Source organism: Rhamphochromis sp. 'chilingali', assembly GCF_963969265.1.
Source record: "Rhamphochromis sp. 'chilingali' genome assembly, chromosome: 18".
Taxonomy (NCBI): Eukaryota; Metazoa; Chordata; class Actinopteri; order Cichliformes; family Cichlidae; genus Rhamphochromis; species Rhamphochromis sp. 'chilingali'.
In genome coordinates, this window is record NC_137945.1 from 3901270 (window position 1) to 4189627 (window position 288358).

The 288358-nt window shown below is 42.0% G+C and overlaps 6 protein-coding genes and 5 long non-coding RNA genes across 29 annotated transcripts; 6 read left to right on the forward strand and 5 right to left on the reverse strand.

Moving 5' to 3' along the window:
• Nucleotides 1-43943: 43943 nt before the first annotated feature.
• LOC308386270 (uncharacterized protein) lies at nucleotides 43944-128411 on the forward strand. Of its 7 annotated transcripts, XM_080865687.1 has the most exons (77): nucleotides 43944-44648; nucleotides 55892-56172; nucleotides 58676-58747; nucleotides 62295-62396; nucleotides 62575-62685; nucleotides 62856-62966; nucleotides 63086-63196; nucleotides 63409-63519; nucleotides 64440-64553; nucleotides 64851-64961; nucleotides 66339-66449; nucleotides 66643-66753; nucleotides 66927-67037; nucleotides 68555-68665; nucleotides 68760-68870; nucleotides 70606-70716; nucleotides 71402-71509; nucleotides 71863-71973; nucleotides 72050-72160; nucleotides 72547-72657; nucleotides 73166-73276; nucleotides 73524-73634; nucleotides 75287-75397; nucleotides 75697-75807; nucleotides 76035-76142; nucleotides 76422-76529; nucleotides 77406-77516; nucleotides 77715-77825; nucleotides 78695-78802; nucleotides 79055-79165; nucleotides 80559-80669; nucleotides 81350-81460; nucleotides 81567-81674; nucleotides 82562-82672; nucleotides 85231-85341; nucleotides 86118-86228; nucleotides 86333-86443; nucleotides 86529-86639; nucleotides 86727-86837; nucleotides 87013-87120; nucleotides 88352-88462; nucleotides 89189-89299; nucleotides 89973-90083; nucleotides 90188-90298; nucleotides 90384-90494; nucleotides 90582-90692; nucleotides 90869-90976; nucleotides 91618-91728; nucleotides 104708-104818; nucleotides 104936-105046; nucleotides 105393-105503; nucleotides 107509-107616; nucleotides 107817-107927; nucleotides 108146-108253; nucleotides 108685-108795; nucleotides 109690-109800; nucleotides 112569-112679; nucleotides 114168-114269; nucleotides 115255-115359; nucleotides 115491-115604; nucleotides 119109-119213; nucleotides 119593-119697; nucleotides 119860-119967; nucleotides 120788-120898; nucleotides 121385-121501; nucleotides 121580-121690; nucleotides 121801-121905; nucleotides 121999-122103; nucleotides 122712-122816; nucleotides 123023-123115; nucleotides 123457-123549; nucleotides 124336-124440; nucleotides 124886-125063; nucleotides 125665-125757; nucleotides 127048-127167; nucleotides 127437-127567; nucleotides 127675-128411. In XM_080865687.1, exons 4-77 carry the CDS (start codon nucleotides 62322-62324, stop codon nucleotides 127849-127851), a joined length of 8217 nt encoding a protein of 2738 aa, XP_080721813.1. In that variant the 5' UTR covers nucleotides 43944-44648; nucleotides 55892-56172; nucleotides 58676-58747; nucleotides 62295-62321; the 3' UTR covers nucleotides 127852-128411. The 7 variants fall into 7 exon arrangements, with proteins under 7 accessions (XP_080721813.1, XP_080721815.1, XP_080721814.1 ...); XM_080865689.1 differs by lacking the exon at nucleotides 127048-127167; XM_080865688.1 differs by lacking the exon at nucleotides 79055-79165.
• Nucleotides 128412-134913: 6502 nt separating this feature from the next.
• ssr1 (signal sequence receptor, alpha) lies at nucleotides 134914-143765 on the forward strand. Of its 2 annotated transcripts, XM_080865927.1 has the most exons (10): nucleotides 134914-135072; nucleotides 137516-137643; nucleotides 137767-137863; nucleotides 137963-138066; nucleotides 138145-138303; nucleotides 138472-138548; nucleotides 138650-138728; nucleotides 138955-139048; nucleotides 139883-139897; nucleotides 140920-143765. In XM_080865927.1, the coding sequence occupies exons 1-10, from the start codon at nucleotides 135003-135005 to the stop codon at nucleotides 140985-140987; spliced, it is 891 nt and encodes a 296-aa protein (XP_080722053.1). In that variant the 5' UTR covers nucleotides 134914-135002; the 3' UTR covers nucleotides 140988-143765. The 2 variants fall into 2 exon arrangements, with proteins under 2 accessions (XP_080722053.1, XP_080722054.1); XM_080865928.1 differs by lacking the exon at nucleotides 139883-139897.
• Nucleotides 143766-145967: 2202 nt separating this feature from the next.
• LOC308385300 (uncharacterized protein) lies at nucleotides 145968-162701 on the forward strand. Of its 4 annotated transcripts, none has more exons than XM_080864141.1 (3): nucleotides 145986-146104; nucleotides 154228-154485; nucleotides 159520-162701. In XM_080864141.1, the coding sequence occupies exon 3, from the start codon at nucleotides 159525-159527 to the stop codon at nucleotides 161196-161198; it is 1674 nt and encodes a 557-aa protein (XP_080720267.1). In that variant the 5' UTR covers nucleotides 145986-146104; nucleotides 154228-154485; nucleotides 159520-159524; the 3' UTR covers nucleotides 161199-162701. The 4 variants fall into 4 exon arrangements, with proteins under 4 accessions (XP_080720266.1, XP_080720267.1, XP_080720269.1 ...); XM_080864143.1 differs by lacking the exon at nucleotides 154228-154485 and adding an exon at nucleotides 146389-146480 and having other exon boundaries at nucleotides 146010-146104; XM_080864140.1 differs by lacking the exon at nucleotides 154228-154485 and having other exon boundaries at nucleotides 145968-146104.
• An 8190-nt stretch (nucleotides 162702-170891) lies between these two features.
• LOC308385301 lies at nucleotides 170892-175813 on the reverse strand. The gene is made up of 3 exons (XR_013969481.1): nucleotides 175679-175813; nucleotides 175280-175465; nucleotides 170892-173685 (listed from the first exon to the last, which is right to left on the reverse strand). It is a non-coding gene; the product is annotated as an uncharacterized lncRNA (long non-coding RNA).
• A 16510-nt stretch (nucleotides 175814-192323) lies between these two features.
• LOC308385791 lies at nucleotides 192324-194992 on the reverse strand. 2 transcript variants are annotated; one of them, XR_013969644.1, is made up of 3 exons: nucleotides 194840-194992; nucleotides 194360-194545; nucleotides 192324-193213 (listed from the first exon to the last, which is right to left on the reverse strand). It is a non-coding gene; the product is annotated as an uncharacterized lncRNA (long non-coding RNA). The 2 variants fall into 2 exon arrangements; XR_013969645.1 differs by lacking the exon at nucleotides 194840-194992 and adding an exon at nucleotides 194778-194837.
• An 8097-nt stretch (nucleotides 194993-203089) lies between these two features.
• On the reverse strand, nucleotides 203090-211038 carry LOC308386320 (uncharacterized protein). Of its 2 annotated transcripts, none has more exons than XM_080865775.1 (3): nucleotides 210889-211038; nucleotides 210413-210598; nucleotides 203090-205456 (listed from the first exon to the last, which is right to left on the reverse strand). In XM_080865775.1, exon 3 carries the CDS (start codon nucleotides 205419-205421, stop codon nucleotides 203931-203933), a length of 1491 nt encoding a protein of 496 aa, XP_080721901.1. In that variant the 5' UTR covers nucleotides 205422-205456; nucleotides 210413-210598; nucleotides 210889-211038; the 3' UTR covers nucleotides 203090-203930. The 2 variants fall into 2 exon arrangements, with proteins under 2 accessions (XP_080721901.1, XP_080721902.1); XM_080865776.1 differs by having other exon boundaries at nucleotides 210827-211038.
• Nucleotides 211039-214239: 3201 nt separating this feature from the next.
• LOC308385494 (uncharacterized protein) lies at nucleotides 214240-224820 on the forward strand. Of its 5 annotated transcripts, none has more exons than XM_080864445.1 (4): nucleotides 214240-214359; nucleotides 216506-216611; nucleotides 219695-220459; nucleotides 221229-224808. In XM_080864445.1, exons 2-4 carry the CDS (start codon nucleotides 216594-216596, stop codon nucleotides 221922-221924), a joined length of 1479 nt encoding a protein of 492 aa, XP_080720571.1. In that variant the 5' UTR covers nucleotides 214240-214359; nucleotides 216506-216593; the 3' UTR covers nucleotides 221925-224808. The 5 variants fall into 5 exon arrangements, with proteins under 5 accessions (XP_080720571.1, XP_080720572.1, XP_080720570.1 ...); XM_080864446.1 differs by lacking the exon at nucleotides 214240-214359 and adding an exon at nucleotides 214388-215609 and having other exon boundaries at nucleotides 221232-224820; XM_080864444.1 differs by lacking the exon at nucleotides 214240-214359 and adding an exon at nucleotides 214389-215567.
• A 6752-nt stretch (nucleotides 224821-231572) lies between these two features.
• LOC308386378 lies at nucleotides 231573-232613 on the reverse strand. The gene is made up of 3 exons (XR_013969788.1): nucleotides 232477-232613; nucleotides 232273-232390; nucleotides 231573-232141 (listed from the first exon to the last, which is right to left on the reverse strand). It is a non-coding gene; the product is annotated as an uncharacterized lncRNA (long non-coding RNA).
• Nucleotides 232506-245875, forward strand: LOC308386371 (uncharacterized protein). 2 transcript variants are annotated; one of them, XM_080865857.1, is made up of 4 exons: nucleotides 232506-233128; nucleotides 238738-238843; nucleotides 240139-241155; nucleotides 244670-245875. In XM_080865857.1, exons 2-4 carry the CDS (start codon nucleotides 238826-238828, stop codon nucleotides 245243-245245), a joined length of 1611 nt encoding a protein of 536 aa, XP_080721983.1. In that variant the 5' UTR covers nucleotides 232506-233128; nucleotides 238738-238825; the 3' UTR covers nucleotides 245246-245875. The 2 variants fall into 2 exon arrangements, with proteins under 2 accessions (XP_080721983.1, XP_080721982.1); XM_080865856.1 differs by having other exon boundaries at nucleotides 244667-245874.
• Nucleotides 245876-254017: 8142 nt separating this feature from the next.
• LOC308386109 lies at nucleotides 254018-261259 on the forward strand. The gene is made up of 3 exons (XR_013969719.1): nucleotides 254018-254225; nucleotides 257784-258882; nucleotides 260299-261259. It is a non-coding gene; the product is annotated as an uncharacterized lncRNA (long non-coding RNA).
• Nucleotides 261260-275738: 14479 nt separating this feature from the next.
• On the reverse strand, nucleotides 275739-280002 carry LOC308386376. 2 transcript variants are annotated; one of them, XR_013969785.1, is made up of 3 exons: nucleotides 279894-280002; nucleotides 277276-277381; nucleotides 275739-275939 (listed from the first exon to the last, which is right to left on the reverse strand). It is a non-coding gene; the product is annotated as an uncharacterized lncRNA (long non-coding RNA). The 2 variants fall into 2 exon arrangements; XR_013969786.1 differs by having other exon boundaries at nucleotides 277276-277451; nucleotides 279894-279974.
• Nucleotides 280003-288358: the final 8356 nt, after the last annotated feature.

Consider the following 288358-nt stretch of genomic DNA (forward strand, 5'->3'; position numbering starts at 1 on the left):
TGCAACATAAAGGCAGAAAACCTTAAAGCCTCTTGAAAATGGCTCCAGCTGTTGTTTAGCCAATCTTCTTGAAGTACAAAAATTGTAGTAAAGATAACATATCGTTAGCTTCATAGCATAAGTGCCTAAGTCATTTTTTGGTCAAATTGAGATTTTTGCCTAACTTTACTCCCCTACCACTGCTGCATCATCCTGTCCGTCTGCCTATGTCATTGGCCAAAAATGACTTAGGCAATTATGCTATCAAGCTAACGATATACAATATTTGATTGCTTGACACAGAGTCAAATATCAGCCTAACTGTGTATTAGTCCATTTCTAGTTCTTCCTTTACTGAAACTGAGTGTGTGCTCTGTGCAGTGGGAAATAAGTTTGACTTGTTACAGGTTCACAGAGGATTTGCATTTCAACACATCCTGCTCTTTGACTGCACTTAAGTAGAGGATTAATATGGAAGTCATATGACCATGTTGACATCTCGAACACAAAATGCAGTCGCTTTCTAACTAATTTGACTTTGACTTTGACTAATCCCAGAGCGGGACAGATGGAGGACGATCTGTGCTGGATATTAAAACGAGTAAAACAGAATCATATCTGTCACGGATATTTTTCTTCTGAACAAATATCAGTTTGCTTTCTGCTTCATACGTCATGTAGAAAAGTTTCTGCTTTTTGTAGCAACATAAGGTGGAGCTGCTCAATCAGAGTGTTTGTAGTCTGGTGGTTGTTATCATGTGATCAATCATTGATAGTGTTGTGATAACAGGTGGCATAAGAAGCAGGAGCTTCCCACTGGGACTCTCAGATTTTGGCACATGCAAAAGGACTCTGTGCAGACGAGGTGTGAGATCTTAGATGTGACTTGTAGTGTGGGGAGACCTTCACAGCTGAAACAAAGGCAAAATTAGCTGAATGCAAACATCAAACTAAAACCAGCGACCTTTCAGGGGTCAAGAGTCAGTGACCTGGAGTCACTCACATACCCGAGGCATTTCTCGCCTGAGTGCCTGAGAACGGGGCCGCACCGAATACCATTTGAAGGCTCCGGTTCTTCATCAGTAATTAAACAGCCAAAAGTGAGAGACCGAGCAGGTTGGAGGTGCTTGATTTTTTTCAAAACTTGACAAAATGACCATATAGGAAATAAAAACAAATACCTGTTCTGAGCAGCATGGGGTCAGTACTGTGGCTGCAACAAGGAAGTGTGGCTATAGAAGTCTATGATAAAGACCAGCGTGACCACAGTAAACACTTCCCAGAGGACTCAGTTTTCAGTGTTATTTAATACATTATGATGCTTAGTTTGTTTATTAAACTTCATCAGAATCCAAAAGCAGAAGAAAGAAGGGTGGAGAGCTTTAGGGTGGATCTGTCCTGTCACTGACTGGTTTCAAAAAGCTAAGCTGATGATGACCAAAATGCTCAACTTAAGACTTTAAAAACTGGACACTGCAAACGTTTGGGTGACATTATCATAGCTGCATGTGTCTTTTATATATAGCTGTGGTCACTAGCTGCTCTCTCACTGTGTGATAAAACAGAGCAGTGCTAGCAGCCGAGATCAAGCCTGTTGATTAGCAACTTTTTTTAAAGAAATTTGGTAAAGAGCTACAAAAACAGACTGAATCTAGAAACAAAGTGACTCAAGTGTGATGCTCACCTGTGAGCGAGAAGGACTTCAGGCACTCAAGCTGAGCTGATATGCATTTCCACATTTAAATAAGCAAATAAATAGGCAAATGCATCCCTACCCATGCCTAACATCTGCCTTTAACCACGTCTTATTACATGAGCAGAACTTCCTACAAGCAACTAACCACAGATATTAGTAGAGCCTGAGCGATATACTGGTGGGGCCGATGTTAGCTATCTGACGATTATATTGGTATCTACATTTATAATACGTCATACATTAAAATTGAAAAGTAAGCAAGAGATGGGAGAACCAGAAGTTGTCTGCATATGCTTGTGCAACATCCCAGCTGGAAACATGCATGAGTGGGCTGCTACCAACACAACAGCCAGCTGATCCTTACAGAGTTGGGCAGGAAAGTAGCGTCCATGACTTGCTGTGACAGAAAGACTCATAAATAACCTCACATAACAAATATTATGTAAATCTCTTTATGTTTGGTGTGTCTGAAAGACGTAGATAGATCTTATTTTTAAATGCCCAAATATCTGCACTGGTCCTATAAATTCAACATCAGTCGTGCTCTAATTTAAGGATTTAACACAAAGGGAAGGCAATGTGGAAGTGCCTTAGACCTGCACTCTTAATGCCCACAGGGAGGGTGAAAACTGTGGTTCTGAAATCAATGCCCTGACCTCTGTAACAACTTTACAGGTGAGTTTACAGGTTCGGTGGTTCGTGTCATGTCACAGTGAATGAAAAATGTAGTTGATTTAGTCATTTTCAAGTTTCAGACAGAAACATGATCCACAACTGCGTCTTCACGTCCAGTTTCAAAATACCAAGACAGGCAAAATGTGGTGTTTGAGGTTTCATGTGACTTCATAAAACAATGGGTGATGGCTGTAGCCATCGTTTGTACCATTAATGCATCATAGCCATTACTGTACTAACCAGGAAGTTCAATGAGGAAAACCACAGAATGAAGCTTGAAAAAGTCTCCATGAAAAGGACGCAGAGATTTCAGACACAAACTCCAAACTAATTCTGCACAAACACAGATCAGTTCAAACCTCAGTTTTTCTTCTGAGGGGATGAAAACACACTAAATGACAAACAGACCACATCATCATAAAGTAATTATTCTGATATACTTCGGTGATCGTGGCTCAAGAGTTGGGAGTTCGCCTTGTAATCGGAAGGTTGCTGGTTCGAGCCCCGGCTTGGACAGTCTCGGTCGTTGTGTCCTTGGGCGAGACACTTCACCCGTTGCCTACTGGTGGTGGTCAGAGGCGCCAGTGTCCGGCAGCCTCGCCTCTGTCAATGTGCCCCAGGGTGGCTGTGGCTACAATGTAGCTTACCATCACCAGTGTGTGAATGGGTGGATGACTGGTTGTGTAAAGCGCTTTGGGGTCTTTAGGGACTAGTAAAGCGCTATATAAATACAGGCCATTTACCATTTATATACTTCCAGTTCACCAATTTCCTGTACATCTCTGTAGATGACATCTTAGCATGCTTACTGGGCTTTAATGGTTCCACGAGGGTATCACTGAACTATGGAAGCATTTGAATCTATTGATTCGAGTGTGAATCTGTGTGTTTTCAGAACTGGCACAAAGGATGTTTCCACTGCGAAGTTTGCAAGATGACGCTGAACATGAAGAACTACAAAGGCTATGATAAGAAACCCTACTGCAACGCGTGAGTCCCGAGTCTCTCTCTCTCTGTACATTATAAATAACTTCAAATACTCTCCAACGTTTTGCATGTTGTACTGCATAATGACAGGTTTGCAGAGTGCTTATCTAACCTTGCCTTGACTCAAGTGTGACGATTATACGTCCACGAACGTTGTGCGAGTATAAACAGCATCGCCTGGCTGTAGCTGCTGTGTTATTATCTGCAGGCGGCTCATATCTGTGTGGTGATGCTTCCAGGTTTTTATAGCAGCGGTGGTTTCAGTTTTTGGTTGGTTTCAGTGGTTTTGGTTGCGAGCCCAGCCCAACTTCACTCCATCACTATTGCTTCTCCCACAGAGCATTTCACTTTTCTGTTAGCATGTTCTGCTTGTTATGATCTGTGCAGATTGAGACACAACACTGCTGTTTGTTGCCAGTAGAGGATACTTACTGTGCGCTGCCAGACCTTCACAGACGAGATTACAAACTCTCCAAGGATTCAAGACTTGGATCTGCATTTGATGGATGATGGGAGTAAATTACAGCTTGTGCTGCAGACCTTGTTGTAGTATCTTATTGGGAGGTTGTGCCTTTGACCTTTGACCCTGTTACTGTTAGTTGTTCAATGATCTGAGTGTCTGTCCTTGTTGCAGATTGCTCTAACAAACAGCATCGACCAGTAAAATAAGAATGCAACACTCCATTTATTCACTCAGCTGTTGTCTACTGCTTCCTGCTAAATGTGCAGCTGTTTGGTGTTTTTTGTTTAAACTGTTGACAGTTAAACAGATTCCAAAGTAGATTAAGGAGACGAGACTTTCCTCAATCAGGACGGACTAATGCTTGAAGCTCTGAGGTCAACTTTTCAGTGAAAATGCTGAGGATGTCACATTTCTGAATTAAAGAGTAGTAGTGGACTATTACTGGTTACATACCGAGGGTTCAGAGACGTTGTGCGGCTTCTTATATGTTGCCAGCAGAAATGCTGAAGTTAGCTGCAGGTTTTTTTGAATTCGACTTCCAGGCTGTTAAACTCAACACACTCATCAGCTGTTATAAGTGTTTTATGTTTGTTGTTGCAGAGAGCATTGTTTACGGTGTAATCACGCCTGAGACTACACCGTAGACCTTTGATGCATTTGAACAGGTCATGGTGGTGACCTGATGACACGGCGTCTCTCTTTCTTCCAATAAGCCAGATGTGCGCTGGTACCACTGCTGTTGGCATACAGTCTTTTTAACTACACATTGCAACAATTAACATCTATTAAAGCAGAAAACTAGAAAACTCTCCACAGGTTTGTCAATTTTAATACGTTCTGTAATCGTGATAATTTAATAACAGTCAAGTTAAAAGTTTCCAAGTAGGAGAATAAACAAGAAAACCCCTCAGATGTATTAATGTACAAGAGCAGGTAAATATTTGGACGATGTCCAGAAGATTTTGAGTGATGTTGCCAACTCATTCATTTGTTGTATTACAGTGTAACCATTAGTTACTGTCCTTGCAGACTTTACTAAACTAGTAAGAAAAGCTTTTAGCAGAAAACAACAAGAACCTGGTTGATGCATTTATATAGTGGAAGCAGGTATCAGTGTGTTTGTAGCAAAGTCTCTGAAATGAGCTGAATATTTGTAGGAGCTTTATCAGAAAGTTATCTTTTGAATGGCAGCCAGCTGTGAAGAGAACAAGTACACTTTGTCCACCGCATCGACTTACTGGCCTCACACACAAACACACAACAGGGCTTAAAGTCAGAGGCATTAAATCGACCTTTGACTGTGGTTAAAAATATGTTTCCTGGTGTTGACCTGGTCAGTGTTTCCTCCTGTAAACAAACAGCACTTTAAGCTTAAAAGGGACTCAGAGCGATAACACTGGTGGCTTTTTCACTCAGACGTCTTACTCTATGAAAGTGTTTCATCTTTGGGGTGGGTGGTATCCTTCTGTTTTTCATGGCCTCATCCCTTCCTGACACTCTGTGGTACAATTCTGTCACAGCATTTGTGTTAAAAATACGTTAAAGCTTAGATACTCGTGACTTAAGTCGTTGTAGTGCAATCAGATAACCACATAAACAGAAATATCAGGTGGCTGATCCAATTATTGTTGTATGAGTAATGTACAACACTGAGTAACAGCATGGTTAAGGAGCTCCAGGCTCTGTCCATGCTAACGTCTCCATGTTGTAAACGAGTGTGACAGACAACATCTGGTAAAACCAGCATGGTTTGGCAGTATTTTCTTCCATGAAAAGTCATTTGTGTGCAAGCTGTGCATGCAAATATCTTCTAAACACTTCATGAGTACAGAGAAACACCCAGAGCTAAAAATTCAAGTGTCAAAAACTGCAGTTCCTGCAGGCACCACTTGAGGTGCACTCTTAAAACGAATCAGTTCCTGTAGACTCACATGTTACAATGTCAAAGAGACACTCTGGTTTTGCCCTCTGTGGGTTGTTTCCCCTCAAAACCACTGTGTCAGGTGGATGTTTTACAGCTGGGCCCCTGGATAACTGGATTAGGGACACGGCTGCATTGATTAACAGGCGTCCCTGCCCAGGCAGCTTCTGGTCTTTAAACAGGGCCTTCTCAGTTATGTGTGGGTGTGCTGCTGGTGTCTTTTGGAGAATTTTAATGGACTCACTAACAACATGACTTGCTGTGACGTCGGGCTAGCAATTTTGCGAGCCCTGCACCTGAATCAAATGTTTAGTTCATTACCAGGTCTCTGGAGAACCTCAAGACATGTTGAGGAGGTCATTTAGCCATTTAAATCAGCTGTGTTGGATGAAGCACACATCTAAAACCTGCAGGACACCGGCCCTCGAGGCCTGGAGTTTGATGCCTTTGGGCTCGGGGATCAAGGACGTAGCAATAGTGTCCCATAGTGGGGCACTAAATCTGCCAATCAAAAGAAAAATGTTCGCTGGTTCACCTTTTGTTTTTTATCTTGTTAGTTAAGTGGTTGTTGCTTTCACAGCTGAGGCTGCTCTGTAGTCAAATGCAGTAAATAATGTCAGTTCAGGGTCCTTGTCTTTATTTTATTACAGTACTGAAAATGATGGCCTTGGGATTTCTAAATACCCTGGTATACCATTATCTCATGATAGCCCCCATGTCTACTCACCATCAACTGAAATGAGATTTACAAATGCTGTGTCACTTGCTAAATGAGAATGACTCACACTTGTTTTCTACAAGCACCTTTAAGCTGTTTTTGCCTCTTAAGTTTCTGCTGCACAAAAAGCCAAGTCTATGTTTTGTGTCATATAACTTGTATGCATAGAGTTTAACCACTGCCTGTAACATTGTGTGTTAATTTAGGTCAGCCCTCACACCACTTTCACACACTCTAATGGCTTTAGTGTGTGTTTTTCCCATAAAACACAGAGTGTGTTTGCTCTCTGCTGAAGAAAGTCACAGCAGGTCAGTCATTAAATTGGTCCACTTACCACGGCAGCTTTAAAGTCGTACATATATCTGAGGTTTCATGTTATCGTTCCACATTCGGTGCTTTTGGTATTTTAATTAGAAAGAACTTAACTCACAATCATACATTTCACCTCTCCTGGCCTGGGAGGACCTTTCAGACTATGGGAACAAACACATGAGAATGATTTCTGGCCTAAGTGGAAAGAAAAGTTGATTTTTTTTTTTAGTAATTTTACCAAGTCTATGACATAGAAACCCAGACCATAATACCTGTAAACTGTTTACCTTTAGATCTACCATATATGTACAGTTAGTAATAGAAACTTTAGACTACAAGCAACATGCAACCATACATCAAACTCTATCGGCTTTATCTACCTCACATCCATGATGGCGTAGCCCAAGTCCAAGTCTGATTATTGAGCAAATACATCTCTCTTAATCTTTATAACTGTTCATTCTTGTGCTTAGTGATATTTGATGGTAGAATCTAAGCTTCTACTTGGATAATGGTTTCAGCCTGCAGACTGATTACCTGACAAGTGTTGGATCTGTCTGTATACATTCTGTTTTTCCCTTATTTGTACTTGAAGGTCCAAAGGACAGGATGTAAATCATTGCTGTGGCATAGTTATCTCCATCCATCAGGGTGGGACAGTCAGGACACGCTGCCAGTCCATCACACGGCTGTTATTTCATAAACGATTAATGACTAGAAGAGTTTGAAAATGATGCCCACAGCACTCCAAGCAACGGTCCAATAAAAGTCCTCCCTCTTGCAGCGGCAGGAACATTTTGTTTTCATTTAACACCATGAACAGTATTTTCTTTTTGGAGATGATTTGCATTTTTTGTTTTCCAAAGCAAAGCAATTTATGATTTTTTTTTATAGGATATATTCAATTAAGTTTATTTTTTGCAAAATGTCTTACTCTGTTGATGTCATATGTAATGATGTACATCATTTGTTTCCAAGGGTTTAATGAAAATGCATAAAAATTAACAATGTTGGATACCGACAGATAGTTCCACTAAAGAAGCTGCTTTAAATGCATTAAATCATTGCTCATTTTGAGGCATATGGTACGATTGTTGTTAATGTTTCATTTAATGTGATCAGATCTAATAAACGTATTATCAACTGTCTCCTGATGGGAGGGGAAAAAGCAAAAAGTCAAAGAGAACTTACAAGAAAAAGCCAGGCGTCTGTTTGTGTAAAGGTTTAAGTATTAACAGGTCATGTGACAGAGACTCGTGTAGTGATCAATGAGTCCCAGTCAGCATGTAATGTCCAGGGTTGTTGTTACAAGGTAAATAAAACCATTGCTTCTGTAACCGTGCGGTGTATGGGGCACAAAAAACAAGCTCCGTCTCTCAGCACAAAGTCTCAAAACATGGTAACTTCAACTTTTGTATTAATTTTGTCTTTAACTGCAGGAAAAATCAAACATTTATAACTGCAGCCTAAAAATATACATAGTTCCTGCAAACGTCTTAACCTCCTAAGACCTGAACTCTTCCACTGCATGCATCTTTCATTTCTCTTTGATATTTGGGCTGATTGGGGCCTGATGACTGTAAAAACAAAGAATTTTTACCTTATTTTTGTTTTTAAGAACAATAAGAGCCACATATGAGGACATTCGTTTAAAATTTTGATAGAACAGTAGCAGGATAATGTCCTCGTAAGTGGATATCAGGCCCTTGTAGAGCAAAATTTAGTATTTTGGTCTAAATAAGCCAAAATGTGATGTCCACATATGTGGGCGCAGGTCCTAGGAGGTTAATGGTGGAAAAAGATGAAGGAGCCATATTTCCCTTTCTTGCCAGTTTTTTGAGTCGCTGTGTGTGATTAGTTCCTTCCACTGCTGCCTGGCCGGCTGTCTCTGTCTGTTTGTTACTCTGTCAGGTTTGTTTACTGTGCAGAAAGTGGCTGCAGACTTCCTGCAGGGAGTTCTTACTCATCAGTGAGAGTTTTGCTTTTGTACCTCACTGTTACATGTAGCGCTCAGTGTACAAACCAGCATCCTGTAATTACAGCGTCTCTGTGAGGCTGCGACTCTGACGCGCCTTGTTTTTAGTGCTGCTGTATATAACTGCTGTCTATTGTGCAAAAGCCCGGCAGCCATGTTTTTCTTGGCTGCTTGTGTCATCCCTCACCATTGTTGAGCTGTGGCTGAAGTCAACACTATAGTGACAACAATAACATCTGAATTGATGGCCTCATTTCTTATTTTTAGCTTTTTTCTATCACTCATTTTATTCTTGATGTTCTTTGTAAAATAGCAGGTTTGATCATTAAAATGAGTTAAATCTAGACTTCCTTATCGAAGTATTTAAATGGAGGAAATGCTAGTTTTTAACTTTAGACTTTAAAGTGGGTACAGAGAGTATTTATCGTCAGTGGCAATGCGGAGTCCTGACAGTTTCTTTTAAGCACCCGTCTGCTCTTTGAGTTTGCACTTATTTTACAGTTTCTTCCATTAAATATCAGCTTCATTGCTATAAAACACTGCAATAGTTCCATAGCCTTAAAGGTTAAAGAAGTATTTTCTTCCCACCCTCACTGAAGCTTCCATCCACATGCAGTTTTGCAGCTTTTTTGCAAGACTAACCCAATCCCAGATAGGCTGTTAACTTGAAATGTGTGTCAGCAGTGCTATGGTCACTCTTCAGTGAGCTAATAAGGCTTTAATGCCAAGGATCCTGAGATTTTAATCACTGTATTGATACCAATTTTGGTCACCACCTCCTCAGAATCGTCACTGCTGCAATCCACAACAGTTGTGGCCGAAGGTTTTGGCAGTGGCACCAACACAAGCAAAAACTCACCAGTTCGTGGGTGAACTGAGTTAACTTTAATGTCATGATGCTTGGTGTAAAGGTTTAATAGGTTTCTTACATTAGATGTACATCTAGTGGAATTCTGTTGAAGCGTTTTATGAGTTGAATATTTTGCATGATTTCCAAATCTACAGATATTCAAATATGATGATACACATGACAAACATGAAAAACGCACATCATACATTGAATTGACAGTTTGGCTAATGTGAAAATATTTGTAGAAAAATGGATAATAATGTGAATGTGTGTGCTGCTGATGTGAGACAGTATGCACATTTAATCTGTATTACACAGGGATAAAGAGGCCACCGCTGAAAATTCTTTAACCTTCAACCTTGAATTGATGCACTATTGAAAAGAGTCCTTTTATGTGCTTTATTGACATCCTTGCTTCACCTGTCTAATTCAGACACATGGGATACTGTCAGGTGTGGATTGTTTGGCATTGATTGTTCACTTATCTGGGAGCCAAAGTGCAGGACACAACATTCAATAATAAGTCAGCCTTTTTTTTGCATCTGATGATAAAATAAATAAAGTTCAAATCTAAAGAATGTCTACAAAGACAAAAATATAAATGCAGAATCCAAAAACTCAAATATATTAATTAAGAATACCAAATTTCAACAAAAATCTCGGGACCATGACATATGTCCTTTTTAACATGGACAACGTTTATATTTAATTATTATTGGAGTATAAATAAAGATTCTTTATGTTAGACGTGAGGACAGACGCAACTGACCTCTTTTTCACTTCAGAGGGAAACTAAAGGTCTGCAGATCTAACGACCATAGTCCCGTGCTTTCCAAAATCCTATCTACACTTCAAAAGGCGAGGGGGGCAACAAAAAAAAGAACAGGGGGGCAAGTAGGGACAAGGATTACAGAGGCACATGAGAGCCAAAACTCTAACAGGCAATGCCTACTGACGTCACTAATGGACTAATGCAACCAGAAACTAGCTTTCACAAGCAGTAATGCTGCAGAGAAACCTCAAGCTGTCGCCTCTCACACACAGGGCTCAGTGTTTTCTTCAGGCAAAGGCACACACGCATGGATTCCTGTGGCAGGTCATGGGTTGAGTTTTAATCTGTTGTGTCTGAACCAGGACAGCGTACGACCTCTGAGCTGTTTCATTAACGAGGCTCTGACACGCCGAACTTTGACCACTGTCTGCAGGGCCTGAGAGTCATCGTTTGTCAGCGTTGTCAGATTAAATTGTCTCTTTAATTCTCACATGCGCTACATGACAGATCATTAGCTTTATATGCAAGGTAATTAAATTTGCATGACTGCTGCTCTGGCTCAAATAGCCGTCTTTGCTTTAGATATTTAAAAAAAACATCAGCAAGCAATTACACAAGAGGAAAGTTTGGTTTTTGCACAATTAAAACACAACACATTCTCTTATTTCTGTTCAAATGTGGAGATTTTTTGCTCTTTTTTGTTTATTAGTATCGGCAATAACCTTCAGGAAAAATACTGCAGTTCCTCTAATGGCCACTAGAGGCAGACTGCAAGAGTGAGTCAGTCAGTGAGACTGTACCCACGTAGCCACCATGAACCAGACCTGGGATCATGTTAAATGAGACAATGTAAACATGGAGAACATGGAGTGTCGAGTTATAGGCTGATGCTCACTGTAACAAGTTGCATTCATAAATTGTAGCAGCATAACGCACAAATTCAGGTACCTGCTAATTAGCACTACACAACACTTTCTTTCTTCTTTTTTTTTAACAAATTCAACACAAAGTAATTTGTTATGTTTAAGTAAAAGTCTGTTATGAGACCTGATTGCTTTTACAGTCTTATTTTCAGACTCAGTATTGACCGTCTCGCCTCTTAGGACATTTTATTTCTGACCATAAATGTATTCTTTTAATGAATCTTCTGATTTGAATCGTCTTACTGGACATCGTGTAATTACCACTTGCATTTTTTATAAAGCCTCTCTGCTATTTTTAATCTCAATGAATCTTATTTTTCTGAATAGAGGTGTAAGTTTCACGGTGCATCTTTCTAATCATCACTGTTTTAATCACATAATTTCATTTCATTAATATGGTATAGCATTTTGCATGTTTTGTTCTTGAAAAGTGCCACATACATGTACTACTTACTATGTAAAATATCAGAATTTCTTTTTACTAAAATTGGAGCACAAACTTTTTGGAAGGTTTATTTGTGTTATTTGTCCAAATATTCCTTTTAAGATGTAGCGGTCGAGTTCAGGGAAGTTATAAGGTCTCAGCTTGATTGGCTGTAGCTTCCTGTGTTGGTGTCCAGCTGTCAGTATAAATGGCTGTAGTTCAGAACTATTGTTGTGAAGGGGAAACTTTCCACAGAGACCAAAACCATTTCTGTAGCAGCCATAAACATGAACATTTTAAAAATAGGGCTTGAACAAAACTGCAGACTCTATGTTAAACTGTTGAATTTTACTTTGCCTCAAATATTCATTTCTGGCTCAGAAAAAAATGAACTTAGAACAACCAGCAGGCTCTCACCTGTTTGCTGAGTTATATTCAGTATTTACCTTTCTGGTCGGGCAGTGTGTGTGTTGTCTCAGGTGAAGATATATTTTACACCCTCAATGTTTTGAGTCAATCTCAGATTATATCGCAGTTGATTAAAGACCAAATTAGTGACGCGCTTCCAGGATTTCCTGCACATCGCAGCAGAAACAGTCCGCTGACTGTGTTTGTGGGAGGAATCTTCCTGCATGAGATATTTCTGTTTAATTAAATGATCCTTTATGCAAATTAGTATTAATCAAAGCTGGTTATGTAACACTGCACACCAGCTGCTCCTTTGAACAAGAAGACACATGGAACAGATCACACTGAAGTCCCAACGACTCTCATCCACTCTCGTCCTCTCATCAGTGTTTCTGATCTGTGCATGTATTTAATGTAAACATTAGTCAAATTATTCTCCGTGTGTGCATCTTAACAGTCTTTTATCAACTCAGATAATTGTGGTTAAGACTGTGTGGTTATGTAATGCAACTGCCCACATAACCCACATACTCCAGTCTTATTGTGCTCCTCACAGCGCAGAGAGAAAACACTGTTCGTTTCTGTCTCTGCTTCACCGAGGCGATGGAAATGAAAGTAAAACGGAGACAACTTCTGTTTAATTCATGCATCTTATTCAGCACAGCCGAGTTTACAGAGTAAGCAGGTAGATGATGAGCATCTCCTCCAGGTGTTTGTGCAGAAATCAGTCACAGAAGGAAATGCTTCCTTTAAGATCTATTAAAAGCTTCACTGCTCTGTTTTTAGATGTTTGTGCATTATTAATTTTGAATTTGAGTGCAGGAGCAGAGACGTGCACCACAGATTACAAGAGTTAAATAACTGTTGGAAGTGGGGAGTTTTCAAAAGAGTGAACGGCGTAAACACATGAATGGGGCAAATAACGACTGACATCTAATAATGTTATTTGTGCAAAAGCTTCGCACTGACTCACTGAACACAGGCTGAAGATTATATGTTTTTTAATCATATATTTAAGATTTTTAACTGACTGCCTGAACAGATTGTTGTGAACAAGCAAGCTGATTTTACTCATAATAATACTGCTACTAATAAAAATAATGATAATACATGGGCGCCTTTAAAACCCTCAAGGTCACCTTACAATAGTACAATAACAGTAGCAATATAATAAAACAAAGCAAAATAAAATTATACATAAGGTTAAAAAAGCTGTAGCAGTTTAGTTGAGTATCGAGTAATTTGTCTGCATCAGTACGTGAAAACAAATCAGCAGGACATTCATCTCATGGAGGCATCGTGTCATTTTTTGGAACATAATGAAAAGTTGGCTATTGTCTGGTTAATTCCTTCTAATGTGGACAAACTGCAAGCTGTGTCATGCAGTAAACTGTACTCAGTGGATAAAGTTAAGCACAGTTACTTTAGCAGCTCACTGTATGAACAAATCATTTTCCGATTCATGCAGTGTAGTCAACTTACTACGGAGCCCCGCAGGGGACATGGGAGAAAAAAAAATTAAGGCGGACTTTTGCGAGATCTCGCAAAACTAACTCGGGATCTTGCAAAACTTTTGCGAGATCTCGCAAAACTAACTCGGGATCTCGCAAAACTTTTGCGAGATCTCGCAAAAGTTTTAGCCGCATTCTTCGGCCTTCGACCTCCGTTAACGGGAGGTCGAGACCTACTACAGCCGGGAGGAACACCGCTTTCCCGGCACATCGTGCCTCGACCTCCCGGTCGGCTTCGAGCTGGCGTCCGAAGAATGCTGCTAAAACTTTTGCGAGATCCGAGTTTGTTTTGCGAGATCTGGCAAAAGTCCGTCTTAATTTTTTTTTTCTCTCATGTCCCCTGCGGGGCTCCGTAACTTACACCTGGCTGGTTACATTTTCATACAAATTGCTTTACGAGCTAATGTCATCCACGATACGACATGTGCAGTCTGGTCCTTTGGTATTTGGACAATGACAGTTGTTTGTAGTTTTGTAGATCTCTAGACGACCACGGATTTGAGATCAAACAGTGAAGATGCATGCCTCACTCTCTGGATGACACATGGTTTGCAGTCACAAACGTGAGCAGGTGGTAGGCGCTTTTTAAAATGATCCATGTAGGTGTTCCTGAAGTGCTTCCAGCTCCCACAGTGATGAGGCCCACTTTACAATCCAGGTGGAGGTGGTGAGGTCATGAAAGCATGTGGCTTCAAACCTACTGAACCACTTTATAAGTTTCTTTCTCACTTGGTATTTGGTTATGTTAACATATTAAAGTCCTTTAATGGGGTTTTAATGGAACTATATTCACAATAAAAGCTTGGACAAAGAACCTTTGGAGTCACTGATGTTGGAAGAAAGTTCATCTGTTTCCTGTTTGCTCCATCATTACACAAACTTTCCAGCCTAACGAAACACAGGATGGACATACTTTTTTTCTTTTTACAGTATTTTTAGAATATTTTTCTCAATTTCTGTGCTTCTCTTGGGGTTTCTGCACAAATTCACAATACACATGAAAACAGGGCAGAGAGCTCAGTGTTGTGACACAAACTAACGAGTCTGTCGCTCGGAGAGAGAAGCAGAAGAGAGTGGGGAGAATAAATCCGACTGTGAGAAACAGAGACGTCAGTGCAGTTCATTGAGAGACGAAGCTGTTGAAAAGATATAACAAAACTTATGTAACCCTCCGTCTGATCTTTCGTGGTTCGACCCGAGAGTCTGCCGAGACGGGACGAGGAGGGGAACGGCAGAGGAGAAGAGAGGCAGATACCGAGACAAAGACCGAGTTAGAGACAGTTTTAAGAAAATAAATCAATAGAAATGTGAAGGATTACTGGGGGCGACTGGGAGGCTCAGTGATCGCCATGAAATAAAATCAGAGGAAGAGAAAACAGAGGGATGAGCAACGGCTCTATTGAAGGCTGGCTGAGAACGTCACGCATGAACGAGTGAACAGAAAGACGAGGGACAGTGAAGAGAGATGAGTAGAGACAGTGTCCGGGTGCTAGAAGTGTTCCGGCTCTATAAACAGCCTTGTGATGAGATGGAGCTCTGAATGCATTGCAGTTTATGTTGTTGTTGTGCTTTCATCAGAAGCTGTGTCACGATACAAAGAGAGTAAAAAGCTCTCAGGAGGCTGAGTTAGACTCGCTGTACGTTCTTTTTCTGCTCTTTTAAAATCGTAAATATCTTCCCTCTTATTTTTTTACATTTTTATTATATTATGTTTGTTTTCCTCGATCGTGGCTCAAGAGTTGGGAGTTCGCCTTGTAATCGGAAGGTTGTCGGTTCGAGCCCCGGCTTGGACAGTCTCAGTCGTTGTGTCCTTGGGCAAGACACTTCACCCGTTGCCTACTGGTGGTGGTCAGAGGGCCCGGTGGCGCCAGTGTCCGGCAGCCTGTCTGTCAGTGCGCCCCAGGGTGGCTGTGGCTACAATGTAGCTTACCATCAACAGTGTGTGAATGTGTGGATGTGTAAAGCACTTTGGGGTCCTTAGGGACTAGAAAAGCGCTATATAAATACAGGCCATTTACCATTTCCTCTTCCTTTTATCCCATCTCCTTTTGATTTATCTTCATCTTCCCAGATTTGTTCTTTTGTTTTTCATTTGCTGTCCAGCTTCTTTACATTTCATTCTTTTTACTCTTCCTGTTTCTTTTATTCCCTCGCTCCTCTCCTCTTTTCCTTCAGCATAATAAAGATGTAGTGTTAAAGCCACTGAGGACAGCGTGGTCTTTTGTCAGCTTCTTAATAAAGATATAAAACACCACCATTTGCTGACTGAGACTCATCTCCATGAACCAGAGACAAAGGTCCTGTCTACACAGCAGTATCACTTAATGACAGCGACGGGTTTTTTAAGTTTCTGCCATCGTCTGCAACTCTTAAACCAAAATTTGTGGCACAGATCGCTCCTCTGTGGGTGAAGGCAGAAGCAGGAGTTATGTTCCTGGAGACTAGAGTGGGTACTTTAATCTGGAAGATTATGATATTTATTGGTGGAGGGATGAACGATGGAAGCTGGTACAGGTTCTCACCAATGCATTTATTCTTAATCCTTGTTGTACCCGAGTCAGACAGAGTTTTGTTGTGAATTAAAAAAAGATTTTCCAAGGTGTCATTAGGTCGACCATAAAGAAAGTTGAGACTTCTTTTAGTTGCAAAAAGGCTTCAACTTGTTTTTAGTGAACTACAACAACCAGAGGGATGCACTACAAAGAACGTTCAACACAGCAAGACTTCTTTGTGTTAGCTGGAGACAGCAGGTAACACAACAGGCTGAACGTTCATGCACATAAAAACGGATGTTTCACACATGGCAGGACACCTGGTGACTGCAACCTTTTCCAATCAGAGACTCTATTAAATGCTGATGATAAAAAAAAAAATTTTTAACTTACAGAATAATAATGGATTAGATTTATATAGCACTTTACAATGCTACTATTCATTCACTCTCGCGTTCACACACTGGTGGAGGCAAGCTACGGTTGTAGCCACAGCTGCCCTGGGGCAGACTGACAGAAGCAAGGCTGCCGTATCGCGCCATCGGCCCCTCTGGCCAACACCAGTAGGCGGTAGGGTAAAGTGTCTTGCCCAAGGACACAACGACCAGGACAGAGAGCCCGGGGATCAAACCAGCAACCTTCCGGTTACAGATGCTCTTCCCAACCCCCTGAGCCACGGTCGCCCAAAAACGTAACACTGCATATAAAACAGTAAAATAAAGTTATTTCTGTCATGAACTCTGAAACTTTGAACTGGAAGGATTTAACTCTTTTCCCCTTTAATGGCGAGTTTTGGTATTTCAGTATGCATCAATAGAGACGTGGTGTGAAGACCATTCAGATAGTTTCCAGGTTTTTCCAAGGGTAGCTGCATACAGTCAAAAGAGATCACCCTCACTGACTTCTGTTGCAAACCCAGTCATTTTGTTCTGAAATGTGACAGAAACCACTCGTTTTAGAAGAGAGCTCACAAGTTATTCCTCATCAGCTTTCAAAAGGGTAAAACGTTAAACATTAAAGGTTACTGTCACACAATAAAGGAGACATTTAGAGTGTTGTGGAGCGCAGTGGTTCCTGATCTTGGTGTTGATGCTGCTGGTGTTTGTGTTGGTGATGATATTATTATTGATAGTGCTAGTATGATGATGTTGCTGGTGATGTTAGTGGTGGAGGTAGTGTATGTGGTGTTGCTGTTGCTTCTAATGGCGGTAGTATTGATGTGATGGTAGTGGTGCTGTTAGTATTGATGATGTTGGTAATAATGCTATTAGTGGTGGCAGTGTGTGTCTTGTTGATGGTGGTAGCATTGATGTTATTGGTGATGAGAGTGTATGTGATGATGTTGTTGGGGATTTTGTTGGTGGTGGGAGTGTGTGTGGTGTTGGTGGTGGGAGTGTGTGTGGTGTTGGTGGTGGGAGTGTGTGTGATGTTGGTGGTGGTGATTTTGTTGGTGGTGGGAGTGTGTGTGGTGTTGGTGGTGGGAGTGTGTGTGGTGTTGGTGGTGGGAGTGTGTGTGGTGTTGGTGGTGGTGATTTTGTTGGTGGTGGGAGTGTGTGTGGTGTTGGTGGTGGGAGTGTGTGTGGTGTTGGTGGTGGGAGTGTGTGTGGTGTTGGTGGTGGTGATTTTGTTGGTGGTGGGAGTGTGTGTGGTGTTGGTGGTGGGAGTGTGTGTGATGTTGGTGGTGGGAGTGTGTGTGGTGTTGGTGGTGGGAGTGTGTGTGGTGTTGGTGGTGGTGATTTTGTTGGTGGTGGGAGTGTGTGTGGTGTTGGTGGTGGGAGTGTGTGTGGTGTTGGTGGTGGTGATTTTGTTGGTGGTGGGAGTGTGTGTGATGTTGGTGGTGGGAGTGTGTGTGGTGTTGGTGGTGGGAGTGTGTGTGATGTTGGTGGTGGGAGTGTGTGTGGTGTTGGTGGTGGGAGTGTGTGTGGTGTTGGTGGTGGTGATTTTGTTGGTGGTGGGAGTGTGTGTGGTGTTGGTGGTGGGAGTGTGTGTGGTGTTGGTGGTGGTGATTTTGTTGGTGGTGGGAGTGTGTGTGGTGTTGGTGGTGGGAGTGTGTGTGATGTTGGTGGTGGGAGTGTGTGTGGTGTTGGTGGTGGGAGTGTGTGTGATGTTGTTGGTGGTGATTTTGTTGGTGGTGGGAGTGTGTGTGATGTTGTTGGTGGTGATTTTGTTGGTGGTGGGAGTGTGTGTGGTGTTGGTGGTGGGAGTGTGTGTGATGTTGTTGGTGGTGATTTTGTTGGTGGTGGGAGTGTGTGTGGTGTTGGTGTGTGTTGATATGTGATTTCTCCTAGAAAGAAAAGGCTAAAATCATCCATCATTAGTTCTTTTTTACATCTTCCTCTGTAGCCCTCAGTGTTAAACTCAGACTTCTGCTCATCTCAGCTGTGGATCTTCCCGGCAGGCTGCTATTAAATCTTCTGACTGATAGTATCTCTTACTTAAATAAGCGCAGCCTGAATAAATTCCCCTCATTTCTCATGGCCTTTTATCTGGGCCTGCCACCAACACAAAGCCATGAGGGGTGGTTAAATGGTGGCAATGAAGGTGAACTAATTAAACTGAAGTCGGCAGAAGCTACGGTTCAGCAGCTTTATCACTCCGCTGTAGGAGAGGATTCAGGTTAACTCTACTTAAATAGTGACACAATGGGGGAACTTTATGAAGCCAGCCTGTTGAAGTAATGGTAGTTTGTCAAAGCTGCTGGCCCATCACCTTTCCACATGATGTGTCCATCGGGTCGTGGCAGTTTTTTGAGTGACAACATTATCTGTTTCTGGGTCCTAATGCTCCTTTGGTTCCCAAAAGCCAACCAACATCGCTGACATTTAAACATCCTCCAAATATTCTTGAAGTTGAATTTCATATTTATGCAATTTATTATCTTATTTATGCAGATTTTTACTGAATAAAAGAATTGTGGAACCTTCCAAAGTGATTTTATTCAGAGCCAAAGACATTTCTGCCCAGGATGCCAAAAAAAGCCATTTAAAGATTTTTACTTTGTGGTTCATTTACACAACCATAAAGGATATTTTTATTATTCTAGTGATCATACATAACACCCCAAAAGTCCAACTCAGAGCCAAAAACGGCTGTTATATCGGCTGTTTAGTCTCCATACTTAACTAAATGAATATTGTCTCATTTAATCAACACTCAACACAGAACAAAAGTCTTAAATTGCATGTTGTGATCTTATTTCATCCAGGCATCAGTTTCAGCCTATACTCCTCAAATGTCTGAAGTAGGTGATACATCTTGTTGTGACACACGATCATAATCTGACATTCAGTTCGGTGCTCAGTTTAACTGTTAGATCTACAAAGATATAAACGATTGTGGGATCCACACAGAAAGACCCCGGCCTGTTGGTGGGGTTGCCTCACAGCAAGAAGGTCCTGAGTTCCTTCTTGCTGTGAGGCAACAGTGCTAACTGCTGTACCCCCATGCTCCTATGAATTTTATTTTGTTCATGCATCCTGATATTGACACTTTTGAGTTTCACAATTTTGAGGCCAAAAAAAAACAGATAAATAAAAACAGCCTCGTCTCATGGGAGATGTTTGAAATACAGCAACTCTCCATGCCCGTCTTTATTCTTACTTCCACTTTCTACATTAGCGGTGAATTACTGCCTTACAGCAGTGAGTCAGTGACACTGATGCTTTCAAACATGCTCTAACAGCAGAACAATGTTGCATCGTTTTTCATCACTTTAGTAAAAAGCATGTCTGTTTCAGCCTGAAACTGGGAAGCTTTGGAAAACTGCCTTTTGCTTGTGATCATTTAATAGTTCAAGTTGATTTTAGCCCACTTTCTCATGTACTTGACCCCAGAGACCACCAGAGACCGCCATTACTGGTTGGTGGCATCATATATGTACAAAGCACATAATGTGCCAGAAACATGTCTGATGGATATTTCCAAGTTTATTCAGAGGTTTTAATTGAAAAGGGTGAAATTTTATAAAAACGTTCATGTTGAAGTGATAAGATGTCCTAGTGCCTCACTGCAGGTTTGTAGTGCAGGGTGTCTTTTAAAAGTCTAATACCAACTTAACATTGATTAAAGTTAAACATTGATTAATTTATATTCAGTATTCATTTAAATATCAGTCAGGTGAAGCTCCCCCATAGCTTCATGGATGTGGATATCTGAGTTTGAAATCGGTGGACTAGTCCTTCAGTAGATCTGTTGCTGGTTTTCCCAACATGAGACGAGCTGTGGCGTTCAGACCTGAGCCGAGCCGAGCCGAGCCAGCTCAGAGAGGAGCTGTTTATGGAGGATGACACTGCAGCACCTCAGACTGTGACCTGTCTGTGACCTGGATGTAATGAAGAGGAGCGTGTGTGTGTGTGTGTGTGTGTGTGTGTGTGTGTGTGTGTGTGTGTGTGTGTGTGTGTGAGTGAGAGAGAGAGAGAGCTTCCTCCTCTCCAAGTTTTGCATTTTTCAGAGTATTTTCATTAATTTAGTTTGATGTTGACTTAAGATTTTCCAGGAATCTACAAGAAAGACAGTAAGATATACCGTGTGTTCATATTGATGGGTTTTGTTTTACTGATTTAATGTTTTTTTTTTTTTTTTGTTTGTTTTTTTTTTGTTTTTTTGGCCTGTCCCGTTTGGCTCTTTTGCCATCAGAATTGTTGTCTAAAGGCAAAGAAAGATGCCCAACGGATTTACTTTACCAAACTGACCATCCCAGCCTTGCCGTAATGGTCCATTTGATTCACCTTTTATTGTTTATTTTATTTTCACTTACTGAATACGGGACAGACTTGACTGGGGGAAAGAAGGGGAGAAAGAAAGAGGGAAAGAGAAACAGCTGAGAAGAGGGACGGGGGAAAAGGGCAAAAGACAAAAACCAACAGAACGGGCAGAGAAAAAAAATGCATATATCAATCACCTGGATCACCTGCTGAGAAAGAAAAAAGAAAGCAAGCAGAAGAGAACAAGAGTAATAGAATAAACAACATCACAATGATATATGGGAATATGACAGCAAATACTAAATGTTAAACATTATTGTGCAGCACATAAGATCAACAGAACACAGTGTGCTTTGAGGTAGGAGCCAAAAAGGGTGTAGTTTGTGGGTGTGATCACCCGTGTGTACACCTGTGAGCATGGACGCGCTTGTTTTTTGTTTTTTTAAAAGGTTCCTTCATGTAATAATCTGCTAGAGGGTGTGGGGGGGCCACAGCCCCGTCCTCCAGGGCGTGAAGCAGGTGTGGAGGAGATCAAAACTCCAGACATCCAGAGGCCCCCAGAACACAAGAGACCAAGGAAGACCAACAGAGGGGCAGCTGCGCCACTGTCCCGGAAAGAGCTGAGGAGAGTCCCAGATGAGGGCTCACTCAGCAGCCGCGGAGCAGAAGCCAGGGGGAGTTGCAGTGACGCGCCCGTGAGCTCCGCCGGCAGCCAGCTGCGCCTGAGTGACCGAGCCCCAGGCCGAGAGGCCGGGGGCACCCCACCTCCGAAGTGGCCCGAGCGAGCCCCAGGCTCCAGGCCCCGATAAGCGGCCGCCAAGGAGTGAGCCGGAGTGTACCTGGACGCCCATCCCCGGACACAAAGAACCACCAACGCACCGACACCTGAGGGAGTCCGCCACCAGCAGGGGAAGTGGTGGTGGGTGGAGATAGGCCTCCAAACCTTGGAGGGCCTGAGGTGTCCCCAGAGAGGTGGCGCCTGACACCCAACCTGACATATAGACACAGACATACAGGCACACACAGATACAAACATCCATTCCCACCCTCATGCTCTCATATGCACTTACTCCACACTCAACCAACGTGGAGACAGACATAAAGAGACGCTGTACACACGATCACACTCCCCAAGCGTACTCTACAAACCGGGTCTAGGTGCCCTCGCCCCTGGAGGGGGGAACTGCACCCAGACCCAGGTGGTGTTTCCCTTTTCCCTGCGGTGGGGGGAGGCAGACCGCCCCGACTCCGCAGCAGCAGGAAGGCTCCACACTCCAGACCGCAGTCGGACGGCCAACTCCTCCTCCTAGCCCCCCTGCTCCAGCAGGTCGCAGAGAACGGGGGTGAGAGAAGACTCCAAACCTCCCTCCACCCACTCATTGTAATGTTGATGCATGTGTGTTCTAAGGTGCATTTAAAACCCAGGAGGGCATGGAGCTACCTGCCAGAGAGCAGCAGGTAAGCGCATGGTCCCTCCTGCTAGCCCTCAATGTCTACGTGTATTTAAAATTGAGAGGTGGGCAACGATGCCAGGGGTGGGGTGTACACCCTGATGGTACTTTGGACTCCGTGTATCATGCCCACCCCCAAGATCCTATATGTATGTGTAATGAGAGTGTGAGTAATGTGAATGTCTAAGTTGTGGGATAAAATTGAGGCAGAGGCAGCCAGAAGGGGACAGAGGGGGGGGGGGGGGGGGGGTAGCCTCCTCTGCACCCTGGTGACATACCCCTACTCCAAGGCCCTGCATGTGTGGGTGGTTGTGGTGGAGCGGGAAGAGGGAGGCAGCTGGAGATGGGGAGGGAAGGAAGGGAGGGGCAAGTGACCCCTCCCTGGGGCCAGCTCCCCCGCTGACCCCAGTAGGCACCCCCATACTCCGCGACCCGCCAGGGAAAGGGGGCCCAGGCCCATCCAGACCGGGCCCAGTGCAGCAGCGCCGCCCGGCCCCACAGAGCCCGGGACAGTCCACCCAACCCCACCACAGAGAAAACTGCACCCACCCCACCATCCACTCATCTTCCAGACTACATAAGACAATAAACACCCAGGCTGAGATCTTCCTCCACCTCTCCTGTATCTCCCCCTCCTGCAGAGGGAGCTCCTGAGGAGAGGAAAGCTCCTGCAAGATGTGACAATCTCCCCCACCAGTTGAAGAGCCCCCCAGGTGGCTCGACGCACCGGCGGCACCCTGCTCCAGGGCTGGGCCCCCATGCACCCACCCGCCCACAACCCCGGCAACACACCAACCAGGACCCAAGCCCCCGAGGCCCAGTCCGGGTCCCAGCCCAGAGACGGAGCGCCCCCAGAACCTCACGCCCATCCCGGACCCACCCAGGGCCAGCCAGGCTACCAGGTCAGTAACCCACGTCCGTCAGCACAGACCCTCCCCTAGCCCCGCTGCACGCAGCCGCGAGGAAACAGTCACCGGAGAGCCAACAGAGCCCCTAACCGGACATGACCGCTACCCCGGGTTGAGCCCCCCAAGGAAGATGCCTCCGGGGAACCCCCCGACGCCCTAAGCCTGTCCCTACCCCCACACCAATCACAACAGTGAAGGCGGGACCAAACTATGACCCCCCACCCCCACTAGGTGATGGAGCTGATCAAAGGAGCCCAGAGCAATTGATCTGATGTGGTGGCAGAGGCTGTATCAAGACTAATGTAATCTAATAGATAATTTCTATATTGGTTAGAATTAAGATTATTTTTATTTTTCCAGTTCATGAGGACTGTTTTCTTGGCTATGCATAGGGCAGTGAAAACCATATGGGCGATATTCTTTTCTGAAGTGACATTATCTAAGCTGCCCAACAAACACACTAAGGGGGAAGTTGGAATGTTACATTTCAGACACTTCGATAAGTCTTCACATATCTCGCGCCAAAACTTCTGAACTGGTGGACAGAACCAAAGAGCGTGGATATAATTGTCCGGTGAATTGGTTTGGCAGTGTGAGCAGTTGTTGGTAGACGTAAAGCCCATCTTGAACATCCGATGACCTGTATAGTGTACTCTATGTAATATTTTGTATTGAATTAATTGAAGACTGGGATTTCTAATTAGATGAAAGGTTTTTAAGCAAATCTGAGACCAGAAGTTTAGGTCTAAGTTAACTGATAAATCCGCTTCCCATTTTGCAATAGGAAGTGATATTGATTCATCTGTTTTAGAAAGCATTCTGTATATTTTGGATAGTAATTTGGGGGGTTTAAGAGTAAGAAATTGAACCACACTTGGTGGTGTTTGTAGTTCAACTTGACCCGGTTTAAATTTCTTTTTTACTATGGATTTAATTTGTTGATATTCTAAAAATCTTTTCTTGTTGATCCCATATTGTGTAACTAGTCCGTCAAATGAAATAAATTCTGTTCCTTCTAGTATATGTTCTAAATATTTGATTCCTTTATCACTCCAATCTGAAAAGTTTATCATATTATTGTTTTGTAATATGTCAGGGTTGTTCCAGATAGGTGTACGTTTGCATGGGATTAATGAAGACGCCGTCAATTTTAGAAACTCCCACCATGCTGTCAGAGAAGAGCTGATGTTGATGCTTTTAAAGCATTCATGTCGTTGGATGTTTGAGCTGATAAATGGTAGGTCTGAGATCTCTAGATTATTGCAGAGTGCTTGTTCTACATCTAGCCAAGGTTCATCTAAGAGGGTGTGTTTTAGCCATCCTGAGATAAACTGAAGCCTGTTGGCTAAGAAGTAGTGCTGAAAGTTAGGCAGTTCTAGTCCTCCTTTATCCTTGGTCTTTTGTAGTGTTTTTAAGCTTATACGTGGGGGTTTATTTTTCCAAAGGAATTTGGACATACATGAATCTAGAGATCTGAACCAATCTTGTGGCGGTTTAGTTGGGATCATTGAGAATAAATAATTTATTTTTGGTAAGACCATCATTTTTATAGCGGCAGCCCTTCCCATGAGTGATATGGGTAGACATTTCCATCTAGCCAGATCATCTTCTACCTTCTTTAAAAGTGGGATATGGTTTAATTTAGTTAGATCTGCAAGCTTGGGAGAAACATTAATACCTAAATATTTTATATTTCCCGATTGCAGTGGTGTAGAAGAGGAATTATGGAAGGAGCAATTAATCGGTAGGACTGTAGATTTTGACCAGTTAATTCAGTAATCTGATATTCTTGCAAAAGAGTTTATCAATTCAATCACCCCAGAGATATTGGTTTGTGAGTTTTGGAGAAAGAGTAACACATCACCCGCATAAAGGCTGATTTTATGTTCCACGTTCTTGCATTTTATGCCCTTAATTACTGAATTCTGTCTAATTGCTGCTGCTAGTGGTTCAATAAAAATTGCAAATAGTGAAGGGGAGAGTGGGCATCCCTGCCTGGTGCCCCTCAAGAGACAGAAGCTGGAGGATGTCTGGTCATTTGTTCTAACACAAGCTGTTGGGGAATTATATAATATTTTTAACCAGTTTATGAAAGAGGATCCAAAACCAAATTTGTGTAAAGTTGCAAATAGAAATTTCCAGTTAACTCTGTCAAATGCTTTTTCTGCGTCTAAAGAGAATATTGTAGTTTCTAGGTTTTTACTGTATGAGTAGTCTATCAAATTAAGTAATCTACGTGTATTTGTTGATGAGTGCCTACCTTTTATGAAACCAGTTTGGTCAGGATGAATTAAGAGGGGGGTTATTTTCTCCAGTCTCTTTGAGAGAGCTTTGCAGATTATTTTAAGGTCTACATTTATAAGGGATATTGGACGATAGCTTGAGGGATATACAGGGTCTTTGCCTGGTTTTAGCAGGAGATTAATGTTTGCAGAATTCATATTTGATGGAAGTCTGCCCTTTTCTTTAATTTCCAACAACGTTCTGTAGAAAACTGGTGCTAGAATCGACCAGAATTCTTTGTAGAATTCTGCAGGAAAGCCATCTGGACCTGGAGCCTTATTATTTGTGCATACTTATCAGGGCTTCCTGGAGATTTAATGTTTTTAATTATTGAAAATACATTTATAACATCTTTATCTTGCTTTAATGTTTGTCAAGCTGAAGCGTTTGAAGCTCTGTACTCTGGCCATCATATTTTGTGTCTTGAGGTTTCTCATGTGACATCATACGCACATTACTCAGAGTTGTCCACGGTGTTGGATGTGATACAACTGCTGGTTGCTAGGGAAACGTGAGTAGTCACCTACTGGTTGGCAGTGGTTTGTGGAGGTTGGTGGCTCTCGCTGGGTTAAGTCGTTTGCAAAGAAGGAGCTGATCACTTGTAAACCTTGAGTGTGGCACAAACTGGAAAGGGAGGCAGTTTGCCTTCAAAGTAAACGTTGCATCCTTGGAAACGAGTTGGCTGCAACGTTGACTTTGAACCCAAACTTTCTCCATTTCCCGTCTGTGCCACTTTGTGCAGTCAGTAACTCACCGTACAGCAGGCACAGTATTTTCCCTGCAGTGCATATTTTATGCTGCTGGACACTGAGCGAGGTTTGCAGCAGCCAAGTCTGTCCTGAGCCCACACTGAGAGTTTCATCAACACCTAAGCAGGAAGGTGGACCGAGGCCAGGCTGAGCGGCGAGCGTGCACACATATTCAGCCGTCGACCCTGCCCCGTCTTCTTCCTCTTCATCTGTCTCGCTTCCACTGAAAAAAGAGTGTTCTGACAGAAACTTCAGTTTCTCTTTTCTAACCTGTCAGTATGTGATCACGTGGCTCCGCCCACCTGTCCATTTGTTGTTTGTGTTGTTGATGTTGATGGGGGCAGCTGAGGACTGTGGAGCCCTGGCTCACCCTCATCACGCAGAAAGCCTGGATGAGCTACAGTGACAGCAGGCTTGATAACAGCTATGTCCTCTGCTCTCTTTTCACTGTTTGTAAAGACCCGACAATATTAGAGAGAAAACTTCAATAATTAGATGATAAACTGTAAGCAGGCACTTGGTGACGGTAGGGAGGCAGAACGCTCTTTCAACAGGAAGAGATCTCCTGCAGAACCAGGTTCATGGAGAGGCAGCCATCTGCTGCAACCATTTGGATGGTGGAGGGGATTAGGAGAAGAGAAACAGGACAAAAACACAAACTACAGGAGACGGACGGCGAAACGTAATCGTGTAATAAAATAAAATATCAGGACTGAAAAAGATGAGAGGAGCAGAAGTGCTCAGTGCATCCTGAGATCCCTAATCTCAGAGGTCGAGGCGTCAACTAAGCCTGCAGTTCTGTTCTGTTGGGATAAGATGATGCTATGAAGTCTTTAAGATATTATTTAAGAATAATTCCTGATTATTCAGGACTTTGCATGTGAAGAGAAGGATTTTAAATTCTGGATTAAACAGAGAACCAGACGAGAGTAGCTACGGGGAGCAGTTTTGTCCAGAGAGAGAACGTTGCTGTGTTACTCGTGTCCTGGGTGTGGTACCACTCAACCACCTGATTTAAAAGAATTACAGCAGACTCACTCTTTCACAGGATGTTCCTCATTTTAGCAATGTTGCACAGATGAAAGTCCAAGGAAAGAATAGTAGATATCATATTTCAAGAGTAATCACACTTATCAAGAGTATGTTAAAAAAGAAATCAACCTAATCTTTGATAACGATCGCTGACACTTCAGCTCAGTCTTTAGATTATTCATGGAAAAGTGGGGCATCATTCTGAGAGCACAGACTGTACTCATTTAGTTTTATGTAATGGTGCAAGGACCGAGATTTATATGTAAATGAAGATAAACCTTTTTGTGTTGATGTCGGTGTGATGACGTCAAATAACGATTCTTGTGAAACTATCACACTTCAAAAAAAGGTGTGTGCAATAAATAAACCCCCAGTCCTTGTGTTTAAATGTGAGAACATGATGTAGTGTTTCTTTCTGGGGCTCAAACACACGCAGACGCACACAAACACACTGTGTCTGAATGCTGAGTTAGAGTCGTGTGCGTCACTGCTGCTGGGAGAGTGAGGAGACTGTCGTTTGGCAAATGCCACTGCAACATCATAGACAATGGTAAATCTAAATCTGTATCCACAACACACCCACTGCATCTCTCACACACACACACACACACACACACACACACACACACACACACACACACACACACACACACACACACACACACTCCGGTGTACTGTAAATGTGGTATCTTAACAGAGCAGTAACAGAAAGGCAGGATGTGTCTGAGGGTATTATTGGAAACAGTTTAAAGGACACTGTGTGTGTGTGTGTGTGTGTGTGTGTGTGTGTGTGTGTGTGTGTGTGTGTGTGTGTGTGTGTGTGTGTGTGTGTGTGTGTGTGTGTTTCCTTATGTGGCAGAGATTATTTTTAGTCCTCACGTAGACGAGAGCGGCACAAACACCTCACTGTTTGTTTAGCACTGCGTGTAGTTTGTTGTTATCCTGAAAATTGTGTATCTGTGAATAAGAGAGAAACACATCCACTCATTCAGCATTTCCACCTTTGTCTCATGGCCGTTCTTGCCAAACTTCACTAAATCACTGCCACTGAGTTCTGCAGAGAAAAACAGGGGATATCCCTGATACAGCCTCAGAAGCTCCACCCACCTGCTTGCTAATAAATGCAGTTTATGAGGAACAGCCAATCAGGAAGTTAGTTTAAAGGGGCGGAGTTAGATGGAAGATGAGCTGAGGGGCTGCATCATGCCCCAGTATCAGATAAAGAAGGATTTTAAACAGTGAGTAGTGCAATCAAATAAAAATCTGGAGTTTTGCATCCACATTTATTTATCTTCTAATTCTCTTATCTGGACTTCGTATATATCGCAAATCATCTGCAGCTGATGTAGGTCCCAAAATCTAACAGGTGTTCTTGAAGCTGTGCAGTGAGGGATGATTAAAGCAGTAATGTCAAAGTCATTTCAGATAGTGGGTCATACATAGTTATGTTGTGTATGAACGGTCTTTAAGAGTAGGAGAAGCTGTAAAACATTTAAATATATAATTAAAGGTCCAGTTGGCAGGATAGGACTCTTTGTCAGGCTGAATCTGGCCCCCGGGCCTTATGTTTGACACCCCTGGTGTAGAGTGTCGTAACTGGTTAGTATTCTAAACATTTACACTGAATTGGAAGTTTATTTATTAGTATCTTTAGTTGTTTTGTTTTTTTACTTTTTACTAAAAAGCAGAGCTTATGTGTAGAACAGAGCAGACTGCTTGTCTGCTGCAGGCGTCTGGATGTCCGCTGGCTGTTAATGACTTCACACAAACAGAGTTTTTGTCCTGAGCTGCTTGTCCAGCCAGAAGCTGTGTGTGTGTGTGTGTGTGTGTGTGTGTGTGTGTGTGTGTGTGTGTGTGTGTGTGTGTGTGTGTGTGTGTGTAAGATATCCCACAGAGCCAGTCTTTGTCTCAAAGGATTGGGTTGCGCCAAATGAACAAAGCATTCATGGTTGCCAGTAGATACGGGAGCAGGTGAAGTGAAACTTAATGCCGAAATGTGTGTGTGTGTGTGTGTTATTAATAAAGAAGCAGAAGTGAAACACACAACCATGTTCAGGCATCATTCGTTTGCCTTACAGTGATGTCCTGGAGCCTTACCAGACATCTTTACAGCTACTTTTCCAATCCTGTTCTTGACCTTCACACAGAGCTTAATCCTAAAACCAAAGTTTTTATTGTATATTTCGCAAACTAAGCCCTAAAAAAAGCATTTTTCTCTCTATATAAGAAATATATCCATCCAAATAGATCTATATAAGAAAAACATGCACTGACCTGAAAAAATACTTTGATACTTTTTTTTAACTGCCCTTCTTTAAGCTAGGACATCTCAATATTCCTCAAAAAGAAAAGAAAAGGTCAAAACTCTGTTGAGCCAAGTATTCATTTAATCTTAAATAACAATGACTTTATGAATTTCTGAAGTCATTAGAGAAAAAAATCAAGCAGTTCTGTAGATATATCATTAAGTACATTAACTTTATTAACTCTTTTCTCTCTTATACATCTTTCTGAGCTCAATTTAACTTCAATAATGTCTTCTTCTAAACCATCAACATACCTTTTAGACCCCATTCCTACAAAACCACTCAAAGACACCTCACAGTTAAGTAATTCTTCAGTTTTAATTTTGGGTTGTATACCACAGGCTTTTAACGTGGAGGTAATTAAGCCATTACTTAAAACCTCTTACTTCCTGTCTAGTGAACAGAAACCATAGAAGCCGTACGGTCAAATGTAGTTAGCCTCTTTGTAACACGGAGTGGGCGGTTCCCAAACTAAATTTTGTAACTGCCAGTTACAATGAAGAATACCACTGATTCATTTGTGAGGCGGTGGTAAATAAATTATAGAGTTACCTAGGCAACCAGAACCTGGAATGTCTACTAGCGACGGACTGTAAGCAACAAAGTGATGCATAACGAGTAAATTGCTTCCTGTGTGGCCCCCCCATAAGTCAGCAGAGTAGCCAATAGCTTCAGAGACTGGGACTTTTTAAACAAATTGGGAGAAAATGTTTAAAAAGAAACAATCACCAGTCCAAGGATCTGGGAGATCAATGTGAGGACCAATGTGAGGACTAAATGCATTCTTGAAACAGTTGAGGTGTTGCTCTGAAGCACACACACAATCGAACAAAAAGAAAATGAACAACAATCCTGTGCAGTACCGTCATGGAGCCAAAGACTTCAAATGTCACAGAAGTTTAAGAGGAAAGAGACAAAACAGAAAGTAAGACAAAGAAAATGAAATGACAGGAAAGAATCAGAAGCAGTGACAGGTTCGAAATAATGCTTTTAGATTCATAGAGGTGCTACACTTCTGAGTGTGAAGAAAACACAGTGAGAAAGCCCTCTAAGTAAAGAAGATGATGACTGTTTATGTCCCTGTTCAGACCACAGCACAGTTATGCTGTAATTACAAGGTTAAACTGAGACACAGAAACAGAGTGATGCTGTTCAGTACTCAACAACATGCTTCTCATGTTGTTCAACTACAGCGCAGAAACACAGAGGGGGAAATAAGCGTATCATGTGTATATCACTGAACAGTTTAGTATAACTACTAAATTTATATCAAACAAACAGCAAACATGCATTAAAGGATTCACAAGACTTTATCTGTGCTTCAATTACTGATGGACTCATTAAAAATGACATTTGTTATAACTGTGAGGAGTGTAAAACACGAGCAGGCTCGCTCTATCTGGATATGAGAGAGAGTGCGTGGGAGAGGAGTGAGAAAATGAGAGTGGGAGGAAGAAAGAGGTGAAGTAGGAGGAAGAGAGGAGTGAAGGACAGTTCGCTGAAGTGGTCAAACTCTGCTGCTGAATACGCTGGTGGCAACGATGATTCACTCACGCTCAAAGAGAGTTACGAGGCTTCTCTCTGAATCAGCAGATCGACTGGTCGCTGGGCTCCTCCGGGGTTTCCAGCCTGCTCGCAGGGTGCTGTAGTCAACGGCAGATACATTACCTGAACCTGGACTGAACGTAGAGACAACCGTTATGTTGTTATTGCTCTACCACAGACTGCATATAAAGCATGGACACCAGTTGTATATGGTCTGACTGAGAAAACTGGTCACTGAGGAGCAGCCACACCTTAAAGCACCCACTCAACTGTTCCACTTGATTTCTCTACAGTCTGACTTCGATTGAGGAGTCGCCCTCTGTTGACTGATATAAAGAATGCAGGCCGTGGCACTTCACCCGGAAATATGTTCATTTTTTGTATACACTTTAAAAACATAGTCAGTGTATATAATGTCTGTATAACCATAAACTGTTAACAAAACCCCACCACTCTAATAGAAATATTGTTTCTTCCTGGAACCAGCAGGTTTAACATGTTAGCATGTCACATGTAGGCCTCTATGTTCCACACTTTAATCTGATTCATCTTGGCTGAAGTTGATCTCGTAGTAGCTATGATCTAAATTGGATTTCATAGATTAGACTCATCTTTGCACTTACAGATTGTTTAATTTGATTTCTCATTTTTATAATAATATACAATCATAATAAAATGATGTTCCCTTCATAGAGTATTTTAATAACTTTAAGGATACATAATAATAAATGTAAATGGCCTGTACTAGTCCCTAAGGACCCCAAAGCACTTTACACATCCAGTCATCCACACATTCGTGATGGCAGCTACATTGTAGCCACAGCCACCCTGGGGTGGCTGTGGCTACAATGACAGAGGTGAGGCTGCCGGACACTGGCGCCACCGGGCTTTCTGACCACCACCGGTAGGCAACGGGTGAAGTGTCTTGCCCAAGGACGCAACGACCAAGACTGTCCAAGCTAGGGCTCAAACCGGCAACCTTCCGATTACAAGGCGAACTCCCAACTCTTGAGCCACGATCGCCCCAACTAATAATAATAATAATAACAGAATGATGAAATATCAAGTAAAGCTACAAGAGTTTGTCAGCACCACCACTGTCAGCGGAGGATTGCTATTACCATGAGCAGCGGTTAACATCTGTTTGGTGGCTGATTGTGAGATCAAGACATCGATGACCACAAATATGAGTTTAAGTTAGACACAAAATGAAAATGATGAGGTGGTGAAGGTGGGTTGCAAAGTGGTTTGTATAGTCAGGTTAAAGCAGTTTAAATGGCTAACCCATTTTTTTCAAGTTGGATTTGTAGAAACCTGATGTGAGCTGGCACTGACCACATTTATTTAATCTTTTTATTGTATTTTAATTTGGATCATTGGTCAGACAAAACAAAATATTCAATAGATGCCAGGATTCAACTGGTGTTTTAAAAGTTAGCTTGAATGATTTATTCAACCAACAATTACAAAGTTATCTATGAAGGACTAATTGTTACGTAGTTTGTTTATTCAGTGTTCAGTCTGTGATTCTTACAGCGGGTCGAGTGTGTGATCAGGTTCAGGACACTCAGGCTTTGTATCAAACGCTCAGTTTAACAGTTTAATATATTTTGTAAAACTGTCAGAGGTGTTGATTAAGTTGGAGTTTGTGTTATTGTTTAGTTTGTGTTGGCGTGTTGTTCCTCCGCAGTGTTTAGTCTAAAAAATGTTGTTAAAGCTATCATGTTTGCCTAGTGGCCTTCGTGTCCGTGATTCAGTTCTCTGTGTGCTGAGTGTCGTTTTTCATGCCGTGTTTTGGTTTCTTCCACCCACTGCGCCTCAGCGTTACAAAAGCAGCTCCACCACTGAGCCTTCGAGCTGAGCAGCAGCTATCAGCACGAGACAGCTGTGACAGTTTGCTGACAGTCAACAGTTTTGATGGAGTTTCTTTTAGGTGGCACGAGGTCACTCAGTGAAGTTCAAACAAGCCACAAACTTGATCCATTTTTCTGGAAACAGTACCGTAGTAATCAAACAAAACTTGAACTGGAAAATGGTTGATATATTTGATAATTAGTTGCCCAAAAGTTATCTTCCTTTTAATATCAGAGCATTTCCTCTCAGTTTCATCAGTGATCCAAAACATGGAGGGGAAGGGGCATATTTTAACTGAAACCATGATAGGACAAAGCCACAAACACAAACAACAACAAAAACCTTACATATGATGGAAGCTGTAGGGGAAAAACTATCAGACCAGGTTATTTATACACATAGGTACACGCGGATTGAAAAATGAGTCACAGGTTTTAGCAGTCAAAGTGGAGCTGATAATGTGGAAAGGAAGCAAAGGCAGGAAGTACAAATACAATGAGGCATAGAGAGATGAGAACTAGAAATACAAATGAGAACAAAAAACTAACATTTCAAGGTCCATGACAAAATCGAGCAGATTTTAGTGCCTACACCAGCAAACTAAGCAAATCAGCAAGAACTTAAAGGACGAAACAGGACATGAACCAGGACATTGTAAAGATTCTGACACCATCTCCCCTCCAGCCTCTTAAATTGAACTGTACATGTCACCAAAAGTAGAACAACACAGACACCAAAGAGCACCAATGTTATAGAAGTGAGGGCAACAACTTGTCCAACTAGGTTTTGGGGACCCAGAGCCTATCCCAGCTGGCTCTGGGCACCAGTCTCTCCCATTTTGTTGCTTTTGGATTTGTTAGTTTTCCTTCTCAGACTGTTATACCAGTGTTTGTGACTTTAGCATCTACCGTTTTTCTTCCCGGGACATTGGATCACACTTTGAATCCAGAAGCAACAAACATTCAGTGTTTCATAGAAAAATAACATCCTGTTTTTAGAAGTGCATTCATCATGAAAGATGCAAAATGAGGAAACAGTAGCAAAGAAAATGTTAAAAATCAATTCAAGCCAAAGCATGAATTGCTTCAAATAAGAGGAACGAGGTCGATGATCGATGACCTTTACAGAGAAACTTGCTGGTTGAAAATGTCCAAGGATTTGTTTGAGGAAAAAGCTGTTACACGAAACTTTTGATATCAAGTGTAGGAGGGTGAAATCTCTGTTTTGTGGGGGGATTTGGTGAGTTTTTCCAATAAAAATTACATATTCCGTCCATAGATGAGAGAAGGCTCAAGGTTTTGAGGGCGATTTGAGATTTTAAAGCACTACATTTATGCTCACTGGTCCTTCCTTTGCAAAACTATCCTTAAAAGCTCACAGAGGGTTTCTCTTTGTGGGCTAAACGCCAGTTATACTAAAAATATATCCTCAAAGGTTGTTGGAGGTGGTGTGTGGGAGTGTTTTCCACCTCCGTCTCCCATCCACTCTCCTCATACGGTAGTTACTGAAATCCATTGTCCTACACACCGTGGGTTCCTGCAGACAAAAGCTAAAATTCAAACTCTGTTCTTAGATGCGGAGAAATGAATGCACCAAAGGCTATTAGTAAGAGATGGAAAGGTCAAGTGAGATAACTAGAGTAATAGCACAGTGCTGCTTTTTAATTTTACGTCCTCTTAATGGGTCATTGTTTCTGCTAATGTCACCGTCCTGGTGGGTCATTAACTCATTGAGGTGACTCACAGGACACAAAGGGCTCTGACATTTTTCAGCCCATTGCCTTTATTATTAAAGTGGGCTCAACATTTGTATTAAAATGTTCTTCGCAGTGAGAGAAACAAAGATGTGAGTGGTTACAGCTACAGGTGATAAACAAACAGCTTCGAGCACATTCAGTAGAAATGTATCATTAACAGGTGCAAATGTGTCAGTGGGGAGTTTACAGCATTTCTGCTGCTTCTAAGCACTCAAATATTTATTATTGTGAATTTTCTGTATTAGCATCATGGCTGTTTGTTGAGGCAACAACCTTTAACAAGACCTTTAAATGCCATGTAGTTCTGGCTTTTGTCAGAGTACTTCAGATATTATAGTCAATCTCAAAACTTTTTAAGGATTTCTAAAACGTGCATGCGTCACTTATCCGATTCTTTCCTTTTTCAGACATTCTGTTGTAGATTTCCTTCTGTGCTTAGGATCATTGTCCTGTTGCATGACTCAGTTTCAGCTTTATCTGTCAGACAGACAGCCTCACACTAGACTCTAGAAAACTTTGTTATACAGAGGAGTTCTCGGTCAACCCAGTGACTGCAAGGTGCTCAAATCCTCACCCCACCATCACCTCACAGACAGCTGGTGTTTGCTGATATTGTGTGTTTGGTCTCTTTTGTCCAAATGATACAGTTCCAGAAGTGTTCTGTTTTGTTCACATGCAACTTTGCAAACCTACGATGTGCTTCAGTATCCTTTTTAGAGAGAAGAGGCTTTCTCCTGGGAACCATTTCAAACAAACCATAGTTGTACTGTCATGAACTTTCACCTTTCATGCATGACCACGCTCTCTGTCTCATTTCAGACATTACCCCAAGACGTCATTCACCATCGTGGCCGACACTCCAGAGAACCTGAGACTGAGACAGCAGAGCGAGCTGCAAAGCCAGGTAAACACACACACACACACACACACACACCAGGCCTCAGATGTGTGTACGATGCAGGAGCGCTGCCATCATCTCTGACCTGCTTTGATGATGATGATGCCATGTAGTGTTCGTCTGGTTGGTTTTTCCTTTTGAATGATGCCAGGCAGCCTCCTTGTTTTCCCCACAGCTCTGATTCGCACTGGTGTACTTTGACTGCGATAAAAAAAAATGTATGTAAAAGCCAGATGCAGTGTATAAATAGACAAACTTCCATCACATTCTCCTCATTTCGCCTCCAGGAAGCAGAGCTGTGCACCTGAGCGTTTTCATCTCTGTGCCGTGCCAAAGGGGAGGAGACATGAAGCTAAGAAGGTTTCACCAACATCAGGGCTTCATACTGTGACCTTTCAGTCAGTTTAGGTTTTCACTGGAGCTTTTTCCCCTTTAACTTCTTCAGTTTTTCTTTTCTCAGTGTGCCAAACCCTATGGTCCACATTTTCTTTACCTATTTTCTGGAAATGGGTTAAAATTTATGCTACATTTGGATGGAAACTTGGCAGCTGAAACCCCGCAAAAAATCTGCCTGCTTGCCCAGATCCACTTCAGTCATCAAGTCAAGAAACATAGTTATTCTTTCAGCAGAGGCCGGGACAGCTTGTACTCTACAAATGGCTGCTGTGTAGCTTGGTCTTGAATAAAAGTACTTCTTTTGTTTTTAAAATGACAGATCCTCGTAGATTAGGTCACACTGTTTGATGCCCTGATGTATTTGAAACCTTCTTAGCTTCATGTCTCCTCCCCTGTGGCATGGCACAGAGATGAAAACCAACGCTCAGGTGAGCCGGTAGAAGCTGTGCTGGCAGCTCTGCTTCCCGAAGGCGAGATGAGTCACTGTGCCGATTTACTGACACTAACTGATGCAATGGACATGTGAGAGAATCAGCCAGCTATCTGTGCCATATGTCCTCATCCAGTGTGTGTGTGTGTGTGTGTGTGTGTGTGTGTGTGTGTGTGTGTGTGTGTGTGTGTGTGTGTGTGTGTGTGTGTGTGTGTGTGTGTGTGTGTGTTTCAGCCCAGCAGACTGCAGTACAAAAGGACAGATGTCCACTCAGCAGTCTGCTGGAGGGGGCATGCTGTTTGGCATGCTTATGTGTGTCTGTGTCCCGCTCTGTGCCAGTAACGACCCCTCCATCAAATATTTGTCATTTACAGACCAGTTTCACACATTCGTGTATTCTGTCCCGTCTCCGTTTCTTCTTTTCACTCATTTTCCTCTGCTGTGATTTCAGGAAACTGTAAAAACCAAATATTTTACATCGGTGATCTTTTGGATTTTAATGCCCTGTTAGTGCAGACTACTGACATCATCACTGTTGCAATGTTGTTTTGATGAGGAGATCCAAACTCTCCTACACATGTGAGAAAGGCTTCTTCCTACTCTGCCTTTCACAATAAGAGTCTTTGAAGTATACACTGGTGTCGTCAGAGCTGAATGCAGGACTCAGCAGGCTGACATCCAGTCAAAGATGAATGTTTATTTAGGCAGTAAGCAAAGTGGAAAATGTTAAGCTAATCCAGAAACACAGGTGAACACACAGGGTAGCACAGGGAGAAGCATAATGGAAACTGACAAAAGACACTTTATTAGGAATACCTGCTCAATTGTTCACCCAAATATCTAATCAGCCAATCACATGGCAGCATCTCGGCGTGTTGAGGCATGTAGACATGATCTGGGCAAAAATGGCTTGTTGATGGCAGAGGTGAGAGGAGAGACCAGGCAGCTACTCAAATGATCACTCGTTACAAGCGTGGTATGCAACAGAGCATCTCTGAACACACAACACAAAGAACGTTTGTTTAATCTGTGCCAGTTAAAGAAGTTCTGAAAGCAGAAGAGTGTCCAAGCCAGTATCAGCACGGTCTACCTAATACAGTGGCTGCTGGATGTGAGGGTGAATGTGAGGGTGAGGAAGGAGGTACAGCTGAGTGTAACTGACACAGGTAGAAACAGTTAGGGGTGGGCTGACAGACATGTAGAGGGAAGAAGACAGAAAGTAAACCAAGAACCTAGAAATAAAAAACATGACGCTAAACTTCAAAGTAAAACAGAAACAAGACTCACAGACACGACAGCAGAGACAAGCTCAGAGATGAGGCAGAGGGAGGAACAACAGGGAAGCACGGAGGGAAGTAAGACCACTACAAACAGAACAAGGACATGAAACCAAACACAGGACGGAAAAAATCAAATTCAGCACTTAAAAAAAACATAAATAAAAACAAAACGCTCAGTAATACCACAGGATTAGGAAACTATGATTCAAATAAAAAAATGTCTTTGTTTCCTAAAGTTATGAAAATGAAAGATTAATTTATTTCTTCCGATTTTAATAATAATAACAACATTTTTAAAAAGTAATTATTATGTCAAAATTATAATAGATGCTGTTTGGGTTCAGTCCAGAGCATGAAGCTGCTGCACAGGAAGTATAGCTGTTCATCCAGGATAACACCACACAGCTGCATGCAGCAGGCATCACTAAAGCTAGAGACAGAGTAGGGCACTTCCTTCTATTTCAAAATAAAGCACATCCTGTGAGCACTTTCCATAAGAATACTAAATTATTATTATTATTTATCATTATTATTATTTAGGTCTAAACACTTTCACATGAACAGCATGCTGCAGAATATGTGAAACCAAACCATCCAAACCAAAATCAACACTTTTCCATCTCTTGGCACTGGTTGGCCTTTTACATACAAAAACATTGTCAATATCATAAAACCACAACAGACCAAAGACATAGATCCACATCGACTGAGGGGAAAATAAATGTTTTATTTTGTACAGCTTTACAGACCCCGCAGGTCTGTGTAGCTGTGCTATAGTCTTCATGGTTTGTACACTGGATTCATATCAGCAGAAATGGGTTAAAGATCCACTAACATATCATACATCTACACGGCAGGCAGATGTGGAGTGGGAACCACTCAAATAAAGAAGGTGCATCCCTGAAATTTCAACAGTGGTGCGTTTGCATCTTCTCCTCTTTGGGTGTGGAGGTTAGCTGAAATAGAACTGGAATAAACTTAAATCAGCATCAATAAAGATGTAAAATGACTAATGTGTCATTTTTAGCATTGTCTTTGTAAAAGAGGCTTTCTTCCCTTGTGCCGTGTAGAAGGTGGAAACAAACCCTCTTCTTCCTCTTCTTTAGTTACTTCCTGCCCACTCGCCTGCTCTCTCTGTAGGTCATGTATAAGTCTGTTTATATTTGCTCTGAAACTCACAGGTTCTCCTTCAGGAAGCTGATTGTAACAGACAGTGACACTGTGTAGCATTAGTGTGCTTACATTACACACACTGGGAAACCCCGCATATGTTCAGCACTGACCTCGTTGTGTAAGGCACAGAGGAAAGGATGAGACATGATCGTGTGACCTGGTTATGGTTGGCGCTGTCTGTCTCAAGCATGTGAATTACATATAGAGAAGTCACAAAATAAAAAACAACGATTTTTCATTGCAAACTAAAATCATTCGGTTTTATTTAAAAGTCATTGTGAGATCAAATAAACAGCTCTTATTTTATTTGCTCTGAAACTGCAGTTTTTCATCCTTCAGACCAGCTGATCGTTCATCAAAACCTAAACAGCCTCACAGACCATCTCACACAGTCCTGAATGATCAGCACATTTTAAACACCTCATAGTTTCTTTTCAACCTAATAGAGCACTTTGCTCTCAGACGGGCTGACTTGTAAATGGTTCTTATATAGCATTTTTCTACTCGACCACTCAAAGTGCTTTGTACAACATGCCTCATTCACCCATTGACACAAGCACTTTTGTCTACGTTTTTTCTGTGTAAGTGCTTCCTATCATGAGCTGTTCTGCTTCCAGAGCTGCAGCCACCTCCATGTGGTTCTTAGACTTTCTAAAAGTAGACTGGGATGAGTGGAACCAGCTCCCAGTTTGTGTAGCCTGTGTACTTCAAGGATTAGCCTTAAAACATCCAATATTGATTAAAGCTTATTTTGAGGGCTGGATCATCCTTTAGTTATGCTGCTTTGGTTCAGGCTGCTATGGGACAAACCCTGATGCATCTTCACTCCCTGTTTTCAGCTTTTGTCTTCTCTCTGTTGGAGTTTGTTTTGTCCAGTTTGTTGTTCGTGGTCTCTCCATGCTCCATTTCTCTCTTGTCTTTCTTTCATCGCCCTGAAAGCTGAAGCAGATGACTGCCCCTCCCTGAGCCTGGACTTCTCTTCCTGTTAAAAAAAGTTTTTTTCCTTCATTTCACTGCCAAGTAGAGGATTGTTAAGTAATAGTTGAAACCCTGTCCCCTCAAACCGGACTCATACAGGACGCAGAGATCTGTGTTCAACCACGCAACTTCCTGAAACCAGTGAAGCAGATGAAGCAACCACGACCATATAAAACTATAAAACTGTTCCACTCCAGTCTAGGGGGAGGAGGTAATGTTGAAGACTACAAAAAAAGAGTCTCCACATACAGCAAAGGACAATCAACAGTGCATGAAGCTGTGCTGCTGTCAGTTGTGATTTAGTGCTTTGCAGATGAGATCACTGAGTCGTATCCACAAACTCTGTAAAAGATTGATGCTTTTCCGCCGTCTCAGTGTTTTCACGTCAGACGTCAGAGCGCAGGTGAGAGACTCACAGAGACTTTTTTATCCAAAGTGAAACCAGCGATCGAGACTGTAAACTCATCAGGAAAGTATTCCGAGTCCACAGATTGATGATGACAACTGATGGTTGTTCTTAGATTTCTATTCAGTCACACTTTGCTTTGAAACCAAACGAATCGTCCTTTGTTCATCGTTAGTTTCACGGTGACTTCAGTGTAGAAGCCACATTAGTTTTATTATATACAGTCTACAGTCATAACTGTGGAGAAGACGTAGGCAGTCTTACCAAATTCATCAACAAATAATTTAAATTAATTGAATGTAAAAAGAAAATGAGCCAATGCACTCAACCAATCAGAAATGGTCAGCCATGCAAGCCCCACCCCACGGTCCACTTTTGTCCAGTTTCTCGAGTGTGTGTGAGAGAGAGGGTGTGTGTAGTTTAGCTCATTAGCTTGTCATATTAGCTCTGCAGGGAGCCTCGGACTGATGAATGGGGATTTAATCTGCTTTGTAATGAGAATGGGGGCAATCACTGTGAGAGCAGAATAACAGAACACACAACGCTATGAGTCATACTCCTGCGTTTTATAGCCTTATGCAACGCTGTTCTGAGGGCTAATGGACTGTTACTGATGACTGATAGGCACCAGCAGGATGACATTAGGTCCAAACGAGCTGCAGAGTGTTTCCTCTGAAGGTCGAGCTGAAGTGCGGGCGGGACCGGAGTAAAAATGACCGCATGCTTGTTATCGTTGTTGTCTGTGGGCTCTAAATCATCCACTCGGCCTGCTGCTTGGCAGGGACACAGTACTGGTTTGGCTGACCCTGACTCATTTACAGATCTGTGATCAGTCTGCCCTCATAGAGAAATAGTGTCCTGCAAAGTGAATGTGTTAAACATGTGGAGAATCCTGAACATGCCCACGACATGATTCAAAACTAAAATGTAAAAGAGCCGTTTAGAGTCTGTATCTAAGGATAAAACAGAAACACCACAAGAAATCGTTCTTTTGAAACATGTCCGCTCATTGAAATGACAGCAGCGCACTTCAAAAACGCTGAGTTAAGAGCATGTTTACCGCTGAGTTGCATCACCTCTTCTTTTAACAAGACCCTGCAAGTGTTTGCCTTTTAAAACTACAGCATTGGTCTCCCGAGTTCCCAGATTTTTTATTCCTGTTGCTCGATTTCAGCTGCTGGGTGACAGGTCCGGACGACAGGCGGACCGGTTTAACAGCTGTGCTGTTGGAAAACGTGGAAAAAGTGTCAGTGTGGAATAAGCAAGTCCTTTCCTGAAAAAGATGTTGTCTGGATGGCAGCACATGTTTCTCCAAACGCTCAGCATTAATGAGGCCTCCACAGATGCACAAGCTACCCCTGTGCATGTGTGCCGACGCCCCCTCATTCTGTCATACAGGCTCTGTCCCACCTCTCTTTATTCCACGGCTTGTTGTGATTGGTCAGACTGGAGTCAAAAGGCAACAGTGTTGCTGGATTTGGATCTTTGCACAGTCGAGTTCAAACTTTGTGTAGATGCAGCGATGAGTTCACTGACAGTGGTTTTTAGGAGTGTTTCTGAGCCCATGCAGTGATTTCCAGCACAGAGTCAGGTGTGTTTGAGTTCTGCCTGAGGGCCTGAACATCACTTCTCTGGATCTTTGATGATAACAGATGATGAAATCTTACATCAGAAGCTTGATTGTTAAATCGCTGAACGATTTGAACATGCCGTCTGTCACAGAGAGGTGAACTCCTCCCCATCGTCCCTTCTGATAGTCTCAGTCTCTTTTTTGTCATTTTACTAATCAACACCATCAGTGTCGGCACGATTTTTTATTTTTTAGCTCTGCACAACTTTTCCAGTCTCGTGTTGCCTCTTCCCAAAAATCATTGCATTCTGTTTTTATTTACAGCTCTCACAGCGTCTCGCTCTCACTTTGCAGACTGGGCTCTGTTAGTCTGACTTTCATTCATGAGTTGTTTATCAACCTCTCAGTGGAAGCTGTGGCTTTAGAAGAGATCCATGAAGTGACGAAGTCACTCTGGATAATAATCTTGTCATCTCCACTTGTTTGGAGCCATAATGTCCTAATCTTCACTATTGTGTCATCCGCAGCTTTGTCTCAGCACAAGGCAATTTTAAAAGAAGTTTACTAAGTAGCAGCTCCGCTTTCAGTCAATAAATAACCATCAGTCAGTCACATAAACATTATTATAGGTGTGGGCCTGAAATAACTTTTCCAGATCATTAACCAAACTGCCTCTGTTGGACTCTGTGAGGAGCGAGAACAGTCGAGCAGTGAAAATCAGCTTCTAAAGCCAGAAATAAAAACTTCTTTACTTTTCATATCCTGCAGATCGAGTTCCAAACGTACGCGGGGCAATTACAGCATATTTAAAGTCCTTTTCACACCGTGTGAGGTTGATTGTTGCTGCGGCGTATCTGAGCACTGAGTGGTGTAATTATTTCTTGCTGCTGTGTGGGCTCACTTAAAGGTGAAACCCACCTTCAGATATTATTACACGTCATCACGGTTTTGTTGCTTTCATGAGACCGTAGCTGAATTATGTCGTTAATTAGTTCCTGAACCACATCGTGATCGCAGCTGTCTGCGGATCCTCATCCGTCTTTTCACCCAGAGGAAACCGAACCACTGCTCTTCTCAAAGCCTTACTGCATAATGTTATACACTGTCTCTGAGTTTGGATACTTCTGTTAGTGCACTTCCACGCAGTGTGCAGGTATTGGAAAGGACTGTTGGAATACGTTCTGAGTTGTGACTCCCTTGTGTCAGTTTTCTGAATAGACTTTTGCTTGGATGCGTAAAATAAGGTCTGTTGTTGAAACTTTCTTTCAGGGTGCTGGTAAAGCTCATGAGGCTCAGCAGGTGAGTCTCACGCTGTACGGCTGCAGAGGCCTGAGCTTGAATCTGCCCCGAGGCGCTTTACTGCCAGTCTTTCTCCCACCTCTCCTGTCTTGTCTAACTAAATAAAGCCTTAAAGCACAAACTTAAGATATTTTTCATGTTTTGTTCTTTGCAATGTGAAACACAGAAGTTACATTTTAAAGCTAAGTGGGGATAACTTGTCCCACAGAATAAAATAAGTTAAAAACAGAGTGTTGCACCTTTTAACTGTTTAATTGTTGAGTCAGCTGCTGGTTTTTGCAGACATTTGCTTCCTGTCGGGTGTCTGACCACATAAAACTGAAGTCGAAACTAATGTAATCCTCCTGCTGGCTGAAAATAGTTGAGTGGTTTCCACGATTCTTCAGTGTGTCAGCGATTGAGGCTGAGAAGTGTAGCTCCAGCGTTTCATGTTCATCCTTGCTGTGCTCGTCATGTAGCCGCACTTGTCAGTGTGAACACGCTTGTGCACTGAAAATAGCGAGTGTAAGCGTGGAAGTACTCGACTGGAGACGCCGAGCTGGTGTTTGTCTTTGTGCAACAGTGTGACAGACGTGGACGAGCTAAATATTGCAGCACATCAAATATAGATCGAGTTGTGTCCCTCACACTGCCACAGAGACGCTTTCATAGTGTGACTGTCCCTTTGACATGAAGTGTTTCGTTCCCTCTGCTTCTCCTGCAGGTGAAGTATAAGAAGGACTTTGAGGAGAGCAAAGGTCGAGGGTTCAGCATCGTGTCCGACACTCCGGAGATGCAAAGACTCAGAAGGACTCAGGAGCAGATCAGCAACGTATGAACACACACACGATACACACCAAGCTACTGTTTGTCGCTCTGTATATGAGAGTGTGTGTGTGTATGTGTGAGGATGCACTCTGGTCGGTGAGCACAGTCTCTTACACGCACACACACAAACACAAAATGTCTACATCATCAAGTCCTGCAGCGTTTTGACGTCAGCTGTTTGAAGAGGAGCATCTTCTACAACCATTAGTGTAAGTGATCACGACTTCTATTTACTGAATGTAGGCAAAGTAGGTTACATTATGAATGTTTCTGAAAGGCAACAGAAGAAGAAGAAGAAAGGTTTCTGGGAGAGAACAGACGCAAAGGGGAGCGTGAAGGGCCAGAGGAGGAGAACGATAATACACGAGTAACAAGACAAGCTAGTAAACAGGGAGGACAGAGTTACTGCTAGAAGTTTGTGGATGTTTGAATGTTGTAGAATCAATTGAATGAAGTTTGAATTTATTACCAGTAAAGATTAAAAACTATTGAGTGTTTTTACACTAAACGAATGATTTCAGTCCAGAAAGTAGTTTGTCAGAAATGCAGAAGTTACAACTGTTGTGATGTTGAATCATTTAAAATCAACATTTAATGAACTTTATTTTTTGTGATTGTTTTCTTTTTGTGGTGTGTGAGAGAGAGTGTGTGTTTGTGCGCACAGATGTTCTACAGATGTGTCCTGATGACCAGACGACGCTCAGTGGATGATGCTGAGGTCTGTTTGTTTCCTTCCTGTAGTCGTTTTCTGTCTCTTTTTTTACGTCAGTCTGATTGTTTTACGTTTGTATTCCTGCTTTTATAAAACATGTAAAACCAGCAGTCTTGGAGAAATTTTAGAAATTGGTCATGAAGTTAGGATCATGCACTTCTGCCCCTAAAAAGCAAAGATCATCGTGCACTGCTGCATCTACAGTTTATCACGCTGCATCTCCTCCACCGATTCAAAATATTCAAAACCATTCAAACCATTCAAATATGAGCTTAAACAGTACATGTGTTTATACTTAATAAAGTATAAAACATGTACTCTGACTTGACATCTCTCTTTATCTCAAATATATGTTAGCATATAAATTATATATAGTCTTTGAAGACTGGTGGACTCTTTGCCTTTGTGTTGTTCTAGACATTTTCTTGAGTTTTGTCGTTAGTGGGGTAGTGAAGTGAACTTTTTGTGCTTTTGTGGATCACTGGGAAAAGTCAGTGTGGAGTTTGTTTGGTTTCATGTAAGTGGAGCAAACTAGGAATTGGGAAAATGTGGAAAAGGGATTCCTCTCTACTTTCTATTTGCAGAGCTGACCTTTGTGATTTTGGTTTGTATATTATTAGATCTTGGATGGTTTGTATGGTCGATTTATTGGAACTCCATTGTATTTATTCCATGTTTTATCCTGGAAATCGGGGGTTGTGGGATTACCGAATTACTGAATCTGTGGAGTCTGAGTCTTTTGGGTCCATCGTTTTGTGCAGATTTGCTCAGTTTGAAACACGTGAATGCAAAAACTCTCACTAAAAACCCAAAACAATCATTTGAAATGTAACATATAGAAACATTTGCATGTAACAAAACCCAACTTTACTCTTTGCAGGCTGCCAGTGAGCTGCTAGGTGTTGAGAGGTTAAACAGCATTCAGTAAAAACTGACATGTGTGCAAAAACTTATCAGATTGATTTATATTCAGTGTCATTTTCTGACCTGTTTCCAACTGTCTGACTGACAGTAGATGGTTGAGACGTGTCGTCTGTTGGGAAACCTGCTCACTGTGCAGAGGAAAACCCCGCAGATTCCCTGATGTAGAATCTGCCCGGGCTCAGGCCAGTTTAACCATGTATGAATCCTGGCATGTAGTTTAGGTCCAACACTGGTTATAAACAATTTGACTTTATTAGAAAAGAAAAACACAATTAATTTGTTTGTGTGTTGGAAGTGTAAAGGTGAGGTATGCCCGCCCTCGGCCCATCACAGGACTAACACACGTGTGAGCAGCGTGACCCTCACATTATCCAGCACACGTGAGAAACTTGGGAAACAGTTCAGTCGTATAAAAATGAGATTGAACAATGTTGGACTGAGTTAATCGTACGCTGACATATTTAGCCATTTCTTTTCCCTCGTCTCTTCTGGGTTCTTCATTTCCAGCCTGTCGATCTTGGGCTCCGCCTCTGTTTACCTGACCGAGTGATCGCGTTATTCCGCTCCGTTAGCACAAACTCTCCCTCCTCTCTCGCTCTGCTTTAATTAGGACGCACACATTGGCTCTCTCGCTCAATTGCTGTGACCTTTAACAGCAGACCTTTTATTACTCAGCTCTTTTCGAGGTTGACTTGGCGAAAGAAAGATGAGGGGGATAAGTGTGAGGAAGAGGAGGTGGACGAAGACGGAGAGAAGCAGTTTGAGTTGAATATGATCAGCAGCTCGTGTTTTATTAGGAAAAATGTTTCATGCTAACCGCTCGGACACGCTGACGGGTGTCGTAGTTCGTCGTCTGTCCTTGAGTCTCATTGCTATGCTGTGGGAATCCAGATGATGTTAACGATGTAGCTGCGGTGATCAAAATGAGAACTTTTTATGTTCCTCACGTCAGGCTTCAATCTGCTCTTAGAAGTGTGTCTGTCGTATGGCTGAGGTTTGAAATTCTTCCTCAGCTTCCCTCGGTTTTTATTACCCGCTCTGATGCTGCTGTCACCTAACGAAGAGTAATTGTCATCGAAGGCGGCGCGAGCGTCTGTTTTGGAATTCATTCATTCCCTGATGGAGATCCTGTCACTCCTGGAGTTCTGACGAGCTGAAACTTTATGACCCTGCCTTTGGTCCACCCTGTAGCTTAAATACAGCTCCCCCCTGTGGGATCGGGCACCAGCGCGTTAGCAGGAAATCATCACATCTAAAAGTGGTGAGTTGGACCTGCTGCATATCACCTGCTTCATCACACCCCTCCAGCACCCTGCCACCAGCTGACAGCCTCTAATCACCACCTGGCCATTTTTAGAGAAGCTCCATAAGTTTGTCACACAGGTCGTCACACCTCCCACATCCAGCATGTTCCACTCAGGGTTCACGTCTCAGCCCCGACTGCCACCCCTCGGCTTCAGGTTTCACCTCATATTCAGTCTGAGACCTGTGTTAAATTAATAAGTGACTTTTACATGTAAGAAACCATCAGCTTTGACTTGATGACTTGCTTTCCTAACCCTTTCCCTAAAGATGGAGGCTTGGATGGAGCGCTGAGAGAGGCGGAGACGGGGAGGAGGGGGGGGTCGCATTTCATTTGAAATGAAGGAAGTGAGATTTAGTGCAGAGTGGAGGCTGACTGGGTAAAAGAAGATGATTAGACTAAAGTAGTGAGACAGCACTGACATACGTGGGAGAGTGGAAGTGATGTAACGAACAGAGATTAACCTCGACCCTGCTGTCCTCCGTGCCGTTATTATGTTCAACATAACAGGTGATATTAATAATCTGCAGCTATTTATACAGAAGGATAGAAAAAGCCTGATTATTGCTCAGTTTAATCTTCAACATCGTGCTGTAAAGCAAGTCCAGTGGTGTTAAGATGAGTCCGTTTATTTTACAAGTGTGTTAAAAACTCTAAATGTCAAAATCAGAACTCAGTTTGGTTTAAAAGCCAAAGAATGAAAATATTTTTTAAAGGATTTAAAAATGTTCATAAAGGGGACGTCCATCCCAACATTTAGGAGAAACTGCTGTTCAGTTTCACCTCTGTGGTGCATCAGCTCAGCTCTGTAGTGTAGAGGGAACAAAAGAAACATCTATAAAGTCTGAAATCATTGGAAACTGTCAGACGCCACCAGGGTGACATCTGGCCTTGCTTGTGTGTCCCAGCAGAGTTCGGTGCAGCTTCAAAAAAACTGAGCGACAGCAGACTGGCACCTGGATGAAGACCATTACAATAGTACTGGGAGAGCTGGGATGAATTCAAGGCATGCTGAATGAGAGCTTCCCCTCCATCAGTGCTTTAACGTCCACGAAAGTCATTTTTTAAACACTGTGTTGTCAGCGATCACTCGCAGGTTCTTTGCAAGCAACAGATCCTTAAAGAGTCAACAACAACAACAATCTTTATTTATAGAGCACATTTAAAAGCCTTGGGCATACCAAAGTGCTTTACATAAAACAATAAAAGGTTCAAACATTGATAACGGATAAATAAAAATAACGAGTTATGTTCATAGATAAAAGCTACCAATAAGAATGACTACAGCACATGGGTAATAGCAAGATAAAAGCTGTACCACCATAATAAAAACACCAATAGAAAGATAGGAGGGAATTAATACAAGAGGTCAATAGGTCACAGCAACCAAACAAACAAACAAACAAACCAGCAATTAAAAGGTGGAGAAGGCAAGTTTAAAGAGATATGTTTTAAGCTGTGATTTAAAAGAATGAATAGAATCAGATGCCCGGATGCCAATCGGGAGATTGTTCCACAGCACAGGTGCGACAAGAGCAAACGATCGATCACCTCTAGTCTTAAGTCGAGATCTGGGCTGAGCCAGCAGTAACTGTGACGATGACCTTAAAGCCCTAGCAGGAGCATAAGGGTTTAAAAGGTCCTTAAGGTAGCTGGGTGCAGTGTTGTTAGTAATTTTAAAAGTAAACAACAAAATTTTAAATTGAATACGATATTTGACAGGCAACCAGTGCAGATCGGCAAGGACAGGAGTAATGTGGGCAAACTTGCTGGTTTTAGTTAGAATGCGAGCTGCAGCATTCTGAACTGTCTGTAATCCCTGTAAAAGGGAAGAGTGGAGACCACAATAAAGTGAATTACAATAGTCTAGCCTCGACGTTACAAAGGCGTGGATGAGCTTTTCGAGATCTTTATGCGGGATATAGCGCCTAGCCTTAGAGATAAGACGAAGCTGGTAAAAACTAGATCTGACAACAGCAGACACTTGTTTGTCAAGTGAAAAGGAGCTGTCAAATAAGACACCCAGATTCCTGACAGTATCAGAGAGAGAACAACTAAGAAAACCAAAGGCATCCCGGAGTTTGGCACGAAGGGCATTACTACCAAAAATCATAATCTCGGTTTTCTTCTCATTAAGGATAAGAGAATTTGACAACAACCACTTCTTGGCAGTCGAGTCGAGGTCAGAGCATCCGGAAATAACACAGCTGGTTTTCTGTTTGCTTAATTGAGAAAGAGCGATGTCATCCACACATCACAGTGCAGGCTCATTAGAAGGAAAAACATCATCTGCAAAAAGCTGCAGATGAGACGCGCTTCAGCTTCAAAGCGCTGGTATGGCATAGTTTCCACTGTCAGTAACAGCAGCAGGATCTGAGTTTATCTGTAGTGCAGTACAGTATTCCATTAAAAAATAAACTGTTGAAAACCTGAAGAGAAATGTGTTGTTTCTGCTGAGCTGTGGCTGGCAGCAGCACTGGTTCACATCAGGACGAGATCACAGGGCCTCTCCCAGGAAAAGCTTTGTGTTTCAGAATTCATTAACAAGATCTGAGGAAAGACACAAAGAGAGAGAGAGAGCTGGTCAGTGAGGAGGCTTTCTTTTCTTTCTTTTACCACCTATAAAAACTCCAAATTCAGCTTCAAGAAGAGACCAAAGCAGCTCGTTCCCAGAGAGTCGTGTTTGCTGTGATTCTGGGTGAGGCTGTGATGGCTGCAGGCCCAAAGTCAGCCAGGACTCAGCTGTTTCTCAGGCCACTGAACCACTGATTTACTGTTTGACCCCTGATGGGTTTGGATCTCTGTGAGTGCTGGTGAGCACAGAAATATCAAGTAGAAGGATAAATATTATGAGTATTAATGAGAAAGTGCCCCAAGACGATGGTATCACCAGTTATGAAAGCATGCTGGTCTGTAACAGAAGTCAGCAGTGCATTTTCTTGCCAACATTATTCAGTTGTCATGGTAACTGATGTATTTATATATATTTCTCTTTTTTTTTTACATTTACAATTAACTGTGGGAGGAAAATGCTGTTCTTGGAACAAATCCGTCCGTGGAACTGATCCTGATTTCTAACGAAATCCGATAGTAAAGTCTTGCAGTTGTATTTTCTTCACAGTGATCACAATAAAAACTTAAAATCTAAGTTTTTTAATGTGATTGGTCAAAATAAATAAATGGACACCTCCAAAGCTGAAAAAGAAGCTGAAGTACCAAAGGCTGCAGTTCCTCTAGTGGCCACAAGAGGCTGGCTCCATCAGCGAGTCCTCATAGACATTTAATGTTAAAATCTTTGCAGCAGAAATAAACTTGTTTGCCTGCTTCAAAAAAGATTTTGGTTTCTATTGATGCTTTCCAACATCATAACTACAGTAAGCTGCGTGAATTCTGTTACAGCTCAATGATTTGGAGACTGTTATGAGTTTAAAATTAGGGATGTGACTGCACTGCAGTGTGTTTTCACCCTCACCTCACCTTCTCAGCTGTCTTTGTCTTACTGTTTTAATGCATTTATACATGGAAATCAATTGTATGACTTAGAGCAAATCTCTTAATAAGTGGAAGATAATCAATGGTGGCATCAATTAGCAGATATGTGTGTCTTTGGCTTCCTAACCATGTCAGGCGCAGTGGCCCGTGGACATGGGATGGACTCAAGTGCAGATTCAAAACCGGAGGCCAGGGGTGAGGTGTAACGAAAAGAGATTTTATTTTACAATGCTCAGAGGCTAACAGAAAGTGCAGACTAGAATCAATGAACATAAACTAGATGTCTGAGGCGAGAGAAAAATACTGTGATGATAACTAGATGGCAGGGATAACTGGGTGCAGGTACTGGGCAGGGGAAACTGTGGCGGGCCAGGGCACTGAAACAGAGGACAGAGCAGTCAGGGGAATCCCACAGAGGGTTGTGAGTGAATCTAAGGATAGTACACTGAGCTGTCTTACAAGCTTGCAGGTGGGGGTTGCGTGGAGGGGGGAGGCAGGAGAGGTCCAGGTGGGTGCTGCATGCAATGCAGGGAGGCAGGCAGGAGAGAATGGCAGCTCCAAAATGGAGAGGGATTACCGGCGGCAGCAAACTGGTATCCAGGAGAGCTTGGTAGGTGGGTTTCAGAGGCTGACGAGAAAAACAGATACGGTTAATACACACGATTAGTCACCAAGGAACGGACGTGAGGCCGAGAACTGACTAAAGTTGGCAGATAATCTGGCGAAGACCAGTTGAGTGCGCCGGTCATAAATACTGCTGGTACGATTGCCATCAGGTGAGGAACAACAAAGACTCCACCCACTGGGGAGGAGCTGATGCTGTGGAAAACCACCCAGACCACGACAAACCAGGCTTGCTCATGTTAGCAGAAAGCTTATTTCCTCACCTTCTCGTGTAAATTTGGTCACTTTTGTCTTTAAAATCGTGGTGGAGGTGTGGCACAGCTGCAGGGGAGGGGTGGTGCGGTGAGCTCAAGGGCCAGCGCCAGCGAGGTTAGAGGGACAGGTGGACATGATCTAAGTAATGAGGGTTCCCCCTGTTTATAGTGAGGTCAGAGACCAGAGGCAGCTGGAAAGCTGGTGCCGAACCTGGGAAACAGTGTTTATGTGCAAAGTCATTAAAACAATAAAGCACAATGGGAAGTGTGTTGAGTCACGGTCCTTAAATCCTAACATGCAGCAGCCAGTTTACGCTCACCGCTGTAAAAGCCTCAGAAAGCAGAGCACAAGCCGTGGGTGGTGTGTGTGGTTACAGTCGCCTGTCATATAGTTTACAGGCTGAGCTGGGTTTTGCTGGTTGTGGAGCCTTCCAGGTTTGAGCCGTGCACATTCCAGTCCACAGATGTTTTTGCTAGTTTGGGATGTAACAGGTACTGGAAAAATCTTTTTAATTAATTAACTTTTTTTAATATGTCACAGTTTGTAAGATTTGTTGTGTAACCAGGACAATGTGCATTTCCAAAGTGCCCAAACCGAGAAAAATGAGCTTTCAGTTGATTATTGAAGCTTATTTTTTCATATAATCAACAACAACAGCATTATCCACGATCAGAATCATTTATCCACATTTTATTATTTTTTGCTTGATATGCGTATTTTCTTAATTCAGAGTCAGTTTGCTGTTATATGTGGATGATTCGGTGTCAATGGTGATAAATGAACCCTTTGCTGTTGTGTTGAGCTGTGATTAGTCTTTGTGCAGTCTGGGAGCAGATGGTCACGCGGCGCCTACGCGGTCGGTCTTTATAAGGTCGACGTCCTGTTTACATGGACAGCCATCTGACACATCCCAGAGCCAGATCACCTGCAGTCTCTGGCTTCATATCGGAAAATCATTCATACCAAACGATGCTGGAATATTTAAAGGAAATGGGTGTTTTAATTCTGCACCTGTGTACACTGTGAGTACAAAAGAAAACAGATAAAGTATTTAAATTCATCAGTGCATAATATCAGATGATAGTTCAGTAATACGTTTTAGGGAGTAAGTGATTGTTTTATTTTGAAAATAGTTCCAGCATTAAAACTTCAAATGTAAATATAATATATAACAGTCAACACCAAACTTAATCCTGTGACCTTCAGATCCCATTCCCAACTCTGAACATCACCTAAACACCACAAATAAACTATTTGTTTATGTTTTCACTGATTCATTCTGAACAGCTGCTTGATGGAGTTGATCAAAAATAGAGCAGAAAATTAAGAATAATATGCTTTTTTTTTTAAATTTCATACCTTTAATTAATTTTCTTTGTTTCCAGATATATTAATCTATGAGCTTAATTTCTTAATTACTTTCCAGTTTAGCATTGCAGTGAGCCAAAGCCTGTTTAACAGGTGTAGACGGATACACCCTGACAGGTCAAAGGTCTATTGAAGCACCAGATCTGAATATTTAAAGACATTAAGTTGTTTGACATTAAACACCAGGTGAGGCAGGAACACGTGGGCTCTCACTTCTGGTGTTGATTTATCAGAAATGACTTCTTGTTGTCCAGCTGTTCACTTCTGCAGCCACGCGGGCCTTATTTAAATGTTCCAGCAGAGTTTGGTGTTAGCCGCAGTCCACGCTTTGGGAATCAGTGATATATAACATTATTATATTTCCAATTCAACCATATGTTCAATTCCACCATCAGGCCGGGGTCTTTGCATGTTCTCCCCGTGTTTGCGTGGGTTCCCTCCGGGTACTCCGGCTTCCCTCCGGGTACTCCGGCTTCCTCCCACCGTCCAAAGACATGCAGCTTGTGGGGATAGGTTAATTGGATAATCCAAATTGCCACTAGGTGTGAATGGTTGTCTGTCCCTGTGTGTTGGCCCTGCGACAGCCTGGCGACCTGTCCAGGGTGTACCCCGCCTCTCGCCCTATGACAGCTGGGATAGGCTCCAGCACCCCTGAAAAGGATAAGCGGAAGCGAATGGATGGATGGATATTTTTGCTATCGTGGATTTATATTGATTTTTTTCATGTATGACTTGAATGTCATAATTAATCAAGCGATTTACAAACTGGTGGTGTAGCTACTCTCAGATCTTTTGGTCTTTCCTGACCCTGCGTGGGTTTACTTTTGGTTTGCAGACAGAAAGCTGCACATCTGCTCAGCAGAAAAATAAAAAACTCAGCTGGAGATGAGATGTTGAGGTTGTTTGATCTTTTCAGCAGCAACACTGTTGGATCTTTATCTCAGGGCACCAAAGGCAAAGCTAAATGAAGCAATGAACTTGGACTTACACTCTTCAAAAAACATTAAACATAAACGGTAATAATAATAATAACTTTAACATATATAGAAATTTTAAAATGAATATGTCAACGCTGTGCTTGTAGTTTATCAGTTACTGCAGGGACCAAGGCACCTGATTAATATTTGTCTGTTTGTAAGTGGTGAATGCCTTCCAGCATACGACACCTTCATCCCTGAACACACACACACCACAGTCACACAGTCACACAGTCACACAGCCTCTGTCTTTGTTTCTGGGCTGCACACACTGTACCAGAGCTGGCACCGTGGCTGGGATGAGGGGCATGGCGGTGATAAGATTCTGAGTAGCGGGCTAAATGTAGAAGCTAAAAATGATAAGAGGCACTCGATCAACATGAGTCAGAGAAGACATTCAGCCATCGCAGGAGGCTAGACGAGGCAGTGCAGACGCTCACAGGTTTTACTGAATATATAGAGAAACGAGAGGCGAACACGACATTACAGAAACTGAGTGTCGAAGAAGCTCAAAGTTTGACAGCAAAGAAGGTTTAAAGGACCTGGAGTGGAGGAGTGAAGTGCTGGAACAAAGTGACAAAACTGAGTGATCACTACATCGGAGAAGGTTAATAAGAGGCAGTGAGTAAAACCTGAAAGACCGACATACGCAGAGGAAGCCAAGAGCACAGAATGGAAAATCAGCCACAGGTTGAAGGTGAGAGAAAAACGAGCGAGTGAGGTGAAGGTCTGAGGACGTAAAGTTGGAGATCTTTGGTGTCAAAATGAAAGTAACAGCACACAGTAACCTGCAGAATTAGGAGATGACTTATAATGTAATGTGACTGTAATCTTATTCTGAAAAGCCAAAGTTCAACCTGTTGTCCAGTGAGCACAAAAGACGACCTTGATCACAGGGTGAGGATGACTTTGAGGAAGCTGTTAGCACCAGATCAAGGGCGACTGTAACATGGAGGACTGTGACAGGAGGCTCGTCTTTGCTGGCCGCCTGTTATCAGCTGACATGGGAAGACTGACCCAACGCAGCTCGGATGTGTCTTCCTGGCTATAAAAGCAAACCCAGATCAGCTGCTCGTGTTTTTCTTCCACTCCACCTGGAATCAGACCAGTTGTGATGGTTGTATTTTGGCTAGTTTGTGTTTATTAAATTATCTTTTATTTAAATGAACATCTTGTGTGAACTCTCTGCCTGTCATCTACTTTGAGCCAGTTCATGATGAATAAAGTCCAATCAAATACTTTTGCTTTACTTACTTTCTAATCGTGGGGTACAGGCTACATTGACTGCTGAGTTATATCTAGTGTTATTATTTATTTCTGTCCCAGTGGTAACTATTACTGTTATTACAGTTTTATGTTACACAGAAGTTGTCGTGGTTTCAGGCTTTTCTGTTGTGTTTGAGTTTGGTTGTGATCGTCGTCGCAGTGCTTGAAGTTTTTGGATTATTATTAGTTTTGGATTCCTTTTGTTTTGAGGGTGATTTTAGTGATGTCAAGGTTTATTTTTGGACTTATTATTTAAGTCTTGGTTCCTCAGGGAGCAGGTGGATGAGAGAGAAGTGGAGGTATACACTGGAAATAAGGGGAATGAAAGTCAGTAGAAGCAAGACAGAATATGTGTGTGAATGAAAGGGAGGCTGGAGCTGAGGTATTGAAGAACAGAGTGCAGGCAGGGCTGAGTGGGTGGAGATGAGTAAAAGGGAAGGTTTACAAGGTGATGTGTGGTTTGGAGACAGTAGCATTGATAAACAGGCAGGAGGCTGAGCTGAAGATGTTAAGTGACCAGAATGGAAAAGATCAGAGACGAGTAGAAATGTCAGACGGACATCTCGGGTCGAACGGTTTGGAGACAACGTCCAAGGACAAAGCTGAGCTGTTTGGACATGTGTAGAGGAAGGATGTTTGGATGGAGCTTCCAGGCAGGAGTGAAAGAGGAGGAGCTCAGACGGAGGAGACTGATGGATGTACTGTTGGAAGGCGTGCAGGGTGGTGGACAGATCACTGTGGTGGCTCCTAAAGGGAGCAGCCAAAAGAAGAAGACGATGGAGTTGTTGAGATGTTTGACTTACTCTGATGTTTTACACTTTCACTTTCTGAATACTTGGTTTTTATTCAGTGTGAGTTACAAATTGAGTTTATTATTTCTGTCTGCCTTGTGTGTCACTTAGTGTCGTTCCCCACCTTTGGTATCATGTTTGTGTTTCTTTTGTCATTTTTTACCTTTTGTCCCTGTTGTGTGTTTACAAATAAATATAATTTCAAGTTTATTTCTTCTGGAGTTCAACATGAACTCTTTTTTCCCTCAGAGCTGGCCGAGGTGGAGAATGAGGAGGCTTCAGCTGCAGAGACAAAAAAGGTGGTGACAGTGGAGAAAAATGAAGAGGAGTCCACGGTAACATCAGCGACCACTGTGGGCACGGTTGCTTATACAACTGCTGAAGGTCTGCATGAAGAGGCTGAAAGTCATAATACAGCAGAGGAAGTGGAGGAGGAAGATGATGATGCAAAGGTGGAGGCAGGTGGAAAGGAAAAGGATGAAGATGAGGATACAAAAGCAAAGAGGTTGCTGGTGTCGTGGGAGTCAGAGGTGAGAACCTCGAAATTTGACTGATTTATAAACTCTATCAGAAACAACAAACTCATCAAACACAAAATGAGGAGATGAAACTTTTACAAACCTGGATTTGTGCTTTAATTATACTCAAAACAGAAGGAAATTCATCACAGCACAGAAACGTTTGGGAGAACACGAAGCCTGCTGCTCACACCAAAGAGGATCTTAAAATAGTTTCAAGGCTTTTCAGGAAAAAGGGCTAAATTCTGCTTCCCTGAGTTACATTTGTGCAGCTCTCATCTCATCAAACATAAAAGAGAGAAAATAAATAAAGTTTCCCACCATTTTCTATTGTTAGAAAGCCTCCATGATAAATCTGATCTCTTTACAAATCTTAATGGTCTTAACATCAGTCTAATTAGAACAAACATAATTGTTCTGCAGAGAGAAACAGCTTCTGGAGGCAGCAGGAGATCTCCATAAAAGTTGTGCTTATTTGGTTATTCTTTGACTGATTTCCCTGTTAACTACAGCAGCATGTTCCCAAACTACCAAACACTTTGAGAATCTTCCCGTTCTTTGATGAAGTCTGTAGAGCAGCAAATTTTGTTAAGAGGAGTCACACCCCCACACCTCTAAGCTCTGAGTGGGAGTCTTTCAGTTGACCTTGGCGCGGGCCTTTGTCTGGCACTGCAGGTTTTTATAAAGGCTTAGAGAGGATTAGTGAAACTACAAATGAAAATGTGCCATTATTAGCCTTGGATAGTGGGATTTTGGGGGGCTGAATACAGCCTGTTAAGAAAGTCAAAGGATTAACAGTGCATGAATTAGGGAAGTTTCCACTGGTTGACTCAAAGCTTTCTGTTGCTCTGGATCGTTAGTGAAGTCAGTCCATCAGTTTCTACTTCAGCCAGGAAGACTTTATTGCTCTTTTCATTGGACTTCCATTGCTGTTTTATACCCATTGAGTGGATGGTGGGGTTGCAAAGAGGCTTGCAGCAAAACATTAGCAATTAGAATTGTAGAGATCAGCTAATTTGGCATGATTGTGGCTGATCTTGACTCTTTGACCTGCATGAATAAACTCTATGCTCAACATGTTGTCTGCAGCCTGGTAACATGCAGAGGTGTCATGAAGGACACTAGACTTCTACCTAATGTTGCTCTCATTTGTGCTGTGAGGTTGCATGAGGACAGCTGACCCGTGTGTCTGACTCTGACCATTTTCCGTGCCATGTGACATCATAAAGTCACATCTGAAAAAGTGAAATAAAGCAAAGGCATGACAGCCGAATGTCCTGAAACCACATGTTGTTTATAAGCGTTTCCATGTTATCATGTAGGTGTGTGAGAAGCAAATGAAATGTTGGATACTGTGTTTAATGGTCTTCACTCAGGCTTGTCTGCTTTTAAAATCTTTCCCAAACAATGGATGCAAAACTGATTTCATCTAAAAATAAAATCATCAAACCTGCATTTTTCCTGTTAGTTTTAGCATTAACCCTTTAAAGCCGGGCGGGCACGCTCCGACTATTTTTGAAACCCCTGTAGAACCAGAACCACGTAAACTAGCGCAATAATGTTTTTTTGCATATGAAACCAGAGGAGTTGTACTTACATCTTATGCCTCCAGCTTGTCCTCAGTCACGGTTTCCTTCCACATATAGCTTTGCAAACATTGCATAAAAAGCACTTGCAGGAACAAAAACATAATATTCCAGAAACACGCTTTGCCGATCCGATCAGCTGTTTGTAACACTTCCTACATTGAAATAGACGTCAGTGCGAACTACCGCATGTCCGCCATTACCTGTCCGAAACCGGAAGTGACATCATTTTCGCGGAAAATGACGTTTTTTTTACTTATAGGCCTTAAAAGCCTATACTGGTGTTTTTATAAGTCATGTTTGACTTCATGCTTTTCTGAATAGTTTCTGGGATGCTTAGAACTCAGATTGCACTGCTTTAAATAGTTTATTTTGATGCACCTGCTGGTTTCTTTGCAAATTTGCATTATAGGATTTATTTTCATTTATTCTGCAGTATATAAAAATTGGTGTATGTCAAAAATAAAACTATGAAGACACTCAAAATAAATTTCCTGTTGTTGGAAACTATTTTTTGCAACTTTTTTTGTATTTAAGGTTTTGAGGGATAAGCCTCTTAAATTTCTCTAAGTAGAAATGTATGTAAAAAAAAACCCACAAAAACGATTTCCAATTTTTTTTTGTAGTTTGTTGCACTTTTTTGCATTTATGTAGATACTATGGACTTAATGCAGACATATTATTAAAATATGGGCTATAACAGTTGTATTGATGTATAGCAACTTGAAATGCTCCCAAAAATGGCACTACAGCATGTAAAAATATAAAGTAAGCTCTGGCGGACTTCTTTCTATGGTAGGTCTTAAAGGCTTAATGGCCACTCATGTAAATGCTGGAATTTTCCTACATCCAAGGATAATAATGTTTTTTCCTGGTTTCTGTCTATATAATGTCAGAATTATTCTTATATATCGTCTCGTGTTTTTCAGGCCTCGTCTGACGGGAAGCCTCCGCTGCCAGACCCGGCGTTTAACAGGAGGTGCAGCCTGCTCGCCAGTGACGTGAGTTCATTCAGTGTCACCTCATTATTTTAATGTCACCGTTCATGCTTATTGTCTACAGTTGTGTCTACAGCTCTGTGATGCTGCACTTAGTGTAAGCACTGTAAGTTAGTTTGAGCAGCATGCACAAACACACGTGTGCGCTAACACGCTAACGGCGTGCAGCAGCTATAATGTTGTCATTTTCTCCTTCTTAGGCAGCTGGAGAGGATTTTATGAACTTATAAACTGCCTGGTGGTTTGATCTGTAATTCATAATTACAATAGTAGATCTATATTTTGAAATGTACAAATCAGAAGTAAGTAAACCTTTCAAACTAATGTTTTGGAATAGAAAGCACAATGTTTGCATTAAAATATAGTTCAAGGGTCAGGGTTTTTTTTCAAGTTTCAAATACTTGCTTTAGAAATAAAATCAGCAGAACATAAAGATGCTCAAATACATTACACGAACAATAAAACTGTACTTGAGTAAATGTACCAGGTGACGTTCCACCGTTGATCCGATCGATGCTCCTGTCCAGTGACATTGAGAAGTGTACGAATCAACAGGATCTTTCCTTGAAATACTTTGTTGCCCACATGAACTCTTTGTATTACCAACAGCACAACTGAGCCTCATCTTTAAAAAAGAAAAACCCTGTTTATTCGTTTTTTTTAAATATCTTTGGGGGAAATGGAGGCCATTGCTATTGCTCTGTTTTTGCTTTTTGCAGAAAGAATCATGCACTAGTTGCCAAAATATTCAAATCTAATTCAACATCATTCTGCTAATTTCAACAGAACTAATGAGGTTCACTGCAGTGAGGGAGCTCCTGAATGTTCCAGTTTTCAGCCCTCTGAAATCATTGATTCAGTTCTGAGAGAGGATCATGTGAATATCTGTGAAATGTTTCATGGCTGTCAATGTGACAGTTGGGAACATAATGACACAAAGTGTTGTCATCATGTTCCCATCTCTCTAAGCAGACTGCTTAGAAATGCAGACAATGATTATCATGTGATTTAAGATTAAATGCCTCTGCAATTGTAAATGTTCCCGTCACAGAAAAGCAAAAGTGGAAACTTCGGCTCGTATATGCACCACCCACAGCAGAGGCCTGACAGGCTACACCAGCAGAATAGCCGTTGGGGTCCCAGTTGGCTCTGCTGATGTCATGCTGCTAGCTCGGCTAAATTCTCGGGCTGAAATGTCATCACGGTGAAGTCCGACGTGGTGCGTAACACCTGCTGCTGTTTGCGTCGCCTGATTTGTAACTCATGAATAAAATGTGAACTTCTCGAGGCGTAAGACAGAAATGTGTCATCCTCTCTTCCAGCACGAAGAGCGTTGCCATTGGTAACCAAAGTGCAGCGCTGCCCTTTATTCAACACGCAGAGAAAATATACTCAAAGGAGAAAAAATGCTTTCTGACTTCTAAAACAGCCTTTTGGAGTAAAACGCTGAATGAGGCTGAATGTTGCTGTTGGATGTGGGAGGGCGAGATATTGATTCCCTGGTGTGAGACAAACTTGGCAGCTTGGCTGTTAGCAACAGCAGAATGAGTCATCAGCTACAGTGGAAGCAACTCAACCCACCTGATGAAATCATTTTCACTTTTATTCCTCCAGCCGCTCTCTACATGGGAGAAAACCTGCCCTCAAACATCCTTTTAAGAGGTGTAACACACACTAATGACTTTGCCATCCTTCGGCAGAATCTTAATGAATTTGCACAACAGATGGTGGAAAAAATCAGATTTTTTTTCTTTGGTTGATTCTATAACTTGAAGGAAGACAGCTACATTTATCAGACCATATCTAAAATATAGATGTAGCTACCGCTGCTAGGTCCAACCACTCGCACTGAGCCCTAAGAATAGAAGAAGTTTCTCTGCAGATGTTATGAAAGGTTAAATGTGCCCAAGAAAGCACAAAATGTTCTGCTTTACAGTTTAATACTGACGTTTATGGCTAATGGACTAGAACTAATAATGCTTTTCTACTCTTCAACTTCTACATCTAAACACTTTTAAACTAACAATCACACTTTTGTACTTCAGTGAACACATCAGGGGCAAAACTAGAGGAGGCGGGGCTCAAACCATTAACCTTCCAGTTGGTAGATAGCCTGCTGTACCCCCTGAGCCACAGCCATCCCATATGGAGACTGGCTCACTTTTATAGCAAGCCTCAGGTAGCCAATGGGGCTTTGGTTAACCTCGGTAACCAAGGACGTGTCTGAGAAGCTTAACATGGTGTAGGAGTGTATTGTAACCCCAACTCTAACTAAGTAATGGCTAAACCTGATCGAACAACAGCAAAAGGACGAGTTTTAAAAACCATAAAATGAGGTGTAAATAAACTGAAACAGGATTAATGGTCCCCCCCTTCCCTCGGGACAGTGGCTGTGGAAGTTTTGTAAGAACAGTGTACAAACAGGAGTCTGCTGACTGCACTGTGCTCACCTTTATTTCCTTTAAACTCAACTTTCATCCTTTTCTATTTTTAATAATAAATAATGAAGAAAATTGTTGGAGGCTGAACTATGTTTGTCTTGTTTGAGAGCCGCTTTATTAAAAATATGGTGAGAATAGGTGTCTGACCAAGCGTTGGTTTGTGTCGAGGTGTTGAGAACGTGTTGTTCTGCTTATTTGTGTTGAGTCTGAAGTTGGCCTCGCGTGTTCCTGGTTAGAAGCCATCGAAGCTGTATTTAGTACTTTAAGCACCTGTCGCTTTTTGCCCACACTGACTTCCTGTCACAGATTGGCTGTGACAGATTGTCGTCTGTGGATTAATTCCATTTTTCTCCAGAGTCTCTACAGAAAATCTGCCAGGCTGTTATTGGACCGAACATCCAATCAGATTCAGACAAACACCAAACTGCACATTGTGAAAATATATGGTGAACTATTTGCAGGTCACTTCATTAGCAAAGCACCAGAATACAGAGAGTTTGCATAGTTTTAATCAGTCTGGGATCATGAAGTTAATAAAAGCAGCTTGTTTTGTTGAACAGAGAATAAAACTGAGAATAATCCAGAAATTAAGAGACATCCAGAGTAACTGTAGATATAAGTTTCATTGTTTAACCATTAAATAATGAAACTTATACGTATATGTATACAACAATGGTGAAAGCCCACAAAATTCCCCAAACGTACAACCAATTAATCAGCTTTCTGGAGAGCCCACGCAGCTCTGGAGACACACAAGCCCCGCCCACCCGATAAAACCTAATACCAAACAGAAGAGAGGAGAGCTCAGTCAGGCAGGAGCCAATCAGGAGAAGGTGTAGCAGTGATACTTCACCTGGAGTTCATGTAACGGGGTCGGCTTGTGCTGTCAGTGATCCCCAGTGTAAGTTACATAATGCAGTTAATGTATTTCAATCCTCTGATGCTAATTAAAAGGTAGGCAGCAGAGAGAGATTCTGAAACTCACAACCTGAAGGGATGAAACGTCTGCACGGCTGAAAAACACATCACACGGTCCTCGTGGGGACGCAGCTCAAGTTCACGAGAAGTTCGGCTCAGAAACACGTTAACACTCGTGTCTCATCCTCCAGGTCAGATATAAAGAAGACTTCGAGAAGATGAAGGGACAGAGTCTGTTTGTTCCCGGAGCCGAACTCATCCACGCCAAGAACATCAGCGCTGTGATCTCTGAGGTCTGACACACATCGTACTTGTGCTTCAATGTTAAGTGAGGACCAGGCCAGATCTGCTGTCTTTGTCTAACATTTCCTCATCTTTACGGTCTAAAATTGGCCCTACGATGACTCGTTCTCTCTCTTTTAAACATTGATCGAGTTGTCTGCTCATTGTGCTGAAATGTGACTGTTTCAGTCTAAGTATAAGGAGGAGGGGAAGAAGGAGGCGGCTGTTTCGCTGTACTCCATCCTGCCGGAGACTCCCGAGACGCAACACGCCAGAGAGGCTTCAGAGCTGCAGAGCGAGGTAGTTCAACTTCAGCACAGCCAGATTTTAGTCAGTTTCTCCACACGAGCCACGTTTACAGCGTTCTCATAGAAAGTATGACTGAAACTCTGAACACAAGACCGTTAAATTTCCCATTAAAAATGTTTCATTGGCTTTAGCACTGACAGTCGCGTGTGTTTGTTTTTCAGATTAAATACAAAGGAAACGTGAAGACAAAGATTTCCTCGTCCCTTTATTCTCTGCTGCCAGAAACCACAGAGACCCAGTTTGTCAAAGAGCTGTCTGAGATACTGAGCGAGGTCAGACCCGACGGATGGATTGTTGAGACTAAATGTTAAAATGGAAAATAAATGAAGATGAGTGAATGAAGTGTTATGTCAGCACCACTCGTCCCTCTGAAACTCTCTCTGCTCCTCAGAACAAGTACAAGGAGGAGGGAAAGAAGGAGATGAGCAGCAGTTTGTACTCTCAGCTTCCCGAAACCACCGAGATGCAGCTCGCCAAGACCGTCCACGAGTTCCAGAGCGAGGTACTCGGCTGTTGTACAGCAGCTCTGTGTCAACATGTTTCAGCTGAGCCCGTATCACAGCTGCTCACGCTGACTGTGGCAGATTCATGCAGCTGTAGAGCTCGGAAGACGTCCGCCACACTGACTTTAAAGTTAATCTGTAAAGAGCTACTAGTTTGTGTCTTGTTACTTCCTGGTCTATTCTGATTGGTTCTGATGTCGTTCTGTTTCAGAAAAAGTACAAAGAAGACGGGAAGAGGAAGGCCTCCATCTCCATCTACTCCCAGCTCGCTGATACTCCAGAAATACAGCACGCTCTGGAGGTGTCACAGCTGCAGAGTGAGGTACACACACACACACACACACACACACACACACACACACACACACACACACACACACACACACACACACACACACACACAAACTGTATCCATGATCCTCTTTTGCAAATATCTGTCAGTGCAAGATTAAATGCGCCTGCTCGAGACTCATTTCTACCTTCGGTCTTTCAGATTTGAGTGAATGCAAATGTAACAAAATATGTAACATACATTTTTAGAAACAGCAAAGAAAAAGCAAAATTACACCAAAGTTGACAGTGAGACATGAAGGAAAGATAGAGGGAAGGAAAGAAGGAAGAATGGAAAGGACAAGAGAGAGAAAAAAAGAGAAAGGTGAGAGAAGAAGAAAGGAAGTGGAAGAAAATAATAAAGACAGGACTGAAACTAAAGAGGAAGAAAGAGATAGAAGGAAGGAAGGATGAAAGAGGAAGGGTGAGATGAAGAAAGGAAAAAAGAGAGAGAAAAGGAAAAGAAATAAAGACAGGAAGGAAACAGGTGAGAGGAAAGAAGAAAGAAAGGAAGAGAAGAAGAAAGAAAGTGAGAAAGTAAAATAAAGAGAACTAAATTAAGAGAGGAAGAAAAAGATAGATGAGGAAGGAAGGATGAACGAGAAAGAAAGAAGGAAGGAAGGGCATAAGAAAGGAAACGGCGAGGAGAAGATGGAAAGGAAAGGAGAATGGGAAAGACGAGGAAAGAAAGCAGAGCAACAAAAGAAGGAACAGTAAGGAAAGGAGAGAGGAAGGAAGGAAGGATGGAAAGAAGGAAGGCCTCGCAGCCATCCCGGGCGTTACTGAACGAGCATCAGAGGCTCAGAGTTTGAACCGATGGCTCTTTTTCTGAAATCGTTCTGTTTTTTGCTGTTGTCGTCTTCTCTGTTTTATCCCTGAGCTCAGCCTCTCATCACTCGCTCTCTGTCCCAGGTGAATTATCGCCCTAAGACGATGGTTAGAGGAGCTCCCGCCTCTCTCTACTCGCAGCTGCCCGACACCACAGAGATCCAGTTTGCCAGAGAGATGACTGAGATGCACAGCGAGGTACGACACAGGCGCACCTTTACAACATACTGTGTGCAAACAGGCTGAAACTCTCCACAAGCTCTCGTGCTGTCGGACTCGGCAGCAAAATGTCAGAAATATTCTCGAGACCTGAAAGTTCCCATTTGTTTTCACAGCGTTGAATGAGGAGCAGAAGAAGAAGTTTCCTTTGATAGATTCATATAAGACATTAAAAACAACAAGACTCTGTTCTGTGTTTTTACATTAGTGACTCACAGGATCCCCACAGGTCCACCATGAACATCTGATGCATTATTTTGTGTTGTCTCCCCTCAGAGTAAGTACAAAGAGGGCGGCAGGAGGAGCCTCTCCCAGAGTTTCTACTCTCAGCTCCCAGAAACCGCCGAGACCCAGTTTGCTAAAACAGTTGCTGAGCTGCAGAGCGAGGTGAGCCAGCCTCACAGCTACGTGTGCAGATATAATCACAACTCGTGCGTGATTAGTTATAAAAAGGGAAAATTAGTTGTTTCACGTGCACACTGTGGGAAAATAAAGTGCCTCATTGTATGTTTATGAGTGCAGTTTGTCCCCTGAGGTGGTGCTGCTGTGGTTTTACAGAAACCAGCATTAAAGCTGTGGGCAAAGTTTTATTCCTGTAACGCTGCTCAATGCACCCTTTAAATTAAGCAGAAGGCATTTACTGAAATATGAAAAGTCTCATTCTGTGTCTATATGGGTGGAATAAACACCAGTGGGAAGGTCCACACTGTCGCACACTTTCCTCTTTCAGTTTTCCTGTTTTTTCTTGGTGCAGATTATTTGAACATTTCACATAAATCAGTTGGTGCAGAGATAACAATTTATTAGCCCACCTGTCATTAAAATGAGGAAACACAAATATTTTAGGAATCAGTCACAAAGTTGTTTAAAACTGAAAATGATATTGTTATTTATGAGACATGTAATAAACTGAATTCTCAATTTTGGACCCAGATCTGAGTCTTCACACTGGACCTCTGTGTGTCAGACACATGAATCAAGCATAACAATCAACCACTGAAACAAACTGTTCAGTAAATACAGAGTTACTGTCACTTCATCTTAAGACCTGAACTCTTCCACGGCAGCATTTTTAATTTCTCTTTGATATTTGGGCTGATTGGGGCCCGATGAATGTAAAAACAAAGAATTTACCTTATTTTTGTTTTTATGAAAATCAGAGCCACATATGATGATATTCGTTTAAAACTTTGATAGAACAGTAGCAGTATAATGTTCTCGTAAGTGGATATCAGGCCCTTGTAGAGCAAAATTGAGTATTTTGGTCTAAATAACCCAAAATGTGATGTGGACGCCAGGTCCTAGGAGGTTAAACTAACTTGCTTTACTTCCTGGATAACAACAATAATTCTATTTTGACATAAAAAATATGATTTTAATTAAATTGTTTGTGAATGCTGATGGATTAACAATTACAGAAACATTAAAAATTACCAACAGTGTTAATTCAGGTCAGCTGTGAGGAGGGGGGATCATTTATTTGTTAAGCGCTGGACCTCTGCACCTGATTTTGCACCTTTCTAAAAAATAAACAGTCCTGTGTTGCTCTTGGATTTCTCTTTTTAATTACTCAGAAACACGTATTTGTCTTTTTTGACCTCTGAAAGTTGCACATAGATACCTGGAGTTAGCTTCCCGACAGTTTTGTAGGTTGTACCTGTGAGCACAGACGTGGACTTTTACTGCACATTTATATTTCATGTTTGTTCGTGTTTGAAGGCTTTTATGAGCTGACGCTGGATTAACATTTGTCTTTGTTTTCAGAGGCGCTACAAGGAGTCGGGGAAGAAGGGCGTGAACTCGTCTCTGTACGCTCTGCTCCCGGAAACGCTGGAGACGGCTCGCGCCAGGGAGGTGTCGGAGCTGTGCAGTGAGGTACAGGAACTGTACAAAGCCAGAGAAATGTTGGAATAAATTACATCTGTAGGTGGAGATTTTTTGGACTTATTTAATTAAATGATATTTTGTAGTTCGAGTTATTTCAGTAACATTTGGGATCATTTCAGGAGAAACGTGCAGATTTTTGTAGAAGTATTTTCTGTGTGGATGAACTTTGCTGTGATCACAGGTGAAGTATAAAGAAGACGGTAAGAAGGAGATGAACATCAGCCTGTACTCTCTGCTGCCCGAGACCATCGACACCCAGCACGCCAAGCAGGTGTCAGACCTGCAGAGTGAGGTACACAACAACCAGGTTTTTTAAAAAAAACTTTAAACCTGAGTAAGACTATTAGTAAAAAAGACATTTATATGATCATCATACGATTTTCAAGGATCATTGTGTTGTTCTTCAGCCATCTTTAAACTGTGTTAGCTTTAATGTTGAACTCAGCCTCGTCTTGTCTCCTGCAGGTGAAATATAAAGAAGGTCTGAAGCAGAAGATTCAGAGCAGTTTGTACCATCGGCTCCCAGAGACCACAGAGACACAGCTGGCCAAACAGCTGTCTGAGCTGCAGAGTGAGGTACACGGCACACGATGACATGTTTACTGTTGTTAAAGTATGACTAAGAAAGATGTTTGAGGTAAGAAAGAAGATTTGAAGCAAAAATAAGGGCGAGGAGTGTTTCAAAGTGAAAGAAAAATAATAAAAACGGAGCCTTTAATCAGTGAGGCTGTCAGCTATTTGAGCTTGACTTCCAAATGAGCGTCCACGTCCACCAGAACATGACACGGCTGCTGCACTTTCGGTGACACGCTCCTCTGTGTTCGGTTCTGGCTCCTTACATTCGGACGACTCTGGTTTTCCTGCTACTTCAGTGCAGCACTTCCTGTTTTCTTGATATGAAAACCATCCTTTCATCTTGTGCTCTCAGTCTTTGGGTCTTTCCTTGAACTGTGGCAGGAAAAAACCTTTTCACATCCCTGACAGACTGAATAAATCATTTCAAATCTCATTTCTCAGTTAAATCAATATTTACTCAGTGACAGAGAATCAAAGCTGAAAAATGGAAAAGCAACTTAGACGTGATACTGCTGTGTAAAAATGTGAATTAGAGCTGAAAAGAATCTGTTTTCCACTCGTTTTTTAGATGTCGCAGTAACAGCGAGTGAGCATCAGCCGCGCAGCAGCGTGAAGTCGAATTTTCATTAAAAAATGAAGAGGCTTGTGCTAAATATACCGCTGCATTGTGAGAGTGAGCTGCTTCACTCCTCAATCGTTTGAAGCTTGCGCTCCAACAGCAGAGTGCGAACTGTAGTTTCTATTAACATGATCACTGACGGCCTGATGATTCAAGTCATAGTTCATGTCATCTCTTGTTTGTTGAAGTCATTCAGAGGACTCTCACTAACAGCTCCTGTCCCAGACTGAGGACACGTCTGGGTTTAGTCTGAGTGACGTGTCGGCTCAAAGTCTCCGACTTGGCTGGACTTTGTGGGCCACGTGTGAGGCAGATGCTGGATCAAATGTGTTGGTCAAAGCCCAAAGGAGACTGTAAATACGGGACATCTGGACCAGACAGTTATTGCTTTCTGTGTTTAGTGCTGCTCAAGCAGCTCTGACCCACCGGAGCGTGATGACGGGATCTCTGGGGTGTCGTGTGGTGTCTGGCACAGGACACTGGCACTGGATCCTTTGGGTCCCGTGCTTTCTGATGCATCCAGCAGAGGCACCAGAGGCGAGGCCAGCGCCGTGGACTCGTTTATATCTTTGGAGCTTTTCCCGCAAGTTTTGTGGTACGGCAGGACGCACGGTGCTGACGGGATCAGCTGCAGTTATCCATCAGTGCTGTCGGAGGTGCGAAGAAGAAAGGCATTGTCTAATAATATGATGCATATGGGTTTGGTTATGTGACTATGTGACTGTCTCATTCTCGTTTCATTAAAAAAAGCTACATCTAATTTGATCCCACTTTTTCTTCTCCGTCGCCTTTTTCACAGAGACACTTTGATTGATTCGCATCGATCCTGAGGAGTGTCACAGTGATGGCCGTCGTTTACTGAGAAGTGATATTTGTTCGTTTTTGTTGACGTCTGCAGGTGAAATATAAAGAAGATGGAAGGAAGAAGGCGAGCGAATGCCTGTATTCTCTGCTGCCTGAAACTCTGGAGACACAACACGCTAAAGAGGCCGCAGAGCTGCTCAGTGAGGTGAGAGCAGCCTTTCAGTTTGTGTTGCTCTGACATGAGAAAATAGATCCAACGAGTGAAGATTATTCGTGTTTCCTGTTGTGGATTTAACCAGATTAAATATAAGGAGGGTGGGAAGAAGGAGATGTCCAGCTCGCTGTACTCCACTCTGCCCGCCACTTCAGAAACCAGCTTCGCCAGAGAGATGAGCGACATGCTGAGCGAGGTAAATGTGATGTCATGACCTCTGCTCCAGTCTCCCATCAGTTATGATAAAGCATGTCGTTTTTGGGAGGTTGAGCTTTTCTTCTTCTTCTTTTCTTTTTTAACAAACTCTGATTATGAACCTGAGTCTCATCACACTGAAAAATAACCTAAAAACAAAAACAGTGATGTGACAGTTCTTCTCTCTGAATAAAAACCTCAGTGTGAATGTGCCACACGGACAAATGGAGGCTGTCTGCACATCTCTGCTCTGTGGCAAAACAAACAGTTTGTCTGCAGAATCTCAGAAACTGCTTGATTTGTTCACGTGGACTTTTCATGCTTTCATGTGAATTTCTGTCACATGCACAGTGGTGGATGTTCATGCTTAGCCTGCTCACAGGTTCAAGTTAGGTGAGAGAGGTCAGTGTGTCAAAGGTCAACGTTCAGAAAGCTCTAAACACCCAGTTTCAGGCTGTTTTTTTCTTTTTTTAATCTTTTGGCCCATGTGTCGTCAGCTGTGAGCACAGAAGCCCCACCCACCTGCTGTGCAAACCCTCTGTTTACAAAGGGCAGCCAATCAGAGGGAGGTTTGCTCCGGAGGGCCTCCCACAAAAAGCCCAGTATCAGAGAAAAAAGTATTATTTTGAACTGTGAATCATAGAAATATGAAGCATTCAGTTAATTGCAGTTCAATACAGATTTATTTATAAAAGTGCACATGTCAGCATAATTTAAATAATAAGGCCACACCTTTAAAGCATTTAGTGTAGACGCCCATCACTCTATGCACTAGAGTGAGAGTGATGGAGGGAAAACTCTGCAGCTGAGGCTGCTGAGAAAACAGCAGAGAGAGGAAAGCCGATCGTTTAGAAACACAGAAAATGAAGACGTCACAGGAAGCTCGCCAGAGGTTCCTGCAGAAAACACCCGACAATGAGAGCAAAAGTGAAGAACACAACGAGATTTCACAGAAATAAAACTGAAGGAAATAAAGTCTGAGTAATAATTAAGAAGCTAAAACTCGTGTTTTTACCAAATCAGGGGCTCAGACTAGAAGTTTAATTGGTTTTTAATCAAACATGGTGTGTTTTTAACTTCAGTAATCACAGCTATTATCATCTGTAATTAATGACAATGAGCCTGACTGGGCAGGAAATTAAAGCAAATCTTATAAAAACCATCAGGTTGAAAAACGACTGAGAAAAACTGACTTATAGGATTTAATGCAGGAAAAGTTAAAGAAGCATCTAAAAAGGCATACTCACAGTAACATCAGCTCTGATCAAAGCACAGGGGCCGACGTAGCTGATCACGTTACGGCGGGCACAGGTCAAAGGTTTATCAAAGACTTATCTCAGCAGCAGTCAGTGAATCGTAAAATAAACAGGACGGCATGTAAAGAGGCTGAAACAGGAGCAGCATCAGGTCTCCAGTTCCTGCACAGAAACTCGTGTCAGCTCATCGTTAGTTGGTTTATCTGCACTGCTGCATTTAATTAGCATTACAGATACAGTCTGCACTGCCGAGGCTCGGCTCGCTGTCACTATTGATCTGTGAAAGCACAAATATGCGTTTATTTAACACAAGTGATGAAAAAGCAAACGACAACAAAGAGAAATAAATACAGAGAGAAGTGTGGCTAATCCGTATGCCTTACAGATGCTCGAGTCCTTTATATCTAATAGATCTGAAGAGTTCATCACTGAATAGAAGGAAGTAACTCTTCCTGTTTTTGATGTGCTGTCTTTTAACAGATTAAATACAAAGAGAGCGGGATGAAGAGCCTGTCTAAGAGTGCCTACAGTCAGCTACCAGAGACCGCCGAGATGCAGTTTGCCAAAAATGTTGCTGCGCTGCAGAGCGAGGTGAGGAACGGGTGTCTTTATGGGAAATGTTTTCAGCTGATTCACGGCAGAAAACAACTTCTTCCTCTTGAAGTAGCAGAAATGAAACATTTACGACAGATTCTAAAGCAGCAAAATGAACATTTTTAACATTTCAGTTTTGTCACAGTTAAAAATACAATTATTCTTCCTCCCAAAGCAGCGTCACAAACACAGAAGAAGAGAAAACAATGTTTGTGTTTATAGTAATTCCTCATCAGTCTGTGTTAATCACACTAACAGACAACACAGTAAAGAAAAGTTCAACTCTCAATATCAATATTATTTTTGTCTGTCCACCTCATGAATCTTTCAAAATAAAAGCCATCTTATATTTTTCCATTTGAAGTCTTTTAATGTGAAACAACAGCAGGAAGAACTGTTGCATTAGAAGTGACTTTAAACAGCATGAGCCTAGAAACCACTATAGGAAATATACAGAGTGTTTATTTGATATTGTGGATGTTGAAATTTTAATATTTTTGTGAATTTAACATTAAACTGAACTTAACCCACTGATGCAGATCACAGAGATTCAAAAAGTCAGTTTAACTATAGAAGATGCAAACTGAAAGGCCACTGAGGTCGTGTTTAATGAATTACTGTCAAAGTCTGTTCCTTGAACTGTTAGAAAATCAAAAGTGTAATTTCGTCAAATTATTTTCAGATGAAGTACAAAAAGGGGAAGAAAGACGTGTCGAGCTCTCTGTACTCCACCCTGCCGCAGACTCTGGAGACGCTGCACGCCAAAGAAGCCTCTGAAGTGCGGAGCGAGGTAAAACCCTTCACTGCTGTGATTGTAGACTAAACATACACATCTATCAGTACATACAGATATTTGGATTTACTGTAAATAGCACTGAGGCAGAGCAGGCGTACACAATACATAAAACAGCTGATTAATTCAAATACAGTTATGAGTTCAAATGAAATAAAAATGAATAAAATAGTCGTTCAATTTTGTGTTTGTTGGATCCTAAAGGTTGCAGGAGTTCAGTTAGCTGGTTTGAATAGTTCACATCATTGGGCAGACAGATGTGGAACCCTGAGGAACAATGTTCAATGTTAGAAGTTTGCTCACCATCACTGACAGTTTGATACTCTGCATGTGATCCTGTTTGTGCTCAGCTGAACTACAAGGCCGACCAGAAGAAAACTCTTTCCTGCAGCCTCTTCCACCTCCTGCCAGAGACGTTAGAGACGGCTCACGCTAAAGAAGTCTCCGAGCTGCTCAGTGAGGTAAATAGAAGAGAAAAAAAACCAAGAATTACTTTAAAGGGCAGAAGCTGCCGATTAAATCAAATGTTTTTTCTAGGTGAAATATAAAGAAGACGGTAAGAAGGAGATGAACATCAACCTGTACTCTCTGCTGCCCGAGACCATCGACACACAGCACGCCAAAGAGGTGTCGAACCTGCAGAGTGAGGTACTTTAATCCCATTTTAATGGCTTTTTCTTTCCATCGTCAGTCAAGATAAACAACCTGTGTATGCAGTACTCCGAATTAAAAAAAGAGTACACATAATAATTTATGAGAAAGAGAAAAGTAGGAATAAGAAAGTAAAGGTGCGATTTTATTTATCAGGATAAATATTACAAAGTGTTTCACACCAAATAAAAAAATGAGGGAAATGAATGTTTGAACATAGAAGACTGCAGATCTTTGTGTGATCTGAAGTCCAGTGAGTTGAAGTGTGGAGTAAACCACGAAACAGACGTCTGGCCTCAGTTTGTTAAATAATACAAAAAAATCTAATCCATTGAAATCTGGACAAAAAATGAAAACATGTGTTTCTTCTTCATCTCCTGCAGGTGAAATATAAAGAAGGTCTGAAGCAGAAGATTCAGAGCAGTTTGTACCATCGGCTCCCAGAGACCACAGAGACACAGCTGGCCAAACAGCTGTCTGAGCTGCAGAGTGAGGTCGGCACTCAAACAGGAAAGGCTTGAAATTTGTGCCTGCTTGTTATCAAGAATAAGTTGTTATTTTATTATTCAGTGTAGCTTTAAACCCCCCTCCCTCAGGCCAGTGTTGACTCTTTTGCAACCTGCAGTCAGCTGAGACAGAAGAAGTCACTTAGATGAGTGAAACGTTTCTCCCACTGAAAACGTCCAGATGAACAGAATCAAACTTTGGGGAAACCCAACAAAATCCATAAATAACAATCTGTTCAGAATCTACTCCTAATGTGCAAATGTCTTAAAACACCGGTAAACAGCAGGCAGCATTAAAACTAATTCTGTTGTTTCCATGTTCAACTGTTGTGCTTTGTGTGTGACGTGCACCAAGATAACTACTCAACCTGTCCGGGCAGCAGCGTAGCATATGCATGGCAAAGATTAGCTCCATGTGGGGTAAAGCAGTAACTACAGGCTGCAGAGAGTGATGCACAAGCCACCACTGATGCTAACGGTTCATTTGAAATTGCAGACCAAGTACAAGGAGGCTGGTAAAAAGGAGGCGAACGCCTGCCTGTACTCCCTCCTGCCTCACACCATGGACACGCAGCACGCGAAAGAAGCTGCAGAGCTGCTGAGTGAGGTAATGTGTTGTTTTCTTGTAGTATTACCTGACGACTAGTCATCCACAGAGGGATGATTAGGAGCAAATAAAAGATTCATATGTGACAATGAGCAAACATGAAGACAGGGAAGAGAACAGTTGGCAGGAAGGAATGAGCGTGACAGAAACAAAGAAGTACAAAGAAGTGCGACCAGCACACGGCAATTCAAGCTAAACTGTCAGAGAGTAAAAGTATGTAGCATGATAAACATTTTTGGCTCCACAGGTAAAATACAAAGAGAGCGGGAAGAAGGAGATGTCCAGCTCGCTGTACGCCACTCTACCCGACACTTCAGAAACCAGCTTTGCCAGAGAGATGAGCGACGTGCTGAGCGAGGTAAATAAACCATCAAAGTATCCCACAGTCACCTGTTGATGACCAGAGCAGAATCTAAAACCACTTCAGAAGAGAAATATGACGGAAAGTCATCAAAACAGGAAACAAGATAAAAACGTTTGTGTTGCAGCAATAGAGCAAACATTTTACTGCCCAGAGCTGACGACAACAGAGTTCGGCTGCACATTTTGGCTAAAAAGAAGCTGTGAGACTTCAAAACTGCTCAGTTAGTTTGTATAAAAAGGATTTCTCTGTTTTCCTGAAAATAAGAGAACAAACTAAATTAGAGTAGAAGATGTTCTTTGTGCTTCCCCACCAAACGCTTTTAAAAACATGAGAGTGACGCGTGCTGCTGCACAGGCTGACGTGTTTCCTGTTACATGTCAAACGTTTAGTGTGACTCAGTCCAACATGCCACAAATACTCACTGTAGAGCACAAGATGTTGATTTCTCCACACTTGAAAATGCACTTTTTACTAAAAAATCAATGATGGGTTTGGATAATGGATGGAAACGTGACACATCAGTACTGTTGCTATAGTTACCTGGTTTTAATATACTTGATGCGCAGATTTAAACGTCATGGTTAGCCCGTTCGCTGGTTTCCAGGTTATCATTACATGAAAGTCATCGTCCGAAACAACGTCCCGATCTTAAAGTCTTGTGTGAGATTAGGTCAAATATGCTGTCTCGTCATTTGTTTGCCTGACATTTTGGAGAGAGATCGAATAAACAGCAGCGCTTCGACATGCAGGAGGGATCCAGGCTGTGCTTCAACTGAGAACTGAGAGCAAAAATAGGGAAATGCAGAGAGAGCTGCAGTAAGAATGCCCTTTGATTAGTTATAAATAATCACTACCCAGATTATTCACCGCTCTCTGATGCTTCTACCTTAGACGCTCATCAGAGGGCAGATTAGCATCAGAAACAGGATCAAAGCATCGCAGGCTGTTCGCAGCACGTACTGGAGAGGAGTTAATAACAATATCTGATCTGTAAGCAATGGAAGATGGGAAACATTTGTTTTTAAGGATTCAGATAAAAGTGACATTTTTGCCTCTCACTTATTACAGTTTCAAAAAAGTCAATATTTCCACTAAGTTAGTTACACAGCTAATAAAACTGAGTTTTTCACCATTAACGATCCTCTAACATGTACATGATCGCATTTAAATGTGAAAAAGTGTTGGTGTTGGGGCCATTTTCTCTGCTTTTTACTGTTGGCAGACTTGTTCGACTGTGCAAAAACAGCCTGTTTATTATTCCTTCAACCACCTTCTGAAAAATCTTGACCGTATATGTGGGTGTCAAAGGACTGTGGGACGTGTTTTTAATACCTTTTCTTGCAAACAACAGACTGGTTGGTTTGTGAGCAGCTGTAGGCTGTATACAGTATGTGGATTTTCACGTATGTGTTGCAAATCCATGTAAAACACATATTCTAAATGTGCTGCATACGTGCTCACAAAACTTTATCAGTGTCAGAATATTCTACATGTCTTAGATTTATGACAGAATATCACAGTAGTGTTTACATGACTATGACCTGGAAGCGGAATATTTCTCCAACATAGCTCAAGGCTGGTTGTGCAGCATTCAGTCCTTTTAAAACCCTTCAGGATATTTTACATTACTTGTCCATCTTTTCCAGAACAAGTACAAGGAGGCTATGAAGAGAAACCTCTCTCAAAGTTTTTACTCACAGCTCCCAGAAACCATTGAGACTCAGTTTGCAAAAACAGTTTCTGGGCTGCAGAGCGAGGTAAATGTCTCTACAAACGTTATCTGCATTATCTTCCCAGGGGTCCTTGCAAATTATGTCCAAATGTTTAAATGTGTGGTTTACAAGATAATAACGTATTACATCTATGCAGATGGAACAAAACTCTATGTTTCACTCACTCTTTTATTTGATTCACATTTGGTTCAGTGGTTAAAATGACAAAATAAATGTAGTTGCACAGGACAGAGATGGAGACGGAGCTTTTTTGGAAATTGAGATATGTCTATTTGGAGAAATCTGCCCTATATTTTGTTTATTCATTCTTCTTTTTTGTTAAGATGAAGTACAAAGAAGCAGGAAAGAAGGGCGTGTCAAGCGCCCTCTATTCAACTCTACCTGAGACTCTGGAGACGCAGCACGCTAAAGAGGCTTCTGAGCTGCAGAGTCAGGTACCTCAATTCACTCATCAGCCAAATGTCTCAGAGGTATCAATACATTTAGTCATAGGGTCCAAACCAGTATATATAAACAGAGGAATTGCTTTTCCCACATGGTGCAAACTTTGAGGACTTTTACTATTAAGTAGTAACTGGATTCCTGTGCAGAAAAGGATATGGATGTTCTTATTAAAGCGATTAAAGACATCGTAAATAATGTTCTTCTACATCTGTTCTAGCTGAAGTACAAGCAGCCTTTAAAGAAAGATGGGCCCAGCCTTTACCACCTGATGCCAGAAACCAACGACACACAGTTTGTTCGTCAGCAGACAGAGATGCTGAGTGAGGTACGATTTCTACCTGCTCTTAGGTAGAAATGTTTTTCATCATCAATGAACAAAGTACCTCGATCAGCTCTGGTATGCGAGTCCGTTTGTCTCCCCTTCAACAGAGAATTCAGTCTCCAGATTTATTATGTGATCAGTTCAGTAAGCTTTCAAATAAAACGTGACCTGTATAGACAAGAAGTCTGTATGATGTGATCCTGCTGTAATAATAAAAAATATCTGTGTGAATGAAGAACTCTTTGTTCTCATCCTGCTGGCTCTGCTTTGCTTCATTACAAGGTCAAGTACAAAGAAGATATGAAAGAGATGAGTTTCAACTTGTACTCTCTGCTCCCCGACACCCTCGACACCCAGCATGCTAAAGAGCTGACGGAGATGCAGAGCGAGGTGAGTGCTCTGAATATTCAAACTGCAGTCAGGTCTCATAGAATAACCCAGAGATGATGCTGATTTTATGCAAATATGATTAAATGTAAGATTGTGGTGATATTTACAATTTCTTTTATATTTGCAATTTCTAGCTGAATTAAATACTGAGTTCAGTCAAGATGCATGAGCTCTCATGACGTCTGGCTCCTATAAAATAGGCCAAATAAGCCATAGATCAACTTTAAGGTAAATGCACGTCAGACCACGAGTGTCTGGTTTTATATACTACAATTCAAAATGTTAGGGACCTATTTCAGCATTTCTTACATTTATAGATAATAATATAGGAAGGAACCAGAATTGTATGTATTTCATTAAGGCACTGAGGAGGTATTTATGACCGTCATCTGGAGAATTAAAATAGTCAGTGTAATTTACAGGAATTTATTATAATCAGTCTAAAACTGGCAACCATCTCAGCCTGTATCCAAATAAAAGCCATATTTGTAGCTTTAAGCAAATGCTAAGCAAATAATAAATATAGATATTTAGCTCTATTTATTATTTGCTTAACAAACCAGGTTAACAAACCAGGTTGGTTATTAACAGTGACGCAACTAATTCTACAAACATATCCCGGATAAGCCCCCAACTGTCACAAGATTTTTTAGGTTCAAACGCCCACATGAATTCTCCCCATATCAGCCAGTTGCCCTCTAATTTAGGCTAACACTACCTTCAAGAAAGTGGAAGAGAAAAACATAATTTGTATACATTTTCATAGTCTTTATGTTTCTGTGGTAGGTAGGAACCTCGGTGTAGAGTTAACTGCACATGACTGATTTTTTTAGTGCTAACTGCACTTAAATCTCCAGTGCAAATTGTGTCTTTCAGGCAAAATACAAAAAGGCCAGTAAGAAGGACACATCGACATCTCTGTACCACCGACTACCTGAAACTCTGGAGACACAGCACGCTAAAGAGGCTTCCCAGCTACAGAGTCAGGTATGCAGGAATATGACTAAAAACTGTTAACAAAAGTCTAAAAACTTTTGTTAACATGAACTTTCAACCGTGAAGCTAGATCCAAACTAGCAAACTGAGAAGAAGCATGTGGTGGTAAAGCTTACTTTAAAAATGGTACACAAAAAAATCACGAAAGTTTATTTGTGAATGTCTATATTTTGTCTCTGTGTCATGTAGGTCTCATATAAAGACGCTGTGAAGAAGTACTTGTCATGTCCAGTTTACCACCTGCTCCCTGATACTCTGGAGACCCAGTTTGCCCGAGAGGTCACCGACCTGCAAAGCCAAGTAGGTGCAGAGAGACACGGCTGCTTTAGACCAACCTGCAGATTCAATTCTTAAAGCTGTCATAATACATAAAATTATGCCTTACACATGCAGGTCTGGTGCATCTCTTGTTAACTAACCACAATAGTACTCTAATAACGACTGAAAGAAGCATTAATTCAAAACATGATCAGACATCATGTCATGAAGTATCAATAACCTGCATGTATTAAACATGAGGTACAAACCCTGTGACTGCTGTCCCCGCTGTGTGTGATCATGATGAAACTATTACTTAAGTGAAGACATATGCAGACAAATCCAGCTTAGCACTGCTGATGTGATGAGCTCAGGTAAAATAAGTCATTAGTTAGTTTAGTTAACTATTTAATAAACAATAAACTCCCCCATCCACACTTCAGTTGGTAGCTTTGCAGGATGAAATGACTAACAGTTATTCAGTGACGTTCACACTGTGATTTGAGTGGAGTGATGATTGGCTTCCCCAGCATAACTCTGACTAATCCCAGTGTGGTACTGGTATGACTTCAACCTTACTTTATTTCTTTTAATCAAGGAAAGCCAACTCGGCCCACTGCAGACCTGTGGGAGTATTGGACTCACTGTGTGGCATTTAGAGGGGTGCTGTTTCACTCATCGTACTTTACAGCCAAGTCCTCAGGGTGTAATCAGGAGGACAGAACGGAAGCAGCACAGTTAAATACTGACAGTGTTAAGCAAATTATTTTGAATAAAATGGCAATGAAGTCTGAAAGAAGGCTCTGATTGGTCAGAAGTTGATGTGTCTTCTAATAATTTCTTTAGATACATTTCTAAAGCAATTTTTCTTAATCCCATGTTACAGATCCTGTTTTCTGTTTTGATTGTAGAAAAAGTACAAGGAGGGGATGAAGAGCATGTCTCAGAGTTTCTACTCTCAGCTGCCTGAAACCGCTGAGACAAAGTTTGCTAAAACGGTGTCTGAGCTGCAGAGCGAGGTGAGATGAAGGAAACTTGAGAGGATGATCAAAAACACTTAAATGTGTTGATGAAAGATAGAAAGAAGCTGTAAGTGTTACATAAAGCTGCTCTTCAGTGAAAACCTAAATTAATTTGGACAAACATGATGAAGCTAATTTAGTAACGTTGGGACTGAGAATGTGAACGTTTATGCTGCAGATTTAGATGTTTGACAGCTCAAACCAATAAAGCAGTAAAGAAACTGATCTTATTCTTTATGTGATCTTCAGACAAAGTATAAGAAGTCAGGGAGGCAGGAGACCGGCAGCAGTTTGTACTCTGTGATGCCTGAAACTCTGCAAACTCAACACGCCAAGCAGGCCTCACAGATACAGAGCCAGGTACTGTTTGCTGTTTTTATGAGATAAGAAACATATTGTCAGGAGGTAAGACACACCAGAGATTCCTTCAGTTTATTAAAGTCCAGCGGCTTGCCAAGCCTAACGGAGGACCGTCAAGTTTTTAATCAACACACTTTAAGTTAACTGTTGTATCATAAAAGCCTGGTGTTCATGTTTTCACATGTATTTGCATAAAAAGGCTTAAACTGTAAACATTTTGAATTTATATCAACATAGTGATGGCTGAAAATAGTTCAAAAATGAAAGCTGTGCTGATGTTGGAGACCATTTGCAGAATAGCAGCTGGGAATCCTTCTGCTCTTTCTTCAATGAAATGTGTAAAACAAGCAAAATGTGACCCACGGTGACTCAAACTCTGGACCTTTTGCTCTCCTTGTCCATTTTATATCCCACTAATCTAACCAATCAACTTTGAGAAATCCACAAAACAGGTTTATAATCCTACAAGACTCTTTGCAATTTTAAACCCTTAAAATAGCTTTAAAAAATAATAAAAAAGAGAAAAGGGACAGAAGAATGAGGGACATCTGTGTCTTATATGTTATGCTTGTGGTAGTTGTGTCCATGTACAATAAAAGTTCACTCAGAACGTGTCTTACAAAGTGAGAATTATTGAATGCAATTAAGAAATCAAACGTCTTTCATTTTTTGAAGTACCAAACATTTGACTGACAGTTTATTTGGTTTCTAAGTGGTTTTGAGCTGCCACACGTCTTCTTTCCGTGCAGACTAGTTACTGGCAAGTTGTTCTTTTAAATACAAAAAAAATCTTTGTGTAATTTACTCGTATCTGCATACAAACTGTCATTGTCTCGCTGTGTGCTGCATTGTGAACTTTATTTTCTAAACTGTCACATCCATCGCCTCCTGCTATCATTACCATTATACCCTGCTACGCAGTCAGTGTTTGGATCTGTTAGCTTAGTGGGATTTTAAATATGGGAGGTTTCAGGAGTTAAAGGTCACCAGTTTTAGTCTCCCTCTCCTTCCATGAGTTGTCAAACCTCATGGAAAGAGAGGCAAAGCTGGCAGATGGTGCAGTGAAGTCTCCAACTTTGGCATCGCTTTCATTTTGAAACAATTTTTCAGCTAAAACTAGAACAAAACAGTCAGGCCACAGTTATTCAGTGTAAAGAAATACTTTAATAGTTTAATGCAAACCACATCATTCATCTCTGGATGTGAATGGTGGCAGCTCGGTGCTCTCCTGCTGCCAGATCCAGTCCTTTCTCCTCATAAACATGCTCTCTTCTGTGTGTCTAACAACTCTCCTGACTCAAACCCTGAATGCCTTTTCACTACTCAGTTTACGTTTTCAATAAAAGTAAAAAGAAAATAAAAGAACATAAAAACAGTTCTGTTGACCCTGCAGGTGAAGTACAAAGAGGACGGGCAGAAGGAGCTGTCGTCCACTTTGTTCTCCAGCCTTCCTCAAACCCTGCAGACTGAGCTGGCCAAAGACGTGACGGAGCTGCAGAGTCAGGTGACAAACACTCATCCAGCCACTGCTGTGCCTCAACACAGAGGCTTTTATTCAGCAGGAAACTTTTCAAGTCCGAGTCTGAAACTTTCCCAATCGGCCTTTTCTTCAATCTGATCTGTGTGAACACTCATTCTGAAGTTCCTCTGAATCAAACACTGTGGTGTTTGAAGCTGCTGCAAAAGCACAAAAAGTTTGGGAAACTATTTCAATGATATTTTACTTAACATGAAATCTTTCTCACTGGATAACAGATGAGTTCAAAGTCTAAGTGAACGTTAAGATGATACAGTCCATATTTTCCTGCAGTGCTTGTTGATGATGTGACTGAATAGAAGTGCACGTCCAGTTGTTCCTGGTGACCTTTAAGGTTTCCTCCTGTGCACGAGTTCATGCTGTGCCTGTCGAGCTGTCACAAAGTGTTTCTGCTGCAGCTTCTATTATCTGAGGAGGAGGAAGGTTTTCCAAAAATATGACATTAGTCAGGCTGACTCAGCTAGACTTCTTCTAATCACTGCTCGAAGTTAAGAAAACTTTCGCTGTGCTGAAAATAAGTGAAGACAGAAATGTCTGAACTTAAAGTGGAGTTATGAAATTGAGGATGGGGGCAACGCTGAGCCTCGAGAAAGCAAAGTGTTTTATTGCACATTAACAGAGATGTGTTTGTTTGGTTTGTGGTGCAGGTGAAATACAAGGAGGGCTGTAAGAAGGAAATGTCCTCCTCACTCTTCCACCTCATGCCTGAAACACCAGAGATGCAGTTTGCCAAACAGATGTCGGAGATCCAGAGCGTGGTGCGGCTCTGTTCTCTCTCATCACACACTGATATCTTCCATTCTCCTGTGCATTTCAATGTTCTCTTATTTCTGTTCATTGATTTGTGTTTATTCCTCTTTGAAGGCAAAGTACAAACAGGACAAAGAGGATCTGCCCAACACTTTGTACTCACTGCTGCCCGAAACTCTGGAGACTCAGTTTGTTAAAGAGATGGCTGAGACGCACAGCGAGGTGGGAGCTCCGAGCTTACTGACCTGCAGCACTCATCATGACTTTAAAGATTTTTCTCCTTGGAGTGAATCCTCTTGAATGTCTGAAATATCAGGGTGAGATAAGGATGAGATTTGCACACCTTGCTGAGACTGACTGAAGTCTAAAAGCAGGAGACCAAAGCTGACGAGTTGAACTAAATCTTTATTTGGGCTCAAGCCATCAAACTGCAGGAGTACAAAGAGACAAAGACCGAAGAGAAGACAGGACTATTTATACACAAAGAGTAATCAGGGAAGTTAAAAAATGAGACAAGTGAGACACAGATGGTTACAATCAGACTAAAAAAGGAAATACCAACAGCAGATCTTTTTCTAATGGCTGTATTTATTAAGTCATTGTAGAAATTTATGGCACAACGGATTGAAAATAGGGCAAAAAAAGTTTTTTAAGCATGTACGAAAAACATATCAAAGACTAGTATAGTATGTGTGCAATCAGAGTCCGAGCTGAGGCAGGCCTGCAGCGTGTTGGACAGCTCAGCCATAAGTCTCAGTTTAAACCCATTAAACTTTTGTATTTATCAGGTAATAACGATCATCAGCATCCAGTAGAAGTAAACTAGAAAACAGTAAATGAAGTCCAACAGAATTCAATCACCTCTTTCCGTTTTCCCACATTCATGTCATGTCTTAGCTACACAAGGTCAAACAGTTCATCCTATTGGATGCAGCTGGTGATGTCACAGTAGTTGCTACGTCACCTCCCAGTCGCCTGCAGAGCTGATAACGCTGCTCAGTGAAGGATGAGATATTTCCAGTCATGAGTAGCTGGGAAACAGTTTGAGGCAGGATGAAGTTGTGAGAGTGTGATTCTGTGGGGATTTAAAGTGTGTGTTTGTTTGACAGGTGAAGTACAAGCAGGCAGGTAAGCAGCACGCGGCGTCGTCTCTTTACTCCAAACTGCCCGAAACTCTGGAGACCAAACGCATCAAAGAAGTGACTGAACTGCAGAGTGAAGTGAGTGAATCCTGCTGTGTGTGGTACCATCGCTCTACCTCAGTCTGCTTTTCCATTATTTCACACTTTTCAAGTTTAGGTTGGAGAAAGCGTTACTTCTAAGTGTTGCAGAGGTAGTTTGGGTGAAAAACACTTATTCGTTTTATTGCACTGTAAGATTACATCAAGTGCAGTTCCATATATAGCACAAAACAACAGGCAGCAACCCAAAGTGTGTTCCAGTTAGGGGAGAATATATCACCAGTCCAAGTATAGGAAATTATAAGCACAAAATAAAAAAGCCACATACACATGATTCATGTCCACAGACCAACTGAGGCCTTTACATGCTCTTGCTGTAGCTGCGTGCGATCTCATCAGGTACTCCAGGTTCCTCACATAGACAAAGACGTGTCGAGGTTAGTTGGTGATTCTGTCTCTCTGTGTATCCCATCCTGTGACACCTGGGATACTCCAGGATAGATGGGTGGAAGTGAAGCTAAGGAAAAAACACTGAATAAATATGGTTGGAATATCGTAAATAAGAAAATTATTACGTTAAACAAATCTACAAGTAAAAAACATACACTTGATACAAACCGTGAGGCACCTCAGGCTTGACTGGAAGCAGGAACTGATTTAAAGTTGTCAGCTGTTTGACTTTATGTGGGATGACAGATTAATCCAGAGCCAGGAGGCAAGAACAGAGGAGACCTGTCACCCTCAGTTTTTAGGTTAGAGGGGGGGCACTGAGGGAAACTGCTGAGGATGACTCCAGTGAACTGGCAGCAAAATGTGGAGTTACTCGATCTGCAACATACAGCTGAGCTGATCCAAAAAATAAAATGTAAATAAATCCTGATTCCACAGCTAACCAGTGCAGCTGAGCTAAAACTGAAGTGATGTGTCGTCTTTTCTCTGGACCGATTAAAAGCCAAGTAGCTGCCTTTTGAACCAAAGAGTCGGACAAACCAAATGTACTCCAGGCTGGAAGTCACAGCAGCATCAACTACAGTTTGCTTAAGATATAAAAGCTGTTTTAATTTATCAGTCTGGTAAAAGCTGCCCTCCGTACGCAAGAACTGTAAGGTTTTCATTTATCGTTCAAACTGGATATCTGTTGTACAGTGTCCTTGGGTGCTTTGAAAGGCGCTATTTAAATAAAATGTATTATTATTATTATTATTATTATTATTCACACTTAGCAGAGCTAATGTTGTTTGAGCTCAGGCTCCAAAACTGCCATTTCCACTATAATTTAATACAAATACGTTGGGTTTTCACCCAAATGTAGAAGGTCACATGTGACAAGTAGATAAAACTGAGTGTCGTCAGCATAATGGTGAACATGGTGTTTTTGGTTGATGTGTATAGAAGAAAGAACCTAAAACATTTATAATAGTCTCTGAGAGATGAACTGAAACTGAAAACCAGCTTTGTGAAAGAAATCATGGATCGAGATGTATCTCTTATGTCATCTCTGTTATTATCTGTTTCCAGTAAGCAGCAGAGTAAAATGCAGCTGAACTGATGCTTAAAGACTTTTCAGAGGAATTTTAAAAGCAGCACAGAAACAGCTGTGAAGTGATCTGTTTGTGCCAGTTGTAAAACAGGAAAGTTGGCAGGTAACCCAGCGAGCCCCTTTTTAAATGCAAATCAAGATGATGCTTTTTCTTTCCAATCATTTCTGGCACAGCTGTAAACAGCTGTTATCTGCTGGGAGCCAGTGAGGAGTTCAGCTGTTGCCTGAGATGAAGATTTCTTGCAGTGTTTTGTTGTTTGTTTATATTACATCTGCTGAGGATGTCGTTCTGTCTGTGAACACGAAACCTTCTGAACTCCTGGAAACTTTGTCTGGGTCATGTTAACAATCCATTAACATTTGCCTTAAATCCACCAACGTCTTCAAGGTCAGCTGAAGGATTTATTGGTAGAAAACTGAGGAGCAAAAGGCTGTGCTGTATGTGCCAACATACAGAAAGCACTGTTTTAAAATATCATGTCACATTTGACCTCTGACCTCTCCCTCAAGCTCGATAGATTTATCTGAAGGTCAAATTGATATTAATGCTATTTTAAACTATATTTCTTGCTGCCTTTGCTTTGGCTGAAGCTCAGCAGGTAGAGCACGTGGTCTACTGATAGGAAGGTCGGTGAGTCGATCCTTGACTGCATCCTTGGGCAAGATATTAACCCCAAGTTGCTCCGATGCATCCATCCGATTATGAATGTGTGTGAATGTTTGATAGAAAGCAGTTAAGCAAAGGAAACAAAGTGTTTATATGAATGAGGCATGTTGTATAAAGTGCTCTGGGTTCTCCATACTTGTTATCAATATTAGCCATCACTCACACCTACATAATGTTTGTGTAATCAAAGTAAACTTTTGTTTTGTTGCCCTAATCTTATTTTTACTGCTTTACAAGTTACATTTAAAGAGAATAAAGAAAATATATTTGTATGAATATATAAAAAGTACAAAACTCCTCCCTTAAAAGTAAATCCTGCGCAGACTGAGCTGCCTGCGATTGCTCACCTCAGCGTGTCTCTTGTTTACTTGAATTCTTTGTCTCCAACAGAAAAAGTACAAAGATGAAGGGAGGAAGGAGATGATGTCGCCTCTGTACGCTCAGCTGCCTGAAACCACAGAGACCCACTTTGCCCAGGAGATGAGTGAAATACTGAGCGAGGTACAGTTCTGCTGCTATGATGCATTAAGGATTACAAAGAACAGAAAGTGTAGTAAGTAAGGCCACAGCATTAAAAGCAGCTGCCTGATCTTGCCCCACAAAAGCTTTCACTGTTCAGGGCTTGGATGTGGGACCTCCAGTGTTTTGACTTCACCTGTTCTTAAGGTGCTTGGAGGAAAACACGGGAAGGTGGCATTACATTTTCCCGTTACTGTTCCCGCCGATGTTGGATTGGATTTGTATCTGCAGGATTTAGAGGCCAGGTTTACACTTTGCGCTTGTCACATTCACGTCAAAGTAACATCTGCATGAATGCCAGGGAGTCCTGCTTTTTAAGACCAGGAAAGTCACACTGATACCAGCTGTTTGCTGTGATTTCTGTTTGCAATAACGCAACTGCTGGTTGAGCAACTCCGACATTTCAAGGCTGAAGAGCCGTAAGATCTCTGAGACTGTCTGTATGCAACATGTCATATACAGAATATGTAATAAAGGACTGAAGGATTGTGTCTGAGTCCAGCTGTGAGCGTTAGCTGGAAGTGAAGAGAAGAAAAAGTGATCCTTATATCATTTCCATCTCTGTGAAACTGCTGCCTCCAATTACTGAGCTCATCTCACAGAAGGATGAAAACAGTTCAGATAAGTTTTGTAGTGGATCCTGTAGGAAATCCCTCTGATTCCGCTCATCTGCACGTTTGCTTTGTCTTGGTTGGTGTAATATCTGCTGAGAGACAGGAGACCAGCGTCTGATGCCACGTCTTTGTCTTCATTTCTAGAACAAATATAAGGAAAGTGGGAAGAAGAGCCAGAGTGTCAGTGTGTATTCACAGCTGCCACAGACCAACGAAATGCAGTTTGCCAAAGCTGTATCTGAAATACAGAGTGAGGTACGGGAACATCGTGTGTTTAAGATCTGTTTAAAGGTCAAACCTCAGTCACAGCGTTTACATTCGATGCCTTTATTTATTATTTTCCTCTCTTTGTTTTGCAGAGCAAATATAAAGAAGCAGGGAAGAAGGAAGCGTCCAGCTCTCTGTACTCGAAGCTGCCCGAGACTCTGGAGACTCAGCACGCCAAAGAGGTGGCACAGCTGCAGAGTCAGGTACTCACATCACAGACAAGAGAGAAAACACAAGCAAATGTTCCTCTGCAGTTTGAATTCTGCCTGTTGTTTGGTGTCTTTGTAGGTGAAGTATAAACAGGACGGTAAGAAGGAGGTGAGCAGCTCTCTGTATCATCAGCTACCTGCAACCACAGAGACACAGCTGGCCAAAGAGCTGAGAGACATCTGCAGTGAGGTGAGAGACACAGAGACACAGTCTGAATGTGAAAGTGTCCCTGCTGTGTGTCAGCTGTTTAAAGTCAGTGTGTGTGTGTGTGTGCAGGTGAAGTACAAAGAGGAGGGTAAGAAGGAGATCAGTAAGAACTTGTACTCGCTGCTCCCAGAGACGGCAGAGACACAGTTCGCCAAACAGATGTCAGAAATACAGAGTGAGGTGAGGACCCTGAACGCACCACAGGTGTATAGTTTCATCAGATCTCAGAGGATCTGTGTCTGTAAGAAATCTACAGTTTGCAGCACTAATTCTATTATTGGTATTATAGTAAAAAAAAACTGTTTTTAAGTTTTTCGTGTAGGATTAAAAACATTTTTCATTCTTTTGTTTGAAGGCAAACTACAAGAAGGACAAAGAGGATCTGCCCAACACTTTGTACTCGCTGCTGCCTGAAACTCTGCAGACTCAGTTTGTTAAAGAGATGGCTGAGACGCACAGCGAGGTGGGAACTGTTTTAGTGATCATCACTGTCCTGCCATTTTTGGACAAAGCGTTGTTACAGACAATATTTGGGTTTGAAGCCTGCAGGGTGTGTCCGACTATCAAGTACTGAAGTAGCACTGCATTGTGCAGAGACCTTATAAAGCAGGGAGACAACACTCGAAGATCCCAGAATAAACAGCCTTGAGAGAATTCTGAAACTTCAAACACTTGGAGTAAGAATAAAGTCCAAATTCAGATATTCTCAAATAATTCAAAATTCCCAAAACAATGAAAATTCCCAAACGCATAAATACTGAATGGACTGCGTTTATTGTTTTCTACGTGAAGCTGGTCTTTTCTCTATTTTAGGCCATCTAAGCATTGATGAAATGAGGCTGCTTTTGTCAGCTCTATAACACGGAGCTCCTGTTTTTCCAGCTCTGTCATCCGTGCATCCTGGCACTTTGGATCAGTTCTGCATTTCCAGTCTGTCACAGCTCACATGTCACTCAACACATAATAACCTGACAGTTAATTCAGTTGTTGTCAGTGAACTTCTATATACAGGTGTTATCCAAAAAGTAGCTCATAAGTCTTGATAAATATGTCCGTGTCCGAGAGTTTGGAGTGATGTCACATCTACGTTTAGATGCTTCCAGCACTCTGCTGTGTTTCTAAGGTCATATCAACACGTCCTGTTCTGGATTTATTAAGTCAAACTGGAAATTTAGGACACGAAACATTAACAACAGAAGACCAATAAACATTTTTAGCGTGTTGGAAAACACATCAGAGACTGATACGGTCCTTCAATGGCAGCAGTGAGAGTGGGCGCTGCTGTGGACGCAGTCCTGCAGCGTGTTGGACGGCTCAGATACTCTGACCTTAAACCTGTTAAACAGCTTTACATTAATAAGCTCCAGCCGCAGCACACGGGTGTAAATAAACTTACAACAGTAAATAAACTCCAACAGAATTCAATCAGCTCTGTCCGATTCCCCACATTCATGTCATGTCTTAGCTACACAGGGTCAAACAGGACACGAAGCTGAAATCCTATTGGATAGATGCAGCTGGTGATGTCACAGAGTGGTTACTAAATTAACTACCAGTCGCCTGCAGAGCTGATAACACTGCTCAGTGAAGGATGAGATATTTCCAGTCATGAGTTGCTGGGAAACAGTTTGAGGCAGGATGAAGTTGTGAGAGTGTGATTCTGTGGGGATTTAAAGTGTGTGTTTGTTTGACAGGTGAAGTACAAGCAGGCAGGTAAGCAGCACGCAGCGTCGTCTCTTTACTCGAAACTGCCCGAAACTCTGGAGACCAAACGCGTCAAAGAAGTGACTGAACTGCAGAGTGAAGTGAGTGAATCCTGTTGTGTGTTTCCTGCTCCTCACGCTTCATTTGGCTTTTATTTATTCAGGGTTGGAGATGTGAGACTGTGTGATTACACACAGAACAGTGCATGTACAGTGTTTAACACTAAGCAGCAGGAGCTGACCTACAGCGCCTCCAGTTGATTAGATACCATCAAGTACAGGAAATCTAAACACAACGGACCAGAGTCACGTAAACACACAGCAGGTAGAACAGTTACACAGATGTTAAAAACAGAATTAAAATGAAAACTGCGAATGAAGAAGAGAACAATTAGCTGCACAGTGGTGCAACGCCTCTGCACAAAGTATCTGTGGTTTAAATCCACCAGGCGTCTGGACCTGTCTGTGTGGCTTCTCTCCACACAGGCGACACCTCATCCAACACTTCTTTCACACAAAGCTGGTTGCAGTTTCAGTTTAGTGAATCAAGTCCCACATGGAGGCGAATCACCACTGTCCAAAGTGTTTCTGTTATTACTGTGAAGTGTTGGCTTTATGTTAGTACAGCGAGCTAAAGAAGCTCAGCAGGTGAGCCGACGAGCTTCTTTTAAATGCAGGTCAAGATAGTGTTTTTTTTTTCTTTCCAATCATTTCTGGAACAGCTGTAAACAGCTGTTATCTGCTGGGACTCAGTGGAGTTTATTCTTGTTCGCAGAGATGAAAAGTTTTTGTTTCTTTTTCTTTACTTGAATTCTTTGTTTCCAACAGAAAAAGTACAAAGATGAAGGGAGGAAGGAGATGATGTCGCCTCTGTACGCTCAGCTGCCTGAAACCACAGAGACCCACTTTGCCCGGGAGATGAGTGAAATACTGAGCGAGGTACAGTTCTGCTGCAGATCTTTCATCTTCTATACAAGACTTCTTAATGTGATGTTTAGACTTTTTTGTTTCTACAAAATCCATTAACCATTAGAAAGAATAGAGAGCATGTACCAGTGAGCAACAGCATTAAACCACCTGCCTGATATTGTGTAGATCCCCAGATAGGTGTTCAGGACTCCGAGGACCTCTGGGGGTGTCCTGTGGGGGTGTCCTGTGGGGGCTTGATGTTTTGAGTAGAGGTCTCTGGCATAACTGCACCTACTTCCAAGGTGCTTGGAGAAAATTACAGGGGCGTTGGCAGTTTGGGTTCTTGCGGGGCCTGTGAGCAACTCCAAACATTTCAAAGCTGAAGAGCCGTAAGATCTCTGAGACTGTCTGTATGCAACATGTCATATACAGAATATGTAATAAAGGACTGAAGGATTGTGTCTGAGTCCAGCTGTGAGCGTTAGCTGGAAGTGAAGAGAAGAGAAGGAAAAGTGATCCTTATATCATGTTTTCATCCATCTCACAGAAGGATGAAAACAGTTCAGATAAGTTTTGTAGTGGATCCTGTAGGAAATCCCTCTGATTCCGCTCATCTGCACGTTTGCTTTGTCTTGGTTGGTGTAATATCTGCTGAGAGACAGGAGACCAGCGTCTGATGCCACGTCTTTGTCTTCATTTCTAGAACAAATATAAGGAAAGTGGGAAGAAGAGCCAGAGTGTCAGTGTGTATTCACAGCTGCCACAGACCAACGAAATGCAGTTTGCCAAAGCTGTATCTGAAATACAGAGTGAGGTACGGGAACATCGTGTGTTTAAGATCTGTTTAAAGGTCAAACCTCAGTCACAGCGTTTACATTCGATGCCTTTATTTATTATTTTCCTCTCTTTGTTTTGCAGAGCAAATATAAAGAAGCAGGGAAGAAGGAAGCGTCCAGCTCTCTGTACTCGAAGCTGCCCGAGACTCTGGAGACTCAGCACGCCAAAGAGGTGGCACAGCTGCAGAGTCAGGTACTCACATCACAGACAAGAGAGAAAACACAAGCAAATGTTCCTCTGCAGTTTGAATTCTGCCTGTTGTTTGGTGTCTTTGTAGGTGAAGTATAAACAGGACGGTAAGAAGGAGGTGAGCAGCTCTCTGTATCATCAGCTACCTGCAACCACAGAGACACAGCTGGCCAAAGAGCTGAGAGACATCTGCAGTGAGGTGAGAGACACAGAGACACAGTCTGAATGTGAAAGTGTCCCTGCTGTGTGTCAGCTGTTTAAAGTCAGTGTGTGTGTGTGTGTGCAGGTGAAGTACAAAGAGGAGGGTAAGAAGGAGATCAGTAAGAACTTGTACTCGCTGCTCCCAGAGACGGCAGAGACACAGTTCGCCAAACAGATGTCAGAAATACAGAGTGAGGTGAGGACCCTGAACGCACCACACAGGTGTATAGTTTCATCAGATCTCAGAGGATCTGTGTCTGTAAGAAATCTACAGTTTGCAGCACTAATTCTATTATTGGTATTATAGTAAAAAATAAGTGTTTTTAAGTTTTTCGTGTAGGATTAAAGCATTTTTCATTCTTTTGTTTGAAGGCAAACTACAAGAAGGACAAAGAGGATCTGCCCAACACTTTGTACTCACTGCTGCCTGAAACTCTGCAGACTCAGTTTGTTAAAGAGATGGCTGAGACGCACAGCGAGGTGGGAACTGTTTTAGTGTTGTTCCAGGCAATATTTGGGTTTTAAACAAACAGTCAAAGTAACATTAGGTCAAGAAAATTGTGGTACAGGTATAAATTCCAGGTTAAAAATTCCTGCGGTGCAGCATGGTGGTGGAGTGGTTAGCACCACCCAGAGAGTTCCTGCAGAGTTTGAATATTCTCCCACAGAAGGATAAAGAGGCGTGGCCGTATCTGAGACATTATCAGCCTGCAGGGAGCGTACGAATGTCAATGCAAAGTCCTTAGAGTCTAAAATATGTGTGTGCCTGTCTCAGACACTCCATCAGGCTAACACAGGGCAGATAAACTGGCTGCTGTTGTCTATTCTGGTCTTGTTATCAGTGTTATCACATTCAGAGCTCCTGGGTGCCTTTCTGCCCTCCTCCTTCTTTGCTGCAACATATTCAGACTGATTTTATTCTCTTTGAAGAACACAAGAAACATCCAGTTCTTCCTGTTTACCTGGTGTTAGTCCAGATCCAGTGCATACAGACAAAATAAGCACAATATTAGTCTGAAAAGGTGATACTAAAAGCTTTTTGCAACAGCACATCTTCTCCCATAATGCTGTCCGAGACAGAATGTAAAAACTGTGATAATGAACGTAACATTTTCCTGCAGGTTAAATACAAAGAAGCAGGGAAGAAAGAGGCCAGCAGCTCTCTGTATCACCAGCTCCCTGAGACTCTGGAGACGCAGCACGTTAAAGAGGTTACTGAGCTGCAGAGCGAGGTACACACATCCATTATTCACATTCACTTATCCACTTTTCATGAAGTGGAATATTAGAGCACCAAAACATTAGAGAGCTATTCCCTTCTTTCCATGTAAAATCTAATATTTAGTTTGAGTTTGTCAGAGCTGGCCGGTGTGACCATCGTCTCTGTTTGCTGGCAGCTGTAAAGATGTGTTTAAGGACGACTGCGTGAACGTTTTTTCCTGTAAAGTCAGGTCTATGAGAACGTTGTGTCTTCGCTGCTGTCTTGCATTTTTTAAGCCGAGACACTGAGTGCAGCGTTACTCCTCAAATATTTAATAAATGAGTCATATTTTGCACTTTGAAGACGCTCAGCTGAATGTCTGGGATATTTCCAATGCTGTTTGTAACAGTGAGACCTTGTCTGCATGATGTCACTGAGGAACAGAAGTCTTTGTAAAGAAACTCAGATATTCAGCAGAAAAACAACAAGTTAGAACTGAGAGTCTGTAAACAGCAGAGTTTATGATTAATTCTCTGGTTTGGAGGTTAGATCTCTGTAATCACTGCTGAATTTGTTTTCATTTCATAGTATAGCAAGTAAGTTCAGTCAGACGCTCAGCCAAAGCCCATCTTCAAACTTTTAGAGTGAATCTTTGAACTGCTGTGGTGCAGGTGTGGTGCAGTCCTGCAGGACAGTGACTGATGAAGGGGAATAAGAGGAAGGTGTCATTGCAGCCAGAGCAGAGTTTGTACTCAGGAAGTCAAACAGAGGGAGGAGATTCTTCCAGAAGATATTCCCCTTTTCCGGGGTTGTTAAGATAGAAGTGGAGAACATACTGGGATGAGATCATGGACTGTATATAAAAGATGGACATACAGTGGGGCAAAAAAGTATTTAGTCAGCCACCGATTGTGCAAGTTCCCCCACTTAAAATGATGACAGAGGTCAGTAATTTGCACCAGAGGTACACTTCAACTGTGAGAGACAGAATGTGAAAAATAAATCCATGAATCCACATGGTAGGATTTGTAAAGAATTTATTCGTAAATCAGGGTGGAAAATAAGTATTTGGTCAATAACAAAAATACAACTCAATACTTTGTTATTGCCAACAAAGGTTATGTTACAGAGGTCAAACGTTTACTATAGGTCTTTACCAGGTTTGCACACACAGTAGCTGGTATTTTGGCCCATTCCTCCATGCAGATCTTCTCGAGAGCAGTGATGTTTTGGGGCTGTCGCCGGACTTTCAACTCCCGCCACAGATTTTCTATGGGGTTGAGGTCTGGAGACTGGCTAGGCCACTCCAGGACTTTCAAATGCTTCTTACGGAGCCACTCCTTTGTTGCCCGGGCGGTGTGTTTTGGATCATTGTCATGTTGGAAGACCCAGCCTCGTTTCATCTTCAAAGTTCTCACTGATGGAAGGAGGTTTTGGCTCAAAATCTCACGATACATGGCCCCATTCATTCTGTCCTTAACACGGATCAGTCGTCCTGTCCCCTTGGCAGAAAAACAGCCCCATAGCATGATGTTTCCACCCCCATGCTTCACAGTAGGTATGGTGTTCTTGGGATGTAACTCAGTATTCTTCGTCCTCCAAACACGACGAGCCACTATGATGTCACCCAGTGACTGAAGCCTCAGCATTAGTGTTTTGGCTCCCACAGTGTTATTTTTTGGTTAACAAAAGTGCTTATATCTAAATAGCAGGATGGGCTGCTAAGTAATTAACTGACACTACAAAGTTAGCAAGCTAGCCGTACAGGTGCATTGCACAGATAGAGATACCTGCTAGTTACTGCTAACATCCAAATAAACTGAACCACATCCATATTATTTATCAGATAATTGCATGAAAAAGCCCCAAAAGGCTCCAGTTCAGTGATTCCACACAGCCGAGGTGAGGGCTCATAGACAGCTTGCAGCTACGCATCTGTCAGCCAGAGCATCCTGTAACACGACATAACTTTCAGTACTCATAAAGTTTAAACAAGTGAGTTAAAAACCCTCAACAGCTGCGTCTGTTTCTGCTGTAAAATGAACATTTCTTATGACTGACTCGTTTATAGAGCCAGCTTCAATTAATAATAATAATAATAATAATAATAATAGATTGCATTTATTTAGCGCTTTTCGAGACCCTCAAAGCACTTTACAATTCCACTGTTCATTCACTCTCACATTCACACACTGGTGGAGGCAGCTACAGTCGTAGCCACAGCTGCTCTGGGGCAGACTGACAGAAGCGAGGCTGCCATACCGCGCCATCACCAGTAGGTCGTAGGTGAAGTGTCTTGCCCAAGGACACAACGAACAAGATAGACAGAGCTGAGGATCAAACCGGCAACCTTCCGGTTACAAGATGAGCTGGTCACTAGAGGAACTGCAGGTTTTTGGCAAAGGTGACTTCATGTTATGTTGTTGTCTTTCTGTTATTGGAGTTTTCTGTCTATTTGTCACTAGTTTGAAACGTTCTTTATAGTAGTTTCTATAATTTAATTGAAGTTTTTTTAATCAGCAACAAGTCACAACAACGTTGGCCTCGGGGCACTTTATTCTGAAAGGTAAAGATCCGACAGTATTGTGGAGAGAACCCCAGCAATCAAGTGACCCCTTGTGAGCAGGCACATTGTGATTGTGGGAGAGAAAAAGTCCCTTTGAAGGGAAAGATCCTGTGAGTGACGAGAAAGAGAAAAGAAGAGCAACAGGTGGATACTTACCTACATGTACTTTCTGCAGTGAATAGAGCTGCATGGGCATAACCAATAAAGGACTTTAATCTTTATCTTATTGCACACATTGTAATATTATCATTATGAATCACTCAGTATGCCCCCCTCTGGTGCTGCACTTTATTTGTTTTATTTAGATTCTGAATAATGCACAGCTGCTTCTTTTGTTTCCAACAAATGAACAGGTTGCATTTTATTTTAGTCGAGTTCAGTTTCCTGAGTCACGCTGTAACGTTTAGAGCTGTGCAGCAATAAAGCTGTCATCCTTAAATTAAAGGGCCTTTGTTTTATTATCTCTGGATCATAAAGCTGTGTTTGTGATGCAGGCAGGATCCAACATCAGCAGCTCTGTAGGACCTGACGTGAAACAGTTTTTACAAACAGCGCAGAGGTCAGTTCTGTGTAAATGAAGCATTTCCATAAAACTGAGACACCAGCTGCTGCTGCTGTTACTCATCTGTTCAATCTGAGACCAGCGAGCATGTCACAGAAAACTGACATTGAACAATAAAAAGAAACTAGAAAGCGAAAATTTCAGAACAAATTTTAAGTGTGCCTATGCCGCTGCCAATGAGTGTAGTTTGCCTTTAATGTGGTGCAATTAGTGCAGGTTGCCATTTATAACACTAGGGGGAGGGAAATTGAATACAGCTGATTTTCAAGTTAAGGAAAAGTAAGCTGTATTGTGATCTCTGCTATATGCAGTGCAGCATACAGAGATGAGAGAAAGATGCTCCAGTTGCACCATTACAAAAGAAGTTAATAGATATAAAAGAAATAAAAGAAATTATGTTTAAGTCTGAGGTGTTCAAGAGAAGTTACAATTTAGATTTTACAGTTTTGAGTCGTTTAAAGTGAACAGTTTAACAGATTGTAAGCCAAAGTAAGTTTTCTTGGTAGAAAAAAAAAAAAGTCCATTAAGCGGTATTCAATTTGTATTTCAAAGGTATTTTAATGTGAAAAGGGAAAATACCACATGCAAATTTTGAAATTTTCCCTTGTGGGACTAATAAAGGTATCTTATCTCATTCAAATTATATTTTGTACAAATACCATTTACAATAATGTATTCCATTTAAACATGATATTTAGATTGTGGTAAACAGCAAAGCAACATAAAATAAGGAAAAAGGAAACCATTCAAGTAACTTTATATTATGAACCGAAGAGTAAGGCAAAAGAATAAATGAAAAGCATACAAGCATTAATGTATATAGATAAACCCAACAATCATGACCCCCTATGAGCAAGCACTTTGGCGACAGTGGGAAGGAAAAACTTTTGACAGAAAGAAACTTCCGGCAGAACCAGGCTCAGGGAGGGGCAGCCATCTGCCGCGACCGGTTGGGGTGAGATGTAAACAAATCAAAAACCGTCCACAGAGCTACAGGGGGCACACTGGGATCGCAACAGCAGCCATAGAGGCTTCTTTATTCTCTGTGCACACAACTTTTTATAAATGGTGAAAGATGCAGTGGTAGCCATTTTGTGTCTCTGGTACTGGGTACAGCGCTGTATATGGTGCAGTCTGAATTGTGAGTCATTGTGATACCTGGCATGAATTGATTTTTTTTGTTTGTGCCTGTAGTTTGGATCAGATGCATATTTTGTTCTTATGTATGCCCTCTTCCTTTCTCTGACATGATCCTCTCTGTATTTCTGGCCCATGTATTTTTTCTGTCTGCTTTGAAAGTCAGCATCCGTGTTGTACCTTTGGACCAGATATTGCTTCTGTCTGATTTTAAAGTTGGGATCCGTAGAATATCTTCTGATAATGTAGTCCCTCTTCTTTTGTTGAAAATGAGGATCACTTTGGTACTTCTTCACCTTGTGGGCTTTTATTACTCCTTGAATTTGAGGATTTGCATAATAATTTCAGTTTCATAACAGTTTTTGTTTGTGGTAATGACAGTTTACAGCATATTGAGTTTTCAAAGTCTGTAATTTTTTCATTCGAAATTTGTGACAAGTTGCATATCGTTCCCTTTCGTGCCTTTTTTTTGTGCGTCTTCTTTGCCACTTGATCAGATGAAGATTTATCTTTAGGTTCTACATTCTGCCTCTGATTTTTTTTGAGCGACGAATAGCTTTCCGACGTCGTTGTTTATTTAATTTGCACACATTCCTTGTTGTTTCTCTTTTATTATTAAGTTCAAAATTCTCTTCTTGTTCTTTCCTGATGTTGCTTGTTGGATCGACAGATGTTTCAAGCTGATATTCACATGAAGCCATTTTGTCTTGTGATGAGTTTGAAGTATTTTCTAACATTGTCATATAGGTTTGGGCTGATTCTGGTTGAGGCACTTGCACAGTGGGATTTGTGGTTCATCATTTTGTGGTGATGATGTAGCTGTTGCTCCTGTTGACTGTGCAGGCTGTTCGTTGTGAGTGCTGACTCTTTTGAGAGAAACAGGCACAAACTCATATTTTGCATACTTGCCTTGATTTTGAAAAAGATTATGCAAGTGGGTGATCAGGTCATCCACATGAGTGAAAGTGAGCATGACTGCTGTTCCATTTGGCTCAGATAAACCTGCTGCACTTCTTGAATGTGAATCAAATAATCCATACCTCCCAGATTTGTCACGGAAAACTGCAATGCACTGAGGTGAGACCATGAGCAAAGCATAGTTCACATCTGTTGACAGACATACAAGGCGACTAGCAAGAGGCAACCACCACTCTTTTCTTTGATAAGTTTTGTCTGGTGTTTTCAGGTATCCATACCTTATGTTGTCCATTTTCACACTGTAGACATTTATGTCGGTATGAACTTCTTTGGGCAGGTCTTCCATGGTCAGATGATCTTGTGTATAACACCTCTCCTGCTGAAGATTTGTTTTAATCCAACAGTAGAGTGCATCTCCCTGTTCAAGCACCTTATCAAGTCGGGCTGTGTTGAACTGGTGTTCCTCATTAAGGTAGGCCAGGAATGTGAGGGCATTACATGTGCACTGATGATTTCGAGAGAATTCTGTGTACCTTTCATCACTTTGACAATGAGTTGCACTGACACACCAGAAGTGCTGAACTGCGTTGCTCTGTAGCTCCTCTGTCAGTAGTTCTTCATTGATGTTGTGGAAAGGCTGATCAAGGAATGGTAAAGGTGACATGTTATTGTTTAGTATTTAATGATATGCATTTCAAGGTTGAGCAAAAACATATGCAACTCTTGGTACAATGATGTAAGACATTTTTAAGTTGCAAGGGTTGTATAAATTTCGATTTTCTTGTAAAGTAACAACATTTTTAACTATGGTAAAACAATTCATAGTCGTGTTACGTTTTGTAAAGAAATGACACAAAATTCAGTTACAGGTTAAATGTGATTCAAACAGAATACACTGACATCCATCTTGATAAAAGATGTCACAAAGCCATGTTTGTATTTATTTGCACTGCTTTTCACTGTGGATGTCAATTTATCTGAAGCTTTAAGTATAAAATGGTATAAAAGTTTTTTCTGAACAATATATATAGAAATAGCTAAACAGACAGAAATAGCTGTTGAGATGTATATTTAGTAAGAGTTAGCAAGCATACGTAAGGTGAAAGACTAAATATCAACCCTGGTGATTATACAGCAAAGATCACATGCATACCAATTGGTTATAGACATTTGTGGGCATACCTTTTTAGGTGGAGAATTTGATGCTGTGTGGAAATCATCAGTTGCCCAGACTCGTTTTGCTGGTGGACGAGTGTCTGAAATCTGATAATGGGTTACATACAGTTAATCAAAATTATAAAACCTACTAACAGAGTTGAAACAGAGTGTAACACTGGATACTTTAAAGAAAACATGAAACAGTAGTGGTTACTAAACTTACAAAGCAATAAAAAAAAAAATCCCTGCTGTTTGCATAATGGTGAGATGTAACCATTAATATGTCTATAACATGTAATTGTCTGTTGTAAATTCTTAATAAGAGGAATATTTTTTGATATTTACCTTGATACCTGGGGAACATAAGGAGGTGGGTCTATCCTGTGTTTCCAAGGATAACCTGGCTGGTGCCATCTAAACCAGGAAAAAGGGTATAGAAGACATTAAGTGACCTGACACATTCATTTCATTTAAATGCTCTGCATACCATGCACTATTATGCCAGTTGTGTGATATTGTAACAAAAAATCCTAAACTGTATGGGTAGGCGTTCTTAACTGTCTCAAACGTGTTTCGAAAACTGTTCAACTGTTTGTGATCACTACCATATCTTCATTACCTGGTCAGATGGAAAACTACTGACTGCCTCATCTTGGTTGTGGCCAGTGAGCATTGGGACAGCAGGATCGACCAGGTCAAGTTGTTTCCAGCGCTTCTTTTGTGCCTGGGATCTTTTATTTTTTCTCAGCATCTGGTAGAATGTCAGCATAAAAACAGAATATCAATTGTTGGCATTTAAAGCATGTGAACAGACCGAGCTTTCATTATAAGTCAAGCAAAATAACCAGGTAGCTGCATTGGTAGCCAAAAGATTTTACACTGACGTAAATGGACAAACAGTAAACAAATCAATAATTCTGATGTTTACCAGCAATTTGTTATTTTAACCCTCTGATACATTGATAGACAAGATGACTACAAGAACAAAAAAAAAAACAAAAAAACTCTCTTTTCTTTAAATAGACATATTGATAGTGTCACTACCCGGTCTTAAGACTTTGTTAAGTAAAGTTCCATAACAGTTTGTATTAGAGATGGCACGATACCACTTTTTTATGTCCGATACCGATATCATAAATTTGGATATCTGCTGATACCGATATGAATCCGATACAGTGTTTTTTAATCAACAAAACTGTTTTTTTTTAAATATCTTGCTGCATTTTGTAGAAGTTCATACTCAAGTTTAAAACAACAACTACACTAAAGCTATTCTGTTATACCTGTATGCAAAAAAATATTTCATAGTTCAGCAATACTGATCAATCTAATAAACTTAAACCTACACCATCCTCCCTATTCTGGTATTTTAAAGAGTACTTAGCAGAAATATTAAGCAACCTAACTAATAGAGTTCCAACTCCCAGCAACAACAAAAATTAAAAAATAGGGAACCACCCCTCACGCGCTACCTCATGATGCTTAATCGATGTAATCAACCTTAATTTGATGCAGTGTGAAAAAAAATGCACAGAAATCAATAATTTTTCAAGAAATATTAAATAGATTCAGCATCTTTCTTCAACAAAATTGCAGACTGCACAGATGGTACCTTCCCAAAGGAAAAAGGACTATAGCTTACTAGGGTATATATATTAGACTTAATAGTCACTATATACAGTAATGGACTTCTATTCCTTTTACATCAAATTAAAACTTTGGGTGTCAGATAATTATTTATTAAAAGCTTGACATTTTAAATGAGAATAAGAAAGAAAAGTATGTCTTTGTGCCCCCTTTTCCCTGTTAATGCCCTATCGGCCCCCCTGGCTAAACTTTGCTAGATCTGCCCCTGCACAGTTACCAGCGTCAGCTATGTAGAAAAAGATCCTGGTGTAGAAAGTAATATTAAATAAATTCTAACAACAGCTTATCAAGCTTAAACGTGCTGCTGTTGTTCAGCCGCTGGTTTCCTCTTTCTGGTGCAAAGTGGGCCAAAAACAAACAAGAGAGACGGAGTCGCGACAGAAAAGCCGATCAGCTGATCGTTAAGCAGTTTCATGATTGAAGTAGCAGCAAGAAGAGGCAGTCGCTTGTTAAGCTTAACGCAGGAATGCTTTACAAACATTCAGAGATGGACTTACACACTTGCTGTACTTCTCTCGGGGATAACTTTGTCGGAGATGAAATGCCGGGTTGCTAGCGAAGCTCCACATGCTATCCAGACCACCGACAGGTCCCGCATGCCACAGCCGCTCTATCACGTGATGCCTACTGCTCCGACGTGCTAACGTTCTGAGGTGAGTTACGGCGTGTTGCAAGTTTTGTGAGGTGCTTTCATGATATTCAATGGATCGGATTACATTTTTTATTTTTCTCCGATATCCGATCCAGTAATTTAGATCAGTATCAGACCGATACCGATACGTAATATCGGATCGGTCCATCTCTAGTTTGTATATTGTAATTGGGAAAGTGATTACCCGGGTATTTTTGAAAACGCAGATTTTTCTATGCGTTTGCACCTTTCGTCCACACATAAATGGCGTTTTTGGTCACTGAAAACGGAGATTTTTAAAAACTCCGGGCAGGGTGGATATTTTCTAAAACTCCGTTTTTGCATTTACGTGTGGACGAGAAAAACGGAGAAAACGCAGCGTCAAAGATGTGCGCCTTTTTTGACGTCACAGTGTGCGCCACGTTATTGTTTCGGTGAAATGAATTTCTACAATACTGTTACTGTTAATTCTACTCTCTGCAGTGTTTAAATGCTTACATATACACACAGTTACTGTCCCTCCACACATACGACTTGGTTCTGCTTCTATGCCCCAGCTTTGTTTACTTTTTCCCGCCGAGGCTTCTAGACTTCTGATTGGCCAACATTTCTACACGGTTAGGAGTATGGTGTCACCTGCTGCTTTGGCATGTTCATAGCAGCGTTTTCCTTCATTTCTGCCTTCACGTGTGGACGGGATTATTTTTTAAAACGAAAACGGAAAATATCAGTTTTCAAAAATACCCGTGTACGTGTGGACGTAGCCCAAGAGGGATTTCAGTACACAGCAGGATATTCACATTTGTAACCAGATATTTACATACACTTTAGGGAGAAAACATAAAACATTTTTACTGTACAACATCAATTTAGAGTAAACTTTTGTTTTAGATAAATATTTAAATATATTTTGAATTAGTTAAATGTCAGAATAAAGAGAGACAGAGCTGTCTATTTTTTATCACTTTGATCAAATTTAGGAGCACATATACACTAAGTTTATTGTTAATTAATAAGAAACTCCAGACGATTCCATTCTGAGCTGAAGAAGCTTCTGATAGGTTCGTAGAGTCCATGTGAGTAAATTGGTGGCACAGCTGTGGATGCATATAAGGCAAAACACAGAGCCTGTTTCTGTGACATGGGAAAATCAAGAGATGTCAACAAAACACCAGAAAAAGAATTGTGGAGCTCCATAAGTGTGGCTTAATTTTGAATGCAATTTGGTGCCATTTACAATTAAGAAATACAGATATTTGTTAACTTTAAGAGTAAAGAGAGAAACTATGTTTTTTATATTTATCAATCTAAAAAAAATAAACATTTAGTCTGATTTGATGTTACAATTAAAAAAGTGTTTTGATCTGAAGAGTTTGTAAATATCTGTATATTTGATGATTGTCAGCACAAAGAGCGAGAGAGGTAGAGAGAGGAGAATGAGGACAGAACAGAGACAGAACAAGAGCAGGTGAGACACACATGTTAGTCAAATGGTTGTTTACCAAAAGTATCACCGTATCATAGGTCCTCATGTATCTCGTACCTAGTGTTTCTTTTTAGGTTTGTTATTTTTCAAATTCTATATTTATTAAGTTATGCAGCTTGTTTGCACAACAAGGCTAAATAATTATATGAACTTTTCTCAATCTAAATAGTGGACTTTGGTAGAATTAAAAAAAATAAGTGTAGTGCAGGTCTATGATGATTTTTAGTGCTACTATCATCTAGTTCTGATTCTGGTTCTGTTTTGGTCAAGTCCCAAATAGTCCTGATTTTGAACTGTTGTAGTCCTGTTTTAATTCTGGATCAGTTCTGGGTCTGGTTGAATTGGGGTTTAGTCCTCGTGTCTTGATGCAGCCCTGACTTTTTTCTGCCTTGCTGCTTAATTAAAAAACTAGTTTAAGGTGTCCTGCACATGTGATATATATTTTTCCCTATATGAAGTCATTCCTTTTTGAACAAAACTCAAAACAGAGCCAATTAATCTTTCAGTCATTTCTAAACCCCCCCCCCCCAAAAAAAAAAAAAAAAAAAAAATCCCACATGCATACTACCCTTTTGGGCTAAGCCCCGGGTGTTTCAAATGTCTGGCTCCGCCTCTGCTAGACACATTAAAAAAAAAAAATCACTTTCGAAGCTAAATTTCAAACCAGAGAGAGAGAGAGATACGCTAACCTTGTCAAAGTAAATCACTTTCAAAGTCAATTTCAAACCGGAGGAGGGGCGGGACGCGGCGACAGTCGCCTCTTAAAAGTTTTAATTACAAATGATACCGCTGGAATAAAGTGACGTCCAAGTGCTAACCACAATCGTTTTGTAGATATCAGCGTCAAGACACAGAAAATCACTTTCAACGGTCAATTTCAAACCGGAGGAGGGACGGAGACTCTTACCTTCGCTGAATTGCCGCTAACTAGCTTTAGCATCATGATCAACCCACTAGGCAGACAAAAAGCGGCGTGAAACGCGATCGATTAAAAAAAACCCCATCACTTTCAAAGCTAAATTTCAAAGCAGAGAGAGAGAGATATATACACTTGCCTTGTCAAAGCTTACGCTGTCTTACCGAACAATTCAGAAAATCACGTTCAAAAGTCAATTTCAAACCGGAGGAGGGGCGGAGGGGCTTACCTATTCTCAATAGCTTTAGCATCGTGCCAAGCTACACCACGAGACAAAGAAATCACCTAGACACTAAAAAAAAAAAAAAAAAATCACTTTCGAAGCTAAATTTCAAACCAGAGAGAGAGAGAGAGAGAGAGAGATACGCTAACCTTGTCAAAGTAAATCACTTTCAAAGTCAATTTCAAACCGGGAGACGCTTAATATCCGCTAACTAGCTTTAGCATCATGCCGAGCTTCACCATAAGACAAAGAAATCACCCAGACACACATAAAAAAAAATCACTTTCGAAGCTAAATTTCAAACCACAGAGAGAGAGAGAGAGAGAGAGAGAGAGAGAGAGAGAGATACGCTAACCTTGTCAAAGTAAATCACTTTCAAAGTCAATTTCAAACCGGGAGACGCTTAATATCCGCTAACTAGCTTTAGCATCATGCCGAGCTTCACCATAAGACAAAGAAATCACCCAGACACATAAAAAAAAAATCACTTTCGAAGCTAAATTTCAAACCAGAGAGAGAGAGAGAGAGAGAGATACGCTAACCTTGTCAAAGTAAATCACTTTCAAAGTCAATTTCAAACCGGGAGACGCTTAATATCCGCTAACTAGCTTTAGCATCATGCCGAGCTTCACCCTAAGACAAAGAAATCACCCAGACACACATAAAAAAAAATCACTTTCAAAGCTAAATTGCAAACCAGAGAGAGATACACTTACCTTGTCAAAGCTTACGCTGTCTTACCAAACAATTCAGAAAATCACGTTCAAAGGTCAATTTCAAACCGGGGGAGGGGCGGAGAGACGCGTGCCGGTCAAAGAATACGGTACGCTGTCTTAGAAAATCACTTCTAAGGTCAATTTCAAACCGGAGGAGGGGCGGAGACACGCGCGCCGTTGATAGTGTCGTCATTGCGTTAATCCAAATAAGGGTAGACAGGCCGTACTACTCCCGGTTTACCACTAGAGAGAGCCAACACACCACAAAAGAAGTCTGTTTCTATGGGGCCAAAAGATGAATCTTTCTCATGGGCCTTGAAAAGGGCCAAGATTTGCACTAAAATCTAAATATTTAAAAAACTATAAAAGTCATAAACACCAAAAGTCATAGCATACTAGTCCAGACCCAGCCGCACAAAATGATATAACATATGCAACCCTTGTCTCAAAACTATGCGGCACATAAGCGCGGGAAAATTTTCACTAAAATATTAATATTTGAAAAACTATAAAAGTTATAAACACCAAAAGTCATAGCACACCATTCCAGATCCAGCCGCACAAAATGCGGTAACATATATGAAGCTTGTCTCAAAACTGCGGGGTGAGTTACCACATCATTCCAGATCCAGCCGCACAAAATGCGGTAACATATATGAAGCTTGTCTCAAAACTGCAGGGTGAGTTACGTGGCCAAATTTTAGGCGGAAGATTGAGAATAATAAGAATAATAAATCTGACGAATAGTAATAAGTGTGCCTTTTGGCATAGGCACACTTAATGAAGTCCATCAGTGGTTTGGACTCGTTACAAACGGCTTCATGGACATCGGTCCATTCATTCACTCACTTTCAGCTCGTTCAGAGTTTCCAGTTTCACAATAAAAGATAAAACAACAATAACCACCAAACTGGGCTGAGACGGAAATATTTCTTTATTACGATTTTTTTTATGTAAACTTTATTTCTTCAGAGTTCTTGTTCTGTTTGAGTAAAAGTCACGATCTCAAATATTTACTTGATATTTAGTTTTGCTCTCCTTGCTTTCTAGAACAAGTACAAGCAGAGCGGGAAGAAGGCGATGTCGTCCAGTTTGTACTCTCAGCTGCCGCAGACGGCCGAAACGCAGCTCGCCGCCAAGATGTCCGACATGCAGAGTGAAGTAAGATTTCAGCTGCTGTTCCCTCGGTTTCTTCTTCGCTCCTGGTTCCTCCTCGTGTCTGAATTAGTTCAGGATTGGGGGTCACTGGGCCTTAGGTCTTTCTTTTTCCCTCTGCAGTGTAAATACAAGGAGAACGGCATCAAGAGCCTCTCTCAGAGTCTCTACTCGCATCTACCAGAAACAGCCGAGACTCAGTTAGCACGAACTGTGTCTGAGCTGCAGAGTGAGGTGAGGAAAACGAGAGCATTTCATTTTTAGTTAACAGGATCATAGAGTTGTTGTGTCTGTTCTTGACTGTTAAACTAAAAGTGATTTAGTCATAAATCCATCCAAGTGTTTTATTATTACCTGCACAATAAACACAGAGGATGTAACTTTCTAAGAATCAGTGACTCAGTAGTTATTATCTTTACACCTGCAGACGCTGGTTCAAAAGTAAATCACAGTCCAAAAAGTGTCCATGTTTACGGTCTGTGAGCCGCCAATGAGACTGATGGCAACAATGTGGCTTTTTAATGTTCGGTTATGTTGTTTTGAACCTGCAAGCAAATATTCTGGCTGATGTTTTCTTTAGGCCAAGTACAAGGAGGCGAGCAAAAAGGAGGCGACCAGCTGTCTGTACCATCAGCTGCCTGAAACACTGGAGACTCAGCATGCTAAAGAGGCTACTGAGCTACAAAGTCAGGTACGAGACGTGACTGTCAGAAAACTATTCAAGAGATTTACGACTCTTTATTGACTTTGTGCAAGCATCATTAAATCATAGCAATCTCCCTCACATGGCACATGATAAATACCTGACATACATAAGAATACAACAGGCTGACACGTATTATAAAGTACATATTTTCCATACCAATATCAGTGCTGTTATTCTCATTTATCTGTGAATTTTATCCACCTTTCCAGGCACCCAGGGCTTGATGTTTTTATATGTTTAAAAACTGCAGTTTCTGCCAAATAATAATCCATCTGTTTTGAGAGGACTGGAGTGAGGAGCCAAATACAGACACCAAAGCAGATGGAAGTAACAGAAGTCAAGCTTTTATTTCAGTTTATAGAAAAAAGTTCCAAAATTATCAAAGTCCAGAAGGTGAAGTAACACAGATATCCAAGAAGTAAACACGAAGAAACATGGAGCGAATAACAGCAACAAACAGGGCTGCACATAAAGACGCCTCAACAAGAATATTGATAGTCTGGTACACGGCTGCCGACACGCTTCTTTGAGGGGTGGCTGTAGCTCAGGAGGTAGACGAGGTCATCTACTGATCAGAAGGTCGGTCGTTTGATCCTTGGCTCCCTGTAGTCTGCATGTCAAATATCCTCGGGCAACATATTAGCCCCAAGTTGCTCTCGATGCATCCATCGGAGTGTGAATGTGTGTGAATGTAGTTAGTAAGCACTGAAAAGCAAAGAAGAAAGTGCTTGTGTGATTGGATGAATGTGCACTTTGAGTACTCGGGAGTGTAGAAAAGCACTATATAAGAATCGGAGCGTTTACTGCTTACACAAAGAGACGCAGGAAGAACGCAGGTTAAAACAATCAATGACACGTGAGGAAAGTTCGTTACAACAGCAGGAAAACAGAGTTATTAAAGAAAGAAAACAACAGAAAACTTGGTTTGAAAAACAAAAAGACTGGAATAAAATCCACAGGAGGCAACAAACATTTCCACAGAAAAAAGGAGGAAAAGACTGAAGTAAGAAAGTCAATACGTACATTTTTCTACATGTTCATGTACAAGCACAAATTTGGCATCACTGTACACCTAAAATATTAATGCAGTCAGATCAGTTTTGTTCCCGTCACCATTCTGTTTCTTATATGAAAATAATTATTGTGTTTTTTTTGCAGTAGTTCAGACGTTTAAACTGACATTTAAAGGATAAAGTCCTGAAAATGATTTCATGTTTAAACGTTTTGAAAAGGCCTCAAGTTGGAGAAATGATTTCTGAAAAAAAGAAATAAAATTAAAAAATAATGTTGTTGTGTCAGGATTTTATGGCAGATTTTGTTTGTGTACTTTTTTGTACACGAGGGTGTCAAAAGGGTGCAAAATTTCAGGAGGGCACAAGGGTTGAACCCCCTCCACACACACACACACGGACACACACACACACACACACACACACAAAAACCAGGTACTAAAATAAAACCTCAAAACTCCACGAGTGCAATTAAATAAACACATCAATGCAAATAAATGTGTCAATTTTTATTTCAAATCAGAATTAATTAATTAAATATTAAATAATGACTTAAATGTAGAATAATGTTGTTTAAAACATTTAATACAGTATTTATCTGTTTACAATTGTATTTAATTAATTTCACTTTTAATTGATGATTTAGTGTTTGAAGTTTTGGTATCGGGTTTAAATTGTCAGGTGTTTGTTTGTGTGTTTGTTTGTTTGTTTGTTTGTTTGTTTGTTTGTTTGTTTGTTTGTTTGTTTTTCAGCAAGTTCGGGGTCCATTTTTGATTTCGTTTTTGTTCGGCTGAGTTTGAGTAGTTTCTGTCTGTGTCTACCATTTTTTCTGCATCGATTTTTTTTTTTTAAATTGAGCTTGACTTTGATCGTTCTCCCGCTCATATAAAACGTCTGTAGATAGAACAAATTCTGACTTTTTTATGTAGATTTTTTTCTGTTACGGTGTATGATTAACCGAGTATGTCTCTGCTCTCCAGGTGAAATACAGGGAAGGTAAGAAGGAGCTGAGCACCAACCTGTACTCACTGCTGCCTGAGACAGAGGAGATCAAGTTTGCTAAAGCAGTGACGGAGCTTCAGAGTGAGGTGGGCGGACGTCCGCAACGTGTAACAACATGTTGGTCCAATAGTTTCACTGCAGCTTGTTCTGTGTCATAAAATTGCTTAAAAAAAAAAAAATCCCAATGATTCATCGTGTTGATGTTGTTACAACATCCTAATTTACTGTTCTCATTTTTTTCTGGACTCTTTTTCATCATCTGACTCTGCATGTTTGTGCGCTGCAGAATAAATACAAGCAGAAAGGCAGACAGGACATCGGCAGCAGTGTTTTCCATCAGATGCCGGAGACCAAAGAGATGGAGTTTGTTAAGCACATCTCAGAACTTCAGAGTGAGGTGAGCTGCAGCATGCACCAGATTTACTCATTTACACCTATTTAGGTCAAATTTGACAAAATATGCTTCAAAATTGTGGAGTATTTAGAAACTAACAGCCCTGTATGTTTATGTCAAGTACTGTTCTGTTCATGGTATGTAAATTTACTGCTTCTCTCAGAAATATAGCAAATATATCTCTCAATGTGTTTTTTCCTCTGTGCGTCTGGCTCTTCTAGTCAAAATACAAGAAGGACAAAGAGGATCTGCCCAACACTTTGTACTCGCTGCTGCCTGAAACTCTGGAGACTCAGTTTGTTAAAGAGATGGCTGAGACACACAGCGAGGTGGGAGCTGTGTGTGTTCACAGTTTGATTGCACATTGAAAATTAAGCATGTATAAAAATAAATCAAATACAACTCTGTGAATGTGGGGAATAAAAAAGCTTTCTGTGTTTGCTGTTTTTGCTGGTAACATTTTACTAACGTCTGGCTTCATGAACTTACTGTAAAAAAATCATAAATATGGAGGTCTTTAATTTGGATTTTCTTTCTGTCAGCTTTTTCAGTTTTAGAATTGAGTGTCATCTGCAAACAGCTGTATATTCTGTGCTCCCCGTGCTCCAGGCCTGCATGCTGCATACTTCTGTTATAAAGCTGTCAGTGCAAGCTCCAAATCTATTCAAACACAGACAGAATCAGATGAAGTGTGAGGTGCAGGCGTGTGCTCAGTGTCACTGAGCAGTTATTAATCTCCTGTCTTGTTTTCATCACCCAGAATAAATACAAAGAGGCGGGTAAGAAGGAGATGGTGAAGTGTCTGTACTCTCTGCTGCCCGAGACCAAAGAAACTCAGCATGCCAAGGAGCAGAGCCAGCTGCACAGCGAGGTACATTTAAACATGCAGCCACTGCTCTCTGAACCTTCATGAGCATGTTGTGAGTCAGCAGCAGGTTCGCTTTACAGGCGGGATTGTTCCCGTTTGCTGTTTTTGAACAAGGCAGGGCCAAATATCACGACGTACTTCCTTTGAAGTACCGGTGTCTTGATACAGAAGTGCTGATGTTGTATTTATAACACACATTTAATCGTTTTGTGAATGTTTGTGCAGCTCTGGTTGGAGACTGTCTCTACCTTTCAGATTCTTATTACAAATGCAGAACAAGTTAACAGTGAGATTTACCTGCTTTTCAGATTTTCTGTGCATTACAGTATCATTGGCATGAAGGTTTTTTGCTATGATAACAGTGTTGTTTCTTATAAAAAGGATGTTTGTGTAGTAACAGAAAAAATCTATTTAAAGTTTTATGGTTGAACATTGAGTTTTCAGGCAGGATTTGCTTTATTTTTGCCTGATGGGATCACGAGGGAGCAGCACATGGGAACAACTGCTGTTCAGCAAACCAACAGGGCATTTCCATTTGTTTACCTGTACACATGTGCTGCTGCACTTTCTGATGTTTTTTAATCAGTCTGTAGCTCGGTGCAGTGTTTCCAGTTTAGAGATGAAAATCATTAAAATCAGCTTAACTGTGTAAGTCAGGCAGGCGTCATTACATTCTGTTAGACCTCAGCACGCACAACTGTTGTGATCATATTTTTTGAGCAGATTTATAATGCATCAGCCTCATAATAATAAATATTTCATTATGAAATCTCTAATTATGCAGAACTTTAAAATAAATGCTGGTGAGACAGCAAAGCAAAATGCTGCACTGCTTTTTTAAAAGACGTCCTGATGTGGTCGGCGTCTGTTGATGTGGTTCACGTGTTTGTGTCGCAGAAAGCTTACAGGGAGGAGAGCAAGAAAGAAGCCGGCTGTAGTCTCTATGCCCAGATGCCCCAAACCATCGAGACCGTGTTTGCCAAAGAGCTGAGCAAGACACAGAGCGATGTGAGTGTGACGCCGCCTTCACAGCATCAAGTCAGAGACACCAAATCGTTATTCGCGCTCAGTTTAACGAGCAAACGGAGCAAATTTGAGATATAAAAGCTGAGCTTTTGAAAGAGCAACAACAGAAAAATATTGAACTTCTCTGCATGTTTTTAAGCAGCAAAGCGATGAAACGTGAACATGGTTAGACAGATGTCACACCTCTGGAATTATAATTCACTCGGAGTTCACATTTCTAACTAAAGAGCAGATGGGAGGCATTTAAACAGCAACATCCCGCGGTCCTGTGTTACACACACACACAAATACACACACAGACACACACACAGACACACACACAGACACGCTCATGGGAAGTGTTTTGTGAGTTGGTATCATTTTGTCTGTAGAAGCGTGAAAACAGGGAGCAGCTGTGTGGTGCTCCAGAGCCTGAGGACACAGACACTGACCTACTGTCCACCACACACACACACACACACACACACACACACACACACACACACACACACACACACACACACACACACACACACACACACAGTAGTGGCAGATTGAAGCTGATAAACTGGGACAGGCACACACTTCTCACAGACTCACTGCTGGAAACTGACACCTGTGACAAGATGGATAAGATGCTCGAGGAAGTATAAAAAGATAGTCAGGATTAAAAACAGAAGGAGGCAGCTGAGTGGTTAAAGGCCTGTCCATGTCCCAGCTGAGGTGTGTCAGGCTTGTCCTGGTGGGTGGAGGCCTCAGGGCAGATTTCCGGACACTGGAAAAGTTGTGTCTCTGTAAGCTTGGGAACACCTCCCAGGACAACAGGGCATCTGTGCTTAGACTCCTGCCCCGTCACCAGTGTAGGTGGAGTTAAAGACTCAAAGAGCATCAACAGTTAAAAAGTAGGTTTTATTTCAGATATGAACAAACTGCAGCAGAGAAAGGTCTTCAGCAATCACTGAAAGCTGTGCAAAACTCAAATTCTCTTCAGGATGTGACTGATGTGATGCACAATCATGGTCTTAGTGAGAGCTCTGATGTAGCTGTCTAAAGACATTTGGCACAAAATGCATGACGCAGCCTGCTCTCCTGTCTTTGTCCCGGCTGTGTTTACAGCCTGTCTGCTCCAACTGATTTGCACATGCTCACAGACAGCTCCACCAGCAGGGTAGCAGGAAACTTGTAATTGCTCATGATTGTACAGAGACCTGCTTTTGCTATTTTCTACATTAAGCTGAGCAAAGACTTTAAATTGTTATGCAAACTGTTGCTGCATCTTGCACTTGAAATAGCTGTATGGAAATAGTCAGGGGAGGAAAATATGTTCACTTTAGCTCAAAAGTGAAATTTTGATTGTCTAGAAGAGTTAAATCCACTCTGTGGTGTTTTTCATTTCTGGTAACCATGAGTGATGTTTTTTACAGGCGTGACACATCGTTGGCGTGGTGTCAGTGTGAGTGGAGCAGGTGACGGTCCGGTGCATTTACTACTACAGAGTGGGCGTCATGTGTTCCACCTCCTGGATGCTCTGCCCTGTCTGTTTGTTTTGTTTGTCTTTTCCCAGCATGTCAGCGTGTGTGAAGTGGACAGTTTTCAGCTATGTGCTACATGTGACCTGATTCTGCTCAAACTGTCTGAAGTGCTGGTGCAGAACACGAAATTCTCTGTTTATTGTACGGATGTTACACATGAGGGGAATTGTTTGGTGTCAATCAGCCCCGAGGGCAGAAAATCAAAGCTTTGGGTAATCTGGGACGCGGGCCTGATCCTCCTCTGGTTTCATGTCTGCTGACCGAGCAATGCGACGCTAACTGGAGCGCGAAACGTAGACCGCCTTTACATCAGCAGCCCAGACAATCCCAGTGTCTGTAAAACCCTGAAGGAACAAACCAGGACAATACCGTCCAGTATGCTGGTTCCAGTATCAGCTCTTTCCTATAAAACCAGTTTATTAACCTTCCTACTCAAAGGGTCCAGTTTGCGGCCAATAACAGAGCCAGATCAGTTTCTTCAGTCTGTCTGTTCTTCACGCTGCGCCACATGTGCCGCAATAAAAATAAAATGAAAAGGAGAAGCTAAAAAAATTCACCTCATTTAACAACAACAACAACATTTTATTTTCAGGCACCAGTAAAGACACTCAAGGAGACCTTACAAGCAATTAAATAACAGTTTTATCCAAACTAGTTAAAACTCATACATCACTCATTAGTTTGTCCTTGTACTCCTGATATTATAGTACAAGTTTACAGATATGCAGCTGTTTTATGTTTATATGCAATATATCTAATGTTTGACTGTCTGCAGTAATTATTATTATTACAGTAATTATTATTTTCTTCACAGATTCATAGACCTTAAGCATTTTTTTAAATGTAGGACTCTTATTTCTTTATAAAGAAATGACACATTAGCAATCAGTTGGTTTTTGAAACACGATTAAAGCAAAATCCAAACAGAAGGCGGCCGGTTTATTCTGCAGGCCTTTTAACTTCACTCAGTTTTTGTATTCATTTGTGCATCACGCTGTGAATTCCTCATTTTCACAGTTGGAAGTCAGCTCGTCTTATTTTTAGACAAATGAACGAGTGCGCTTTCAGACGCAATCCAGCACCAGGATGAATTAGTCATCTGATGTTTTCCTCCCTAAATTTATCAGGCTTCTGTTTCTCTGCGTCTCTCTTTTCAAATCCTCCACATCTCCTTTTCTTCACTTATTTAATCATTTTTTCTTCCTCAGTCCTTTTTGACTCTCTTCTGTCTCTCTGTAGAAGCTCTACAAGGAGAAATATAATCGGGAGAAGGGGAAGTCCAGCTACACCAACATGAAGACGCTTCCTGAGGTGGAGCACGCCATGGAGGTCAACAAGAAGCAGAGTGAAGTAAATATTTACCTGTCCGTCTGAATCAGTGATACAACAGCTGTTATGTAACGTTTGTTCGTATAACTGTGCCGACAGCAGCTCATCAGCAGAACTTAACAGTTTCTCTATTAAATTACAGTAAAACACAACAAGTAACAGTTATTTTGCAGTGCATCTGCCAAACCACTGTTCACATGTTTTACTATACTCTGCTGCATAACATTGCGCTGTCTGTGATTGGTTAGGCAAGTCTGATACTGAAGCTCTGAGCCGACTGATTTTACTCGTGGCTTCACCATCACCATATTTGTGTGTTGAAACTGGATCTGACGACTGAGAGCACAACGTTTGATTAATGAGTTGTTAACCAGTGAATGTGTAACCTGGTCCATCCTTCTATCAACTCCGAGGAGAACTGTAATTAAAAATGGACATTGTGTTTTATTGAGCAATGGTGCAGCATCATTACATACAAATACAACAAGACAAACTCACAGCAGGTGATGGGAAAAGAGGCGAGTCAGCGTTTGCACAAGTCGATCAAAAATTTACTCGACTTCACGCTGCATCGCAAAAAACCTCAGCTGAGATTCTCCAAACACCACCGACAATCAGCTTATTAAAGCAAGGAAGGACAACGCTTGGAGAAAACGAATGAAATCTTTTTATTCTGAATTCTAAAACGATGCTGCCGTCAGTTTTAGAGGCGAATATTTGTGCTTTTCCAGAGCAAGTGTATGAAATCCCAAGAAGTCATCAGGAAAACGTTCTGTAAGGTACATCAAGGAAACAACAAACCTCTAACAAACTTCTAGATACTGGAAGTATCTTTGCAACCAGAGGAGGCGCCACCTGCTGGCCATTAGAAAGAATGCAGTCTATGCACAGTCTATGATATTAGACCATTAGCTGTTATTTCAGTCTTTCTACAACAGTGTCCTTTAACGGTTAATACTGTAAAATATTATTATATTCACCTGTTGAATGTGTAAAATAGATTGCATGAATAAATATGTTGGCAAGAGACATGATTTGTGGTACCAGAAGCTTTCTGTTTCCATTTATAGTCCACGATTATGTCAGAGCTAATAATAAACTGGAATAAAAGGTGGAGGAAAAAGAGTCAAAGCTACCAGAGACAAACAAAGATAGTTGTCATCAGAGTGCAAGTGGAAAAAGCCCCACTGAGATCTGAGACACACAAGGGAACACAGGAGCGACTGGGAAAGGACTTAATTATATGATTTTTGTGCTAAAAGTGAACACCGTGGAGCTGTGCATGTGATCATCATGCTAGCTAAGTGGCTTTACTCATAGTGTAGACCTTCTGTTTCCCGACAGCAGCTTTCAGTGAATTCAGCTGTTTTTTTCTGTTTTTATGACCAGTGTGTTTAACACCTGCGTTTTATTTATGTTTTTAATTTTGAACTTCACTGCACTTTTGTTTATGTTGGTTTTATTAGAGTAACTCCTCCTTTTCTCCTTAACCTCCTCTGCTGGTCTCAGGTCAGCTACAGGAAAGGTAAAGAGGAGCTTCATCACTACAACACCATCCCAGACAGACCTGACATCGTGAACGCCACCAACGCAGCTAAACTGGCCAGCGATGTAAGCGTGTGTGTGTGTGTGTGTGTGTGTGTGTGTGTGTGTGTGTGTGTGTGTGAACATGTAACCACGTTCCATCCAACACTCATTTCCATGACAACGTTCCTGTTCAGCTGCTTCTCTCTGAGTGGAAATGCTGATTAATTATAGAAAATGTTCTGCGCTTAACACTGAACTGTCATTATGTGCGAGTGTTTTGTAGCTTTATGGGAAAGTGTGACGTGTGTGTGTTTGTATTTCTGTCTTTGTGAGGACTTGTTTTGGAAAGTGGGGACATTTTGACCCGGTCCTCTCTTTGGGACAGACCTTCAGGGGTCTCTTTGAGGGTTTGGACTTAGAAGTAGAAAGTGTGTGTTCGGCTGTAATAACATCCACTTAGCGTTCTTTGTACTTTACAAACAGGAACTAGTAACAGCTAATTCAGTGCTAACAAATGTACACAGACAACGATGCACCAGGTTCACTAACAAGAGGGTTTGTGGAGAATACAGCAGACGTTGTACGATAATGTCAACATTTAAATAGAATTTTGACTTTATTCTCAAATTATCAATAATATATTATTTATATATTTATTTATTCATTAATTTATTCATTGTGTGGCCCTAATACACTGCAGCAGTTTTTAGTTTGTATTGAGGGGCTTTGTCTCTGATTGTTTTCAGTTGGGTTTACTTATTTTTTACCTGGTTTTGTTAGTATTAGATGCTGTTAATATATATTATGTGGATGATGCTGCCAAGGGCAAAATGTAAGGATTTTGGAACAGATATTACAGTTAAATCTCCTTACTCCCACTCAGACGTCTCAGTCTCAATAAATATCTGCTCCGGCGCCTCCTGATGCTTGTAAAGTTCACAGATTTATCAAATTACCTAAAAACTGAAAGTAAAATAACTACGTTTAACTAAAATGTCTTTTCACAGCTGTTTTAATCTTTTTGTATTTGTTTTATTTAGTCTTTCTTGTGTGTTTGTGACATCTACAGGTGACCTATAAGAGTAATACTAAGCAGCCCGTCTACAGTGACGAGTCTCTTCTGGCCAGAACCGACATCCAGCACGCCAAAGAGGTCTCAAAACTGGCCAGCCAGGTAACACATAGCCTTCCCAGCATGCACTAGTAGCCGCTTTGCAAGTGAGCACTATAATGTGTGGTTAAAAGACTTGGAAAAGATACACTTGCATTTAACAGCTGATGTCTCTGTTTATCGCTCTCCTGCAGGTGAAGTATAAGGAGAGCTTTGACAGACAGTTAAAGGGGCAGAAACCTCAATACAACCCGCTGGACTGTGTTTCCTTCAAACAAACGCAGGCTGCTGCTGCTCTGGCCAGTCAGGTGAGTGAACCGTGGTCACATGATCAGTCACACACAGGTTGAAGTTCAAATAAAGCATGTGATGATCGTTCATCAGGTTTTTTTCTGAATGTAGGTCAGCATAGTCTAACTGGGTGAGTATGAAAGTGCACCACAAAGGAAAGCTGTTAAAATGCCTGCATGTGTGTGCTGTGTAGTTTAGTGTGTCCATAGTTTTCTATAAAATTCTTTGTTTTTATTTTATGCCTAATGGGAAAGCAGTGCAGAGTGGGAACAATATTTTACTCTTTGACTTCTGTGGGCTTCATTATATTAAAGTTGGGTGTTGTTCAAGCATTATGCTTTAATGTAATCATTTTAGTTACTTTTTTAGTTACTGAGTATTTGAGTTTTTGTGAGTCTCATCTCTGATTTTTGCGGATGATGTGGTTCTGTTGGCTTCATCGGGTGAGGGCCTCCAGCTCGCACTGGAACGGTTCGCAGCCGAGTGTGAAGCAGCGGGAATGAGGATCAACACCTCCAAATCTGAGGCCGTGGTTCTCAGCCGGAGAAGGGTGGAGTGCCCACTCCGGGTCGGGGACGAGTTTCTGCCCCAAGTGGAGGAGTTCAAGTATCTCGGGGTCTTGTTCGCGAGTTATAGGAGAAGGGAGCCGGAGATCGACAGACGGATTGGGGCTGCAGTAATGCAGACGCTGCACTGGTCCGTCGTGGTGAAGAGGGAGCTGAGTGTAAAAGCGAAGCTCTCAATTTACCGGTCGATCTACGTCCCTACCCTCACCTATGGCCACGAGCTGTGGGTAGTGACCGAAAGAACGAGATCGCGGATACAAGCGGCAGAAATGAGCTTCCTCCGAAGGGTGGCTGGCCTCTCCCTTAGAGATAGGGTGAGAGGTTCGGCCATCCGGGAGGGGCTCAGAGTAGAGCAGCTGCTGCTCCACATCGAAAGGAGCCAGCTGAGGTGGTTCGGGCATCTGACAAGGATGCCCCCTGGGCGCCTCCTGGGTGAGGTGTTCCAGGCATGTCCCACCGGGAGGAGGCCCCGGGGCAGACCCAGGACACGCTGGAGAGATTATATCTCCCGGCTGGCCTGGGAACGCCTTGGTGTTCCCCCGGATAACCTGGAGGAGGTGGCTGGGGAGAGGGAGGTCTGGGCCTCTTTGCTTAGGCTGCTGCCCCCGCGACCCGGCCCCGGATAAAGCGGATGAAGATGGATGGATGACTCATTCTTTTTTTATATTTTACAGAATAATCTGATTTTTTCCCGTAGATCACCTGGAGACATTTTTTTTCTTTTAGTCACTGAGATAATCAAGTCGAAGAGGGAAAAAGCTGTGTGTGTGTCGTTCTCTTTCACACACACACTCACGAAAAATTCAGTCTGTTGTGTGGGCGTAACCATGGCAACCTTTCTAAGGCAAATGGAGAGGGATTGTGGGATGAAAGCTGGAGAAGTTGAAGAGGTTACACACACACATGCTGGTCTATCTGCAGTTGTGAGGACATTTATTGATATAAGCATTCCTCTTTCTCTCGCTCTGAACACCATCATCACTATTAAATATTAAACAAATCTAAGCCAAATATGAGCCCAGCTCTAACATGAAACCTAAAACTACATCTGAACCTCGGGCAGCCCCCTGGAGTTCAGATGTCTTTACAAAGTCACCATAAATTTCACTCCAAACAAACAAAAAGAGAAAATAAGAGCTGAACAGTGAAAAGAAGCACCATACAAGCACAAATAGACACACACACAGAGGCAGCCGTTTTCGTCCACTCACTGCCCACACAGCTGCAGGAAAGAGCCTCCCCACTTCACCGCATTACATAACAGCTTGTTGTGTTGAACGCTGCCCGGCGTTCAGGAGTGCTGCACGTTCACACAGTGCTGCATTTTTAGAAAAGCCTCTCTTTGAGACTCAGCATCATGATACATAGGCGGATCTCTGAATGCAGGTTTTTAGTAGAAGAGCTTGTTGAAAAGGGGGCTGAAACTGGAACCGATTTTGGCAACACAACTGAAGAAAACATCAAAGTAAGGTGTTATATGTGGAACTCAAAGGGAAATTTCTGTTTTTTTAATACTTCTCACACTTTGCTGTTTCTGCAGACGGTAGAAAATGTGGCTCGTGTGATGTTCTGACCCTGAGATTGGGTTTGCTGTTTGAACAGCATGATGATGAACTGAAGCCAGAACATCTTTACTTGGCAGAGAAAGAAGAGAGCTTTACAATGACTGACCCTGATGGACATTAATGTCTGTAAAATGTCTGCTCATCTTTAACCTTTAACCAGGAAACATAATCACCACACGTCACTCTGAATCACTGTGATGCTGGATCCGTTTTGGATACCAAAGGCCCCAGTAGTTCTCGAGCACAATGGCACAGTGATTTTTTTTAACCCTCTCAGGCTCAAATGAAACTTTTTGTTGCTAATGCACAACCAAGTCCTGCAGTGGTGCTTCTGAGAAAAAAAACTCAGAAAATATGTATGTGGGGTAATCAGGTTGTTAGTTTTTAACTGCTGCAAATCGGCAACGCCTGCCTTGAGAGGGTTAAACATATGCAAACATGGAAACATGGTATATAAGGTGGAACCAGAGTTTGTACTCACCTAACAAACCACCTCGGCCACCTTGTTCAGCACAGCCTGAGGCACCTTTCTGTCTTCTTTGGATATTTCTGAATTTTGTTCCCTCGCTACTTCAATAATGTGGAGTTTCAAAGGTCAGTGTTTAAAAAAAAAATCTGAAAATGGTCAGATACAAAGACTGAAAATGAGTGAAAAAAACCTGTTTTGAACGTTTGGAGAGCTCATTACAAGAAAGTCTGGCTCCTCAAAGAAAAAAAACGAGGTGTGGATTGAGACCTTTACACAATAAAACATCTTTGGGAACGTTTTTTATCCCACCTTCTGCAGATTTATGACTAATAACAGTCCCCTTACTCTTATTTTGATAGTTGAGCTACAGCTAACCAGCTGTAAACAAGGCCTGGCCTTTCACGTCGTGCTTCTTTACTATGGTCTGCAGAGTCACTGTGATGGTGGACCTCCGGATGATTAATCTGCTTCTCCAGAAAGAACCTCGTCCATGTTTAGACTTAAACATTTCTATAGCGCGAGGTTCAGTTAGCTTTGTGAAAAAAGTAGCTGGTAGAAATACCCTCAAAAGAGCTACTTCTTACTTTCTTTGAGATTTGTATTTGACATTTCAGAGCACTTTGTCAGTTGTACTTGAGTAAAGACGTTGCATCTGTACTTCAACTTTTACTAGAGTGTTTTTTAACACAAGTATCTGCACTTCTTAAGTACAGAATGTCTGTACTTCTGCCACCTCTGGCAGAGCATCACTTAAAGCTGCACAGATAAGTGAGTAAAACCAGAGTGAACGGGAACAAATAAATCTCTTTGTTTTGTGATTGCCAACCTCGCCATTCCTTAAAGGAATCACATGTGCCCTGAAATCATTTTAAAACCCCTGGAAAACCTTGAGTGCTGATATGCATTTTTCCTGTCTTCCAGGTGAAATATAAAACCAACCAGAACCAGAAACCAGACGGTTCTTCCGACCTCCCGAACCTCCTGCAGCTGGAGCACGCCCTGCACGCCACCAAGCTTCAGAGCAATGTAAGCCACATGCTGTTAGACAATAATTCAATATGTTAGACTGTCAGAGAAAAACTAGCTGTTTCATAGAATAATAACAAAGATTATTATTTTTATTAAAGTGCTACGATGCAGCCTTCAAAATAAAAGTCTCTGCAAAGCCCATGCGGATGTTGCAGGAGTTAATAAAGAGTTTAACATCTGCTACCGACACACAATTACAATAACAGTCCTGCATTGTGCTCGTGTGTCTTTATTTATTTTATTTTAGTTCGTTGAGTGAGGACGTTGTTGGACTGGACTCGGGCTTATTCAGCCAGCCTTCTGCTTGTTGAATAAGCCTGTGCTTATATAAATAGTCATCTTGTATAATAGTGTGTGTTTGTGTATATGTGATCAGGTAGAGTATAAGAAGAAGTACGAGCAGACGAAGGCTCATTACCACACAGCTCTGCACACGGCTGAACAGCTCCACCACAAGGAGAACGCAGTGCTGCACAGCCAGGTACACACACACACACACACACACACACACACACACACACACACACACACACACACACACACACACACACACACACAAGCAAAAGCTTTCATTGTCTGATAATTTCTAAACTTTACATTGTGTAAGTGCGTCTGATGGGTTTGTGTGCTTTGTTGTCTTCAGGTCAAGTACAGAGAGGAGTATGAGAAGAACAAAGGTCGCTCCCTGATGGAGTTCGGAGACACTCAGACCTACAAGGTGTCCAAGGAAGCACAGAAGATGCAAAGCGAGGTGAAACGTCTCTGCAGCTCTGACAGAAACAGACTTTATGTGTTTCTTTAGCTTTACACTCCAGTCAGAAGTTTCACTCTGAGCTTTGGATCCAGCAGATGAAGACTTCAGGTTTGGCGTGTTGTGCGTCTTTGGTTGTAACTTTTAAACTTTTTATGTGACATGTAGCAAATAATCCAAACAATATTTTGGCCTGCAGACTGGAGTGAATGAGTTTGGAGAAATTAAAGTGTTTTTATTTGCACAGAACACAGCGAGCATATATCTTCACTGCCTATTATAGAACTTTGAACACTGATTTCACAGCTGAGAAAATCTAAACCTAAAATAAATCATAACTCATATAATAATACGACTCCAGAAGGGGCTTAAATCAAGGAAAGCTATCATATTGTTTAAAACAGAGTTTAAAGTGTATGAGTGTCGTACAGAGAGAGTTCACAGCACAGCCACAGGTTATTAACGCTCTGCTCGCATCATGAACGATGCTGCAGCGTGGTGTCACTTCTTTTTCTGTCAATCGTTAACAACATGAAAACAAATCTGTTGTATTTTAGAGAAGCTGAGATCAGTGTGTGCCACCTGCTGTGGATCTGTGCCCCACAGTTTGACCAGTTAGACTCCAAATCAGCCGCTGAAGGAAACACCAGTGAAGCTCGGGCACGATGAAGCGATCGTACTTTTGTGGGGGTTTACAATTATTGGTTGTACAAGTATGAGGGTTATCGTGCACCTGTGCCTTAAAAAGCTACAAATATTAATGCTGATCACGTCTATCTGTGTGTCGTTGTTCTCTCACTGTGCTGTGTGTCTCTTACAGAAGGAATATCGGAAGGACTATGAGGAGCAGATGAAGGGCAAAGCCTTGGTGGACATCGACCAGACGCCTGGATACCTGACAGCGCGCCATGCTAGCAGCCTGCTGAGCGAGGTGACGTAGCCTCAGAGGGATGAACTATTTAAAGCCACGTTAGAGGTTTGATCAAGCTGTGCTCAAACCTGGAAGAGCAGATAATCCACTGATTTCCAACATCTTTTGGCTTGTGAAGCACTTGTGTTGTGGATTTTGGTGATTGTTCCTTTTTCTGGTTTTTTCTTTTCATGTCTTTTATTATCTGAACGATTGAAAGACAAAATCAGTGAACCCACATATATTTGTTTTAAAGAGTTTTAATAAGAGGAGGAGCTAAATGTATAGAGTATTTTGCTTATTTAAACAATATATGGCAGATTCTAAGGAGAGAAGCAAAGAAATCAACACATTTTTAATCTATTTATGTGAAATGAAGCACTTCACAAAGAAAAAGAACAAACATTTGGCTTTAATCAATCAAGCATTACTTTTAAAAAAATCATTTACGTTTTCATTTTTAGTTTCCCTGTTTTTGCTCTTTTTTTTTTCGCCCTTTCCTTGCAGAAAGAGTACAAGAGGGACCTGGAGCAGGAGGTGAAGGGGCGGGGCTTATCTGGTGTTGGTCTTGAAGAGACACCTGAGCTGCTGAGGGTCAGAAAAGCCAATCAGATACTGAACCAGGTAAACTAAAAACACACAGATTTCTGAAAGGTGTAAGTGGCCTGATCTGAACTGGAGTTCCAACTGTGGTGTTCACAGAAGGAGTACCGCAAAGATCTGCAGAGGGAGATTGTGGGGAAAGGCATGGAGCTGAGTGCTGATGTGCTGGAGATGCAAAGAGCCAAGAGAGCCTCACAGATCCAGAGCCAGGTTTGTGTCACCGGATTAAAGTAAATGGAAGTTCTTTCTCGGACATCTTATTCTTATAAAACATGCAGCCTGCGAACATTGAGCTGATGGTTTCTGTCTGCCTGATGCAGAAGTCGTACAAGCAGACGGAGCAGCTCAGAGAACACTCATACGGGTCGGTTACAGACACTCCTGAGCTGCTGCACGCCTCCTACCTCAAAGACGTCTACAGCCAGGTCTGTGTGTTAAAACAAGATGCTTTAAGTGAAACGACAAGTTCATCCCTCCAATCTAACCCCCCCCACCTCCCCCGCCCCCCCTCTCTGTAGAAGAAGTATAAAGACGAGGCGGAGCGACTGAAGGGACGCTACAGTCTGGTTTCTGAGACCCCCGAGATGGAGAGGGTCAAAGCCAACCAGAGACACATCAGCTCTGTGAGTGCTCGGTGTCCCCACCATCTGTTCACTGTATTCCTGTTAATTATGATCGGCTAAAAGCTTTGAAGTTTTAGTTCCTGTGATTTTTATGTAACTTCAGGACAATGAAACAGTGTAGTAAATGCACAAGATTGTTGTCATTTTTAATCTACTTTTTATTATTTTTATTGTTGTTCATAATAACGTTTTCTTCTCATTTTAGTAATGATGACTTGGTGAGCACATGTTATTCTCTAAAAATGAAATTCATGAGTCATAAGCACAAATGTTTAGATCCGAGACTGCAGGCTTTGGGCACGTACACAGTAAAGTCTGTTCTTCGGTATTTTTCTATAAAAATCTTACACTACTGCCACAAACACCAAGAACAAAGTGTGCAAACGTAGGAACAGACATTGCATTTTCAGTCTACATTGATTGTATTGCTGCTATTTCAGAGATAAAACAATTCTTCGTTTTCAGGACTGGGATGAAGTTTATTAGCAAAGTTTTGCAGGGTCATTGTAGTCAGCAGTCACAGGCGGTGATATGTCTAAAAGGTTATACGACATAACTCTAAAGTGTTATTTACACACTTGTTACAGCAGCGTTTTCTTTCCTTTTAGCTGCGATACTGCTGGGACTCAAAGATGATGAGAAACCTGACGTCATCGGTCACAGAGACGCCAGAGATCGTCCTCGCCAGAGAGAACGCCAAGAAGATCAGTGACGTACGTTTATGGTTGGAATCAACAAACTTGTTTACTTGCTTCAGAAAAACAGTTTGCTTTTTTTATATGAGTGAATGTTAAGCTCAGAGAATCAATCTTCAGAACACTGAAGTAAAGTGTGTTTTTGAGTGGGAGTGGAGTTTAAGTAACCGCCACCAACAAGCAGCCTTTATAGCAGCAGATGACTCACCTCCAGCTCTGTTCAGGTCCGGTACAGGGAGGAGGTGGGTTGTGGCACCGCAGTCATGGACACACCTGAGATGGAGCGAGTCCGACGTAACCAGGAGAACATCAGCTCAGTGAGTACGCAGACAGCGGCCTCACAAAGTGAGCAGGGCAGCAGTCAGCGAGTCGTGAGGTTCGTTTGCACGGTCATGATGTGGGGATGAGGAGTGTGAGGACCGAGTGTGGCTCTGGGGCAGGAAGTCAGAGTGTGAGCGAGTCAGCTAATAGAACAGAACAATCATACATTCAGAGAGTGTCTCAAACACACTAACTACATGTTGGAGTCAGTGCTGGCTGACTGACAGCTTGTCCACTGCTTGAGTTAAATAAGCAGCTAATAACAGTAATAGTTTAGCACCACCTGATCTGGCTAACCTGATGACACCTGACCTGACATTTCTGATTTTGCCACCAGGTCAAATACAAGCAGAGTGCAGTGAAGGCCACCAGCGTTGGAGTGACTCCAGAGCTGGAGAGAGTCAAGCAAAACCAGGAGAACATCAGCTCGGCAAGACACACACACACACGCACGCGCACACACACACACACACACACACTCCTCGTGCCTATGGTACGACAACTTTTCTCGTGCCTATGGTACGACAACTTTTCTTCGTGCCCCTGGTACACCGCTCAGAAACACTTTGCCACACACACACACGCACGCGCACACAGACACACACACACACACACTCCTCGTGCCTATGGTACGACAACTTTTCTCGTGCCTATGGTACGACAACTTTTCTTCGTGCCCCTGGTACACCGCTCAGAAACACTTTGCCACACACACACACGCACGCGCACGCACGCACGCACACACACGCACACACGCACACACACACACACACGCACACACACGCACGCACAAACCAAAACAAACCCTCAGTCAGTTCCTCCAAAGTGTAGATTATCTGAAGCGTCCTGGTTGTAGTGGGAAGGAGGCAGACGGTGTGTTAGTGATCGATCTGAATCACACAAACGTTTTATTTGCCACCACCACACTCAAATTGTCTCTTCAACTGCTCGCTGAGGTCAGAGGTTTTTGATAGGACGCACTTCAATCAGAGGACAGCTGATGAATGAAAGAAGAGCAGAAGTGATGACCGGGCCAAAGTGTGCAGGGAGTGAAGTAGAGAGGAATTTTACTCTGAAGGTTCTGAAACATAAATCTGCAACAAACTCAGACACACACACAAGTAAGTAATACAGTATTATCTGTATCTGTAATGTGTGTGTGTGTGTGTGTGTGTGTGTGTGTGTGTGTGTGTGTGTGTGTGTGTGTGTTAAATAGGTGAAGTACCAGCGCGGGCTGCAGGAGGTGAGGGGGCGGAGCTGCAATGAGCTGGACACACCTGAGTACAGACGTGTCAGGAAGACACAGGACTCGGTCTCCATGGTAGCAGCCTGGTTGCTGTGGTTCCCACCTGTGCAGTGGGAGGAGCTAACACAAGTGATGAGTGACGTGGCACCAAGCGTGGGACCGCAGCACGGATACTAACAAACACCAACAAGCTGACAGCACGGAGGACAGAGCAGTGTGTGTGTGTGTGTGTGTGTGTGTGTGTGTGTGTGTGTGTGTGTGTGTGTGCAAGTGACCTTAATGAGTGTGGTGTGTGTCCACAAATAAAGATTTAAAAACACTCCCTGTGTGTGTTTGTTCACTTGCTCACTGACTACATGCATCCTGACCTGTGTGTGTGTGTGTGTGTGTGTGTGTGTGTGTGTGTGTGTGTGTGTGTGTGTGTGTGTGTGTGTGTGTGTGTGTGTGTTGTGCTGTCTAACACTAGACTGTGTTTAAACTGTGTCTCAGTCACTGACACTGACTCCTCTGCTCTTCACAGGCAAAGTACCACGAGGACTTTGAGCGGGCGCGCGGTCGAGGCTTCACGCCGGGGTTGGACGATCCCAGCATGGAGCGCTACCAGAGAGCCAATCAGATGATGGGAGAGGCGGGCTACAACAAAGGCATGCACCACCAGGTGACAGAGATGGACAGACGACCAGGAGGCATCATCGTAGGTTAGTGAAAGAGCCTGTGTGTGTTAAGGATTCAGCGGTTGGTGTGTCTGCTGGCTGCTGTGTGGTATTGCACCAAGAAAGGGATTGGCCAGCAGAGTCACATGACACAATCATCTGATGTTGTTTAGTTGTTGAATTCTTTATTCTTCTTAGCTCTAACTGTGAACTTTGGACCTATAAAGAATGTGATGCTTCATCAATAACTTTTGTCTCCTGTAGTTTCTGTTATGTGTTATTCATATAGTGTTTCACAATAAAAGCCTCCACATGAAGCCAAAGACCCCTGAAATAACAGCAAGGTTTAGGTCTGGACCAGGTGGTTGATGTGCTGAGTCTGGTTTAAGTATTATTTTATGGTAAAGTGGAGCCACTTTCCGCTTTGTTACTTTCTTTTCATAGTTTGTTTTTTAAGTGAACAGATGAGCTGTGATTTGGATTTTTTTTTTTTTACTTCAGCCCTCTGAGTTTATATCTGTTACGGTCAAGAACAAAGTCAGAGAAACGTCAGTTCAAATGAAGTCATGGAATATTTATCAACTTAATAATGTTGGATTGTTTCAGTCACTGCTTCTGTCCAAATCTTGTTCCCTCCTGTCTGAAGACCTGAAGGTGTGGAGGGCAGACCCAGGCTCCATCTTTGACTTTGACCCTCTTGAGGACAACATTCAGTCCAAAAGCCTCCGCAGGATGTCTGGTAGCTCTGGATCCTCAAGAAATGTTTTCAAACTAAAATATTTTGCATATTTGCATACATCTCTCATGACCCCTCATGACCCTGGTTTTACTATTAATGATTTTTAAAGTCACATTACCCTTTTACACACTAATAAACATGTTCACAAATTATTTTCCAGCCTGCTGTGTGCAAGTTTGATCCTCAGTTCACACTCTTGCATTGATCAAGTTGAAAGTTCTGCCTTTACTTTAAAAAAAATCCTTATTATCATAAAGGTCCTTTTTTAAATGTCTTTGTTTGTGACGTTAAAATAAAATAAAAATACTAAAACTGTCAACAGTCACACTGTAAGTCCAAGATTTAGAGATATTAACTGGAAATATGCTCTTGTGTAATACCAGTCTGAACCACAAGATGGCGCATTCAGCCTTTGTAGTACTCAATATAATATGTGTATATATATTTATATCATTTCATTTACCATAATTTTTAGTAGCCTGAAGACCTAAACATTACATTAAATTAGTTTGAAGTCATCTTCAGCAACACAAAATTATTTAAAATGGTAAAATGGCCTGTATTTGTATAGTGCTTTACACATGCAGTCATCCACCCGTTCACACACACATTCACACACTGGTGATGGCAGCTACATTGTAGCCACAGCCACCCAGATCCAGGTCCCTGACAGAAGCACCTAAAAGTAAGTCCAGCTGCCTTCAACTCAAGCTTTCCAGAGTTTAAACAAAAAATACATTTAAGCAAGAGTCTGGTTATAGTTAGTACCAGCACGTTGATCCTGTTAGCCAACATCCTGACTGAAGCTTTGCCGTTGCCATGTTGTGCAAAATGCAGTGGATAAAATCCAAGTAAATATAGTTGATGGAAATGCAACTAACACCCAAACATTTCAGTTTACTGAAATAAAAACATGTCTAAAAAGCAGCTAAATGGAAAAATAATGTGTGCTTATGAAACCAAATGAAAATGTAATTTGGGTGAAATTTGGTTCGCGCAACAAACATAAGGAAACATTTTTTGCATGTAGCGTTTTATTACTAGAATCATATGTGACGGTGTTGACACTGTATGCTGAAATAAGTAACCCCCCCTCTGGAAACTAACTGAAACTAAACTGAATTAAAAATAGCAAAAAAAGAAAACTAACAGAACCATAAGTTATAATTTGAAATAGCTGATATGCTCATGCTGTTACGCACTGTGTTTGTTCTTATTAGAGATGTTTTCTTTGTTTTTCCTGTTGTTACTTCTGTCCCGCGCTGCCCTCCGGTGGTGGCCGGCTGTTAGAGCGAGCTGACCGCAGGCTGAGCAGGCAGCACTCCCAGCAGTCGCTCACCCTCAGCCAGGCTCAGTCTGTCAGCTCGCTGACCTCTGACCTCTGGGACCGCAGCAGCGCTGAAACTCCGGGTATCTTTCCTCCTCGGTTTTGTTTCCTCCTCACAGCAGGGTGAACGCATGGGCCGACTTATGTTTCCCGTCTCTGATCCACAGATTAAACTAACTCACTGTCTCCTCGCAGCATTGTGCATGAAGGTCACTGTGGGGGTTTTATTGTTAACATTTCACAAAGAGTTTCACAGCAACAGAGGCAGAGTTTTCCAAGAAAGCAGAACAGAGTTTTCAACTTATTTGCTCTCACGCCTCTCTCTCTCTGTGTTTCTGTGTCTCTCACCCAGCTCCTGTGCTCCCTGGAGCGTACCATCAGGGCGTCCAGATGCAGCAGCAGCAGCAGTATCACGGCTACATGCATCAGACCAGCATGTCATCTGTCAGATCTGTCACCTCTCCTCCACACTCAGGCACCATGGTACACTCTTCTGAAACAAAGTTTTTTTTGGTCTAAATTTAAAGGGTTTTTTTCCCTGAGAACAAAATCCCTGAAACCCTGAAATCTGTGTCTCGGTCTTTTTGCAGCGTGTTTACCGTGCGCTGTATGACTACGTGGCTCAAGATCACGATGAGGTCTCATTCAGGGACGGCGACGTCATCATCAACGCTCAGCCCATCGACGAGGGCTGGATGTACGGCACCGTGCAGAGAACCGGCAAGTCCGGCATGCTGCCGGCAAACTACGTGGAGTGTTGCAACTAAAGCGGAGAGGAAGACGAGTTTGTGAGAGAGAGGGCCTGAAATTCACAGTTACATCCACCTTCAGCGTTATAAAAGCAGCTGGTGATGTTCTTTGCATTTCAGGGCTCATTTACATTTTCAGTGTTATGGGAAACGAGAAAGACAGGTGATAGATTGTTAGACTGTTCTGGTCAATTTTTAAAACAGGAAATTATGTTTAAAAAAATAAGTTTAATGGGTTTTAATTAGACGTGATGGATTACAAAGCTGCAGCTTCTTTGAGAATAAACACATCTGCTCAACAGCCAATCAAAGAGCAGTTTCTGCACTTAAAGGTGAAGGAAACTGACCAGGATGCAGTGCAGCGGAGCAGGGTGCGCTATGATTAAAGAGGGCTGTCTGAATGCTTGGGGAAGCCTTTCCTGTATCTGATGGACACAGATACGTCTATCAGGTCCATCGCTTATTGGAAAATACATCTACTTCAGCTCCATTCAGGCCTTTTCTACAGTATCTCCAAAATTATTCTTCTTGTTATGTAAAATTAGCATTTATGTTAAAAAAAAAGAATCTACACAAAATATTATGAAGCACTGTCCAGAAATATGTGCAAAGTCATGGAAATCAATTTCACTTTTTTTTGACACAGATCTTAAATTATTACATTGAACACAAATCTGTAAACTCCTGGAGTTTCATCCATGTCCGTCCGAAAGCAGCTGCAGAATCAGCATCAGTAGTAACCTCGAGGCTCTGGTCACGTCTCAAAGTTACTGTATATGGTTTGAAACAGAGTGAAAGTGCGCCGAACGAAAGGTTTGGGATCTGAGCTGGAAATGAACCACAAGCAGCTTCATGGTTCTTCTTTAGGTGGCACTGAAATATATATTTTTTAATTTAGGCATTAAAAGTTTAAGAATCTATTGGGCAGAACTGTCTGGTGTAAAAAAAAAAAAATAGATAGATAAACCTTTGTAGTTTTACACTGAGCGCTGCAATGCACTGAACATCATGAGCCGGTGATATCAGGTAATAATTGACCTGAAGGGGAATTTTCTTTTGATGAGCGGTGGATGAAGAGAAAAAAGCAGATGGAGGGATAAATCTAGCATGCTGTCATGTTTTATGAGAATATAGAAGTAGAGGAGCGAACGACAGAAGGATGCATGAAGAGAAGCAGTGAGAGAGACTAGAAACAAGTAACGTGTAACTTTTTAATCACCTGTGACAAACTAGAAGAGGAAATGAAGAAGGAATGAGCAGGATTAATCTAGTTTATAATACAACAGGAATTCAGACAAGACTCCTAAACTGCAGCTCTGGGTGTGGTCTGTGTTTTTAATACTGCCAACAACGCCCAGGAAAAGACCACAAAGCCTCGTTTCAGCTCCACATGTCGATTAATCCACAACAAATTCACTGTAATCTCACTACATCCACATAAAAGACTCATAAATGTTTCATACTTCAAATGAACATGTGATAAGCCGAATCAAAGTTCTTGTTCATTGTTGAAAACTGCTAATTAGACTCATAACTCATGATATAAGTCACTGCTTGGCAAATAATCCTAACAGGCACTGCAGTCAGCTCACATCGACACGCTGCAGAGGAGATGCTCCTTAAACATAAAGGCAAACAAATCTGAGAAAGGTTCTTACTCGGGTCATTCTTTAAATATTCAGATTACATTTGTGACTTTTACCTACTATGAAATGTTTCCGTTCTACAGTTTGCATTTTTAATTTGCATTTTTTTCCAAAATGTTTTAAGTTTAAAAGACTTTAAATAACAGAACAAACTAAAAAAAGATTAAGTTGATTATTCCACCCTCACAAGACAAAATCCCAGATAAACAAAAACAGATCAATAAAAAAGTCCAGCAGGTCCAACAGTGGCTGCTCCATCGGCAGGTTTCTCCACCCTCAACCAAATTTCCTCTCATCAGACGCGGTGTCCCTGTGCTCTGATCAAACTCACTCACTACTAGAGATGGACCGATCCGATATTACGTATCGGTCCGATACTGACCTAAATTACTGGATCGGATATCGGAGAAAAATAAAAAATGTAATCCGATCCATTAAATATCACGAAAGCACCTCACAAAACTTGCAACACGCCGTAACTCGCCTCAGAACGTCGGAGCAGTATGCATCACGTGATAGAGCAGCTGTGGCATGCGGGACCTGTCGGTGGTCTGGATAGCATTTGGAGCTTCGCTAGCAACCTGGCATTTCATCTCCGACAAAGTTATCCCCGAGAGAAGTAAAGCAAGTGTGTAAGTCCATCTCTGAATGTTTGTAAAGCATTCCCACGTTAAGCTTAACGAGCGACTGCCTCTCGCTCTCCGGCTGCTACTTCAATCGTGAAACTGCTTAAATCAGCTGATCGGCTTTTCTGTCGCGAGTCCGTGTCTCTTGTTTGTTTTTGGCCCACTTTGCGCCAGAAAGAGCAAACCAGCGGCTGAACAACAGCAGCACGTTTAAGCTTGATAAGCTGTTGTTACAATTTATTTAATATTACTTTCTACACCAGGATCTTTTTCTACGTAGCTGACGCTGGTAACTGTGCAGGGGCGGATCTAGCAAAGTTTAGCCAGGGGGGCCGATAGGGCATTAACTGGGAAAAGGGGGCACAAAGACATACTTTTCTTTCTTATTCTCATTTAAAATGTCAAGCTTTTAATAAATAATTATCTGACACCCAAAGTTTTAATTTGATGTAAAATGAATAGAAGTCAATTACTGTATATAGTGACTATTAAGTCTAATATATATACCCTAGTAAGCTATAGTACATTTTCCTTTGGGAAGGTACAATCTGTGCAGTCTGCAATTTTGTTGAAGAAAGATGTTGAATCTATTTAATATTTCTTGAAAAATAATTGATTTCTGTGCATTTTTTTTCACACTGAATCAAATTAAGGTTGATTACGTCGATTAAGCATCATGAGGTGGAGCGTGAGGGGTGGTTCCCTATTTTTTATTTATTTATTTTTGTTGTTGCTGGGAGTTGGAACCCTATTAGTTAGGTTGCTTAATATTTACGCTAAGTACTCTTTAAAATACCAGAATAGGGAGGATGGTGTAGGTTTAAGTTTATTAGATTGATCAGTATTGCTGAACTATGAAATATTTTTTTTGTATACAGGTATAACAGAATAGCTTTAGTGTAGTTGTTGTTTTAAACTTGAGTATGAACTTGCAGACTTGCAAAATGCAGCAAGATATTTTAAAAAACAGTTTTGTTGATTAAAAAACACTATATCGGATTCATATCGGTATCGGCAGATATCCAAATTTATGATATCGGTATCGGTATCGGACATAAAAAAGTGGTATCGTGCCATCTCTACTCACTACAGAGTGGATCTGATGGATTTCCTGTTCTTATTGAATTCGTGTTCAGATGTGAGAAAGACAGTTTTAGTTTTTATTCTTTAAAATAAAAGGAAAATGCTGCCTACAGCTTCCCCCGTATTCAGAAGGCTCCCCACAGCAGGTAGCGGGTTTGTTTGGAGGGTTTTCCTGGTTTTGTGTCTGTGGCTGGAGTTGAACTGGGGATCTTTTTAACTGCTTCACTCTGGCACCACCAGAATAAAGAATACAAATGAAAACTGAATTCAAATGTTGGCGTAATGCAAATTTGATATGATGTCAACAAGTACAACGAGTTGTCCTGTTTTAGGACCATTATTAAGATGCATAGAAGAATAAGTGCTGTAAGACCTCTTACAGTCAGCAGGTGCTCATCAGGGAGCGACACCCATGAAACAGACCCCCTATTATCTGCGCACTGAGGTCTGAGGGACCTCCCAGGACCTCCCTGACACTATTTTCCATATTCCAGATATCTCTTGATCTCTAATGTCGAACACGACCTGCTCCAGAGCAGGTCTGTGGTTCTGAAAAGCCAGGATTAAACCAAAGTTACCTGGACGAGCCCAAATACTGCTCTGTCAGCCATCGATGCCAGTAATGAAACAAATATGGTCACATGCTGACACGTTTATGTGATCTGAAGGGAATCCAGAAAGCACAGAGAGATGAATTGAGACACTGATGGTTTTTTGGTCTTTTTATGGGTTTTGTTGGCATTAAGAAAACGACAGATTGTCAGCAGACTTTCATTTGAAAGGATGCAGAAAAAGAAGAAGAGGAGCAGGGAATGAAAATAATTAGATCTGTCTTCTCTCTAGACGTGAGCCCGAGAATGAAAAGGAAAGAATGAAAAGTCAGAAAATACTTTTTTCTTAGCAGTGATGCAACCACAAGGAAGGAGTGGGGCAGGCGAACAGGAACAAGGTTTAGAAACCTCGAGTTTGAGCATTTATTTATCCCGGGTTTAATTCATGTTCAGGGGAGTGTGGTTTTGTTTTTGACTTCTGATGTACAGTAACCTGTCGACAAACCACCGACAGATCATCGGTTTTAAACAGCAGCAGTAACCTCTGTGTTTGTAAAGGACTTAACTAACACACTGTGTCTTTCTGTTTCTCGTGTCATGCTGTCTGAATATCTCTGCACACAGTAAAAGTTTATATTTCCTGAAATCTGAAGAGACTGTTTAAGTACGTCGGACTGGAGATTTCTGGACGTTGCAGACTATTTTGATACACGGGCTCCTGTCCACGTTTGGGAAAGTTATATTTTACTCTTGTGTGTATCCAGTAAGTCGTGTTTTTGGGGTTTCTTGTCTTGCTGTGTGGATTGCATCCCAGTCATGTACTGAATAAATCTTCACTCAGCCATGATTTGTCATTCTAGCTGGAAACCATTTTTGCATTTTGTATGTTTTATTTCATAAAAATAGATGCAATAGAATATAATTTACTGAATATTCATGTGTTGATTGTGTTAAGTTTTGAAGAGACGCTGTTTCTTTTGTTTTTGGTTCATGCTTTGATGATTTTTTTGCTTCTAATGTCACAGTTTTTTTCTTATTTACTCAGTATATCATCACAGATTTTACTAAATTTATTTACATATTATTTGAAATTATAGATCATTCAATCTCGGCCTGTTTTGCCATGTGATAATTGCAGTGTGTTCCATATGGGAGAAATAAAAAACAAATAAACAATCAACAGAAAAGTTCATCTTATTTAGAAATACGACTCAGATCCTGTTATTGCATCTCTGAAAGTGAGACGTTTACTGATGCCAACAGCAGATATTTAGCTGTTGTGTCACATCACCTTTCATGGACAAAAATATTTCTAAAAATGTGCAATGATGATTTTTAAAATGTATTAGATGTGTTACATCTAATCTGGGGGGGGAGGGAGCAAAAATAAATAAAATAAGACATCAGCTCAGCCGAATAATTACTTTAAATATGTGGACACAAGTGCAGCAAATACAGCATAAAGCTGAGCCATCAAAGGTGTGAAACACTAGGACATACAGCATGTTTGAAAACCATGACAAAGAAGCAAACTGAGGGTTTAAATACACACATAAGGTCATTAGTGACAGAGGACACATCTGGGGAAAAGAAGCACAGGTGAGCAGAATCTAACTATACAAGGGGACACAGAACTTAAAGCATGTGACATGAAGGAAAGTAAGACAGGAAGTAACAGAACACAAGACTAACACAAAAAAAGGGTCAGAAGATGCACAGAAACGAGACTAGGAGACATCAAACAAGGAGCTAAGAAACATAAATACCTAAGTCAGAAGCACTGGAAATGCTATACCCAAAAGACTAAATAATATAACACTTGAATGTAAGCTACCTAATAAACCCAACAATAAATTGTGAAAACCACAAAACTCAAAACACGAGGTCAAAGATCCAAGAGCTCTGGTTTTTCTTGCCATTGAATGTGTGAGGTAGTTGAATGCAAGGACACTCTTAAAAAAATCAAAATAAATAAATCTTGACGTCAAGAGTTTCACTTCTGGTTAAAGTACCAGGAGATGATGTGGAAATGGTTACAGAATATATATACATGCATACAGTGTATTAGTAGTAGTATTGTTTTTGTTTTTTTTAACTTTTATCTGTTTTTGTTTTATACTTTATCTCTGTGTGAAGCACGTTGTGATCTTTTATCTAGAAATAAATAAAACAAAATTTTACTTACTAACTGTTCAGCACCTTTCATCCTGGTTAGTGAAGTTCAAAGTGCTGCACAGATGACTGACAGTCTGATAGTAAAACAGAGGAAAGTCTAAAGTAGCAAAACAACATGCAGTGACAAGGAATTTCAAATAAATTGTAATAAAAATAAAATTATTTTTTATAAGTGGCATTAAAACGTAATAAATCTTATAAACAGTCAGATTAAGAGTTTGCCATTAAAAATATGATGAATAAAAATAATTAGCAGTTGTTGTTTTTTTAAAATAATATTGCTAATTCATAAAAAAATATTTTTTCTTTACTTTTATCATTCTTTTTCTCATATCTGTTGTGGAACATAACGCTGAACATACAACAGGAGAAAAGTGCGCACTGACAGAAAAAACAAAGAAAAAAACATCTGTATATATTGCATATTGTGATTTGGATGTGTACGTGACTGAATTGTACGTGTTTGAACGCAATTTGTGGCTACAACAGCAACAACGTTAAACTGCACTGTCCCTTTTAAATAAAGAATTAGTATTATTAATAGAAAACAGTTTAAAAAGATTAGACATTCATTTTAAAGCATCAGAAACAAGTTTTCGTTCTAGCTGCATCTGCTAATTTATTCTGACATTTCGTAGAAACTCCCAGTTTCTTTATATCTGCAACAAGAAACAGTACTATTATTCATTCTTAGAATTAAATATGAAATGTAAGTTATGAATAAAGGTCATTCTTTCAGCACTTGATCAATTAAAGTTCGTTTTTATTCTGTTTTTTTCTCGGCAGTGTTCACTTCCGGTTTTGTTTCCTTTGCATTCGTGCTTCCTAAACTTCCCCAACTTGAGCAGAAAGTCCACAACTCAGGTCAGCTGTTCTCTGTAAAAGTTATATTATTCTTAACAATCTCAACCGTGTCCAACCATTTTTATACCAACACAACTGCGACCTGAACGGGGGCTGACGCCACACCACAAACTCCACCGTGACTTCTGCGCATGCGTCATAGTTAGAGTAACGGAAGCAGTACAGCGACGCTCATAGACAGCCTGACCGACGCTGAATGAGAACGCATTGATTTCGACTTCAAAATGATGAAATTTCTGCCGAAACTTCTGCTACTGGTGTTGTTAGCCTTTCCGGCGACTCTCCTTATCAAAGGTGAGTCTGTTTGTAAAGATACGAAGAAAAGCGCAGCGATTTAGGGGGAAAAGAAGTGTTAGCTGTCGAGCTAAGTAGCTGCTGTGGGGAAAGGGGAAGGCCGCTCTCCATTAAGCGTGCTGGTTGAAGTGAAGCGTGTATATAAAAATGAAGGGATTCATCGTAAATGTGGGGCAATTAGAGGGATATCTCCACGGTGGATTTCGTTTTCGCAAATGCCTCTTGTTGTTTCGTGTAATTTAGTGTAAGGTAGCTCACGTCAAGGTACTTTAAACGCCTGGTTAGACTGACGTGTCCTTACTGTTAGCAGGGAAGCTAAGAGGCTCAGTTAACGTGCTGCTTTATTTCAGCTCCTTTATTTCCTCTCTGTGTAAACGGAGCCTCGGAGTTGCCACACATAATATGATGTAATCAACAAAACTTGTGAAAGTTGCTGAAAAACGGGGTAAAGTTACTTTTGTTGCTACGCTAGCTTACTTAGCTTAACCCCGCAGAACTGAATCACAGAGGGACTGTTACTTCAAATGCCCGCTTAATTAATGTAAGTAGATAATTAAGTCTGTAAGAGTATGGCTTATTTACTCAATTGGTCTGCACACTGTGCAGCTGAACGGCTGTTTGAGGCCGATTAAGTTATCTGGATCGTATCCTGTTGGCTGTGATTGTAAGCTGTGGGTTAGTTCGGCGTTTACATGACGAAACGGACGTGTTGGCTTCCTATTTCTTTTAAGCAACACTGTTTTTACATCACGGGCCTGTGGATACGCTTTTAGAGAGTTTAACAATAGCAATTTTATATTAGGGTATTGATATTTGTAATCATAAAGTCTAACCAAGAACATGGTGTTGTGTGGATATTATGCACATCATTATTATCACGGTTAATAATGTTGTAACAAGTTTCATTTTAATGTGTTGGTTAATCCCTGGCCTTGTGTATATGCAGACAGAGTGAGGGGAAGTAGTGGGACTAACCTGACTGTGTTATTGGGTCGCTGTCATGAGTCATAAAACTAGGCAGCATGGTGGTGCATTGGTTATCATGGTTGCAAAACAGCAAGAAGGTTCTGAGTTGGAGCATCCTGGATGGAGAAGTCTGCAGCCCAAATAGATGCATGTCAGGCAAATGGGTGACTCTAAAATGATCTTGTGTCAGTGTCTGACTCTGTTAGCTGGGGTATGCTGCCTTCATTTGGATAAGCTTTTAAACAAGTGGATAGCTGCACCCTAATTGACAGGGTGTGACTGCACTGATGAACTAAACAAAGGTATTTGCTTTCACGCAGATCTGAATGTTAAATGTTCAAAAATGTTTGCATGCTAGTGTTATTCGTCAATTTTCTTAACTCTTTATCCAGTTCAGCGCGGGCTCCATCCACACTGAACTGGACAACAGACGACTGTTCCAGCTGTCATGGGGCGAAAGGTGTGGTGCAGCCTAGGTTATGCTCTCCATTGTCATCTCTCTGCGCGATGCAAGCCCAAACTGACGTCACAACTGCTGGCATGTGCCACACTTTGGCATCATTTCAGTTTTTCATGCTTCTCTTAACTTTTGTAATGTGCCATGTGCAGCCAGCTGGGTGGAAGAGAAAACTGTTCGATCAACTTGGTTTTTTTGTTTTTTGTAAACTAAGTTTTTAGTTGTATATCAATACCACAGTTCAAAGGTTCCCTGATTACAGCAGATGTTGAAACAGCAGAAACTTCTACACTTACACCAGCACTGATGCAGACCAGTTCAGGAGAGAACTGTGGCGAGTACCGTGCGCCTTCAAGTTACAGTTTGCGCTTGATACAACCAGTGAACCAGTGTGGTGACCATAAATGCCAGTAAGGTTTAAATACATGTGACTCGCTACCGTTTAGTTCTAGAACTAAAGATGGCTCTTGGGTGAGAAGTGAAGTCCAGTTGCCTTCTTCACTTGACTTAGATCTGAGATGATGGTCGTCTTGGAAAATGTAGAACTGTTTTTGTTTGTTTATAATATATTTACATGGAGACTTTGATGCTTGTATCTACCTTTGAAAGATTGTGTGATGTTACCTTAACAAAATCTATCATCCCAAGCTTTAAACCACCAAAAGTAGAGTTTGTAATTTCCAAGTTTTTAGGTTGTAGTGAATGCTGCAGCTCGGTGTTTAGCTTGGTCTGGATCTGTTCTCCAGGCTATGCTTGGATTGTTCTTAAGCACACGTGCAACAAGTTTGAGAACCATGTAGTCTTAGGTACCAGAAGAACATTGATGGAGTACAAAGTCATATCTGTGTTGTGGTCAATTTTAGGCTTGCATCCATTTTTCCAACCATCACGGAGCTCATTGGTGAACTGAAGATGTGCTTTAAATATCAGACCCTCTGTAGCTGCTCCGGGGTCTTTGAACCATTACATGAAATAAAGATTGTTTATAGGCTTGGTAAAAATTCCCATACTTTCTGTCAGGACCAGTGGCAAGTGCCCAGGATTTGACTGAGGATGAGGAGGCTGAGGCTGTGGATGAAGACGTGGTGGACGACGTGAACGAAGAGGATGATGAGGCAGAAGTGGAAGATGATGATAACACAGAACTGGTAAGTGATTAAATTGGCTGTAGAAATGTTTTCATAGATGATGCAAGTTTTCGCTGTTTACTGTACCGTGATAAACGTGAACCTGTTCTTCGTCCCGTTACCTAAACCTGTGCGCTTATCTAGACGGAAGAAAAAGAAGATGAAGAGGAGGAAGCGTTGGTTGGAGAGGTGAAGGCTTCCCCCAACGCTGACACAACCATCCTGTTTGTCAAAGGAGAAGGTGAATGTCTTTGTGTATCCGCCCTCTTGTTTTCATTCAGCAGTTTCTAGATTTTCCTGTATTGAAACCCCCGTTTGATTCATGCCATCCTTCCTCTAGACTTCCCAGCCAACGACATCGTTAAGTTCCTTCTTGGCTTCACTAACAAAGGGTCGGAGAACTTCATCGTAGAGTCTCTGGATGCTTCTTTCCGTTACCCACAGGTAAGAAAATGAGCTGTAACAAATATTCATAGCTGTAGCTTCATCTCTCTCTAAATTTGTCCTGTTGTCCCCTTTCAGGATTACCAGTTCTACATCCAGAACTTCACCGCTCTCCAGCTCGGCACCGTGGTTCCTCCCAGCAGACAGGCCACCTTTGAGTACTCCTTCATCCCTGCAGAGCCAATGGGTGGGCGGCCATTCGGACTCGTCATCAACCTCAACTACAAGGACAGCAGTGTAAGCATGACTGGTTTAAGCTCTTCTAATGTCAGCGATGTAACAAATCAGATTCTGTGTGGAAATTTGGGACAATAAGTAGGAAAAAGTGATCTGTAGCCATTATTTTCCACCATTGCGTTTTGTTTCTTTATTTACATTTCTCATCCATTCTTTTCCCACCTACAGGGAAACGTTTTCCAGGATGCTGTGTTTAACCAGACTGTCACCATCACTGAGAGAGAGGATGGGCTTGATGGAGAGACGTAAGCATGCATATATATATATACACACCCAATCTGGCTTTTTTCCTCCCCCTTTGCCTGCATTTGTCCATAAACCCACCCTCTCTCTCTCTCTCTGCCAGGATCTTCATGTATGTCTTCCTGTCAGGTCTTGGGCTGCTCGTGGTTGTAGGCCTTCACCAGCTGCTGGAGTCCAGAAAGGTGCAGATACCATCAGATGAAACTGTTTTTAAAGAAATGGGTAGTTGAGGGGAAAAATAAACCCTTTGATGGTTTAGCTAGTGTTTTTTACATCAGGATCTGCAGGTGTTTGTCACAGACTTAAACTCTTTGGAGCTTTTGGCCAAAGCATGAGCTATATGAGGTTGAGTTGGTGTATTAGCAAAAAAAAGAAGAAGCAGACAGCTCATTCTGTGTTTGTTTGTAGAGGAGGCGTCCAGCTCCAAAGGTAGAAACGGGAACTTCGAGCCACAACGACGTCGACCTGAGCTGGATCCCCCCAGAAACACTGAACCAGATCAGTACGTACTCCTCGCACACATCCTGTGACCTCATCAGCTCGCACACAAGCTTTCTTTTTTATGTACTTTATTATCTGCAGACACAGAAATCCAACTGTTTATACACCACAAGTCTCAGATGAGATTGTCAGCTTCATCCGAACACTCCCTCTCAGAGCACCTTTTAAGCTTTTCTTCCTCACAGAATCAGCTGATTCACGCGTGCAGGTGTATCTTTTGTAACATTGAAAACATTCACCAAAATTACATTTAATTCCTTTAATTAAACAAAAGACTACACGAGCTTTAACCATTTAAATATGGAAGTGACTCTGCAGAACAGTAGCATGTTGGCTGTTTTAGAGTGAAGTAACACGAGCACTGGACCACATGGACATCATTTGCAGTGAGCCACACGTTTCAGTGATATTTAAAATACAACCTGATTATAGGAGGAGGAAATTTCAGGTTTCAACAGTGCTTGCACAGATGGTGTTTAATTTCATTTCTTAGTACATGCTTAGTTTAGGGAGTTGGACTACTTTTAGGTTCATAGATTTCTCCAGGTTAAACATCTTAGCTTTCATCACGGGTCCCTGCAACCTCTGCTTCCTGTGCAGCTCTTGAGGTTGGCAGACGTCTGTAGAGCTGCTGTTTCTCTCCGCACCCAAACATTTTCGAGTTTATTATATGAACAGGTTCAGGATATTTGCTGCTGTTGCTGCTCTGTTCTTTCTTCCTGCTTCACCTGCTGTTTCAGAATGATCTTAATCCTTGACTGAGCACGAGGATCACTCACCTTCTTTCTCCTCCTCTCTCTGCTTTCCTTGCTCTCATGTTTTCCTGCGTCTTCAGTGCAGAGTCGCAGAGGTGAGGTCTGCTGCATGTCGTGTGTTTGTGTGTCTGTAACACAACTTTGGTCCTGATGTTGGAGTGTTTAGTGTTCTTCTCCCACTCCTGGTGCTCCAGATGTTCTGATCTGTTAGTGAGAAACTGCAGAAAGTTAAACTAAACACAGTTTCCCACTGACATCACGTCACATTATTCACCTGTTTTGTGATCAGACCATCTGGTTCTTGGCATTCTTCCTTGTGTGTGAAAGTTGGTCTTAGAGAGTGGTGGTCACAGTAAGCGGGGTTGTGGTGCAGCTGCTTGGTTGGATGTTGGCTATAAAAATGATTTTCCTTCTTTCATTTTTACTTAACCCAGCAAACTCCTCCAGTATCTGGAAAACATGTGAAGACGTTAGTGATCCCGTTGCTTGTTTTTGTCATACCTGTGATATTTTCATTACTGTTACAGATGTTATAAAATCCTCTAAAGTCTTCAGTTACAACTTTCAGTCATTTTTATACAAAAGGCAGTCAACCCAAGTTATGTCAGTCGAGTTGCAGGTGTAAAATACTTTTAGTCGCACATTACATGTGTGGTCATTTTCCCCCTACACACTGCTTGTAGGAAGAGAGTCAAAACCAGGTGTCGCTGCCTGATGGTAGCAGAAATAACAAAGTAGTTGAGCAGGAGCATCCTTTTTTTTTTTTTTTTTTTTTTTTTGGTTGCTTGAAGTTTTCTTTGGACCTTAAACAATAACTTCAAGGAAGTTTCTTTGGAATCACGTAATTATTTCAAAGTTCCTTAGTTTGCTTGTCAGATGTAATAAAAACCTCAAACCTGTTAATGGAGTCTGCACTGTAAATAATACATGTGTGAGAAAGCTTCAGTGAAATGTTTTTGGAAGACACATTTGGTTTTTTGGGGTTTTTTTTAAGCATGTTCTGACCTCATGTTTGGCCTGATTCTGAGAACATAAAACCTGCAGGTGTGTGGCATCACCGCTCTGTTTTCAGAAAAAAAATTACAATTCACCTTCTTAACATCTTCTCCTCCTTCAGACAAAGCATCTCCCAAAAGATCTCCTCGCAAGAGGAACCAGAAACGCTCGGCCGGCTCAGACGAGTGACGGCTGACAAACGTCACTTCAACAAAAATTTCATCCACCCGTGGAGGAAGAGGAGGCGACGGGCTGAGAGCTCCACCGTGAGCACACTCTGCCCTCTGCTGAGGAACTTTAACCAGTGCCAAGCACAGCGATGGCTGGCTCAGCTTAAAAACTGTTGAACACACACACACACACACACATACACTGCAGCCCCTTTTGTTTAACGATTACTTTTTCTGACGCTGTCACAGAGAGATGTGGGGAGGCTCATCCTCTAACAGGCATGTTGGCCGTTTGTTTTCTCTGAAGGTTGATGGGTTTTCTTCAAAGATCAGATTTTTTTTAAGCCTTGGTAGTACAACTGCTGACATTATCATTGTGAGACAGTATTGATTGTGTTGTTTGCCTCGCACACTGACGCAGGGCTGAAACGATCAGGATCATTTTTGTCTAATTCGACTCTTCTTTCAAGTTACTGGTTCAGAGTAGAAACACTGGTTAGTTGCAGCCCTGCTCTGATGTGTGGAGGAGCTACAGTAACAGATGCAGTTTTGTTGTTTTTGACATTTTTGTATATTTTCTCTGTTCGTTGATTTTGTCTGCACATAATTTTTGGTTTTGTTGGGATTTTGTAGACTTAATCTGCTTCCCTTCTGTCTGCTGTCCCTCTGTGTTTCACCCTTTAGTCACAGTCACTCAGTTTCCCTTCTGCAGATACTCAGTTTTTTTTGTGGTCTGATCCCGTCGGTCAGCTATCAGCGCCGTCCTTCTTAAACTGTAACTGACGTTTTGAGCTAACGTTTCAATGCTCATGTTATATTTAGGGGGGAAAGGTCCAAATCTTTGTCTAACAATGATGAAATATTGTTTTGGTTTAGCACAGAAAAGAAACCGGCCGCAGTAATGCAGTGCGGCCAGTAGGAGGTGGTACGAGTAGATCTCCAGAAACTCACCAGGCATTAATCTCTAGTTTCTCCTTATGTAATTGATTAACCGTGTATTTCAGCAGGCAGCTAATTATTGAGAGAGAATATGGAGATATTGATTATCTGCCTGATAAGACAGATGGACGACATGACATCCAGCAGCTGCTGAGTTTCTTGTGCTACAGAGGCTGTGACCGGCTGCCCGCCATCATCACAGTCACTGTGACGCAAACGTTCATACTGTGTGCTGCCTCAGCGTGTTTTACTTTACTGTGATATAGTGAAGAGCAGTCATGCTCATGTTCCACGGGGTTTTTTGGCAACTAAATCAAAGTTATGCAAAGCTTCAGTTTTACAGTGACGAACCTCCTGCAGTTCTGTGGTGTGCTGGACTTTTGAGCTTCTGAGCCAAATCATTTTAGCAGACGATGTGCTGCTGACTTTGTGCGTGAAGTTGATCCGTTTGAGTTTTTTGCTTGTCCTTCTACTTTTTGAGATTTTCAATTGTATTAAAATCCAGAGTTTCCAGCCCATGGTGCCGGGAGAGCGTCATGGGCTGGAAACGGTGACACGAAGCTCCATCATGTTAGAAAGTGTGCCAGTTGTTAGGTGGACAGACAGAAGCGGAGAAACGGATCAATATGGAGCTCTGAGGCAGGAACGGATCACCATCAATCAGCATTTGGCTCAGAAGCTGATATCCAGCACGTTATGTTGTTCACGCTGTAAACACAGAGTCTGCATGAATTTGATTTAGTTGGAACTAAACTCATTTAGTTCTTATGATTTTTCTTCACCATATCATAAAGAAAATGTGCGAAACACAAAATTTATGCCACTTAAATTTTTGGCCATGGTTCTTTCTCGACAAGGCTTCTGAGTTTTCTGTGCTGTGAAGCGTAAAGTCTGTTATTGTCAACGAAAATCGTCCAAGTCCTGTTTTTAGAACAGTTTTCATTTAGGAATCTGAAAAAGTTCATTAGGCAGAAAATGTTTTGCTTATCCTTCTTTAAATCATGTGAAAAGGTTAACTTGGTCTCTGGGAGCCTCTGAGGGGAGTAACCATCATCCAGCAGGTTCATCGATAGCAAGAATAATCTAGTTACAGCCTTAAGCATTAAAATGCATGAAAGCAACTTTCTTTTCTCTCATTAACATGAGTATTTTAACATATGAGACGCAACTCATGGGGTTTTGTGAAATCGGATGTTATGTTTCTCCCGGCTCGCCCTGTGAAATATCTGCATCGTGATGTTACGTCAGACCTGCGAGTGGAGACCCGAGTGTCTCGTCAGGTGGACTCATCAGCACTGTTGCGCTCGCTTCGGGCTCTGGCTCAGAAGATGACGGGTAAAGACTCATAAGAATCTAACAAACTGAACGGTTCGGGTCCTCTCCACGTGTGCCTGTTTTCTACCTTTTCCGTTTGTACGTTTTTATTCACTTCTGGCTTCTCTCCTCAAGCAGCCTGTGCAGATCAGAAAAATGTTGAAGCACTGGTGTAAATACTGGCTGACTTATGCTGATTTCAGAGCAAATTTACCGAGCTAATTTATTCAAGACGAAGATTGGGATTAAAGGGGAGGGGGGTGGGGTTTGTATACTGTACCACTAGGGGGCATCAGATTCTGCAGGGCTTGAGCATCAGATGAGGCTCCTGGTCTGCAGAGATGTCATTTCCTGTAAAGCTTTTTGTGGATATGGAAGTTGACAGCTGTTCACTGAGGCTCCCACATCCACAAGCAGCCAAGCTGACAGGTTTTTGTTATGTTTCTGTTTTTCTAAAATGATGGGGGCTGTAATTCAGAGATCTGAGCTTGTTCTTTTATTTGCTTTTAAATGTGCAGGAAATAAACTGAGGATTTGCTGTAGAGCTGCTGCTTCTGTCGTTTTTATTAACAAAAAAGAAAGCGTAAGATTTTCTTTTCTCCATTTGTGCAGAAAAGTGAAGAATGAGGGTTTTTACAGAGTTCAAAGGAAGCGGAAATGAGGTTTGGTAATGGTCAAAACAAAACTGGGTAGATGAAACAAGCAGGAAAAAATCTTACAGATGAGCGCAGGCAACAGTAAAAAATACTACAGATTAATGCGAAGTAATTCACGTGTTTAATTTTAGTATATTTAGAACAAAGTTTGTCAGTTACAGTTGGAGTATGAACGTTAAAGCTACAGAGGTTGCATGAGCACACTGCAAGCAGAATGAAACATGCTCACCACAGTGTAAACGTGCGTGGTCCTTGGTGATGTCATTAACTGACTGAAAGGCCCCCGCTGACTGTGCACTGGCTGGCCACTTCATTAGGCACACCTGTTCAATCGCAACTGTCTAATCTGCCAATCACACGGCGACATGGCTCCAGTGGGTGGCGCTGAGGCACGATGCGCTGTTAAGACATAAACCTCAGAGAAGAAGAAAGCAACTTTTATTTTGAAAACTCGCTCTCCTGCAGCTGGTAGGCTTTGCTAAATATGCTTCCCAGCTCATCATGGCCTCGCCAGCCTGACTCCAGCTTTTTCACGGACTTCCCCTTCAGTCTTTGGTAGTGATGGTGAGATGAATCCTAGTGATGAACTGAAGCTTTTCATTTGCTCTACTGCGCCATCAAGTGGACGATTCAAGTGAAACGGGCTCTGTGATTATAATGATGTGATGTGTAAACCTCTAAACTGAATAAATAAATTGTGTTCGTGGTTATTTATCCCGAATATTGTCTCAGTATGTCTGATACAAAAGAGAAACTGGAAACTATCAGGACAGAGTTTTGCTATGATTGTGTAACTGTTAGGGCTGTGTGGGGAAATTTTGCCTCAGACAGTCAGAAATATTATAATTCAGATCATGCATCAGTACATTTTGTATATTTTTATAGATATAAAAAGAAAGCTGACACTTTGGAGACTTTATCAAAGGTGTGAGCATCAGCAGATGCCTTTGTGTCAAAGTAATTGAGGATAAAACACAGAAAAACGTGAAGGCGATTTTCTTGGCCTGGATTTTAAAAATATATTCTGCAGTACATAAAAAACAAAAGAAAACCATTAATCAACACATGAACATTACCTGATGCAGCTGAAGTGAAGCAGAGCAAAGTTACAGAGGTTTGATTAGAGACACAACTAAGCGTTTTGTAATTTTGCATAATTTTAAAAACTTTAAATTTCTTCAGTATTGAACGGCAGAAATTAGCTTTTCTTTTCGGAATTAAGTAAAAGGAAAAAGTAGCGGCCGACAGCCTGTAAACAACGGTAGAATTGTGCGTAACAAATAAGCGAATAATGCAGAAAACAGATTTTTAGACTGGAAACTGTTCTTGAAGTACACAGAGAGAGAGCTGTGCATGAAGTGTGATTTTATTGTGGTGGAAACAAAACAGCAAAAGTCAGAGTGAATTCATGACGATGTTTATGTGAAGCGTAGTTTGGATCTTCTTTTGCTGCTGGTTCGCTCAATATTGTTTGGAGAGAGATCCGTCGGAGGCTCCGTGCTTTGTGTTTACGTCTTTGTGCAGAATCCGTGTTCCTGCTCTCATTTACTGCTTTAGCTGTTTGGTGGTTGTTGAAATTTTGTGAGGTTTAACCTGAGATTCTGGCATTTCGGGCAAAATGAATTTATATTTAAAAAAATGATTCAGGATTTTAATGAATCGATATGACGTTATCCAAGTATCGATTTTAATCGATAATCAAAACCCACCCCTAGTAACTGTAATCATGCTTATGTACATCTGGATAATGACACAAACTAGTGTGTGGCGCTTCACTTTTTAAAAAAAAGACAAATCAGATTATAGGATATGTGGTGTTGTTTATTTATATTATGGTACTAATCATTCGTGATATTTATTACTGTGTGCATACTTTATTTGAAGAGATGAGATTTAAAAAAAATCTCTTCCTTGCTGGTTCCATCAAATAATAAATGCTCAAGTAACTATGTAACACGTACGTAATCGGTTCAACAACACAGTGTGATGGGAAATCAGCTGTGTTTTGCTGCCCACTTTATTTCGAATCTGGCGCGAACCGGCGAGCCAGTTCCTGAATCAGTCACATGGTACGGACTGCCCGCGAGGCCTCGAACGTCACTGCATACGTAATCAAAGCGAGCCTCGATACGCGTTTCACAAAAACTCGCCGAGATTACCCGACACAGGTATCGAAGCGTCGACACACAGGACACATCACTAGTCTTTGGTCTTTTCTCCTGCACAGGTAACCAATCTCAAATCACTTTTATGGGTACATCACATCACAGCATATGTGACTGAACACGTGATTAAGCTGGCGCTAGCCTTTAGCTAGTTATCTTAGCATGCTGCTAGCTGCTTTAGTTGCTGTGTGATAACACGAGGGGAATACGACTCCATACGACATGTGTACAAATAGATCCAATGATTTTTCAGAGGTAGTTTATGTGATTTAGTCTCATATGAAGGCTCATAGTGGGTTGAAGGTGGATGGTGTTCACATGTGATTGTTCTGATTTTATTTCTTAGTTTGGATTCACTGAAATCATTTGGACCTCCAGTCGGAGTGAACTACAACACTGACGTCTGTGAGGTTTTGCTGTGAAAGCCCAAAACTCTGGGTGAAACACTATTACTGTTTCTTCTAATTAAATGCCCACGACATATTTGTTTTAACTCGGTGAAATGGAGAATAGGGCCTGCCGAGTGGGAGACCCTCTTGGTTTCTTGCAGAGTATTTCAGGGCCTAAATTTCAAATTGTTTAGAGAAAAATAGGTATAGAGATCGACAGACCACGTGACTTTCGCGCATTGCATGCTGGGAACTCGTGGCAAAACAATCCAAGTACCACATCAAACGCAAGCATTTGCAGCACCGCAAAACGTTCATTCTCCCGTTCCAATACCTTCTTGGCTTTTCTTTGCCCCCAAAAAGGTATGTACAAAACAAAGGAGAACAATGCCGGTCCGTACAAAGACAGACTTGATGAAAAGTCAAAGAAGAGATACGAGGAAAAAATCAAAGGAGTGAAAGGGTTAGACCCGTACGAGCACACAGAGTGGACAAAAGACGTTAGCGTGCTGCCCAACTTTCACCACGCTCATATTTATAATCATACGTTCTTGGAGTGAGTGCATACACTCGTGAAGTTTAGTAACTTCGGGTCACTGCAACAAGCCCAGGTACAGTTTACCGACGGATGGGTACAGGACCTTGAAATGCACCGTGTAGAACGAAAGACCATCGTACATATCATAAGTTTACCAGTCTCACAAATCGTCTTCATAAATACACATTCGTTAACAGTTTATTAATGGGACCTTTGAGCTCAACTAGGGCTGAACGATATATCGCATTTGCGATAATATCGCGACATGATCAAGTGCAATTTTCTAACCGCAAAGGCTGCGATTATACTCTGGACATGTCCAAATTCATGGGCTGCATCCTCCTGAGGCCGCATTTGTAGACCGATTACGTCACAGCGACGCGCCGAAGGCTGTCCAAATTACTACCATATCCCAGAATTCATAGCGCGGCCCAGCCAAACTCCAGTTTCCAGCAATGGCAGCCGCTACTAAGTTTTAAAATTACTCATACTAATCTTTCTGGGTCACAAAATAAACTTTTAACATATTTTCAGGCGAGAAAGTAGTTGTGTAAACATCAAATATCTGCTCGGTTTATCAAGATATCCCATATTTGCAAAAGTGCTTCGACGTTTTCAGAGGCGTCTGCTACCCACCAGCTCGACAGCTAGCCGGGAGCTCGAGGGTTACTGATGCGGCCGAGAACGGCACAACTCCCGGCACATCATTTTCAGATCACCGCGGAGTTTCGCTGCTCGGGTTAAACGTAATATATAAGTCACTTAGACAACCTAAAAATGTTATTGTTGGGCTTTTTTCAGTGTTTTGTTTGTTCGTGAGTAAATCGGTTTGGCTGAGATTAAAGTTATTAGATTAGATAAAATAAAACTTTATTAATCCCCCGGGTGGGTTCCTCCTTGGTTTTCACACAGCTGACTAAACGTCAAACAGAAAACTTATTAAACAGAAATATGAGACAGTCGAGAATTTACACCAGTGTCTGGTTATATTTTAGATAGCAAGAAGCAGACGGCCGAGTTTATTAAACTCCACCGAGACAGCGGTGACGCTAATCAGAACTAGACCGTCCAATTTCAGCCTTTAAATTTTAAAGGCGTGTTTGTGTGTGTGTTTATACAATTGCTATTATGTTTGCACTTTATGTGTAATGTTACTGACTGCAGAGATCAGTAAGATGTGTGTATTTTTTATTTATTAGTTTTATTTATTTAATATTATTTTTTAATTGAATGACTGTCTAGTAGTTCACAGATGTCGAAAAACTGAGTGTGGTAAAGCCACTGATTTTGTTTATGTATATTTCTGCAATCTGCACATTGTACTGACTTTCATTTTAATGTTTACACCAGGGTTCCTTGTCAGCACTTTATGCTCAGATGTTTGTAAGCTAAAAATAAACTATTGTGTATGTTCAAATATACTGTTGTGATTGAAGAAGTAAAATAAAAATGTCAGTCATCAATTCATGCATCACCTCATGTCATCATAACAGAGGTCTGTCTTCCAGGAAAGAACAGTTTAAAATTAATGTAATATAGTATTGGCCATACTATATGATGTATTGCTTGTCTTTGTTTAATAATACAGAAGACAAAGACCTTAAAAAATAATCGCATATCGCAATCGCAATATTGGGGCAAAAAAAATCGCAATTAGATTATTTTCCATAATCGTTCAGCCCTAAGCTCAACGGTAATTAATTAGTAGTGGAAATAATTTCTGGTACGCATCACAGAAATGTAGCAGTGACAATAATATTGTATGCTGTAATCGTACTGGGCAATTAGTGATAGAAAACAACTGTTTTATCCTGTGAATAAAAGTATATGTTTTTGTCAATGTACCATGGTAATAACAGAAGCGAAACGCAATATTGTGTCAGGACAATTCACTATTTATGCACAATAAACAAAGGAGCATAGCGCGACAATTTCTGTTCAGCGCCAGACTTGCTTGTAACCTATATCACCAGTTATGTTAAGAAAAATGACGCATTAACTACAACAGCAGACTGACCTTTGTGGGAATGCTTATAGCAGACTAACCTGTGAGCTGGAGTGTTCTGGGACGTTATATTTGATCTTTGAATGGCTGCAATCCAGTCGCCTCTTTGTTACTTCGGAAACATGGCTCGAACAATTTCTCTTCAACGACGTAATCCGATAACAACCGATCTCTTTACCCGTCGGCTTCCCGTGGCTGTCATGGGACCAGCTATTGCAGTTAATAATACAGCAGCTTCTTGCCATTTTTTTGTGTTTCTTTTTATCGCTGTATAACTGATTTTAATTGAAAGCCTGCGTGCGCTTGTACCTCTTGCCACAAGTTCCCAGAATCCTTTGCGGTTTTACCCCTGAATGACGTCACATTTTCCATCTCTATTCCTTTCATCACAGAGTTGAAACAATGTAGAGATGGTAAGTATAAAAATGACAACATTTAACAATTCACTTTAACATTTCCCTCCTGTTTTGTTATTTGTATGCTCCAAATTATTCCTGTGTAGTATATTCTCAGCCATGCACCAGTTGCTTGACATTTTCAGCGCAGGCGTCATTTATACACAGGCTTCTGTCATGTCATTCACCTCCTATTGCAGCAAAACATCACACTTAATTCTTTTAAGCAGTTAACCTGCTTCTCATTGATCTCATACACAGTAAACTACAACTTGCAAGTAAACAACTGGATGTCAACAATCAAACAAGAAGAATCAACATTCTCAAAAATCATATGTCACTACAATCCAACTGTATACAGACATAGGCATTCACACACATCAGTTGATTTTATTGTTTGGTCCATGTTGCTTTCAGCTAACTTCAAAGCTGCAGCCTGGTCAACACTCCTTTTTATGACTCCTATCAACCCCCCAAATCTTCTCACTGTAGGCATCCTGTGGGGGTTAGAGTCAACTGGTGAATTATCTGCATTTACAACATTTCTCCTTTCCTGTTGTCTCTGCAGAAAAAGATTTTTAGAAGGAAATTAGATCAAGCTGTTTTGATCTTCTTGGCTCAAAACCTCAACCAGCTTAGAGAAGTGTTCATGATGTAAATGTAGACAAAACTCTTTTCTGTTTACACCCCTTCTTGCAGAGGACAAAAAGAATGGGTGACGTTGCACAAATTCCATGGTAAATCTCCAACTTGGACTAATCCATTGCCCTTCATACACATGGGTAACTGGCCTGCTTCCAGTTTGTTTAGCTGTTCAATGTCCTGCAGTGAGTCAGATACTTGGAGTCAGGCCAGCAGGTCTGTCTTACCAGAGCAGTTCACCTTCCTGGCTACTGGTGAATCAACCATCCATTCAGGTTCAGAGGAGTTGAAAATTTGGCAGTGTTCCAAGTACGTTTACTCCTGGATGTGTTGCTAAGGCAAGCAAACAAACTGTCTCGCTCTCTGTGGCTATATGGCCACAGTCCAGAAGAATGTGTAGACAGTGGCATCACAAGCATAACCATTGGTCTCGTTGTTTATGTGAGCGGTTGTGTTCAACTGCCACCAGCAGTTGGTTGAAAACCCATGCGGGTACTGGGTGTGGTTTGCTCTGTCCCAATGCGCTCCTGTCAACCCACTCAGGGTCCACAGGCACAAGAAGGCGAACAGCACATTCCCAGCCATTCTAAGTTGGGTTCTGGATCCATTGGTTTCTTCACCAGGATTGAGACGAGAGGTCCTAGAGATATACTCCCCCCTTTGTACCGCTGGCCTTTTCACCATTACCCAGAGTCGGCCAGGAAGTGTGTTACCTTCTTGCAGTGCACTTGATGTATCCAAGTGTTTATCTCAGCAATCTTCACTGCTGTGGGCGTCGTCAGCAGCACCTGATAGGGACCTTCCCGCCGTGGACTGGGCCAGCACTTCCTCTCCATGGCCTTAATGAGCATCTAATCTCCAGACTTCAGACTCTGCTCCTGCAGAGAAACAGAATCATCTGGCAGATGATTTGTTCTCATGACTTCTTTACTTTTAAACATTTTAAGCATCCAATCTGCTAATGTGTTCTCTCTTCTGCTTTTCTATCATCACTACAGAAGACTAAACCTCTAAATGGTCTACCATATATAATCCCAAAGCGTCAGACCGTTCTCTGTTGGAGTAATCCTCATGTACATCTTAACTAATTCTATACAGTCTAACCATGTCCTGCCTTTCTCTTCCATTGTTTTCCTAAGTCTTAGCTTTACTGTGCCATTAGTTCTCTCTACCAACCCTGCACTTTGTGGGTGATATGAACAATGATGTTTTAGTGTTATCCCTAGATGCTGTGCCATTAATCCAATCACTTCATTTACAAAGTGTGGACCATTATTACTATAAATGGTCTCCGGAATCCCGTGTCCCGGATGATATTCTTACATATGGCTTTGGCAACCGAAATGGCATCTGCTTCCCTAGTTGGGACGATTTCTACCCACTTTGAAAAAGGGCACACTATCACAAAACAGTACTTATAGTTATTACAGTTAGACAGCTCTATAAAGTCCATGTGAATAACTTGAAATGGGTGACTGGGTCTGGGGAATTTCCCTCTCTTAGGTCTCAAATTACCCCGAGAATTGTTCTTGCAACATATCATACATGACCTGCAATTTTTTTTAGGGCTGAACGATTATGGAAAATAATCTAATTGTGATTTTTTTTTTTTTTTTTTGCCCCAATATTGCGATTGCGATGCGATATGCGATTATTTTTTAAGGTATTTGTCTTCTGTATTATTAAACAAAGACAAGCAATACATCATATAGTATGGCCAATACTATATTACATTAATTTTAAACTGTTCTTTCCTGGAAGACAGACCTCTGTTATGATGACATGAGGTGATGCATGAATTGATGACTGACATTTTTATTTAACTTCTTCAATCACAACAGTATATTTGAACATACACAATAGTTTATTTTTAGCTTACAAACATCTGAGCATAAAGTGCTGACAAGGAACCCTGGTGTAAACATTAAAATGAAAGTCAGTACAATGTGCAGATTGCAGAAATATACATAAAAAAAAAATCAGTGGCTTTACCACACTCAGTTTTTCGACATCTGTGAACTACTAGACAGTCATTCAATTAAAAAATAATATTAAATAAATAAAACTAATAAATAAAAAATACACACATCTTACTGATCTCTGCAGTCAGTAACATTACACATAAAGTGCAAACATAATAGCAATTGTATAAACACACACACAAACACGCCTTTAAAATTTAAAGGCGTGAAATTGGACTGTCTAGTTCTGATTAGCGTCACCGCTGTCTCGGTGGAGTTTAATAAACTCGGCCGTCTGCTTCTTGCTATCTAAAATATAACCAGACACTGGTGTAAATTCTCGACTGTCTCATACTTCTGTTTAATAAGTTTTCTGTTTGACGTTTAGTCAGCTGTGTGAAAACCAAGGAGGAACCCACCCGGGGGATTAATAAAGTTTTATTTTATCTAATCTAATAACTTTAATCTCAGCCAAACCGATTTACTCACGAACAAACAAAACACTGAAAAAAGCCCAACAATAACATTTTTAGGTTGTCTAAGTGACTTATATATTACGTTTAACCCGAGCAGCGAAACTCCGCGGTGATCTGAAAATGATGTGCCGGGAGTTGTGCCGTTCTCGGCCGCATCAGTAACCCTCGAGCTCCCGGCTAGCTGTCGAGCTGGTGGGTAGCAGACGCCTCTGAAAACGTCGAAGCACTTTTGCAAATATGGGATATCTTGATAAACCGAGCAGATATTTGATGTTTACACAACTACTTTCTCGCCTGAAAATATTTTAAAAGTTTATTTTGTGACCCAGAAAGATTAGTATGAGTAATTTTAAAACTTAGTAGCGGCCGCCATTGCTGGAAACTGGAGTTTGGCTGGGCCGCGCTATGAATTCTGGGATATGGTAGTAATTTGGACAGCCTTCGGCGCGTCGCTGTGACGTAATCGGTCTACAAATGCGGCCTCAGGAGGATGCAGCCCATGAATTGTATAATATAATCGCAGTATAATCGCAGCCTTTGCGGTTAGAAAATTGCACTTGATCATGTCGCGATATTATCGCAAATGCGATATATCGTTCAGCCCTAATTTTTTTTAATTTTTTTTTTTAAAGTATTAAATCCTAGATTATGAAAATGTTGCTCTACTGCTGCCATCATCCCTCCTGTCGAGACATGGCACGGCCCATGGTTCAAAATCGCAGCGGTCATACAAATTCTGAGGCAGTATTGGGTTATTACATAGACAATAAACACCATCCTGCAAGCTCGCTGCTTTTGTGAGCCAAACTGTTTTTCTGCAGTAGGTGAGTGGGCCTGCATGTCTGCCAGTACATCTCGTATAATAGGCAACATCTGTTGGTGTTGCACCGCTAAAATGTGAACACCATGTGCTCCGAAAGCTGCCTCTCTTGTGATCTTATCTGCAAAAGCATTCCCTAATGCAACTGGATCTTTCCCTCACATGTGTGTACACATTTACAAATGGCAATTCTACTGGGCAATATTATTGCTTCCAGCAGATTTTGCAGGAGTTTGGCGTGTTCTACAGGCTTCCCTGTAGAGGCTGTCACATCTCGTCTCACCCACTGCACTTCAAAGAAATGTAATGTAGCAAATGCATATTGGCCATCAGTGTATATTGTCTCTCTGCAGCTTTACACGCTTCCGTTAAAGCTACTATCTCTGCTGCTTAAGCAGATATGAAACATGCTAGTTGTCCTGCACAGATAACTTTCTCACTATCTACTACAGTAAAAACCTGTTTTAGCCTGTCCTTCTGCTGTTGTAAAGCTCAAACCATCAACAAACCAAACCTTTCCCTCAACGAGTGGCACATCTATTACGTCATCCCTGGGCTTACACTCCTCCTCCACGTGCTCTCTACACTCATGAGCAGTGCCCTCTTCTTTCATTGGCAAAAGGGTTGACGGATTCAGAATTGTGCCCCATTTTATGATTGTGTGGTTGTGAGAGTAATAGTGACATTAGAGACAAGTGTCTTGTAGCTTACAGAAAGGTCATTTTAGCATGCAGTAGTAAAACATCCACCTCGTGTGGAACTAACAGTGTCAAAGGGTGAAATAAAACTATTTTCCGGAACATTGTACAGTTTGAGCCGCTGCATATACTGATCTCACGCATGGAGGTAAAGCACAAGCAACTAGGTCTAATCTTTTAGGATAGTAAGTCACTGGCTTCACTTGTGGAAAAAGTGCTGTTAGTTATTTCACAGTCACCTGGCATTTGTGCTTTTCACAGAACCACAAGTCCATCGCTGGACCTCCTCTGCGCTGTCACTTTTGGAGCTTGGCACCCTCCCTTCATCCCTCAGGTTCTCATGTTCCAATGCCCCGGACGATTTAAGGCAGAGCACGTCGTACACCTTAGTTGTCTTCCTCAACTTCAACGTCAAAACTCTTCCACTCCTTATAGTTGTCTGCTGTGCAAAGACTCCTCTTGATGATCTCCTAGAAGCCCAGTAGCACAGCTCTCTGCGCGATGTCTGCTGTGCTGAAGGTGATCTCTGATCCTCCTGAAGCCTCTCTCCTGGCCTCAGCTTCCACGTTGTGGACGATCCCCTCAGTCACTCCTTCTCGTCATGGCACCTCACGACATATGCAAATTAAAAAAAATGACACTCCTCTTGTGCCACACGGCTCTCGCCATGTGTCAACTCCCCAATGAGACATGTAAAAGAATGTTTTAGGGAGACTGTGCAACAATCTCCAGGGTTTCCCACTTGGAGCAGCTTCACTCCAACCTGTAACCCTGTGTAAAAACATTAGTCAGTAATTAAATGTTTAGCTTGTTTAACTCCCAGCTCCACCCAGAGCCTGTATCCTAGAAGACAAAGTCTTTAGGTTAAAACAACTTCACATTTGCAACCAACTACAACTCATAAGTGTAATAAAGTATTCAGCATCACAGAGACAAGTATCATTGCAGGTTTATTCTAAACTCATTTAACTCCTACTTTTCCCATAATTTGCACCAAATCATTGAACATCTCAACGTCATTCCACGTTATAATCAATATGTGGAATGACGGCTTGTAGGAGAGAGGTGGCCTGTCTGGTGTCATGGTATGAGGACAACAACCTCACCCTCAGCACTGATAAGACAGAGTAACCGAGTCCCAGGCTGAGAGGCTGAGGGCACCCCACCCCCGAAGTGGCCCAAGCGAGCCCCAGGCCCCGATAAGCAGCCACCAAGGAGTGAGTCGGTGTGTACCTGGGCGCCCATCCCCGGACACAAAGAACCACCAATGCACCGATGTCTGAGGGCATCTGCCACTGGCAGGGGAAGTGGTGCGGGGAGATAGGCCTCCTTACCTTTGAGGGCCTGAGATGTCCCCAGAGAGGTGGCGTCTGATACCCAACCTGACATATAGACAAGACATACAGGCACACACAGATACAAACATCCATTCCCACCCTCATGCTCTCATATGCACTTACTCCACACTCAACCAACGTGGAGACAGACATAAAGAGACGCTGTACACACAATCACACTCCCCAAGCGTACTCTAAGAACCGGGTCTAGGTACCCTTGCCCCTGGAGGGGGAAACTGCACCCAGACCCAGGTGGTGTTACCCTTTTCCCTGCGGTGGGGAGAAGCAGACCACCCCGACTCCGCAGCAGCAGGGAGGCCCCACACTCCAGACCCCAGTCGGACGGCCAACTCCTCCTCCTGGCCCCCCCGCTCCAGCAGGTCGCAGAGAACGGGGGTGTGAGAAGGCCCATCCGGACCGGGGCCCAGAACAGCAGTGTCGACCCTCCCCTAGCCCCGCTGCACGCAGCCACGAGGAAACAGTCACCTAAGAGCCAACAGAGCCCCTAATAGGCCATGACTGCTATCCCGGGTTGAGCCCCCCCCAAGGAAGATGCTCCTGGGGAATCCCCCGACGCCCTAAGCGTGTCCCTACCCCCACACCAATCACAACAGCGAAGGTGGGACAAAACTATGACCCCCCCCCCCCACCCCCACTAGGTGATGGAGCTAATCAAAGGAGCCCAGAGCAATTGATCTGATGTGGTGGCAGAGGCTGTATCGAGACTAATGTAATCTCGATGGCTGTAGCTCAGGTGGCAGAGCAGGTCAGCCACTAATCAGAAGGTCGGTGGTTCGATCCCAGGCTGCCTCCTGGCTGCATACTAACCTTGTTTGCCTACTGGTGGTGGTCAGAGGGCCCGGTGGCGCCAGTGTCCGGCAGCCTCGCCTCTGTCAGTGCGCCCCAGGGCAGCTGTGCCTACAATGTACAGTGGGGCAAAAAAATATTTAGTCAGCCACCGATTGTGCAAGTTCCCCCACCTAAAATGATGACAGAGGTCAGTAATTTGCACCAGAGGTACGCTTCAACTGTGAGAGACAGAATGTGGAAAAAAAAAAAAATCCATGAATCCACATGGTAGGATTTGTAAAGAATTTATTGGTAAATCAGGGTGGAAAATAAGTATTTGGTCAATAACAAAAATACAACTCAATACTTTGTAACATAACCTTTGTTGGCAATAACAGAGGTCAAACGTTTACTATAGGTCTTTACCAGGTTTGCACACACAGTAGCTGGTATTTTGGCCCATTCCTCCATGCAGATCTTCTCGAGAGCAGTGATGTTTTGGGGCTGTCGCCGAGCAACACGGACTTTCAACTCCCGCCACAGATTTTCTATGGGGTTGAGGTCTGGAGACTGGCTAGGCCACTCCAGGACTTTCAAATGCTTCTTACGGAGCCACTCCTTTGTTGCCCGGGCGGTGTGTTTCGGATCATTGTCATGTTGGAAGACCCAGCCTCATTTCATCTTCAAAGTTCTCACTGATGGAAGGAGGTTTTGGCTCAAAATCTCACGATACATGGCCCCATTCATTCTGTCATTAACACGGATCAGTCGTCCTGTCCCCTTGGCAGAAAAACAGCCCCATAGCATGATGTTTCCACCCCCATGCTTCACAGTAGGTATGGTGTTCTTGGGATGCAACTCAGTATTCTTCTTCCTCCAAACACGACGAGTTGAGTTTATACCAAAAAGTTCTACTTTGGTTTCATCTGACCACATGACATTCTCCCAATCCTCTGCTGTATCATCCATGTGCTCTCTGGCAAACTTCAGACGGGCCTGGACATGCACTGGCTTCAGCAGCGGAACACGTCTGGCACTGCGGGATTTGATTCCCTGCCGTTGTAGTGTGTTACTGATGGTGACCTTTGTTACTTTGGTCCCAGCTCTCTGCAGGTCATTCACCAGGTCCCCCCGTGTGGTTCTGGGATCTTTGCTCACCGTTCTCATGATCATTTTGACCCCACGGGATGAGATCTTGCGTGGAGCCCCAGATCGAGGGAGATTATCAGTGGTCTTGTATGTCTTCCATTTTCTGATGATTGCTTCCACAGTTGATTTTTTTCACACCAAGCTGCTTGCCTATTGTAGATTCACTCTTCCCAGTCTGGTGCACGTCTACAATACTTTTCCTGGTGTCCTTCGACAGCTTTTTGGTCTTGGCCATGGCGGAGGTTTGGAGTCTGACTGTTTGAGGCTGTGGACAGGTGTCTTTTATACAGATGATGAGTTCAAACAGGTGCCATTCATACAGGTAACGAGTGGGGGACAGAAAAGCTTCTTACAGAGGACGTTACAGGTCTGTGAGAGCCAGAGATTTTCCTTGTTTGAGGTGACCAAATACTTATTTTCCACCCTAATTTACGAATAAATTCTTTACAAATCCTACCATGTGAATTCATGGATTTTTTTTTTCACATTCTGTCTCTCACAGTTGAAGTGTACCTCTGGTGCAAATTACTGACCTCTGTTATCATTTTAAGTGGGGGAACTTGCACAATCGGTGGCTGACTAAATACTTTTTTGCCCCACTGTAGCTTGCCATTGCCAGTGTGTGAATGGGTGAATGACTGAATGTAGTGTAAAGCGCTTTGGGGTCCTTAGGGACTGACTAAAGCGCTATACAAATGCGGGCCATTTACCATTTTTAATAGATAATTTCTATATTGGTTAGAATTAAGATTATTTTTATTTTTCCAGTTCATGGGGACTGTTTTCTTGGCTATGCATAGGGCAGTGAAAACCATATGGGCTATATTCTTATCTGAAGTGACATTATATAAGCTGCCCAACAAACACACTAAGGGGGAAGTTGGAATGTTACATTTCAGACACTTTGATAAGTCTTCACATATCTCGCACCAAAACTTCTGAACTGGTGGACAGAACCAAAGAGCGTGGATATAAATGTCCGGTGTTTTGGTTTGACAGTGTGAGCAGTTGTTGGTAGACGTAAAGCCCATCTTGAACATTCAATGACCTGTATAGTGCACTCTATGTAATATTTTGTATTGAATTAATTGAAGACTGGGATTTCTAATTAGATGAAAGGTTTTTAAGCAAATCTGAGACCAGAAGTTTTGGTCTAAGTTAACTGATAAATCCGCTTCCCATTTTGCAATAGGAAGTGATATTGATTCATCTGTTTTAGAAAGCATTCTGTATATTTTGGATAGTAATTTGGGGGTTTTAAGAGTAAGAAATTGAACCACACTTGGTGGTGTTTGTAGTTCAACTTGACCTGGTTTAAATTTCTTTTTTACTATGGATTTAATTTGTTGATATTCTAAAAATCTTTTCTTGTTGATCCCATATTGTGTAACTAGTCTGTCAAATGAAATAAATTCTGTTCCTTCTAGTATATGTTCTAAATATTTGATTCCTTTACCACTCCAAGCTGAAAAGTTTATCATATTATTGTTTTGTAATATGTCAGGGTTGTTCCAGATAGGTGTACGTTTGCATGGGATTAATGAAGACGCCGTCAATTTTAGAAACTCCCACCATGCTGTCAGAGAAGAGCCGATGTTGACGCTTTTGAAGCATTCATGTCGTTGGATGTTTGAGCTGATAAGCTCTAGATTATTGCAAAGTGCTTGTTCTACATCTAGCAAAGGTTCATCTAAGAGGGTATGTTTTAGCCATCCTGAGGTAAACTGAAGCCTGTTGGCTAAGAAGTAGTGCTGAAAGTTAGGTAGTTCTAATCCTCCTTTATCCTTGGTCTTTTGTAGTGTTTTTAAGCTTATACGTGGGGGTTTATTTTCTATCTCAGATTTAAATTTTATCTTCACTTATTTATTTGTATTATTTATATTTTATGTGGTGTCATTTGTGTATATATACATACTTTCTTTCAACCCTTAACTTAACCGGCATGTGTGTGTGGCAGCAAAGAAAGAATTTCATTGCACAGAGAAATGCTTTTTCTTCTTGTACATATGACAATAAACCCTTTGAGTCTTTAATCTTCACTATATATCTACAGTGTAAATAGTAGTAGAAATAGACAAAAACCATTAAAGGAGAAGTATTAAGAAGCAATGCGAAGTACAAATATTTTTTAAAAATTCTGAAATTGATATTTTATTTATGAGGATGCTTTTGATCTGAATATGGTTCTAAGAATGCCATGTGTACATCTGTACAGTTTATGGGTTACTTCTTACCATAACTGCATTTGGTTTTCTGTTTTATTTCTTTGTCATTATAGGAGAGATGTGGGAAAGCAGGCCAAAACCTCAACACATTGAGGACATCAGCAAAAAACAGCCAACGCCGGCAAGCACAGATCCAGTTGTTGTCCCTTTGACCACTATGAAGCAGCCCAGAAGACGCCAGTGCATCGATAGTGGGAACAGAAGCTTTACCTGTGATCAATGTGGAAAGTCTTTCACTCGGAGTAGCAGCTTAAAAGTACATCAGCTCATCCATACTGGAGTCAAAGCATTCAGCTGTGATCAGTGTGGAAAGTCTTTTAATCGACTTGGTCCCTTAAAAACTCATCAGCTCATTCATACTGGTATTAAGGCATTCAGCTGTGATCAATGTGGAAAGTCTTTTACTCTGAGTAGCAACTTAAAAAGACATCAGCTCATTCATACTGGTGTCAAGGCGTTCCGCTGTGATCAGTGTGGAAAGTCTTTTACTCTGAGTAGCAACTTAAAAGTACATCAGCTCATCCATGCTGGAGTCAAAGCATTCAGCTGTGATCAGTGTGGAAAGTCTTTTAATCGCCTTGATCACTTAAAAGCACATCAGGTCATTCATACTGGTGCCAAGGCATTCAGCTGTGATCAATGTGGAAAGTCTTTTACTCAGAAAAGCGACTTAAAAACACATCAGCTCATCCACAGTGGAGTTAAAGAATTCAGCTGCAATCAGTGTGGAAAGTCCTTTACTCAGAAAAGGTACTTAAAAAGACATGAAGTCACGCATGCTGGTGTTAAATCATTTGTTTGTAGTCAGTGTGGAAAAGCTTTTACTCAGATTGGTAACTTAAAAAGACATGAAGTCACGCATGCTGGTGTTAAATCATTTGTTTGTGGTCAGTGTGGAAAAGCTTTTACTCAGATTGGTCACTTAAAAAGACATCAAGTCATCCATGCTGGAGTTAAATCATTTGTTTGTGGTCAGTGTGGAAAGGGTTTTACTCAGATTGGCCACATAAAAACACATCAGCTCATCCATGCTGGGGTCAAAGCATTCAGCTGTGATCAGTGTGGAAAGTCTTTTACTCAGATTGGTCACTTAAAATCGCATCAGGTTATCCATAGTGGAGTTAAAGCATTTGTTTGTGGTCAGTGTGGAAAAGCTTTTGCTCACAGTTACAGCTTAAAAGTCCATCTGCTCACCCACAGTGGAGTTAAACCTTTCAGTTGTGATCAGTGTGGAAAGTCATTTACTCTGATTGGTCACTTAAAAACGCATCAGGTTATCCACAGTGGAGTTAAACCATTTGTTTGTGGTCAGTGTGGAAAGGCTTTTGCTCACAGTTACAGCTTAAAAGTCCATGAGGTCATCCACCCAGGAGCTAAACATTTCAGCTGTGATCACTGTGGAAAGTCGTTTGCACGGCTTGGTTACTTAAAAGCACATCGGGTCATTCATACTGGTGTCAAGGCATTCAACTGTGATCAGTGTGGAAAGTCTTTTAATCAGAAAAGAGACTTAAAACAACATGAGCTCATCCACAGTGGCGTTAAAGCATTTGTTTGTGATCAGTGTGGAAAGTCTTTTACTTTTATTGGTCACTTAAAAAGACATCAACTCATCCACAGTGGAGTTAAATCATTTATCTGTAATCAATGTGGAAAATCTTTTACTCAGAGTTGCAACTTAAAACGACATCAGCTCATTCATACTGGAGTTAAACCTTTCAACTGTGCTTAGTGTGGAAAGTCTTGTGCTAGGTTTCATCATCTAAAAAATCATCAGCTCATCCACACTAAAGTTAATCCACTGAAATATGAGCAGTGTGAAGTCTTTCATCCGTAACACAAACCTATTGAGGCATCAGCAAATCTACAAAGTGTCCTGCTGTGACAAAAGTGGCAGACTAATGGGACATTATCCTGACAAAGTTCATTTGAACACAGCTAGAAACACGAGGGATCTGAACCAATGCTCTTCTGCTGGGTCAATCTTAATCAGGCTTTACAGAATTCAGCTTTAATCTCCTGTTCAGTGTTACTGTGTGGAAGTCCATTAGATCAGTTATGACCTCATAAGTGTTGCATATTCAATTCAATTCAATTTTATTTATATAGCGCCAAATCACAACAAAAGTTGCCTCAAGGCGCTTTATATTGTACAGTAGATACAGAAAAAAACCCAACAATCATATGACCCCCTATGAACAAGCACTTTGGCGAAGGGGGAAGGAAAAACTCCCTTTTCACAGGAAGAAACCTCCAGCAGAACCAGGCTCAGGGAGGGGCGGGGCCATCTGGTTGGGGCAAAGAAGAAAAACAGGATAAAGACATGCTGTGGAAGAGAGACAGAGATTAATAACAGATTTGATTCCATGCAGAGAGGTCTATTAACACAGAGTGAGCGAGAAAGGTGACTGGAAAGGAAAAACTCCCGGAAAGGAATCCCCGGCAGCCTACACCTATTGCAGCATAACTAAGGGAGGATTCAGGGTCACTTGGTCCAGCCCTAACTATACGCTTTAGCAAAAAGGAAAGTTTTAAGCCTAATCTTGAAAGTAGAAATAGCGTCTGTCTCCTGAATTCAAACTGGAAACTGGTTTCACAGAAGAGGGGCCTGAAAACTGAAGGCTCTCCATATGAACACTTATCCTGTGAATTGCCTGTTTGTTACCTAAGCAACACTTTTTAGTATGATGTCCATGTTAAAAGTAGCAGTGCTTAATTCCGTAAGTATTCTAACATGAATTGCTTGTAATGAAAGATATAAGTGTAACAACTGGAAAAAGTGCTGTTGCTTTATTGTTATTGCAGTATGTATTTTTTCCACTGGAACCTCTCATCGTTGTAATGAGGTGGTGCTGTATGTGTTAGCCAACCGCCTGTTAGAGCTACACAGTTTGAAATGTTCACAAAAGACATGGAAAATCAAGTCAAATCACTTTTATTGACACATCACATGTGCAGGTACATTGGTACAGCACATGTGAGTGAAATTCTTGTGTGCGAGCTTCACGAGCAACAGAGTTGTGCAAAATACAATAATGTAAACAAGCAAAATACAAGAATGGCTACATCTGAAACTAATAAATATATGTACAATATATAATAATAGTATATGCATTTCACACGCCTGTCTGAAGCTGGCAGCCAGCATGTAGAAAGATTTCCTTTGAACTGTTATTAATTTTGTATGTTTTCTAAGTTTAGTCAAACCGTCCAATTAAAAAGCAACAGAATTCTACCAGAACCTCCTGATTCTTGTTTCATGAATTGCATGGCTATTTACTAAAAGTCTAAACAAAACTCATAATTAAAAGGCCACTGGTTAAAATCTATGCACGCAGAACAAAGTGGATGTTAATATTGTCATGTTAATATTATGTAAAATATGTTGACTATATGAATGGTGTTATCTGTTCTGTGCAAACATCCATGTAATCTTAAAAACTAAACATTATTCCCATCATCTGATCACAGAGAGAAGCAGAATGTCAGAACAGATTACCTTCTGGTCAAACTGAAACACCTGCTCGCACTGATGGTGAGTTTGGTACATGCCTCACCATATGGTATACCACAATGACAAATGCTTATTCAGCCACCAAGGTGCCAATCTGAATGACCTGCATCTCCCAAGGCCCACACTGACATCCAGTATGTTGGGAATAATGTTGAGCTTTCGAGAAAATTCCACTGCTATTTGTAGTAATATTTAAGCAATTTTCATCAGCCGTAATTGCTGCCAAAGGACGAATCTTTTATCAGTTTCTTGCGGCGAGACCTGCAGACACAGCCAGCCCAGAGTGTCTAGGAATTTTCATGTCCTCCCTTTGGGAATCAGCTGTAGCTCGTGTTTTGTGACCAGTCACTTCTGGCTGACGAGGGATTTGAGGGAAAGCAATACTAATTGTAACTAAGTGTCCAGTAGACAGTGTTACATGTATCAGTGAATGCTGGTATGCAACATATTAATTTGATCACTCTACGTGCACTGCTCATACACATGAATGCTTAATTAAGATTGAATTTTGTATCCTTTGGCAAAAACTGATTACATTTCTGTATGGAACTATTTGAGAATTTGCCAAAGATTATCAGTTATGGAGAGCAGTAGAAACAAAGGGAAGTTAGCTTGAGTAAAAGTTTCTAATGAATATCTCAGGCAGTACAAGTTATTGACAGATAGAAGTCCGTCAATAACTTGTACTGCCAAATTGTCAAAGGGATTTTCTTTAGTGTGATAATGCTAATTTTGGTCAATTAGGATGAAGATGACGTTGACCATCCCGTCTGTTTCTTTTCAAAAAATGTATAAAACACCAGCTACATTACAGCACGATTGAAAATGAGGCTTTAGCCTTGCAGCATTTCGAAGTGTACCTTGGGTCCAATCCTCTACCAACCATTGTATTTTCCGACCATACCCCCCCCCCCCCCCCCCCCCCCCCGATGCAGAACAGCAACCAACGCCTCATGAGCTGGTCTTTACTTTAACATTAATATCCGTTACAAGAAGGGTTTAGGTCAGGGGTGGGCAACTCCAGGCCTCGAGGGCCAGTGTCCTACAGGTTGTAGATCTCACCCTGGATCAACACACCTGAATAAAATGATTAGTTCATTACCAGGCCTCTGGAGAACCTCAAGACATGTTGAGGAGGTAATTTAGTCATTTAAATCAGCTGTGTTGAATCAAGGACACATCTAAAACCTGCAGGACACCGGCCCTCGAGGCCTGGAGTTGCCCACCTCTGATGTGTTTTTCGGTCTGCCACACCAGAGGGTCGCATAATTGTGTCCTGTGTCAATTTTGTTTTTTTACTCGGTAGCTGTAGGGGTGAGAAGCCATTTTTCTTTGGGAACCTTTTCTCCTGTTTTTGGTTAGGGAGGCAGGTAAGAAACCTGTACTTTTCTTTTGGGGTTTCCCGTGTAGGTAAACCAGCTGCATTTCATTTCTAGAGTGTTGTTTGTTGTTTTGGCCATGCTCATCCTGACACCCGCTACCTTTTGGGACTTAATAAACTGACTGGCTGTTGCAAACTCCGTGACCGTTGTTTTTTGGTTCGTCTTCCTTGAGAGCAGGGAGTGTGGGGACATTTTCCTTTTTTTAAATTTTTTCCTTGTGTTGCACGTCAGTTTCCCCTGGGCTGGGGTGTAACAGTTCCTTATAGGTCAATATCTCAGATGTCCTCAATTGACAGTCCCACCAGGCACATGACGCGGCATTTGGCCCAACCATCTATTGTGTATACGGCAGGAAATGTCCCTTCAGGATAGTCGGGCTCGAACCCAGGCTTCTCGTAGGGAAAGAGAGCGATCAACTGCAGCCGCTGTGTGGTAAGTAACTAAATCAAATTGGGCCCAGTTCTCCATTTGTAGAACATTTCAACACCTCATATGCTACATTATTACCGTATTTTCACGACCATAAGACGCACTGTACTAAAAGGCGCAGTCTCAGTTATGTGTGCCATTACTGTATTTAACACACACATAAGGCGCACTGGATTATAGGGCGCATACAAGTACCGTATGCGTATTTAAAAATAAAGCGGGAGCAAACCTGAGTTCGGTACTCACATTTTTATTACCAGTAATCGTCATCATCAACAACACACAAGCATACAAGTGTGCGTATTTAAAAATAAAGCAGGAGCAAAACAAAGTTTGGTACTCACATTTTTATCATCAATCAAACCCATCGAAGTCCTCATCCTCTGTGTCTGAATTGAACAGCTGCGCTAAATCTCCATCAAACATGCCAGGTTCACTTTCTTCACTGTCAGAGTCACTTTCCGTGCCGTGCGGCTCCTCGGAAATGATGCCGGCTTTTGCGAAAGCTCGAACAACAGTGCCAGCAGACATGTTAGCCCAAGCATCTACAATCCATTGGCAAATTGTGGCGTAACTCACCCGGCGCTGCCTTCCACTCTTGGTGAAACTGTGGTCTCCACCGGTCATCCATCGCTCCCAGGCCGCTCGCAGCCTTACTTTGAACGGGCGATTCACACCGATGCCCAGCGGTTGGAGTTCCTTTGTCAGGCCTCCCAGAATGACAGCAAGCTCACAGTTCATTTGTTTCACTAGTTTTTTCACATCGGCTGTGAGATGGGCACGCATAGAGTCACAGATTAAGAGCGATGGTGATGCGTGGAAAAAACCACCTGGTCTCCTTACATACACCTCCCTCAGCCACTTTTTCATCATTTCCTCATCCATCCAGCCCTTTTCATTTGCCTTAATGATGATTCCTGCTGGAAACTTCTCTTTAGGCAAAGTCTTTCGCTTAAAAATCACCATAGGCGGCAGTTTCTGTCCATTAGCATGGCAGCCAAGCACAACAGTGAAAGAAGACTTTTCATACCCCGTTGTGCGTATCGCTACCGTGCTGGTCCCCTTCTTCTCCACAGTGTGACTCACCGGGATGTCAAAAGTGAGCGGCACCTCGTCCATGTTTGTGATGTGGCTGGGCTGGATGTTTTTGTCGCCGACGTGTTTGCTGCAGTAGGAGCGGAAGATGGCCAGCTTTTCCTTATAATCCGCTGGAAGTTGCTGCGCTACCGTAGTCCTGGTCCGGATGGAAAAATGGCACCGTTTCATAAAACGAAAGCACCAAGACGGACCTCCTTGGAAATGTTCAATGTTCATCTCTTCAGCTAGTGAAACCGCTTTTAGCCGAATGGTGACCGTCGAAACGCCTCTCCCGCTCGTTCTTTGCTCGATGATCCAACGCTAAAGTCTTTCCTCCAACTCGGGCCACCTCGCCTTATGTCCGCGGAAACTCAGCTGCGTTTTCTTGACCTGCCGGAGTTTGTTTTCTAGCTTCCTCCATTTGCGAACCATCGATTCGTTAATCTTAAATTCTCTCGCCGCTGCTCGATTTCCATGTTCCTCCGCGTAGCTGATGGCCTTCAGTTTAAACTGTGCTTCATAAGCGTGTCTCTTTGCCATTTTCAGGGTTGTTAAAACAACGATGTTCCACATAATGCACATACCTGTCCTTTTAGACAGGTATGTGCGATTGTCCGGTATATACGATCAACGCCCACACTTCACCCTTTAGCGTTCTCATGGTGTTCTCTACTACGTCCTCCTTACAACACACAGGGCGCACTGCGCTATAGGGCGCGCCGTACTTTTTAAAGAAAATCTAAAGACTTTTAAGTGCGCCTTATGGTCGTGAAAATACGGTATATATGTATATAATGCAGGGAAAAAACAGAACTGCTTTCCATCCATTTTCTTCTGCTTTATCCGGGGCCGGGTCACGGTGGCAGCAGCCTAAGCAGAGAAGCCCAGACCTTCCTCTCCCCAGTCACCTGCTTTAGCTTGTCTGGGGGAACACCAAGACGTTCCCAGGCAAGCCGAGAGATAATCTCTCCAGCGTGTCCTGGGTCTGCCCCGGGGTCTCCTCCCGGTGGGACATGCCTGGAACACCTCACCCAGGAGGTGCCCAGGAGCATCCTTGTCAGATGCCCGAACCACCTCAGCTGGCTCCTTTCGATGTGGAGGAGCAGCGAGTCTACTCGGAGCCCCTCCCGGATGGCTGAACTTCTCACTTTATCTCTAAGGGAGAGGCAAGCCACCCTTCGGAGGAAGCTCATTTCTGGCGCTTGTTTCCGCGATCTCGACCCCTATGGCACCTCCCGCGGGTGGTACGATAGGGGTAGGGCGCATTGTATGCCGGGCGGCAGCCAGGAGCGGATGCCCTGGCAGACCGATCCCTGGCTACTAAGACTGGCAATTGGGACATGGAGAAAGAGCCTGAGTTAGTGCATGAGGTTGAGAGGTACCAGCTAGATATAGTTTTTCTCACCTCTACGGATGGCTTGGGCTCTAGAACCAGTCTCCTGGAGAGGGGCTGGACTCTGTCTCAGTCTGAAGTAGCCCCTGGTGAAAGGCAGCGGGCTGGAGTGGGTATTCTAATATCCCCTTGGCTTGCTGCCTGTACGTTGGGGTTCTTCCCGGTGGATGAGAGGGTTTGTTCTCTGCGCCTTAGGGTTGGGGATCGGGTCCTGACTGTCATCTGCGCTTATGCGCCGAGTGGTAGTTCAGAGTACCCAGCCTTCTTAGAGTCCCTGGGTGGGGTGCTGGAAGGTGCTCCACCTGGAGACTCTGTTGTCCTGCTGGGAGACTTCAATGAACTTCAATTTTAAAGTTTACTGGATAAAGTGGCTGTGTTGATGCTGTTTTTAACATTCAAACATACAAAACTATATGTTTGAATGTTAAAAACATTCAACCACAAAGTTCTTTCATCTAAACTTGCACTTTTGAGGAAGCTATTGTTAGAACAATTAGCTTATAAAGTGAGACTCAGAGAAAAGGCTCTGGTGTGAAGTGTATGGTTTTCAGGGTTTTTATCGTTAAGTCTGTTTCCCTGGGTCTTTTCCCATGTTGTAGTCATGTGTCTTATTTTGAAAGAATTATTTAAGCGTTAACATAGCGATCAGAGAGCATAAAGAAGCAGAGAGGAGGATGTTACTCTCAATGTTGTTGGCGCATTTCAGGAGGACGCTGCTAATAAAGTTACACAATTACACAGCTGAATTCGCGTTTATTATTATATTTACAAAATACCACAGTTTTCGTCTTTGTATCGTTTTATTTTGTTGTATTTATCTTAAAGGCCGGTCCCTGAAAATATTGTCTGAGTTGTCCCTGGTGCAAAAAAGGTTGGGGAATGCTGCCCTAAAAAATGTAGAGAAAGTCAGGATCTTTGGGCTTATGTCCGCTAGGCATATTTTTTGTTTGTTTGTTTTGTTGTACTGTACTGCTCCAAGACTGACCACTAGCTTTTTTTTCTCTCTCTTTTGGCTCTCAGCGAAGGCGGTCGCACTTTTCTCCTCTCCTGCCCTTATCTTCCCTGCTTAGCTTCTTATGTCCTTGTCTTCTCTTGTGTTTTTACTTACTTTTCCTTGGAACACTCTCTCACAGTCTGTTCTCTAAAACCTAAAAGATGAATTATGGATTTGATCAACTGGTCTCTGAATGCAATTGACACCCCTTCTCAACGAGAAGTCCGGGCTCGGGTGAGCCTGACTGCTGAAGATATCTACCTATTTGGAACCATGATAACAGGGTTCTTGCTGATCGGAGCTGGCTTATCGAAGAATTAAGGAAGCGGAACCGGCTGTTCAAACCCCCACAAGGCTGCCCGCTGGGATTGAAATGATGGGACGAGGCGTGAGTTTCTCAAAATGGGCTCATTGAGTGCAGCACGGAGAAGATCTTGGAGAACACACGGCTGCCGTCAATACTCAGAATAAGATCTCTGAGTGAAAAACTGGATTACATCTGGAGGGGCTAGCTCGAACAACACCTTTGAGCGCAAATTCGATTACATCTTGGGGAAGTGCACTGCGGTCGTTAGTTCTCAGAACTTGCTCTTTGACCACAAGAATGACAACATCACAGAATGTAAGTTTGGATAACATCATAGAAAGCTCACGGCTCTCCAACGGGAAATTGAAAGACTAGTGTTGGACTGTTAGAACAGCTTTGAAATTCATATGAGTTGTTCGCACTAAAGTAAAAACCACCATCACTTCATGCGGAGACCCCTTCGGCTCCAGCTGCAGCCTCAAGGCTGGAGCTGAACAAAACACCCTGATAACGACTGCGTTTAGACTGTTCCCCCCATTCCATGCAAGGCCACCTGGGTTGGCTGGAAGACTGTTTACTTAGCCTGGCAGGGCGAAGGACACTGTCTCAGCTGAACTCTGGACACACACACACACACACATACACTGATATGCACACACTCATCCCCCCTCCCTTTCCAAATGCCTTCGATGCTTGTTCCCTACCGGGGAAGATGGCAGTCGACTGGACCAGCGCAGACACACTGCAGGATCGGATGCGCTGTCTACAGCGGCTCTCTCTTACCCTTTACCCTCCCCTGTTGCTTGTCTTGTGTTTCTATGGTGTATTGATAGTCATGTGCTTTTTGTGCTGAGGTGTTTTTTCTGTTATCAAACTGTTCTCCCACTAGGAGCTCAGTCTGAGTGGAGTTTTTTTCTCCTCCTCTTACCTCATGTTATGTATTTTCGTTGTTTTTTTTTTTTCCTATCAGCCTACCTTTCTGACATGTCTCCTCAATGTGATGTTTGTGTAAAGTTGGTCAGAAGGTTCCTTTGTAAGTGCGCATGCGCCATTAGCGTGCTGCCTGCTGTAACCCTAATTTCCTTCAGGATTAATAAAGTATTCTGATATCTGAAACAACTTGTCAAGTGAGCACAGAGCAGAAGTACACAAGGGTGAAGGCTTATGAGAAGTGTTGGCACTGGGATCTGCAAAGTGTCATCTTAAGACTACTTGCAAGCAATTTATAAAGACCCACCCGGATGCCCTCCATGCTGTAAATATAAAGCATGTTCCAGACGACAGGCCTGCTCCCAGAGAAAATTATGTATTCAATCTGAATCAATGGTCAGGCTGCTACTTAGTACTGCTGTTAATATTTAATCAAGTACCATTTATATTGTCAGATAGACCCTATATAATATCCTTGCTCTTATACACAGCGACTTTACCATTTCTGGTTCGGGACCACTGTCTTCTAAAGGCTGGTAAGTCTTCTGGTACAAAATGTGAAGAAGTAAATGTGATGCATTCAGCTAGAAATGGAGCGGACAATGTACACTCCAATAGTGGATTTAGTGATCAGTGTTCATGACACTTTGCATGCTAATGATCAAGGAACTGACCTCACAGCCCATTGTTCATTCATTATGCAAAAATTATGCAAGTGTTTATAAGATTGGAGAAACCTGCAGTCAGCTGAGACTGAAGAAGTCTCTGGGATGAGTTACGAAACGTTTGTCCCACTGAAAACGCTACGTCCAGATGAACAGAATCAACTTCTGGGATTTCCTTACCTGGATGATTGAGCGTGCATCTAGATATTACCCACAATTACTTAGGTACACGGGAACAAAGGGACAGCAAGTCAGTTTCTTACAGAGGAAGAAATAAACAAATAATTATACTGCAATTAATTTTAAGCAGTGTGTAATTATTCAGAAAAAAAACCCTGAAAGATACGTCACATCTTTCTACATTTAATTTTTCATAGGATTCAGTTAATCTTTTACATACTGCCTGGATAAAATGACGAAAATATATGACTTACAATAAAAATATTTTTACTGCAACATAACAAAAAATGAAGGTTTGTGTCATTCATGGAGCAAAACACACTCACATCCTGTAAGAAAACAGACCACTGAAAACATTAAATATATTCTTACCCACGTGTAATTTTCCACATACTGCCTGTTTAAAATGACACAAATTTATGAATTTACTTTTTTTTACTGTAACATTAAAAATTGCAGGAATGGTTGTGTCCTTCTGGAGCAAAACAGACTCACACAATATTGTAAGACAATAGAGCCCATTTAAAACACATTTCCTGTGAGTTACAAGCACTGCCACTGATAATTACCTCACGATGAACAGCCAAATAAACAGTAACAGGTCTGACAGTTTGACCCAGAAGGTGAACTCTTCTGACATTTTGCTTTTCTTGTGATCAGATGATGGGAGTAATGTTTGCTCTGCATGCTGTTTGTGGACACAGCCAGTGAAGTGTAACTTGCTAAACTTGTGTTGGGATAACTAACTCCATAAGCTAAGATTTGTAATCGCGGCTCGATCACTTCACAACATTCATGATCTTCTCTTAAACTCTTTTTCTTTCCATCCTGTCTTGCAGCTCTATTGTCATCATCCTTTCCTGAGTATTGCCCTCTCTTTGAAAAAGGAAGAAGGGGCTCAGAATTGATGTAATCCTGCCCCCACCTTCAACCCAAGTATGTGTGGTAGTCACTGCTACCACACAAACATGTCCTGAACCACGCTCACATACTTCTCTGTCACTTCTGACTTCATCATGCAGTACCACAGTGCCTCTTTTTGCACCCTTTCATGTTTTCACTAGATCTACAAAGACAGTGAAGCTCTGACTTTCTCAGGAAATTAAAGCTGAATTCTGTGAAGCCTGATCTCAAGCTTTTTAAGTTTGACGCAGCATCCAGAAGAACTTTTGTTCAGAACCCCCGTTTCTCCCACTGTGTTCAAATGAACCCCGTCAGGGTAATGTCCCATTGGTCTGCCACTTTTCTCACAGGAGGACACTTTGTGGGTCTTTTGATGGCTCAATAGACTTTTGTAATGGATGAAAGACTTTCCACACTGATCACATACAAATGATTTAACTCGAGAGTGGGTGCGCTGATGTGATTTTAAGCCAGTCATACGAGTAAAAGCCTTTCCACAGTCACCACATACAAATGATTTAACTCCAGAGTGGGTGCGCTGATGTGATTTTAAGCCAGTCATACGAGTAAAAGCCTTTCCACAGTCACCACATACAAATGATTTAACTCCAGAGTGGATGAGCTGATGAATTTTTAACCTACTAATCCCAGTAAAAGAATTTCCACACAGATAAGAGCTGAAAGGTTTAACTTCACTGTGGACGCCCTGATGTCTCTCTAAGTGATCTCTATCCTGAAAAGACTTTCCACACTGATCACAGACAAATGATTTACCTCCAACATGGATCATATAATGTCTCTTTAAGTCACCTTTCTGAGTAAAGGTCTTTCCACACTGATCACAGCTGAATGGTTTAACTTCACTGTGGATGAGCTGATGTGCTTTTAAGCGGTAATTCTTAATAAAAGACTTTCCGCACTCACCACAGGTGAATGGTTTCACACCGGTGTGGATCAGCTGATGTGCCTTTAAATGACCTTTCAGAGTATAGCTCTTTTCACACTGATCACAGCTGAATGGTTTCACACCGGTGTGGATCAGCTGATGTGATTTAAAGTAAGCTTTCCTAGTAAAAGACATCCCACACAGATCACAGTTGAAAGCTTTAAATTTCGTGTGGACGACTTGATGTTGTTTTAAGGTGCATCTCTGAGTAAAGGTCTTTCCACATTGATCACAGCTGAATGGTTTCACACCGGTGTGGATCAGCTGATGTGATTTTAAGTGACCTTTCTGAGTAAAAGACATCCCACACAGATCGCAGCTGAATGGTTTCACACCGGTGTGGATCAGCTGATGTGCTTTTAAGTTGGATCTCTGAGTAAAGGTCTTTCCACACTGATCACAGCTGAATGGTTTCAAACCGGTGTGGCTCAGCTGATGTGATTTCAAGTGAAAAATCTGAGTAAAGGTTTTTCCACACTGATCACAGCTGAATGGTTTCACACCGGTGTGGATTAGCTGATGTAATTTCAAGTGAAAAATCTGAGTAAAGGTTTTTCCACACTGATCACAGCTGAATGGTTTCACACCGGTGTGGATTAGCTGATGTTTTTTTAAGCTGCATCTTAGAGTAAAGGTTTTTCCACACTGATCACAACTGAATGGTTTCACACCGGTGTGGATCAGCTGATGTGATTTCAAGTGAAAAATCTGAGTAAAGGTTTTTCCACACTGATCACAGCTGAATGGTTTCACACCGGTGTGGATTAGCTGATGTGTTTTTAAGCTGCATCTCCGAGTAAAGGTTTTTCCACACTGATCACAACTGAATGGTTTCACACCGGTGTGGATCAGCTGATGTGATTTCAAGTGAAAAATCTGAGTAAAGGTTTTTCCACACTGATCACAGCTGAATGGTTTCACACCGGTGTGGATTAGCTGATGTTTTTTTAAGCTGCATCTTAGAGTAAAGGTTTTTCCACACTGATCACAACTGAATGGTTTCACACCGGTGTGGATTAGCTGATGTGTTTTTAAGCTGCATCTCTGAGTAAAGGTCTTCCCACACTGATCACAGCTGAATGGTTTAACTTCACTGTGGATCAGCTGATGTGTTTTTAAGCTCCATCTCAGAGCAAAGGTCTTCTCACACAGATCGCAGCTGAATGGTTTCTCTCCACTGTGGATCAGCTGATGTGTTTTTAAGTTCCATCTCTGAGTAAAGGTCTTCTCACACAGATCGCAGCTGAATGGTTTCTCTCCACTGTGGATGAGCTGATGTGTTTTTAAGTTGCTACTCCGAGTAAAAGCCTTTCCACACTGATCACAGCTCAAGCTTCTCTCCTCCCTGTTGGCGCGCTTGCGTCTTCTGGGCTGCTTCATAGCAGGAAAAGTCTTTTCCACAGGGATCGCCGCTGGCTCATCTTTACTTGCTGGTGCTGGATGTTTTTGGTTGATGTCATCCATGTGCTGAGGTTTGGGCCTGCTTTCACTTCTTTCTCCTGTAATGACAAAGAACCCAAACAGTGACATCAGGTCTATACCTTCAGCTCATCCACAAGTGCCCCCTCTTACCTCACAAAGATAAACAGTTTCACCATCTGCCAAACGTCTCAGGTGCCTGGGGACGCTATGCTGTGGTAAACATTTGAAGTGAGCTCATTTTGGCGATAAAAGTAGTAAAAGTTCAACATTGTGAATAAAATTTTGGCTTGTGTGACTTCAAAGTTTTTTAGTTTTTACTTTGTTCAAATTTGAAGAACATCACACTTACAATGTGCAGTTCAGGTTGTATGTGTGAGAGCTGTACAACCAAATCCACACTGACTCAGATTTCCCTCTGATTAACCACGAGGGTGTCACAGTTATCAAAGTCTGCAGACACTGTCAGCTGCAATCAACACCTTTTATTATAATGCACAGGTGAGTTATAATGCATCTCCACTAGAAGATGGTCCCGTGTTATCTAGTTTTTCACAGGCAAGCGTGGGCGAGAGTCTACAGCTTTCTACCCCCCAAGGACACGTAGTCTAATGCCTTTATTTTTCAGGGCCATGTCCACTTAATACTACACTATACGGTTATATGGCATTTTAGTTAATATACAGCATAGAATTGAGGCACTTCAAATAATTTCATCTCAACACCTCCTTCCTGGAGATAAGGAGTCTCACTATCTGCCTAATGTCTCATGGTGCCTGGGAGTGTCAGTCCAACTCACTCACAATACCCATCTGTGTGTGGAATAACCTGTGAAATACATATTTGATGTTTTCCTATATGTAGAACCAAGTCACACAAAATGTACTATAGATATTACTAAAGTCATTTTGTCAAAACATATGATCAACACATAAAATAAAGAAATCTCCATCACAAGAGTTAGCAGCTTACACAAGAAAAGACGTCAGAAAGAATATGAAAGAAGAAAAGTGGATTTTTAATGAGGTCATGCTGAGCCTCTTGTCCCGATTGTTTTATGTTGGGCTGAGAACAAACAACCAATACTCAGATCAGGTCCAGTACACAACAATTATGTATTAAGCACATATGTGGGAGACGTACATGATACCACCCTCAGTGTAGTCTGGTAGATCTCATAGAGGAAGGACAAGAACTTCTTTATTTAAAGGGTTGTACACGCTAAAGATGCATGAGTAAGTTCCTTTTTACAACACTTAGAATGCCGTTTCGAGACCCTTTCACCCACAGCTGTTTCCTGTAGATCGTTATGAGGCCCGTGATCGTGTATGCCACATCCTGAGTACATCCTGTTCTAACCGCCCCTGTGCAGGAACTTATGCAGTTACAAGCAAAACACTTCTTTTAATGTGTTTTAGTTTAAATATTCTTTTGCTTCTTGACTGACTGACACTTACTGAAATACTGCTACATGTATATTTCCCACAATATCCACAGACATCACCTTCATATGAACGGAAACAGAGAGTTTATCTCAAATGATAAAACATTAATGTACTGAGGCAGACAGAGAGGCTAAACAGAAGGCAGAAATCAAATCAAAGTGAGCTAAGAGAGAGAGACCCTGTAGAAAATGATGAAGTTAAGCAACCAGTGTAGTTATAACTGACTTACTCTGGATCTCCTCTCAGACTCAGGAGGGGGCGAGCGGGCCGGCTTTGTAGTTGGAGTCGGACCAGCAGAGACAATGGGCTCACTGACCTCCACTCCCCAAGTCAGTCACCACGAGGACAAGTTCTTTGTTTAGAGATGATTTAATCCAAGCTCACCAACAACATCACTCAGCTGTCCTCGTCAGAACTAATGAAATAAAAGCAGTTACATTTAGAAATGTCAGTGGTTTACAAAAACACATTTTTACCAAACTCAGCGAACAAGTGCGCATCCAGAAATAACTGTTTTATCTCGTTTGACATGGAAACTTAAAATTACAAAGACACACTGAACGCACCTTCCTACCAGCTGTAACCTAACAGGAGAACGTACGTTCGTCTTCGCAGCTGCGATACATACCTCACAAAAAGCCGTTCATCAATTAGATTTAACACGACGCTTCTCCACAATACTTTGATGCGGGTTCTTCAAAAAGTGCCCATTTTTAAAATGGCGGAAAGACACAGCAAAGAGCACAGTACGCACACTCCTCCTTCTTTGTCTTCTTCTTCTTCTTTTTTTTTACAAACCTTTATTTAAACATCATTATACAAAATAGAATTAAACAGCACTATATTAAAGGTATTGCACAAGCTCGTGGGAAAAAAACATAAAAAGAGGGATGTCTTCCTAAACATTTGGATTTGTGAATATGAAATTTAACCATTAAGATTAACAAGTTAATCACACATCTGTTGTGGTTTTGGTGTTTGTGTAGATCATGTTTGTAAATAAGAGTCCATGCTAAAAAAGCTTGGCGATGAAATGCAGAGATTTATATAGGGATTTTATCAATATTAAAATTATAAGTAAGGACACCTTCCTTAGAAAACATGTACATAGGTATAGTATCCAAATGGATGTAGGATTTGTAATTATATTTTTAACCAATTTATTTTGAATGTGTTATTTAGAGTGTTAAAATCTAACACATTAAGTCCTCCATTGACACAGGAGTTCATAAGAACTGTTTTTTAAATGTAGTGTGTCCTATTTTTCCAAATAAAGTTGAAAAGTAACTTATCAACCTCTTTTATGAGTTTATTATCAAGGTGCAATGCCAATGCAGCGTATGTAAGATGAGAGATACCTTCTGCTTTAGTTTTTAATACTCTGCCTTTTAATGATAAATCTCTTAAGAGCCACAGAGTAAATCTGTGTTTGAGTTTCACTAGAATTAGATAAGAAATTTGATCAATTCTTCTTTCCTGGTTTTTGGTTATTACAATACCGAAATAACGAACTTCTTGTTTTATTGGAAGGAACAATAGTTGGGCAATTAACTAAAACAGGTACAGGGACCTGTTTTGGGACAGCCTCGTCTTTTCCCTCTTTGTATGTTAAATCTGGGTGAAGTACTGTTTGTTAATTTGATACTGCTGTTATTGTTATAATGTTTTAATCACCGTAGAAAGTAAGTACCAAAACCATATCTATCTAGAGCTTGAAATATAAATTCATGCTTCACCGTATCGAAGGCCTTGTAGAACTCTAAAAATAATATGAAACCACTGCTATTTATCAGAATAATCCAGAATATCTAAAACCAATCGGATATTGTTATATGTCTTTTGGGCATAAACCCAGATTGTCTTTCATCATTAACCGAGTCAACAACCATCTTAAGTCTGTTAGCTAAAATTAGAGCAAATATTCTTTAATTATTGTTTAATAAGCTATTTGGTCCGCAATTATCAATCATTAAGAGGTCCTTATTTTGCTTCAGAAACAATGTGGTCAAACCTTGATTCATCGTAGTGGGAAGTTGGTGGTTTCATATGCTTTCAGCAAAAACCTCAAGAAGAAAGGAAGAGAACTCTTCAGAAAAAGTTTTATATAATTCTGCAGTATGATCATCTGTGCCTGGAGATGTATTATTTTTAATAGCCCAATTGCATCTGTGACTTCTTCTAATGAGACGGGTAGATCACATAATATAGAATCTTCTTGGCTGACAGATTTAACATTCAGCAATTATAAGAGGTGATCTGAAGCTTCCTGAGAAAATGTACAGCTAAAAATTCCTTATAGAAATGACTACAGAGTTTAGAGATTAATCTGTAATCCTCTGTTATAACCACATTTATCATTAATTTGCTAATATTATGCTTGAGTGTTTCTTTTCTAAGCTGAAGAAATAATAGGAATTGCACTCACCTTCTTCAAGATCTGGATCTGATAAAAGCTCCTTTTGCTTTGTCTGAGTATAAGCCATCTAATTTATCTTGTAATTTAGCAAGGTTCAGTTTATCCTCTTCAATTAGTGTCAATTTGAGAGATTGTATTTTCTTCCTCTAATCTTTTCGATTTCACGTTAAGGCTGCCAACCTTCCTTAAATATTTGTCAATTTCAAATTTTAATAATTCCCAGTTATTTGCAAACTTTAATTTTTCTCGAGCTCTAGATCAATAGTTTGAGATCAGTTCTTTAAGATCCTTTTTCACATCATCTTTCTCTGTCATGAATCGCTGTGTGGCAGACAGGAATTGGACCCAAAATGCAGGCTCTTAGACACGAGGGATGAACTCAAAACCACAGCTTTATTTGCTGGCCGGGAAAAGCATACAAAAGCAAAAGCAAACTAAACTGAACTGGAAAATGACAAACTAAACACTCAGGGAGACACAGGGAGTTCCACACAGCACGAGGAACGACGTGACACTGACTCAGAGAAACACAGGGTTTAAATACACTGGGAAGTGTGTGAGACACAGAAGGAGGGCACAGCTGGGAGAAATCAGAACTGACGAGACAAGGAAGCGTAATCTGAACACACTGAGATCAGACACGGACCTTCAAAATAAAACGGGAAACACACACGCAAAGACACAGACTCAGAGACGCAGGCTTAACGCAGAGACCTGACTACACTAGAGGGGATATACAGGCAGGGACGACAGAAAACAAAGGGAGCACAGAATAAACACTGGGAAACCAAAAACACAAACAGTTATCATTCATACTATCAAAAATAAGAGTACAAAATCAAAAACACTGGGTCACTGACCCAGAACCATGACACAAACTAACCAAAAGTCTATCCTTGAATGTCTCGAGTTAGAATTGTTGCACTAAGTAAACGTTTTGGAATGAGGATATTTGAATCTCCAAATGTCTATGAGTTTAAGGCGTACTATAACAGCTTTCAATGTAGTAGTAATTCTTTTTTTTAACACTTGTAGTTTCCCAATTATCATACATAGCATTCTTATTATTTTAGAATAGAATACAATTCAACTTTATTGTCATTGCACATGCACAGGTACAGGGCAACGAAATGCAGTTTGCATCCATCCAGAAGTGCTTTAGCCATGATATAGATATATTACAATATATATTAGCAATAGTATAGATATGTAAGTATATTACAGAAATGGGTCTATTATGGTATGTTATAATGTACACGGTATGAAGTATGTTGTGAATATTCTATAACTATAAGTATGTACAGGCTGTAGTGAGTACAAGCTATGTACAGGCTATGAACAGGATATAAATATGAAAAACTATACAGAATATGAAATAAATAACTTTACAGAATCTGAGATATACAGCTATACAGAGATGGGAACTATGCAAGTTGTAAACGGTTGTAGGATTAAAGATTATCGAATGTACAGAATGATTATTTACACAGAGCTATACAGTAGTGCAGTTAAGATAAGTGAGGGTGTGGATAGTTTCTACAGAGGCTATATAAAGTGCTAGTGGTTGTGAGTGGTGGTTCAGTCCATGTTATTATTGTGTGTTTGAGGGTACAGTTGTCCATTGTGGGTCTGTGTATGTTCAGTCCATGAGTTTAACGTGGGTCAGATGCAGTGGCGGCTCCTGAAAAAAATCTCAGGGGGGGCAATTTTTATGATATCGACTAAAATGACCCATTTAATGAGTACATCAAACAACACAATTTTAATTTAAATTTAAAATGAACAACCATATTCTGGCCATTTGTATAGATTTGTAAAAATGAACATGAACAGATTTTTTTTTTTTTTTTTGAATGAATGAAAAATAACTATTGAAAACAACAACTGTACTCACAACTCACTTTTGAACAGTATGCACGGGAAACAAAAAAGTGCATTAGCTGTTCCACAGCCTGTCAGCCACGACTTGCGCTGGAACCAACTCCGACAAAAAGTCCTGTTGTATGCTTTTGACTTCTCCTTCGTTGCCTGGGTTAGTTGAATTTCGGGCTTGTCAGGTCCCAACTCTTTAACTTGCAGTTTTTCTGCCATTGTCCTTCTGGCAAAAGGGTAGGTTAGAAGCGATCTAACCGAATTTGGGGGAGGCTGTGCCTCAACCGTTAACAATACCGCTGCCATCGTCTCTCTCTGACCTTATAGCTCACTTAGGCTACTGACTGAGGTAAAATTCTAGAACAGCAAATCTTCGCGCGTTTTCTGCAGGGGCGCAATTTTAAGCGCCCCCAAACCATTTAATTCAGCGACGCTGATAGGTCAAATATTTATTATTTTCCCCTGGCAACCATTTAATGATAGGCTATTTCGCTGCATATCAAGGGCGCTTTGACGAGCGCCCCAGAAGAAGAAAAACACCGTTTGTTGGTTGAACTTTAATGAGTCAGCTGGTGAAAATGTTAAAATACGCCTGGCTGTATATGGGCACACACATAGTAAAACTATCATTGATGAATTTTTTAAAAATATATATTTTTACTCCTCCACATTTGGGGGGGCGGAGCCCGAGCGCCCCCTATGGGCCAGCCGCCACTGGTCAGATGTCAGGAGGCAGAGTTCAGGAGTCTGACAGCTGTGGGGAAGAAGCTGTTCCGGTACCTGGTGGTCTTAGTCCGAAGGCTCCTGTGGCGCCTCCCAGAGGGCAGGAGGGTGAAGAGTCCATGTGATGGGTGACTGGGGTCTCTGATGATTTTCCCAGCCCTTTTCAGACACCGCTTCCTGTAGATGTCTTTTATGGCAGGAAGTGGTGCTCCGGCGATGCGCTGGGCAGTTTTCACGACCCTCTGCAACGCCTTCTGGTCCGAGGCAGAGCAGTTCCCGTACCAGACTGTTATACAGTTGGTCAGGATGCTCTCGATGGTGCAGCGATAGAAGTTCACCAGGATGTCTGAGGACAGGTGGTTCTTCCTCAGAGTCCTCAAGAAGAAGAGGCGCTGGCGAGCCTTCTTGACCAGCTTGGAGCAGTTGGTCGTCCAGGTGAGATCCTCGGAGATGTGGACTCCCAGGAACTTGAAGCTGCTCACACGCTCCACAGCTGTCCCCTTAATGTGGATGGGTGGATGTGGGTCAGCATTCCTCCTGTAGTCCACGATGAGCTCCTTGGTCTTCTCGGTGTTAAGCAGCAGGTTGTTTGTGTCGCACCACTCAGCCAGACGATCCACCTCCTCCCTGTAGGTGGCCTCATCGTTGTCACTGATGAGGCCAATCACCGTGGTGTCATCTGCAAACTTAATGATGGTGTTGGAACCATCAGCCGGTCTGCAGTCGTGGGTGAAGAGGGAGTAGAGGAAAGGGCTCATCACACAGCCTTGTGGTACACCGGTGTTCATTGTGATTGTAGATGAGCAGCGGTTATCCAGCCGGACACGTTGGGGGCGGTTGGTCAGGAAGTCCAGTAACCATTTGCAGATGAGGGAACTGATGCCCAGGTCTGTCAGTTTCCTGATGAGTTGTGAGGGGTGGATTGTATTGAATGCTGAACTGAAGTCTATAAACAGCATTCTGGCGTAGGTGTTGTTGTTGTCCAGGTGTGAGAGGACAGAGTGCAGTGCGATGGAGACTGCATCCTCTGTGCTCCTGTTCTGGCGGTATGCGAATTGGTGGGGGTCCAGGGTGGGGGAGAGACAGGATTTGAAGTGTGCTAGGACCAGCTGCTCTAAGCACTTAGTGATGATGGGGGTGAGTGCTACTGGGCGGTAGTCATTGAGGCAAGATGGGTTGGAGTTTTTGGGTATCGGGACGATGGAGGTGGATTTGAAGCAGGCCGGTACCACAGCGTGGGCCAAGGACAGATTGAATATGTCTGTGAGCACTCCTGCAAGCTCCCCAGAACACGCTCTGAGAACACGCCCGGGGATGCCATCAGGACCTGCAGCCTTGTGGACATTGATCCTGCTCAGCACCGCTCCTACATCGGTGGGGGAGAGAGTCAGAGGTTGGTGATCTGGCGTCATGTCTGCTTTGGTTGTGGTTGTGGGGTTCCCTCGCTCAAAACGAGCATAAAAGTTGTTGAGCTCATTGAGGAAGGAGACATCAGTGGATGCGGGGGAAGGTTTGGTGGTCCTGTAGTCTGTGATGGTCTGGAGTCCTTGCCACATGCGTCGGGGGTTGGAGTTGGAGAAATGTTCTTCTACCTTCTTTTTGTAATGGTGTTTGGCTTTTTTGATGCCCTTCTTTAGAAGGGCATTAAAGGGCATCATTTTACATAAAGGGCATCATTTTACAGAAAACCACAAAACAACAATCCCACAGATCATAAATACAGATAATACCAAGACAGGAAAAGGGAACAAAAACACTAAACAAACAAACAAGCAAAAACAAACAAGCAAAAAAACAAACAAAAAGCACAGCAACAACAGCAAAAAAAAAAAGAAAGGGGGGGGGGTGCACCTCTCTATTGTTTTTACAGGACTGTTCTAGGGCAAACAAAAACACTGAAGATTCCAGTTCCAGACCGGATAAATTGTTGACGTATGTTAACAGAGGGTTCCATGTTGTGTGGAATTTGCCGATGGATCCGTTCAGAGTACATCTGATTTTTTCCAGTTTGACATTTTGCATAACATCCGTTATCCAGCGGTGGTGTGATGGAGCAGTAGTAGACTTCCATTTAAATAAAATCAGGCGTCTCGCTAATAATGACAAAAACGCAATGACCCTCTGTAAATGGGCAGGGGGAACAGAAGTCACAATACCAGAGAAACAACCAAAAACTGTCACCAAGGGGGAGGCGAGATGTTATAGGCATAGGCTTTAGAGATGACTTCAAAAAATGATGACCAGAAAGGAGCAATTTTCGGACAGGACCAAAACATATGAAGGGAAGTAGCTGGAGTCTGTTTGCATCTATCACACGATGGGTCTATGTCTATGTTCGGAAATATTTTTGCTAGTTTAACTTTTGAAAAATGTAACCTGTGTAACACTTTCAATTGTATTAGGGAGTGTCTTGAACATATAGAAGACGAATGGACCCTGGTAAGAGCCATATCTCACTCTTTGTCAGACAGCTGGGCACTGTCGTGGAAAATTTAACAATAACCTGCAACACACCCAGCGAGCTTGATTTGAAGTGGGTTTAATAAACACATTGCGATGTGGAGAGAGCATCCCAGTGAAACACCAGGACCACCTCCGGATTGTGGCCACCGCCCTTACATCTTATATACAGACACACAGACAAAGAACATTCCACAACCTCACATGTTGGCCCCTCTCACAGGGGGCTATACCTCCTCCCTCACAGAGAGAATTATGACCTTGTTTTCTGCTTGGCTGTCACCTAAGGATTTACATCCCTGATAAGCAGAAGGAGTCTCACTATCTGTTTAATGTCTCCCATTACAATGGCCTCACTGTGTTAACTTTCCACATGCATGTAAACTAGTGACAGGAGTGCTCTTACTATAGTAAAGTGAGAAAGTGATATTACTATAACTAATGTGATATGATTAAATATGTGATAAATACATGAGAAAAGAAATCTGCCACCACAGCACCCAAATCATTCTCCCACTGTTCTCGAATGTATGAAATAGACAGGTTATATGTCTTAGTTACATCAAGCGGCTCTCTCATAAGAACCCGTTGTTAAGATAAGGAAGTTTTTAGGTGTGTGATATATTTCCTATTTTATCATTAAATCTCCCAATTTATTAACTGTTTCTGTAAAAGACCCTCTTCCCCAGTGTTATTAGGGATTGATTTTTTGCAACAGAATTATAGATCTTTCCTCTCTGTCTATGCAGCGTACTGTACTCTTTACTATTGTAGGGCCATCAGCCCGTTTAAAAGGTGTGAACCCTCTCCAAGGCATTTACAATTATCTTTACTGTGCCCACATCAGTGATTGGGGAAACCAAAACAACCACAACTCTGGAAGAACGACTTCCTTCTTTAGTGCTTCCAGCATGTTTGAGGCCGATCAAAATCCCTCAATGAAATGGGATAAACCAAAAATCCAATCTTTACGGTGTCACATGTGTCAAAATTGAGTACACATGTCAGAAGAACTCACGACTGTTACTATTGTTAAATTCTCCCAATTCTTTCGATCTTTGGGCTGAAGGACGGACAATACTCGGTGTACAAATGCTCAATCAACAATCTTTTATTACATACAATTGAACACTTTATGAGCACAAACCATCCGGATGGGGAGACATGCATGAAGAGGGTCACAGCAAATCTCAAACTGGTGGAGGGTTACTCAAACTCTTATAGCCTCTAGTGGCCCCCACCTAGTCATAAAAACCTAAACATTCACATTCTTTCTAACTCCTAGCGAGCCTGACTTATGGCCTTGGCTCCCTGTTTTGTCTGCCTTCAACAACGGTGGGGGTGTAGTCTCCCGTGGAATGTGCTCTCTGTCTCCTCCACTATGAGAAAAAGCAAGGTCCTGACTCTCTGAAAACAGCATTTCTTATAACTCAGCAGTATAATGCATCATAAGCAATATCATTCATTCACACTGAATCAGCAGTCTAACGTAATACAAATCAGTTTAATAACTGTAATAGTTTTCACCTAATTCAGGAGAATACTACAAACTAAAACTACATAATGATTTCACAATCTTTAATTAGGGGTATAACATGGCATAAGATCATATTATAATCCCACACTATGTTTACTCAGACAATGAGGGCCTAATGCACTTACGCATCAGGAACTGACATGCTAGATAATCAGTCTACCTACCCTACAAAATGCACACAAGTTGCTGTAAAACTTGCATGCTATAATTACTCCAATCACTTTTACTCATGCTCAGGACTCTAACAGAGTTTGTGATGTTCGGAGAATCATGTAAATGCATATCATTTATAAAATGATTATTAACGTCACAACAACGACCTCCGTAACTTAAAAACACACTAAGCTTTCCAGGGAAAGTGATTGGCTGTTTTAAGCAGATGTGATCTGCATTCATTCGCTGATCCCTCTTGGGTGGCACAGAGTCTCACTCTGCAGTCGCTGAGTTGGAGCTCAGCACGCTCTTGTTGGAGGAGGGCGCTCTTTTCAGCCCTCACCCTCTCGTTCCAACGCAGCTTTATGGTTATTGCTGTGGTTCTGGAATCTTCTCATGATGACTAGTAGGGCCCCAAACCGCATGACCTTTGACCTTAACCACTGCCTGGGCTGTCAGCTCTGTTATGAATGGTCCCTGTTCTTGCTGGGTCTCTGAAGACTTCTGATCAGCACGCAGACTCAGTCAGGAGATTCCACCCTTGGGATGATTTCTTCCAGCAATACTCTGGCTGCTGCACCTGTATCTCTTCACTAGGAGGAAAAACTTCTAACCATTTAGAAAACACGTCAACCATAATAATAATAATAATAATAATAATGAATTGCATTTATATAGCACTTTTCGAGACCCTCAAAGCGCTTTACAATGCCACTATTCATTCACTCTCACATTCACACACTGGTGGAGGCAGCTACAGTCATGGGCAGACTGACAGAAGCGAGGCTTCAAACCACATTTTCCTTTCAGTTCAGTGAAGTTTACTTATAGATCATCAAAACCTTATCTGAACATGGACTTAACCCCCCTGTAGAGGTTTAATACCTGTACATGAACGGTTAATCCCACAAATCACGGTAAAAAGCCATGGACAAAAACACCATGAAAAAACTCATGGAAAACATAGAAAACATTGTTTAAACCTAGAATCCCTCCGTTTGACACGTGGTCTCTCCCATGAGTCAACTCATCAGAACTAGGAAGCCCATTGTAATCTAGAGAAGCTCACCTTATATTTGCTCTCAATTAAAGTATTTTATAACACTTTTACTCCCGATCTTGCAGGCCTGCTTTTAAATCATCAACACACAAAATATCACCCCCAGAGGGATGATACCTGGCAGGTTTTTTTCCCCTAAGTGCACCGTTACAAACAAAACATATTAGGCCTTGTTCAGGACATGTCTAAATATATATAAAAAATAAACCTGTGTTTCTCTTACAAAAAGAAAACAACCCTAACCTATCTGGCAAAATCAGCCTGGTACTAAAACCAACAAACAAACAAACAAACCAAATCTACCAGAAATCACAGGAAAGGTTTTGCTTTCTGGTGACACAACATGCTGTAGGGATTAGAACCTGCCATGCAGTGTTGCAGTCACTGCTTCTGTTCATGTTCCCCACATCATATTTACGCCTTTAGACGAAGAAGAACACCCACTAGAATACCCAAACTGAGTTTCTAGGAACCTGCACCCAATAATTGCAGCAGTAAGGAAGCCAGGCTTTCCCTGTTGGTCCGCTTGAAAATCCTCCCAAATCAAAACAGCTCACCGTTGCAGATCCTTTTCAGTGCCTCTCTTGGTTCTTTTAAAAATTTAGTCTGACAAAAGCCAAATGACGAATTAGCGCTTCTCTGCGCTACTTAATTTGGATTGGCTGTTCTTTTTTTTTTTAAGAGTCCAAGAGAGATGAGGCCTATCGCAATAGTTTAATTTTTCTATCGAGAAAAAGTTATTTCGCAATACATTTCGTTATTGTTCTATCGCCCAGCTCTAATGCTTATCCTACAAAATCTGTCTCTCGCTCTCCCTCTGTCTGTCTTTCACTCACTCACACAGACACACACCACCACTGTCAACTTTGCTAAATTACTAATGAAAAACACTGACCAGGCAGCTGTGATTGAGCAGCAATGTCCATCCAACTCTTTTCATGGTTGTTGTAGTCGTGATAATTTTGTGAGGCCACATTGAAAAGCCTCGGATATGGAAGCGTAGAGCTGCCACCCAGGCAAAAGAAAAGTGAAAAGTATATTGTTTAACAATATACCTTTCACGTTTTTTAACAATATAATATCACATTATTACAATATACAGAATTATCACGTTCGTACAATATAAATATTATATAGGCTACATCGCAGCTCCAGTCACGCTTCCATCACCGTTTTTCTCGTCTTTTCCCAGAGTAACAGCCCAACAGGAGGATCTATTGGCTAGCACTGCTTCGCCTTGCACGCATTCTTTTTTTAAACTTAATCTGGAATTCACTGCAAACTGTTTGTGTGGGATATGAACGACAAGATTTTGTTTTTCTACAAGAGTTAGTAAAAAACATCTCCAGTGTGATCAAATCTTCTTGCCAAACATCCGCAGCTTGGCAGTGTATACAGCACTATAATGAAGAGACCCAATTCTTTTGAAAACCATACATCTTTCCACAGGTCTCAACTTCATCAGACATCACCTAGACACAAAGCTGGATGATGCCAGTGCAAACAGCAGCCTAACCGACTAAGATGATAGATCCATGGGGTCAGGAAAGCCAGATGCAGGGCTGGAGCGGTACCTTTCATGTCCATTCACTGGAGGTGTGGATCTATTGCATGGCGTTCCTCACATCAAGAAGCTGTCGATCAAAGTCAACACAGCTCTTCCTGCATCAGGAGCTTGTGAAGGACTTCTCAGTCATGCAGGACTCCTGTTCACTGCTAAACAGTCACAGCTTCACAGAAAGAACCTTGAGAGCAAACTGCTGCTGAAGCTTAACCATCACCTCACTGAGTGAAGAAATGGCACATTTTTGCTAAATATGCAGAAATAGATTCACACCCATACAATTTATGGTAAACTGAGCTGGCTTGTATGTACATATGCTGAAGATGCCTCGTTCTGTTTTCTCTGAGGCTGCTGTGGCATTTGGAGCAAAAATGAATATAAAGTTTACAGCAAATCTTGTCACTGGAAATTGTTTGCACTGTTTATATATTTATATTATTTACTGCAGGTATTGGTGAAAAAAGCTTGTTTGAAAAATGTTGTGAAAATCTGGAAATTAAAATTGTTGTGCTTTATTTTGTTGATGTTTTTACATATATTCCTTTTGAAAATACTAAAATTTGTATATTTATTTATTTTTGTTTGTCTGATAGCATTTATAAAATAAATCGGACATTTCAAACAGTTACTCGCTACTTGAGTAGTCTTTTCACCAAGTACTTTACTCTTACTCGAGTAACTTTTTTGAAGACTACTTTTCACTTTTACGTGAGTAATAATATTTCAAAGTAATGCTACTCTTACTTGAGTACAATTTTTGGATACTTGACCCACCTCTGTAACCGGGCATGATCAGAAATGACGATTGGATCATATTTACAGTCTGTAATAGCACTCAGTAAGTAGGGGCCACATCTGTCTCCGGAGTCTGCACCTTGGGTCTTTTTCCTGCCTGCACACAGCCGTCACATAACAGGTCTTAGTAAAGATTGGGAAGAGCGATCCCAAACAGAATCCATTACCAGGTTGTAATCCCCAGACATAACCAGATGATAACTATCCAGATTGGGAATGGAGCTTAGCATTAGCGCTCAGCCTGAGCTGGAGGTTTAAGGGTCAAGGGTCTGCGAGCCAGAGGGGTCTGCTCAGCCAGAGCTGGAGGTTTGAGCTCTGGGGGTCTGCGTGCCAGATGGGCTGCTTAGCCCAAACTAGAGGTTTAAGGGCCGAGGGTCTGTGCGCCAGAGAGGGCCATTCAACCCAATCTGGGGGTTTGAGCTACATGGGTCTGCACACTAGAGGTGCCCGCTCAACCTGAGGTGGAAGTTTGAGCGCAGAGGATCTGCGCACTGGATGGTCCCACTCTGCCTGAGTCGGAGGTTTGAGCACCGGGGGTCTGCGAGCTGTCCATACCTGCCACACCTGCACACCCGCTTCCTCATCCAGCACCGACTGCACCGCTGCTTCCGAGTCCAGCAGCGAAACACCAGCCATCAGCCAAGACCAATAATCACTGGCCACTTTCCAGGCCAACAGCTAAGGAGCTGTTGAGAGCCACCGGAGCCATTATGTCATCACTGCCACTGGACCCAGGGCAGGCCGGTTGATCTGTAACACCATTGTCACTGGACCCGCGGCAAGCTGCCTGAGCCGCAATGCTGCTGCCACTGGTCTCATCACAGGCCGCCTAGACTGTTTTGGTGCCACTGGACCCATGGGAGGCCGCCTGAATGGTCTTGCCGGATTTGCCACCAACCAAGTTGGCCACAAGAACTTGGCTTGTTGGACTGTGTGCCGCTGCTGCTGGAGGTGCAACCGGGTTTTTTAATTGTTTGGACTAAGGCTCTGATATTGTTTTGAGTCCTTCGTCCTGGAAATCCCCCCCAAACCAGGCACCTTCAGGCCTGCTGGGGGGTTCATTCATTATGCAAATGTAGTGTGTCTGTGAAGGTTCTCAGTCATCCAGGTCATCGTAGTCAAAGGAGCTTGCAAAGAAAAGCGTCTGGACTTCTTTAAGTTACTTGAAGATGTTTCACCTCTCATCCGAGAAGCTTCTTCAGTTCTAAGGTCAAATGGTGGAGAGTCCCAGATATAAACCTAGTGGGAGTGACCCCCCACAGAGGGACAAAAGGACCCCCTGATGACTTAACTTAAAGAAGTCCAGACGCTTTTCTTTGCAATGCAAATGTAGTGTTTATAAGATTGGAGAAACCTGCAGTCAGCTGAGACTGAAGAAGTCTCTGGGATGAGTGACGAAATGTTTGTCCCACTGAAAACGCTACGTCCAGATGAACAGAATCAACTTCTGGGATTTCCTTACCTGGATGATTGAGCATGCATCAAGATATTACCCACAATTACTTAGGTACACGGGAACAAAGGGACAGCAAGTCAGTTTTATCATAAATGACACACATTTATGACTTACAATAAGAATATTTTTATTGCAACATAAAAAAATGTAGGTTTGTCTCTTCATGGAGCAAAACACACTCACATCCTGTAAGAAAACACAGACCACTGAAAACTTTACACATGGGTAAGAAAATATTTAGTTTTCCACATACTGCCTGTTTCAAAATGACACAAATTTATCAATTTACCTTTTTTTTTTTACTGTAACATTAAAAATTGCAGGAGGGGTTGTGTCTTTGTGGAGCAAAACAGACTCACACAATATTGTAAGACAATAGAGCCCATTTAAAACACATTTCATGTGAGTTACAACAGAAGTGCACTCACACTGATAATTACCTCACGATGAATAGCCAAATAAACACGGGGTCCCCAATCCCAGTCCACGAGGGCCGGTGTCCCTGCAGGGTTTAGAGGTGTCCTTGATCCGTCATAGATGATTTAAAAATGTTAAATTATCCCCTTCAACATGTCTTGACGTTGTCCAGAGGCCTGGTAATGAAGTAATCATGTGATTCAGGTGTGTTGACCCAGAGTGAGATCTAAAACCTGCAGGGACACCGGCCCTCGTGGACTGGGATTGGGGACTCCTGAAATAAACCGTAACAGGTCTGACAGTTTGACCCAGAAGGTGAACTCTTCTGACAATTTGTTTTTCTTGTGATCAGATGATGGGAGTAATTTTTTCTCTGTATGCTGTTTGTGGACACAGCCAGTGAAGTTTAACTTGCTAAACTTGGAACAAGTTGAATTGTGAAGCCTGATCTCAAGCTTTTTAAGTTTGACGCAGCATCCAGAAGAACTTTTGTTCAGACCCCTGTTTCTCCCACTGTGTTCAAATGAACCCCGTCAGGGTAATGTCCCATTGGTCTGCCACGATTAGTCGACTAGTCACGATTACGTCGACTATCAAAATCGCCAACGACTAATTTAATAGTCAACGCGTCATTTGAAGCTTTGTAAGATCCCAAAAGACGCAGGAATAAGTAGTAGGATTTAAGAGTGTAATAACGGACTGAAACAGAAGATGGCAGCACTGCATGAAGAAGGATGACAGCTGCCATTAAACCCCGAAGAAGAAGAAGCTGTGTCCCAGAATTCATAGCGTGGCCCAGCTCAGTTTCCAACAATGGCAGCAGCTAGTCAGTTTTATTCTTATCATTCTTTCTGGGTCACAAAGTAAATGTTTAACATATTTTCAGGCGAGAATGTAGCTGTGTAAACTTCAAATATCTGCTCACTTTATCAAGACACCACATTTTTTTGAAAGTGCTCCGACGTTTTCGGAGACTTCGATAGCTAGCCGGGGTTACAGGCTCCCTGGAGCCGGTGAGAACACCGGACTCCCGGCAAATGGTTTCCAAACCCACCGCCATCTTTTGCTACTCAGGTTAAACATGATATATAAGTCACTTAGATAACTTAAAAATGTTACTGTTCGGCTTTTTTTCAGTATTTTATTTGTTCCTGAGTAAATCGGTTTGGCTGAGATTAAAGTTATAGTTTTTACACAGCTGAAAAAACGTCAAGCAGACAGCTGATTATCAGAAATGTGAGATGCTCGAGAATATACTCCGGTGTCCTGTTATATTTTAGATAGCAAGGAGTAGGGATGGGTATCGTTTAAGTTTTATCCGATACCGGTGCCAAACTGGTACTTTTGAAACGGTGCCGGTGCTTAAAGAATGGAGAACACAAAATTGGTCCAAAAACCTCTCATGTTTAACTGTTTTCCACTTTTTCTTTGTTCATTTTAGCCTTTTTGGCCAGGGTGAAGGGAGTATCTGCCATCAAACAAGAAGACAGCCGCATGTAGCTATGATGATGTTTGCTAGTTCACCTTACCTGCATTAATGTAATAATGTGGTTAGCCTACTCAACGTAAATTACACACGAACAACATTAAGCTACTCATGCAGAGAAGAACGGCTGCTGCTGCATCATCATCCGTCATCATTTCTGCTACACTGGCAGGGCTAGGGGCCAGGACTCCCCTCTTCGGGTTTTTGGGGGATGTTGCTAACTCCGGGTCTGATAACAGGCACCACACCCGCAGTAGATGTGCTCGGTGTGAGGTCTCGCAGCAAGCTCTCAAATACGGCGCATTTTTCGGCTTTAAAAAAAAACGCTATGCGTCGCCAGGTGTTTCATCGGATTCGAGGTGTTACCTCCTTTGACAGTATCAAAGTATCACCTTAAAGCACTTGTTGCAGGCTGCTGAGTTTGCATATTTTGCTGTGAAGTACAGCCAGACTTTTCACTGCTTTGCCTTGGGCATTTTTAATCTGTAGCTCTGCTCTAAAAGAACGTACGTACCTGGACCCGCCTACTATCCTCAGAAACGTAAAATGATTGGCTAGAATCTAAAGTTTATGACATCTCAGGAAAATAAAAGCACCGAAATAAGCGCTTCTTTTCGGTCTGGTTACTACCGTTTATGTCAGAACTGGTGCCGTCATGGCACCGGATACAGGGACCCATCCCTAGCAAGGAGTTTATTAAACTTCACCGAAACAATCTGCACATTTCATTAAAATTTAATAAACTATCACCTTGTCTCTATTCTTAGTTAGCACAGACCTTAAACACTTAAAGCTGTAAGCTCATGATAGTTATATAAGAGCAGATGCATGCTGTACATTTTACGTCCAATGGATGCATGATCTGATTAGTCGACTAATTGCAAAAATAATCGGTGACTAGTCGACTATCAAAATAATCATTTGTGGCAGCCCTAGTAATGTCCCATTGGTCTTCCACTTTTCTCAGAGGAGGACACTTTGTGGGTTTTCTGATGCCTCAATAGATTTGTTTTATGGATGAAAGACTTTCCACAGTGACCACATACAAATGATTTAACTCCAGAGTGGGTGAGCTGATGTGATTTTAAGCCAGTCATGTGAGTAAAAGCCTTTCCACACTGACCACATACAAATTGTTTAGCACCAGAGTGGATCAGCTGATGTGATTTTAAGCCAGTCATGTGAGTAAAAGCCTTTCCACACTGACCACATACAAATTGTTTAGCACCAGAGTGGATCAGCTGATGTGATTTTAAGCCAGTCATGTGAGTAAAAGCCTTTCCACATTGACCACATTTAAATGATGTAACTCCAGAGTGGATGAGCTGATGTGATTTTAACCTTTCGATCTCAATATAAGCCTTTCCACAGTCACCACATACAAATTGTTTAGTACCAGAGTGGATAAGCTGATGTGATTTTAAGGCAGCAATGTGAGTAAAAGACTTTCCACACTGCTCACAGCTGAAGGGTTTAGCTCCACTGTGGATAAGCTGATGTCTTTTTAAGTTACTAACGTAAGCAAAAGCCTTTCCACACTGATCACAGGTGAGAGGTTTATCTCCACTGTGGATGAGCTGATGTACTTTTAAATTGCCTATCTGAGTAAATGACTTTCCACACAGATCACACCTGAATGGTTTCTCTCCACTGTGGATGAGCTGATGTCTTTTTAACCTATCAATCTCAGTAAAAGAATTTCCACACTGATTACAGGTGAAAGGTTTAACTTCACTGTGGATGCCCTGATGTCTCTCTAAGTGATCTCTATCCGTAAAAGACTTTCCACACTGATCACAGACAAATGATTTACCTCCAACATGGATCATATAATGTCTCCTTAAGTGACCTTTCTGAGTAAAAGACTTTTCACACTGATCACAGTTGAAAGCTTTAAATCCAGTGTGGACGACCTGATGTGTTTTTAAGCTCCATCTATGAGTAAAGGTCTTTCCACACTGATCACAGCTGAATGGTTTCACACCGGTGTGGATCAGCTGATGTGATTTCAAGTGACCAATCTGAGTAAAAGACTTTCCACACAGATCACAGCTCAAGCTTCTGTCCTCCCCGTTGGCGCGCTTGCATCTTCTGGGCTGCTTCATAGCAGGAAAAGTCTTTTCCACAGGGATCGCCGCTGGCTCATCTTTACTTTCTGGTGCTGGATGTTTTTGGTTGATGTCATCCATGTGCTGAGGTTTGGGCCTGCTTTCACTTCTTTCTCCTGTAATGACAAAGAACCCAAACAGTGACATCAGGTCTATACCTTCAGCTCATCCACAAGTGCCCCCTCTTACCTCACAAAGATAAACAGTTTCACCATCTGCCAAACGTCTCAGGTGCCTGGGGACGCTATGCTGTGGTAAACATTTGAAGTGAGCTCATTTTGGGGATAAAAGTAGTAAAAGTTCAACTTGTGAATAAAATATTGGCTTGTGTGACTTCAAAGTTTTTTAGTTTTTACTTTGTTCAAATCTGAAGAACATCACACTTACAATGTGCAGTTCAGGTTGTATGTGTGAGAGCTGTACAACCAAATCCACACTGGCTCAGATTTGCCTCTGATTAACCACGAGGGTGTCACAGTTATCAAAGGCTGCAGACACTGTCAGCTGCAATCAACACCTTTTATTATAATGCACAGGTGAGTTATAATGCATCTCCACTAGAAGATGGTCCCCTGTTATCTAGTTTTTCACAGGCAAGCGTGGGTGAGAGTCTACAGCTTTCTACCCCCCAAGGACACGTAGTCTAATGCCTTTATTTTTCATGACCATGTCCACTTAATACTACACTATATGGTTATATGGCATTTTAGTTCATATACAGCATAGAATTGAGGCACTTCAAATATTTTCATCTCAACACCTCCTCCCTGGAGATAAGGAGTCTCACTATCTGCCTCATGTCTCATGGTGCCTGGGAGTGTCAGTCCAACTCACTCACAATACCCATCTGTGTGTGGAATAACATTTTTGATGTTTTCCTATATGTAGAACAAAGTCACAAAAAATGTACTATAGATATTACTAAAGTGATATTGTCAAAACATATGATCAACACATAAAATAAAGAAATCTCCATCACAAGAGTTAGCAGCTTACACAAGAAAAGACGTCAGAAAGAATATGAAAGAGAAGTGGAAAAGGAAAACAGAGGATTTTTAATGAAGTCATGATCACTCCACAGACATCACCTTCATATGAAGGGAAACAGAGAGTGTAACTCAAATGATAAAACATTAATGTACTGAGGCAGACAAACAGAGAGGCTAAACAGAAGGCAGAAATCAAACCAAAGTGAGCTAAGAGAGAGAGACCCTGTAGAAAATGATGAAGTTAAGCAACCAGTGTAGTTATAACTGACTTACTCTGGATCTCCTCTCAGACTCAGGAGGGGGCGAGCGGGCCGGCTTTGTAGTTGGAGTCGGACCAGCAGAGACAATGGGCTCACTGACCTCCACTCCCCAAGTCAGTCACCACGAGGACAAGTTCTTTGTTTAGAGATGATTTAATCCAAGCTCACCAACAACATCACTCAGCTGTCCTCGTCAGAACTAATGAAATAAAAGCAGTAACATTTAGAAACGTCAGTTTACTAAACATAAAAATATTGCTCTATTAGCCTCGCTCACATGTTCTGTAAAGATTAAATTACTTAAATCATCACGTGTTTACAAAAACACTTTTTTTTTTTACCAAACTCAGCAAATAAGTGCGCATCCAGAAATAACTGTTTTATCTCGTTTGACATGGAAACTTAAAATTACAAAGACACACTGAACGCACCTTCCTACCAGCTGTAACCTAACAGGAGAACGTACGTTCGTCTTCGCAGCTGCGATACATACCTGACAAAAAGCCGTTCATCAATTAGATTTAACACGACGCTTCTCCACAATACTTTGATGCGGGTTCTTCAAAAAGTGCCCATTTTTAAAACGGCGGAAAGACACAGCAAAGAGCACAGTACGCACACTCCTCCTTCTTCTTCGTCTCCTCCCCCTGCTGCTTCTTCTTCTTTTCTTTTTTTTACAAACCTTTATTTAAACATCAGTACAATACAAACTAGAGTTAAACAGTACTATACTAAAGGTGTTATGCTTACAAAAAATGTATACAATAAACAAACAAATAAACATTATTTAGAACCTACAGGGGGAACCTGCTAGGGGGAAAAGTTTAACTGATTAAAGCAAAGAGTAAAGTGATTGAAGGATCTTCATTTTTTTTTACACACAACCATAGTTTTTATAGCTTTTGGGTTAGTAGAGTTCTTAATTGAATTAAGATATTGCACAAGCTCATAGGAAAATACATAAAAAGAGGGATGTCTTCCAAAACGTTTGGATTTGTGAATATGACATTTAGCCATTAAGATTAACAAGTTAATCACACATCTGTTGTTGTCAATGTTGAAATGTCTTTGGTGTTTTTGTAGACCAAATAATACATAGTTCCAAAACAGTACAAATCCTTTAAATACATTTTCTGAGATAAAAACACATAATCTCGGCCAAAAGTCTTGCACAAGGTTACAAAACCAAAAAAGCTGCATAGTAGATTCCTTGCACTTTTGACAAAATCTGCAGTTTGCATCAATGTCTAATTTGAATTTGCTTTGAAGATAATCTTTAGATGGGTAAATTCTGTGTATTAATTTATAATAAATGTCTTTAACTTTGTTGGTAATTAAAAACTTCGTCTTCCAAACTTCGTTCCACATAATATCGACAGGCAACCGGTTCCAGAAAAAAAATTACATACGGTTCTGTGGTTATACTATCCTGAAATAAAGATCTGATAGATTTGTTGTTGTTTTTAGAATTCTTAGAAAAGCACATCTTCCAACAAAAGTTTATAATAAAGATGCCAACGGCCTGTGGAATGAAGTGATATTAGGTTTATTCTTAAAAAGCATACAAACCTGTGATGGTTTTGAGCCAAATGTTTTTGTATAATCATCACGATTTACAGCTAAATTATTAAATATAGACAAAATGTTTTATAGGAAAAAAGCATACCATTGGAATTGAATAATTGGTCGACTAAAACAATATTATTCCTAAACCAACTCCCTAAGAAGAGAGATTTTCTTTTATATAAGATATCATTGTTATTCTACATATAATAACTGTGTGGACTAAAGTTCTGCTTCTATATAAGAGTCCATGTTAAAAAAAAAAAAGCTTGGCGATGAAAAACAGAGGTTTTTATGGGGATTTTATGAATATTAAAATTACAAGTAAGGAAAAAATCAGTGCCACCTAACTTAGAAAACATGATATAGTATCTAAATGGATGTAGGATTAGTAATTAGATTTTTTTTAACCAATTTATTTTGAATGTGTTATTAAGAGTGTGTTATGGATTCAAATATTGGGGATGGATACAAGAGGAAAACCAAAATAACAACACTGGTCCGGCCGGGTTGAGTCAAACGATGATTTTAATGATCACACGCGTGGGAGATGGACACCGTACGCAGACAGCATCAGATCTCAAAATGGTGGAGCATTGATCAAACTCTTATAGCCTCTAGTGGCCCCCACCTTATCATAAAAGCCTAAACATTCACATGCTTTCTCTCACACAGCGCCTAAGCTACGACCTTGGCTCCCTGTTTATCTGCTCCTGCTGAGATGGGGCAGAAAACTCCAGTATATTCTGTTCTCTTCTAATCAGACAAATAAGGCGATGACTTTCTGCGAACAGTATTTCTTATAACTCAGCAGTATAATGCATCATAAAACAATATCATTCATTCACAATAAATCAGCAGTCTAATGTAATGCAAATCGGTTTAACAAATGTAATAGTTATCAGCTTCTTCTAATTCAGGAGAATAATGCAAACTAAAGCTACATAATAATTCACAATCTTTAATTAGGGGTCTAACATGGCATAAGGTAATATTATAATCCCACAAGTGTCAGAATCTAACACAGTAAGTCCTCCATTGACACAGGAGTTCATAAGAACTGTTTTTTTAATGTAGTGTGTCCTATTTTTCCAAGTAAAGTTGAAAAGTAACTTATCAACCTCTTTTATGATTTTATTATCAAGGTAAAATGCCAATGCAGCATAATAAGACGAGAGATGCAAACTAAAGCAGATGCATCTGCTTTAGTTTTTAATACTCTGCCTTTTAATGATAAATCTCTTAAGAGCCACTGAGTAAATCTGTGTTTGAGTTTCACTAGAATAAGATAGAATTTTGATCAATTCTTCTTTCCTGGTTTTTGGTTATTCAAATACCTAAATAACGAACTTCTTGTTTTATTGGAAGGTTACACAAAGCTGTTTTTGAACATTCTTTTATTGCCATAAGTTCACATTTAGGAATATTCAAGTACAATCCAGAAACTTTAAGAAATGTTGAGATTGTTTCAATAGCAATAGAAATTTGATACTCATCTTTTAGGAATAATGTAGTTTCATCCGCTAACTGTGTTATGAGTAAATCTTTGCCTATTAGCGATATGCCTTTTACATTGCTTGAACAAAGTAAGCAGATTTCCCTTCTTCACGTGCTTTCTTTATAATGGGCCACAGCTTCAGTCTGTTTTCTTTGTCCTCTCTCATCAGGTTTTCAGTGAACCGCAGATGATTATTTTGAAGGAAAGGATTGTTCTTGGCAGCTTTCAATCCATGAACTGGATGATGATCCCTAAGGGTTTCCGGTAATTTTGTTTAGGTTTCCCCACTCGATGAGCAATGTCTAAGATCTTGGGAAGCTTTTCCTTTTCTGCTGGCAGAAAAGGAAAAGCGGTTGTAGCGTTCAACTTCAGAAATGTATTCGTCACATTTCTGTGTAAGCATTTCATTATTCTCAACCCTCTTCTCAATGTCCATAAACTTTTTTTTCCTTTGGTTTCAACGTAACTTTATTCTTTCATGAGTTATTTAGAAGATTCTTTTTGTTGTTGTTGTTGTTGTTGTCCCATTTGGATCTTTACCCATCAGAATTGTTGTCTTAAGGCCAAGAAAGATGCCAAGCGGATTTATTTTACCAAGTGGATCATCATGGCCTTGCCATATTGGTCCATTTGATTGACCTTTATTATAATTATGTATTTATTTTATTTTCGGTTGCTACAAACGGGACAGACATGACTGGGGGATAGGACAGGGAGAAAGAATGAAAGAAAGAGAGGGAGAGAAAGAAAACCAAAGGGGAGAAGAGATGGTGAGAAGGGGGGAAGAAAGAAAGAAAAACAAACAAAACACCTGGATCACCTGTATGGAGAAAAAAAAAAAAACAGAAGAGAAAACAAAAAAAAAGGGCAACATGATAAATGCAGCACCATCACAATAAACTAGTGAACACCCGTGTGTACACCTGTGTGCACACCTGTGTGGATCAGCATGCTTGTATTCCAAAGGTTTCTCCATGTAACGATCTGCTAGGGAGTGTGGGGAGCCATAGCCCCGTCCCCCAAGGCATGAAGCAGGTATGGAGGAGATCCAGGCCCCAGACATCCAGAGACCCCAGAGTACGAGGACCCGATGAGGACCACCAAAAGAGGGGGGGGGGGGGGGGACCGTGTGTTAAAAGCCAGGGCATAAAACTGTTTCTTTAGTAGTGATTTAAATTCATCAAGTGTTTGTGAAGATCTAACATCTAAGAGAAGACTATTCTAAAGTCTGGGACCTGCCACAGAGATGGCAGAGATTTGAGATTAGTCTGTGGGATGTGCAGCATTAACCTTGAGTGACTACACATGGTTTTTCCTGGAGCATAAACACAAAGGAGCTCAGACAGGTCAGAGGGGACTTTGGCGTTGAGTGACTTAAAAACAAAAAGTAAAAGTTTTAGTTGGATCCTGTAGGAGACAGGAAGCCAGTGTAGGTAAAATAAAAGTGGGTTTATATGCTCTCTCTGTTTGGTACCAGTTAGCAGGTGAGTACCTGCATTTTGGACCATCAGAAGACGATGAATGGAGGCCTGGTTGAGACCAAAATACAATGAATTGCAGTAGTCCAATCTGCAAGTAAGGAAAAGGTGAATGACACGTTCGAAGACATTCGCGGGGAGGTACGGTGTTACCTTGGCTAGCTGTCTTAACTGAAAGAAGCAGGACTGGACTACTGTACTCACCTGCTTATTCAATTTAAAAAAAAAAACATCGAGGTAGACAAGGTAGGTTTTTTATGTGTGTCTTATAGTTGGAGGAAAGGGGGCAGAGTGCTATTGATGTGATTATTGACAATGTTGCCGACAATGATAACTTCAGTTTTGTTTTGGTTTAGCTGTAGAAATTTTATAGACATCCACTGTTTGATGTCATCAAGGCAGCGTAATAAAAGCTGTGGACGGTGTGACCCTGCTTTTAAAGGCAGATAAATCTAGAAATCATCAGCAAAGCAGTGGAATAAAATGTTGTAACGCGAAAAGTTGGAACCCAATGACAACAAATACAGTGCAAACAGGGCAGGACCCAAAAAAGAGCCTGGAGGTACAACATATTTAAGAGGTGCTATTTTAGAGCTAGGGGCCCATATATTTTGCTTTTTTTTCCCTGCCTGTCCTGTTTGGTTCTTTTGCCATCAGAATTATTGTCTAAAGGCAAAGGAAGATGCCCAACAGATTTACTTTACCAAATGGACCATCCCACCTTGCCGTATTGGTGTATTTGATTCACCTTTGCTTTTATTGTTTATTTTATTTTATTTTCACTTGCTACACACGGGACAGACATGATTGGGTGAAAGAAAAGCCCCAGGCTCCAGGACCCGACAAGCAGCCACCAGGAGTGAGCCGGTGTGTACCTGGACGCCCATCCCCGGACACAAAGAACCACCAATGCACTGATGTCTGAGGGGATCTTCCACCGGCAGGGGAAGTGGTGGGGGGAGATAGGCCTCCAAACCATGGAGGGCCTGAGATGTTCCTAGACAGGTGGCATCTGATATCCGACCTGACATATCGACACAGACATACAGGCACACACAGATACAAACATCCATTCCCACCCTCATGCTCTCATACGCGATTACTCAACACTCACCCAACGTGGAGACAGACATAAATAGACACATTACACACAATCACACTCCCCAAGCGTACTCTATACCCCAGGTCTAGGTACTCTTGCCTTGGAGGTGGAAACTGCACCCAGGCACAGGTGGTGACACCCTCTTCCCTGGGGTTTAAGCAGAGAAGCAGACCGCCCCGACTCCGCAGCTGCAGGGAGGCCCCACACTCCAGACCCCAATTGGACGGCCAACTCATCCTCCTAGCCCCCCCGCTCCAGCAGGTTGCAGAGAACGGGGGTGTGAGAAGACTCCAAATCTCTCTCTGCCCACTCATACGTAGTGTTGATGCATGTGTGTTCTAAGGTGCATTTAAACCCAGGAGGGCATTGAGCTACCTGCCAGAGAGCAGCAGGTAAGCGCATAGCCCCTCCTGATAGCCCTCAATGTCTATGTGTATTTAAAGTTGACAGGTGGGCAAGAGGTGAGGTGTACACCCTGATGGTCTTCTGGATGCCGTGTAGCGTGCCCACCCCCAAGATCCTATATGTATGTGTTATGAGAGTGTGAGTAATGTGAATGTCTAAGTTGTGGGATAAAATTGAGACACAGGCAGCCGGAAGGGGACAGAAGGGGGGGGATGCACCCTGGTGACACACCTTTACCCCAAGGCCCTGCATGTGTGGGTGATTGTGGTGGAGCGAGAAGAGGGAGGCAGCTGGAGATGGGGAGTGAAGGAAGGGGCAAGTGGCCCCTCCCTGGGCCCAGCACCTCCGCTGAACCCGGTAGGCATCCCCCTGGTGGGTTGCAGAGTATGGATACCATACACTGCAACCCACCAGGGGGATGCCTCCCTGGGCCCAGCAGCGCCGCCCGGCCCCACAGAGTCCGGGACAGCCCACCTGACCCCACCACAGAGAAAACTGCACCCAACCTGTCATCAACTCATCTTCCAGACTACACAAGACAATAGACACCAAGGCTGAGATCTTCCTCCACCTCTCCTATATCTCCCCCAGGCCAATATTAATGTAAAAAGACCTTCCTGACAAGTAGGGCAGAAACCACTGGAGGGCACATCCTTTTAGTCCAGGATGAAATTCTAGCTGTGATTACAGGATGTCATGGTTGACCGTGTCAAAAGCTGCTGACAGGACCAACAATAAAAGGGCAGCAGGGCTGTATTAAATTTGGTTCCTTGCATTCTTTTGGCGGGCTCAAAGTGGTCTAACTCAAAAAGTGATCTTTATTTTGCATTCCCGGGAATGGGGAGCTGTTAGGCGCTATCATGCACCCACACCTCTGAAAAAATCATAAGATGAAACTGTATGTGTCTAGTTTGGCTACGTCACACACACACCCTCAGTTTACTCAGTTCCTCTTTCTTTGTGTCAGATTTCCAGTGCAGCTCTGCACTGAACTTCCTCTTTTCTTTACTTCTCCTTTCTAAAGTCTGTTGCCAGGGCAACAGGGGCAATATATATTAAATACATGACAGCTGCCGGATTCCAAAGTTAAAAGAATATAATTAAAAATCCTTAAAAGTGCAGTCTCAGTGCAATTTAGTGATTTAAAAATATATTGGAATTTTTCCGAGATCTTGTTAAAATCAAGGTGGGCCTGCAAGTAGACAACTTTCACCAAAACTGTAGACAGAAAAGTATGCTTTGAGATTGGCCGCGTCCTCATCCAGCACGGTCTGCACCGCTGCTTCCAAGTCTATCAGCAAAACACCAGCCATCAGCCAAGACCCATAATCACCGGCCACTTTCCAGGCCAACAGCTAAGGAGCTGTTGAGAGCCACCAGAGCCGTTATGTTGTCACTGCCTGAGCTGCAACGTTGCTGCCACTGGTCTCATAGCAGGCCGCCTAGACTGTTTCACTGCTGCTGGACCCGTGGCAGGCTGCCTGAACTGTTTTGCTGCTGCTGCTGGACCTGCGGGAGGCCGCATGAACAGCCTTGCTACTGTTGCCACCAATTACCACCAATCACTTATTTTCCACCCTAATTTACGAATAAATTCTTTACAAATCCTACCATGTGGATTCATGGATTTTTTTTTTTCACATTCTGTCTCTCACAGTTGAAGTGTACCTCTGGTGCAAATTACTGACCTCTGTCATCATTTTAAGTGGGGGAACTTGCACAATCGGTGGCTGACTAAATACTTTTTTGCCCCACTGTATATCTTTAAGTCTAATTGTTGAATGTTGTCATTGTGTTTCTTAAATTTGTTAGGTCTTAGTTCAATCTATAGGATCAAGCCAGTCCTTTGATCCTGACCACGTCTCCACCCACTCTGTGCTGGGGGAGGTTTTATTGCAGATGCACTCTCTCTGGAAGATCTGTTCCTTGTGATGTTGTTTCCTGCTTTTATGATCCTTTTGGTGAGCAGGAAGTCATGGATACACACACACACACTCACTCAAACAAACACACGTTCTTGCACATGCATACAGATGTTTACACATACAGACACATAGTGTCTTGTTTTAGAACCATTTGGCGGGTTTACGGTGGGAGGCGCTTTTGCAATAAAAGGCAGCAAGCGGAGGCCGGATTTGGGGTCATTTTGTGGTAGATACCGATGAGGCCTCCTTTGCAAGCAAATCGATCGATCGCTGACTGTCTTGTTTTCCTCATGATGAATAAGTCCCTAGACTAGTGGAGCTTGTGGAAACACAGACCCAACAATCTTCTTCTCTTTCACTTCAATTGCTTCTTCTACATTGTCCAACTAGTCTCTATATACTATAATAATTTCTGTCTTTTCAATTGTGCCTACTTTTTTCCTGTAACGTTACGTTGATTATACCCTATAAACCTTATCTTTACTGTGTTTTATATTAAATCCTTTTAATCTCCTGTACTTCCTTCAAAGAAATTGTGTCCTCAGCAAATCCACATGTCCTGAGGATGCAGGAATCTGTGTTTGAAATCCTTGGAGATGCTGTTAAAGCGAATAGGGACCCACAAAAAGACCAGACACAAGAATCAAAAGGTCAAAACGGTCCACAAACATTCTCCATGGTGTTGCCAGAAGGTGGCACCACACCTAAGTTACAGTCAGCTGGGACCGCAGGCTGCAATTTTTCAGACAATAAGAAAGATGCGTTACATCTTAATTCATTTTATTCATAGGATAAAGTAAATGTGTTTACATATTGCCTGGTTAAATGACAGACATTTACGACTTACAGTAATAATATTTTCAGTGCAACATAAAAAAAAAACATGGTTTGTCTCTTCATGAATCAAAACAGACTCACATCCTGTAAGACAACAGGGACCAATGAAAACACATTGCACATTGGTAAGCTGCAACAGAAGTGGCACAGCAGTGACACTGATAATTACCTCACGATGAATGGCCAAATAAACAGTAACGGATCTGATAGTTTGACCCAGAAGGTGAACTGTTCTGACATTTAGCCTTTTCTTGTTATCAGAAGATGGGAATAATGTTAAGTCTGTATGCTGTTTGTGGACACAGCCAGTGAAGTTTAACTTGCTAAACTTTTGCCAAAATATAAGACAACAAAGATGCACCAGTCAATTAAATGCATGAAACAAAATGGAACACAAGCTGCGATTCTGTGAGGCCTGATCTCAAGCTTTTTAAGTTTGACGCAGCATCCAGAAGAACTTTTGTTCAAACTCCTGTTTCTCCCACTGTGTTCAAATGAACCCTGTCAGGGTAATGTCCCATTGGTCTGCCCCTTTTCTCACAGGAGGACACTTTGTGGGTCTTTTGATGGCTCAATAGACTTTTGTTACGGATGAAAGACTTTCCACACTGACCACATACAAATGATTTAACTCCATACTGGATGAGCCGATGTGATTTTAAGCCCTTCTTTTGAGTTTAAGCCTTTCCACAGTGACCACATACAAATTTTTTAGTACCAGAGTGGATGAGCTGATGTGATTTTAAGTGACAAATGCCAGTAAAAGATTTTCCGCACTAGTCACGGCTGAAAGGTTTCTCTCCACTGTGGATGCGCTGATGCATTTTTAACCTATCAATCCCAGTAAAAGACTTTCCACACTGATCACAGATAAATGATTTAACTCCAACATGGATCATATAATGTCTCTCTAAGTGACCTTTTTGAGTAAAAGACTTTCCACACTGATCACAGTTGAAAGCTTTAAATTCAGTGTGGACGACCTGATGTGTTTTTAAGCTGGATCTATGAGTAAAGGTCTTCCCACACTGCTCACAGCTGAATGGTTTCACACCGGTGTGGATCCGCTGATGTGATTTCAAGCTACCAATCTGAGTAAAAGACTTTCCACACTGATCACAGCTGAATGGTTTCACCCCCGTGTGGATCAGCTGATGTGATTTCAAGTTACCAATCTGAGTAAAAGACTTTCCACACTGATCACAGCTGAATGGTTTCACACCGGTATGGATCAGCTGATGTGATTTCAAGCTACTAACCTGTGTAAAAGACTTTCCACACTGATCACAGCTAAATGGTTTCACACCGGTATGGATCAGCTGATGTGATTTCAAGTTACACATATGAGTAAAAGACTTTCCACACTGATCACAGCTGAATGGTTTCACACCGGTATGGATCAGCTGATGTGATTTCAAGCTACCAATCTGAGTAAAAGACTTTCCACACTGATCACAGTTGAAAGCTTTAAATTCAGTGTGGACGACCTGATGTTGTTTTAAGATGCATCTCAGAGCAAAGGTCTTCCCACACTGATCACAGCTGAATGGTTTAACTTTGCTGTGGACAACCTGATGTTCTTTTAAGCTGGATCTATGAGTAAAGGTCTTTCCACACTGATCACAGCTGAATGGTTTCACATCGGCGTGGATCAACTGATGTGATTTCATGTTACAAATCTGAGTAAAGGTCTTTCCACACTGATCACAGCTGAATGGTTTCACACCGGTGTGGATCCGCTGATGTGATTTCAAGTTACCAATCTGAGTAAAAGACTTTCCACACTGATCACAGCTAAATGGTTTCACACCGGTGTGGATCCGCTGATGTGATTTTAAGCTACCAATCTGAGTAAAAGACTTTTCACACTGATCACAGCTGAATGGTTTCACACCGGTGTGGATTAGCTGATGTGATTTCAAGCTACCAATTTGAGTAAAAGACTTCCCACACTGCTCACAGCTAAATGGTTTCACACCGGTGTGGATCAATTGATGTGATTTCAAGTGACCAATCTGAGTAAAAGACTTTCCACACTGATCACAGCTGAATGGTTTCCCACCGGTGTGGATCAGCTGATGTGATTTTAAGCTACCAATCTGAGTAAAGGTCTTTCCACACTGATCACAGCTCAAGCTTCTCTCCTCCCTGTTGGCGCACTTGCGTCTTCTGAGCTGCTTCATAGCAGGAAAAGTCTTTTCCACAGGGATCGCCGCTGGCTCATCTTTACTTTCTGGTGCTGGATGTTTTTGGCTGATGTCATCCATGTGCTGAGGTTTCGGCCTGCTTTCACTTCTTTCTCCTGTAATGACAAAGAACCCAAACAGTGACATCAGGTCTATACCTTCAGCTCATCCACAAGTGCCCCCTCTTACCTCACAAAGATAAACAGTTTCACCATCTGCCAAACGTCTCAGGTGTCTGGGGACGCTATGCTATGGTAAATATTTGAAGTGAGCTCATTTATCGGTTTTCAGCATTATTTTGTTATCGTTTTTATTGTCAACTCGGTTTTCCTAGGTCTTTTCACGTGCATCATGTATAAATCTTCTTTTTTTTTTTAGGTACCAGTAGAGTTGGACGTCTTGAGACAACTTTTACGTGGTCTTGGTCTCGACTGACTTTTTTCTTGGTCTTGTCAAAAACAACACACAACATTCGAAGCACATTGCACACCGTCGTAAATTCCCCCTAATTTTGGTAGGACCCGAGCTCAGGTACTAGCTGAGGACAGCAGTTACGCATGTGAGCGAGGGGGGAGAAGCTGCTGCCTGCAAGCTTGCTGCAGACAGAGCAAAGCTTAAGTTTAACCAGGTACCAAAGCAAATCACTCGTATTGTACAAATAATGTAAATATGACGGTGTATCACCAAAGATTGATATCAAACTGATTACTTGGCCCATATTACGCTTCTCACTCTTCGAGTGAATCAACAAATGGCAAAATGAAAAGCAGAACAACAATGCTGTTTTTCTTTTTAGAGAGTCTTAGCTTACATGTGTGTTTATTCCATATTTTTAGTTGTTACCCTCCACGGCTAAATAAATAACTCTAAATCGTTTTTAGTTATGTACGGATGAACACAACAATGGACATAAGGGGCGTCTTTCAAAGAAAAAAACGTAGGTAGATGTTATCTTATTGATTATGCTGTGTATGTTGTTCAATATAATTCTATGCCAAACAAGAGGAATTTCAATACACAGCAGTATATTCACAGTTAAAACTAGAGATGGCACGATACCACTTTTTTATGTCCGATACCGATACCGATATCATAAATTTGGATATCTGCCGATACCGATATGAATCCGATATAGTATTTTTTAATCAATAAAACTGTTTTTTTAATATCTTGCTGCATTTTGTATAAGTTCATAATCAAGTTTAAAACAACAACAACACTAAAGCTATTCTGTTATACCTGTATGCAAAAAAAATATTTCATAGTTCAGCAATACTGATCAATCTAATAAACTTAAACCTACACCATCCTCCCTATTCTGGTATTTTAAAGAGTACTTAGCGTAAATATTAAGCAACCTAACTAATAGGGTTCCAACTCCCAGCAACAACAAAAATAAAAAAATTAAAAAATAGGGAACCACCCCTCACGCTCCACCTCATGATGCTTAATCGACGTAATCAACCTTAATTTGATGCAGTGTGAAAAAAATGCACAGAAATAAATTATTTTTCAAGAAATATTAAATAGATTCAACATCTTTCTTCAACAGAACTGCAGACTGCACAGATGGTACCTTCCCAAAGGAAAAAGCACTATAGCTTACTAGGGTATATTAGAATTAATAGTTACTATATACAGTATTGGACTTCTATATATTTTACATCAGAATAAAACTTTGGGTGTCAGATAATTATTTATTAAAAGCTAGACATTTTAAATGAGAATCAGAAATAAAAGTATGTCTTTATGCCCCCTTTTCCCTGTTAATGCCCTATCGGCCCCCCTGGCTAAACTTTGCTAGATCCGCCCCTGCACAGTTACCAGCGTCAGCTACGTAGAAAAAGATCCTCGAGTAGAAAGTAATATTAAATAAATTCTAACAACAGCTTATCTAGCTTTAACGTGCTGCTGTTGTTCAGCCGCTGGTTTCCTCTTTCTGGTGCAAAGTGGGCCAAAAACAAACCAGAGAGACGGACTCGCGACAGAAAAGCCGATCAGCTGATCATTAAGCAGTTTCATGATTGAAGTAGCAGCAAGAGAGTGTGAGAGAGAGAAGAGGCAGTCGCTCCATATATCGGTTATTAAGCTTAACGTGGGAATGCTTTACAAACATTCAGAGATGGACTTACACACTTGCTTTACATAACTTTGTCGGAGATGAAATGCCAGGTTGCTAGCGAAGCTCCACATGCTATCCAGACCACCGACAGGTCCTGCATGCCACAGCCGCTCTATCACGTGATGCATACTGCTCCGACGTGCTAACGTTCTGAGGTGAGTTACGGCGTGTTGCAAGTTTTGTGAGGTGCTTTCGTGATATTTAATGGATCGGATTACATTTTTTATTTTTCTCCGATATCCGATCCAGTAATTTAGGTCAGTATCGGACCGATACCGATACGTAATATTGGATCGGTCCATCTCTAGTTAAAACCAGATATTTAGATACACTTTAGGGAGAAAACATAAAAACATTTTTTTACTGTTAAAAATCAATTTAGAGTAAACTTGTTTTGTTTTAGATAAATAAATATTGAAATATATTTTAAATTAGTTAAATGTCAGAATAAAGAGAGACAGAGCTTTCTGTTTTTTATCACTTTCATCAAATTTAGGAGCACATATGCACTAAGTTTATTGTTAATTAATAAGAAAACTCCAGACGATTCTATTCTGAGCTGAAGAAGCTTCTGATTGGTTCGTAGAGTCCATGTGAGAAAATTGGTGGCACACCTGTGGATCCATATAAGGCAAAACACAGATCCTGTTTCTTTGACATGGGAAAATCAAGAGATGTCAACCAAAACACCAGGAAAATAATTGTGGAGCTCCATAAGTGTGGCTCAATTTTGAATACAATTTGGTGCCATTTGCAATTAAGAAATACAGATAGTTTCTCTCTTTACTCTTAAAGTTAACAAACATGTTTTTTTATATTTATCGATCTATAAAAATAAACATTTAGTCTGATTTGATGTTACAATTAAAAAATCTTTTTTTTAATCTTAAGGGTATATAAATATCTGGTTTCAACTGTATATTTGATGATGTTGGTGTTTGGCTTGATTGTCAGCACAAAGAGGGAGAGAGAGGAACAGAGAGAGAGATGGAGAGGAGAATGAGGACAGAACAGAGATGGAACAAGAGCAGGTGAGACGCACATGTCAAATGGTTATTTGCCAAAACTCTTCAGAACATGTATCTAGTAGCTAGTGTATCTTTTTAGATACCATTTGTTACTTTTCAAATTCTATATTTATTAAGTTATGCAGGCATGTTTGTGCAACAAGGCTAAATAATTATATAAACGTTTCTGTATCTAAATAGTACTGTGTTGTATTTATCTGCAACACCTTAAAGGCCGGTCTGTGAAAATATTGTCGGGCATAAACCGGTCCGTGGTGCAAAAAAGGTTGGTGACCGCTGGTCTACAGCATTCTACCCCTCAAGGACACGTAGTCTAATGTCTTTATTTTTCAGGGCCACTTAATATTACACTATATGCTTATATGGCATTTTAGTTAATATAAAGCATAGAATTGAGGCACTTCAAATATTTTCATCTCAACACCTCCTCCCTGGAGATAAGGAGTCTCACTATCTGCCTAATGTCTCATGGTGCCTGGGAGTTTCAGTCCAACTCACTCACAATACCCATCTGTGTGTGGAATAACATTTTTGATGTTTTCCTATATGTAGAACAAAGCCACACAAAATGTACTATAGATATTACTAAAGTCATGTTGTCAAAACATATGATCAACACATAAAATAAAGAAATCTCCATCACAAGAGTTAGCAGCTTACACAAGAAAAGACGTCAGAAAGAATATGAAAGAAGAAAAGTGGATTTTTAATGAGGTCATGCTGAGCCTCTTGTCCCGATTGTTTTATGTTGGGCTGAGAACAAACAACCAATACTCAGATCAGGTCCAGTACACAACAATTATGTATTAAGCACATATGTGGGAGACGTACACGATACCACCCTCAGTGTAGTCGGGTAGATCTCACAGATGTGTGGAGGCGTGGAAGAGACGACCCAAACGCAGGACTCATGGTGCAGAACAAAGAGGATTTATTGGTGCGAGTGAATGGACAAAGCAGCAACGGCAAGACTGACTAGCTGACTGAAAGACTGAGTGGCTGGCTAAATAACTGAACACAGACGGGAACGACAACATAACATCAATGACACGACACTGGACTGGTGGAACTGAGGAACATAAATACACAGGCTGAAAAATGAGTGACTAGAGACAGGTGAGAGAACAGCTGAGCATAATGAACTAATGATAAATGGGAAGGGAGCTAGAACATAATGCACAGAGTAAGGCTAACACAATAAAACAGGAAGTAGAACATGCAGAGGATAAACAATGAACAAGAACTGAAAATACCAGGTCAACAGCCCAGGAACCCTGAGAAAAAGAGGAAGCACGAGAACTTCTTTATTTAAAGGGTTGTACACACCCGAGATGCATGAGCAAGTTACATATCATGCATCAGCGACAGTTAGCTGCATCTGCTTTTTACAACACTTAGAATGCAGTTTCGAGACCCTTTCACCCCCAGCTGTTTCCTGTTGTTCGTTATGAGGCCCGTGATCGTGTATGCCACATCCTGAGTACATCCTGTTCTAACCGCCCCTGTGCAGGCACGTATGCAGTTACAAGCAAAACACTTCTTTTAATGTGTTTTAGTTTAAATATTCTTTTGCTTCTTGATTTATTGACACTTATTGAAATACTGCAACATGTGTATTTCCCACAATCTCCACATAGATCACTCCACAGACATCACCTTCATATGAAGGGAAACAAAGAGTTTAACTGAAATGATAAAAGTAAGTCTGTCTCTCCTGCTGCTTTGAGCATGTACATGACAAAAGAATTTCCCTCGGGATAAATAAAGTTATTCCTATTCTTATTCTTAAAACATTAAAGTACTGAGGCAGACAAACAGAGAGGCTAAACAGAAGGCAGAAATCAAACCAAAGTGAGCTAAGAGAGAGAGACCCTGTAGAAAATGATGAAGTTAAGCAACCAGTGTAGTTATAACTGACTTACTCTGGATCTCCTCTCAGACTCAGGAGGGGGCGAGCGGGCCGGCTTTGTAGTTGGAGTCGGACCAGCAGAGACAATGGGCTCACTGACCTCCACTCCCCAAGTCAGTCACCACGAGGACAAGTTCTTTGTTTAGAGATGATTTAATCCAAGCTCACCAACAACATCACTCAGCTGTCCTCGTCAGAACTAATGAAATAAAAGCAGTAACATTTAGAAACGTCAGTTTACTAAACATAAAAAAATTGCTCTTTTAGCCTCGCTCACATGTTCTGTAAAGATTAAATGACTTAAATCATCACGTGGTTTACAAAAACACATTTTTACCAAACTCAGCAAATAAGTGCGCATCCAGAAATAACTGTTTCATCTCGTTTGACATGGAAACTTAAAATTACAAAGACACACTGAACGCACCTTCCTACCAGCTGTAACCTAGCAGGAGAACGTACGTTCGTCTTCGCAGCTGCAATACATACCTCACAAAAAGCCGTTCATCAATTAGATTTAACACGACGCTTCTCCACAATACTTTGATGCGGGTTCTTCAAAAAGTGCCCTTTTTTTTTTTTAAACGGCGGAAAGACACAGCAAAGAGCACAGTACGCACACTCCTCCTTCTTCTTCGTCTCCTCCCCCTGCTGCTGCTTCTTCTTCTTTTTTTTTTACAAACCTTTATTTAAACATCAGTACAATACAAACTAGAGTTAAACAGTACTATATTATAGGTGTTATGCTTACCAAAAAATGTATACAATAAACAAACAACTAAACATTATTCAGAACCTACAGGGGGAACCTGCTAGGGGGAAAAGTTTAACTGATTAAAGCAAAGAGTAAAGTGATTGAAGGATCTTCATTTTTTTTTACACACAACCATAGTTTTTATAGCTTTTGGGTTAGTAGAGTTCTTAATTGAATTAAGATATTGCACAAGCTCATAGGAAAATACATAAAAAGAGGGATGTCTTCCAAAACGTTTGGATTTGTGAATATGACATTTAGCCATTAAGATTAACAAGTTAATCACACATCTGTTGTTGTCAATGTTGAAATGTCTTTGGTGTTTTTGTAGACCAAATAATACATAGTTCCAAAACAGTACAAATCCTTTAAATACATTTTCTGAGATAAAAACACATAATCTCGGCCAAAAGTCTTGCACAAGGTTACAAAACCAAAAAAGCTGCATAGTAGATTCCTTGCACTTTTGACAAAATCTGCAGTTTGCATCAATGTCTAATTTGAATTTGCTTTGAAGATAATCTTTAGATGGGTAAATTCTGTGTATTAATTTATAATAAATGTCTTTAACTTTGTTGGTAATTAAAAACTTCGTCTTCCAAACTTCGTTCCACATAATATCGACAGGCAACCGGTTCCAGAAAAAAAATTACATACGGTTCTGTGGTTATACTATCCTGAAATAAAGATCTGATAGATTTGTTGTTGTTTTTAGAATTCTTAGAAAAGCACATCTTCCAACAAAAGTTTATAATAAAGATGCCAACGGCCTGTGGAATGAAGTGATATTAGGTTTATTCTTAAAAAGCATACAAACCTGTGATGGTTTTGAGCCAAATGTTTTTGTATAATCATCACGATTTACAGCTAAATTATTAAATATAGACAAAATGTTTTATAGGAAAAAAGCATACCATTGGAATTGAATAATTGGTCGACTAAAACAATATTATTCCTAAACCAACTCCCTAAGAAGAGAGATTTTCTTTTATATAAGATATCATTGTTATTCTACATATAATAACTGTGTGGACTAAAGTTCTGCTTCTATATAAGAGTCCATGCTAAAAAAAAAAAAAAGCTTGGCGATGAAAAACAGAGGTTTTTATGGGGATTTTATGAATATTAAAATTACAAGTAAGGAAAAAATCAGTGCCACCTAACTTAGAAAACATGATATAGTATCTAAATGGATATAGGATTAGTAATTAGATTTTTTTTAACCAATTTATTTTGAATGTGTTATTTAGAGTGTTAAAATCTAACATATTAAGTCCTCCGTTGACACAGGAGTTCATAAGAACTGTTTTTTTAAATGTAGTGTGTCCTATTTTTCCAAATAAAGTTGAAAAGTAACTTACCAACCTCTTTTATGAGTTTATTATCAAGGTGCAATGCCAATGCAGCGTATGTAAGATGAGAGATGCCATCTGCTTTAGTTTTTAATACTCTGCCTTTTAATGATAAATCTCTTAAGAGCCACTGAGTAAATCTGTGTTTGAGTTTCACTAGAATTAGATATAATTTTGATCAATTCTTCTTTCCTGGTTTTTGGTTATTCAAATACCTAAATAACAAACTTCTTGTTTTATTGGAAGGTTACACAAAGCTGTTTTTGAACATTCTTTTATTGCCATAAGTTCACATTTAGGAATATTCAAGTACAATCCAGAAACTTTAAGAAATGTGGAGATTGTTTCAATAGCAATAGAAATTTGATACTCATCTTTTAGGAATAATGTAGTGTCATCAGCTACCTGTGTTATGTGTAAATCTTTGCCAATTAGCGATATACCTTTTACATTGCTTGACTTCATATGGTTAAACAATAGTTGGGCAATTAACTAAAACAGGTACAGGGACCTGTTTTGGGACAGCCTCGTCTTTTCCCTCTTTGTATGTTAAATCTGGGTGAAATACTGTTTGTTAATTTGACACTGCTGTTATTGTTATAATGCTTTAATCAACGTAGAAAGTAAGTACCAAAACCATATCTATCTAGAGCTTGAAATATAAATTCATGCTTCACCGTGTCGAAGGCCTTGTAGAACTCTAAAAATAATATGAAAACACTGCTATTTATTAGGTCAGAATAATCCAGAATATCTCAAACCAATCTGATATTGTTATATGTCTTTTGGGCATAAAGCCAGATTGTGTTTCATAAATAACGAGTCAACAACCATCTTAAGTCTGTTAGCTAAAATTAGAGCAAATATTTTATAATCATCATATAAATCATCAATAAACTATTTGGTCTTCAATTATCAATCATTAAGAGGTCCTTATTTGGCTCCAAAAACAATGTGGTCAAACCTTGATTCATCGTAGTGGGAAGTTGTTGGTTTTCCATCTTCCATTGGTTTTAATTTTGCACTCCAGTATGAACACAAATCCCCCAACACGAGGATCACCACAACATAACCTAACAGACCTACACCTTAGTTCACAGATTCACTTTGTCTAAGGTTTATTTCTGGGACTTCGCACAATCCAGGAGCAAATCATGAATACATAATGGACTTACATTTACAACATTATGAATGAAATGTGCTCTATCTGGAAGCAGCGGGTCTCCCTCCCCCTTCAACAGGTTGTGTGTGAGACTTTAAATCATCAAACTGTAAATTATAAGTTTGAAATTGTTATTGATCCTTTACCCCGAGTCCTAATGTGTATATTTATTTTCTTACTCTTCTTATATTTATTGTTTGTTTACTTGCATTGTTGTAACTGGAGCCTCGTCGTCTCGTTTCTCTGTATGTAGCGGAGATGACAATAAAGTTTACTTTGACTTCAGCAACAAGCAAGCGCACCGAGGGCTCTCGCGCTCACTTAACGTGTATAGAATTTTAAAAAAAAACATCGGTGTAAATTATAAGTCTGTATCATAATGTCTGGTGTTTTCGTGTTTGTTGGTTTGTTTTTATTTTGCTTTATTTTGCGAGTCGGTTATTAGATGCCGCTCCAGCCGGTCAGACAATCCCCCGCCGCTTTTCATCCGTGTTAAGGTAAAGTGATCAGGAAAAGGAGATAGGAGGGACTTCTTTCTGGTGCTTGCCCTCAACTCTCGTGCTGCCCTGTCTGCGCTATTGGCTTCGTGTCCGGTGGAATACGCCGGAAATGGGATGGGTCTACAGATAACCACGTGGGTTTCTGCTCCCTGCTTCCAGCTTCACCCCTTCTCTCGGTTTGTGGGTTGTAGGGTAAGAACTGAGCAAACTTTAATGTCAGTTCGGTTAGTCTTGGGTAGATCCTGAATGTGCAAAGCGTGAAACACTGCAACATCCGACCCGTCTGAAATAATCAGAAACCCATCTCCGCATTGACACCTACTGGCCATTTCGGCTACCATTACATGTTGATGGATGCTGCTGAGTGACGCAGACGAGCCCTGCACAACCCCAACAAACTACTTATTGTACCAGACTGTCAGTAGCTGCGGTCTACACGTTTTGGAGAAATCCCGCAAAACAAGGAAAGAAAAATACTGAGACGGTTAAAGACAGAAAACTTTGTGCTTCAGCAAAATATTCCATCTTTTATTGTTTGTGTTGCTCAGAATAAATCTATTTAGAAGTCAGTTTATGATGCGAAACACACAGAGAAAGGATGCTGTGTTTACTGTGATAAGCACACAGGTTTACAGCTGGTTTTGCAACGTTGCATGTGTTTGGTTGACTTTTAGCTTTCTGTCAGTTCGTGTCATCGGGTTTGTTCTACACACTGCCAATAAAAGCCAGACGCTGGCCTAGATAATTCTGACAGATCGTCAATTTCACGCACATCTTTAAATCCTCCTCTGCTCAGCAGCCTCTGAACACGAGGAAACCTTCCTGTACTTCACTCTGCTGTGGATTTGTTTATGAGATATTCACACCGGAAGCGCATATCGTCACGGCTGCGCAGCGCGTGGGTAACGGGTTAGCGTGACAATGACGTCAAACGATTCGGCAATTTCTTTTCAGGTGAAAGTAGAAAAAAGAGCGGATGGAGCCCGAGCTGAAGATTTCATCCTGTGTTGTTTAAAAGCAGAGGCGCGTTTATTGAGAGATTTGAATGAATTCACAGCGCAGTGTGTGGCTCTCTCCCCCTCTCTCTGCTGATGGGAGTCAATGGAGCTCACCACTCTTTGTCTCTCGCTTTCTGTCATGTGACAGTAGCCGTTCAAATATATTTATATATTATTTATATAGCTCCATCATTTTGACTTGATTACGCCAAAGGTTTAAGTCCTGGTCACGTGACCTGGGTGTCGCGATCCACGCTTCGGAAGCTGGACGCTGCTCACTGCTGCAGGTCTCCTGCCGTTTATGGTTTACACGCTGAAGGAGAACAAACTGAGGAGCAGAGGAGACAAAAGGAGCGCTGACCGCGATCACTGCAGCTCTTTTTAAAGGTCGACTCTAAAAAGGTCTGCGCATCTACATCGTTATGTACGGCTCATTGTGTGGAGGCAAGTAGGAGAAATGTGTTATCATAAACACTCTCATCTCTTTTTTTTTATTCCTTTTAAAGACTTAGATGCTTAGATTATAAAATATAGCACAGGTTATGTGGTATTGCTGTACAGACACGTTTCTACATGTATATGGCTACTAAACACGTAAAATAATAGGCTGGTTTTCACGAGGTCATTAAGCGTGGTAACTGAATCCCACTGGACTGCAGCCAGGAGTGAGTCAGGCTTTCAGGTTTGTTTTCACAAAATACACATTCGTTCACGTCCAGATTACACTTCAGTTGTGTGATCAGTTGGGCAGATCTCATATATGACTTTTGAAGTTTGCTTCTTTTACTTAAAGAGGAAGGGGAAGAGAAATTTATTTTCTCTCAATAACTTTGACATCCTCACTCTTTAATTATTTTAGAATAGTTTGTTTTAACTTGGTAGGGATAAATTGATCAGCTTGTTTGTGCACCTGCTGTCACAAACGTCAATTCTGAAGCTATAATGGGGAACCAAACTGCAGTTATTCTGTGTATACCTGTTAAGACTTTTGGTTTGATTGGATTAAACATTTCCTTCTCAAATATTTCCATCTTGCTTTGACTGCAGCTGTAACAACATTGATTCCAGCAGGATTTGTAAAAAACATTTTGATGGACACACAGAGCTGGACAGCTTTTATTCTGTGGGTTTGGAGAGAGTCTGTGTGTGTCTGCATTCACTTTGTTCCTCTAATAGACAATCAATGTGCAGATGTTAATTCCTGCAGTGACTGCTGTTCTTCAGCCTGCAGAAACCATCCTGCAGCTGCTGGAACAAGTCAATCTTCTTAATGTTAATTTGCGTAGGTTCTTTTTTTTTTCAAGGATGGTTGCCTAACAAAGATCTGTTCTGTGTCCCAGCTGTTCAGCAGGAGGAGAAGAGTCTGACGGAGCAGCAGAAGAACATTTTCACCCACCTGTACTCAGGTCGGCCACTACAGAGGAAACAATGAGTTCAACACAAAAGGTCAGCACAATATCACTGCTAAGCTACAGTGCTATAACTATGTGCACTTTATCGGCTGCTGTTGGTTTTATTACGGTCTCAGGTAACATCAGGCTTGGTGTTGTTATTCTTTCTCAACCTCAGTATATTCACACATAGAGAATCTCTGAAATTAAAACAAGAAAAAAGATCAGACTAAGAAACGGGAACAAAAACATCAATCAATTAAACAATAATTTTTAAAGCATTTTTTAAGTATGGCTCTCTTGTCCTGCATTTCTGCTCATATGTAATTTAGATAAAAGGAGATCATGTTGAAGTCACTGGTGACACTAGGTCGGCCACCATTTGCACCGGCCCCTCCCTCTGCTGGCCCAGTCCTGGGTCTGCCGTGCAGACCCGGTGACATTACCATGCTTTACAGCATTCTTTATTAGCACACACATGGTTGCTGTTCACAATGCACACAGAGCTGCAGCTCTTCCGCTGCCAGCTCAACATTACCACAACCACATGACCCAGTACAATATTTAAGTCGGCGGGCGTGATTACGGATGCCGTGCAGGTGCGTCTGCCTTCCCTGCACGGCACTGCAGGCCACACCCCTCCACATGGAAAGTATCTCACTTTTCTGTGGGTCAACAGACTCACTGCAGCTGGTGGCAGTCGTCTTTGTGCTCTCTGTCCGTTGAATGAGAAATACCATGGAGAGACTGCTTTGTTGTTTATTGGCAGAAATGATGTAAAGTGGCTCTTTAAAGTTTGGGCGCAGCAGGCATGTTTGTCACTATCTGCTTACTGAAAAATATACTGAAAAATAAAGAGTTATTTCCAACATGACAGAGTGTTGGCTGACTTAGACTTATGTGGTCAATCTTCGTATGTTAAATTATAAGCTCTACATAAGCAGTCTACGTTGTTGCCAGCATTTATGTTTGTGGCTGTCCTGGTGTTTTATCCCCCTCCTGTATCCCGTTTGTTGTGGCCATTATTTTTAGGAGAAACGATATTTGTCTTCTTTGGACATTCCCGTGTGTTCAGTACTTTTCTCAACGAATGTGTCCTTTTATTGATGCCGAGATTAACATTTCTTATATTGAGACCGTGAATTAACTGTACTAGAGAGGCCAGTCACAGTTGTTGCTGTAGTTACATGGCACCTGCAGTCAAATCTGCGTGAGTAAATTGATACAGGGACACCAAGTGCTGGTGTTTTGTTAAATTAAAATACTCTGGGAATGCTCTATATTTCACTGGGCTCATCTAATGCATCACAATCCTGATATACCATCGTTCCCTCGAAGCTGGACAGGAAACTGCAGGATCTAGGACTGAGCAGCTCCCTCTGCAGCTGGATCCTTAGCTTCCTGTCTGACAGACGCCAAGTGGTCAGACTGGGCAGCATCACCTCATCCCCCGTCACACTGAACACTGGTGCTCCACAGGGGTGTGTACTGAGCCCTCTCCTGTACTCACTCTACACCTACGACTGCACGGCCACTAACAACTCCAACATCATTGTGAAGTTTGCGGACGACACTACAGTGGTGGGTCTTATCACCAACGGTGATGAGACGGCCTACAGGGAGGAGGTCAGCGCCCTGACCCACTGGTGTCAAGACAACCATCTCACCCTCAATGTCGCAAAGACAAAGGAGTTGATAGTGGACTTCCGGAGGTGCAGAGAAGTACACACCCCCATCACCATCAACGGCGCTGCTGTGGAGAGAGTGAGCAGCTTCCGGTTCCTTGGTGTACATCTGGCTGAGGATCTTACGTGGTCAGTACACACAAACAAAACAGTGAAGAAGGCGCAGCAGCGCCTCTTCTTTCTCAGGAGACTGAAAAGATTCGGCATGAGCCCCCGCATCCTCAGGACCTTCTATCACTGTGCCATTAATAATGGACTGGATTTATATAGCGCTTTTCAAGGCACCCAAAGCGCTTTACAATGCCACTATTCATTCACTCTCACATTCACACACAAGCTACGGTTGTAGCCACAGCTGCCCTGGGGCAGACTGACAGAAGTGAGGCTGCCATATCGCGCCATCGGCCCCTCTGGCCAACACCAGTAGGCGGTAGGGTAAAGTGTCTTGCCCAAGGACACAACGACCAGGACGGAGAGCCCGGGGATTGAACCGGCGACAGATACGCTTCCCAACCCCCTGAGCCATGGTCGCCCACATTGAGAGCATCCTCACTGGATGCATCACCACCTGGTATGACAACAGCACCACCTACAACTGCAAAGCTCTCCAGAGAGTAGTGCGGTGCTCTGAACGGATAATCGGAGGTGAGCTTCCCTCCCTCCAGGACATCTACAGGAAGTGGTGCCTGAGGAAAGCGGGGAGGATCATCAAGGACTCCAGTCACCCCAGCCATAAACTGTTCAGACTGCTTCCATCAGGAAGGAGGTTCTGCAGCATCCGGTCCCGTACCAGCAGACTGAGAGACAGCTTCTTCCACCAGGCCATCAGACTGCTGAACACTTCATAGACACCTCAGCTTCACTACTGGAACTTCAACATTATGCACGCCATACTGTATATAAATGCCACTTGTTTTGCACATGTCAACTACCAACCACTGTATATTTTATATATTTTATTGTTTTACTCTATTTAATTTGTAAAATATGTATACACACACGTAGACATACATATTTAGTATACACATTCAGTAATATGCATACACTCTTATATTGTACATATATTTATTCATATAACTCTCAGATTTAGCCATTCTTATATTTTGCTTGTTCTTATGTTATTGTACTTTGCACACCTCTGTTGCTTGTAAAGCTCGCACACAAGAATTTCACTCACATGTACTGTACCAGTGTACCTGCACATGTGATGTGACAATAAAAGTGATTTGATTTGATTTGATATATGACCATGACAATCTCTGAAAGATATTCAAATAGTTCACAGAATTTCTGCTTGAATTCTCATCTGTACTGAACCTTGCCTTACTGTAAACATTGTTTTTGACAGCCTTGATTTTGTTTCAACCTTCAGGTTTAAAACTAGTTTGAAGTTTCGGTTTGTTCCATGACTGCATTTCACTCACTGCCTCTGTTTGTATCTCTGTCACTGCAGGACCAACATGGAGCGAGAAGTCAGCGCACTCAGGAAGCCGACAAACCTCACAGAAGAAAGGGACGGAAAAGATACAGCTGTGATGTGTGTGGGAAGGATTTTACTGTAAAGTCTAACCTAAGAAGACATCAAGTCATCCACACTGGAGAGAGACCGTTCAGCTGTGACTTGTGTGGAAAATCTTTTAGTTTGAGGAATACCTTAAAGACACACAAACGCATTCACAGTGGAGTTAAACCATTCAAGTGTAACCTGTGTGGAAAGTGTTTTACTTTAAAGAATAACCTAAATAGTCATACGCTCATCCACACTGGAGAGAAACCATTCAGCTGTGACTTGTGTGGAAAACCTTTTAGACAGAAGAGTGGGCTAAAAAATCACCAACTCATCCACAGTGGAGTTAAGGCTTACAAGTGTGATCAGTGCGGTAAATCTTATACTCGCAACGATGCCTTACAGACTCATCAAGTTTCCCACTCTGGAATTAAGGCGTACAGCTGTGACTTTTGTGGGAAAACCTTTAACAACCTTGGACGCCGAAATAAACACCAACGCATTCACACTGGAGAGGATGTGTACTGCTGTGATCAGTGTGACAAATGGTTTACAACATATGCAAACTTACAAATCCACAAAATTACCCACACCGAGGAGAGATCCTATAAATGTGACCTGTGTGAGAAGGCTTTTAAATATCCACATTCCCTGAAAGAACACCAACAGATCCACACCAGAAAGAGACTCTACAAGTGCAGTTACTGTGAGGTATGTATTTATATTGTTATCTTGTCATTTTAGCCTGACTGTTTGGAACAACTCGGCTTATTCAATTGTGTTTGCATGTTAGTAATTCTACTACATTTCAATGGGACACTGGTTGAGTCATCCAATTTAGTTTCAGTTGTGAATTTGCTTACATTTTTTGAAATAAAAATTGCATTTTGTAGTACTGGTCATCGTTATGTCTACTATTACTACTGGTAGAATTTGTGACAAAGGGCAGCGAGTCCAACACCCATCGGGAGTGAGTCTGACTTGTTGCCGGTTATATAGACTGTTGTTTAAGGATGCAATGGATTGAATTTATGTGTCTGTATGTGTAGTAGGATTTCAACAGTACCATATTCCTGTCCTTCTTGTCAGGTGGACCCAGCAGTCAGATCTACTTTTGCCTTATTGCTGTATTGCTGCAGAATTGTGTCAGTATTAGAGTGATGTTATTGTGGAATTACTGTTACTTGTTGTGGTACCACTGTATTATTATATTGTTATTATCATGGTATAGGATTGGGCAATTTGCTTGAAAGTTCAGTTGTTCTGTTGACCCCGGTGGCATCGCCAGTGAATGAGGGTAACAGTGCCAGGAAGCTGAGGAGTCTCCAGTTTTGGTAGTGATCTGTAACATAACCTAAATGTTATAATTGAAACCATAAAAATGATGTAGGGACTCTTTTCTTTCTTTCTTTTTTTTAAGTGACATTCAGGATAAAAATGTTGAAGGACTGACTTACACTCTCTTTGTGTCTTTGTTTAGAAGCAGAGCGACACAGATGGATCCAGTTCTCAACCCTGTCATCACTGTGGTGGTGGGAAAGAGTTTCATTGTGACCTTTGTGGAAAAACTTTCTATCATCAAAGGAATCTAAAAATACATCAACGTGGACATACTGGACAAAAGTTGAACTACTGCAAAGAATGTGGCAGAGGCTTCCCCACACCTAGTGCATTAAAACGCCATGAACTCATTCACAGTGGGGTTAAAAAGCACGTCTGTGACCAGTGTGGGTCATCCTTCACCACTGCAGGTCAGCTTAAAGCACATAAACGAGTCCACACAGGAGAGAAACCATACAAGTGCACATACTGTGACAAAAGCTTCTCTCATTCAAATAGCCGTATACTTCATGAACAGACACACACTGAAGGAAACTACAGCTGTGACCAGTGTGACAAAAGCTTCAAGAATCTCAGTTCATACTCCAGACACAAACGATCCCACGCTGTAAATAAACAGTTTCAGTGTGACCAATGTGCAAAAACATTCACTTCATTATCTGCTCTGTGCAAACATCAACATGATCATACAGGGCTGAAATCACTCCCATCATTTGGTCACAGTGAATCCGAAGAGATGAAAATCTCCTCTTCTGGTTGCAGGGACGGACTTAAAAGCCTTGAGATCAGGCTCCACAGAGTTCAGATGAAATCTCCTGTAAAGGGTGTCAGCTAATATCACAGTTAGATCTGATGAGGTAGTGTTTCTGGGCTTGCAGTGAGTAATAAAGTTCAAATGTAAGAATCTGCACATACAGCATATATATAACAAGTATTTTTCCTAGAAGCTCTTCATGCTCCAAAATGTCCCAGTTACATTTTAGTCTCTTCCCTTCAAAACAGTAATATTTGGTGGTAGTAGTACTTGTGTTATAAAGTTGCAGAAATACCTCTTGTGAGTCAGTGAGCGTGCCTGTGTAGCCGTTATTTAATTAGGCTGAAGAACACATTCTTATTTGCATTGGTGGCTTGCAGAAGGAAAAGCCACTTGAAGAAATGGGGTTAAGTTGTAATAGATATATTGTATGACTGAGAACTAATTCTGCATTGATTTTGAATATTCAACATGTGGTGAATACTGAAAAGAAGTGTAAGTCTCACAGCACATATACTGGCATGTTCAGACTTGCTCATACAGGGAGGGTGAGTGATAGGGATCCATGGAGATAATCCAATAATCAGTGTTTTGAGAAGATTCAATCGTCCTTCCTCCGAACTCTGTGCAGAGCAGACACACCTGGAAGATGGGATTATACTAAGGATTTGCAGTTGGATTATAAAGCAGAGTGCAGGAGGATTAACCATCACCAAACAAATACCATCCAAGAAATGGATCTGTAAGACTTTTCTACTAAGCTCACTGTACTGTACTGGATTGTAAACAGTGAGGAAATCAAGGGACATCAGATGGAGTTGGTACTTTGACATCTTTTTTCATCAAACATGCAGGGAACAACAAAACATACAGAGCATCTATGCCTCCCCTTTTCTTCACACCACATTCTGGCTTTGACGCTCCTACTCTGTGCTGTAGTAAATTCTATTTGACAAGCAGTTTCTGATGCGCCAGAACACGACATCGCACCAGAGTTCCCTTCACCGTCAAGCAGCAAGTCAGAGGAGTGACAGGTGTATTGTTCATACCGCTCCAACTCTGAGCACTATCTGTTTCAGTGCACCTACTTCAGTCAACTGACTACAGGTCAGAAGTGCACGTGGGTGCAGGCTAATAAGAAGTGTTGGTGTTCTGGCTAGACTGCAAGGTGTTGACGTAAAAGGACGTGAAAGCAATGTAAAGAGACCCACCTGGATGGCCTCTTATGCTGTGAATGTACATAGTAGTGGTGGATAAGCAGAGGAAGACAGCCGTGGTGAAAGATGTAGCTGTGCCAAATGAGGAGAACATCAGATCATCCACGCTGGAGTGAAACCTTTCAACTGCCATCAATGTTGCAAGTCCTTTGGTCAGATTAGCATCTTAAATTTGCATAAGCTTATCTAAGCTGGAATTAAACCTTTAAGTTGTGCTCAGAGTGGAAAGTTCTTTGGTAGTTTTTATCATGTAAAAAATAGTGCTGTTAGCGTTAATCTCGTTAAAATGACGTTAACACCGTAACTGCACATGAACTGAATAATAATAATGCAAACTGCAGATGTAAGCATTATTGTGCTGACCTTTGTGGAAAAACATTCAGAGTGCCGTGTGCTCTAAAAACACACCAACACATGAATACTGCACACACTGCTGTGACAAAACTGCCAGACCATTGGGTCAAACTTTCAAAGTTTAAGATCAGGCTTCACAGAATTCAGCTTTAATCTCCTGTTTAGTGTTACTGCGAGAAAGTCCATCAGATCAGTTATGACCTCAGACGTGCTGTCTGGTGCAAGCAAGTATTGTTAAACTTTTAAAGTATTCAGCTAAGTATTAGAAAAGTACCAGGACTGTTAGGATTATCAAGTAAATAAAAAGACTACAGATGTGATGTTTGCTTTGAGGATTTGATCGAGAAGTACAGACAATGAAATTTACCCCGTAAACTAGTTACTTCCTGATAACAGCTGCATTTACACCGTGTTGTACTGGATGCTTCAAAGAAATGAATATGTAGACTGTATGCTAATCTGAGGCTTTGTTTTACATAATCAGATGTTTATAGTCACCTTATACATTTATAAGCTACATACCAAGAAATCAAAATTACTCAGAGTAAAATTTGTCTCCATCCTGATAAAATACCTAAAATTATGCAACACTTAAAGTTACTCATGCATTCTCTGAATTTACTTACACATTACTTAAAATTAACAACAAGAAACTTTTTTCCTGCAAAAAACTGGTGTTTCACATCTTTATTCTAGTGTACCTAATTTTAAATATTTGTGCTTAAAGCCTTTGAGATTCCAGAACCTCAGCAGATGTAGTTGGTTAACCTAGTACATACTTTTTATTTCGTTTCATGGATTAAATTGACTGCATGCATTTTTGTTGTCTCTGGTTTTGGCAAAAGCACAACCAGTTAAGCTTTGCTAGCTGTGTATGAACACTTAACTTGCGGCTTGTCTAAATGTTGCTTTAACAAAACCTTTTAGCAGCATGTACATGTTCATATAGCAGCGCTTAATTCTGTAAGTATTCTAAAAACAGTTGTTTGTAATAAAGGATATGAAGTGTAACAATTAGTGCTAAAGCTTTATTGTTACAGCAATATGTATTTTCTCCACTAGGTGGAACCTTTGCTAACTGCCTGTCAGAACTTAACAGATTTTGAAATATCCATGTCTCCCATTGAATAATGGAGGTGAAAAAACACCTGTCTGAAGCTGGCAGCCAGCATTTGCAGAGACTTCCTTTGAATTGTTGTTATTTATTTATTTATGTATTAGGTCTTCTGATTTTACTTAAACTGTGCAATAAATAGCAGCAGAATTCTGTCAGAACCTCCTGATTCTTGTCAGTGGAGTCGGTGCTGCGCCATTTCTGTTCTAGTTTACTCATGTGAAATGTCCTATAAATGTCTTTGTTGTTTTAAAATTTGAGTTTGTTTTGCTGCATGAGGAGATAAAAATACAAAAAAAGGTTTTTATTGATCCTATAAATAATAAAATATACACAAAGTTAGCTTACGTGCAGTTTTGACTCTGGTACTTACTGCTCAGTATCTTATAAATGTCAAATATGGTTCTTATCAAGTGCTCAATTTAATTTTAATTACAACATCAAAGCTTGAGGTAAATACCCTACAGTATATATATAATAGAATCACTAATGAACTGATTACTTTAATGTTTTTGGCATACAATATGCAGTTATTAAAAACTCATGTCAGTCATGATAACTGTTTGGATTTCCATGTATCATATGGCTTGTGAAAATAAAAGGGAAGTGGTTTCAAAGTTAAAGACAGAACACCACTGTGTGGCCACTACCAGCTCCACCACCATCATCAAGTTTGCTGACGACACCGTCGTGGTGGGCCTGATCTCTGATAACAACGAGACGGCCTACCTGAAGGAGATTAGGAATCTGGAGAACTGGTGCCAGAGGAACAACCTCCTTCTAAACGTCAGTAAGACAAAGGAGCTGATAGTGGACTTCAGCACTAAGCAGGAGAGGAACTACCAGACCCCCGTCATCAACGAGTGCCCAGTGGAGAGAGTGGACAGCTTCAAATACCTCGGAGTTCACATCACGCAGGACCTGTCATGGTCCTGTCACATCAACACCGTGGTGAAAAAGGCCCGACAGCGTCTCTACCACCTCAGACGCTTGAGAGACTTCCAACTGCCCTCCAAGGTGCTCAGGAACTTTTACTCGTGCACCATAGAGAGCATCCTGACGGGAAACATCTTAACCTGGTTCGGGAACAGCACCATGCAGGACAGACGAGCTCTACAGAGGGTTGTGCGGTCAGCTGAGCGCACCATCCGCTCCGAGCTCCCTGACCTGCACTCAATCTACAGCAGGCGGTGCTGGACCAAGGCCAGGAAGATGGTGAAGGACCTCAGCCATCCCAACAACAGACTGTTCTCTCTGTTGAGGTCAGGAAAGCGATTCCGCTCCCTGAAGACCAACACAGAGAGACTGAGGAGGAGCTTCTTCCCGCAGGCGATACGGTCTCTCAATCACACCACCACACAGTACTGACCCACACATATGGTTCTTACACACACACTGGACTTTCTGGACTTTGGTTTTGCACAACACTGGTCACTATATTCTTCATTTCCGGTTAATACTTGTACAGCTGCTGTTATTGTGTATATATTTATTTATATTTAGATTTCTTCATACATTCTTATATAGTTCTATATTGTGTATTTTGTTGTACAGTTATTTTATTTTCAACTTTAATTTATATATTTATCTTTATCTTATTCTTCCCAGTTAAATTTACCCTTCATTCTAATTTGTGTTGTACAGTTATTTCATTTTTAACCTTAATTTATATTTTATTCCTTCCTAGTTAAATTTACCCTTTTTAATGTTTCATATTTATTTCCTATCTTATTCATAGCCTTTTCCTTTTTTGTTTTCTTTAGGTCACGAGCAGTTGTCTAAGCATTTCACTACATATCGTACTGTGTATGACTGTGTACGTGACAAATAAAATTTGAATTTGAATTTGAATTTGAACAAGCAGGATTAAATGCAGTGATGCATTTTGAGGGAGGAAGGTGATGCACAAGCAGGAGAAACCCTAGTTAAAAATACAGAAGTACAAGTGTGTGTAGTGTGTGTTTTAATATTTTCGTGCAGGGGGATTTCTGCAGTGCCACACAGCAAAATCTCCAGTGTGTCATGGTCCGGGTGTGTGCCACTGTGTCTCCCTCCGAGCTGGCGTCTCCACCCCTGGGAGGGGCTTCAGTGTTTTTGCTGATCGCTTACACCTGTGGGTAATTTAGCCGGGGACTCATAAGGCCAGCGTTCTCAATCTCTCTTCGCCAGATTCTCTGCTAACATCAGTCAGTGCAGGCCACCACCATGATTCCCTATGTATTTTGTGAATCACCTTGCCTCACTGTATGTTTGTTTTTTGTGCGCCTCTCTCTTAGCTACACCTAACTGCCAATCCCTGCCGAAGAGCTCCTACTTGGATATTGGACCATCTGGCAGTCCCACAGGCTATTACTCGAATCACCTACCTGCCTCTCTGCCTCCACGCCAGGAGTTTTTGGATTACACACCCGGACTACTCACCCCTCTACATCATCTCCGACCACCTGTGGCAAGTACGCAGTACGAAGGAGGATTCTGAACCAACAACATATTCATATGTCTCCTTATCCGTATCTGAACATCTGCACTCTGTTACAGTGACCCCGACCTTTTCCTGGATCTAATGTGACTCGCTTTCCAGTCCAGTTCCCGGAATAGCTGTCCCCTCTGACCCGGACCAGATTGTTACTTAGATTCAGTGGTGGAACGTCGTACTTGTCTAACTCACCTTTTGTTTATGAATATTTGTGAAGTCATTAAACATTATTCTTAAAATCTACTTACGTGCTGTTCGGCGTCCTGCATTTGAGTCCTGTCCCTCGTCTAAAACGGTCTCGGCCGTAACACAGTGTTAATTTAACACTGGAGATTTTGCTGTGCAGGACTCCACTTTCAGCCTTTTTTGAATAGATGTGAAAAAAAATAAACGGTGAGCGCTCAACTACTCTGTGAGCTGTGAAGACAAGCAGGTGGTGACAAAACACCAAAATTTAAGCTGGCAACTGCCGCAGAAGAGCAGAAGAAGAATGATGTCCCTCTCTGACTTTCCGTACAGCCTACAGGCTGGTGCAAGCTTCCCGCATTTACCGCACATTGTTTGCGCTTGTGCATGCTGGTCTGCCGCCTGCTCTGAGCTTTCAAAGTCACCCATCTCAAAACTGCATTGGAGATGGGTGACTGCCAACAGTGGGGTGAGAGATGCAACATCTTCATGAAACCTAAAGAAGTCCATTCGCTTTCTTTCCAAGCTCCATCTACTTTGATGATGGAGAACCAAGGGCGTAGATTTGGCATGGACGGAAGGGACATGTCCCCACCAGCAATTATTGAATTGTCCCCACCAATAATTTGATCTCTTCGAGTAAAGAAAAACAAACCCGATGGTAAGAAAAAAAAACGATCTGTCAGCGTCTCATTCAGCGAGCGGTGCAGAAAGAGTTAAATTACGTTCTCTACTGGAGTCCTACGTCATGTGACAAATATGGCCAGTGTGATTGGCTGAGCTTTTCAGGGAGCTCTGTTTAGTTTCAGCAGCGGCAAACAAACCTGCGCTGCCAGGAGGAGAGGAGGATGGCAGCGCAAAGGAAGAACCTGGATATAAGAAATTGGTTTTCAAAGAAACCTGTAAGTCACTTAAAGTCAAGTTCACTTATATAATGTGTCCGTCACAATAACGTTACAGGCTATGCTAGGCCATACATGCCAACACTCACGATTTTTCCGAGAAATCCCGAATTTCAGTGCCCCTCCCGAAAATCTCCCGGGGCGACCATTCTCCCCCCAATTTCTCCTGATTTTCCACCCGGACAACAAAACTGAAAACCATATCGCAGACCGGCCCGCCAATTCCAGTTTCCAACAATGGCTACTATTACTGCAGCTACTTAGTTTTAATATTACTCTTATTACTCTTTCTGGGTCGCAAAATAAACTTTTAACACATTTTCAGGCGAGAATGTAGCTGTGTAAACGTTAAATAACTTAAACGTGTTATTGTTTGGCCTTTTTCAGTGCTTTAGTTGTGTTTTATTTGTTGGTGAGTAAATCTTTTTGTCTGAGATTAAAGTTATTAGATTAAATTAAATTAAATAAAACTTTATTAATCTCTCGGGAGGATTTTTCCCGGGTTTTCACACAGCTGAATAAACTGCTGTGTGAAAACAGCAGTTTATTCGACCATCTACGCCAGCGTCTGGTTATATTTTAGACAGCAAGGAGCAGACGGCAGGTGACGTAATTCTGAAGGCTAGACCGTCCAATTTCACAGTCGTTCATTTCCGGTCTACCTGGCTTTCGGAGGACCCGGCCCACTTAGACCACAAAGGCCGGGTCCTCAGGTGGGCGCAGCCTCTGAATTTGGACACCCCCGGGCTGTTTCCGGTAATAACGGTGACATTTAACTTATTTTATCTTATTTTATAAATAAACACTGTAAGATTCAAGTTTTTTGTATATATATGTACATGTATATCCCCCCAGCCCATTTGAATGTCTCCCTAATTCTGAGGTCTCAAGGTTGCCAAGTAGGTGCTAGGCCTGGTCCACATTAGTCTAAAATTGTATGTAACCATGAATAATGTGATGCCATGTCCACCAGGAGAGACTGGACAGTATAGATGTAAAACAAATATGCCAGCAGTTCATTTCAGCTAACGAGAGGAGCAGGCATGTGTTTGTTGTGTGGGGCATGTAGTCCATGTCTGTTGCTGTAACAGTAGTTCATGTTTAGAATAAAACATCCCAGCCCCCTATCTGATGTTGGTGTACTATAACTGAAGTAATGTTGTTAAGTCCTTAAAGTCATATTCTTTTATTGTCATGACTGTATTTGAAGCTATTTTTACTTTTGTATGATACCTGATTTATATGGAATATGGCTGAAGTAAACTAAAGTCTGAAATACTTAGTCAGTCATTTGTTTAATAGTAATTTAACATTATATAATTCACATATAAAACTATGAATTGTAATTTTAAACGGTTTAAAAGCATGTAGAATAGCATATGTAGGCAAGTATATTTGTCCTTTTTTTAAATCAAGAAGCAAAAACAAAAAGGAGACCTGTTCAGTCCTTTATCATTAACTAGACATGTTTTGGATAGATTCAAATATCAGCATTGGTTGAATCTTTAAATGGTCTCTTTTATTTTCAAACTAAGTCAGTTTTCAGTGGGTGACTTTGAGTTTCCAGTTGAGATGCATGTTTTTGGATAGCTGGAAAAGTAGCTTTTACTTATAGAGCTCATGCAAAATAAATAAATCAAGTCCAGTTTTACTCTCATATCGGCCAGCATTTTGATTAGTTGTCTTCTTTCAATATCATACTTCTGACAATGCAATAAAACATTATTTCCTGTTTCCTACTGCAGTCACACTCCACTGTACAGTGTTTTCCTATTAAAAGTAATGTGGTATTAAAACCAGTGTGTCCGAATCTAAGTCGAGATATAACAGTCTCCTGTTTCTTCCTGTACTTCTCATGTCTCCCAATTTCCTTTGGATTTTGTAAAACCATCACCCTTTCCTCTCTTCCTCCCATTGCTTTTGCCAGCGTTCCTTCATTTTGTGCCGTATTCTACTCTTAATCTCTGTCCTACTAACACTAATAATCATATCAATTTTTCATCCACAGCGAGTAAAGTAGTGAACTCAGAGGAGCAAAACAAACTATTAGTGATGGCCAAATGAAGCTTTCTGAAGCTTGTATTGAAAAACGGTTCATTACTCGAAGCTTTTCAACACAGTCCTCTCTGGTGACATCTGGTGGCCAAAAATATGAAGAGCAGCTTGAATCCACAAAATAAAACCAACTGCTTCATTATGATTGCCCACTCACTCTACAGAGTGGAATTTTCTCTGATATTGGGCCACCGTTGTGTTGCTTTGAACGTGTATTTTTTGGGGTTAAAAAATGTGGTTTATTTGTGTAATGAATAATTTCGACCAGCAAATTTTCCTTGTTTAAACACGCACCATTGTGTGGTCTTTCTTTGCTTTTCACTTCTTGATGTTGGTAAATACAATAATTGGAAAACACGACGTTACATATAATATACATATAATACTGTACAACACATTATGGAGTATGATTCTGCTGTGAGGTCTTGTCTCCATGCACTTGTGAAATTAATCGCAAGACGGGTGTATTTATATTATATTAGGGAAATTTTCCCAGACATATTTCTGACCTGCGGGTAGAATTGATTGTGAAATGGAAAATGCTTATGAACTTGCAAACTAAAAACATGATGCATTTAAGGTAACCCTTTTTCATTTTTATTTAAGAAGAGAATTTGTTCCACTGTGCGATGGCTGAAACTGTTCCTTTTCATGGAGATAATTTCTCCTGCATTAAGGAAAATCCCTTCACGTGGAACAGAAGAGGCTGGAGTGCAGAGAAACTGGTAGAGATGCAGTTATACAGTCTACCTGGGCCCCACAAACTCAGCTAAAGAGAATAAATACATGAAATTGCTGCACATTTGGCAGACTAACATTTTAAGATTAATTGAAAAATAAAATATATATATTTTAACATTAAATGTAACGAGTCAAATGGAAGTTTTTCTAAAGATATTTGATGATATTTATATTATGAAAAACAGATTTTTGACATTTTGAGTTTTTCCCGTTTTCAGATAAAATAAACACGCACAAAACAAAAGCAAACAGCCAGAACACAAAGCTGGAAAACCCACCCGAATGACCAAAATGAACTCAAAATACTCCCACACAACAGAACCTCCTCTATTCCTCGCTGGCTCCATGTCTCTCAGTAGAAATATCAGTGGTTTGCTACCTGTCACCATCAAAACACTCCACAAATCCTGCGAATTATTCACTTCCTTATAAAGCATTGAACGAGACCCCGAAGTAGTCACGTTCTAAACGACGCTTCGGACGTCACTGATCACGTGACTCTGGCCAAACGAATCAAGCTTCGATACAGAGCTTATGAAGCAGTGTGTTGATTTTTTTGACACAGGCACCGGAGCATCAGCTTCAAGCGGACCATCACTACAAACTATACCACTACCAACGTTTCCCGCATCTGTTTCCTGGGTATTTTTGAAAACGCAGATTTTTCTATGCGTTTGCACTAGTGATGGGCAGATGAAGCCCCATGAAGCACTGAAGCTTTTCATCCAATTGGTTCACCCCAACGCGAAGCTTCATGAAGCTTCATTTGCTCTAGCAGGACACCTACTGGACGTAAAAATAATAGCTGGCATGAATTTGAAGAGTGTGGCATTTTGCACACAGCCTGTAAATGTCAACAACAAAAGGAGTGTGTAAAACATGTATATTGTAGTGATGGCAGTATACTGTGTATATTTATAGTGGCAGTATGGGAAATGATTATTTGGAAATGCTTGAAATGGAAACGATCATTTACTGTGAGGTGAGGTGTGGTTGGGGTGTGGACAGTAGTTGTGCTTTTGTAACGTTGAGGTATGGACAGCTACACACTGAGGCCTCAGTCCTGCCTGTTCACATTTTATTCTGTAAAAACTAAATTTTCACTGCTTTTATGACCTTTTTAGTGGGGAGAACATAGCTGGGATTTAATGATTTAACAAATCTTTTGAATCCTTTGTCCTCCACAATGCTAAATAGCTGGGAGTCCTCAATCACCATGCTGACCAGGTCTTCATCTATTTGAGATTGTTCTCCTGAGGAAAGACAATAAAGATAAAGCACAAATATAAATATCACACACGTAACTTATAACAGTTGTATAATATTGTTATATCATTTAGTAACATTACTGCATCCTATATTATCATTGCATTTGATGGCTCACCTGGTCTTGCTCCACAATCGGTGTCCCCCTTATTCTCATGCAAAGCTCTGTAGTGCCTAAGCATGGATGAGGTGTTGTTGTTATATCCCAGCTCCCTGGCACATAGCAAACACTTCACCTTGTACAAAAGTACAGACAGCTTAACATAAATTGTATTGCACCATCAGTATCATGAAAATACATCTTCTGTAGAAATTTACATACCTTGTTGGGAGGAATAAGATCAAAATGTTCCCACACAGGGGAGGACAGCCTCCTCTTCTTAGCTGGCTCCATTCTCTCCTGACTTTCTCTCCTCACTCTCATAAACCTCCAAACGGTCTCCAAACTCTCTCTAACCGCAACTCTCCATCAAACACCCACATTTTTGAATGAAGTCTGAGGGGTTTATATCGCTGTCATATCTCGCGGCAAAGTTCGAACCACTTCATGAACCAGTCACGTGGTACAGCCGGGCAGCGAGGCTTCGGACGTCATCATTTTCAGCTCCTCCCATAAATGAAGCAAGCCTCGATACGCGCATCGCGGAAACGCCCCCTCCATTACTCGACACACGCTCCGAACCCTCGATACAGAACGTCCCATCACTAGTTTGCACCTTTCGTCCACACGTAAACGGCGTTTTCGGACACTGAAAAACGCCTGCCAGGGTGGATACTTTCGAAAAGTCAGTTTTTGTGTTTACGTGTGCACGAGGAAAACGTGAAAAACGCAGCGTCAAAGGTGTGGTCCTATTTTGGCATCACACTGTGACTGTGACTATTTTGAAATCTCCGTTTTCAAAATACCCGTGTACGTGTGAACGTAGCCAAAGCTTCATCACGGAGTTTCTCTCGGTTTGTGGGCTCATCTAAAGGTAAGCACCGAGCTAACTTTACTGTGAGCAGGGCTCTAGACTAACTTTTTGACATGGGCGCACCGGTACGCCTAACTTTAAAAATTAAAGCTCCATAAATGCATACCTTTGCCTAATAACAAAGGCATAAATGTGTTTGGGGTTTTTTTTCCCCCACGTTATATCAGTTGCACGGAAGTAGCTGGCAACGGAAGTAATCCGGGCGCTGCAGCTTTAAGCAGCTGCGCGCGCTCCCGCGGACGGCAATCACTTTCTGGCAGACAATCACTTTTGGGCACAACACCGGCACAAAAGTTAGGCGCACTCAAATTTTTCAACCGCATCGCTTAACACCGCAGTTTTACATGTGCACTTTCTTTGGGGGGGGGAGTCCATACAGACAATATTCATTTCTAAATTATTAACTAACAAACTTGTGCTTAAAGTGCTTTGTCAATATTGTAGAAAATGTTAAACTTAATCATCATTTCGGCTCCTCTGACGACCTGTTTGCTGCTGTCTGCTGCTGAAAGACAGTGGGGAGAGGGGACACTTGGGCAGTGCATTTATTGCAGCATATAATGTGTTTCCTGGATACACTGTGCTTTTTCCGAGCACTGGCTATGAATTTCAGAAGGATCAGGCCTTAACTTAACAAAAAAGTTATCAATAGTTCTTTTCATCCACAGCTACATCCACTTCTCTCAGGCCTAGGCTGCTCACTAGGGCTGGGTATCATCACTGATTTCTATAATCCATTCGATTCCGGTTCTCAAAGACTTGATTCGATTCAATTTAGCCTCAGACAGTCAGAAATATTATAATTCTGATCATTTATCAGTACTGATACATGTGAGACTTCATCAGAGAGAGAGCTGTGCAGGAAGTGTGATTTTTATCGTGGTGGAAGCAAAACAGCAAAAGTCAGAGGGAATTCATGACGACATTGATCAAATGTGAAGCGCAGTTTGCTGCTCCTTTGCTGCTGGCTCGGTGAATCTTGGTTGGAGAGAGACAAAACCTGCAGCTCAGAATCAGCGCAAAAAAGACGTAAACACAGAGCGGAGCCGACACATCAGAATCGCTAAGCTCCGACAGTGTGTCCGTGTTCGGGCCGTCGAAAAGCCTATAAAGAGCAATATGAATTTCTTTAGAAATTACCGGAATGAAAATGTGGAGAGCACACCAACAAAAAACGATGGCAGAGAACTCGATATCAGCTCGTCTCACCACTGCTATCCAAGCTTGATGTCTTCGTTTGGTTACATCAGATACGTGAGATTCCTCACGTTGCTTCCAGGAGGGGAAACGATAAAAAGAGCCCATTTTCCAGGTTATTCCCTTCCCGATCTTGGGATCTAACATTGCAACTGACAACACAGCAAGTACGAGCCATAGCTGATGTTTCCGTGTGCTTTCACTCCTGTAGCCATTTGTTTCGCCTACTAAGATGGCAGCTCAACGAAAAATCATGACCACGCCCCCTACCATGACATCACGCTCCAAAGCCTATGGTTTTGCGGGCCAAATGTAATTGGGCTGCGGGCCAAATTTGGCGCGCGGGCCAGAGTTTGACACTCTACAGCCTGATTTCTATTTGAAGTGATAACAGGAAATGGATGAGAGCGATCTGCTGCAGTATCAGGGTCACAATAAACTTTATTGTCCAGCTGCTGTGGATGAACACATGAGAGGAAGTGAACTCCTACAAAGTCTCATTTTAATGAGTCTGACTGCTGTAAAGTGATGCACAGGAAGATGTCAACAAAAACTATTCTATGAAATGAATGTTTAGCATCAAGTGAATTCAGATGTTCTGTTCAGTTTTCTTTCTATAGGCAAGGCAAGTTTATTTATATAGCACCATTCAACAGCAAGTTGATTCAAAGTGCTTTTCAGAGACATTAAAAAACAAAAAAATAAAAAGCATGATTTAAAAAGGGGGGGGGGGCAGTACATAAAATCAGTAGTTAAAATGTAGGTTTTGAAATTTAAGCTTAAAAGTAAAACCGTGCAGATTTGGTGCTTTATTCAAATGCAGCTGAGAACAGGTGAGTCTGCAACTTGGATTTAAATAAACTGAGTGTTTCAGCTGGTCTGAGGCTTTCTGGGAGTTTGTTCCAGATATATGGAGCATAAAAGCTGAATGCAGCTTCTCCATGTCTAGTCTCACAAGATTTCTACAACCAATCAGAGTGAAATTTGTACTTTGTGTTGTCAGATGAACATCAGAATCAGAATCGTGTTTATTGGCCAAGTATATGTGCAGACACATACAAGGAATTTGGTTCCGGTAGATGGAGGCTCTCAAGCACAGCAATGTAAATCACACATACATACACAAAGCTGTGTAAACAAACTATAAATAACTAATCTAAACTTATATACATAAAATACAGAAATGAAGTGAGGTGGAATGAATACTGCAGAATGTACATAAGGTGCAGTTGCAGTCTGGCAGTGGGAGCAGTGTGACAGGTCAACTGTTTAGGAGGGAGATGGCGAGGGGAAAGAAACTGTTCCTATGTCGGGTGGTCCTGGTCTGCAGGCTTCTGTACCGTCTGCCAGAGGGCAGCAGATCAAAAAGTCTGTGTCCAGGGTGTGAGGGGTCTGTGATGATTTTTCCCTGCCCGTTTCCTGGTTCTTGAGAGGTACAGATCCTGGATGGAGGGCAGGGGGGCGCTGATGATCCTTTCTGCTGCCCATACAGTCCGCTGCAGTCTGCGCGTCCTGTTTAGTGGCTGCTCCATACCAGACTGTGATGGAGGAGCACAGGACAGACTCAATGACCGCAGTGTAGAACTGGATCAGCAGCTCCTGTGGAAGACTGTACTTCCCCAGTTGTCTCAGGAAGTACATCCTCTGCTGGGTCTTTTTGAGGATGGAGTTGATGTTGGTCTCCCACTTCAGGTCCTGGGAGATGGTTGTACCCAGGAACTTGAAGATCTTCGCAGTTGACACAGGGCTGTCTGATATGGTGAGGGGGAGCAGAGTTGAGGGATGTCTCCTGAAGTCCACTGTCATCTCTACAGTTTTAAGAGTGTTCAGCTCCAGATTGTGCTGACTGCACCAGAGTACCAGCCGCTCAACTTCCTGCCGGTATGCAGACTCATCACCATCCTGAATGAGGCCAATGACAGTGGTGTCATCTGCAAACTTTAGGAGTTTGACAGCCGAGTTCTTGGAGGTGCAGTCGTTAGTGTAGAGGGAGAACAGTAGTGGTGAGAGGACACATCCTTGAGGGCACCAATACTGAGGGACCGGGTTTCAGAGGTGATCTCCCCCAGCCTCACTTGCTGCTTTCTGTCTGTCAGGAAGCTGGTGATCCACTGACAGGTAGCTGGAGACACGCTGAGCTGGGAGAGTTTGGAGGAGAGAAGTTCAGGCACAATGGTGTTAAAAGCCGAACTAAAGTCCACAAACAGGACCCTGGCAACAGGACCCTGGCATAAGTTCCCGGGCGGTCGAGGTGTTGCAGGATGTAATGCAGCCCCATGTTCACTGCATCATCCACCAACCTGTTTGCCTGGTAGGCAAACTGCAGAGGGTCCAGCTGGTGGCCTGTAATGTCTTTCAGATGGGCTAACACCAGTCGTTCGAAGGATTTCATGACCACAGACGTCAAGGCGACAGGTCTGTAGTCATTCAGTCCTGTGATGGTGGGTTTCTTGGGAACAGGGATGATGGTGGAGCGTTTGAAGCAGGAGGGAACTTCACACAGCTCCAGGGATGTGTTGAAGATGCGAGTAAAGATGGGAGCCAGCTGTTCAGCACAGGTTTTGAGAAAGGAGGGTGAGACACCGTCTGGTCCGGGGGCTTTCCTGGGCTTCTGTTTCTGGAATAGTCGGCTCACATCCTGAGTGTGTATTCTTAGTTTCAGGGAGGAAGAAAGGGGGGTGAGAGGTGTGGTGGAGGTGGTTGAGTCTGGATTGGAGAGGGTGGTGGTGGTCGTTGGGTCTGGATTGGGGAGGGTGGGGGTGGTCGTTGGGTCTGGATTGGGGAGGGTGAAGGGGGGGAGAGGTGGAAGGTGTGTTGGGGGTCAATGTCTGAAGCAATGTCCCTGGGGAGGGTGGGGCGTGGGAGTCTGTCCGTCTCAAACCTGCAGTAGAAAGTGTTTAACTCGTTGGCCAGGTCTTTGTTTCCTTCAATAGTGGGTGGGGGGCGTCTGGTGATTTCCTGCAGGCCCCTCCACACTGACGCTGGGTCGTTGACTGAGAGCCGTTCTTCCAGCTTCTGGGAGTAGATCCTTTTAGCTGCTTTGATCTCCTTGGTCAGTGTGTTCCTAGCTTGCTTGTACAGGGCCCTGTCACCACTTCTGTAGGCGTCCTCCTTGGCCTTACGAAGATGTTGGAGTTTAGCAGTGAACCATGGTTTATTGTTGTTGTATGTGCAAAAGGTCTTTGTGGCGCACACACACGTCTTCACAGAAACTGATGTATGATGTCACAGTGTCCGTGAGCTTATCTAGGTTCTCAGATGCAGCTTCAAAAACAGTCCAATTAGTGGAGTCAAAACAGTCCTGCAGTTCCTGCTTTGCTGCGTTAGTCCACTTCTTCAGTTTTCGCACGTTTGAGTTTTTGCCTATAAACTGGAATAAAATGGACCATGCAGTGATCAGAATGTCCCAAAGCTGCCCGGGGCACAGAGCGATAGGCATCTTTTAGAGTGGTGTAACAGTGATCCAGTATGATGTTGTCCTTGATGGGGCAGTTTATACAGTATGCTGTCTGTATTTAGGGAGTTCGTAGTTTAGGTTTGCTCTGTTAAAATCCCCAAGAATAATTGTAAAGGAATCCGGGAATTTCCTCTCCAGGGTAGTAATCTGGTCAGCCAGCTCGCACAGTGCGTTGTTCGCGTTGGCCTGTGGAGGGATGTAAACTCCGACCAGCATGAAGGAAGACAACTCCCGCGGTGAATAAAAAGGTTTACAGTTGATGAAAAAACTTTCCAAGTGTGGGCTGCAGTGTTTCTGTAACACTGTGACATCAGTACACCAACCTTCATTAATGTAGAAGCAGACTCCACCACCCTTTGTTTTCCTTGAGAGCTCTGTTTCGCGGTCCGTCCGGTGAAGTTGGAAGCCCGGCAGATTTAAGACAGCGTCTGGGACTCGCTCACCGAGCCAGGTTTCAGTGAAGCAGAGGGCAGCAGAGCGTGCAAAGCCCTTGTTAGTCCGCTTTAAGAGCAGTAGTTCATCGACTTTGTTTGGAAGAGAGCGGAGATTCGTGAGGTGAATGGAGGGGAGTGCCGTGCGGAATCCTCGCCGACGTAGTTTCACCAGCGCACCTGCCCTGTCTACATCTTCTCCAGGAGCCACAGAGAGCTGCTGCGCCTCCAACTAAAATCTCCAAAAAACTTTCCGGGTTTGTGAAAAATGGATAAGAACTATAGTGAGGCGACTGCCTGATGTTTAGCAGTTGATCTCTGGAGAAAGTGATGTGGTCTGAGTGACCAAAAGCGCAGAAAATAAACAGGACACATATGAGACACTTTGCAGCACAACACGTCTCACAAGATTTCTACAAGCAATCAGAGTGAAATTTGTACTTTGTGTTGTCAGATGAACATATGAGACACTTTGACTCTTCAGTGCAGTGTGGAGCCTTACAAAGATCTGTTTTGTGTCCCAGCTGATCAGCAGGAGGAGAAGAGTCTGACGGAGCAGCAGAGGAACATTTTCAGCCATCTGGGTTCAGCTGAGTCACTACAGAGGAAACAATGAGCTCAACACAGAAGGTGAGGAAAATATCACAGTTTCACCAAATAATCAGTCACGTCTAAAACTCTCATCCTCCCAACCTGTTATATGACTGTGTTGTATTTTATTATGTACTATGTTTTTTTTTATTTTACATCTATTATGTTTACAAACATCAAGAAGTCACAAGCAAAGAGAAACCACACCATAGCACATGTTTAAATAAGGATATTCATCAAAATTATTTATTAATGAAATTTCAAAACCTTTTCAATCACACAGAAAATACATGTGCAAAGCAACACAACAGTAGCCTGATATCAGACAGAACTGTCACATGATACTAAACATAATGAAGCGCTTCATTATAATTTGTAGATTCAAGCTGCTCTTCATATTTTGACCAGCAGATGTCACCAAAGAGGACTGTTGAAAAGCTTCAAGTAATGACAGTTTGTTTCACGACTGCATTTCAATCGGGGAGGGTTTTATCAATTAAAATTGATTGTAGCTTGGATAACATGATATCAATTGATTAAAATCCTGAAAACGCTACAATCTCAGGTTAAACCTCAGAAAATTTCAACAACCACCAAACGGCTAAAACAGTAAATGAGAGCAGGTGCACGGATTCTGCACAAAGACGTAAACAAAGACGTCCGTGCCATCGGGGCTGAAAGCCGGCAGCTCACTGATTCTGATGCGTTCGCCGGTCCGCTCTTTGTGTTTACGTCTTTTTCGGCGCTAGATTCTGAAGCTGCCGGTTTTGTCTCTCTCCAAAATAAAATTTATTAAACCAGCAGAATTCTCTCTCTCCATTGTTTACAGCTCTGTCGGGTGCTGTTTTTTGTTTTTTCACTTCGAGCAACAAAGCCTAATTTCTGCTGTTCAATACAGAACAAATGTAAACTTTTTTAAATTATGCAAAACGTTTAGCCGTGTCTGTAATAAAACCTCTGTAACTTTGCTCTGCTTCACTTCAGCAGCATCAGGTAATGTTCATATGTTGATTAATGGTTTTCTTTCGTGTTTGATCCACTGCAGAATATTTTTAAACCCAGGCCAGAAAATTCTCCTTCATGTTTTTCTGTTTTATCCTCAGTTACTTTGACACAAAGGCATCTGCTGTGCTGCTTACACCTCTGATGAAGTCTCACACATGTCAGCTTTCATTTTAGAAATATAAAATACAGATATGTACTGATAAGTACATAGTGATCAGAATTCTAATATTTCTGACTGTCTGAGGCAAAATTTCCCTGAATCGAAATCAGTGATGATGCCCAGCCCTACATTTCACTCACTGCCTGTGTTTGTATCTCTGTCACTGCAGGACCAACATGGAGCGAGAAGTCAGCGCTCTCAGGAGGCCGACAAACCTCACAGAACAAAGGGGGAGAAGAAATACACCTGTGATGAGTGTGGGAAAGATTTTACTAAGAAGGATTCACTAAAAACCCACCAACTCATCCACACTGGAGAGAGACCGTTCAGCTGTGACGAGTGTGGACAGACTTTTTCCTGGAAGGATAGTCTAAAAAAACACCAACTCATCCACAGTGGAGTTAAAGCGTACAGCTGTGATGAGTGTGGGAAAGATTTTACTAGGAAGGATTCACTAAAAACCCACCAACTCATCCACACTGGAGAGAGACCGTTCAGCTGTGATGACTGTGGAAAGTCTTTTACCCGGTTTGGAAGCTTAAAAGCACACCAGCTCTTCCATAGTGGAGTTAAACCATACAGCTGTGACGAGTGTGGAAAGAGTTTTTCCTGGAAGGGTAGTCTAAAAAAACACCAACTCGTCCACAGTGGAGTTAAAGCGTACAGCTGTGACGAGTGTGGGAAGGATTTTCTTAGGAAGGCTTCACTAGAAAACCATCAGGTCATCCACACTGGAGAGAGACCGTTCAGCTGTGACGAGTGTGGACACACTTTTTCTCGGAAGAATGGTCTAAAAAAACACCAAGTCATCCACAGTGGAGTTAAAGTGTACAGCTGTGATCAGTGTGGCAGAGCTTTTACTCAAAGTGGCCACTTACAGAGTCATCTAGTTACCCACTCTGGAATTAAAGCATACAGCTGTGACATTTGTGGAAAATCTTTCAGCCTGAAACAGAGCCGAAATACACACCTACGCATTCACACCGGACATGATGTGTACAGCTGTCAACAGTGTGGCAAAGAGTTTACAACAGACGCAAAGTTACAACGTCACATGTTTACCCACTCTGAGGAACTACCTTATAAGTGTGATCTGTGTGAGAAGACTTTTAAAGCTCCACATTACCTGAGACTACACCAACAGATCCACACCAGAAAGAGACTCTACAAGTGCAGTTACTGTGAGGTATGTTTTTATATTTTTATCGTGTCATTTTAGCCTGACTGTTTGGAACAACTCTGCTCATTAAACCGTGTTAGCATGTTGCTAACACAATTTAATAAGCAGAGTTCTACAGAATGGAGAGACGGTGTTGTGTGATTATTCAGATTTTCATTTTAGTTATCATTTTTGTTTAAATGATCCTAAAAAACTAAACTGAAAGTGCTGAAAACTGATATGGTGTTATTTAAAATTCACGTAGTTTCATGGTATTCAATTCAGTTTTATTTATATAGCGCCAAATCACAACAGTAGTTGCCTCAAGGTACTTTATATTGTAAGGTAGACCCTACAACAGATTTAGGCAACCTTTCTGATGGCCAGTGCCATTTAAAATTTCCTCAGAAGTCAGTGTGCCATATGATTGTATTAGCAATAAATTTAATAACGCTCTATATTAACAGTTACACACTACATAGAACAACTTTATAGAATTATATTTGTTCACAGATGTTGACAGCTATCAGCGAATAGTTAGCAGCTATTTTGAAACAAAAAAAAAGACACTTTTTATCCATAACAAGAACTCCACAACAGCAAATACAGAAAATACAAATGCTATTTATGGTCTCCTCACAACAATGATAAGAAAAATAAACTGGGCCAATATGGCATGTTTGTTAATACAGAGATACACATGCTAATGTGATCTCTGGTCTCCCACTCGGAGACACAGGTCTCCCAGTGTCCAGCATTCAGACGGCTACGTGAGGACACTCTTCATGTGAGAGAAAATCTGCTCACACAGATATGTAGAACCAAATACTGTCAACAAGGCCTCTGCAATGTTCTGAAGACAGTTAAACTTGTCAGGTAGTGTCCAGCAGGTGACAATGCAAGCTCCGTGAACACGCACATCTATGGATTCCAGCTGCTTCTATACATTTCATGTCAGATAAAAACTTTGGTTGTAAGCTTCAGATAATTATTTAATAACAGCCAGACATTTTAAATGAGAATAAGAAAATATTTCTTTGTGCCCCCCTTTCCCTGTTAATGCCCCACCTGGCCCCCCTGGCAAAACTTTGCTAGACCCGCCCCTGCACAGTTACCAGCTGTCAGTTACTTAGAAAAGGATCCTGGTGTTATTTGTCTCTCAGAAACAGTTCATAACTTCAACTCATTCATGTCACCTAAAAGGTAAACCTGTTTCTCCATCACCTGTTCAGCTCTGATGATTCAGTAAGGACATCTCCTGGTTTCATCTGCATGTTTCCCTCTCACCACATATCCAAACCGACATCATGACCAGCAGCTTTTACAGCTGTGGCTCCTGCAAACATTAGCTGATACTAGAAATTAATATTAAATAAATTCTAACAACAGCTGATCGAGCTTAAACGTGCTGCTGTTGTTTAGCACGACATCCGCTGGTTTCCCCTCTCTGGCGCAAAGTGGGCGATAAACAAACAAGAGAGGAAAGCTGATCAGCTGATCATTGATCAGTAGCAACAGGAGAGGGAGGGAGAGAATGAGAGAAGAAGAGGCAGCTGTGCAGCGTAAAGACAGAATAAATCAATCTTTGTGTCTTTTTTTCTTTCTAGCTGAAGTTCGGGACAAACTCTGTTCCTTTTCACCTTAATACGAAACGCGTAATAATTTCTCTGAATGAGGGACGATTCGTCTTTTTACAGGCAACTCTACTAACTAACCTTATGAATAAAATACAGTTCACTATGGTATCACTAACATCAAAGCACCCACCCAGCTGTATAGGAACTCCGTCATGCTAGCTAGCACGCAGTACGAGTTATTGTAACTGACTGTAAAAAGTCAGCACAACGAAAATAAACTCCACCTAAACTTGGTTTATATCTGACCCAGATAGACTGCAGGTCATAACTTCTTACCTGAAGTTCAGGTCACCTGACACTCGGACCGGCGGCCGCCTCGGGTGTCTCCTCCTCCTGCCTCCCCTTTCCCTCATCCACCCGCTGGCCTCCACCACTTGCTAATTTTACTGAATCTGAGGAAGCTCCGCCACAGCCACCACCAAACAACTGAGTTATTTTTACAGCATCTGGCCAATCCACCACCTTTCATTGTTTATACCGTTACAAAGGGGAAAAAAAGTCACCGGGCCACCGAGCAAATGCCCGATGGCCAGTCCAGCATTGGTCGTGCCATCAGTTAACCCTTCGTGTGCCAACTGTGGCACACGTGCCTACGGTTGCCGACCCCTGCCCTACAATAGTACATACAGAGAAAAGCCCAACAATCATATGACCCTCTATGTGCAAGCACTTTGACGACTGTGGGAAGGAAAAACTCCCTTTTAACAGGAAGAAACCTCCGGCAGAACCAGGCTCAGGGAGGGGCGGCCATCTGCTGCGACCGGTTGGGGTGAGAGAAGGAAGACAGGATAAAAGACATGCTGTGGAAGAGAGACAGAGGTTAATAACAGATATGATTCGATGCAGAGAGGTCTGTTAATACATAGTGAGTGAGAAAGGTGACTGGAAAGGAAAAACTCAATGCATCATGGGAATCCCCCGGCAGCCTATGTCTATTGCAGCATAACTAAGGGAGGATTCAGGGTCACCTGGTCCAGCCCTAACTATATGCTTTAGCAAAAAGGAAAGTTTTAAGCCTAATCTTAAAAGTAGAGATAGTGTCTGTCTCCTGAATCCAAACTGGAAGTTGGTTACACAGAAGAGGGGCCTGAAACCGAACGATCTGCCTCCCATTCTACTTTTAAATACTGTAGGAACAACAAGTAAGGCTGCAGTGCGAGAGCAAAGTGCTCTAACAGGGTGATGTGGTACTACAAGGTCATTAAAATAAGATTGGGCCTGATTATTCAAGACCGGATTTTGAATTCAATTCTGGATTAAACAGGAAGCCAATGAAGGGAAGCCAATGAAGGAGAAATATGCTCTCTCTTTCTAGTCCCTGTCAGGACTCTTGCTGCAGCATTTCGGATTAACTGAAGGCTTTTCAGTGAGTTTTTAGGACTTCCTGATAATAATGAATTGTTTAATGTGCATTGAAGGACATGTCCTGGTCAAAATGACTCCAAGGTTCCTCACAGCGTTACTGGAAGTTACTGAAGTGTTTCCTTATAATTGCCCACTCTATAAAACTCAGTCGACGGGACTGAGCTCTGCAGCGTGGGTAATTACAAGGAAGCACTTCATAATTTGTAGATTCAAGCTGCTCTACATATTGTGAACAGCAGATGTCACCAAAGAGGCGACAGAATTTGTCCTGGTCCAAAATGAGTCCAAAGTTCCCCACAGTGTTACTGGAGGCCAAGGTAATGCCACCGAGAGTAAGAATCTGGTTAGATACAATACTGTTCAACTGATGCTCACAAGGGTGTGGTACCACAGTGTGTGTTTGTATAGCCCAGTAAACTGTTAACTGAAGGAGTAAAATGTAATTGGACGTCTGCAGAGATGCTCTTTATTTCAGGCGACGTTCAGGATGAAAATGTTGAAGGACTGACTTACACTGTCTTTGTGTCTTTGTTTAGAAGCAGAGCGACACAGATGGATCCAGTTCTCAACCCTGTCGTCGCTGTGGTGGTGGGAAAGACTTTCGTTGTGACCTTTGTGGAAAAACTTTCAGTCATTCAAATGCCCTAAAACTACATCAACGTAGACACACTGGAGACAAAATGAACTACTGCAAAGAATGTGGGAAAGGCTTCCCCACAAAACGTGACTTAAAACGACACGAACTCTTTCACAGTGGGGTCAAAAAGCATCTCTGTGATCAGTGTGGGTCATCCTACACCTCTGCAGGTGAGCTTAAAAGACACAAACGCGTCCACACAGGAGAGAAACCATACAAGTGCAGACACTGTGACAAAAGCTTTCCACAATCAGCTAATCGTAACTGTCATGAACGGACACACATGGAAGGAAACTACAGCTGTGACCAGTGTGACAAGAGCTTCAGGAATTTCAGTTCATACTCCAAACACAAACGATCCCACGTTACTAATAAACTCTTTCACTGTTACCAATGTGCCAAAATATTCACCACATTGTCTGCTCTGTGCAAACATCAGCGTGATCATGCAGGACTGAAATCACTCCCATCTCTGTGAAGCTGCAGAGACAGAAAGATCCTCGTCTGGTTTCAGGGTCAGACTTAAAACCCTTGAGATCAGGCTCCACAGAGTTCACAGTGAATCTCCTGTAAAGATCTGATGAGGCAGCTATGAATGAAAATGTGCCTCTTGTTACATTTTAAGCTTTCTAAACTGTTCTACTGTAGTGTTGGTGTTGAGTGGTTAGCTTTGTTCCAGCAGTTGAATCAAAAAATCTGTTTCCTCTTATTATGTTTTTATTGAATGTATTTTGATCCATGTGTTTTTGTTGGGTGTTTTTTTTTTTTTTTTTTTTTTTTTGGTTCAGGTTGTTTGTGTTATGAAATCCTTCAACAGTTAATACAAAATTTGAAATGTTAAATAAAGAAATAGTTTAATGACAAAGAGTTTGATCCATGATGTCATTTCCTGTATATCAAACCAAAAACTGACATGACATATGTTCTCAGTGACACAGATGGAGGTTTATCAGAGGAGACTTGGCTGTTCTGACACTGAACAGGGTTCCTGCAGCTTACTGAAAATTCTGACCTGAAATTTATGAAAAAATAAGATCTTTAAAATCTTTTATATTTTAACAAAGTTGCTGTAGGTATCAAAAATCTGATTTGTGTTTGAGATATAAAAAGATTAAAAGATCATTTTCCAAAATTAAAGTTGTGGTTTGAGTTGTTGTTCTGTAAACCCTCTCTTGTCTGATCGTTTGATAATAACATTTAAATTTACAATAATGGAATGAAGCCAGATAACATGCATATAAAGACCTGGGTGACCTCTATCTTTCTGCTGCTGATTATACTTGGCCCTACAATACCTAGAAATATGGTATCTAACCAGATACTGTCCTATAAGATAAGATAAGATAGAACTTTATTAATCCCTCGGGTGGGTTCCTCTGGGAAATTCGATTTCCAAAAAAGCACAGCACCGACAGAAGTTACAGAATATTATATATACACACACACACACACACACACACACACACACACACACACACACACATATATATATATATATATATATATATATATATATATATATATATATATATATATATATATATGTGTGTGTGTGTATGTATGTATGTATGTATGTGCATGTATGTATGTATGTATGTATATATGTATATATAAATAAATACAGAGACAATATAAATAAAATATACGAAGGGAATAAATGGGAATAAAAAAATAAAAATACAAGTGAATTGCACATTTCAAGTATTGAGGTCTATTGCACTGTTGACTATTTACAAAAGTATTGTACAGTGAGGTGAAGAGGCACTACAGCTTAGTTGTTCCCCCCTCCTTTGTCCTCCTGTTTCCCCTCCCTCTCCCCTCCAGAGAGGAGTTAAACAGTCTGATGGCGTGTGGGACAAAGGAGTTTTTAAGTCTGTTAGTTCTTGTCTTGGGGAGAAGCAACCTGTCACTGAACAGACTCTTCTGGTTGTTTATGGCCGTGTGCAGAGGATGCCTGGCATTGTCCATAATGTCCATCAGTTTCTTTAGTGTCCTTTTCTCTGCCACTGTCACCAGAGTGTCCAGCTTCATGCCGACCACAGAGCTAGCCTTCCTGATCAGTTTCTCCAGCCTGGATGAGTCCTTCTTTGCTGTGCTGCTCCCCCAGCACACCACAGCATAGAAAAGGACTCCAGCAACCACCGACTGGTAAAACATCCTCAGGAGCTTCCTGCAAATGTTAAAAGACCTCAGCCTCCTGAGGAAGTACAGTCGGCTTTGTGCTTTTTTATACAGGTGCTCTGTGTTGCATGACCAGTCCAGTTTATTGTCCACCCACAGCCCGAGGTACTTGTACTTGTTGACCACCTCCACCTCCTCCCCCTCTATCTGAACCGGCAGTGGACCTGCTCTGGACCTCCCGAAGTCCACAACCAGTTCCTTAGTCTTTGAGGTGTTGAGTTGCAGGTGGTTTGTGTGACTCCATGCGACAAAGTTCCTCACCAGACTTCTGTACTCCTCTTCCTGATCATCCAAGATACACCCCATGATGGCTGTGTCGTCTGCAAACTTCTGAATGTGGCATAATTCAGAGTTGTAGCAGAAGTCAGAGGTGTACAGGGTGAAGAGAAGAGGGGACAGCACAGTTCCCTGTGGTGCTCCTGTGCTGCTGACCACTGTGTCAGACGTGATGTCCTTCAGCCTGACGTACTGTGGTCTGTCGGTGAGGTAGTCGGAGATCCAAGCGACCAGGCAGGGGTCCACCTCCATCCTGTTCAGTTTTTCCTGAAGCATACAGGGCCGGATGGTATTAAAGGCACTGGAAAAGTCAAGAAACAGGATCCTGACCGTGCCTTTTCCCCCATCCAGGTGTGAGTGGGCTCTGTGTAGGAGGTACAGGATGGCATCCTCCACTCCGACACCCGCCTTGTATGCAAACTGTAGTGGGTCCTGGGCATGTTGTACCTGTGGTCGGAGGAGGTTGAGGAAGAGCCGCTCTAGAGTCTTCATAAGATGTGACGTCAGTGCCACCGGTCGGAAGTCATTCAGCTCATTGGGCCGGTTCTTTTTGGGGACCGGGACGATGCAGGATGTCTTCCATAGGGCGGGCACTCTCCCCAGTCGCAGACTGAGGTTGAAGACTCGTTGTAGCGGCTCCCCAAGTTCAGCAGCACACGCCTTTAGCATCCTAGGACACACCTTGTCTGGGCCTGCTGCCTTTCTGGGGCAAAGCTTCCTCAGTTGTCTCCTGACCTGATCCACTGTGACACTGGGAGATGTTTGGGAGGAGGGGAGAGTATATCCTGTCAGAGTGACACTCAAAAACTACTCCATGCATTTATTATTTCTAGACTGGACTACTGTAATTTGCTATTATCGGGATGTCCTAAAAACTCCCAGAGAAGCCTGCAGGTAATCCAAAATGCTGCAGCAAGAGTACTGACAGGGATTAGTTGTTGTTCCTAGAATATTTAAAAGTAGAGTGAGAGGCAGAGCTGTGAGTTTTCAGGTCCCTCTTCTGTGGAACCAGCTTCCAGTTGGGATTGGTGAGGCAGACACGATCTCTACTTTTAAGATTAGGCTTCAAACTTTCCCTTTTACTAAAATATATAGTTATAGCAACAAAGGACATACACCCATGTGTGTTGATTTCTCCCTAAGATGGCAAACTGAAACACTCCAAGTTGGTGACTTTTGGAGATTTGTTTCCCTGGATGATTGAGAATGCATCAAGATGAAACACAAAAGGAAGCTCACCGCTTTTAGCAGAGTGGAGTGTTTCAGTGTTTCAGTTTGCCATCTTAGGGGGAAATCAACACATGTCCTTTGTATGTCCTTTGTTGCTGACATTTATTGATAAAAACAGTACAAAAACCCAACCATTTGTACACATATTTACAAATGGCCTGCTGAGTGGTGCATGGAGCAAGTTTTGGGTGGCTTGCGACCTAAAATCCAAGTACACAGATGCAAAAAAAATCAGGCCACTGTGCGATGTGTTCACTGCTACAGGTACACATGTGGTAAATGCAGACGACAGATACCGTGGCAGTGCCAGGATTGTGAGTGATTGCTGAAAATGTTGAAATGTACTCACTCACTTTTTATCATTATTTGTAAATATGTGTACAAATGGTTGGTTTTTTGTACTGTTTTCATCAATAAATGTCAGCAACAAAGGACATACAAAGGACATGTGTTGATTTCTCCCTAAGATGGCAAACTGAAACACTCCACTCCCCCACCCCCTCAATCACTCACCCCCACTCCCCTCCCTCCAGAATTCCTAGGTAACGACCTAATATACATATGGATGACTAGCCAATTTAGCTTCCACTTCCACCATTTGACTGCTCTCGGGTTTTATAGGTAGAAAGGTAGAAGCCTGGGGATGCTAGTGGTTATTAATCTCTGTCTTCCACAGCATGTCTTTTCTCCTGTTTTCCTTCTCTCACCCCAACCGCCTGTGGCAGATGGCCGCCCCTCCCTGAGCCTGGTTCTGCCGGAGGTTTCTTCCTATTAAAAGGGAGATTTTCCTTCCCACTGTCACCAAAGGGATTGTTGGGTTTTCAGAATCAGAATACTTTATTCATCCCGAGGGAAATTAGGGGTTACAGCAGGCAGCACGCTAATGGCGCATGCGCACTCACAAAGGAACCTTCTGACCAACTTTACACAAACATCACATTGGGCAGACATGTCAGAAGGTAGGCTGATAGGAAAAAAACAACGAAAATACACTACATGAGGTAAGAGGAGGAGAAAAAAAACTCCACTCAGACTGAGCTCCTAGTGGGAGAACAGTTTGATAACAGAAAAAACACCTCAGCACAAAAGCACATGACTATCAATACACCATAGAAACACGAGACAAGCAACAGGGCGGGTAAAGGGTAAGAGAGAGCCGGCGTAGACAGCGCATCCGGTCCTGCAGCATCTGTGCTGGTCCAGTTGACTGCTATCATCCCCGGTAGGGCACAAGCATCGAAGGCGTTGGAAAGGGAGGGGGATGAGTGAGTGCTTATCAGTGTAAGTGTGTGTGTGTGCGTGTCCATAGTTTAGCTGAGACAGTGTCCTTCGGCCTATCAGGCTAAGTAAACAGTCCTCCAGCCAATCCAGGTGTCCTTCATGGGGCGGGAAGAATAGTCATCACACAGTTGTTATCAGGGAGTTGTTTTGGTGGGCTCCAGCCTTGGGCCTGCAGCTGGAGCCGTGGTGTCCAAATGTTGAATATTGTTGATTTCTCCTTTGTGAGCAGCTCGAATTCTAGCACTCCGAGGCTGGTCTCTCGATCTCCCGTTGAAGAGCTGCGAGCCTCCCCATGATGGTATCAAACTTCTGTTCCGTGGTGTTGTCAGTCTTTTGATTCTGAGACCTCACAACTGCAGTGATCCGTTCCGCGATGTTTTCCAACTGTCGCTCAAGGGTCTCATTTTGAGCAGGCCTCTCTCTGATGTTTCCCCTCATACGCTCAATGGTGTTGTTTTGAGCCTTCACAGCAGCTGTAAGCGTCTCCAAGGTGTTGACCATATTACGTTCGTTGTGAGAGGTCGCACCTCGTCCCGTCGCTTCGAATCCAGCGGGCAGCCTTGTGGGGGTTTGAACAGCCGGTTCCGCTTTCTTATTTCTCTGATAAACCAGGGCTAAGCCAACGCCGATCAGCATGAACCCTGTTATCATGGTTCCGAATAGGTAGATATCTTCAGCGTCCTTGATCGACAGTCCCGCCAGGCACACGGTCCTCCAGTTCTGCCACCCGTCCATCGTGTAACCGGCAGGGAAAGTCCCTCCAGGGCACTCAGGCTCTCCCGAGCCCCGACTTCTCGTTGAGAAAAGGGTGTCAATAGCACTCAGAGACCAGTTGATCAAATCCATAATTCTCTTTTAGGTTTAGAGAACGACAGTGAGAGACTGTTCCAGGGAAAGTAAATTCACACAAGACAAGACAAGGACATAGAGGCGAAGCAGGGAAGATAAGGGTGAGGAGGAGAGGAGAAAGTGCTGAGAGCTCAAGCGTTTTGTATGTGTTATTGCAGGGCAGGGGGTCCACTACCTCCATGATCCAATCTGGAGCCACTAACCCTGAGGGTACATCTTTCACCATCTTACAAAGCTGGGGTTGCAGCCATTCCCCAACTCTCTGTGAATGGTACTCATGGAATTTGATCTGTGGCTGTTGATCAATGGTCATGATTTGCATATTAATGATGAAGAAACTTATCTTACAGCTCATTGTTCATTCAGTGGGCTGTTTTCATCATTATGCAAATGTACTGTTTACTAGGTTTGGGAAACCTGCAGTCAGCTGAGATTGAAGAAGTCACTTGCAACACTGAAAACGCCATGTCCAGATGAACAGAATCAATTATTTTGGTACAAACAATTCACCACAAAAAAGACTCAATATTCAGAAATGCTTTAAACTGTGCAGTAAATATGTATGACAAACTCAAAACATTGTAATCTAAAACATACTGCAAAACAGTGCTGGCTCTTATTTCAGTGGGAGAAATTTTCATGGGCATGTTCAGCTAGAATTTTACTTTGGAGGAAATGGGGTCAATGCAATTCTTAAGCATATGTGCAAATGTCCGATGGATGGATGGAACTTTATTAATCCCTCGGGTTTGGTTCCTCCGGGAAATTCAATTTCCAGTAGCACAGCACCGACAGAAGTTGCATGTTACAGATACGCTAAGGGAAATGAGAGTAAGGATATAAGCACACAGCCCCACTCCACTGACGACTTGCTGTTGGCCAAAGCCCTCAACGACTTTTACTGCCGGTTTGATGAGACATCAAGCAGCCTTGACATCTCCACCTTCCCCAACAATAGAGACATCATCCCCCCACCTCCCCACTCCCACCAGCACAGAGCCATCACCACCATCAAAGACTTCACCCACAGGAGCCCCCTCCTCACTCCACAGCTATGAGGATTTCACACCACCATCTCCCACTACAACCCTTCATATTCATGAAGCAGATGTGAGGAAGCAGTTTAACCCTTTAGCTTAGACCCCCGGAGAGCAGTCATTTTGGTTTTCTACCTTAGACCCCTGCGGAGTCATCATTTTGCGTTTCTACCTTTAAAAGCCGGAGAGCAGTCAGTCAAATGCTGGAGTCATTCATATGTATATTAGGTCGTTACCTAGGAATTCTGGAGGGAGGGGAGTGGGGGTGAGTGATTGAGGGGGTGGGGGAGTGGAGTGTTTCAGTGTTTCAGTTTGCCATCTTAGGGAGAAATCAACACATGTCCTTTGTATGTCCTTTGTTGCTGACATTTGATAAAAACAGTACAAAAAACCAACCATTTGTACACATATTTACAAATGGCCTGCTGAGTGGTGCATGGAGCAAGTTTTGGGTGGCTTGCGACCTAAAATCCAAGTACACAGATGCAAAAAAAATCAGGCCACTGTGCGATGTGTTCACTGCTACAGGTACACATGTGGTAAATGCAGACGACAGATACCGTGGCAGTGCCAGGATTGTGAGTGATTGCTGAAAATGTTGAAATGTACTCACTCACTTTTTATCATTATTTGTAAATATGTGTACAAATGGTTGGTTTTTTGTACTGTTTTCATCAATAAATGTCAGCAACAAAGGACATACAAAGGACATGTGTTGATTTCTCCCTAAGATGGCAAACTGAAACACTCCACTCCCCCACCCCCTCAATCACTCACCCCCACTCCCCTCCCTCCAGAATTCCTAGGTAACGACCTAATATACAGATGAATGACTAGCCAATTTAGCTTCCACTTCCACCATTTGACTGCTCTCGGGTTTTATAGGTAGAAAGGTAGAAGCCTGGGGATGCTAGTGTTAGACCTACCACAGAACCAAGTCTGCCTGAGCTTATCTTTATATTTTTACATGTTGTACTTCCATTTCTGGGAGCATTTCAAGTTGCTATACATCAATACAACCCTTATATCCCACATTTTAATCATATGTATGCATTAAGTCAACAGTAACTACATAAATTGCAAAAGTGGTATTTTTACACACATTTCTAGTTAAAGAAATTTCAGAGGTTCATCCCTCAAAATTGTAAATGTAAAAAAGTTGCATAAAACAGTTTCCAACCAGACGAAATTAATTTTGAGTGTCTTCATAGTTTTATTTTTGAGATACACCAATTTGTTTATACTGCAGCCACCAACTTTGTAATTCTCATTTACATGACTATACATGTATACTATACGATTTACATGACATGGCGCTCCATCTGTTGTAAGTCCAACAAGTTTGTCCCAGGGCAGTTTCATGTCGGTTACACTTTGACATACGTTTTTAAAAATGTCTTTTCCTGTCGTTGTCCCGTGCATCGATTTAATGTTCAATATTTCCTCTCCACTGATGAAGATGGCCAGCTGTGCAATGTCCATCATGTCTATACTTTCATACACAGTATGCAATAACGTGTTTGCTTCTTTCACAAAACTGTGTTCCTAAATCAGTGGCCATCTCACAAACCCGATCGGCAATCATATTTCTCCTCAGGCTCACATTTGCCAAAATCTGCGTTTTGTCTGGATAGCATCGCACAGCTTCATCAGAGTGGTACCGGGCTGATTTGACTGTCTCCTCTGCTACAATAAAATTTGCTTTCACAACAGCTTCACCATGTGATTTACCAGTTTACTACCAATGTAAACTGCTGGTTTACCAGCAATGTCTGTAAACATACATTCAGTCTCCCACTGGTGCTGAAAGGCTCCATTTTCAGAAATAACTTTTTTCTTTGCCATTGTGAGGGACTAGCTTCGCAATAACAGAAGTTTGACTTGATTGACGCGGGAATGTTGCCAGGTAGCCTAACGTCTGGGAAAGAGGCTGCAGCGCTGCGTTACAGGATCTGTTGTTTGTGTGTTAATAGCACCTCATATCGTCGGGCCATGCATAACAGTAATTTAAAAAAATCTATATGAAATGATCTCGCGGGCCTGATATGAACGCTGGGCCAGTTTGAGTGTGTGCAGTGAGAATTCAGTCAAAGTATTTAACTGGAGTGTGAAAAAATAAGCTGAACTCTACAGCTTGTGTGGTCTCCTGTGGCTTTAGGTGCTGACAAGCCTTCCAGCTGTTCTCCAGCATTTTCATTTACAGCCGTAAAATATCTCCACATGTTGCTCCTGTTTCTCTCTCTTTGCAGTCCAAATGGGTTTTCTGTGTGTAGCCGAGTCACGTGACGGCACAGTATCAAATCCCAGCAGGGCAGAAGAAGGGGGCGGAGCAAAGTGAGTCTCCCGCATAAGAAGAGGTGTTCGCACAGACAGCTGCTTCTTCATCCGCAGCGAGTAAAATAGTGAACTCGGAGGAGCATCGATCGTAAACCACTACCACCGTTTGGATCGATATCTGCATCGATCTGCCCACCCTTGTCTCCTGGATCGTAGCTGAGATCAGCGTGAACCACGTGGGTCTCTGCTCCCTGATCTGTTTCCTGTGTTTGGAAAGAGTTCCAGCTTCATCGCGGAGTTTCTCTCGGTTTGTGGGCTCATCTAAAGGTAAGCACCGAGCTAACCTCAACACTAGATTTACTAACCCTTCTCAAAATCCCTTGAACCCAACACCTACTAAAATCACTGCGTTTATTTTCTGGTGCAAGTCCCGAGGTGTTAATCACCCCTGCTGAGATTTTTACAAGTCATATGCTCGATTCTCCTGCTTTTGTTGCGCAAACCACCCATTGTCTTTGAGGCCTGGCACATTTGCTTTCAACGTGCGGTGGAGATGAAGCCAGCCGCGGAGGTGTGCGGGTGGATAGCGAATGAGCAACAGTTTCTGACTTTCCAAAAGTACTCATTTATTTAGAATATGAAAAATAAAAGTGCTACCTCTACCACACATTAGTCGAGAGCACACTAGTACGCAAACTGTAAGCTGTACATCTCCGTGTCTCCTGATGACACCAGACCAAAGGATGCCCTTTTTAACTGTATTTTAGATATAAGATCTTGGATGGCAGAAAACTTTTTACAGCTTAACCAGGACAAAACTGAAGTTTTAATCGTCGGTCCCGAGGCTCAGAGAGAGAAACTCTTGTCTAAATTAGAGGCATTTTCACTATGTCCTTCACTACAAGTGAAAAACCTGGGTGTTATTTTTGACTCTGAGCTTGGTTTTATCCCACATATTAAACATGTAACCAAAATTGGATTTTATCATCTAAAAAATATAGCCAGAGTCCGCCCTATTCTCTCTCGGGCCAACACGGAGATGCTGACGCATGCTTTTATTACCAGTCGCATTGATTACTGTAATGCCCTGCTCTCTGGTCTCCCCAAAAAGAATATTTCAACTTTACAACTTTTGCAAAACTCTGCAGCTCGTGTGCTGACGAAGACCAGAGGGCGGGCCCACATTACACCGGTTTTAGAATCGCTGCACTGGCTCCCCGTGTGTTTCAGGATCGATTTTAAAGTTCTTTTACTGGTTTTTAAATGTCTTAATGGTCTTGGGCCTTCTTATCTCTCAGATCTGCTTTTACCATATGAGCCCTCGCGGACCCTGAGGTCCTCTGGTACTGGCCTTTTGATCGTTCCTAAAGTCAGGACACATACTCACGGAGAGGCAGCTTTTCAGTGGTATGGTCCTCGTCTGTGGAACAGCCTGCCGGAGGAGCTCAGGGCCGCAGAGAACGTACATGTTTTTAAGAACAGGCTCAAGACCACCTTTTTAACCCTTTACAGCCGATCGGAGCGGGCACGCTCTGTTTTGCGTAACTATTTTTAAATCCCGGTAGCTCTGCAACCAAGTAAGCTAGCGCAATAATTTTTTTTGCATATGAAACTGGAGGAGTTGTACTTACATCTTATGCCATCAGCTTGTCCTAGGTCACAGTTTCCTTCCACATATAGCTTTGCAAAAACTGCATAAAAATCACTTGCAGCAACAAAAACATGATATTCCAGAAACACGCTTCGCCGATCCATCAGCTGTTTGTAACACTTCCTACGTCCATCAGCGCGAACTATCACATGACCGCATGACCTGCCCGAAACCGGAAGTGACGTCATTTTGCGGAAATGTAGTTTTTTACAATCGGGGCCTTATGAGCTTGTGTTTTACTTGTTATGTGTTTTAAAAAGTTATCTTTGACTTTATGACTTTCTGTGTCGTTTCTGGGATGCTTAAGACTCATATTGCACTGCTGGAAATAGTTTATTTTGATGCATATGCTGTTATTTTGCAAATTTGCACTATAATATTTATTTTCATTTTTCCTGCAGTATATAAAAATTGGTGTATTTCAAAAATAAAACTATGAAGACACTCAAAATAAATTTCCTGTGGTGGGAAACTAGTTTGTGTAACTTTTTTGTATTTACAGTTTTGAGGGATAAGCCTCTTAAATTTCTCTAACTAGAAATATATGTTAAAAAAACTAAAACGATTTTCAATTTTTTTGTTGTTTATTGCACTTTTTTGCAATTTATGTAATTACTATGCACCTAATGCAGACATATTATTAAAGTTTGGGCTATAATGGTTGTATTGATGTATAGCAACTTGAAATGCTCCCAAAAATGGCTCCACAGCATGTAAAAATATAATATAAGCTCTGGCGAACTTGGTTCTATGGTAGGTCTTAAAGGGTTAATTTAGCTTTTACCTAACGTTTATTTATTTTATGCTTATTTATTCTATCCTGTTATTCTATTATTAATTTAGGCTTTACCTAATATTTATTGATTTTATTCTTATTCATTTTTAATCTTCTTACTCTATTTATATTTATATTTATATTGTATCCCGTTCTTATTTATTTTATCATTTTACCCTGTATATATCCTATTGTGTCATATCTCCAGTGTTTCCTCGGAGGGCGCTCTCTGCACTGGGGCTGTGATCAACCGTGGCTGCTGGGGCTCTGGGGGTCCTCTCAGCCTGGCTGGGGGGCTTCTTTGCCTCCCTCCTGCTGTGTGCCCAGCCTGGAGGCTGCGGTCTGTGACCGGCTCCCGGTGCAGACGGCTCCCTGTGATAGTGTTTCCTCACCGGGCTCATGTGTGCCCAGCCCAATTTTACTCTTTAAGTGTGCACGGGTGTGTGTGTGTGTGTGGGGGGGTATTCACATCATTTATGTTAATGAGAGTGTGGGGAGTGAGTTGGAGGGTGGGGTGGGCTGCTTTTAACTATGTAAAGCACTTTGTGCTACCTTTTTTTTTTTTTTTGTATGAAAAGTGCTTTATAAATAAAGACTGATTGATTGAAACACACGGGAGCATCCATTACAGGGAGAGTGCGAAGTTGTTCAGCCGCTGGTTTCCTCTTTCTGGCGCAAAGTGGGCCAAACATAAAGAAGAGAGACGGACTCGCGACAGAAAAGCTGATCATTAAGCAGTTTCATGATTGAAGTAGCAACAGCAGAGGGAGAGAGAGAGGCAGTCGCTCCATATATCGGTTATTAAGCTTAACGTGGGAATGCTTTACAAACCATCAAAGATGAACTTATACACTAGCTTTACGTCTCTCTCAAATCATTGTTAGAAGTCCAGTCAAACAATGATTTATTGATTACACGTACGCGGGAGAGATCTGCAGTGCCACTCACTTACAGAGATCTCAACAAGGAAGCAGACATCACACTATTTTTGTATATTAAGGTCCAGCCTCACAATACGTTAGCAGATATCGTAATATACACCAGTTACAGTTAGACACATTTCCTTTTTTAACTCTCTTGACTTCTATAACAATTAAAAACCCTCTTCACCGTCTCACACTCTGTGTGTTTCCTGCCGTTATTTTCTCCTCATACATGTCTCTGAAACATCCTGTACTCATCTCACTGAACAGGTGTACGGGCACTTTGCAGGCCAAATGTCTCTAATCTTTGCCCTAGAAACAAGTCGAATATTTATCTTTGTCTGGAAGCGTGTTTGACCCTCAAAAGACTCAATGCCATCTCTCATGAGCACATTTGCAATGTGTGTATGAAAATGAGTACATGTATAACTACTTATTTAACACAAGCTTTGCACAAAGTACCACTAATAAAAGCCCGGTTAGAAGAATGTGTTTCCCACAACTCACTGCCTCTGTTTGTATCTCTGTCACTGCAGGACCAACGTGGAGCGAGAAGTCAGCGCTCTCAGGAGGCCGACAAACCTCACAGAAGAAAGAGAGAGAAAAAACACAGCTGTGACGAGTGTGGGAAGGATTTTACCGTAAAAGCTTCCCTAAAAATGCATCAGGTAATCCACACTGGAGAGAGACCATTCAGCTGTGACGAGTGTGGGAAGGATTTTACCGTAAAAGCTTCCCTAAAAAGGCATCAGGTAATCCACACTGGAGAGAGACCATTCAGCTGTGACGAGTGTGGAAAGTCTTTTATGCAGGCTTCACACTTAAAACGACACCAACTCATCCACAGTGGAGAGAGACCGTTCAGCTGTGGAGACTGTGGAAAGTCTTTTACCGAGTCTGGACACTTAAAAACACACAAACTCATCCACACTGGAGAGAGACCATTCAGCTGTGACGAGTGTGGAAAGTCTTTTATGCGGGCTTCACACTTAAAACGACACCAACTCATCCACAGTGGAGAGAGACCGTTCAGCTGTGGAGACTGTGAAAAGTCTTTTACAGAGTCTGGACACTTAAAAACACACAAACTCATCCACACTGGAGAGAGACCATTCAGCTGTGATGAGTGTGGAAAGTCTTTTATGCAGGTTTCACACTTAAAACGACACCAACTCATCCACACTGGAGAGAGACCATTCAAGTGTGATATTTGTGGAAGGTCTTTTCCCTCAGCTTCATACTTAAAAACACACCAGCTCATCCACAGTGGAGTTAAAGCGTACAGCTGTGATGATTGTGGGAAAGGTTTTACTCTCAGTAGCAGCTTACAGAGTCATCTAGTTACCCACTCTGGAATTAAGGCATACAGCTGTGACATTTGTGGAAAAACTTTCAGCCTGAAACAGAACCGAAATAAACACCTACGCATTCACACCAGACATGATGTGTACAGCTGTGAACAGTGTGGTAAACAGTTTGCTACAAACACAGAGTTACAACGTCACATGTTTACCCACTCTGAGGAACAACCTTATAAATGTGACTTGTGTGCGAAGACTTTTAAATCTCCACATTACCTGAAAGCACACCAAAAGATCCACACAAGAAAGTCTCTACAAGTGCAGTTACTGTGAGGTATGCTTATATATGTTTATATTTTTATCTTGTCAGCCGACTGTTTGAAACAACTCTGCTCATCAAATTGTGTTAGCATGTTAGCAATTTTACTGCATGGAAAAACACCTCTGAATGATTATTCAGACTCTAATCACAGGTTTTTAGTGATCGTGTTTGAGGATTGTATTACTGTTATTGTTAGGGATGGGTATCGTTTAGGTTTTATCCGATACCGGTGCCAAATCGGTACTTTTGAAACGGTGCCGGTGCTTAAACGGTGCTCAAACCGGTGCTTAAAGAATGGAGAACACAAAATTGGTCCAAAAACCTCTCATGTTCAGCTGTTTTTTTTTGTAAAAAGATAACAATGTTAGCCTTTTATGCAGCTATGGGGCATATATGGTATCACTCTTGGCTGGAAGCAGTGCTTAAACAATGGAAAAAACACAAACTTTGTCCAAAAACCTCTCATGTTCAGCTGTTTCCCTCTTTTTCTTTGGTTATTTTAGCCTTTTTGTCCAGGGTGAAGGGAGTATCTGCCATCAAACAAGAAGACAGCCGCATGTAGCTATGATGATGTTTGCTAGTTCACCTTACATGCATTAATGTAATAACGTGGTTAGCCTACTCAACGTAAATTACACGAACAACATTAAGCTACTCACGCAGAGAAGAACGGCTGCTGCTGCCATCATCATCATTTCTGCTACACTGACAGGGCTAGGGGCCAGGACTCTCCTCTTTGTGTTTTTGGGTATGTTGCTAACTCCGGGTCTGATAAAAGGCACCACCGCAGTAGATGCGCTCGGTGTGAGGTCTCGCAGCAAGCTATCAAATACAGCGCATTTCTTGGTTTTTGAAAAAAAAAAACAACGCTATGCGTCGCCAGGTGTTTCATCGGATTCGAGGTGTTATCTCCTTTGACAGTATCACAGTATCAGCTTAAAGCACTTGTTGCAGGCTGCTGAGTTTGCATCTTTTGCTGTGAAGTACAGCCAGACTTTTGACCGCTTCGCCTTGGGCATTTTTAATCAGTAGCTCTGCATAAAAGAACGTACGTACCTGGCCCCGCCTACTATCCTCGGAAACGTAAAATGATTGGCTAGAAGTGTATCACAGCTCAGGAAAAAAAAGCACCGAAATAAAGCACCGAAATGTGCGCTGCTTTTCGGTCTGGTTACTACCGTTTATGTCAGAACCGGTGCCATCATGGCACCGGACACCGGTACCCATCCCTAGTTATTGTAGAATTAAACTAGTATTAATTTAATGTTTTTACTCTTATCGTTTTTATAGCACATTAAATTGAGCTGAGTGTGATAATGTAAACAGTAAAATGCAATTGGACTTGGCAGAGATGCTCATTATTTCAGGCAATGTTCAGGATGAAAATGTTGAAGGACTGACTTACACTGTGTTTGTGTCTTTGTTTAGAAGCAGAGCGACACAGATGGATCCAGTTCTCAACCCTGTCATCACTGTGGGAAAGAGTTTTTTGTGACCTTTGTGGAAAAACTTTCAGTCATCAAAAGACCCTAAAAATACATCAACGTAGACACACTGGAGACAAAATGAACTACTGTAAAGAATGTGGGAGAGGCTTCACCACTTCAACGGACTTCAAACAATATGAACTCCTTCACAGTGGAGTTAAAAAGCACGTCTACGATCAGTGTGGGTCATCCTTCATCAGTGCACATCAGCTTCAAAAGCGAGTCCACACATGAGAAAAACCATACAAGTGCAGACACTGTGACAAAACCCTTTCACAATCATGTGATCACACTAAGCATGAACGCAGACGCATGAAAGAACTTCATCTGTAAGAGAGTTTGAGTAATCTCAGTTCATACTCCACTCACAAGCGATTCCATGTTACGAATAACCTGTTACGTCTTTGTTAGAGATTTTCTACATTATACATTATAACCAAATCTCTATAAAACAATATAATCAAGTAAGCCTTATATTTTAACCAAGTATGCCTTATATTTTGTGTGTTCATATATTTTCACATAACCAAGCCTATTGTTGAAGAATCACCTAACCAAGTCTATTGTTAAAGGAAAACTGATGCATTCCTTACCTCAGTGTCTGAGATGTTTGACAGCATGATATAATGATGCATTCTTCACTTCAGTGTCTGTGATGTCAGATAAAGCATGATATACTTCTGTATTCTTATCCCAGTGTGTGAAAGATCAGATAAGCTGATTTAATGTTTAACCTCTTCCCTGACAGTTAAAAGAGGAAGTACTATGTAACCCATTTTTGCCTTATAAATAAAGCAAGCAAGCCTGTGCTCGGTGTGTTTTGTCTTCTCAGAGACATTCACCCGTGTGGGTGTCTTCTCAGAGACATTCACCCGTGCGCACGTTTTCTAATTACACTCTGAGTCGGTCTGCAGTTGTCTCATTTCTCTTACTTGTGTTTGAACAAATGTCTACCCCTGACAGTCTTGATTCCTGCTTTTAAGTAAATCTTGTAAACAGTACATTTGCATAACGACTGAAACCAGTCCAATGAATGAACAATGGGCTGTGAGGTCAATTTCTTGATCGTTAATAAGCAAATTCTTATGACCATTGGTCAATGGCCATGAGTACCATTCACAGAGTAAAAATTTGCATAATGATTATGAAGGAACTTGTTTTACTGTTACAATGTTCAAAAACATTTACTAAATTATCTCCTCTGTGCAAACATCAGCCTAATCATGCAGGACTGAAATCATTGCCATCTCTGGATCACAGTGAATCTGAAGAGACAGAAAGATCCTCTTCTGGTTTCAGGGTCAGACTTAAACCCTTGAGATCAGGCTCCAGAGTTCAGGTAGAGTCTCCTGATCTGATGAGGCAGCTATGAATGAAAATGTGCCTCGTTACATTTTAAGCTTTCTAAACTGTTCTACTGTAGTGTTCATGTTGAGTGGTTAGCTTTGTTCCAGCAGTTGAATCAAAAAATCTGTTTCCTGTTATCATGTTTTTAATGAATGCATCGATCCATGTTTTCTGCAGTTTTTTTTCAGCTTGTTTGTTATGAAATCCTGCAACAGTTAAACCAAAATTTTATATGTTAAATAAAGAAATGGTTTACTGACAAAGAGTTTGAGCCGTGATGTCCTTTCCTGTATATCAGAGCAACACCTGAAGTTACCAATATTTAAAGTCATAGTCAAATTATGTGTCAGCATGACCTTGTGAAAACTGCTTGGCGCTGCTTCACTATGTTATCTGCTAACTGTTAGGGCGTAGAAGGACGAAACTCCCAGGAATGACCAGTGCCAGGACCTTCCTGATGCAGAGAGTTGTGTGTGTGTGTGTGTGTGTGTGTGTGTGTGTGTGTGTGTGGGGGGGGGGGGGGGGGGGGTATAAAGGAGAAGCTGAGGCATCCCAAAGTTAAAGCTGGCATAACTGAACCTTAATGTTTGATGTGTGTTGTGGTTCTCTTGCGCGCAGTAATTAATAGCTTGAACACAGCAGAGCTTGATATAAAGACCTGGGTGACAACTAGCTTTCTGCCGCTGATTATACGTGGCCCTAAAATACCTAGAAATGTGGTATCTAACCAGATACTTGCTCTGGATTGCATTACCTTGGCCTCCAGTAACACCTTGGAGTAATATTTGACCAGGACATTAAACAAATATTTAGGGCTGTGTGATCGGCCGAGTTGGAAAAAGCAGGAGTAACAGGAATTATTATAAAAACAGGGTTTTCATTCATTTAACCCAAAAATTATATTTACAAAAGTAATTAATGTTGAGCTCATAAAAAAGGTCAAAGAAACAAAACTGAACTCAGGCAAAGAACTGCAAACTTAACAAACCAAATGACTGCACAAAGAAATATAACTGACCTAAACATGAACTGACACAGAAGGGTATATATAAAGTCTGATCAGACCACTATGACACACGAGGAGTAACTAAACAAAACACAATTGTAAACAACAAACATGGCAGTACAGTCTGGTTTGTCTTTATCCTGTTTTCCTTCTCTCACCCCAACCGGTCGCAGCAGATGGCCCCGCCCCTCCCTGAGCCTGGTTCTGCCGGAGGGTTCTTCCTGTTAAAAGGGAGTTTTTCCTTCCCACTGTCGCCAAAGTGCTTGCTCATAGGGGTTCATATGATTGTTGGGCTTTTCTCTGTATCTACTGTACAATATAAAGCACCTTGAGGCAACTTTTGTTGTGATTTGGCGCTATATAGATAAAAATTGAATTGACTTGGTTCCTTAGTAGGTCTAGAGGGGTTAAACTGCGTCCTCACATCTGCTTCATGAATATGAAGGGCTGTAGTGGGAGAAGGTGGTTTGAAATCCTCATAGGTGTGAAGTGAGGAGGGGGCTCCTGTGGGTGAAGTCTTTGATAGTGTAGATGGCTCTGTTGTGGGGGGAGCAGGGAAGGTGGGGGGATGATGGACCAAAGTGTATCTATTGTTGGGGAAGTCTCTATTGAGGTGTGAAAGCCGCTTGATGGATCATCAAACCGACAGTAAAAGTCGTTGAGGGTGTTGGCCAACAGCAAGTCGTCAGTGGAGTGGGGCTGTGTGCTTCCTGAAGTGAAAATCTGGCATTTAAACATAAATAGGAAAAACTCGCTCACAGCTGACTAATGAACATTTGCATGCATGCTTAAGAACTGCATTGACCCCATTTCACCCAAGTAGGGATGGGTACCGGTATCCGGTGCCATGATGGCACCAGTTCTGTCATAAACGGTAGTAACCAGACCGAAAAGCAGCGCACATTTCGGTGCTTTTTTTCCCCTGAGATGTCATATACTTTGAATTCTAGCCAATCATTTTATGTTTCAGAGGACAGTAGGCGGGTCCAGGTACGTACGTTCTTTTAGAGCAGAGCTACAGATTAAAAATGCCCAAGGCAAAGCGGTCTAAAGTCTGGCTGTACTTCACAGCAAAGTATGCAAATTCAGCAGCCTGCAACAAGTGCTTTAAGCTGATACTGTGATACTGTCAAAGGAGGTAACACCTCAAATCCGATGAAACACCTGGCGACACATAGCATTTTTTTTAAAAGAGGATGACGATGGCAGCAGCAGCCGTTCTTCTCTGCGTGAGTAGCTTAATGTTGTTCGTGTATAATTTACGTTGAGTACTCTAGCCACGTTATTAAATTAATGCATGTAAGGTGAACTAGCAAACACCGTTGTTGTTACATGCAGCTGTCTTCTTGTTTGATGGCAGATACTCCCTTCACCCTGGCCAAAAAGACTAAAATGACCAAAGAAAAAAATGGAAAACAGTCAAACATGAGAGGTTTTTGGACAAAATTGGTGTTTCTCCCATTGTTTAAGCACTGCTTCCAGCCAAGAATGATACCATATATGCCCTCTAGCTGCAGAAAAGGCAGAATTTTTTTTTCAAAAAAACAGCTGAACATGAGAGGTTTTTGGACCAATTTTGTCTTCTCCATTCTTTAAGCACCGGTTTGAGCACCGTTCAAGCACCGGCACCGTTTCAAAAGTACCGGTTTGGCACCGGTATCGGATAAAACCTAAACGATACCCATCCCTACACCCAAGGTTTAAAATTCTGCCTGCAAATGTCAGAGGTGTACTCGTCTGTGTCCATATTTTCTCCAGCATACGGGGGATTCCCATCATAATGAGTCTTTTGGTAAGAGGTGATAAAGAACCTAATCAAAATTTTCCATCCAAATTCCCTCCATCTTTGTGAGGTAGTGCATTTCCATTGTTGTTTCCATATTTGAGTCCATTTATCCTGTGTTATGCACACTAGTAGTAGTAGTAGTAATAGTAATCCAGTCTAGAAGTAATAAATTAATGAACAGCATCACTCTGAGACGGGATATTTTGAGATGTTTAGAGATATTGCGCATATGAAATAAAGCAGCTCTACATATTTGTATAATGTCCTGGTCAAATATTACTCCAAGATTCTGACAGTGCTACTGGAGGCCACGGTAATTCCATCCAGAGCAAGTATCTGGTTAGATATTATATTTCTAGGAATTCCAGGGCCACGTACAATCAGCAGCAGAAAGTTAGACATCACCCAGGTCTTTATATCTTTAAAACATTTCAGCAATTTAATTAATTGGTGTGTGTTACCTGGTTTTATGGATAGACAAAGCTCAGTGTCATCTGCATAGCATCTACTGCAGGGGTCCCCAATCTCAGTCCAGTGTCCCTGCAGGTTTTAGATCGCACCCTGGGTCAACACACCTGTATCACATGATTAGCTCATTACCAGGCCTCTGGAAAACTTCAGCTGTGTCCCAATCAAGAGACCGCTCGCTTGAAGTACGCGCACTACGTACGGTGCGTACTATAAGTACGAGAAGTGCGGAAGTGAGAGGCTTGTGAAATGGGACGTTCTAGCCTTCATCGCGCTAGCAACCATGATACTAACCACGAGAAACGTTACATACAGCTTTGTTTGACAGAAATGAAGGAGAAAAATGTTTTGTTAGTCATTCGTTTTAGTCATGACATCACTCTGATTAGTTGAGTATCTGAGGCTGAGACCACGGGACTGTAAAACATGATTGTTGGGCTTCATTTCTGTGCTGAACTGTCATTTAAGATTAGTTAGTAATAACAATTAGATCACGTTGTTCATGAGACTGAAATCATCTCACTGTTGGGGAGAGAGAGGGGGAGCGAGAGAGCGAGAGAGGGAGAAGAAAGTATACAAACACATAACATCCTTATAGAATATGATGTTACACTATAGATCACATATAAACAATTACAGCAATATGATGCAACAAACACAGCAGTGCTACTGATCCAAAATACTCAAAGCTTCATAGAACTGAAACAAACATTTATTTTTAGCTCCATTCTGCTGCTGATACAGACTTTAGGTTTCTGAACATTAAACTTGTTGCTGCCTTTCATAGTGTGTAACTTGAAGGCCCTGAGTACTTTCTCCCACACTGAAAACACTGGAATGATCACATTATTTGAACATTACCTAATTAGACTGATTCAGGACAGGACATGTTAAACTTTCCTAGCAGTCCTTCACAAACAGGGAACAGTCTGTCTATTCTCTCCATCTGTCAGCTGCTGCTGGCTCTTCCTCCTCCTCTTCCTCACACACTGCTGAGTTTGTCCTGGTGGATCATCAGGGGTGCAAAGCCTCACAGATGATGTGCAGCAGTGGGTCCCTCAGTCTGTCCTCACTTTGGACACTTGCAGTCATCACACATGGAAATCAAATGTGTGATAAGCTGCAGGATTCAAACACAAGTGTAACTTATAAACACATGTTCATACTTTTATTCCACAATCAGAGAGAAACGGAGAGAGAGTGCAGGACAGACAGACAGGTGACAGTCTCAGGTGTACACACTACTACAAAACAGGAGGATTTAGTGTTTGTGTTATTACGAGTGTAAACAAGAAGAGTTCCCAGATGGTACAGTGGACACATGTGTGACTCCTGTGATTAAAGCATCTTTCTTTCAGCTTAACGAGTGAACCGTCAGCTCGTTCAAACACACGTTAAAGTCCGTTTGGCTCGACACCACCGAACAGAGGCAGCAATATAACATAGCTAACATTAACAGTGCAGTGAATCCTGCTTGTGCCGTGATATTCATGACTGCAAACCGAGCAGCATCACTGACTTTCAGCTTGTTGTGTTTGTGGATATATGACTGACTTTAATTATCCACAAAATCATCAGATTCTCTGTAAGATTAAGGTCAGCTATTGAACGGCGTATATTTTAAAGTAAAGGCTTTAAAACCAAGTAAATGCTGAAAGTACAAACATGACTAATGCCACATAACTTTGCCGACATGTGGCCAACAGTAATGTTTTAATGTTCTTCATTATTAAACATTTGCACATAAATAAGTGATATATTATTCAGTACTTACTTTTATCAGTTTACTCCTTGGCCGCTCCGCTTCTGCCGTCTGCGGCAAAATTATCCACACCGACTGCCATGCTATGAATTGTGGGATATATTGGGCCACGAAGTCTACACCGCCACAGCCTTAAATTTCAGGGAAGTGAAGGACGCATTTGAGGGCCGCATTTCGAGCAGCCTTTGAATTGGGACAGCCTTCATCGCGTCGCTGTGATGTAATCGGCCTTAAAATGCGGCCTTTAAGGCTGCAGACCCTGAATTGTGATACAACCTCAGTGAGAGAGAAAGGTGACTGAGGAAGAAATATTCAATGCATCATGGGAAACCCCCAGCAGCAACCACCTATTGCAGCATACCTAAGGGAAGATTCAGGGTAGCCTGTCTAGCCATAACTATATGTTTTAGTAAAAGGGAAAGTTAAGCCTAAACTTAAAAGTAGACACAGTGTCTGCCGCCTCAATCCCAACTGGGAGACAGAGGGGCCAAAAAACTGACGTCTCTACCTCCCATTCTACTTTTAAATACTAAAGGAACAAGAAGTAAGCGCTGTCAGTATTCTTGCTGCAGCAATTTTAGATTAACTGAAGGTGTCTCAGCGAGTTTTTCGGACATCCTGATAGTAGCAAATTACAGTAGTCCAGTCTAGAAATAATAAATGCATGGAGTAGTTTTTGAGTGTCACTTTCACAGGATACTCCCAGAAGATGGAAGAACAGCTCTCAGCCAACAACCCAGCGTCAGTGTGGAGGGGCCTGCAGGAAATCACCAGCTACAGACGCCCCCCACCCACTGTTGAAGAAAACAAAGACCTCGCCAACGAGTTAAACACATTCTACTGCAGGTTTGAGACGGACCGACTCCCACGCCTCACCCTCCCCTCCCCAGGGACACTACTTCAGACACTGACCCCCAACACACCTTCCATCTCTCCCCCCTTCACCCTCACCCTCCCCATTCCAGTCTCAACGACCAAGTGAGGCTGGGGGAGATCACCTCTGAAACTCGGTCCCTAAGATTCACATCATGACGTCCAGCCGAAAAATCAGCTGTCATGTCAATATAGACCAACAACTTCTGAAGAGAGGCAGTGCCAACAAAGGAAACTCTGAAACTGAGCAACTCAAACCACAACTTTAAAAGATTATGTCATGGTCCCTGTGCCCTGCTGGTCAATCCTCTATTGGGCAATATGTTTGTGGTTTGTTTGCTCTCTCGCCCTCTCTCTCTCTCACTCTCTCTCTCTCGCCACGGCGATGCTCACTGCGGGCTCCCGCTGCTGGCCCACACACCTGCTCATCACCACACCGGCCGCTGATCCCAGCTGATTACTGCACTACTTAGATGGCGAGTCTGCACTAGTCTTCGCTGGATCGTTGAACTATCAGCGTCAGTCAAACTTGTGTATCTGCCAACCTGTATCTTGAAAGCCCTTTGTTATTATCCCGCTAACCCGACCTTTTGTGTTTAGATCGTTTTTGGAACCGGATTCTGAGAGGAGTGACTGAGGAGGAGCTTTTGTACAGAAAGTGTGGAGCACCTTTTCCCCTAACCCTGTTTCCCACGGACCCTGGCGACCCGGACCCGTTTCCCCTGCACATTGTACATAGCCACTTGGTGATTGTGTTCACTGTGAATAAACGCACTGTTGTTCGCTTAAAGGGAAACCCTGGCCTGCGCCTGAGTCTCTTTCGGAACCCCTAACAGAACGATCCAGCCATTATGGACTCAGCAGGACAGGACCCCGTGGGCCGGGCTCTGGCCGCCCAGGAAGCCGCGCTGGCCCGCCATGAACAAATGCTCGGGCAGCTACGGCAGGATGTCGCCGCATTGACCCTGGCAGTGGCGCAGTTAATACCGCTGGAGGGAAATGCGCAACCAGGGAATCCCCAGCCGCCCAGCCCGGCTCCCCAGGCGGCACCGCCCGCCGTAGCGTCAGGTAGCTCACCGCGGGTCGGTACGCCGTCTGACGGACCTTTACCCACACCGGAACCATTCTCGGGTGAGTCTGACAAATGCGCCGGCTTTTTGGCTCAGGTGTCTCTGACGTTTCGCGAGCTGCAGCGTTTTCATGGCAACGATGGGGCGAAGATCACTTATTTCGTTCAACTTCTGAGGGGCCGTGCACTAAAGTGGGCCCAGGTTGTGTTAAACTCTGATCCTGTCATCACCTACGCTGACTTTCTCTCCAAGTTTAAGAATGTGTTTAACCCAGGCACCGGGGCAGAGGCCGCTGCTCTCCGTCTCCTCAACTTCAAACAAGATAGGAGAAGCATGTCTGATTACGCTATCGACTTCTGGATTCTGGCAGAAGAGGCAGGGTGGAATCAGGAGGCGCTACGGAGCACGTTGCTGAACAATGTCAGAGAAGAATTAAGGGACGAGCTAATCATGCGTGATCTCCCTGCCTCCTTTAATGAGCTAATGTCCCTGTGCATTAAGGTGGATGAGCGGTTACGGGCTCGCCGGTCGCAGCGGAACTACAACTTCCATGAGGCTGCGGGAATCTCTGGCACCGGCGCCATGGCGGATGCCGGCCCCTCCCGGACTCACGAGAGCGGGGACGGAGAGGAACCCATGCAGCTGGGCGGCTCCCATCTCACCGCGGCGGAGCGTCAGCGCCGGATTACCGCCGGTGAGTGCCTCTATTGTGGTCACAGGGGACATGTTGTGGCTACCTGCCCTTCGCGGGCAAAAGGGCGCGCCCGCCAGTGATGGTAGGAGTACTGGTGGGCGAGCTGAGCCAGGAAGAAGCTCCTCCCCGTTTAACACTACCGGCCATGCTTTCCATTCACTCTAAGAGCCGCTCCCTATCGGTGTTAATCGACTCTGGGGCGGAACAAAACTTTATTGACTGTCAGTTAGCCCGGCAACTTGGGTTACTATTGGAGCCCCTGCCTCATGCATTACGTGTTACGGCATTGTCAGGTCAACGCCTTCCAGACATCACTCTGGTGACGGAGCCTGTCGAGCTCACCCTCTCTGGCAATCATTCTGAAGAAATCTGTTTTTTGGTGTTTAAAGCAACTCACACTCCACTAGTTCTCGGCCATCCTTGGCTACAACAGCACAACCCTCACATAGATTGGCTGAAGGGGCGTGTCACTGGGTGGGGGGAGGACTGCCACATGACCTGCCTTAAAGCAGCCTCGCCTCCAAGCGTTGAAACGCCCTCTTCTGGGGTATTGGAATCAGCTGATTTAACTAATGTGCCCTCTGTTTATCACGACCTAGCTGAGGTGTTTCAAAAGGCCCGCGCCCAGTCACTCCCTCCGCATAGACCCTATGACTGTGCTATCGAACTGCTCCCGGGAGCTCCTTTACCCACCAGTCGGCTATATAGCATCTCACTTCCAGAACGAGACGCTATGGACAAGTACATCACGGAATCCCTGGCTGCCGGCCTCATTCGGGCCTCCACCTCTCCAGTCGCGGCAGGCTTCTTCTTTGTCGAAAAGAAGGATAAAACCCTCCGGCCATGCATTGACTATCGCGGATTAAACAACATCACAGTAAAAAATAAATACCCTCTGCCGCTCCTCAGTTCTGCCTTCGAGCTCCTCCAGGGGGTTACTGTTTTCACCAAACTGGATTTGCGAAACGCATACCATCTGGTTCGCATCCGTGAGGGCGATGAGTGGAAGACCGCCTTCAACACCCACCTCGGCCACTTCGAGTACCTTGTCATGCCCTTTGGTCTCACTAACGCCCCTGCGGTGTTCCAAGCCCTGGTGAACGACGTGCTCAGAGACTTCATTAACCGTTTTGTTTTTGTCTATCTAGATGACATCCTGATCTTTTCCAGAAACCAATCCGAGCACGAGACCCATGTCAGACAGGTCCTGCAACGACTCCTCGAAAACCGATTGTTCGTCAAAGGAGAAAAGTGTGAGTTCCACGTCTCCACCGTTGCATTCCTGGGGTACATAATCGACCAAGGAAACCTCCGCCCGGACCCTGTGAAGGTAAAAGCCGTTGTTGAGTGGCCGGAACCTCCTAATAGGCACCAACTGCAACGTTTCCTTGGATTTGCCAACTTCTACCGGCGGTTCATTCGGGACTTCAGCCGAGTTGCCTTGCCGCTGACCCAGCTAACCTCTCCCAAGCTTCCTTTTCAGTTGAACAAAGAAGCTCAGGCAGCTTTCCAAGAACTGAAGAAACGATTCGCCTCAGCCCCCATCCTGATCCAACCCGACCTCACGCAGCCATTTGTGGTCGAGGTCGACGCGTCCGACTCAGGGGTTGGAGCGGTTCTGTCGCAACGGAAGGACGGTAAGCTCCACCCTTGTGCCTTCTTCTCCCGCCGTCTGTCCCCTGCAGAGAGAAACTATGACGTCGGGGATCGGGAACTGCTGGCGATAAAACTAGCCCTGGAGGAGTGGCGGCACTGGTTGGAGGGCACGGCTCAGCCTTTCCTCGTCTGGACAGACCACAAGAACCTGGCATACCTACAATCAGCTAAGAGGCTCAACGCTCGACAGGCCAGGTGGGCCCTGTTTTTCACCCGTTTCCACTTCTCCATCTCTTACAGACCCGGTTCCCGGAATGTCAAACCCGATGCCCTGTCCCGTCAGTTCTCAGTCTCGGAGGACACCACTGAGCCCGCTCCCGTTCTCCCCGCCACCTGTGTCGTGGGTGCCATCTCCTGGGGGATCGAAGCAGCCATTCGGGAGGCTCAGGTGTTGGAACCGGATCCGGGAGGCGGGCCAGCCCAACGGCTCTACGTCCCTCAATCAGTACGTTCTCAAGTGCTTCAATGGGCCCACACTGCCCGCTTTACGTGCCACCCAGGGGTCCACCGCACTATCAACTTCCTCCAGCGCTACTTCTGGTGGCCCTCTCTGACTAAAGACGCTCGGGAGTACGTCTCCGCCTGCGCGACCTGTGCCCGGAATAAACCATCTCATCAGCCGCCCGCTGGACAGCTCAATCCCCTGCCGACTCCGTCCAGGCCGTGGTCCCATATAGCTTTGGACTTTGTAACCGGACTGCCGCAATCAGCAGGCAACACTGTCATACTTACCATCGTGGACCGTTTTTCTAAAGCTGCCCACTTCATAGCTCTACCCAAGCTTCCCACGGCCATGGAGACCGCACGACTGCTTACCCGTCATGTGTTTCGTTTGCATGGGATCCCGGAAGACATTGTGTCTGACAGAGGCCCCCAGTTCACGTCTGGCGTCTGGAAGGAATTCTGCTCCTCATTAGGAGCAAAGGTCAGTCTGACCTCCGGTTACCATCCCCAAAGCAACGGTCAGTGTGAGCGAGCTAACCAGGAGCTCGAGGCAATGTTGCGGTGCACAGCGTCCTCCAACCAGTCCATCTGGAGTGATGAACTACCCTGGATTGAGTACGCCCACAACAGTCTGACTTCCTCCGCCACTGGTCTGTCTCCCTTCGAGGTCTCACTGGGTTTCCAGCCGCCTCTCTTCCCCTCTGTCGAGGGTGAGCATTCTGTGCCATCTGTCCAGGCCCATCTACGGAGGTGCCGACGAGCTTGGCGGGCCGCACGGACGGCGTTGCTGCGCACGAAGGACCGAACCAAACAGACCGCAGATCGCCGCCGCACACCAGCTCCAGCATACAGCGTGGGACAAAAGGTATGGCTGTCCACGCGCTTTGTTCCTCTCAGGACTGAGTCCAAGAAGCTCAACCCAAACTTCATTGGTCCTTTTGAGGTTTCGGCGCTGATCAACCCCGTCTCTCTGAAACTCCGGCTGCCCCGCAACATGAGGATTCACAATGTGTTCCACGTCTCCCAAATCAAACCTGTACAGAATAGCCCCCTGTGCCCTCCTTCCGGGCCCCCTCCGCCCGCCCGGCTTGTGGACGGCTTGCCCGCCTATTCCATCACGCGGATTATGGACTCTCGCCGCCGCGGGCGTGGCTTCCAGTACCTTGTGGACTGGGAGGGCTATGGCATTGAGGAGCGATCCTGGGTTCCGCGGGCCGCTGTCCTGGACGAGCGTATGCTGCGGGCCTTCCATCTGTCTCATCCTGGTAAGCCTGGTGGGTCGCCGGGGGGCTCCCGTTGAGGGGGGGGTACTGTCATGGTCCCTGTGCCCTGCTGGTCAATCCTCTATTGGGCAATATGTTTGTGGTTTGCTTGCTCTCTCGCCCTCTCTCTCTCTCACTCTCTCTCTCTCGCCACGGCGATGCTCACTGCGGGCTCCCGCTGCTGGCCCACACACCTGCTCATCACCACACCGGCCGCTGATCCCAGCTGATTACTGCACTACTTAGATGGCGAGTCTGCACTAGTCTTCGCTGGATCGTTGAACTATCAGCGTCAGTCAAACTTGTGTATCTGCCAACCTGTATCTTGAAAGCCCTTTGTTATTATCCCGCTAACCCGACCTTTTGTGTTTAGATCGTTTTTGGAACCGGATTCTGAGAGGAGTGACTGAGGAGGAGCTTTTGTACAGAAAGTGTGGAGCACCTTTTCCCCTAACCCTGTTTCCCACGGACCCTGGCGACCCGGACCCGTTTCCCCTGCACATTGTACATAGCCACTTGGTGATTGTGTTCACTGTGAATAAACGCACTGTTCTTCGCTTAAAGGGAAACCCTGGCCTGCGCCTGACTCTCTTTCAGAACCCCTAACAGATTATTTTCCAAAATTAATCTTTTTTATACACACAAACACAAATCAGAATGTTTAATACCAACAGCAACTTTGTTAAAAAATTAAAAGATTTTAAAGATGATCTTATTTTTTCATAAATTTCAGGTCAGGATTTTCAGTAAGCTGCAGGAACCCTGTTTAGTGTCAGAACAGCCAAGTCTCCTCTGATAAACCTCCATCTGTGTCACTGAGAACATTTGTCACGTCAGTTTTTGGTTTGATATACAGGAAATGACATCATGGGTCAAACTCTTTGTCATTAAACCATTTCTTTATTTAACATTTCAAATTTGTTTTAACTGTTGAAGGATTTCATAACACAAACAACCTGAACACACAAAAAAAAAAAAAACACCCAACAAAAACACATGGATCAAAATACATTCAATAAAAACATAAGAGGAAACAGATTTTTTGATTCAACTGCTGGAACAAAGCTAACCACTCAACACCAACACTACAGTAGAACAGTTTAGAAAGCTTAAAATGTAACGAGAGGCACATTTTCATTCATAGCTGCCTCATCAGATCTTTACAGGAGATTCACTGTGAACTCTGTGGAGCCTGATTTCAAGGGTTTTAAGTCTGACCCTGAAACCAGACGAGGATCTTTCTGTCTCTGCAGATTCACAGAGATGGGAGTGATTTCAGTCCTGCATGATCACGCTGATGTTTGCACAGAGCAGACAATGTGGTGAATATTTTGGCACATTGGTAACAGTGAAACAGTTTATTAGTAACGTGGGATCGTTTGTGTTCGGAGTATGAACTGAAATTCCTGAAGCTCTTGTCACACTGGTCACAGCTGTAGTTTACTTCCATGTGTGTACGTTCATGATAGTTACGATTAGTTGATTGTGAGAAGCTTTTGTCACAGTGTCTGCACTTGTATGGTTTCTCTCCTGTGTGGACTAATTTGTGTTTTTTAAGGTGAGTTGCAGTGGTGAAGGATGACCCACACTGATCACAGACGTGCTTTCTAACCCCATTGTGATAGAGTTCGTGTTGTTTTAACTCACTTGTTGTGGGGAAGCCTCTCCCACATTCTTTACAGTAGTTCATTTTGTCTCCAGTGTGTCTACGTTGATGTCTTTTTAGGGTGATTTGATGTCTGAAACTTTTCCCACAAAGGTCACAACGAAAGTCTTTCCCACCACCACAGCGATGACAGGGTTGAGAACTGGATCCATCTGTGTCGCTCTGCTTCTAAACAAAGACACAAAGACAGTGTAAGTCAGTCCTTCAATATTTTTATTGCTAACGTCACCTGAAAATGACAAAAAACAAAACATCATCTGTGTCAACATCCAGGACTAAGACAAGACATAAAATAACATCCATTTACTTTTTGCATTATAATACTCAGCTTAATGTGTTGCAAAAACTATAATAGAAACAATACTACAATAACACTAATATAATTCTCAACTGCTACCACTAAAATACTGTAATTCAAATCTGAATAATCACTCAGAGCTGCTTTTCAATGCAGCAGAAATGCTAACACGTTGCTAACAGATGTTTCAGAGAGTCTGACTAAAAGCACAACATAAAAATAAAAATACATACCTCACAGTAACTGCACTTGGAGAGTGTCTTTCTGGTGTGGATCTGTTGGTGATCTTTCAGGTAATATGGAGTTTTAAAAGTCTTCTCACACAGGTCACATTTATAAGGTCTCTCCTCGGAGTGGGTAATAATATGGTTTTGTAAGTTTGTGTTTGTAGCAAACTCTTTGCCACACTGACCACAACAGTACACATCATGTCTGGTGTGAATGCGTAGGTGTCTGTTTCGGGTCCCTAGCCGGCTGAAAGTTTTTCCACAAATGTCACAGCTGTATGCCTTAATTCCAGAGTGGGAAACTAGATGACTCTGTAAGCTGCTACGCTGAGTAAAAGCTCTGCCACACTGATCACAGCTGTATGCTTTAACTCCACTGTGGATGACTTGGTGTTTTTTTAGAGCATCCTTCCAGGAAAAAGTCTGTCCACACAAGTCACAGCTGAACGGTCTCTCTCCAGTGTGGATGACCTGATGGTTTTGTAGTGAAGCCTTCCTAAGAAAATCCTTCCCACACTCGTCACAGCTGTACACTTTAACTCCACTGTGGACGAGTTGGTGTTTTTTTAGACTACCCTTCCAGGAAAAACTCTTTCCACACTCGTCACAGCTGTATGGTTTAACTCCACTGTGGATGCGTTTATGATATTCCAAGCTATCCTTCCGAGAAAAACACTTCCCACACTGATCACAGATGTACACTTTAACTCCACTATGGATGAGCTGGTGTGTTTTTAGGTGTCCATGTTGGCTAAAATCCTTTCCACACTCATCACAGCTGTATGGTTTAACGCCACTGTGGAGGAATTGGTGTGTTTTTAAGCTTCCAGAGTGGGTAAAAGACTTTCCACACTTGTCACAGCTGAACGGTCTCTCTCCAGTGTGGATGAGTTGGTGGGTTTTTAGTGAATCCTTCTTAGTAAAATCTTTCCCACACTCGTCACAGCTGTATTTCTTCTCCCCCTTTCTTCTGTGAGGTTTGTCGGCCTCCTGAGAGCGCTGACTTCTCGCTCCATGTTGGTCCTGCAGTGACAGAGATACAAACACAGGCAGTGAGTGAAATGTAGGGTTGAGCATCATCACTGATTTCGATTCGGGGAAATTTTGCCTCAGACAATCAGAAATATTAGAATTCTGATCACTATGTACTTATCCATATTTTATATTTCTAAAATGAAAGCTGACATGTGTGAGACTTCATCAGAGGTGTAAGCATCACAGCAGATGCCTTTGTGTCAAAGTAACTGAGGATAAAACAGAAAAACATGAAGGAGAATTTTCTGGCCTGGGTTTAAAAATATTCTGCAGTGGATCAAACACGAAAGAAAACCATTAATCAACATATGAACATTACCTGATGCTGCTGAAGTGAAGCAGAGCAAAGTTACAGACGTTTTATTACAGACACAGCTCAGCTAAGCATTTTGAAATTTTGCATAATTTCAAAAACTTTACATTTGTTCTGTATTGAACAGCAGAAATTAGGCTTTGTTGCTGGGAGTGAAAAAAAAAGAGAAACAAAAAGCAAAACAATAACAAAAAAGAAACAGCACCCGGCAGCGCTGTAAACAACAGTCTTCTTTTGCTGCTGGTTCAGTCAGTTTTGTTTGGAGAGTGACAAAACCTGCAGCTTCAGAACCTAGCGCCAAGAAAGATGTAAACATAAAGGAACTGAGAACGCATCAGAATCAGTGAGCAGCCGGCTTTCAGCCCCGACGGCACGGACGTCTTTGTGCAGAATCCGTGCACATGCTCTCATTTACTGTTTTAGCCGTTTGGTGGTTGTTGAAATTTTCTGAGGTTTAACCTGAGATTCTGGCGTTTTGGGCAAAATTAATTTATATTTAAAAATCAAGTCAGGATTTTAATGAATTGATATCATGTTATCCAAGCTACAATCAATTTTAATCGATAATCAAAACCCAGTGAAATGCAGTCGTGGAACAAACTGTCATTACTTGAAGCTTTTCAACAGTCCTCTTTGGTGACATCTGCTGGTCAAAATATGAAGAGCAGCTTGAATCTACAAATTATAATGAAGCGCTTCATTATGTTTAGTATCATGTGACAGTTCTGTCTGATATCAGGCTACTGTTGTGTTGCTTTGCACATGTATTTTCTGTGTGATTGAAAAGGTTTTGAAATTTCATTAATAAATAATTTTGATGAATATCCTTATTTAAACATGTGCTGTGGTGTGGTTTCTCTTTGCTTGTGACTTCTTGATGTTTGTAAACATAATAGATATAAAATAAAAACATAGTACATAATAAAATACAACACAGTGATATAACAGGTTGGGAGGATGAGAGTTTTAGACGTGACTGATTATTTGGTGAAACTGTGATACTTTCCTCACCTCCTGTGTTGAGCTCATTGTTTCCTCTGTAGTGACTCAGCTGAGTCCAGATGGCTGAAAATGTTCCTCTGCTGCTCCGTCAGACTCTTCTCCTCCTGCTGATCAGCTGGGACACAAAACAGATCTTTGTTAGGCTCCACACTGCACTGAAGAGTCAAAGTGTCTCATATGTTCATCTGACAACACAAAGTACAAATTTCACTCTGATTGCTTGTAGAAATCTTGTGAGACGTGTTGTGCTGCAAAGTGAGGAAACTCTCTCACTCACTTATACTTCAGGAGGAACTTTGTGACATTGGCTCTAATATTCTAAGCAGCCCTTTACTATGACAGGGCCAGAAAGTCCTATTAGAAGGTTTGGGAGAAGGACCGTGTTAAAGGTGGATTGGGGTTTATACACTTTGTTATGATACAGGTAAGGCTGTAAGAGCCTGAGAAGGTGTCCTGAATGAACCTCTAAAACCAGTTTTCAGCTAACAACTCTGCTTCAGTCTGGAAAACAGCAACTACAAGTTTAAAGACTCCATCAACAATTCACACCCAGCAACAGCCTGAACAGCTCCTCCTGTGGTTTCCACAAACAGGGACAGACCTGTTACTCCCCCACCCCACACTTTCAACTCCTTCAGGCCCCCAGTCCTACCACCTCCACCATGCAAACAGACTCTTTAACATACAGACCCCAATAAAGCAGCTGAACCAGACTCAGGGTCTCCATCATAAACCATACAGTGGATCACAATATGAAGCAGTTTAAGACGATTGTTGCTGTGAACTTTCACTACGGAAAGAAAACTGAACAGAACATCTGAATTCACTCGATGCTGAACATTCATTTCATAGAAAGAAGAATTGTAATTATACTCAGATCTACCTGTGCTTTAATGATGGGGCCTTTAAACTTACACATTCAACAGTTTTAACCAGCTTTCCTTCCTCCTTTGACTGCAGCTGTGTTTGACACAGGAAGACATTTTTACATTCTTCAATATTATAGTTTATTCTTTTTGGGGGAAGTGCAGCTTTAAACCTTCACATGGTTCAAGTCAACCAAAAAAAAAAAATCAATCAGAAGGATCACAAGTGGACAAAATATGTATAGATAAAATGAAATCAAACCCAACATTCAATCCACAACATGATTAAAAACATGATTCTCCCAAATCACCAAGAGCTGCACATTAACCACCACAATATATTTTTATTCTCTGTGCTTCCAAATATGAACACTGTTTACCGTATTTCCCGGACTACAAAGCGCACCTAAATATTAGCCGCACAAGCTAAAATCAGGGGAAAATCCTGTTTTGTACATACATTAGCCGCACCTGACCAAAAGCCGCAGGTGTTTCAATGTTGACTTATCATATGTAAGAGAATATGCACAAAGGGAATTGTCAGGAAAGGTGACTAACATACCACTCTTGAACCCCGATCCTTCCGCCAGGCAACGTAGTGCCGTTGTTGTGCCAAAAAGTGATTGTCTGCCAAAAACTGATTTCCGGTATTTGCCAAAAAGTGATTGTTCATATTTAAAGTGCTATAAGTAACTTGTTGGGCTATAATATGTTAAACATATGTCAAATGCATCCCTTATGGATGACATAAAGTCATCTTGAGCCACAAACAACATTCGTGTAGCAAGATACAAGCCGCAATCAGTTTTTGGCAGCGACTTTTATATAACCTTTATTTATGCAGTAAAAAAAATCTCATTAACATTAAAAATGTATTTTGTAAGAGTAAGTTGCCCAACAGGACAGCAGAAATGTCAGCAAATATTACAGTAGTTCTGTAAAAATATTTTAAGTGGGGATAAAGGACCGGATTGGTTATAATGTAAGTACAAGTTGTAAAGATACTTAAAAAACAGATAATTTTTTAATTCTTTATGTAACCCCTTTGTATCCCCTGTTCACCGAAGTCTATTTACGAACATACGTAAAGATATTACACATAAAAAATACACAGAAACACTGGAAATCAGTTTTTGGCAGACAATCACTTTTTGGCACAACACCGTACAACAGCGGAACACACAAAACAAATCGTCTTACGATATGACAAAAATCACGGACAATCCATAGAAAAGCCGCACCTGACTAAAAGCCGCAGGGTTCAAAGCTTGTGCAAAAAGTAGCGGCTTATAGCCCGACATTTACGGTACTTTCATCTCTGTTTCATTAGTTTTTGTTAACATCTTCCTGTGCATCACTTTACAGCAGCCACACTCATTAAAATGAGACTTTGTAGGAGTTCACTTCCTCTCATGTGTTCATCCACAGCAGCTGGACAATAAAGTTTATTGTGACCCTGATACTGCAGCAGATCGCTCTCATCCATTTCCTGTTATCACTTCAAATAGAAATCAGGCTGTAGAGGTTTGGTGCAGGCAGAAAAACAGCTGCAGGGACAATGAAAAGACTTTTCTGCTCCAACTTCTCCCAGCATGCTGAGCTAATGGTTAGTTGGTGTTTTTCTCCAAACACTCTCTCACTCTTCTCTCAACGTGTTCACAATAAACTGTGAACAGACACCGAGGAGAGCAGCAGAAGACCTCATTCAGGAGCTAAACTCAACATGAACTGAACTCACAGTAAAGTTAGCTCGGTGCTTACCTTTAGATGAGCCCACAAACCGAGAGAAACTCCGCGATGAAGCTGGAACTCTTTCCAAACACAGGAAACAGATCAGGGAGCAGAGACCCACGTGGCTCACGCTGATCTCAGCTACGATCCAGGAGACAAGGGTGGGCAGATCGATGCAGATATCGATCAGGACGTTGGTAGTGGTTTATGATCGATACTTTACGTTCGTCTCACTCGTCTAAGTTTAGAACTTTACTCTCTTTGGATGAAAAAGCAGCTCTGTCTAGTGATGGGACGTTCTGTATCGAGGCTTCGGAGCGTGTGTCGAGTAATGGAGGGGGCGTTTCCGCGAAGCGCGTATCGAGGCTTGCTTCATTTATGGGAGGAGCTGAAAATGATGACGTCCGAAGCCTCGCTGCCCGGCTGTACCACGTGACTGGTTCATGAAGTGGTTCGAACTTTGCCGCGAGATATGACAGCGATATAAACCCCTCAGACTTCATTCAAAATGTGGGTGTTTGATGGAGAGTTGCGGTTAGAGAGAGTTTGGAGACAGTTTGGAGGTTTATGAGAGTGAGGAGAGAAAGTCAGGAGAGAATGGAGCCAGCTAAGAAGAGGAGGATGTCCTCCCCTGTGTGGGAACATTTTGATTTTATTCCTCCCAACAAGGTATGTAAATTTCTACAGAAGACGTATTGTCATGATGCTGATGGTGCAATACAATTTATGTTGAGCTGTCTTGACTTTTGTACAAGGTGAAGTGTTTGCTATGTGCCAGGGAGCTGGGATATAACAACAACACCTCATCCATGCTTAGGCACTACAGAGCTTTGCATGAGAATAAGAGGAACACCGATTGTGGAGCAAGACCAGGTGAGCCATCAAATGCAATGATAATATAGCATGCAGTAATGTTACTAAATAATATAACAATATTATACAACTGTTATAAGTTACGTGTGTGATATTTATATTTGTGCTTTGTCTTTATTGTCTTTCCTCAGAGAACAATCTCAAATAGATGAAGACCTGGTCAGCATGGTGATTGAGGACTCCCAGCCATTTAGCATTGTGGAGGACAAAGGATTCAAAAGATTTGTTAAATCATTAAATCCCAGCTATGTTCTCCCCACTAAAAAGGTCGTAAAAGCAGTGAAAATTTAGTTTTTACAGAATAAAATGTGAACAGGCAGGACTGAGGCCTCAGTGTGTAGCTGTCCATACCTCAACGTTACAAAAGCACAACTACTGTCCACACCCCAACCACACCTCACCTCACAGTAAATGATCATTTCCATTTCAAGCATTTCCAAATAATCATTTTCCATACTGCCACTATAAATATACACAGTATACTGCCATCACTACAATATACATGTTTTACACACTCCTTTTGTTGTTGACATTTACAGGCTGTGTGCAAAATGCCACACTCTTCAAATTCATGCCAGCTATTATTTTTACGTCCAGTAGGTGTCCTGCTAGAGCAAATGAAGCTTCATGAAGCTTCGCGTTGGGGTGAACCAATTGGATGAAAAGCTTCAGTGCTTCATGGGGCTTCATCTGCCCATCACTAGCTCTGTCTGTGCAAACACCGCTTCTTATGCTGCAGACTCACTTTGCTCCACCCCCTTCTTTCTGCCCTGCTGGGATTTGTTACTGTGCTGGCACGTGACTCAGCTACGCACAAAAAACCGCATTTGAGCTGCAGAGAGTAGTGATGGGATTTCCGGCTCTTTCTAGAGAGCCGGCTCTTTCGGCTCGACTCACTAAAAAGAGCCGGCTCTTTCGGCTCCGAACCGGCTCTTCAGGTTGTTTTGTTGCTTTAATTAATTTATCTTTAACAATAATATAAAATTATGCAATTTGAATTACTAATGTAAAAAAAGTGGTTTTATTTATATATGTTTATATATGGCCCCTAGAGACAAAGCACGTACAAACTCTAAAGCATATACAAACTCCAAAACACATTTCTAGCGTTAACTGAACTTCCAAAACAGAGCTACCCAGATCACTTAAATTACACAATTGAAAGCATGTGTGTATTGTTTGTGTATTTATAAACAAGCACTCATATTTATTCAAATAATAAAAAAAAAAAGTTCATTTACCTGTTACTACCACACACCAAATCTGGTTGTTGATACTTCCTGGCTTGTGTAGCCACTAGGTAACAAAAGCTCAACACTGCGCCTAGCATCCTGGAGCACTTCTGTTGTCTTTTGTAGGTGATTCTGAGTTTGCACATGCTTCTGAGTTTTTACGTGTTTTGGAGTTTGTACGTGCTTCGGGGTTTGTAAGTGCGTCTGAGTTTTTACGCGTTTTGGAGTTTTTCCGTGCTTTGGAGTTTTTACGTGTTTTGGAGTTTTTACGCGTTTTGGAGTTTTTACGTGCTTCAGGGTTTGTACATGCTTAGGAGTTTGTATGTGTTTTGGAGTTTGTACGTGCTTTTTCTCTAAGGGCCACCATAAATATACTTTATTTATTCATTCCACATAAAATGTAATAAATAAAGCATATAATACAAAAAACAATTATTTACATTGTAAACTTTTAACTATTTAAATTTTCAGCTTTTTCTTTTTAAACAAATTTAACATGAAACAACACAAAACACTGCAAACCACAACACAATTAAATATAAATTAAAATATTAAAACAAAAAGAAGATGCACATTCTCTCTCATATGGGCCTGCATGATTTCTGAATCCTTTATCATCTGCAACTGAAAATAGTGGATGATTACTATACCTTTCTAATGTGACGTTGTTGTCCCTCGCTCTCTTTCTCTCTGGCTCTGTTCCTGTGCTACTGCGAGTGTAACTAACGCCCCCCCCCCCTCTTCTGAGCGCAAAGTACAGGCCGCGCGTGTGGAGTTTAGCGGAAAAAAGGGTGAGAGAGAGAGGGTGAGAGAAAGAAAGAAAAACCTCACGGCTCGCGTCGTTCACTTCAAAGAGTCGGCTCTAAGAGCCGTTTCGTTCACGAACGACACATCCCAAGCAGAGAGAAAGAGGAGCATCATGTGGAAATATTTTATGGCTGTAAATGAAAATGCTGGAGAACAGATGTCATCACCTAAAGCCACAGGAGACCACAACAAGCTGCAGAGTTCAGCTTTCAGCTCGTTTGTTTGCAGTGTTGAAAAATAGGCAGCATAGTGGCTCAGGCCTGACAGGAGGACTGGAGGAGCTTGTGCAACCTCAGTCTCTTCCTGTGAGCAGTTTGCATGTTCCCGTATTTCCAGGTTCTCCAAAAGTTGATTCTGTTCATATGGAACGGTACGTCCAGGTAAACAGAATCAACTTTTTGAGTTTTACTTACCTGGATGATTGAGCATGCATCACGATATTTCCGGGTTGTTCTCCGGGTATTTTTCCAGCTGTCCAAAAACTTACGCCATGTAGTGCTTGTATAATCTCCACAGAAATATCAGCTGTTACACTCCTTCTTTAATTAGCATTTCATCCACTTGTAGTGACTGTATTACTCATGTTACATGCAGCTGCACTTCACAGACATTTCCTGAACGAACGCCTCATATGGAAGAAAATAAGAGATGTGAGATGAACAAATACAAGAAAAACTCATCCAAATGACTTCGTGCTCAGTTAACGGCCTGTGAAGAACAAACACATTTCCTTCTTACTAGGAAATATGCAGAATTATATTATACAGCTGACACGACCTCAATATTAAATACTGTGATTTTATATTTTTTCACATCCCAGTTAAAGGCTTTGGCTGAATTTTCGCTTCACACATTTTAATATCAAACTTAGTGTTTGTGTACACCTTGGACATTATAACCTGACTCTGATCAGTGCTGCTCTGACGATCACACTCACATCCATGTAATCATTTAACTGGGATGATCTGGGTTTACTGCACAATGCTGAATGTGTCCTTACAGTACAGGGAATAACTCTGTCTGTGTTCCTGTAGAGAAACTCTGGGTTTGTGTGCTGACGAGCATCACTCACAGTAAGATACAAAGGCTCACTCTTAACTTTCCACACATGTGACAAATTCAAAAAGCTGCTGAAACTTTTATAAAATGATAAACTACGCAGTGTTGTAATCCTTTAGGATGGAACAGCTTTCAGATTTAATTACTCTTAAAAGGTAAAAGTTGTTTTTAAGAGTTTTGCATTTTGGAGAATGTTTAAATAAGTCATACACATGGGAATTACAAAGTCTGTGGCACACCATTAACCTCAAATTTCACTAAACCAGACTCTGAAACAATCTTCTGAATGTTGATGTGTGACTGTCAAGCTTTGGCTCTGTTTTAAAACTCCTCAAGCTGAGTGTTCAGAGGCAAGCCCTCTTGTTGTTCCTCAGTAACACTTTTTTCATCAAACAGAGCAGAAATGAACAGACATGAGCGTCTTTTTTCTCGGCTCTGTGTGCACAGCGATCGACTCCTCTCTGCTAAATCTGTGACAAATAAAAGTGTTAGTGTGTTCTTTTTCAATTGGATTTTACTTTAATCATAACAACAGTCTCCTCAAATCACTTTATATGGTAAGGTAGACCCTACAACAGGATCCCCAATCCCATGACTTCGGTCCAAACCCGGACCCCAAGAGGGTTTTGTCTGAACAGCCAAACAATTTTTCATTTAGTATGTAGTTGGAGATTTTATTCCTGCCATCTGCTGTGGGCAACTCTTGAACAGGCATGATGCAGCCTGTAAAATAAATAAATAAAAATAAACATTTTAAATAGTGCGAAGCAGATTGGGATGTACATGAATGCAGGCGATGATAAGTGCAAAAATGGGACAGATGCAGAGAACACAGTATAGGTCATGTGTTTGTGGTTGGAACAGTCTTATGTTTATTGTTCATGAGTCCAACAGCAGAGGGGAAGAAACTGTTCTTATGGCGACAGGTTCTGGTCCGAATGGACCGGAGCCTCCTGCCTGAGGGGAGCAGGTCAAACCGACTGTGTCCAGGGTGAGAAGGGTCAGCTGTGATCCGAGCTGCACGCCCCAGTGTCCTGGAGGTGCAGAGATGGGAGTCTGCAGCCAATCACCTTCTCAGCAGAGCGTACAACACACTGCAGTCTCTGTTTGTAAGTTTGTAAGTGGTGGCGACTCCAGCGTACCACACGGTGATGGAGGAGGTGAGGATGGACTCGATGATTGCAGTGTAGAATTGCATCATCGTCCGTGTTGGCAGGTTGAATTTCTTCAGCTGCCTCAGGAAGTACATCCTCTGCTGGGCCTTCTTTATAATTAAGGTGATGGTGGGCACCCACTCACTCCAGGGTGAGGTCAGGAAGCGGAATGAGTCCACAGTGGCGATGAGGGTGTCAGTCAGGATGATGGGGGTAGTGGGGCTGTGTGCTTCCTTAAGTCCACAATAATCTCCACTGTCTTCTGGTTGTTCAGCACCAGGTTGTTGCAGCTGCACCAGGACACCAGACGTTCAATCTCCATCCTGTAGGCAGACTCATCCCTGTCCGAGATGAGTCGATAATGGTGGTGTCTTCTTCAAAGTTAATTAGCTTGACCGACTGGTGGTTGGAGGTGCAGCAGTTGGTGTACAGCAGGGGTGGACAACTCCAGGCCTCGAGGGCCAGTGTCCTGAAGATTTTAGATGTGTCCTTGATCCAACACAGCTGATTCAAATGGCTAAATGACCTCCTCAACATTTTTTGTAGTTCTCCAGAGGCCTGGTAATAAACTAATTCTTTGATTCAGGTGTGTTGACCCAGGGTTATATGTAAAACCTGCAGGACATCTGCCCTCGAGGCCTGGAGTTGCCCACCCTGGAGTACGGGGACAAGAGCAGAGGACATTTGGTGGATGACTAAGGTGGAGGACTTGTAGCAGGCAGGAGGAATTGAAAATGCCAGAAAACACTGGGGCCAGCTCATTTGCACAGTGAGGCAGGAGACACACCGTCTGGGCCAGGAGCTTTCTGAGCATTCGGGCTCTTAAACTGCTTCCTCACATCTGCTTCATGAATATGAAGGGTTGTAGTGGGAGAAGGTGGTGTGAAATGCTCTCAGGTGTGGAGTGAGGAGGGAGCTCCTGTGGGTGAAGTCTTTGATGGTGGTGATGGCTTTGTGCTGGTGGGAGTGGGGAGGTGGGGATGTCAAGGCTGCTTGATGGCTCATCAAACCAGCTGTAAAAGTCATTGAGGGTGTTGGCCAACAGCAAGTCATCAGTGGAGTGGGGCTGTGTGCTTCCTGAAGTGAAAATCTGCAATTTAAAGATGAATGGGAAAAAAAATCACTCACAGCTGACTAATGAACATTTGCATGGATGCTTAAGAGTTGCATTGACCCCATTTCACCCAAAGTTTAAACTTCTAGCTGCAAATGTCCATGAAACTATCTCCCACTGAAATGAAAGCCAGCTCTGTCTTGCAGTATGATTTAAGTTACATTGTGTTAAGTTTGTCAAACATGTTTACTGCACAGTTGAAAGCACCTGTCAATTTTCCTGGATATTTAGTCTTTTTGTGGTGAATTGTTTGTACCTAAATGTTGTCCCGAAAAGTTGATTCTGTTCATCTGGACGTGGCGTTTTCAGTGTTCCGAGTGACTTCTTCAGAGAAGAAAACAGGATAAAAGACATGCTGTGGAAGAGAGCCAGAGATTAATAACAAGTATGATTCAATGCAGAGAGGTCTATAAACCAGTGTTGGTCAAAGTACATGAAAAAGTAATCAGTAACTAATTACTGATTACTTCACCAAAAAAGCAATCACGTTACGTTACTGATTACTTCTTTTCTTTTCTTCAAATTGTTTTATTTGTTTTCTACAATACAACATCAAATAAACACAGTGGGGGGGGGGGGGGGGGGGACAAAACAAAACAAAAAACAGAAAATACAATGAGATTATACAGAATCGGGCCTCCCATTTTGTACATATTTCAACCACTAATCTTCAAATGAGTCCGCCTGCCACTTTAGCCTAAAAATTGTTCTTTCCATAACAAAAATAGTATCACATCAATCCACTCATTTATAGTAGGAGTGTCCTCTTTAAGCCAATGGCCTTTTTAGCAGCTACCAACAGCACACTCAACAAATATTTATCCGGTTTGCATAGATTAAGACTCTCTAAGTTACCTAGGTACAATACTGCAAAATGAAATTGTATTTTCTTTTGAAAGATTGTTTCCAGGACCTTATGTATTTCCTTCAAAGATTGAGCCACACGAGGAAATTCCCAAAAAATGTGGAAATGATTTGCTGCTGCATGTCCACACTGCCTCCAGCATGTTATTTTATGAGAATAATTGGATTTTTGAGCCGGGGTATTAAAATGATGAATTACATTCTTCCAGCTGAATTCCCTCCACGAGGGGGAGGTTGTTACCGACCACTGCTGCCTACAGATCCCATCCCATTCCTCTCCTGTTAGGGATAGATTACTCTCTGTTTCCCATCTTGCTTTAACATATCTTGTATCATGACCTCTTAGATTGGTCAGTGAACAATATCATTTGGAAATAATCTTTCAATAGGGTGCATCTCTATATGCATTCTCAAATATATAAATAATTTCTTCATTCCCAGTTGATAACTGGGGATGTTTTAGTTTTTTTTATTCAGGAAGTCCCTCAGTTGCAAATATCTATAAAAATAATCTTGATTTTGCAACCCAAACTTTTTCTTGAGATCCTGGAAACTCATCACTTTTCCATCTTTCAACAAGATACTGTATGTGGTGAGGCCTTTATTAGCCCATGTTTTAAATGTCGAGTCGGTCTTACTAGGCAAAAAATCTGGTCTATATGCAAACCACCTAAGGAATCCGGCCCTTTGGATTAATTGATACTTTTTAAGTACTCTTTTCCATGTTTTTATTGAGCTTACCATCCAAGGGTTACCCGGGTCTTCCAGGTGTCGTAACTCTGAGGGATCTTGTATCAGTACCCCAACAAGGAAGTTACCTCCCAAGGAAAGTTCCACTTCCTTCCATCTTGAACAGTATCCAGGTTTACACCAGCCCACCAGATTTCTTATTTGGGTTGCCCTATAATAGTCATGTAGGCAAGGGAGGCCTAGTCCTCCTTTATCCTTTGAAAGCTGAAGTGTTTTAAACTTAACTCTTGGCTTTTTACTCGCCCATATAAATCTAGAGAGGATCCAATCCCATTCTGCAAAGTATCTATCAGGGTTTTCTATAGAAATTGTCAGGGTCCTGGGTCCCATGACCCAGCATGTTTAGTTCTTTGTGATTTTTGTATTATTGTACTTGTGTGAGTTATTCTATGGTTTCTAGTTTCGATCCCTTGCCCTTCATGTTTCTCTGTGTACCCTCTGTTCTGTGTAAGTCTGTGTCTGCATGTGTGAGTTTCCCTCTGTGTCTTTCGGTTCTTAGAGTCCTCTACCTTATGGTTTGTCTCTGTGTTTCTTAGTTGCTGTCTCCACCGTGTCTCTATATCATACTTCCTGTTTTACTTTGAAGGTCCGTGTCTTATGTGAATGCGTCCTGCTTTTCTTGTCTCGTCAGTCCTGATTTCT

What these genes read in the sequence shown, in the direction of transcription:
- ssr1 (XM_080865927.1), top strand. Translation starts at nt 135,003, where the DNA reads ATGATGAAATTTCTGCCGAAACTTCTGCTACTGGTGTTGTTAGCCTTT. An exon ending in GATGGGCTTGATGGAGAGAC is followed by an intron (nt 138,549 to 138,649) that starts GTAAGCATGCAT and finishes TCTCTCTGCCAG; the next exon opens with GATCTTCATGTATGTCTTCC. An exon ending in AGCTGCTGGAGTCCAGAAAG is followed by an intron (nt 138,729 to 138,954) that starts GTGCAGATACCA and finishes GTTTGTTTGTAG; the next exon opens with AGGAGGCGTCCAGCTCCAAA.
- LOC308385494 (XM_080864445.1), top strand. An exon ending in ACAAGTGCAGTTACTGTGAG is followed by an intron (nt 220,460 to 221,228) that starts GTATGTATTTAT and finishes GTCTTTGTTTAG; the next exon opens with AAGCAGAGCGACACAGATGG.
- LOC308386371 (XM_080865856.1), top strand. An exon ending in ACAAGTGCAGTTACTGTGAG is followed by an intron (nt 241,156 to 244,666) that starts GTATGTTTTTAT and finishes GTCTTTGTTTAG; the next exon opens with AAGCAGAGCGACACAGATGG.
- LOC308386320 (XM_080865775.1), bottom strand. Translation starts at nt 205,421, where the DNA reads ATGGATGACATCAGCCAAAAACATCCAGCACCAGAAAGTAAAGATGAG.
- LOC308385300 (XM_080864140.1), top strand. Translation starts at nt 159,525, where the DNA reads ATGTGGGAAAGCAGGCCAAAACCTCAACACATTGAGGACATCAGCAAA.
- LOC308386270 (XM_080865687.1), top strand. Translation starts at nt 62,322, where the DNA reads ATGAAGGGACAGAGTCTGTTTGTTCCCGGAGCCGAACTCATCCACGCC. An exon ending in TGTCGAACCTGCAGAGTGAG is followed by an intron (nt 72,161 to 72,546) that starts GTACTTTAATCC and finishes CATCTCCTGCAG; the next exon opens with GTGAAATATAAAGAAGGTCT. An exon ending in TCAACAAGAAGCAGAGTGAA is followed by an intron (nt 112,680 to 114,167) that starts GTAAATATTTAC and finishes TGCTGGTCTCAG; the next exon opens with GTCAGCTACAGGAAAGGTAA.